We start from the raw sequence: 263,687 nt of genomic DNA on the forward strand, positions 1-263,687 counted from the left end.
CTTTCCAATCAATGTTGTTAGCCAGTTTATGGCTGACCCTCATGTTCCTCATTGAGAAGTTGTTTTGCAGATTATAAAGTATATGAAGAAAGACCTCGGGAAGTGTGTTTCCTATCAAAATACCCGACATTCTCGCATCGAAGCATTATGTGATGCGGATTGGGCTGGATCTCCCGCTGATAGGCGATCTACATCTGGTTTTACTATATTTATGGGTGGTAATCTTGTCTTGTGAAAGAGTAAGAAGCAACATGTGGTTGCTTGGTCTAGCTACGAAGCAAAGTATCACTCAATAGCAACTACAACTGCTAAGATTATGTGGCTGCAGCAGCTTTTGACAGAGATAGGTTATTCCATTGATTGTCTTTCTAAATTGTGGTGTGATAATCAATCAGCCCTACATATTAGAGATAATCCAATTTTTCATAAAAGGACTAAACACATTTAAGTTGATTGTCACTTTATCAGAAATGCTTTGCTCAGGAACGTCTTCAAGTTCGGATATATTTGAACCAGTGATCAACTTGCAAACATCCTTACAAAATCTACTATTGGAAAGAGGATAGAGTTCATTTGTAACAAGCTATGCATGATGAATATCTATACTGCAGAGAATAATGTATAAACTTCATTTGATATGGTATTTTATAAAACATTTTCCACTTCCTGAAGTGTCACATGATAAGGCAATATAGTTCTACACGAATGATTCCTGTCAACCATCTTAATGAGGACAAACAAAGCCACATTGGACAATTGTACACAACTGAGGACCACTTCATGATTTTCATCAGAAATTCATGATGTAGACACATTCTGCGACTTTTGTCGAGGGGGAATGCGCAGCCAATTCTTCATCGTATCATATGCTGTGAAACCAATTGCCACCGAAGGAACAATCTGCAGAACAATCAGGAAATGAAAAGAGCGGATTCAAGTGAGACAGATGAGCACGACAACATTATACCTTCAAGCAATCAATCTCAATTGCTTTTAGTTTGAAATATGCAAGAAACCAAATACCTTGATGTAATTTATACTGAGGCCTGCAAACAACTGTTTCCAACCTTGATTACGGACTATGAAAGAGAGGCCGTCCCATGTGTTCTTGTATCTATGTCCACTAACAGAAGGCTGCAGAGATTCAACCTGCACAATTTTCAACAAAGGAACTCAATATTTCAGATCCAAGTAATTTTAGCCAACGGATATCAGAATTCTAGAGTTGTTCCTACCAAGCAGAGAAACTAATAGCCAAAATGCAATCTTAGAATAAGCAAGAACATTTACGAAATCCAGAATCAAGCCCATAAAGAAATTGGGGGAGCGACCACATAATGTAGATGCTTTGCAGTATTGCCTCGTTCATCGAAACCACAAGTCAAAGAAAATTTAGTAAAGATAATGAACTTTAAACGATGCCTTTATAATAGTCTCCTCCCCACTCCACCGGAGACAGAGGACCTCAAAAATAGTTCGGCGTACTTATTATGGGGAATCTAACAACCAAAAGCCTTCATTAACCTACAATTACCTGTGATATGATGCATCATCAATTGCATTATGGTAAAAGTCTAGATACATTACCTAGTGTCAAGTGCAGATAACGCTTCATCTTGAAGCATATGAAGCATTAGAGCACCATGACAAAAAATAAAGCCAAGATTCACACGAGGTTTCAGATTTTCCCCTTCCTATTAATCATAAGCAACTTAAGACACATTTAATGTTGCATGGCACATCAAGTATGGGAAATATGGATCTAAATATCAAGTGCGCGCGCGCGCACATCAAGTATGGGAAATATGGATCTAAATATCAAGTGCGCGCGCGCTGCGCTTTGCACGCGTGCATGCGTGTGTATACATCATTCCAGTTCTAGCACTCGCAATCATACAGTAGTCTTCTCCCCAAAAAATTTCTGGGAGTCAATGGTGCATGAACTTGTGGTGGACAGGAATTATTTAGATTCATTCATGCGGCTCATACCAGTAGATACTTAAGTATCAGGTAAGTCAGATAAAGCACATCCATCTAGGCTTCTACTAAAGGAGATGTGTAATAGAGTCATACCTGCATCTGTCTTCTGACAACATCTAGTGGATATGTGAAAGTCTGTCCAAATAATCCAGCCAGAGCTCCACAAGATAATCGCATCACAATGGACTTCTGATGCTCTTCAGGAACATGTGTTTTAAGCTCCTCATATATGTAGAACTTTAAACCAGCGTATGGGAGTATTCCAATTAGAGTTGGACCTGATTAAAGAGAGCAAAATAGTTGCTTAGAGGAGGAAGATGATATTTCAAGAGGACCATAATCCATGGTATAGTAGCATGCAGTTAAAAAAGAATACAGCAATTTCTCAGAACAACGTGGCTTATGGAATAAAGATATGAAAAACATGATAAGATTGACTACCCAAAGGATGTTGAGCACACTCACCTACACCCCGGTACAATCCGCGCATCCCCCCTTCCTTATAGACACTTCTCAACACATCTTTAATACCATCATAAGCAGGCTGGAGAGCGACACTTGATACACCATTTCCCAAAGTTGTTCCTGTGTTTTTAACCTGCTTTTCCATCAACACATATCAACCAAGAAGATACAATTAACCAACAGATGTCATTTTAACAAACAAGGATTATCGCTCTGGATAAAGTAAAAAAGAAAAGGTAAAAGAGTTGCTCAACCACCAAAAATAGTCAGATGATCCAATAATATCACGCATTATCCAAGTTCAAATTGCAAATTGAGCATTTTGTAAGGCAAATAAGGTTTTAATGTCCTATCACAGACATTCGATGCATATACAGCCGCTACAAGAGATTATCCCTGAATGAATGATAGAAAGAAACGCATGTAATCAACAATCACATCCCCATGGGATGCTAGTAAGTACATATGAAAATAACTCCTTCTGAAGAACAATAAGAATCCTCAAAATATCAGGAACAGTTTTATAACCAAAAAAAAAAAAAAAAAAGGATAATCGTTTATGGAAATTATTTACCTGATAAGCAAGTTTAGTTCGAGCAAGATCCAATGGATATGTGCATAACACTGCTGTTCCTCCAGATGCTGAACCAGCCAGAAGATCTATAACGGGCCCAGAACCTAAAATTTGGTAGTTATTCAAGATCCAGCAACGGTATTGCTCGTAAGTCATAAAATGCAAGGCTGCATAAGGAACAATACGGAGGACACTGGCTCCATTTCCTCTGGAAAACAACACAAAGAAATGCATCAATTTACTGCCTTTCTTAGAAGAAAAAGGACGCAAGTTCACATATTTCAATTACAAACTCACTTATAAAATCCCCTAAAACCTTCAGTCTCCAGCAACTTCTGCAAGCTTCTCCATACCCCTAGAGATTGGAACCCCGTTCTTGTCTGCAAGATAGGCCAGAAAATGTGCACTCAATAAGGCAACCGAAAAAAAAAGAACATACAAGGTCAACTCTTCCCTGAATTGCAAAGCTGAAGCATATAAACAACCCAATCATTAAGTCACCCAACTGCTTCTCATAATAAAAACAGAAAGAATACAACTGGTGGAAGTCAACGAATGTTATATGGTGTGCTCAAGGAGCAAAACCACTGGAAATTCTTGGCCGATTAGACTGCAGCTTCTTAAGTCTAAGGCAATCACTACATACATGTGGACACCCGAGCAGGGTAAACTTTGACAGATTGATTTCTCAGGAAAAGCATGCCAGATGCACCTCAATCCATCCCAAACTGACAACCGCGAAAAAATATGCTAATGTCCTAATGGCAATTCAAACATTAATCAACAGCTAGACGATAGCAAGAATCATGAACACTCAAAAAAGTATGAAGCTTTCTTTTTTTCCTTTTTCCTTTTTTTGTTTTTTTTTTGTGAAACCAAATATACCAATAAGACTTTGAAAAAATGATACAGGTACTATTATTATAAAAGAATATGGCGCAAAAAAAATTATTATTCTAGGAATTTTATTTGGTTTATCACAGCTCAGAGGTACAAGCAGAGACCCCCACATGTCAATTTCCAATTTTCCATGCCTTAACAGCAAATAATCGATGTGCCTTGCACACCAAAAGGCTCAACCAAACTAATACTGATTTTCTCCCTAAAAAATAGTTACACTAGACAAACAGCTTAGAAGTTTACCAACTCAAAAAAGAAACCTTCTCCAAGTATTTACCTGCAAAAGTATTTTAGTCCGTTCAAGGGGAGCTACAGCAGTCTTAGCAAAGCCACCAGCAGCACCCCCAGCAATCAGCTCCTTCACATAAACAGGAAGACAATCGATGTACTTAACCATCCCCTGAGCCGACGATCCCTCGACAAACCCAGCCACATTAGTCGACAAAGTGGAACCTTGAGATGAGCCCATCACGAATTACCGCCGCTCAAAACCCAAAAATCCTACACCTTTTAAACCTCAGTAATATTGACACCTTCCCAGTTATCCGCCCGGCAGCTCAAAGGCGGCCTTATCCCATCTATCTCTCTGGGTGCAGAAGGAAACAGCTTTCTGCTCAAAAGGCAGCAGAGACAATGGCCTGAGAACACCCCGAGATATATTAGGTATGCTCGCAAGCCGATCCCCCTCTCTGAGAATCACAAGATACATCCACAGCACAGTGAAGCTCCTCACGAATCAAATAAACCCCAAAACCCTCTCAATTACAAAGAAACCCCCATAGATGAATCCAGAAATCACCAGCACTCATCCGCAAGCGATCTCTCCTCCGAATTCAGCATAAAAATCCACAGCCGCAGACAATAATGTCGCTCGAAATTCGTGGAACAGATTCAACCCAACAGGCAGAGATCGAACGGCGAAGCCTCCCCCAAAGTCCAAACAATCCGAAACGATGGAAGTACGAACGCGAATCGAGGCCGATCCAAGCCAAGAGCAAGCGATTCGACGGAAGGATCGTATAAAACCCGAAGCACAAGGCGATCGCCCGAAGAGAACGCGATCGATTTCAATCAAGTTACGGCTCCGAGCGGTCCTCGTCGAACGGGGCAGAGAAGTCAAGAACCCTAACCTCGTTCCGCGTTCGTTTCGTAGGGCGAAAGGAGGGAGGCTTCGCGGGGATTTCCTCTTCTCCGGCGGCTTTTTTTTTCTTTTTTTGTCCTTCCTTTCACTAATTTCTTTATTTGTTCTTATTTTGGGCGGGCAATGGATCCTCGGGTGATCCAGGCCGTTGATTTCATTTCACCCATCCCAAAACTAAGAGGGAGAAAAGGGTCACCGGCTGAAACCGGTTTTGAGTCAGGTGTAACCGTTTCTGTCTTTTTTTTTTTTTTTTTTCACTTTGATAATAAAATGAAGACAAAATCAATATGTGAACCTTTGCTGGTAACTTTTTTTTAACCAAAGCCGGCGTTTTCAAAGGCCCTCAGCCAATGCAGGTCTTACCCCGCTTTGACTGAGCATCTCTGCCAAAAGATTTTTTTTTTTTCTCTTCAAACTTTGCTCTCGCTAAATTATCCAAATTCGAATTCTGCCGTCACCATTGTCACTATGCAGCCTCGCGCAACATCCCCTACAAGCCCCAATATGACCGTCGACGAGCCTCGCTTGAGGTCGAGCTACTCGGTGTGGTGTCGTTGGGGTCTCGTGACCATTGGCAAGCCTCGCCTAAACGAGATTGAGTTCGTTTTGTCATTACTCGAGATAAAGTCTCGTATTAGTTCCGTAAGTAATAAGTACGTGACAAGTCATACAGCAATTCATTGCTTCGACCAAGAAAAAAAAATACAACAATTCATTGTGTCATCACACCTTTTACTTTTTAGCAATGGTTGCATACTAAGACTCTCTCTAGATATGCCTCGAGGTAAAATGTCATATTGGCTTTACCGATTATGCAGCTTTGGTTGATCAACCTTATGTAACGATTCGGTCCGATAAGAGCGAAGAGTAGTCGCTGGGGCTAGAAGGCCTAGATAAGGAGCGGCTCTTGATAGGCTTTTAAGATGGTGAAGGGGACATGGATGAACCGAATCCCATATTGCTCGGGTGTGATGAGGTGAATTGCTATATATGTATGGCATTTGTCCTTAACTTGCAACGAGACCTTTTTTTTGTGCGAAGCCCAGAAGAACAAAACCATGTGGACTCCGACCCAAAGCGAACAATTCATAGAGCTATAAACATGATACTACTCTTTACAATTATTAGAACAAATTAAAATTTTGAATTCTCGTCGTCTTTATTCTCCATAAGTTTCTGATTACATGAATTGTCCCTTAATTTTGACCCAATATGCAATACCATCTTTCAACATTTTATTTGTTTAGTGTAGTTCTTGAACTATAACCCAACGTATGATGTCGTGTTGAAACTTTTAATTTGATTAATATAGTCCATGAAATTTTGATAAACGTTCAATCTAGTCCCTACAATATATGCAAATATCCGATGTGATCCTTTTATTAATTCAATTACCGGATTTACTGTTGTGACTTCCAATTAGGTAGTTTGAATGGTAGATTAAAAATGACAAAAAAAAAAAAAAAACAAATACACTTAGGTCATCCACATAAGATATTCAGCTCATATCGAGGTATAGTTATCCACGTCACCAAATAATATGTATAGTCATTTTTAAAATTGAACAAATTAAATGAATCAAAAGAATGGTTATATTGCAATTTCGAGTTAAATATATTACATGATTCATCCACGTGTAACAATTTTTTTTGTCCACCACTCAAAAATTTAGTTCATGAAATAAATTGAATATCCGTCGAAAGTTCATGGATCATATTGAATAAATTAAAAGTTTAGAGACGATGTTACATATGTGTCAAAGTTTATAAATTATCGTGTTGATTTCCATGAAATAAAGAAAGAATGCAACAAGGTTAAGAAATTACAAAATAAAAGAAGACTGCAACCGGCCAAAAGAGAAATAAATCAATTAAAAAGGGCTACTGGCTGTAGCCGGTGACTATTTTGTGGAACTCATCGATTCACGGGGATCTCCAAGAGGTCAGGCGCTTTTTGAAGACCGAGTTTTGAACATCAGACAACGCGATACGACTGCGTTTTGCAGTGAAACCGTACTAGACCGAACCAATTGCGCTGTCCATGTGGCTCTCGCTGTTCCGATGGCCGTGCCCGTTGATTTAGATCCTATTTCAGAAGTGCTCCTTAAGTAGAAATTCATTTGATAATGTAATTTTTGAAGTAAAATTTCGTTTGGTTACGCAATATTAAATTTCTACTTCTGAAACAAATTTATACTTTTAAAGTTGTTTTTGAGCTTCGAAAAAAAAAGGAAGTTATTTTTTAGTCAATTTCGGAAGTTAAAAAAATCCACTTCTCTTTCAGAAGTAGAAATTTCTTAACATTAATAGCTGTCTCACTTCGACTTTATTTCATTTTCAGCGCTTCTCTCTTCCAACCACGCCTCCGTCGTTGCCGCCCACCTCCTCCGGCTCACCGCTCACCCCGACCATCTTCACCACTCATCGTCGCCCGCCGCCACCGCCCGTCGCGAAGGCCACCGCCGCCCATCGTTATCAAACGAATTTCTATTCCTAAAGCAGAAATTTTGTCCTGTTATCAAACATTTTTTCTCGACCGGAAATCAACTTTTAGAGCGAAAGTAAAAAAATCAACTTATGCTCAGAAGCATAAGTTAAAAAAAAAAATCAACTTCCGGCCAAAAGTTAATTTATGAAGCGGAAGTGTTGCCGTGCGTGCCCTTAGTCTTCCGAGAACAACGGAAATCTCCAGATCGATATACCCTACCATAAATTTACATCAAATTAAATTTTGAATTATCAAAAACCTCAAATCAGAGCATTTATCATAAATCCACCATGAATAAATTTTTGGATCATCGAAAATTCTAAAGCGATTCACGCGTGATATTTCAAAATTTTAAAATGGATGACTATGTTCCCATCAAATTAATTTCACATGATATCGTAATAGGAGGTACAAAGAGGCGCTCGGGTAATACCGACCCTCTCAAAGACAAAGCCACCTTCCGGTTCAACGACAATCGGCCGAGGTTGAGCCGAAATGGTCAGCACCCAGCTGGACGGCTGAGCCGTTTGGGCACGTTGAGCAGCACGTTATCATCTTCTTTGATGAATCGTTGTCTAAACACGTGGATAAACTTCTATTTTCACCTTTTGTCTCGTTTCAATTTTGCGACCCACGCACCTTGACTTTACTTTTCTAATCAGAACGCCTAAAATGTCCGCGATAGATAAATTTCGACACGTAGAATTGCATATAACTCTTTTATAATTTTTTTTTCCAAATTTGAAATATATTTTGGATTTCGATTCTTTTTTTTTTTTTTTTTTTTTGCGAAGGTGTATGCAGACACGCCTTGAAGTGAATAGGTAAAACCGCAACATCTCAAGAACAAGATGTTTGGCTTTTTTTTTACATGGTGTTATGATATCACTGTTAAGATGAACTGAAATTCATCAAGAAGAGATGTGGGTAGAATGTTCGATTTGAAATAAAGGAAGAGAAAAAAAAAAAAACCAAGAAACTGGTTTCGGAAAATTTCATTTGAAAACTTACACATTGTCCCCCCCTCTCCCCCCGCCTCATCCTTTGCTATGAAGGGATTGCATCTTGATCGATCATTGAGTTAGTCCTGGAAATGGTTAAGGATCTTGGGGTCCTCGTCGTGCGGTAGGTCGAGATCCTATTCCCTTTGTTGTCGTAAATTACCGCGTCCTCCTCGTCGTCGGGAACTCTGCACTTCTCTCCGAGTATTATGGACTTCGTCCAGATGGAGTCTTCCCGCTTCAATTTCTCTTTCTTGCCGTCCTGCCCGAGCTTCGATACCGATAAGCTTCTCGGGATCTTCACGCTCAAGTTCATCTTTAGGTTGGGCTTCGAAGACGCTGCCCTTGGGAGATGGTTGCGGGAATGGCTGTCGTTCATATGCTTCCTCGCCGGGGGAAGCGGGAGCTCTCCGCATGGAGGTACCTCTACATTCGCGTCATCTAACTCTGCTTCATCATTGGCTTGAGGTGTGGAAGCGATCTCCGCCGCCGTCATCGTCGTAGTTTCCATAACTTTTGGTTCCAATGTTGCGCTATCTTTCTCTTCCTCATCTTTCGTAGAAGATTGCGGTCTCCTCCGAAAACTGATGCCGCACAAAGACGAGATCATACCCATCGTCGATGCGATCCAAGCAACTACAAATAATTGCGGAAAGAGGAAATCTGTAAACGGGTATTCACTGCTCGTGGGACTTCTTCTTCTCATTACCAAAACACGAAAAAGCCAAGCTCGCAACTATTACTGGTCATCCATGAAGGCATCGACATTGAGAATAATTGAGATGAGAATCGAGTCCAATGGGAATCAAGATCTTCTAGCGGCGGGGCGAAGGACTTCAAATTCTCTTTAGAGCATTGCTCAGAAACAAACCGGACATGCAATCAAGGGATGAAGGAGAGGAGGGGACGAATGGTGAAGGAGGCAATTTTCTTAGAAATGACACTTTGACAGCCATTTGCTCTTAAATTTAGTAAGTTCATGTCTCAAAGGCAGTTAAGTTAGTTAACCCTTTTAGCCTAAAATTGTACAAATGCCTCTCTCTCTCTCTCTCATTGTGGGGCCCCACAAGCTCATGGTCATAGCCTCATAGGCTCATTGTCCAAACACATGGGTGCCACGCCAGCAGACAGACCATCAAGGACCTTGGTCTGCTGGTAAATTGCACATGGCCAGCAACATTGATTGGTCTAAACTCAATCCTTGTCTACTTAATTTATGCCTTTTTGGGTCTCCTTTGCTTCTTTTAAGGTCACCCTGTCCTTTTGGGCAGGGACAAAGAATCTTGTTTGCTGGCCCTTCCAATGAGCTTGGGGTGTGTTTGTTCATTCCTATCCACTGGGAAAAAAAAAAAAGAAAGCATTTTAGATGCTCTCGAGGTTATATTTGGCCACCCTTACCAGTAATCAAATTGTCGTGAAGCATCGATTGAGCATGCAATCACATGATGCTTCAATAATACCGTAATTTCTTTATTTATGATACTGTTTTTCGTGGGATTGGTGGCATGTCTAAAAAGCACATTTATCTCGCCTCAGTCTTTCATGGTAATTAATTCCTTTATTTTTTTGAACGCTGCCAGGCTGACAGTCTAACATTGCTGTCGGTTATTTCTGATCATACGATCTCCCAATCAATGGGTGCTTTATACAAAACACGTGGTGATGGTGTGTGAATCTACATTTGAGATTACATCATTTTTTATAATACTGTCAATGAAGCATTTTCCTTATTTTTCCTGGAGAACTACTTTACTAATTGAATTTCTCAATCCGGTTCCGTTGATATTGGCATTTTTCGAGTTTGATGATATTGTGAATTGGGAATCAAAGGTTCTCCAAACTTCACTTACTTTCCTTTGCTTTTTAGCTAGATATATTCAAAAAAGTATCCTTTGAAAGAGGAAGCTAGAACTAGAAGTTCTTACGTACACGCCTCCTTCTTAGATCAGCAAATTGTCTACTTCCACTCCCAAACAAATAAGAAAGGGATTTGGTGATGATTAAAGTGTTTTCAATGCAACTCTGGTCGGAACCCTAGAAAGACAAATGATACAGTCCAAGGAAAAAAAAAAGAGAAGAAAAAAGATGATTATCATATATATAGAAAATTAATTCATTTGGAGAAGAAAAGGTAATTGAACCGACAATTTTTCAATGAATGAAGATGATAATCTCTAATTGGACACAAGTCCCCATCGATCTCATCACACGAAGACCCTTCTTTTAAATTTTCAATATGTCCGTTATGAAATGCATTATAGTCGAAATAGGTACATTAAAAGGTTGATAATTCATATAGATAATTCGATGGGAATTGCTTAATTCTAAAATCTTCTCTTGATTGGTGTAAAACCGCATTGGAATTCTCAATAAATTCATTCTTTTAATTGGCTCTACATATAGGTTCATTTAAAAACTAAACCATAGGTCAAAATGCGAAGGAAATAAAATAAAATTGGATGTCTAAGATGATCAAATAATATCTTCAAATGTACTTTTTTTATGGTCAAATATCATGTGTATCACAACTTAGCATTAGGGGGAGGATTTGGTATTAGGCAGTGGATTAGATTCGCATACGAATGAATAATTTCGATGAGAATTTCCTTGATATGACCATTTTTTATAGTTCGAAAAAATCGAAGTCCTTTTCCGCGGGCTATTTTCTTCTGCTTATGCAAGTGTACATACTCTAATGGGAGTAGCTAAGATAATGTTGCAAGTTGGGGAGATGATGATATGTGTGGGAGATTAAAAAGACAAAAAGGAGAGTATTTTCAGATTTTTCGGTTCAAATATTATCTATTGCAATGGAAGGGCGCACATGGTAACATTTCTGCTCGAGAAATCAACTTCCGGCCAAAAATTAATTTTTCTATTTCTGGAGAGAATTAATTTTTTTTTTTACTTCTTCAAGTAGCTCTAAAGCTACTTTTCCAGAAATAAAAAAAATGAAGTTGTGTTATCATACATATTTCTGCTCCAGAAGCACTTATGGAGCAGAAATTTTGCTCTAGAAGTGTTGTCATGCTTAATTATGACAAAAAAAAAATAATAAAAAAGGCTGTGAAAATATCAAGTCAAGCTCATTTACTTATTATTAAGATTTTCTTTTTGTTTTCATGTCTAGACTCAGATTTCGATGTCGGTTGGGCCCTTATCATTGATTCCACAGAGTGCCGTGATTGGAATTTGGAAATTGTGATGAACACCCGACCGGAAATAAATAAAGTAGGATGTTTTCAACAAAGCATTTGGGATTACAAATTTCTTTTAGACCTTGTCCTTAAGATAAGCAGTTACTTTCTTGCTATATACGCAAACATATGTCTCGATCCAAAATTCTTTAAAACTTATTTGAAACTGCTAAAGCAGGCGGTAGACTCTCTCATTAGGGAAGGGAAGAAAGGGCCAAAACACAGCGGATGTCGTACACTTGAGTGGCAAATGAAAGCTATGTCGTGTCTATTTTTCTTTAGTGAAATGAGTACCATAATTTCGTTACTTTTTTTGTTTGGTCAAAAAATTTCATTACTTCAATTCCTCTTTCTCATGCACTTTTCTTTGTGGGTTCTTTTTTGTTATTTAGTCTTCTTCTTTTTTTCCTACTTTTGGTCAGACTTATCCTTTCTTTTTTTGGGTCATATGTTTTTGTTCTGTAGTAGATGAACTTTCTGTTCATATGTCTGTGGAAAAAAAAGGGAAATGAACATAAAGTACGTTTTATTCTTTTTCCGAGTCATTTGACCAAAGACTAGTTTTTTTTATTTTTTAATTAATTCGGATTCCGAATCTTAAAACCGACAGGGAAACATTTGATTACAAAGGCAATGAGGCATGTGGGCTAGCCGTGTCCTCTTTCGCCCGAAATATTATATTCATGGCCTATAAACACTGAAAGGAAGAGTCTTGCGATTTCTCAGGCTTTGAATGCTCAGTTTACCAACATCGAATCAACCCAAGATTGTCTCTTTTGTTGGAGTAACTAGCAAAATTTTTTTGACCCGTCTTTTCCATTTCTTTATTCATTGATGGGTTTATAATCCACAGAACGCTTCCTTGCTTGGCTTCTTCCGTCTGTTTTGGTCGTTTTTTTAATGGTTCTTTCTTGATTGAGTTTCGCGAGGGAGCTCGGACGCCTTTAAATGGAGGACGGTCAGATAATCCGAAGCAAGTTCCGGAGGGTCTGCGTGTTCTGCGGAAGCAACTCTGGGCACAGACAAGTATTCGGCGATGCAGCTCTTGAACTAGGGGATGAACTGGTTGGTTTTTTTTTTTTTTTTACTTGGGCTCCTTTTTTGTGCTCTTGCTAGGATCGTTGCATGTTGAACAGTCTTCTTTTCACACTTGAGTTTGAGAAGCAGGAGTAAAAATCGAAACTTTTTTCCTGGTTTGATGCTACAAGAAGAGGTTGTGTACTGACACACTGAGAGATCATTAATTTCATTGCATATGATTACAATGCCTAGGAGTTTCTGTTTTGACTTTCGGTCTCTTCATATTGTTGACTGTAGCGAAGGTGTTTGATACTTGGAGCCGGTTCATGAACATATTTTGATGCCGATAGATGGTCAACTGCTTTCGGTGTTTAATATGGTTGATTGTTTTTCCCCTTCTGCGTCAGTGTTGTTCCCCTTTGGGTATTAACTCTGCAGGTGAAGAGGAAGATGGATTTGGTTTATGGTGGAGGGAGTTTTGGGTTGATGGGTTTGATTTCCCAGAAAGCGTTTGATGGAGGGTGCCATGTTTTGGGGTAACTATGGACTTTCTGTTTGGTGTGCCTTTTTTGTTTTTCCCTTCCATTTATAGGAATGTTATTGATTTAACGTAATTCCCTGTTTTGAAATAATCTTTACTTCTTTTGCATGCAGGGTGATTCCTAAAGCTCTCATGCCTCTTGAGGTTAGAAACTTTTCTGGTCCTTTTTCGTATCTTTCGAGTCTCTTTGTGAGGCTGAGGTTAAGGTGGTTTCGTCTTTGTGGATTCTCTCCCTTCCTCTTTTTTCACCTGTTCTAGCAAAAGTTTGGATAAGATATGTTAGGTCAATCTGATGCCTAAAATTCACACCTTCTTGTCGTCTTAAGCACAAAGTTTAGTTGTTATATATCCTTCAGCAAGTCACTCTTACTGATGGTTGTTACATTTTAGTACAGGTTATCTCTCGGTCTTAATTTTAACATGGTCCTAGTTCATTCCCCGAATATGATCTGTTCACACCCTTTCTATGTTGACTTATTTCTGCTTCTTTCTCATTGATCTGAGATTATAACATCTTGTGTGTTGCTATGACATTGTCTTCTGGTTGATAATCTAAGTATTTATATGTGATAAACTCTATGTTTCCCATCTTGTCAGATATCCGGCCAGACTGTTGGGGAAGTACGGACCGTCCTTGACATGCATGAGCGCAAAGCTGTGATGGCTCGTGAAGCAGATGCCTTCATTGCTCTTCCTGGTATTCTTTTAGTATTGGCCTTCATAGCTGTCATGCTTTGATTATTTATCTTCATTAGTGTTGAAATTCTAAGTTCGCGCTATTGTTGTGCAGGAGGATATGGAACAATGGAAGAAACTATGGAAATGATAACCTGGTCCCAGCTTGGCATTCACAAGAAACCAGTAATTTCCAAATCTCCTTGTTTAAAATGTATTGTTTATGTATTTGTGCACGAGTTATGATTATGTGGATGACAATATAGGTGGGTCTCCTCAATGTTGAAGGGTACTATGATAGTCTGCTTGCTTTATTTGACAATGGTGTCAAAGAAGGTTTCATCAAGCCCGGTGCCCGGGATATAGTGCTCTCTGCTCCTACTGCCAAAGAGCTTATGATAAAGATGGAGGTACGATATTGCTGCAATTTGTGCTTCTTAATCTTGTCATCCTATTTGCGTTAGTGGGCAGAATAATTTTTCGGAAAGAGACATCATGGAAAGCAACTGTAATGCATTCTTGAGGCTCTATGTGTCTGCTTTATCTAAAAGTAGTAGATGCGACTTCTCATGATTTGGTAGCTGTATTGTCAAAGCTAGCTCCTTAAGTAATTTCAAATCGACTTATTTAGATGCTTTGGCATTAATAGATGAGGTTAGACATGCAAATGTTACATGATGGAGATATCACTTTTCCTTTCTTGTGTCTTCCTTTTAATCTGATACATAATCTGAACTTCTGATGCCTTTAGCATCGATAGTACTCTATTTGTTAACTTGTAACAGCATCCCGTTTTGCTTCTGCTTTGTTGTAGCTCGCATTAGAGTTTGTTTTTATCCAATACTTAATCGCCTTTTGCAGCAATACACCCCTTCCCATGAGCATGTTGCTCCGCATGAGAGTTGGCAGATGCACAAGCTTGGTGACTGTCCGCAGCAATAAATTACACAGGAGGTTTACATACAAGGGAGGCATTTTCATGCTTGGGTTCATGATGTCAATCATTATTCTTTTGAGTCGTTTGAAAGAGCTTATTCGCACGGGCCCAGACATTGTTTGTTCCTGCTAGGGACTGCATCCCCATCTAGCTTTTTCCCGGCACCAGTTAGTATGGTCAAGTGTAGAACTGTTCTGCCATCATATCAATTGGTCGATAGATAATACAGGAAATTCATTTTCAAATTCTAAGGGGATGATGATTTCTTTTGTTTCGAATCTTCAAGCTTGTTATGATATGTTTCTGCAAAGGAATGCTTCATGATAGTGGATGTTATAGCATGTTCTCGGGCGTTTGAGTGAAGAATGTCAAGTGAAACTCGGTTGAGCTAAAATATTACAAATTTCTTTGTTCCCCACCTTTGGAAGTGAAGTAAGTTTGGAATGATTCCTTCACCTATCATTAAATCCTGCATGCAGTTTGTTTGGTACATGTTCGTTGAGACGGAGGATTGAATATAGCATTACAATCTTTCAGTACAGGTGACAGATCTAGCTTCTTGATGCAAGTTCCTCTCTATGGCAATGACAGTATCATAGCTGGATTCCGAAACTATAGTTATTTCCTTAGTCCCCAAGTCTTGAATGCTTAACATGGTGTATGGTTCGGGGCTACTGGTGAAACAAGCCCCTGTGGAAAATTCTGCCGTTTGGACAAATAGAAAGTTAAGAGTTCGCCACCGAACTTTATGTAGTTGCTTTCGGTGATTCTCTTCTTCATCTGCATCAGTGTCATTTTCTTTCCGAAGACTCGAATTGCTACTCTTAGTGAAACCAGCGACCTTTCGGAAATATGTCGGTAGAATGCTTTTATGCATTAGCGCATTAAGAGTCACGGAGAATCCTATCTAAAACCCCAGGATTCCAACTGATCTGTCACGTTTGAAGGCTTCACTCAATGTTTGTTGCTTTCTCAGTTTTCTCTAGGCCTTATTTGGCGGTGCCAACTGCAACCCACATGCCCCCATCATCTTCTTTTGATTCAAAGCACCTCTGTTTTTTTCACTCCTCTTGGTGATTAATTTGAAAGACCATGAAGAGAACGAGAGCATACAAGATTCCAACACGTTGACTCCACAAAGGCATGTCGATTCTTTTAGTATAAACCAGTTGTCTCTTGAGTTTTTGGTTTTCCACAGGACCAGAGCACCGGAAGCGGATGAACTCAACACCATTATTAGTGAAAGGAAATTCAGTATCTGTCGTTTCATGCAGATGTTCTTGTTCCCGAGAGAGATTCCTGACATCCGGTTTTGTTTTCTTTCGCGCTCCCTGGTCTTTCCCACCCTTGATGGTGGATGTCAACGTCATGGTGGACCTTGTTGTTCAGTTTCATATGAGCAAAAAGATGGAAGCGATGGTTTTTGTCCATTTTCTTTTCTGTTGATCCCTGTAGCCAAAAGCCATTGAGCTGTTGAAGTAGACAAACCATGAATAGACTGAAGAGGTTACTTTTTGGCTCAAGAGAGATTGTTGGGGGGGCCAATTAAATTTTTAAGCGTTCTCTTATTTTACAGGCCACAGAGTCCTTGTCATCTCATTTTCATCGCCATTGTGCTTGGCTAAGTCAGGAAACATATTCACGTTATGGATATAGGTCAGCTTTTCTCATAAATTTAGTATGGTGTGATGGTAATGTTGAAATTACATCTCAGAGTGTGAACCCATTTGGCTAAGACCGGATTCGAGCCACGCAAGTCTCATGTTAGATGTATTTTCCGTTTCCTAAATGATCACGTTCGGTCGATTACATTTCACATCAGTCGAACTTACATTTTTATCTTCTGCAGTGTAAACTTTTTCATCATGTATTTTCCTGTTATTAACTCATGACAAAGTGATTGTATCAGTCAATTCTAAACAAAAACATCAGACTTTGCCGGTATTGTCAGGCTCGCAAGGCCTTTAACAGTATGGCTTACCGAGTTTCGTTTGTTCTCTCTTCTTTTTGGGGGTAAACAGCATCATACAGTGAGGTGAGGCAACAAAATCAGGTTTCGGTACTCGTACCCAGATGTCAAAATTACCTCTTTGGTTATAACATGATCCTCCCAAAAAGCCGAAAGCCTGGAAATTGAAAGGAAGGAGAGATGAAGAGCTGAGCAGATAGGTCACATTTTGTTAACGTTCAAATGAATCCCAGAGAATATATAGATGCATCGTTAAGGTACACAAGAGACTGGAGCTGATTAGCATGCCTTGATTATTACAAGGATACATCAACTACTGCAAGAAAATGAACTAGTTTACGTTACGATTGTGTGCGTAATACGGTAGACTGGAGTACTATGTTTCAGCATAAGAAAAGTAGCCTTGGTGAAAAGTTTAAGGCAGAAATACAATCATAGTCGCTCTGCCCGACTGCATAAGCCAATCATTATCGGATAAGTCGCTTGCGACTGACTTAAGCTAGAAAAGAATCTTGCCTGATGGACAGTGCGCCACTGAAAATCATCCTTGCAAGCAGAGGGCAAGAAGAAGAAGAAGAAGAAGAAACAGCAGCATAGAACTCAGTTCCGAGGTTATTTAAGGTGTGGTACTAGTACCATACTAGGTGTCCACAGACTCAAGATCAGGTTAGCTAATTTGTTGAACTTTCGAAATGTAAATTAAAATATGATATCAACCAAAAGCATGAAAAATAAAAGAAGAGAGGCGCAAGATAAGAAAGGAAACTCAATGGGCAACTGAATAAGCAATGGCAAAGTATCAAGGCAAATACTTAACAATGATCCATCACAGAAGAAATGGATTGAGTTGCGCGATCCATCATTGAAATTCTGTATCTATGGGATCTGAATTGGCAGGTCTTTACTAGTATACTGAAAAGCCACATCCCACAAGACTTCTGAACACAACACATCGGATCAAGTGAAAGCATCGAGTTTCATCGCAGAAAGTTCAGAGCATACCTAAGTTGTCGAAGCAGTAGACATCAATTCACCAGATAAGGCCTCTCTTTCCTGGCTTTCACTGGCAAAACAGAGAAGTTTAAGAAGGATTGACAGCCGCAGACAGCCAGAATCACCCACCAGCGAAGGCACTTAGATGAGCAATACAAGACTACTGATTACAGACTCACAATCAAAGTTCAGGTGCTATCTGCACCTTGGTCATAGGAAGCCCTCATGACCTCTTGAAAACTTCATGAAGACTAACGTGCAATGGTATCTCGCCGACGCTTAATTAAGAAATCACAAGTTCAAGAACATAACTCATCCTAGCTGCATCCCAAACTTCGCTGAGAGGATCTGAGAAAAGCGCCTAAGTCCTGTCATGGCCGCAAATTTCAGAACCTAATGAAGGAACTAGAGAGCTGTAGCCCTGGCTAATACATTCCTCGCGTTACGCTGATCTGACTCGAGAAGTGTCATTCTGAACGTAGATGCATAATAGACTTTGGTGCTATATTAAGACATGGCGGCATGATTTAGATCCCTATTGTAGGAGAAAGAGCAATACTAGCTAATAATGACTCAGATTATCATTCCCTTACCCCATGAACGGCAAGCTATGAAACAACCTTAAAAATGACAGAATGTTTAGGCCCATCATCACAAGTTGAAGTACTTGCCATGGAACTAAGAGAGCATCGGCCTCTCTCTCCACAAACATCAATCTCAATTTCAACACTTGAGCTGTAACATCTAGTGTAGCACGGGAAGAATATTAAAAATTGCCAGGAATCATCAAAGCCCCGAATCACCAAAATTTATATCTTCCCTCCTCCGTATCAGTCCAAATTCCCTAAAGATTGACCATATCAATGTCAAATTCAAGAACAAAAAAATTACCAACGCCATAACCTCACAAGAGCACCACCATTCACCGCCAACCATGGACGACCTGAGAGTACCTGTCCTTGAGCCACCGGAAGCTCTTCCTGAAGGACCCCTTGACCTTCCCTTCGACCCCGTACATCTTGTAGCTCGCGACCCTCCTCTTCCTCTGCAGCTCGGGATCGGCGATGCTCCAGGAGTTGGAGGCCGACGCAGATGTGCTCTTCCCTTTCTTCAGCTTAAAGTCCCTCCTTTTATTGTCGCCATGGAAGTTACCGTTCGTTTGGGCCTGCGCGTAGGAGGCACTGTAGCACCTGAGCTCGTGGGGTCCGCCATAGTAGGTCTGCAACTGCATGTTGTTGTTGCTGCTGCTGGCGTTGAAGTTGTGGCTGTTGCCTCCATAGCTGTAGGTTCCTGATCTGTCGTAGTCCTCCATGGTTATGGCGATCGGACGTGTATGAGTTGGGTTCTGATTGTGTCCTTATGAAAAGAAAAAAAAAATCTTTTTTGTCGGAGGTTTCTGAATTCTGATACTGACAGATGAGAGGAGGAGAAGGAGGAGGAGAAGGAGAAGGAAGAGAACAATGACGGGGAAAAGGGAGGAGCCTGCAATGCTATGTATTTCTCTAGTGTTAATAAAAGTCATTGGTGTATTAAAAATGAATACATTTCTTGCTTTTTTTGTGAAAAATAAAAATAAACAATTGAAAAAAAATATTTCATAAAGCTCATAGGTTATATTGCTTACAAAAATAAACGAACGAAAAAAATATTTTCTTTATTAATGAAATTGTTTATACTTAAACTATTATCAATAATGAAATCTCTTTTCGATAATTAATTATTTCAAATCACACAAACAATTACTTTTTGAATAATATTTCTCGACTTATTTATTTTTCTCAAAATAAATAGGGAACTCATAATAATCAAGCCCCCAAAGTTCGTATCGTATTGGGAAGGCACTATTGTTTTTATCAAATATTTCCATTTTTAGAATACCCCCAAACTGTTTTCTTAATTGTCTAGCCATAATAATTATTATTTTTCACTTTTGTTAGCATAACAGTTTTTTAATGACCGAGAGAATAACAACATATTGTGGGCTGCAAATTTTTAAAATAATGGAGGACTCCTCAGCAATTTTTAATAATTTGTTATTCATAATTTTTTTAGTTCACAATATGCTGTCAATCTCACAACAGAAAAAAAAAAAAAAAAAAAGCTGTCGCATAAGCATATTCCTTTGGAATTCGATTTTTTTAAGCAAAGTTCGAGATTTTATGTGAATCCTTTCATTTTACAAAATGTCCTGAAAAGTGTCTATTTTATTTTATTTTTTCAATAAATTTAAACTAGTGTGGCATTGTTACCGATAGGCACTTAATCACGTTGGAATTTCAATTTCTTCTATTTCATCCACTAATAGTACAGTCATTAAGTCCTAATGAGTCACAATATTTTTATACTAAGCAGGCCAAAAAACAAAGCAAGTTAGGACGGCGCTGTGCCTATAAATGGCGTGCTTACCGGGCAATCATATGGGGGTTGCGGCGATTTACTCTATTTTAGTGGGGGGAGGTTTTTTTATTTTTATTTTTTTGTGTTTTCTTGGGGGTTGTGGGGGTTTAATTAATTAATTAACATTTTCCAATTTTTGACTAGTCAAAGGAAAGACGGTTAGGATCTGACAGATTTTCGCGCATGGAAATTTGCTGCATTCTCGGCAGAAACGCGTTCTCCGAGGGGGGAGATTTTTCGGATAGTATATCTCTTTTTAAATAGGCCAAAACTTCAAATATTTTTTAAAAAAAAAAGCATAGAAGTGGATCTTGTTTTAAATAAAAGCCCGAAATGCCTCATTTCTTTTCAAAAAAAGGTCTAATCAAAGCTGCTTTTGTCATTTATTTTTTTAATTTTTTTTGTTTCTTTTTTCCTTTTTTTTTTGGGCCCTTCTTTCTCACTGGCCTCGCCCGGATCCGGCATGGATGGATGCGGTTTGAGAGAGCCATCCTCGCCTCGCCGGCCGCAAGGGCTGAAAAAGAAGGAAAAAAGGAAAAGAAAAAAAAAAATTAGAAAAGCATATGATGAATGTGCTCTTGATCATGTCCTTTTCTTGGAAAAAATGAAGGCATTTTATATTCTTACTTGAAAAAAAATTCACTTCGAACTATTATTTGAGAAAACGATGATACTTCCATCTTTTATTTGGAATTTCCCCTTTCAAAATCGAAAAAATGGCACGATTTTAGAATTACATGAAATTCTTTAGCGAATGCAATTGAAGTTGAAGCCACATGACCATCGAAAGAAATCAATAGAATTACATGAAATTCTTTTGGCGGGCTTTTATAATTTTGCTGAAGCGCAAACGATCACGCCCGCATCAATTTTTCTCACGACGTGAGCAACGAAGCACGTGAACTGGCATTTTCGAGAAAAAAAGTATGCGCATCAAATAGGAAGGAATGCATTTTCAAAATGCATTTGAATACCTGATAAGCATCTTTATATATGATATATTTTCTCGACGGACCTTTTTGCCATTTTCGTTTCGGGTATTCGGCAAATTGCAAATCGCCAACTTTGTATAACTTATAAAAACACCATCTTCGTGGAGATCGTGAACATCGGTTTTTAAAAGAATAGAAGTGGTAAATCAAGTTAGAGGGATTATTACAATCTACGATCGATATGGAGATTTAGATGTTAAATTACAAGGTCTTTACCATAGTCAACGCGAGCTCTAATTTTCAGTTCTGAAAGGAAAACTGGAAATTCCTCTCTACATTTTTTCAAGATATTCGAGGTCTATTAGTTACACGAAAAAGTAATGATTTAATTTTTTTAAATTTTAATATAATTATTCAATAAAAAATATCTTCATCGTTCACAATAATTTATATTTAAATATTTTAGAAAATGATAAAAATATTTTTTATTTTTATAACCGGTACTTGTTTTTATGATAATGTTTTCATTTTCACGAAACAAACGAACTCTGCATCAAGTCTCCAACTCTACTTCTCACACGCGCAAAAAGTTGCCGCACGTGTGAGCTCCGCGGGAGCGCGCGCGGAGTTCGTGCTCTGATTTGGCGGAGTCTAACGGTTGACGTTATGACAGGCACTGCGTGGGCCCCATGAAACAACCGAGCAAAAAATGGGGTTGACCGGATCTGTTCATATCAGTAGAGTCAACGCCAAAAATAATAAGATTGGGGAGCTAGGACCGGCCCCATCGCACGTTGTTGTCCATTGAATTGTTCGATTCACCACCGTCGACCATAGTTATATAATAAAGCCCCAACCAAAAAACAATAAATCGCCGCTGATGAATTATTTGCTCCAACATAGTTGACCACGATCATTTAATAAAGCACTAATAAGAAAACAATGAATCGCCGCTGTTAAATTGTTTGATCCACTATTACTGGCCATAATCGTATCATAAAGATCTATCAAGAAAACAATGAATCGCCACTCTTGATTTTCACATCATACTAGGTGAAAGATTAAACTCAAGAAGTGCTCATGGAAAGGGCAAGATGTAGATGCGCATTTTTTGTCGTGATATTTCATTTCATAGCTGTGCTTGAAAAGGATATAAACATAGTTTCTTATAGCAAGTTGGGTGGTGTTTGGATAAACTTTCGTGCAGCTTGTTGGTAAATAAGATATAATCACTAGTTATATCTAGGGGTGAGTAGTTCCAACATAGATGCGCATTTTTTGTTGTGATATTGCATTTCAACGCTATGCTTGAGAAGAATGTAAACATAGTTGCTTATAGCGAGCTAGGTGGTGTTTGGATCAACTTTCCCGTAACTTGTTGGTAAATAAGATATAATCACTAGTTATATATCAAGGTGTGAGTAGTTCTAGAGTCGGTCCAAGTTCCACTTGAAATATACTCATCGGAACAGGTTCTCCAATTTTTGAAATATGAAACTTACCTTGTCACGGATTCGGGATATACCCGGGTTACCTATGTATTTTTAATTGAAGGAAAAAATGTCGGAAAAGTACTAAATTTATTGCATTAGTGCTAATTCAGTCCTAAATCTTTTGACCTAGGGCTAATTTAGTTCTTCCATCTAATTTTATAGGATATTATCGACGTGTGCGCTGGTTGACCTATGTGACACGGCCAGCGCCGATGTGGAAAAAATTTAATGATAATATTTTAACAATTTTCATTTTTTTTATTTTTTTTTCTCCTCTTTTCCGGTAGCCGACATGACCATGGCTAGTAGGGGTAGGCCTCGCCGAGCCTTGCCCTAGTCCAAGTGACGCCGGCCTACGCCGCCAAGGCCATGGTGAGGCCAACCCTAGCTTGGGCGATGCTTGGAGTCGCCGGATCCGGCGAGGGAAGCTTCGCTAGCATTCGCCCTTGTCAACCACCGAGAAAGTGGAGAGAAAAAGATAAGAAAATAAAGACAGAAACAAAAAGAAAAGAATATAAGAAAAAAATAAAATTGAAAATTTTTAAAATGTTAATTAAAAATGTGGTGCCCCAGGCTTGCCATATTCACTAACGAGTAATATAAAATTGAGTAGTTAAAGATAAATACATAGATAACCAACCAAAACACAAGACGTTATTTATTAGAGAGTCGACGAACGTCAGGTTAGGTTTTAACTATATGCCGGGGAGAGTTACTTAGGGAGGTCGTCAAAAAGTTGCCCACCGCCTCTACCCAGTACACAAAAAAAAAAAAAAAAAAAAAACTGAAAGAAACATCTGTGTCCCCAAAACTCCCCCTCTAACGATCGGTTCCATCGTAAAACCATAGGTCGGCGTGTACTATGCTAACAACTGCTACCCTCTATATGGCTCTTACGGGGCCACGAAATCGAAGGGCAGTAGGCCCACGAAACCTAGCCCATCTTCCAAAACTCCATAAACTGTTACATAGATGTGGAGGTAATCCTTCACATCTAACCCGCCGTTCACTTGAACGGTAATCGTAACACGAACCAAATCAAACTCGGGAAGTCTTGGACATATGTAAGACTCCATGCTAATGGAAACCTCCATGGGCAAACCATAAAAAATTATCCGAGGATCAACCATTACCTAAAAATATCAACAATAAAGGAGTGAGAAAACTCAGTGAGTCGCATCTCTACTTCGCCGACTAAATTGATTAATGGAAAGAATAGGTAATGGCAAGCAATAGCACAAGTCCAACAACTCGGCAATGATGTGCAATACAAAATTTATAATATGCGAAAATATGGCGAGTGCTATGTAATGACGTATAATCATGTATTTACAATGTGGTCTTGTATCGCCTTAGAGACCGGCCCAGTGGGCCACACAGCCAGGCCACCCGGTCGCACAAGAGGGTATTCCCATATACTCCATGGGTATATTTGGTTCGCTACCACATATGCGGCGAACCACAATCACATTTCCATCAGTTCAGTCAAAACTATCTTCGTGCAAATACCTCATGCAATGCGTGATTCATGTCATGCAAGATCGTGATTTAAGATGTCAAAATTTCAATATAGTAAATAGGTTGACTACCGCATTTTCTTTCTCTCCTCCTCCTTCAAAATAGAAGTCGAAGTCGTCCCAGTTAATCTTTAGTACTCATGACCACAAGTTACATTGCACAAGCTTCACTAATGCAAAAAAAAAAGAAGTCAGCTTCATATGGCAAGGATTGACTATTGTTGGTAACTACGTGATGCAACTTAGTTTCCATACTCGAGGACATCGAGCTTTGATATATTATTCGCACTTCACGCTCTACGCCTCCAAGACTTCAATACGTTGCCCATTTTCAGCGATTTAACAATCCTCTTGTTTCGCTCGAACATCATAAACATTCCTCACTTAAAGCCGAAGACATTCATTAGAAGTTAACTACCCACAATTATCAAAACCAAACCTGCACTTGGTGGATATAAACCGAATGGACTTTCTCTATTCCACTATCATTTGGTCAACAAAAAAAAAATGTCCAGCCCATAAGCCTCATTACCATGCCTTGTTGACCACCTCACCCACTTCATTGAACCACATCCATCATCCTAAATCAAAGCTAATTCACAGTTCGGCACCACTCAATCCTACCGATCCCAACCTTAATAGAAAAATTAGTAAACAAGTCAGAAAAATTGACTCATTTGCCTCATACATCCACTACTCGACTCCCACACTTTCACGGCCACCGCATGCCAACTCACAAGTATATTAGCTTCTTCGTTCGTCCACTACAAAATTTCACAGCCCCTAATCCACCAAAACGAATCATGCCCCAAATTCCACCTCCGCCCAACAACAACAAAGTTTGAACCCACTACAGAAATGAGTCGATCGTGCACCCCTCAACTTGCGCCGGTCCTTCTCTATGGTCAAGACCTAGTCCGCGAAACCCATTCCTTTATCTTTCTGCAACATGCATCCACTTCCTCTCTTAACAAGATTTCAACTTCTGAAAACCGAACGTGAACCACAACTCATCCACTCCTACTCGTCGTTCCCGACCCCATTAACACAATCTAGTAGGAGAGGTAGAGGACACCTCACCTCGAGTTGGTCGCATCGGAGAAGTTGAACTTATCGATCCTTTGGTCGCACGCTGGGCGTTGCACTGTCGAGCCGATGTAACACGTAGAACGGAGGAAGCGTTGCAGAGGTGGAGACACGAATGAGGCATAGACAAGCTGTCAAATGGGTCTTTATTCTTTTATTTTCGATGTCTAAAAGTGGGCTAGAAATAATTTCCACAACATGCCCAAAGTTGTAAACAAATTGGAGGGTTCTCAAGCTTCTTTCACGTGATCCATGTTAAAAAAAAAAAACAGTGGGCCAGCGTGACTAGCTCCTCTTCCTTCAGCCTAGAAGCGCTAAGTAAGCGACCTAGCTTGCCCGGCCAGCGAGCTTAAAAGCTGGGCGATACAACCCGATTCGGCCTAGCTTGATTGGGCCGAACAGATTCGACCCGCCAGCACCCCCCCTTTTTTTTACTTGGGCTCTGCCCACTTCTCGAGCCTATTGATTTAATCCAATAATTACTCTGGGATTCCGCCAACTCTCGTCACATGAGCTAGCTTTCCAATCCGTTTCGTCCTGTTTCTATTTATTTAAAACTATTTACGGGGGTGTTACAAACTCTTTCCTCCTTAAATAATTTCGTCCTCGAAATTGTTCGTTTCCTTACATCATTCAAACAAAAATGGGTATCGTTGTCTCATAATGGCCTCGCTTTCCCAAGTTGCTTCTTCTTGTTCATGGTGCTGCCACAATACTTTTACCAATGGAATCACATTTGTTCGCAAGACTTGTTCTTTTTGATCTAGTATCTTGATTGGGCTTTCAATTTAGCGAACTCTCTCGTCAATTTCCATTGTATTGTGGTCCAATACGTGAGACAGATTTGCCCGATATTTCCTCAACATTGAGACATGGAAAACATTATGCACATTAGACATCTTTGGTGGAAGTGCTAGTCGATATGCTGCCTCGCCAATCCTTTCCAATATTTCAAAGGGCTCCACCTATCGCGGACTTAGTTTCCCTTTCTTTCCAAACCTGGATATTCCTTTCATCGGAGACACCTTTAGAAATACGTGGTCGCCTACCCGAAATTGCAAAGGACGATGTCGGTTGTCTGCATAGCTTTTCCGTGCGCTCTGCGCCGTTCGTAGACGCTCTCGGATTACAGCTACGGCATTTGAAGTAATCCGAACCAACTCGGATCTCGTCAGCTTCTTCTCGCCTACCTCGGACCAACATGTAGGTGTTCTACAAGTCCTTATGTATAACGCCTCGAATGGTGCCTTGCCAACACTCTGCTGATAACTATTATTATAGGTAAACTCTACCAAAGGCAATTTTTCGTCCCAATTTCCTTTAAAATCAATGGCGTAGGTTCAAAGCATATCCTCGAATATTTGAATTACCCTTTCAATCTATCCATCTATTTGAGGGTGAAAAGCAGTACTAACTGCAATTTGGTTCCTAAAGCCTCCCGTAACCTTCTCCAAAAATTAGATGTGAATTTTGAATCCCTATCTCAAGTAATGGTGATTGGAATACCATGTAGTCGTACAATATGTTTGACATACAACTTTGCATACCTTTCCATTGGGTAGTCCACTTTCACCGCAACGCAGTGAGCTAACTTCATCGGTCGGTCTACTACTACCCGGATTGAGTCATATCCACTTGACGTTCTGGAAAGTCCTAGAATAAAGTCCATAGTAATGTGTTCCCATTTTCATTCGGGAATTTCCAGCGGCTTCAACGATCTCGCAGGGTTTTGATGTTCGGTCTTGACCTGTTGACACGTCGGACATCTCGCCACATACTGGGCCACATCTCTCTTCATTCCATTCTACCAGTAGTTTTGTTGAAGATTTCGGTACATTTTTGTACGTCCAAGATGAATAATGTACTTGCTCCTATGAGCTTCATCCAGGATTTCCTCTCTCAATTGTTTCTCGTCCGGCATGCAAATACGTCCACGAAAATGAACAATTCCGTTCTCCGACAAACTAAAATTAGTTTGTTTTCCTTGTGATGCCTCATCTCGAATCTTTTTAATTTCTTCATCTGTTTGCTGCAAGGTTCTAACCTTTTGTACCGGTTCGGGTTCAATCCTAAGCGTTGCCAAAATACCAGTTACTTCATCAATTTCTAATTTAAATTCTAAATATGGAATTTCTTCGAGCAAATTCCACGCTTGTAACTATAAGCTCACTACCGACGCCGACTTTTGACTTAAGGCGTCCGCTACCCCGTTGGCCTTTCCAGGGTGATACAATATATCGCAATTATAATCCTTCAATAATTCCAATCATCTCCGTTGCCTCATATTCAATTCCTTTTGAGAGAACAAGTACTTGAGACTCTTGTGATCAGTGTAGATTTCAAACTTTTCCCCATATAGATAATGTCTCCAAATTTTTAGTGCGAACACTATCGCCGCTAATTCCAAGTCATGGGTGGGATAATTCAACTCATATGGCTTTAATTGTCTAGATGCATAAGCGACAACTTTTCCATGCTGCATCAAGACATACCCAAGACCTTTATGTGAAGCATCACTATAAATCACAAATCCTCCAGATTCAAATGGTATAGTCAACACAGGCGTCGTCGTCAATTTCCTTTTTAGTTCTTGAAAACTTTTTTCGCATTCCGCATTCCACTCAAATTTCACATTCTTCCTAGTCAACTGAGTTAAAGGACCAGCAATTCTCGAGAATCCTTCCACAAATCTCCGGTAATAGCCCGCCGGTCCCAAAAAGTTATGAATCTCATTCATCGTAGTCGGCCTTGGCCAATTAAGGATTCCTTCTATTTTAGCTGGGTCTACCGATACTCCTTCTCTAGTGACGACATGTCCCGGAAAAACCACTCGATCCACCCAAAATTCACACTTGCTAAATTTGACATACAACCGATGATCTCTCAAGGTTTGCAACACCGACCTCAAATGCTGCTCATGCTCCTCTTTTTCCTTGGAATAAACCAATATATCGTTAATAAACACAATCACAACCTTATTCAAGAATGGTTTAAATACCCGATTCATCAAGTCCATAAAAGCAGCTGGGGCATTTGTTAGTCCAAATGGCATTACCAAAAATTCATAGTGGCCATACCTCGTTTGAAATGCCATCTTTGGAATATCCTCCCTCTTAACTTGTAATTGGTGATATCTCGAACGAAGATCAATCTTCGAAAATACCGACACTCCATAAAGTTGATCAAACAGATCATCAATCCTTGGAAGTGGATACTTATTTTTAATTGTCACCTTATTCAACCGCCGGTAGTCAATACATAATCTTAGTGATCCATCTTTCTTCTTCACAAACAGTATCGGCGCACCCCAAAGTGATGCACTAGGTCTTATGAATCCTTAATCTAGCAATTCCCGTAATTGCACTTTTAATTCTTTCAATTTCGCTGGAGCCATCCTATAAGGTGTCTTAGATATAGGCTCCGTTCTCGGAGCTAGTTCTATTGCAAACTCTACTTCTCGCTTCGAGGGTAATCCCAAGTAATTCTTCAGGAAACACCTCGGGAAACTCTCCGATTACAAGTATCTCTTCCAGTTTCTTTTCCGGCTTTTCCTTATCATCAACGATCGCTAAATATCCATAACATCCTTCACCCAACAGTTGACAAGCTTCGACTACGTAAATAAATGCCCTTCTGGCACCGGTTCCATTTCCCTTAAATTCAAAATCCAATTCATTCGGTGGATTAAAAGATATCCACTTTGCATAACAATCCACTATAGCTCGATGTTTGTTTAGCGAGTCCATAACAATGATAACATCAAAGTCGTACATAACCAACACTACCGGATCAATCAACTGTCTCCTCCCTTCAATCTCAATCTCATAGTTTCTACGGATCAAGGTTGACAAAGACACTTTCGTTCGGGGTGTTAAGACAATTAACGGTACTTATAACTAATTACATTCCAATCCATGCAACTTCACAAACCGAGCGGATATAAAGGAATGTGTAGCATCTGTATCAAATAAGGCATATGCTCTATGACCAAGTATAGAGATGATACCCGTGATGACATTCTTGGAAGCCTCGACTTCCTCTTGCGTCATTGCGTACACCTTCTGTTGAGCAGGTGGTCTCTGAGGGTTCTGTTGTCCCCCACTCATCGGTGGTCCTTGAGGTTGTTGAGGAGGAGTCGGTCGTGCCTGCGGCCCATTTCGTGGGCAATCCCTCACCAAATATCCTGTTGGACCACAGCCAAAGCACTTTTTCAACGTTGGAAACGGAGCAGAATTGTGGAACTTGCCACATCGACGGCATACCTCTCTAGAGTTTGGCCTCCTTTCTACAATTTGTACCCTACCTTGCTTGCCAAAATTCCCTTCGAAACACCTCTTATTAGAGTTAAACTGGAATCGACCCGGCTGCATTAGCCTCTTGCCACGATTCTCATTACCCCGGGTTACTGGAGGTATTGTTTCCGTCTCATCTTCGGTCATCTCCTGTTCTACATATTGTGACTTGCTTTAAATTTCTTGATAGGTCATTGGCTCGAATGGTGCCAATTGCTTCCGTATCTTCAACTTTAGGCCTTTCAAAAACCTCTTCGCCTTATCTTCAGCATGCTTGACTAGGTGAGGAGCAAACCTTAACAATTCAGAAAACTTCGCTTCATACTCATCTACAGTTCTATCATCCCGCTTTAGTTCCACAAACTCTGTCAACTTTCTGTCTCGAGCGCAACTCGAAAATACTTCTCATAGAAAGCAATGACAAAAATTTCCCGGACAATCTCTGCTCCCGCAGGGAATATCGTGTCATTCATTGCTTGCCACCAATACATGGCATTCCCGTCCATTTGATACTCCGCCGGTGTCATCTTATCTACATCAGTACAATTCAACAGCCTGAATATCTTCTCCATTTCCTTGATCCATTGCTCCGCCTCTTCGAGCTTTCCAGTTCCCATGAACTTGGAAGGTTTCAACTTTAGAAATTGTTCCACCAGTCCTTGGGTATGATGTTCACCCCCACCGGCATTGATCGTAGCCTATTGTTGCGCCTGCCGAGCTATCGGTGCCTCCACTTGGGTCAACGCCTCCAAAATGCCATCCACTCTCGGGTCGGTCGGGGCAGCTCCTACTAGTGGTACCTCTGTTTCGATCATTCTTACGTTTCGCTAACAATTACTCTTCAATAAGTAACAAGTTCAACTTATTACTAATACCGGATAAGTATTACAATCGTTATCGAGACCTAACGTAATAGCTTTAACAATCACATGCACGGTCTCCTTAGACTCTAAAGTTTTAGCGCACCTTATCACTCCGGGTATACCTATGCTCTGATACCATAAAAGAGCCGTGACAGCCCAGGCTTGCCATATTCACTAACGAGTAATATAAAATTGAGTAGTTAAAGATAAATACATAGATAAGCAACCAAAACACAGTACTTTATTTATTAGAGAGGCGACGAACTTCAGGTTAGGTTTTAACTACATGCCGGGGAGAGCTACATAGGGAGGTCGTCAAAAAGTTACTCGCTACCTCTATCTAGTACAAAAAAAAAAAAAAAATTGAAAGAAACATCTGTTTCTCCAAAACTCCCCATCTAACTGTTAGTTCGATCGTAAACCCATAGGTCGGCGTGTACCGTGCTAACAACCGCTACCCTCTGTATGGCTCTTACGGGGCTACGAAGTCGAAGGGCGGTGGGCCCACGAAACCTAGCTCGTCTTCCAAAACTCCATAAACTAACACATAGACGTGGAGGTAATCCTCCATATCCAACCCACCGTTCACCTGAATGATAACTATAACACGAACCGGATCGAACCTAGGAAGTCTCGGACATATGTAAGGGTCCACGCTAATGGAAACCTCCATGGGCAAATCATAAAAAATCATCCGAGGATCAACCATTACCTAAAAATATCAACAATAAAGGAGTGAGAAAACTCGGTGAGTCGCATCTCTACTTTGCCGACTAAATTGATTAACGGAAAGAACAGGTAACGGCAAGCAATAGCACAAGTCCAACAACTCAGCCATGATGCGCAATACAAAATTTATAATATGCGAATATATGGCGAGTGCTATGTAATGATGTATAATCATGTATTTACAATGTGGTGTCGTATCGCCTTAGAGACCGGCTCCGTCACACAGCAGGCCACCCAATCACACAAAGAAGATATTCCTATACACTCCATGGGTATATTTGGTTCCCTACCACATATGCGGCGAACCACAATCACATTTCCATCAGTTCAGTTAAAACTATCCTCGTGCAAATAACTCATGCAATGCGTGATTCATGTCATGTAGTATCGCGATTTAAGATGTCAAAATTTCAATATAGTATATAGGTTGACTACCACACTTTCTTTCTCTCCTCCACCTTCAAAATAGAACTCGAAGTCGCCCCAGTTAATCTTTAGTACTCATGACCACAAGTTACATTGCACGAGCTTCACCGCCAAAAAAAAGAAGTCGGCTTCATATGGCAAGGGTTGACTATTGTTGGTAACTACGTGATGCAACTCGGTTTCCATACTCAAAGACATCAACCTTTGATATATTATTCGCACTTCGCGCTCTACACCTTCAAGACTTCAATCCATTGCCTGTTTTCGGCAATTTAACAATCCTCTTGTTTCCTTTGAACATCATGAACATTCCTCACTTAAAGTCGAAGACATTCATTAGAAGTTAACTACCCACAATTATCAAAACCAAACCTGCACTTGGTGGATATAAACCGAATGGACTCTCTCTATTCCACTATCATTTGGTCCACAAAAAAAAAAATGTCCAACCCATAAACCTCATTACCACACCTTGTTGACCACCTCACCCACTTCATTGAACCACATCCATCATCCTAAATCAAAGCTAATTCGCAGTTCCGCACCACTCAATCCTACTTATCCCAACCTTAATAGAAAAATTAGTAAACAAGTTAGAAAAATTGACTCATTTGCCTCATACATCCCTACTCGACTCCCACACTTTCACGACCACCGCATGCCAACTCACAAGTATATTAGCTTCTCCGTTCGTCCACTACAAAATTCCACAGCCCCTGATCCTTCGAAACGAATCATGCCCCAGATTCCACCTCCACCCAATGACAACAAAGTTTGAACCCACTGCAAAAACGAGTCAATTGTGCACCCCTTGACTTGCACCGGTCCTTCTCTATGGTCAAGACCCAGTCCGCGAAACCCATTCCTTTATTTTTCCACAACATGCATCCACTTCCTCTCTTAACAAGATTTCAACTTCCGAAAACCGAATGTGAACCACAACTCATCCACTCCTACTCGTCTTTCCCAATCCCACTAACGCAATCTAGTAGGAGAGGTAGGGAATAGCTCACCTCGAGTTGGTTGCACCGGGAGAAGTCGAACTTATCGATCCTTTGGTTGCATGTCGGGCGTTGCACTGTCGAGCTAATGTAACAAAGAGAATGGAGGAAGTGTTGCAGAGGTGGAGACACGAGCGAGGCAGAAACAAGCTGTCAAATGGCTCTTCATTCTTTTATTTCTGATGTCTAAAAGTGGGCTGGAAATAATTTTCAGAACATGCCCAAAGTTGAAAACAAACCGGAGGGTTCTCAGGCTGCTTTCACGTGACCCACGTTAAAAAAAATAGTTACCAACGCTAAAAAAATAGTGGGCCAGCGTGATCGGCTCCTCTTCCTTCGGTCCAGAAGCGCTAAGTAAGCGACCCAGCTTGCTTGACCAGCGTGTTCAAAAGTCGGGCGGTGCAGCCCGATTCAGCCCGACTTGATTGGGTCGAACATATTCGACCTGCTAGGCCCCCCACCCCCTTTTTTTTTACTTGGGCTCCACCCACTTCTCGAGCCTACTGATTTAATCCAATAATCACTTTGGGATTTCGCTAACTCTCATCGCATGAGCCAGCTTTGCAATCTGTTTCATCCAATTTCTATTTATTTAAAACTATTTAGGGGGGTATTACAAAAAATGCCCACGACGGCGCCGACCGTGCCACGTACGGTGGTGAGCGTCCATGTTAACAATACTCGATCAAAATTAACTGGAAGAACTGAATTGGCTCTAGATAAAAAAACTTTAGGACTAAATTTGCACCATTAAAATGTTTAGAATTAAATTGGTAATAGTGCAATAAGTTTAGAACTTTTTTGACACTTTTTTTCTTAATTGAACGATTGTAGTGAATCATCATTTCTAATGACCACCATTTGTTGCTATAATGCATTGGCCATAATTCATATTTAGACATGCCAGGAATATAAACCATTCACAAAAATAAAAGTCTTAGTTGGAAATGGAAGCTTGGAATAGTGATTCTAAATCACACACTTGTTATCGAAAGCCATAAAGTGCCGTGGGATTGCGAAAGATATGAAACAAGAAAAACAAAAGGCTTGTTCCGGGTTCGAGGAGATTTTGGGTTTTACATGAAACCTAAGACCTACCCATCGAAATCGATTCGTCCATCAATCCAGATCTAAGGTTCCCAGTTCTACTCTGGTCACATGCTCACCCCTAATTATATCTTTCCAAGTTCACCCAGCAAGGGATTCAGCTTGGAGACTTACTTGAAAGCAAGCTTGGAAAGGCTCATGCGGTTGAGACCCATGCTCATTCTGTTTATGCACGGCCTCCGTAGGGTCAACTCGGGATGAGTGGTCGGGCCTTGAGTTACCCTTGTCAAAATGCATCTATGAGAGAGTGAAGCTCATTAAGGAAGACAGCCCCGGTCTTACCCCCCAACCTTTTCGAATTTGGCTTGATGTCGGGACATGGGCCGCCGACTTCCAACCCCAGTCTCTTGACATGTGGCAAATTATTATCTGTCGGTTCGGCGTACGGGGATTGCCACGTGGCGGGATCCCATTCAATAGCCATCTCTTACTTAGAAACGACAGTTTCACAAAGGAAAAGTTAAGGCTACAATCTTTTTGGTAGCGGAACCATCCTTACATTTTGGGCTTGGGAGTGAAAATCGAGCCCAATCTTGTCTCGTGCCCAGCCAATTTTGATAAATCTACTATATCACGCATTCTTGTGTTCACAAAAGCATCCATTTTTACTTGCAAAATGTAGTCAAATCCATCCATACGCTATTCCTATGCTTCTTCCGATGCGCCGTCTCAAACCGATATTGGAAGCACACTCGATCTTATGCCAAGTTTTAAAAGGCTAGCAACTCAAAAAAAAAAAAAGCAAACCCCGTCAGAATGGTTCACCACCTCAAACAAAAGCAATTTTACCTGCTATCATTGCAAATTACATGAAACGAGGATGAAAGTCTTGCGGTGAAAAGCATTTTTCGTTGGGTAAATGACACAAATTGTCCTTGAAATTTGACCTAATATGCAATGTAGTCACTAAACCTTAGCCCAATATGTAATGTCGCCCCCGAACTTTTAATTTATTGGATGTGATCCGTAGACTTTTGGTACATGTTCAATTTAGTTCATAGACTGTATGAAAATATTCAATATTATTCCTGAACTTGAATTAATGAAAGGACAACATTAATAATTTTTTTATGACTTATGACTAAATTGAACATGTACCAAAATTCTAGGGACCAAATTGAACAAACTAAAAATTCAATGATGTTATTACACATTGGTTTCAAATTTAGGAACCAAATTGAACAAATGTAAAGTTCATGGACCATATTGCACATTAACCTAAAGTTCGGAGATCATTTATGCCATTATCATTTTTCGTAAGGTATAAGTATTAGAAGAATGCTGAATGTGTTCCTGCAAACATTTTTCAAGCAACATTATTTGGAAATGATCTTATAAGTTTTTTATAGTTCATCCGAACCTTTAAGTTTGATTTTGACACTATACATTGAAGTAACAATTAGACACTTGGACCTTCTCTTCGAAGAGGCAAGAGTTTTTCAAGTTCGATCTCTCGCTTCTCGTCAATTCTTAAGGTCACGTCAAGGTTTACGAACTCGTGCGATCCTATTATTATCCAAGTAGCCGGGATAGGATGATTGTTAAACTTGATACAAGTATTAGTCGGTTAGTAATAGAAGCTGGGCATTTTCAACATCATATCTAGAAAAGCCTTAAGTTTGACATGTTTCTAGAATTAATCTAAGATGTCTATTCTGTGAACGAATAAAGAGACATTTCGGTGTTGATTGGTTGCATAGTTCTTATTAGGGGTGATCGATCCCAAGATTGATTGTTCCTACCCTAAAATTGAGAACAACCCACTAGGGACCCGTTACGCAAAATGGAAATCTTGAATCACCCACTTGTTCCCTGGACCCACCGAGAACAGAACCACTGGCTCGGTCCGGTTTCCGAGTGAGTCCATGAAACCGGTCTTACCAAATACCATCATCAATTAAAATAGATTGTACATGAGTGAACCAATGAAGCCATCCCAATTTTCCATGGGATAAAGAGACAGGCATGAGCGTTGACGGTCCACTTGATGATTTCTTTGACAAATTCATAGAAAAAATCAGCAAGTGCACCACCAACAATGATCATAGAATGTCCTTTAATGAGTAATGAGTTTGCCACAAAGTTCCAAAGCTTCATCCATAGTCTTACATCACATATCACACATGAAAATAAGTTCACCCCAAAATAGCGGGAGTAAGCAAGCAAATGGAAACGCTTTGTGCAATTTGAGGGAGATAGCTTGAATTAAAAAAAATATGTACCTTTATTATATAAATAGGTCCGGTCCGGGTGGATGGTTCTCACTTGGAATCGGGAATCGGACCGGTACCAGTGAGAACTGCTCAAAATCAGCCTATTCGATATGGTTCGAACCGGTTCGGGTGGATCCGATTTTTTTGCTCATCCCTAGTTCTTACGATTAAGAGAGATAACCAAGAGAGTGACATAAAATTGGTGCATCTGTAAATTCCATCTATTTGTGTATATAATATACAAAAGCTAGTGCATCATATCATACGGGGTTGAAAACCTAAACTAGTCAAAGTTCATATGCATGATGTGCACAAATCTACCAATATCACAATCATGTATCAAACTCAAACATCAGAAGATGAACAAAGGAATTACATCGCCTCTCTTCACCTAAACATGATTCCTCTCTCCTCCTACGATCAGCAAAATCAAATCACAAGAGCCATATTGAACCATGCTACACTTGAGTTTATAAGTACAACACAAATAATGAAGCAAGTCCGAATTGGACCATGCATCATCCCTCTTCAGAAGCTCGAACTCGATCCAGTTCTTCTATTGTTCGGAGACTGTATTGTTTATCAATTCGGGATTTCAAACTTCTTGTTTTTTGGAGGAGCTCTGGAACAAATTAATTGAGAACCAAACAGAAAGTTAAAATAAGCACTTAATCACTGTAGGTTTCCAAAGGAAAACATACATGTAAGGTAATATTACTCAAAACGAAAGATCCTTTAGTCGATCAACTTATCCTTCATACAATAGAAAATCAATCCGCTGGCCATATGTATGACAAAGAACAGCATGAAAATTCTTGAAATTATCATGTACAGATCAAGAGATGCGCACATAATCTTAAAGGAGAGAGAGAGAGAGAGAGAGAGAGAGAGAGAGAGAGAGAGAGAGGTATGAATGATTAATTGCCAGAATCACAAGCATGTATTAGCTCATCTCTTTGAATGAACGGACTTGACTTCATAACTTTTCAATGCTACAAAGCAATGAAAATCATCTCCGAAACTTCGAAATCAGCTAGGATTCAACATCAGTTAATCTAGCTCATTGCACAATCTATACTTTAGAAAACTAAAGGTAATTCTTTCTATTTGGGCATTTGAAATGAATCAATGAATCAACTACGATCAACATGACTAAACAAGATATAAAAAACCTGAGATTTTCCTAAGATATTAGTGATAATATCAGGCAAGAAAATCCTTTTGCTTCACTGTTCCCCCCCGGGTCTTGCTCGATTAGGGAACAGCATAAACCTAGGAAACTGATGAACTGTAGACCAGCAGTCTCGGGTACCGGAATAATTTACAGCGTAACCGTTAAAACCCTCACATAGACAAAAAAAAAAAAAAAAAAAAAAGAGAAGTACAACGACCAAGATCTGGTAGTGTTCTAGACAAGAGATTAGTAAATAGTAAATGAAGATGGAACCCTAGACTGATAATGTTGGGTTCCAAGACACACAGAGCACACTTCGGTTATTCCAACACTAGCATCTAAGATGGAACATAACAGGAAAAACAACCTGGGAAAAGAAGAAGATGTTCACTGAAATGAAAACACCGATGCTTGCTACTCCACAAGATTCAAAAAGGGCAGAGAGAGAGAGAGAGAGAGAGAAAAGGAACCGGACATGTTACGAACAGCATAACAGAGGACAAGCTCGCATGAAACTAAAAATCACATGAAATCAGAGAGAGAGAGAGAGAGAGAGAGAGAGAGAGAGAGAGAGAGAGGAGGGAAGGGGGTGACAGACAGAGGGTGAGCACACAGAGCTTCGAACATGAATTGGGACATGCACGAAATAGTACCATGTGTGCTCACTCTCTTCTGTCACCTCCCTTAATCACCATTTCATCGAGCTGAACCACCTCCCTTAATCACCATTTCATCGATGTTGTGGATGAAGAAGTTGTGTTGGTGCCTAACTGTTTATATAGATGGAGAGAGAGAGAGAGAGAGAGAGAGAGAGCATCACGTACAGCATAAATGGGGCTTCTTCTTTCATTGGTCGCCCTAATCTTTTTTAAATTGCCACCGTTAGTGTAGAGATAGAGAGAGAAGCCAAATCTATTTGCCTTGAGATATATGGGAAGGTGTGTTTGTGTGTGAATCGAGATGTGGGCGTGCTAAAAGAAAGTGTTGACGAAAATTTATTGTGTTGATGTGATCCAATCTAAGACAACTGGAGAGCGATCGAGACCGCTTGATGGTTCCACACTCGAGCACAAAGTGCGCAGATGGGGTTTCTAGATGGATCAATGAAACTACACAAACTCGGGTGCAAGAAAATGTGAACTACAAAAAATTGAGATTAGGAAATACTATTTAGAGAAATAAAATGGTTAGAAACGAAATTACAAAGAAATGAATATACAAGAAATTGAAAAAGAGAATAGTGCGATTGTGTTCGTGTGTTCTTCTATATATGCTTCCAAAAAGCTTTCTAAAACATTAGGAATTTGCGAACGGTGGCCCAACTTCCACGTCAATATTCATATATACCGCTAAAATTTACCTTACCGCTGATCAGTTGATCCTCCTTATTTTTTGAATTTGGCTTTGCTTTGTACTATTCTAGGCTTTGCTCTGCTTTGTTGATACCTAAATTTTGATTTTCAGAAATTAATTTATTATTATTGCATAAAATGAGGATTAGTTATAGTTCTCACAAAAAATAATTTCTCATGCATAACATATTTATTTTCTATTAGTCATGCATTTTCATTCAGGCCATAGGCGAAGCAATTGAACTTAATCTGATATGCGATCGAACCAGACGCAATTCGAAATTTCCAATTAAGTACAGAAGGAGGTGTGCCGAATTTTACAAGAGGGCTTGGACCTATTTTTCAAACTTAATTCAACCCATTTTCCTTATTTGAATTATTCAAGGCTTTTAATTAATTAGTTATTTAATTAGTTAAAGCCTGATTTGAGCCCAAAAGAGCTTGACATAGCCCGAACTCACATAAAATTCGGCTTGCCCAATGAGATTCCAATTTGTGACTGAAATTTTGAAGAGTTTTAACGAGATCCGACTCTCGAAAATCAGAATTTTTAATTCGACAGTCGATGATGAGTCATAGAGCAACTAGGACTAGAAAATTCTTAGTCTATAAATAGAGAGCTAAGCCTAGGGTTTGAAGGGGGGCCACGCAAAAAATAATACACGATAGATTTTTTGAGAGAGGGCTTGAAGAGAAAGAATGGCAATTTTTGTTGGGGAACTCGTTCTCGGTCCTGCAACTTGAGTTCGTTGCTTCCAAAGCACTCAGACACGTCCAACACATTGAAGGGGAGACCATTATCAAGTGTGGATGAAAATAAATCATTAGGGAGTTTTCTTTTGATCCCCTATAAAAAGTTTGCTTCCTCGTCTTTCTTTGCCCTCATGCACAAGTGACATCCATCACACCTACACGAGCACCTGAAAGATAAAAGATAAGAGATAGAGCAGCCAATTGTCAGAGTAACATACGGCAAATTAGAAGGCTTAACGTAGCTTGTTTTCTTCCACTGAGTCCTCTACTGTTCGGTACTCAGAACAGCCCTCGTTTGGTGTTCAAATAGCTACTGTTCAAGGCTCTTTTTGCGGCTGTTTACGGCCTGTTCTTGCAGCAATTTTGTGCTGAAGTTTCGCGCTGTTCAAGAGCATTAATTCTTCAATGATTGATCCAAAACAGCATTATTTTTTGGACTTTTCTGCTAACAATCCAGTGCAGATTTTGTTCACTGCTCGAGGCTGTTTTCGCCACTATTTACGCGTTGAAAAATTCTAGGGAAAAGTATACTATAAGTGCCATACTTTATATACGGTGTTCACTTGAGTGTCATAACTTTCAAAACGTTCACTTAAGTGTCATAACTTTAAAAAATCGTTTACTTGAGTGTTACGTCAAAGCAAAATCGTTCACTTGAGTGCTACAGTAATTTTTTCGGCATGCCACGTCGGCTTTCCGGCGTGCCACGTCATCTTTCCGACGAGCCACGTCGGTTTTCCGACGTGCCACGTCAGTTTTTCGACTGTTACGTCAGCTTTTCCGACGTCTACGTCAACATGGCACTTAAGTAAACTATTTTTGAAAGTTATGGTACTTAAGTGAACGTTTTGAAACCCACCGGTGGGTAGCTGCGTTGGTTGAGAGTTCCTCCCTCATCGCTAAGGTTGAGAGTTCAAAACTCGCAATTGCTAGCGTATTAAGTGGGGGGCCATGGTGGTGGGGTCTTGTACTAGTCTCCTCCGAGGTATAGTCGCCGGCCGCAGGCGCTGTCCGAGCGCAGTAAGGGCCGTGGGTCCTCGAAGGAGGCCCGGCGGATCCTTGGTTACCAAAAAAAAAAAAGTGAACATTTTGAAAGTTATGGCACTCAAATGAACGTCGTACAAAAGTTATGACACTTCTAGTGTACTTTTCTCAAAAAATTTGCTATTTGGGGATTAAAACTCTGTTGTTTGGTGTGTAAAACAGTAGCTATTCAGCTTGTTTTTATTGACTATCAAGTGCAGGCTTTTATTCGTTGTTCGAGGGTCGATTACTACACTTTTCTGCACGAATTCCTTGTCGTCTCGTGCCAATTGAAGTTCGATTTTGCTGCTACAAATTCCTTTTGATCGAGTTTATTGAATCGTCGTGACACCATCCACTTCCACCATTCAACCACGTGATCCATCTCGGACCCGACACGGTTGTCCTCTCCCGGCATTGCTCGATCAGCCCGAGGAATCCAGCTGCTGTCCGACCGATTTTGAGCTACTGTTCAGCCTCGGTTTGAGGTCAATTGACCCTTGTTTTACAATTATTTAAAGCTCTAATTTTTCTATCACTTGTGTTAGATCATTTGGGCTATTTTGGTGACGAATCAGCTCAAAGCGAGACTGTTTTTGGGCAGTTTTCATCAAGTGCGCGCGCTGGAAATTTGGCATTGAAAAGGTAAAATTCCTTTACTTTTGATTGCGATTCGTGCTTGTTTTACTTGGAAGACTTGCATATACGTTCTAATGATTTGATGAACGTATTTGATGCGCAATTAAAAGTGAAAGGTTAAACTTTTTTTTTTTTTGGCCAATTCTTGTGCTAGAGTCGAAGATTGGATTATTGAGATGAAAAAAATTCTAATCAACCTTAATTTGTCCATGAAATTGGTCGAGTTTGTGATGCTCCCGACAAGTTGATGAAATTTAACTGGAATGATATCTTTTCCTCAAAAATTAAATTTTAAATTCGGAACCTTAACCGGGCCTTGAACCGGCCCGGAACCGGCGGTTCCGGTTCCATCATGGCTACGAACCGGAACCGCCGGTTCACGGCCTGTGGCCATGCCTATCTGATGACCATCTCATGTTATGAATATAGATTGCTAAACTGGATTTTATCTAATCTTTGTGATTGGCTAAGTTGGATAAGGTCCGATTTTATCTTAGATATTCTTTGATTTGAACTGCTATCTCATGATCACCGAATTGGTTGGATTACTTTATCTGGTTGAATGGACTTAACTTGTGGATTTCTCGATAATATTTGATTTACGGATAATATCCGATTCGAATTGGATGATTATCCAAAATTTTGAGAATTATCTGAAATACTTTGCAAATTCTCAAGGATAATTTTCTCAAAAAATTGAAATCAAATTTTGGATGAGGAAAGGTGGATCCCCAATCTCGGATTTTCAGCCACCCCTCTTGGATTTTCGAAATTTCAAAGTTCAATTGACTCATCTTTATTTTATTTTTGTTTTGCTTGTTTGTTTTGATTGTGACAAAGTTTGCACATTTATAAACAAACATGCCCATAATATATGCTCCCCTATGTACCGTGTCCCGTCGAAAAATTAAATCACATGCTTGTCCATGATCTTATGGAATGAGATGGTGATTTAGTATAGAAATTCGTGTTCTGCCCTTTAGCGAAAGGGACATTGTTTTTCTATACACATATCCACATACCGGCTCGAATTCTCGAGGATGTGGCGGATAAAATTTTGCTCTTCCCTAGATCTTTGGGAATGAGGATTTTCGAAAAAAATCGAAAACTAAAAGGTATATTATGGGCATTTTTGTTTATTTTTGTTCAAACTTTTGATTGCTTTTGTTTTGCCGAAAAACACAACAAAAAAATCAAATCATTTTATCATAGTGTTCCATATCACATTTTTTTCAAATTAATCATCAAAATCACATCGATCAATCGGAAAGGATTTTTCATGAAATTGGTGCCGAAAGGGCGCTAATTTGTCCAATTAGTGTAACCAAGTCCCCGGACTCATTTTCTCTGGTTTGCAAAAATAAAATAGTTCTCCCACTATTTTGTTAAGGTTTCTAATCAACCTTCTATAAATGATTAGTGGCGGTTCCAATTGAATATTTTTTTTCATGGATAAACCTAAGTTGCAATTCGGTAGGACTTGGGAGGGTCCGAATTAGATTAGTAAATTTAACTAACCCGATAATCCTTTAGCCTAAATTTTAGGTCGCGACATGCTTCGATTTAGTTTGCTATGAAGTCTATATACTTCTCATGTATCCTTCTGAGTAATGAATACAATTTTCTTTCAACAAAAAAAAAATTACAATGATTTAATGCGAGTACATTAATTATTCAAATTTTCTTTTTTGTTAAATTAAGGATACAAGTTAATTTAGTTTCTTTCTTGGTTCATTTTCCTTCTTTAATGCATAGCATTGTGGGAATACAAAATTATCCGGAGTATTTGTTGAAATATCCATTATTCCTTTCACAAGTTTTTTCATTGAATTTAACTTAGATATGTATGACATTTACTATCGAAGAATACTTATAAGGTTGAATAAATTCGACTCTACAAGTAGTACACTAGAAAAATTGACTTTATTATGTGCAACACAATTATTTGGAAGAATCAAGAATAGACTAAAACTCTATGGATTGTGAGTATTATTAAACATGGCTTTATTATGGAGAATATATGTTGTTGCATATGTATATCATAAACATAAATCTACTTTGTAATGTAACAATTGAAATGACTTCTTTTTAGGGGATACAACATGATTGCTTAAAGTATGTTGAGAAAGCAATCGAGTCAAATTATAAAGACGAATTAGTCGACGACGAATACCACTTAACATTTTTATATGTATTAAATAGGGCATATTAGATATTTGGCGAGTGTAAAGTGAATTTACACTGAAGACGATTTTGTTCAAAATATTTCCCAAAGCCCATGAGATGCATCTACATCTTTTGCCAAACTTGTGAAGCGAATCGAACAACAAAGTGAGCCATAGACAGCTTTCTAAGCAATGTGGGATAAGAGAATGTAAGAAAAATGAGCCTCTTCAAATATATTTTTACAAAAATTTGTGTGTGTAGTAGGCTAGTGGTGGCTTAGAATTGACATAGACATGGTAGAATTGACAATTTTTGAAAATATAGAAGTTAGTTTGTTTAACAGGAAATGGATGATTTGAAAAATATTTTTCTAAAAATAATCACTTTTATCGTTTACAAAAATGAGTAAATCAAAAATATTTTCATCATCATAAATATTTAGATATGAATTGTTGTCGATAATAATTTTTTCATTAATAAATCGTTTCAAGTGATACAAATTTTCTAGACCATTCACTTTTCGCGAAATATACCGAGTCTTGTTTTTAATTTTTTCTTTTCGGCTCTAAAAACCGTAGAGCTTCCGCCTATTGCACAAAATCATATAGCCATCACATCAAATATTTATACACACACAAACTCCATTTAATTTCTTGTCTTTATATAGCCTACAATGGATGGACACAGGTCCTTTGTTCTGCCATACATGACATTTCTGTCGGGGGTTTATTTGTAAAACAAACAAAATGGTGCCTTATTTCTTATCTCACATAAGAAAGATGGGACTGTGTTGACCAATATTAGTGAAATGCTTTTCAAGTCTTTCAATTGAAGACAATGGGAAAAGTGGGCCGAACCCTATTATATTTGCGTGCGGGTGCACAATTATTAGACGTATTTTATGCGATCTCTTCATGAAGTAGTTATAATTATTTTTTAAATTTTTAAATTTTATTTTTCCTAACAGTTATTAGGCGCTCCGGCAACATTTTAGAGGTTGCAATTTTTTGCACATGACAAGTTTTGAACATGAAGAGTTGTGTCATAAGTAGCAATTTTTTAGACATGAAGAGTTGCGTCTGAATTTACATTTTTTTTGTATTCTTTTCTGAATAACATGTTTGTTCACAAAGGTTTCGCTATTATTTATTCAACGATTCTATTCAATAATATAATTGCTATATGATATTCTCATTCTAAGACTTTGTTGTATCCTGGAGAACTTTACTGGTAAACATCGGCCAAGTTGTGTGGCAAAAAATTCTTTGAAGAAAGTGAATTCACATCTCAAAATCTGATTCTATTTCTTCTCATTCGACCGTTATATTTCTCAACGGTTTCTTCGACCATGTTGTAGCAATTTGATACGGTTGCTCGAGAGTCTAGACTCGTATCAAACATGAAGGATGGGGGATCATACTTTAGAAACGAAAAAGAAAACAAAATAAGGAGAAAGCTACGAGAATATATATCTGCATGCCCACTAATCTCAGTCAATTATGGATCACACAACTTGGACATAATGAAAAGATCTCTCTCTCCCTCTCTCGCTCTCTCTCTCTCTCTCTGCACCTCCAGGAGCACGCGTGATCTGCATTTATTGCAAAAGGTCAAAAGAGAGCAGAAGGGGATTCTGATACAAATCATTCAAATTCAATTGGGTTTTGCTTTGAATTGGCATATCAGGCCTCTATCATCTCATTCAATGCGTCACTAACGGGGCCATCGTGGCCCTCTTGGCCTCATTAAAACTATTCCATTCTCTCTCTCTCTCTCTCTCTCTCTCTCTTCTGTCATAAGTTGCTTACAAGTGGCCATGAGCTTATGCAGATGAATTTCCCCCTTTTCCCCATAAAATACAGGTGACCAGAGATATCTGTTTTCTCAGAGAGGGATACGAAGGAGGTGGGGAGGGACCATCCTCAATTATGGAGATTTTCAAAGGTTAATATAAACAAATTGAACGAGGGCACAGCTCAAGGAAAGAAGGATGGTCCCAAAACAAACCCCCATCATAAAAGCTCATAAGATTGTGGAGCTGTGCCCATTTAGTAGTTTTAGGAATCTTTACGAAAGCCCCATCTTTAGGAAAGAATCGTTTTTTTCCAAAGGAAAATGAAAGAATTACGAACCTTCTTCCTTTTTGGGTTACTGCTCCCCATACTGAATTCTCCAGAGAATTACGCATTCTATTGAGGTCGCTTGCTTCAGATAGTAAATTTCATTTTTTTTTTTCAAAGTATCTCTAATAAGGTTTAACGAGTGCCCATAAGAGAAGTCGCACCCACAACATTCCGTGAGTTTTCCTAATTCGGCCGATTTACCGGAAAATGTGGAATTTGAGAAAGCAGTCATCAGTCTGTTCTATGTAACCTAAGTGGATTAGAGATTCAAGAATCATTAAGCAGTGAAGTAGACAAACTTGAGTTCATGCGTGTAAGGTTTGTAGTTTTTTTTTTTTTTCTGCGCGAAAATCAAAGCCTCAAGGCACGATCATAGGAACAACAACCGATGCCGTTTAGGATGGTCCTCTCCGTGATCTCGGTTCTCATGAACAAGAGGGGAGTTATATCATCATGTGTCTGGACAGTATCGTTAGCAGTTGGTTTTCCCCTATGATCCTTTTCACCTTCTGCTCAACGAAGAAGGGAAAGAGTTCGGATACGGGGAGTCTGAGCTTCTCAGACATTACAGTTGGATCGAACATGCAGCTTATCAGGAAACAAACCGACGGTTAATGGTGGATCCGACCCGTTTATAACAACACAGACGACAAAACCAGACCAAAAAAAAAAAAAAAAACCCTAGCCAGATGCAAATTTGTTTCAGGGTCGGATTCAAAGGACTGTTGTCCTGTTGATTATGCGGCTATAGTGTTGATACAGGGCTCTATCAATGTTCTCGGAGACTGGGACATTCGACATCATAAGAGAAGCTAAAAGAATTGCAAAAAATGAAGAGAGAAAGAGCGAAAAAAGGATAGCAGAAGTGCTAGAACTTACGTACGATGCTCATTTTAGTGCAAATTTTTTTTCTAAATCACTTAAGTGTCAATTTTTTTTAAAAACGATAACTTAAATACCAACTCTGATCTGTTGGGCCCGACATGGCATTTTTTTTTTTTGTTAATATTGAAGCCGACGTAGCTCGTCGGAGGTCCAATCAACAACAAAGAAAATTAAAAGTTCAAAAAATATTAAAAATATAAAAAAAAACTTCAAAAGTAATATTTAAGTTAAATATGAAAATAAGTTAAATAAAAAAGGTGGAGAATAATTTAAATAAAATTTGTATTAAGTTTGTACATTTAAAAAATTTAGTTTTTAGCTTATTGTTAAATTTAGAAGTCCGCATGGACTGGAATTTTTTGAAATATGCCACGTTAGATTAAAAACTTCACTATAAATGACACATAATTAATTTGGCCGAAAATTCTCCAATTTGACACTTAAGTTGCCATTTTTTTATTTCGATTTGACATTTAACTGAGCTGACGAAAATCTTTTACATTAAAGTGAGGCGCTATACACAAGTTTTGTTACTTGTGTCCTTTTGCTGAAAACAGAAGAATTGAAAAAGACAGATCTTAAGAGGCACACGAGAATTAAGTTTCCCAACACCCTGCCAAATTATTGGAGGGACCATCTAGCTTATACTATCCATCCAATTTGGAAGCGCACAGATGGAACTGACGGTTGGGCGGAAGCCAACAAGCTTGTGAATCCCCCCAGACCGACACTTGGGACTGCCAGAAACATGTACACACACCGAGCATCATCATCTGCGTCACTTGCTTTTGCCGAAAGTGGCATCCAATCCTATCAAGATAGGATCACAACATGAGTCTACACAGTTTTCTCAGGAAAGAGAAAAAGGAGGGAGGAGGAGGGAAATAAAAGTTTTCAACTCTTGAATTTCTAGTCAGTGCTTTGATTTGATATACACGAAGATTGTTCTGAACATGTACAGCAAGATGTTTGTAATAGGATATGCGACTTCCTTGGAGAAAAAAATGTTCATCTGGATAATGTGTCACCTGTAAGTACATATATCTGTGTCATATACTTTGCCAAAGTTGCCGTCTTTACAATGCCCGACCCATTACCACGGTCACAATGCTTGAGCCATTGCCATTGAAGTGATATCTGAGTTGCTGCCTTGCCATCCAAAGCACGCGCAATCAAAACACACACCCTCTGTCTGTGTATGCCACCATGTGTGTGTCTGTGCAACACAAAGGTCGTGTGGCACCATATGACGGAGGTCGCAGCCTTCTGATGACCTAATTCTTGAGCCGCCCTAGTTGGGGAGGCATAGCGGATATAAGGTCGAGATTTCAAAAAGGGCGCCCGAGGTTTGCGATGGCAATTACCGTCGTACGATTTCAATTTTATATACTAAATTTACAAAGATACAAATCAATAATGATACATGTTAATTATCAAGATGCATATTAAATGAAAATTCCTTCTTTCTTTTTAGATGGGAGGATTGAAGATGCTCATCATAGTTGGGGCTCGATGCTCTCTAGTTGCTCCTTTAGCATTGGGTTGAGGGTTGAAAGGGGAAAAAAGGTTTTTGTGCTCATGGAACGGAACATTGTATGCCAATTGCCAAAGCATTCCATTCATCCCCCACTCCAAAAAGGGAAAGTCTTGATCATCATTCAACAGTACCCCACTTCCCAAAAGGGGTAAGATTTTTATAATTTTGTGCCGTACCCACCACATACCATCATTCTTAAAGTACACCCAAAGAACAAGAATCCCTTTGGACATATGAGGACGGAACAGTGAATTGCTGATGGAATGATGGGCAGTCGCATCATTTTCTGCAACTGTACACGTAGCCCTAGCCCTCACCGTCCAATCATTTTTGACCGACCTTTTGCTTAATGGCTAATGAACCAACCTTCCTAGATCTCCATTGGATGACTTCGGTTTGGCTTTTATCATGTCCATCCATAATCCTTCTAATTGGACCTGAATCTAGCTTAAATGATAGGTTTTCAGATCATTTGGCAAATCATTACATAGTTCATGTGGGAATCATTCCCGATCACAAGATGATATATGTTGTTGAAACAACTGATTTTCCTTTCCTTGAAACGGCACGAGTTGAAGAAAGGGAACTGATGTAAACGAGCAGGAGGCCATGCACGAGGAATCGAATCCATGGCCTCTTCTGACCTTAACTCTGTACCGAGGCTGCTCAAAAAAAAAAGAGGGGCTTTTTTTCTCTCTTTTGTAAATGGAAATTAGTATAGATAATATAAAATGTTTAATGAGGTCGCTTTACGCAAGAATCGAAATTTCCTCGCGAATGTGTAAAAGCAATGACGTCCCCGCGAACCACGCACTCGCGAGGATTGGTCAGGACAAATGTCGATGATTCTCAGCATGTCATTATTTGTGTTAAACTAATATAAAGTCAGTAAAAAAGCAAAGAAAAAGAAAAGAAAAGCATATATACTTTAAGTTGCTTTAGCGCCGTATTAGATCTTTGCGTGAGCATGTGTTGATGGGGGCCTGTTGGTCTCTCATTGGCTGAACCAATCCAATTCCTGAAGAGCACCTTCCCCCAAATCTCTTTTCTTTAAGAAGGCGGGGCCTGCCATTAGGGTTTCCTGAACTAGTTTATAGTCTGATTTTGCGGTTGATATGATAAATTAATTAAGGAAAGAGCATGTCTCTTTGCAAGAAGGAAACATTGCCTACCTTTTGTTTGTGTCGTGATGGCTATATTCCAAGACATGGAGACGCACAACAAAAAAACACACCCTGATTTTGATTGGCACAACTTATGAGGAATATGCTCAAGTTCATGGTTTCTTTCCTTGATTAGGGAGGTCCACATATCTTTTATCTCAAGTTTATGGCTTCTTTTCATTGGAGAACGGTCTTAGGAGCGTGCAGCAGAAGTTCGATACCTTCGCTCGGGGAGATTGCCAAGAGAGAAACCAATTTCAAACCCGGTAACATATCCAGTTGAATCTACCTTAGCTTTCTCGGGGAGATCGCCAAGAGGGAAGCCAACCCGTCAAGAGGAAAACCAAGTCCAAGCCCGTCAATATATTTAGTTGAATTCACATTCACTCAAAAGCTTAAGTTAATGAGTTATGGGTCAATTTTGATATATTAATCGCTCCACACCACATCAATTATCTGATGCGGGACTTCTCCGACACAACACAACTCACACGTGCATCCGATGTTAGACTTCTCTAACACAACACAACTCACATGTGTATCCGATGTTGGACTTCTCTAACACAACACAACTCACACGTGCATTCAGTGTTAGGTCTGCTCCTCCTTAATTTAAGTGTCCTTCCGTATCAATATATCTCAACTTGAATCTCCATCAATGTTCATTAGGCCCGCGTTGCTACACCACAACGCCTACCAACCCGGAAACCGCGTTGATCACCGCACCAAATCAACCATCGTCTCTGATATCATTTGTTAGGAACGCGCAGCAGAAGTTCGATACCTTCGCTCGAGGAGATCACCAAAAGGGAAACCAAGTTCAAACCCGTCAATATGTCCAGTTGAACACACTTTCACTCAAAAGCTTAAGCCAATGAGTTATAAGCTCCACACCACATTAATTATCCGATATAAAACTTCTCTAATACAACTTACACGTGCATCCTAACAAATGAAAATTGAACTTTGATGAGAGAGGGGAGAGGATTTGGAGATTTAGACACATTAACGGGGCGAGATTGATGTAGATCCGTATGGACACTTAATAAAACAGTATATGAAGACATCTTCGATAATCCAAACATTGTCAAGGAAGAGTAAGAGATTTTTCTTGTAGCATCTTCGAGATTTGCAATTTAGCATAGGTGGAATGTGGTCGAATTGGTTATGCCATACCAACTAACCCAAAACTCCATTCTTTGGATTGAATCTCCACAAGCCAAATTCATTAAAGAACAATGATGTAGACCTACATATTCATTATTGGCACTCCCCTACATGGTTATGCCATACCAACTAACCCAAAACTCCATTCTTTGGATCGAATCTCCGCAAGCCAAATTTATTAGAGAATGATGATAGACCTACATATTCGTTAGTGGCCCTCCCCTATGCGAATTTTTTTTTGGGTCATTTTCTAAAGGATGATTAAATGGCTAAACCTTTCATATTAAATGCAACACACAGAGAGTGAAAGAAATCGAAATTACTTTGACTGACTCTTAGGCAATGTGATATTTGGTGGACCACCGATAGCTGTTTTAAAAGTTTAAACTGTTAAATGAAATAATAGTTTAGTGTGACCTCTATCTATCACACTCGCTCATGCTTAGTCCTGTCTATTTGCCTAGTATTAGGTGTTGGACTTATTATTCTAATACCATGTGAGATTTAATGGGATCACCGCCAACTATTTGAAAAACTTAAGTTGTTAGATGAAAGTATTATTTAACATTTACTTATTCTATCTATCTAGCAACACATTCTATTTGTGTTGGCATGAGTACTCTTAAGCGACGGGATATTTAAAGTTGCAATCGTAGTGTTGTAAAGCCATTTGTTGTAGTGACAGTCTAGAGGTTAGCTTTTAAATTTGGTATCCTCCTTTTAAATGCTAAAGAACCCATATCTTCAATTTCTCGGTACACCAAAAAGTGAAGGGAAAATTCAAAATTAATGAAAGAAAATTAAGTAACCCAACTTTCATGTAGCAAAAATCCCATTTTTAAAGCTGTTATCCCTATTTTCTTACTAAAAATCACTAAATCCATTGTCCCTGTCCAACCCATCTATCTCTGACAGACACATGGACGAGTGAAAGCAATGGATGCAATCGAGAAAGACGAACGTGACGAAGGCAGAAAGACTGGCGTGGGGATCGGAGGGCCGATGTTCATCGAATCACCGGACGCGTTGGTAACCGGAAGTAAAATAAAACAAGCCTTCAATTCATTTCCCAGATTGATTGCTTGACGACAAGCTCTGCACTAGAGACGCTTGATGGGCAAATAGCCCTTGACTGAAAGATCCAGTCAAAAATGTGTTCATATATGGATATGGTGTAGCTCAGGTTGAGTTGGACTGACAGTGCTCTCTCTTCATTCCTTTTCTGGTTTTCCTCTTCCCAAAATCATGGTTGTCATCTTTCCGTTTGTGCTCTCTAAAGCTTGATCAGCTCCTCTTTACGTTTAGCTTCTGCTATCACTTTGGAACGTGTTCAGCGAAACTGTACCCGCGTGAACAGATCACAAGAGGATCATGTTTAAGTAGAGGATTCGACAATAGTGTCGGCAACGAATGCTTTGGAGAGATAGCGTCAAATGTTAGGATTGTTTGATCTTTGTGTGTGGAGAGGTGAATGCTAAATCACAGAAACGAAGAAAGGAAAAAGAGACTACGCAATGAAGAGATACCAAACAGTTAGGTTCATCTCATTATTAACCGAATGTTCCGGATAAAAGTTGTTGTGGTCACTGTCTTTAAAAACATGGTGTATTTAGCCAAAAAGGGTGTGCGAATGCTTCCGCCTAACAATAATGCGTTGGAAAACCGCAAAATTTTCTTAATTGCTTTGCTTAACAAGTGTCGAGGACACCTTTTTTAGCAAAACCCTAATGCTAACTTTTACAAAAATTATGTATTGGGCTTTTATCGAGTGTTAAATTTAAATTTGACTACTATGCAAATACAGTGATCGAACTCAATTCTTTCCAAGTGAACAAGAGAAGCAGACTATAGACCTAGGTATGTCTTTAAAAGGCTTAATGGAAAGCCGGAAGCTAAGCTTCTATAAGTCTTTCTAGTATTTCCCTCCTACAAGGAAAAGAAAAAATTAATTGGTAGGAATTTAGGGGCTTGAGGGTCCGCCTCGGCTCGATATAAAATAATTTTCGAGGTTTGCAGCCCGATCCATTAGAAGACGGGAGGAATTAGGCTCAAGTTGCATTGATCTATGGATATTTCGTAACCACAAAGATCAAAAAAAGTCGCTCCGATTAACTTTGAGTGAACAAGAGAATCAAGATTAACAAGGTTGAAATTATCGCTATAAACACTTACACGTTACTATTACCTATTTCTATGTTAGATATTTATATTGGATGGACGAGATGTTCGAAAACATCCTTTTCACCTACGTGGTCTCTATCTCTCCCTCTCTAGGCGAAGTGATTAGCAATAAATTATTAGGGCATCCAATAAAAGAAGAAGCCCCATTTATGCTGTGCGCGAGCCACCCCCCACCCCCACCCCTCTCTCTCCATCTATATAAACAGCACCACGCCAAGCTTCTCCACCACAGCATCGAATCATCACAACCCACCTTGTTCCTCTCTAATGGAACAGTAACACAGGGTGAGGGAGTGAGGAATCTGAGGAAGACGATACAAGCCATAGTTAGGGTTTCGATTCGGAGCGAACGGGCCCGATCGATCTGGGGTAAATAAGGGAGGTGACAGAAGAGAGTGAGCACACATGGTACTCTTTCTTGCATGTCCAATTCATGCTCGAAGCTCTGTGTGCTCACTCTCTGTCTGTCACCCCCTTCTCTCTCTCTCTCTCTCTCTCTCTCTCTCTCTCTCTCTCTCTCTCTCTCTCCCTCCCTCCCTCTCTCTCTCTCCGTCTTTCTATGATCTTCTCTTGTTTATGCATGTCTGAATTTGTAATGCATTTTCTCTGCCTGTTGTGTGTTCAATCTGCCCAGAAAAACTTGCATCTTTTCTTGTTTGCTATAGTTGTTTTAAGGTGTCAAAGTACAACCTCGGTGAACGAGCGTTTTCTTTTCTGGGTGTTACCAGATCTTCTATGGTTGTCCTTTTATACACAGCTGATGATTTGCGCCAGGGAAGTGGAAGAAGCTAGGGTTGAATTAAATTTAATAACAAGTTTTTTCCCTCCTCATTTTTTTTTTCCTGTGTAACTGACTGATAGATCCTGCTCTTGTACTTTTTTTGGGTACTTAACATGACAAAAGGTCTGTACTTTCTCCATCCAAAAATTACTGTGTCCAAGAATTCTTTGCTCCCCAAATAATTTATTAGCGAGTAGTGAGATCTTTTTTGTTTTTTGTTTTTTGTTTCTTGTTTCTTGTTTCTTGTTTTTTTTTTTTGGTTCTGTGTTGTTGAGCTTTGGCAGATCTAGCCTTCCTGTTTCTGATAAACCATCTCCAAGGTTGTAGATTTCCCAGAAGAATCAGATCCATCAGTTTCTTGTACTTCTCCTTTCAATCATATTTCATTTCACCTTCTTCTTTACTTTATTTTATGTGTTGGAGCTTTGCCTTTTCCTGTTCCTTTTTTGGGTTTTTGCAGGGTGATGCATTTTGAGATGGGTTCTTTGCAGGAGGGCAATTTCCATTGATCCTGAGGTAAAATTGCAACAGTTATATATTGTATTATAATTTATACTTTTGTCTTGTTAGCTACTTGTATGCATATTTCTTTTTCTGGTTCAAAAATGCTAATTATCCTAAGGCTGATTTACAAGAATTGATATCCCAAGTGATATGACAGATTATTTACCTGTTTAAATGCTTGTCATTAGTCTCTCACGTCATTTCCTATAACATGTTTCGTTGTATGTCGATTTTAAATACCTAGCATTAGTCCTTTACAATTTCTTGTTTCATTTTCATTTTGGCTTTTGGGATGTAATAGATCTCTCTCTCTCTCTCTCTCTCTCAGGTTGTGGGATTTATTCATCAAGTCTTATGAAATCTAAATATTTCTGAGGTCATTTCCTATTAAGTGGTTTTCATGTTGTGGGTTTCACTGATGAGATTTGGTTAATTATTTTATCAATTGATACCATTGGAGTCAATATTACGTTAGCCAATAGAAAGATCACTTTGTTTCCTGAGAATAGATTCATGGCTAAAATAACAATGAGAGGGTGTTTCGCTTTAATTAGACTGAATAGATCTCACTTTACAAATGACTGGTTACCCTATGGCTCTACAAAATTTACAAATCAATGGGGAAGAACATAGAATTAATTAGCTGAGCTAATTTGCCATTGCTTATGCTTAATCGCTTATCATAGGTTGATCGTTTGTCTTTGTGGTTCTGTGAATGACCCATCTGGTATATGTCTTGGTCTAAAAAAGGTTCCATCTTCTTATCCTAACGGAATTAGCGTGTCGAAAAGTTGATTGATTAATTAAACTTAGCCCTATTATTTACTATTATGAGTGCCTTTCCTTGTTCTGATGATAACCAACAAGCCCTTTCCCACTGGTTAGCTTGTTTCGCTATACAGCTTCTCACACAATTGCAATTTCGTTCCTTACCACATTTTCCTTAACATCCCCATACTCGAGATCTTTCTTCGTCCAACTATCAATATCGTCTATGTCTTTCCCAGCCTTCCCTTGCTCCTTTTCTGTATCTGTCAATCTTTACAGTTAGTTAAATACTTTCACAATGAACACTTCAGAAGAAAAAAAAGGATTCATTCATAGAATTTAATTTGCTGGATTGACCTTTCCATAGTTAAGGAGGATCTTGCGGATTTTGCAGGTATATACTTCCACAACCCAGATGGACCAATTGTGACCGAAGCACTCTCATAAGTTAGAACTCCCAGTCTTAAACAAGCGACGCCGTGCTAGAGTAAAAGCGGCAAAGTCGCGAGCGACAAGATCATATCCAAAATCTTGTGATGACATAAGAAGTGTAGATTCATGTACTTGCATTTTGAAATTGCTTCCTTGCTGATTGTATCGTGTAGTTTAGTGGTGCAGAGCCATCTCTCTCCCTGGATGTATGGAATCAGAATTGCATGCCAGATAGGGCATGAATGTTCATTGTTTGAACATAGCTCAGAACTCATGTTAGCTGCATTACTCTCGTATGATGCTATTGCTTAAGTTAGCAGTTTATCTTCATTGATGTGTTATTTCATCAGTGGATTCACGTTACGGCTAGACATTCGAGCACTTGTTTAAGCGCTACTACATGGACAGGAAATTTGTACCTCGAGACAAATGAAGTTTTGTGATCTTACTCCTTAATAGTAGCTTAATGAAAGCCTCAAGGACAACCCATGAAGATTTTCTCTTAATAATACATGATCATTTGTCTGATGGAAAGTGAACAATAGAAACCGATTACTTACATTTTGAAGAGAATAGTACAATTAATGTGTTGATATCTACAGCTTTGCCATAGAGAAGTACATAGGTTTATTGATGCCAATTCTAATGGTACGATAATTACTGACTAATTTGATTCAATTGCAAACATTGAATTAGCAAATCCTAAAACGTTGCGACAAAAGACGCAAAAATGTTGTTCTAATTGAAGAGATTGATTGAGGGTTTTTCTTCCACTATCGTCAAGATTGATTGGGTTTGTTCTTCCTTGCTTTTGATCTAATCCGAGCGATTCTCATCCTTGATTGATTATAACTTCAATGTTGTTTCTAATCAACACCAATTAGAGGAAAACATTTTGTTTGAATCATGTGACATTTCATCTTTAGATAGAAAGGGTTAGCTCCTCATTCTTCGAGATAATAAATTTGTAATTTTTCTAGCAAATATAGTTAGTTTTTTTTGTTTTTGGGGTCGAGAAATATAGTTAGTTCTAACGGGTAAGATAATCTAATGAAGAAAAACATGTGAAACCAATCACTAATATCAATCGGCCTAAAAAATTGACTTACTGGGGTCATGTTGAAGATTGCCTCAGAAAATTTTGCTATTTCTAAGTGCGCGCACTTAATATGAAATTGTTGGATTTGAGCATTGACCATGTGTAAATTTTCTCGTATAGTACGAGAAAACTTTGTAACATTTTCTTACTTAGTTGCTTAACATACACACTAAAATACTCTTTTCTCAGTTATTATTGTCAATTGTAGATTACAAACACAATCATTTACACCATTGCACGGCCCTCTTTGTTTTTTGTTTTTTTGTTTTTTAACATTTGGAGGCGTAGATCTATGCAATTTATCCTTACATAAGAAAATTTTCACGAGTTCATGGGGAAATTACAGTTGTTTTCCAACTTTTTATGCTTAATATATTCTTGGCGCTTTTTTCTCCGACACTTTCGAACATAACTGAGCATCGAATCATTTTTTTTCTTCTTTTTTCCACATGAAACCACAGAGAACTTGATTTTGCTGTGTGTCAATTTGATGGAAACAGAAATGGCCAGACATTTTATGTTTTGGGTGTAATGTGATCATCCATGATTATGTCCATCATCAATTTTAGTGAGCAAGTGCCAATGGCCAGAATAGTCTTTCAGGATAGAACGAAGAAGAGCTTGTAGGATAATGACACAAATGGCTCCTGAACTTTGGCCTAATGCTCAATGTAATATCCGAATTTTTAATTTGTTCAATGTGATCCCCAAACTTAAGCATAATATTCAATATGATCCTTGAACTTTTAATTTGCTCAATGCGATCCCTAGGCTTTGGGTATTTGTTCAATTTAGTCAATGAACTATATGAAAATGTTCAATGTAGTCCTTCCATTAAATTAAGAGCAATGACAACATCGAACATTTTGGACTAAATTTAATATGTACCAAAATTTTATGGACTACGTTGAACAAAGTAAAATTTTAATGCCCACATTACACATTGAGACAAAGTTGATTGATCACATTGAATAAATTAAAAGGTCAGAGATCACATTACATATTTGACCAAAAATTCAGAGACTATTTGTGTCATTTTCCCTAGAGTTTTAAGTAATTTAATCTAAGGGACACATGATAACATTCCGGAAGTGGATTTCTGCTCCAGAAGCACTTCCGAAGCCGAAATTCCGTTTGGTAATGTAATTTCTGAAACAGAATTCTGTTTGGTAAAAAAATTTACTTCTGAAAGAAATTTCTACTTCTGAAGTGAATTTTCACTTCTGAAGTTTTTTTTTTCCCAATTTGATAAGTTAAAAAAATAGCTTCTCCAACTCGATAAGTATTTCTCGCCTCACCTTCTTTTTATTACGCCCTCACCCTCTTTTCGATCATACCCACCTCCGTCAACCTCCGCCGTCGCGGACTGTCGCCAGCCGCTACCCATCGCCGACCTCCACCGGCCGCCGCCCACGACCACCGGCCAACTATTGACCATCACCCGCCCCGCCCACCACAAATCTCCGCCGGCCACCACCAACCAATTGCCCTTGGTAACCAACCATCGCCGACCTCTGCCGGCCGCCGCCCATTGCCGACCGCAACCGACCTCCGTTGACCACCACTAACCATTGCCCATCGCCAACCTTCGCTGGCCGCAATGGCTGCCAACCGCTTATCTTGGCCGGCTGCGACCGCCGCTAACCGTCGCCAACCAACAACCACAACGGCGCCTGGCCCGTCCAGTCGTCTTCTACGATCGCAGGAGGAAAAAATAAATAATAAATTTTTATTTTAAAGAAATTTAAAATGTTCAAAAATGAAGTAAAAATTTTTTGGCCGCTAATAATAATTTTTCATAGAATATTTTGTGTTAATAATGTTTCAGAAATAGAAATTTTCAACGATTACCAAACGAATTTCTCTGATTAGAAATAACTTCTGAAGTAGAAGTAGAAAAATCAACTTCTGCTTCCGAGAAGAAGTAAAAAAATCAACTTCCGAATAGAAATTGATTTCTGAAGCAGAATTGTTACCATATGCGCCCTAATCTTTTGGACTGGTCATTTCGCATGTTCTTTCTAGGGTCTCCTGAAGCAATAGTATTATAATAGTTTCTAGCGGGCCCAATAAGGCCCACAGAAAACTCACCAACGGGCCCCTACTCATTTTCTGTCTTCGCTTTGTTCTTTCCCCTGTTCACTACTATCGACAGGAAAATACAAAGGAAGTGAATGCATTCATATATCAGGCAACTCAGATAAAAATTTAGGGTTCAAAGAACTCATGATCACCTGATGTCTATTTCCGCGCGTCGTTTTAATTTGTTGGTACCAATCCGAAGGAATGTTCGGGGATGCATATGGTGGGACGTGTAGATTGTCCGCTATCTAGCTATCGGACCATTAATTACTTGAGTGTGTGTTTGTCTCGGTAACAAGTCGAACGTTCGTGGAGGACACTTAAATGATGCACGGAAGCTTGAAGGACACATATGACTAAAGATAACTCGTATTGTCGAACTCAAGGGTGTTCACTAGTCCATGCTTTTTAACCAATACAAATGAGATAAATGAGTATAGTCTCGATGGCATGGCTAATCCAGCTACTGGAGTTAGTGTCAGTATACTCGAGCTCAACTCGATTAGCTATTCAAGCTATTCGGACTCAAGTAGAACTTGGAAAGACATCGAATCGAGCACGGCAACGAAAAATTTGAGCAAGAGTCTCAAAAAGGGCCAATTTGGAGCTTGGAACAAGAACTACAGAGAAACTTTTATGAACAGCTAGCATCCAGAACTTACAAGCACCATACTTAGAGAACAAATTCTTGCGCTCTGGCTATGCCCTCTCAACCATATCCTAGGATCATACAACATGGAAACAACAACAGCAACATAAATAAGTGACAATGACCAGCTAAAGAAGCAGCCCCTGAGGCAGAGAAATAGTAGTAAGGATAGGAGTAATCATGCCCTCCCATTCCCATTCCTGGAGTCCCAAGACCGGAAGGTGCATTGTTGGAGTACTTAAAAGGAGGCGGCGGAGCGCCCCACGAAGGGTACAGCGACGGCACCTCGGGCGGCGGCAGCTGTGTTGGCAGAGCCGGGGCGGGAGGGGTCGGCGTCAGAGGCTCCAGCGATGGCGGCGGCGGCGGCGGCGAGGAGAAATGGTAAGTCTCGGGCGGCGGATGATGGTGGTGGGCATGAGCCGGCGGCGGCGGCGAGGACAGCGTCGGAAGCGGCGGCAATGGAGGCTGATAGGAAGGCATTGAGAGCGGAGGAGGGGATGAGCAAATGACAGGGCAAGTGGCACAGTCACTGATGCAAACCATGCCAGCAGTGGGCGTGGCTGGGGGCATTTGGCCCTGCGAAGTCACTCCACCTGTGAGAAAGAGCAGTGCAGTAAAGATTCCAACTTTGAGCGCCATTGGAGACCCGAATGAGCCCAACCTGAGACGAGCCCAACTCATCTTCTTGATGATGATGTTTCAGCTGGCATAAGCTTGAGAAGAAGCTGCAAGATACCCCTTTTGCTCTCCCACCTATTGGGTGTGCGTTTCTCTGTAAAGCTGGATTCTTCACTCTCTCTCTCTCTCTCTCTCTCTCTCTCTCTCTCTCTTTGGTGTAGAAAGAGGAGGCAAATGGAGTCTCTGGTGCATTACTTACTGCAAAATTTTATTTGTTTGGTTTTAGATCAACCACTAAGAGAAGATTCAAAAAAGTCGAATTCAGATGCTTCCTTTTTGTGGGGTGCTGTGGCTTTCTTTTCTTAGTTTAATTAAGACAATGTGGGGGCATTACTCCCAAGAACTTTCCCTCCAAATGTCTTGAAAACTGCACTCTTAGGAGCGAGACAGTATTGTGAAAAGTGCCTCGACCATTGCACCGGAGAGGGAGGACTTGCTGTGCCCTCTTTGAAATCTATGGCTGTGCTTGTACAGATTTTAGCCTTTATGCCTGTAGCTGTGAGTCGTGACATGGGGACAAATTTCAACTCAGTACCACGTGCATAGCTTTCACTGATTTGAGGATAGAAATGTTGGTCCAAAGTTATTTTGATGGAGTGGATCGAATCATCGTGGTTAGATCTTGTGGGACCGTAATCACGCATGATCTATGTCAATTGGTCCAGACAATGTGCGCTCTCTCTCTCTTTGAAGCTTCTCGCCAGTCAATTATTGATCCCTCTATGAAAGGGTTATCTCATCATTTTGATATGAAACGCTAAAAATTACAGGACAAGAATGATGTCTGTTGGATAACCAGAGAGAGAATCACCATTGTTGGACCATCAAGAAATGAATCATTGCTAGGACCCAGAAAAAAGGGGGGGCATTATTACATGAAAGGACAGAATTTAGAGACCCTAGAGATAAAAAGTGTCTATTCTTTCAATTCTCCTTTTATCCCCATGGAGTGGAATCCTAGGTGAAAGTTGCTTGACAGATGCTGTTGCTTTTTAGCTTTTGACTCACACATATCACAACCCATTCACCTCTCTTTGTGCATCAAGTCCTAGCCACACAGATCACACCTTTTGCTTTTATCCTTCTTTGTTCTCATGCTTCTCTTTGGAAGGTTGGCCTCCAACTTTCCACTTCCATTCCTGATTCCAGGGGAAATCTTGTTTGTCTTCAGTTCAATCAGAAGTTGGCATCATCACATTGCATAAAGTAATGTTTTTTATTCGAAAATCTCCATAAATATGGTCTAAAAACCATGTAAATTAGCCTGAGCAACCTGATTATTAGAATGATTACGACCAAAATTAAAAAAAGATCACGAGGAGACATGGCGAGGCCAAGAGATTCGGATGAAATGCTGTTTCGATTTGCTGTCACAAGGAAAAACTAGAAAGGCGAATTCATTCCAAGAGCAAACAGAAAAGTTGCCTTCAGTCAGTGCAGGCAGCACAAATTTTTTTTTATTCCAAGTGGTAGTAATTGTCTGCCCAAAAAAGCTTAACTATAAACTTTCCACACTGTTCTCTACTATCAACAAGCGCCCGAAGAGAATGATCTTCACAGTTTAAATCTGATGGGGGTAATAGCAGGGCCAGATCTTTGCGATACCGTGTAGCTTTTTGTGGGACAAGTCCTCCAATTATGAGTTCTTCCAAGGTCGGTCGATGTCATCCTTGAGCGTATATGCATCCGTTCAACCATCATTTCCATCATTCGGAGTCTCGTATGATGCGCCCTAGCACGATATCAACACACAAGACAAAGTCGAAACTTATTTGAAACGCTGTTTGTTCTAGTATAAATGCAACATCATGAGGAAGACGTCATGGTCAAGAACAGCTTCTCCCTTTTACTCTCCTTATTTAAAGTCTGAAGGAGTGTAATGGATGTAATTCTTCAGTTAAGTGGATGCCACTCTGTTAATGCATAGTTTCACAGCTATTTCTCAATGGCTGTATGCATGCACATTCATCATTCAACTCGCCTTAAATGCAAATCCATCTCAGTAGTTCTTGATTAGTTCTCAGTTCATGCTTCCGTCCATCCAAGCAATGAGAATCATATGTGATGTAGGATGCATCCATTTAACTTGTTGAAAGCTAAAACTCAACCAAGTTCAGTGTCTAGTCATACCTGTCGAGGACTTAAAGCAGGAGAACTTGGTCCATGGCTTACAGCGGGAGAACTAGGTCCGCTGCTTGCAACGGTAGAATTCGGTCCATGGCTGTGAATATTACCACTGCTGCTCTCTAAGTTGCTTCCAAAATCTCTTAGCCGGTTAAGCTCCGGCAATACAACTGTTCCGAGATCAGGTCTATCCTTCTTTCGCAGCTCCGCGCACATTAGAGCCAATTTAGCAAATGCTAAAGCCTCTTCCACTGGCCAATCCAGCACTGCTGGATCAAGCATCTCTTCTAACATTCCCTTCTCGATGGCAGTTCTAACATGGTGGGACAGCCCCATCGCGGGTCGAGCTGTGATTATTTGAAGCAACATTATCCCGAAGGAGTACACGTCTGATCTGGTGGTTAATTTGCCCGTCTGTTGATACTCCGGATCTATATAACAGAACGTTCCTGCAGCCGAAGTCATGTGATATTGCGTGACGCTATCTGCTACGGTAGGGGGGACCAACCTCGCTAGGCCGACATCACTAATCTTGCTCTTGTAGTTACGGTCTAAGAGGATGTTGGCCGGCTTGAGGTCCCTATGAACGAGGGGCTCAGGCTTGGATTGGTGGAGAAACAAAAGAGCCGTTGCGATCTCGGCTGCTATATTGAACCGCTTCTGCCACGAAATTGGAGGGGTTTTGCCTTTTCGAAATAGGCGGTCTTCTAGACTGCCGAAATCCATATATTCGTACACCAAGCATCCATACTCGGGGCAAGCTCCTAGAAGGAGGACCATGTTTGGATGTCTCATGCAGCTCAGAACCTCGACCTACATTTTTGGCATAAGCAATTAGCATTATGATGCCTGCAGAGATGCATTCATTCAAGCCTGAAGATCTTCAGTATGCGTTGAGATGAATCAAAGCCAGTAATTCTCATTCCTCAGGCCTACTGATGAACAAATCCTATGAAAACTATGCTTTTTACCTCTTGATGGAATTGCTTTTTCCCTTGAACAGCATCCGGTCGCAGTACCTTGATTGCTACAGGCGTATGGTCAAGCTTTCCCTTGTATACCGGCCCATATCCGCCTTCACCGATCTTATTTGTCTTTGCGAATTTGTCAGTTGCTTCCTCGATTTCTTCTATGGTGTATTTCCTGTATCGGGTATCATTCTGGTGCAAGGCACTCAGTGCTCGAACCTTTTCTTTTGACTCTAGCTTGGCTTTCATCTCAGCATGTCGCCTTCTCTGTCCCTCCATTTCAGCCAGCCTTTGCGCCTTCTCTGCTGCTTCAATGGCAGCTTTGCACTTAGCCTTTTCCATCTCGGCAACAGCGAGAGCGGCCTCTTCTGCAAGCCTGGCTTCCTCGAACCTACGAGCTTCTTCAATCTTCAACATATGAAGCTCTTCAGCCTACAAAAAAAAAACAATACAACTCCCCATGATCCTATCTGTGATATTCCATACCTTTTTCAATAGCTTCAAAAAGGCGCACCTCCGAAATGTTGAAGGTCGAAGACATAATGTTACCTGCTTTTTGGCGGAGATGGCCTCTTTGCAAGCATTGCTGTACATATCCATGGTTTGCTTAAGTTCAAGCTTGAGTCTGTTCATTTCGGCCTCTAGTTCTCGCTGCAAAGAGCCGCCGATTACGCTCAGATAGTGAAAATTGGATTGAACATTTCGAAAATATGATTGCGGCATAGATACCAATGCGGTAACTCAAATCCTCTAGAGGGTTGTACTTACAGAAGATTGACTGATTGAAGAAGATGACAGCGGATCCGACTCCACCATGCTGAAATCAAACCTCTGGCCCCCCAAATCCATCGATCCAAAAGATAGAGACCCCGAGATATCACTCTCGTCGGACAGAGAATTTCGCTGTGGCGGAGAACTGAACCCACGGAGGTCGAGATTGTCCACCGACAGGTTCACAGCAGAAACCCGGTTCTTATCCATTATATCCGATCCCATACTTCTTCTTCTTCCCCTGCCATTGCCTCTGATTTATCGAACAACATTAGGACAAACGAAACTCAGCACTTTTGACATGTAAGAAACGCCGTTTGTGACGCTCCTAACGAGTCTCCTATTTTCAATACCGTCAAGCATCGCTCGATTTGAAATCCATAAGTAGTCTTAGTCTCATGAAACAATCTCATGCATCTGCATAATCTCATGTTCCATCGACATGCGACAACTCATTGAGTGCGATTTGCATATCTAATAATGCATGAGGAGGTACATTTTTTAAAGAGCAGGAGCTGAATTCAGTATCCACTACCTGACTGAGTCCTGGAGCTTCGTCTGTTCTGGTGAACAAATAGGAGAGACGCAGCGAGAATTTGGCTGTCTAGGGGGAGTCGCGGTGTTCACCACAGGCCGCCGCGCTTGCCGGACCGACACTACCTTCCCTTTTGAAATCACGTAAACGCTACAAAAGTCGGGTGCAGACTTCGAAACGGAGGTCGCCACATCGGTGTACTTCAACTTCCTAAGGGCAAGGAAAAGAGAACTAACTTGATTTCTTCGTCGCCGTTTGATAGGGGAAGAGAGAGAGCGGGAGAGAGCGAGAGAGAGAGAGAGAGAGAGACCGACCTGGCGAGAGTGTTCCGACTCGCTGCACCCATGACGATGCTGGTGATGCAGTTGTTTGCGATATATTCCAGAAGGCCTTTGGCAACATCATTCTCCTCAACGACCATCTCCTTTATTTGAACCTAAAGCAAGTTTTTACCTTAGAGATCGAATCTGATTTGTTCGCATTCATTGACCGCCATCCATTTCCCGATAATGATCTTCCATTAACCCCGTTTTGCCATTTCTCGTCGATCGAATTTATGTAAGAGCGATAAAAATGTTCTAAACCAAAATGCCGCCTCATCTAAAAGCTTAAACTTAGAAATTAAGGCCTTATGATTCAGGAAACATCAGCTTCAACTGTCTGCAAAACCGAAATCCGAACCAGACAAGTGAAATGTTTGATATGTTTGTGAAGACGAGGAACTGGCATACCCCTTTGCGAGCGCAGTATCCACGGTAAACAACGAAAAGATCTCGCGAATCTCCATCCGCCGGGTCTCCCACAACATCAGTGCCGGAAGCGACTGCGAACGAAAAACCAAACGAGGAATCCAATTTTATTCGCAATCCTCATTTTCGCCTTGCGAATCGAAGGACTGAACTCGAGAAACCAAAGAGAGAGATCGAGGGTACCTACTGTGTTGCGGATTCTTGTTCTTGACATGGATCAGGGTCATAACTGAGCCGTTGGCCCCTAGATGGTCGATGGCCCACCGCACGGCATGCGGGCTGTTCTTGTCCTTGTCGATGGCCACGGCCACGGAAGCGGTGCCCGCGCCGGTGGCATTGTGGTCGGATGACAGCTGGGACGAGGCCATCTCGCCGACCGTCAAGCTTGGGACAGGGCTGGGGCTGCGGCTGCGGCTGCGACAGCTGCTGTCACTGTTCGTGTCTCCTCGGCGGGTGCTCCCGGGGTTGCCGCCGATGCCGCCGTGGCCCCCGAGTTGGTTTGGGAAAAGAGGCTGATAAATGAGGTGAAAGCTCATTGCTCCTGAGGTTCGAGGGTCTTTTGTGTTTCTTTCCTTAGCGGGACGCGGGCGATATTTTAACGAACTTTTACCTAATTTGCCCAAATTTGCGCGCCAAGCTTTAAACCTATTTTAGGCAATTTTGACCTGGTCGTCGCTTTCTGGTTAAATCATTGTGGTTAGGAAGATAATGGTATTGGGTAAATTGACACGTCACCTCTTGTCCGGACCAGTTGGATGGACAGGACAATGGCTAATCGCTAATTTTCTGTTTGCATGATTGTTTTTTCATAAAGTACCCCAGAAACGTATTAATTTTTATGAATGTTCGAGCTTATCACATAAGCCCCGCCTATTCCGCGAAAAAATAAATATTTCAAAAAATATTTTTGTAAAAATGATCGCATGTATCATCTCATGAAAATAAATAAACGAAGAGTATTTTTTTTCATTATTTATGTAGATATTAAGGCATAAATTATTATTGATATGTAAATATTTTTCATTTATTAATTATTTCGAATAATATAAGCGGTCATTTTTTTTTTTAAAAAAATTCAAATTATTCATTTTTCGGAAACAAAAAGAGTCGTACGGATGATTGCCCGCACCGCCTGTAAAATTGAATGAATGAAAAATAATTTTTTCACCTGTTAAAATATTTAGATATAAATTATTATCGATAATGCAAACATTTTAAGCGATATAATGAATTTTTTAAAGGAAAATCTTTGCCGAATCATTTATTTTTGACAAAATAAATAAAGCCATAAATTCACTCTGCCTAATATTGAACGTTGCCCACAATTTGGGTGGCGTTTAATCCAAATCAAATGATGCGATGATTAACTAATGTTGTTAATTTCACCTCATTAATTGGTCCGATCGGTGCTGACGTGGCCTCAAAAGATTATATGATTTAGGGGCTTAATTGACAAAAAAAGAAATTTTCAAGGGCAACATTTTGGGGACCGGCGGCTGACGGCGTCGTTTGTGTGCTCTTCTTCCGCAACCGAGCTCCAGAAAACCCTGGAAATCCCGGTCGCGGGGGATTCTCCGAATCGGAGATTCGTCTTCGTCGAGATCACTACGCAGAGTTCCTGTAGAATTGGATTAGAAGATGTCGACCGTGTACGTGGTGGAGCCGCCGACGAAGGGGAAGGTGGTGCTGAGCACGACGCACGGCCCACTCGACATCGAGCTCTGGCCGAAAGAGGCGCCCAAGGCCGTGAGGAACTTCGTTCAGCTCTGCCTCGAAGGCTACTACGACAACACCATCTTTCACCGCATCATCAAGGACTTCCTCGTTCAAGGTGGCGATCCTACTGGCTCCGGCACAGGTCTGTCCTCTCACTCCCTCTCTCTGTTGAAATAAAATTGCAGGGATTTTGAGCAAAACCAATTGGTTCAGTCTGTTAGCGTAGAGGGCTTTGTTGGCAGTTATTGTTGCTGGTGATGGCTGATGTGTTATTGCATTAGTTCATGTGACACTAGAGATTGGATGAAGTCTGAAGATTGAGGAACACCTCAGGCAACACCACATTGCTGATTGTTTAATTCGGTTGAGAGCTGTTTTCAGATGTGAAGTTCATTTGCTTGTTCCTGTAGTGGAAATCGCTGGAAAAGTATCTCTGTTCTAGGGATTAGCAGTGTCAAATCGGATTGCTTTGACGGCCAGTCTTTTATTTCCCTGAAGCAATTGGCTTTATGATAAATGTAGTGGATTTTGGACCTATATACCCTGCTTGTTTAGGGTTTGTGGCAATGAGTGAACTGGATCTTGTAGGTTGGAACTCATGCTGTATTTGTTGGATGAGAAGTTTGTTGTCATGGATTTTCCACTGACGCCAGTGAGTGTGGTGATTTCAGGTGGTGAAAGTATTTATGGGGATGCATTTTCTGATGAGTTTCATTCACGTTTGAGGTTCAAGCACAGAGGTTTAGTGGCTTGTGCCAATGCGGGATCACCACACTCCAATGGGAGTCAGTTTTTTATCACATTGGATCGATGTGACTGGCTTGACCGAAAGAATACCATTTTTGGAAAGGTAAACATGAGATGAGTCACGAGCGACATGCAGCTTGCGAGTTGTTTGATAAATTTCTTCTTTTCAGGTAACTGGCGATTCAATATACAATCTTAGTAGACTAACTGAGCTCGAAACTGACAAGAGTGATCGCCCGTTGGATCCACCCCCCAAAATAATCTCAGTGGAGGTAAGCTCTTGTCATGCTTCTAGGAGTCTTTGAAGAATCGTAACTAGAGGCATAGCATGATGTTGCTCCTAAGTGGTCTATTCCAGATCCAGATTTCTATGATGGTTTGCTCACTGCTTGTTTTATCACCTGCTTATGTTAGTTCTGCCCGCTTCTCAGTGACCTGAATCGCCTTTTTTTTTTTGGGTATAACAATTCACTACTCCAGGTACTCTGGAACCCTTTTGAAGATATTGTTCCTAGAGCACCAGTGAGGTCTTTGGTTCCAACTGTACCTGATGTTCAAGATAAAGAACCAAAGAAAAAGGCTGTAAAGTAAGATATTATTCACTTTTGTCATATGACTTAAGCAGGGATATCCATTACTTCCCCCACAGCTATTTGAGAATATAATTGTCTTAATGGTTCTTTGTAGAAAGCTGAACTTGCTTTCCTTTGGAGAGGAAGCTGAAGAGGAGGAGAAGGAACTGGTTGTTATTAAACAGAAGATTAAGAGCAGTCACGACGTGCTTGATGATCCTCGCTTGCTGAAAGAACATATACCAAGTAAACAATTGGTAATTAGATAGTCGTTTTATGGTATAATAGCTGGAGATATAGAGATTAGCTTTTCTTTTTCTTTAGACAACCTTGGTCCTTCATTCTGAGTGGGGAGTTGCATTCCAAGAAAATAAACGCATTGTTATATTTCCACATCAAAGTGAAAACAGTGTTTTGTCCTATGCTGGTGCAATATTTTCTATCTGTTATACTTGTTTTTCCTTAAATTATTTACACTTGGTGATGCCAATTGTGAATTGCAGGATTCATCTGACGGAAAAACCTCAAGGGATGCCCAATCCGTTAGAGAAGCTTTAAGTTCAAAGAAACAAGAGCTGCGGAAAGAGTCCGGAGCTGAATTTTCAAATTCATTCAGGGAAATTGCCGATGATGAAGAAGATGATGATGATGATGATGATGCAAGCTTTGATGCAAGAATGCGTAGGCAAATACTTCAGAAAAGAAAGGAGCTGGGTGATCTCCCTCCAAAGCCAAAGTTGCCTGATGGTATTGAATTAGCATCCGATAGTGTAGTTTCATTTATTAAGCTACTGTTGCACCGACATGAAGACTTTTTCTTTTTTCTGTTGCTCCTGTGAACGTCTACAAAAGAAAACATAGTGACTCAGATAGATTGCTCTTTCTATGTTTATGGCATCAGACTTTGAACTGAAAACCATGAGTAGAGAATGAATCAATGGCTATAACCAAACCAGTGTAGTAGTGTTATTGGTGTGAAGTACAAAATGTAGACAATGTTGCTGGTGTGAAGCAAAATCTAGACATTTTGGATAGATGAGTCTTACTTCAGCCGCATATTTCTTCCGGGAAATGATTCAAGGAAAAAGTGAGAGTCAATTTTCCTTTCTCATCATAACATTTAATATGAGAAAGATCAAAATCAGTAGTTGTATCAAGGATATCTTAGGAGAGGCATAAGGGGATAAAAACTAATGTTCAGAATCATGAGATTTCACAAATGAGTTTGTTTTCTGGATACTCTTGAAATGTCCGGAAACAATTGCATGGTGCAGCTCTGCTTAAAATACCTTTTCTCCCACTTCACACCTCGGAACGCACTGTTTTCATGGAGAGCGAGATCATACATATCTGATAATTGTTATACTGGTCCTTTGACACCGGTTTACTATTTTCTTACTTGTCACATTTTGCTTGGAGCTTTACACTCACTTTGAAATGACTCTTGAGAGAAGCTTAATCGTTGGCTGACATAAAAAATAAGAACCGCTTCTTATTACTGAAAGTTACCTGGTGACATTGATAGGACAAGATAATTGAAAATTCGCATAGGTGTTCCTTCGGTTCATCTTCATATCCAACTTAATTGCGCTATATTGTACGAAATGCAGGGAAGTCTGCCAGAAAGGAGCGGGAGTCATCTATTTCAAGGTAAAGAGAGAGGACCTAATTCCTAAATTAACGAGATCGTAGATGTTTATCCACTGTAATTCACATTGTCTATCCTACTTAACCACCTTGCTCTGCCAGTGAGCAGTGATTTTGTCATACTTCCCTCTTTGTACAAACTTTACTATATCTTAAGAGAGAAGCTGTTGTATGATCAAGTATTCACCATACTCTCCTTATAATAACAACATGTGATTGCAAAGTGCTACTTTAGATATAAGTACTAAGAACCTTAGCTGACTAGGGTTTTGTTGTTTCTGAAACACAGTGATGTAGATCCTGTTATTTACTATCTGTATTCCTCCTTGAGGAGAAGATGCTCATGATAGGAGATTTACCTCAACTTTAGTGCATTAGGTTTATTAGAAGACAGTTGTGGGTTAGTGTTTCGACTTTAGACTAAAAATGTCACTGTGCTTAAGATGCTTTGGGGCTAATGGCATTTGGGGCTTAATATAACTGATTCTCTCACCTGTTGCTAGTCAATACAAATTGCTTCTATTCCTGATTTTTGTGTTTGATTCTATTTACAGGCTGGTTTTGGGCCTAGACATCCTTATAATTTAGAATGCAGTGACCTTAATGCTATTTATCATTTTACATCTTCACTGTCTATTGACCGAAGGATGCATCTACTGCCTTAACAAGTTGTGGGGTTAAAGTCATTCGTGTTTAATCCTTCTCAGTGTTGATATGTGGAAGCTTCTAGCTTGTATTTTATTTTTCAGATAATCATAACTATATCTTCTTGACGCAAATCATGGATCAAAATTGAGTTATTAAAATCTGATCCTTAAAGCAAGTTTCTCGTCCGGGAACTCAGTTTTAACCATTCATAGAGGAATTTTTAGAACTATAAATCAGAATTGGTGTTGGCCTGCCTTGTAATTGAAGTCTAGCAAATTATATTCTGATTCATGATTTGTGAGAAATTGTTGCATCAAGCCGTAATTCAACACCTGATGGTGTATGTATTTTTATATAACCAGGGACAAAGATGACGATGATGATCAACCAAGGTTGGAAAAGCTCTCCTTGAAGAGAAAAGGAATAGGATCTGAAGCCAGAGCTGAGCGAATGGCTAATGCTGATGCAGATTTACAGCTGTTGAATGATGCTGAACGAGGTAGACATTTGCAAAAACAGAAAAAGCGCCGGCTTCAAGGACGTGAAGATGAGGTATTTAATAAGCTGTAATTTTCACAATGTTATCATTCCAGGAAATTTGCAGTTAGTAGCAGAGAATTGGTTTTCAACGAGCAAAAGATCTATAGCCAATGATCACGCCAGAAGTCACAATTTATTGACTCTTTTTGCATTTTTTGCTAAATGACTTAAGTTCTTATTTGTGGGCTTCTAACTTATTTTCACCTGCTGAGTTCATCCAACGCTTGTATTCGTGTTTTGACAGCGTATGACTTTGAACAAAGATTAGTTTGCATCAGATTTATTCTTTGTCTCATTACTTTATATTCCTGTTTCTGCAGTGGATGTTGTTGTTAATAGAGTTTTTTATTCACTGTTAAGGTACTAGCTAAGCTTGAAACGTTCAAGGCGTCAGTACTCGGAAGACCTTTGGTGTCAAGTGCCAAGGTTGGAGATGGTGATGATGATTTATCTGACTGGAAATCAGTTAAGTTGAAATTTGCTCCTGAGCCTGGCAAGGTGAGTTTCATTTTTTTCGATGTTTATGGCTGTATGTTGAGTTCTGTCAAAAATTTCAACAGCTTTTGAAGGTTCAAGAAAGAATTGTTCCAATGGATATCCGGTATATACTAGTGTATTTAACGGTAAATTTTAGTTGAAACTACACTGTCATTCGCAAAAGAAGTTAAGTGCAAAACTGGTTTGGTTAGTAATGACGGGTTGGGCCTTTGAATTGTACGTGGAATTGAGCAGGCTTCTGTTGTGCATAGATGGAATTTGTGCAACTGAGAGATATTATTGCAAATGGCAGTTTAAAACTTAAATGCTTCGTGGTGTTGAACATTCGAATGCCCGTTAAAATAGTTTCGCTAATGCATCTGCAGGACCGAATGTCTCGTAATGAAGATCCAAGTGATTATGTCGTGGTGGACCCTCTCTTGGAGAAGGGAAAAGAGAAGTTCAACAGGATGCAGGCCAAAGAAAAACGAAGAGAACGGGAATGGGCGGGCAAATCTCTCACTTGATCCCCATTTGTACCCCTTGGACAAACTAAACCAGCGATTGTTGAAGTGCATGTTAGAGGTGGTAACTCTCTTCATTGAAGAGATTGATCTATTGACATCCCAATCTGTATCATTAGGACACAAATCAACATGTACATAATTTCTCCTTCGAGAGAGGCGGATGATCTAGTCGAACTATTCTTGAAGTGGTACTATTCTCGCTGAGAGTTTTGGTTCTTATTATTATTATTATTTTGGGTCTCTCTCGAGATTATCATTTGTTGGTCTTATTTGAACTGAAGCACTTCTGGAAGAAGGGCACGGCCGGAAGACCAGGAGAACAAGGTGGTCCAAGTCTGTCCACTAACAAAGAGCATGAGGAAGGCGTCGGATTCAGACCAATCCCCACCATGATGCTTCGATTTCTTTCTATACTTTTGACGTTTGGGGCCGACAGCAGACCTGTTCAAGACTTTTCGAAGCCACCCATGAATTGAGCCTGTTTGGAATTTGGTGCATTCTTGAAGGAGCGTCACATGGTCTTTGTTGGCGGTGTCGGGTCCATTGGAGTTTGGATCGTTCCCGTATTAGCTCATGGGAATTGGAATTTTGACCCTCCTTGTTCCTGCATCACAACTGTTTTCTATGAATGAACAGAGAATTATTTCGACCATAAAAACAGAGAATTATTATATTCTGGTTTTTTATTTTAATTTTTGGGAGGTCTTGAGGGTTGGAAATTTTGGCTTTTTTTTTATTTTATTTTTTGGGCTTGTTAGAAAGGTGAACAAAGGAGTAAGCTTCGGTCCGAATTGGAGTGTTTGACCCAAGGCCTCTGGAAGCTGAGGCTTAGATTCCAAGAAAAAGAACTTTTTTTTTGGGTTCAACCGAGACCTATACTCCTCCTAATTGAATATTATCATCACATCTTTGTTCAATTCATGACAAATTCGCATCTAACTCTTCCCCGAACACCGAAATTTCGTATGTCACAGCAAAACGTTAACGGGCCGGGGGGCGACAACCTCTACCGGCCACCCCACCTCCAGTTCGTGTCCAAATAGCATACGTGCCTCGTTTCGTGTGATTTCGAAAGATTTGTTTTTTGGCCTTTCGTCTGCATAAGGCGCGACGATCTTGTCCACCCACGCCTTCCCGTGTGCCCGGTGGGATTTCATTAGGTAAATTACACACGGGTTGGGGCCCCGAGAGAGCAACGGGACAGCACATGTGTTACACATTAACGAAACAACGACCAGAGAGGCAAGGAATGATTTAAGCTTTTTGACTCACAAGTCCCCATTAGCCACAGACCAGATAAGAGCCCGGGCCGTAACAAGCCAGCTGAAATTTCCCAAAGACGCTTTTGCTCGAAACATCGTTCCACAAGCAAACCCAAGATTCTTTCTCCTACTCTTCTTTTCCTGTACGTCAGGCTTAGCTGCTCAAAACGTCAAAAAAGCAGCGTAAAACGTTGAATTTTTTGCCCAGTTCAGACTGCAATCTCGATAGCAGCAACAAGCAATCGAAATTTCTTTTTTTTATTTTTATTTTTGGGGGGGTTAAATCTTGACTTGGTTCTGAAGTAACATGCTTGCCTGATTGAAGGAAGAATAGATTATCCGCAGAAATTAAAGTACAGATCTTGTTTAGGCATCCATCTATAGCGCGTTGAAGACTAATCATGATCATGATTGAATGATATCTTATTTATTATATTATTCGTTTGGACGATCCATCTCTCTTGCTGTCCAATATGATGACGTTGACAGGATGTAATTGTCTTAGAAACGTACACGGATATTCTTGGAATAGTATGTATTATATATGGCGCTTCCGCCTTATACGGGCTGTATGTCCTGTCCTAAAAAGACGTGCTTTATTTTTGTCCGAAATTTTCAAAATTGTCGAATTTCAAAATAGTTTTAGAACGAAGGACCTGAAATGCTTTTGTTATTTTAAAAAAAGACCGGACCAAAAGCATTCTCGTCATTTTTTCCGTTTTGCCTTTTTTTTTCATTTCTCTTTTTTTTTTCCTTTATTGTGGTTAACGAGGGCTAGGCAACCCCAGAGCTGGACTCTCTTGTGGCCAGCATGGGCAGCCCTTGCCACATCGAGTGAGGCCACCCTCGACATTGGCCACCGGCAAAAAGAAAGAAGAAAAAAAGTAAATGATGAAAATGTTCTTGGTAAGGCCCTTCTTTAAAACAAGGGTCAATATTACAAAAAACCTCAAACTAGTATTGTTTTGATGAATTTACCTCAAACTATTTTTTTGACCACCACAAATCCTAAACTGGTACACATTTAACAAATTTACCACAAACTAGTACACATGTGAGACGTTTACCCTTCGTTACTTGCCATTAAATTTTATCGTCAAATTGTTGGGTTGGATGACACGTGGCAATTACCGGATATACAAGTTTAGGGTTTTTACCCTCTATTTTTCATAGGTTTATTAATTTGAGGTTTTTCGTGGTATGAATCCGATTTAACGGAAACTAACAAATGATAGATTTATAACATATGCATTAGTTTGGAGTTTTTGGTTGTCAAAATAATTAGTTTGGAGTAAATTTGACACTGATGTACCAGTTTGGAGTTTTTAGAAATAGTTTGGGTAAATTTATCAAATGTGTACCGATTTTAGTTTTTTTATGGTAAAAAACTAGTTCGGGATAAGTTTGTCATATGTGTACCAGTTTGAGATTTTTCGTGGTATTAACCCTTAAAATAACGAGGATATTTCAAATCCTTCTTTAAAATAAGATTCATTTCGAATTCTTATTTGAGAAAATAAAAACACTTCGTAATCTTATTTGTAATTCTCTTTTTTTTTTTTTTGTTCCTTATGTTTTGGAAAGGTTTCAGGTACTCAATAAAAAGTCCCAACTCTAGCCACTACCGGGAAAGGGAAAAGTTAAGAAAAAGTAAAAGATTGCCTCAAAACACATCAATGTGAAAGATAGGGGTGAGTAAAAAAAACCGCCTGGATCGGGACCGCCTGGACCGGACCGGGACCGATGGTCCGGTTCCCGTTTTTAGGGGGATCCGGTCCGGTTCCCGGTTCCTAAAATTAGAACCGGTGACCGGGCGGTTCGGTTCCCGATTCCAAGGCCCAGAACCGGACCGGACCGGACCGGTCCTTTTTAAAAAAAATAAACCTAACGTTTACTTTTTGTTTAGGTTTAGGTCATTTAGGGTTCGATCTAGAGCTACCAATTGAAGAGGTCTTGACTTCGCCGAATTTGTGGTACATCGACCCTTGTATTCTCGACCTCGAACTCGATCGCATCTTCTATCAAAGTGTGTATTCACTTTTCGGAACCGCGGACCGGAAACCCTTAGAACCGCCTGGGAAACAGACCGAACCGACCGTCCGGTTCGATTCCCGGTTCCTAGGGTGGCCGGTCCGGTCCGCGGTTCCGAAAAGTGGGAACCGAGATTACCGGTCCGGTTCCCGATTTTTGATGCGAACCGGATCGGACCGGGAACCGCTTACCCCTAGTGAAAGAGAGGTTCAAATTCCGAGCAGCTTTTTGCATTTTTTTTCTTTTTTATTGTTTGTAGGAATTGCAAGAAGCATTAGTTCTGTATTATCTATGCTAATCCTACTCCGAATAGGTTAATTAATCACAATAAAGGACAAGTACTTGTGTCATTAAGGAATTCATGAAAGTTAACAACTTCATCTCGTCGCTTAAGATTCAACATCCGGTTGTTATGTCGGCCTCAATGTGAATCCACGGATCATATTTGTTTATGCAATTCCAGATTAGCTAACTCAGTTCCCCTCAAAAGAAGCTCAAATAAAATAAAGTTGCTACTCCTTTTAGATGCAGTCCATTCATTTATATATCCACTTTAACTAGTCGAGATCATGTCTGCTTCATATTGGGAAAAGTGTCGAAAAACTCCTAAACCCATTGTCATGAACCAATTCGGTCATAATTCTTTCAATTGGACCAATTTAATCCTAAACATTTTCAAGTTTGCCAATTAAGTCCATCCGCCAAAATTTAGCACGAAATCTTTATAATTTTATTTTGCTTGAATCTTCTTCTTTTTTGGGCGGAGGATTGGCAAGGGTCACCGCCCACAAGCAAGGGCCAAATATGACAATGTTGTCATCGGAGTTTTAATTTATTCAATCCGATCCCTGAACTATCGATAAGTGTTCAGTATGATCCTTTCATTTGCATCGTTCTTTACATAGTCGAGGGACTGAAGAGAATATGTATCAACAATTCAAAGATCGTATTGAGCAAATTAAAACTTGCATGATGATACTACTTATTGAATTAAAATTCAGGGACCATCTGTGTTTTATCTTTTTGAAAGTGTTAGATAACGTTTGGGGAATAGAGGTGTGAACACAATGAGAAAGTCAGAGAGATTCTCACACTCTTGGCGCTCCTAATCAATGAAGGAAGGCATCATGCGTCAACACTTTTTTGCAGGGGGACAAGGACAACCCATGTACGAAATCAAAAGAAGGCGACTCCTTGTGTTTTTTCAAAATATTTGAAACGTTCAAATGTCAAAAGGGTTCGTCATCTCTTGTCGGCCTTTCGAGTCTGCATTCGGAGCCTTCCCCCACAAGGCTGCCAAGTTAGGAAAACCATCTCGAACTGAGGATCGAGCTTCGTTAAGGTTTCGAGATCTAATTCAACTCATGACCCGGTTTGTTTTTTTGTTTTTTCAAACACGGAGCATTTGAACCATTTCGAATGATTAAATCTCAGCATTTGCGAGCGCATATCGTCTCGTCCACGTGCATCGATCAAGACTTCACCCATAAATTACTGTTAGAAACCGTCTCTAATCGAGGATCGAGCTTTGTTAGGGTTTCCGGATCTAATTCCACTTCTAACTCGATTAATTTTTTAATCACGAAGTGTTCGAACTTTTCGATTGATTAAATTCCCGCATATGCAACGTAGATGGTCTCGTTCACGTGCATAAGTCAAGACTTCATCCATAAATTATAGTTGGAAACCGTCTCTAATTGAGGATTGAGTTTTGCTAGGGTTTCGTGATCTAGTTCGACTTGTAACCCGATTGATTTTCAAATACGAAGCATTGGAACTTTTCTGAATGATTAATCCCTGCATATGCACGCAGATCGTCTTTTCCACATGCATCGGACGAGACTTCAAATCATGGTTGGAAACCATCTCTAATTGATGATCGAGCTTTGCTAGGGTTTCGAAACCTAATTCCCCTTCTAACTCGATCGGTTGTTGAACACGGCGCGATCGAACTTTTCGATTGATTGAATCATCATATATACTCGCAAATCGTCTAGTCCACATGCATCGACCAAGACTTCACTCGTAAAGGCGGCATGTGCGCCCCCTTGAATTATGGACTTTTTTTATTTTTGCATTCCCACCAAAGTCTTTGAAAAAATATAAACCCGACATTAGTATTTAGGTTCACACCCTTTTTTTTTTTTTTTTTTTGTGGTAGTTGTGTGTAAATTAAAATTGCAGCCCTAACGAGAAGGTCAAATGCCCAAGCTTTAGTGCACAAGTTGTCCAGTGCAATTATAAACCATCCCCATTTCGAAAAGCCCTTCTTAGGAATATCTAAAGAGGAATCACTCCCCCCACACGATTCGATAAGTCACGTCGAGCTTATATCCAACGTGAAATCTAAAAATCTCATTAATCAATCACAAATACCAAAATTAGAAAAATGAAGGAAAATAAAACGAGGCTCGTGCACGAGGATCGGACTTGCCACATATGGCCTCCAGCATGGCATCGTCAAGTGCAAGCGGTTTTGAATTTAGACCTCCTATACATGTGTCAAATGAATGAGTCGGGTCGGGTCGAGTTTGGATATGATCCGATCTATATTGACTCATTTAACTAGATTTGACCCATTTTCATGCTATTCAAATGTAATGATCCATACCCGACCCGGACCTATGTTGTTAAAATATTTCAATATTAAAATGCAATTTATTTTCTTATATATTTTTAAAGATAAATACATTGAATTTTTTTTTTTACAATTTTCTTAGCCGATCCATTTATGACTTATTTAAAATCTATTTAGCACTCATTAAGTTTTTAACTAACTCATTTATGACCCACTTTTAAAATTTAAGAAATTCATTTATGATCTACCTCCATCGAACATTGGTCAAATATGAATTCCAGACCTATTTTGCCACCTCCACAGTCAGTGTTTCGACTTTGGCCGATTTGTGGAATTAATTAAATATATATGTGGGGGGAGGTGGATCACGATCCCCAAAGAAAAAAAAAATGTCATTAAAATTTTTTTAATTATAATTATAATTATAATTTTTAATTTTTGTTTTTTTTGCGGGATCCGAAAAACCGCGTGTTGAAAACGAAAGAGAGCGAGTCACCGTCCGGCGCCAACCACCGCCGCCCCCGCAGGAGAACCGCGTTCACACCTGCGCTGCAATCCCCAATCCAAAAATTATCCCCTGCTGCGCGCGCGCCCCCAACCACAAGTCCCTCCCACTTCCTCTCGCCAATGGCGCCTCGCCACGCCACGGACCCTGGCCTCCGGCAGCACCGTCCACGTCACCGGCTTCCCCCATCGTAGCAAGCGTGCGCCCAGCCGCACCAGAACGAAACCCATGTAAGAGAATCATAGGTTGAAGTCATTAGTCGTAGCTGTTAACTCACAACATCCTCCTCCATCTCCCTCCTCCCCGTTCACACCTCCTTTGTCAAAAGAGAGAAGCCAACCACATTTATTATAATTTCGAAATTCAACTCTGCTTCTCGGCCCCGAGAAGGAACAGAATCAACTTCAAAGTTTCGATCTTTCTGCTCTGTTCTCGCCTTCAGCTCCACCCTCCAACTCCCCAATCTCTCTCCCTTTCTTTATGAAACTCACTTCTCTCGGGAGCCGGCAAGACTACTCCTACATCTTCAGCTTGTTGCAGAGCTCACTCGGGTCCGACCCGATGAACGAGACCAGCACCACGACCTCCACGACCACGGCCAAGAGGCGCCGGAGGAAGGAGAATGGCGATAGGGAAAGCGACGCCTCCGCCGCCGCCGCGGGAGAAGGCGGCGACAAGAAGAAGGAGCTAAAGGGTATCCTCACCTCCCTGCTGCTGTTGGAAGAGCAGGAGAAGCAGGACAATCAAGAACGCGACAAGGCGTCGAGGGAAGAGAAGCAGCTGTTCGAGACCAATCACAGGAAGAAGACCAAGGCCATGTTGGGTTACTACTCCAATCTCGATGATTACTACACGGAGGTGGAGGAGCTGGACAGGGTGAAGAGGAAGAAGGGGAGGTCGTTGGCTGGGGCTGTCGCCGGCGCCCTCGCCTGTGAGGCTGATTCGGTGAAGAAGGGTGAGAAGGCGGTCAAGAAAGGGAGCGGCGAGAGTGGAGGTGGTCATCAGAGGAGGCTGTGGGTCAGGGACAGGTCTAATGCGTGGTGGGATGAGTGTATTAGGCCCGACTTCCCTGAAGAGGAGTTCAAGAAAGCCTTTAGGATGGGGAAATCGACCTTCGACATGGTATGCGAGGAGCTGAGTTCGGTCATCGCGAAGGAGGACACGACATTGCGGAGCGCGATCCCGGTCCGGCAACGGGTGGCGGTCTGCTTGTGGAGGTTGGCGACTGGTGAGCCGCTTCGGCTCGTCTCGAAAAGGTTTGGCTTAGGCATTTCGACTTGTCATAAGTTGGTTCTTGAGGTCTGTTCAGCTATTAGGACTGTGTTGATGCCTAAGTACTTGCAATGGCCTGATGAGGATAAGCTTAGGAAGATTAAGGCTAAGTATGAATCGATTTCAGGGATACCCAATGTCGTTGGGTCCATGTACACAACCCATATTCCCATTATCGCTCCTAAGATTAGCGTGGCCGCTTATTTTAATAAGCGACACACAGAGCGGAATCAGAAGACCTCGTATTCGATCACTTTGCAAGGCGTGGTCGATCCCAAAGGAGTGTTTACCGATGTTTGTATTGGTTGGCCTGGTGCGATGCCCGATGATCAGGTGTTGGAGAAGTCTGCACTTCATCAAAGGGCTAATGGGGGGCTACTGAAGGGTGTTTGGATCGTCGGTAATTCGGGTTACCCCTTATTGGATTGGGTTTTGGTGCCTTACACACAGCAAAATTTGACATGGACTCAACACGCGTTTAATGAGAAAATTGGCGAGGTCCAGAGGGTGGCGAAAGACGCATTTGCGAGGTTGAAAGCAAGGTGGAGTTGCTTGCAAAAACGAACGGAGGTGAAGCTTCAGGATTTGCCGGTGGTTCTCGGAGCATGCTGTGTTCTGCACAATATCTGTGAAATAAGAGGCGAGGAAATGGACCCGGCGCTAGGATTTGAACTCATTGATGATGAGATGGTCCCTGAGGTAGCTTTGAGATCAATGAGCTCGATGAAGGCTAGGGACGCCATTGCCCATAACCTCTTGCATCATGGCCTCGCTGGGACTTCTTTTCTATAGAGCGAACAGTTGCAGCTGGTTTTTATGCTTATTTTTACGTTTTTCACTTTTAAGATGGTAATTCTTTGGAATTCGCTTTCTTCCATACTTTGTTGTAGTCTTACACCATAATCATTCTTCGTGATTTGTTGAAGGAGCTGTGTAAAAGATACGCTCTTGCTCCTTCAACAAACGGATGATACAAGTCTTCACAAGCTTTATGTTATACAGGTTGAATAGAAGGAAAATGTTGCAAATCAAGATTATGCCCTTGAATTACCAAAAAAGAGTTGAATGAAATTTGACATCATTGGGTTCTTTAGTTGCACAGGCCTTTCTCTCATGAATTGTCGCGTTTTATAATCTCTGTTTGCAAGAATTCTGAATTGATGGAATGGGAAAACCAGCTACTTCTTGCGACTTACTCTCTGTATAAGCACTGACAGGTCATTTGAGTTTCTAGTGCAATGGCTTTGTATTTCATGGCTTTCTTTTGCAGACCCTATATAACCATTTCAAGTTCAATCTTTTCCGAGTAAAATTTTCGAGTTCTTGCTAAAAGCTCATTACTTGGGGAATTGACAGAAGCAATAGGCTGTGATGATGTTGAATCTCTAGTTTTTAGCAGTCATTTCCTCATAATGCAGGGAGTTCACTGTTGATATCTAATTTTTGCGAACTGCTATATCATCTTCGGCAGAGTTTATGAGGACTGCTATGTTTTTCGACCGTTGTCATCGTGATTGTGACCCAGCGTACCAAGTTTTAGTCGGGGATTAGATTACAAGGGTGAAAAATGTCGGCCGAGGAACTCTCGCTTCAGTGAACAACGAGGAAGATGATGCCTTCGAATCTTGTGTTCTCCGAATGAATCTCTTTCGGAAAAGTAAATACAACGGAGAAAAGAATTCCCAACCGTGTTGAACAAATGGGAGTATAGATTCCATTACCAGATTCGAGCAAGACAAGGATAATGTTATTTGCCAAAAAGTTTCATGTTTTCCTCGACAATTTGTAATATCAATCAGAATAGGCTCTGCTGAATCCGGAAATGGCCAATAGCATCTTAAAAAGGCTTACGTAATGTTGCAAGTTGTGCTTTCCTTTCATGTTTCACATGAGAAATGTAGTTAATAGAGCAATAACTAATTGGTGTCTCGGAGTCCATAGCTTGGACTTAGAGAACCCTTTTGACTTGTTCTCTTCCCGTCACTTTCTCTAGTGTGCCTGACTTGAATGACAACATCCAATGATGCAAAGAATGAATTAGCACGAATATGTTAGCGCTGTGGCATCCAGTCCATTCAATATTAACCAAGTCACTTTCAAGATCGGTCAGAATCATGCCATTTTCCATTTTTTTGCTTGTGTGCACCAGTCACTCATTGTGACCAGCAAAATCTCATGCGATAATTCCTCTAGAAGGATTGGCAAGTCCATTACAAAGAAGACTAATGGAACAACCTGATGTGAACGAGTCCATACTAGCCCCACCACCCAAATCCGAACAGTGCGTCTTTCTTCAAGAAAGCTTTACCACTTCTTCATGTTTGAGAGGAACATACTTAGTGGGGATCGAAAGAGAGCACGCTTAAGCTCGACAAGATCTTGAAGTCATCCTGAATATTCATTAGGACCACAGTGAAGTTTCTGTTTCCTTTACAAGAATATCAGACAGAAGATTCTCTTATGTAATGTTCACAAACAGTTTGATCAACTATAGGTCTCGTCATACTCAAAAGAAAAGCTCATTTCTGCTTCCATCCTTAGCTCCACCGGCACAGTGAGGCGAAGCAAGCAAAATCAGAGATATGCACACTACACGTCATCCGGCAACACACTACAGATTGATCACTATCACATTTATTTGCTCAGATTAGACCTGGCGTTCTAGCCGTTCTACATCATTTATCAGAGGGTAGATGGAGAGGAAAGTGAGCAAATTGAATCCTCAAGACTGGGGAGTCTGGTTTCTTGTCATCAAACTGGTAACCTGCCAAAAATCCCAACAAGCTCTTGTTAGGATATATTATCAGAGGACCTTAGATACAACATACAGAAATAAACATAGGAAGATAGGTTAACTGACTAAAAAATTTATATATCTATGTTTGGTGGCCAGGATAAAAGTCAGGATTTTATCCCATCAGGCGTTTGGCTGTTCAAGAGAGAATAAGGCTAGATAAAAGAGGGATATAACCCCAATTAACGAATCCTATGTTGGGTGTGACATAAAGGTGAATATGAGTTCAAATGGCCATGGTTTATGCGGGCTACCGTGCGAGGACCACCATCACAACAGCCAATCGTCATCACCTCCAACCACGGCATCGTTATTGTCACCTCAGACCACTGCCACATCGCCGGCCAACCGATTGCGTACCCCACCTGGAGCTTCCCGATCAACATCTCGTGTGTCCAAATCCTGTGAGGCCGGAGCTTGCATTTATCGTCCCTTTTCACTTACAACTCATGTGTCCTCCCCGTTAAATATACACTTCACCTGCTAGGCAAAGTTTCCCCCATTTCCATAGTTTCTCCTCATGGAAATCGAAGAAATCGAGCCACGAATTCCATATTCTGCTTCAACTCATCAATGGAAGTACGATGTGTTCGTGCGCTTCAGAGGCGAGGACAAAGGGAAGACCTTTGCAGCCTATCTCTTCCATGCAGTGGGGATCTACTATTTCAAGGACTAGAGATGAGACAGAAATGGCGGCCGATTGGGCGCCATCGGTTGATGACTGGGCGACAATTGGGACAAGATGACGACTGGTGATAGCATAAGAAGGTGAGGCGATGTCAACGGCGGCTTGACAGGTGGCAGCGGAAGGCAACGGCAATGTCGCGTTAATGACATTTGCAAAAAGATGGAGGAGGGAGAGAGAAGAATCTGCGTTATATCCTCGTTATATCTGAAAATTTACTTTGTATAATATAGTACTAATCTCAATACTATCCTATCTGAACTTTATCTTATCCAGATATCTCCTATCCCAAAAGTCCAGACGACCAAACGTAGCCATTAGGTTATTTTAACAAAAAACTCTAGATACAACACGCAGTAATAAACATAGGATGATAGATTAGTTGACTATCGAGAAAGTCGGTCATTTAAGGGACATATTTTAGGGATCAAAATGCAGTTTTCTTCTTTTTCCCAAGACTTCAATGATGTACTCATAAAATACCTATAAATATTCTGTGAGTAATTGCTAGACAAGTTTTACCTTGAAGAGCTTCCATAGCTGTCAAAGCACATTGGGAATCCACAAACTCAACAAAGCACAGTACCAAAGCCCTATCTCCACTCTGCAACAAATACCAAATAACTCGAGCACTTCTTACCGCTATAAAACTAAATAACAACATAAATAGTTGAGATCCGGATGTCAATTTGGCAGAAAATCAGGATAGGATTGATCAATACGAATGGCACTATCGCTTGTATATACAGTGAACCAGTGAAGGTATACATACATCCAGGAGAAATTCCACATGAGTTGGGCTAATCTAGTTTCCAACCAATCATAAATATCCACGATACAGTTGGTGGAATAGAAAGTTAACAGAAATTGGGGATGGGGGAACCGTAGAGGAGGAGGCAGGGAAGGAAGGAGTCTGAGGGAAAAAGAAAGAATAGCCCAAGGATTTATGCCAAAATTATAGGTAACTACATATGGGAAGAAGAAGAAACATTAGCATGCAGGCTCCATTTAAAGCTGTCAACGTTGTCCACGATTTGGAAATTTGAAACATGATATAAGACTAAATAATAATCAAAAGGCAAAGTTAGACTTACACGTCTGGCCTCCTTATGGATAACTCTGATTTCCTTGAAGCCATAAAATGGTCGAAATAGATCTACCGCTTTAAGTCAGGAAGTTACAATTGACTGAACAGGGAGATCTTGCAACCATTGGCAGGCAGGACTAGATCTTGTTTCTAATAAAAACGGATAGGGAATATATGCTCCCTCCAAAAATAAGCAAAAGCCATGTCAAAACTGAATGAGCAACAAAGTCATATCCTTGATAGGACATGTAACTAAACTATTGCAGCACCAATATGATTCCCAATGCCCCATCTGTAAACTCCAAACTTCTGTTGAGGCAATGGAATACAGGTAACCTATTTTGATAAATCATGCAATGAGCAAAAGGATACGGCCTACTTCTCTTCTGGTACAGTCAGTTGGAAGGCCATGGACAAACAAGATATGCGAATCTCTTGCAGGTGCTGCCAAGCTATCAACGTTCCTCAAGGAACTTGACCTTTCAGTTGCCGAAATTATAGGACTAATGCCAGCTGAAAAGTCTTGTCTTTGATGAAGTACTGGATCTTCTAAAGGAGATGAATAGCCCTTAAGGCTTGTACCAGCTGCTAATCGTCCAGTTCCAGGTTCAGGACGTATTCCATTTCCTAGAATATCATCTACACCATATGTCCCAGGTCTTACTGGATTTACCTGAATTTACAACCTATTAGTTCATTTCTCCAACAACCTTATTGTAAGAGCTATGAGACTATAGTGAAGTCATTACATCTTTCTGCAAAGCATCTGAAGGAAACGCGCGTAGATCTCCATAGCCGAATGCATGATGAGATGCTAATGATGGCGTCTCAGATGACAAATAGCCAGGAAAACTTGCCCTGGCAACAGTAGCTGGCATAACATAATTAGAGAAAAAGCAATGACGCAATAGTTAGGATAAATGTTTAATAGTGGACACTACAAAAAGAAAAGAGAAGCATGAGGTTCAACTTAGTAGGACAAAAATACTTGGATACTCCAATTAATACAGTAATGATTCAGATAAAAGCGGCATTTCTTTGATTTATTGTGGCTTATTAAATGTTTTCCTTACTCGGCCACAGTGCTCGGTGGTATTGCTGGGCCGTTACCGCATACAGGCAATCTTCAACCCAAGTCTTCCTATAAGGCTATAAGAATGTCTTCAAGACATCTGAAGCACGGTATTGATTGATCCTACACATGCATTTTGCGGGACAAAACTATAGTCTCTTTTCTTCTTTTTGCACCAACGATCTTGATCCAGTGATCACACTACTCATCTTCTTATAAAGACTAGAATGCGAATCTTTCCTTCCTTTTCTCCTCTAGGAAAAGCAAACCAGAGTGGGTAAGCAGTAGCTTAATATGCAGAGGAAGATATAGTCTAAATAATCATGCTGCTTTTTTCGAATGGAAAGACAATGGCATAACAGACAATCTTTGTGCTGGAAACAATTCGACCTCAACCAAATTGAACAGAGCATTGCAGTATAAAATCCTGCTTCCTAAACCCGATACATCGACTAGATTTTGAAACCAGTCAGCTCAAATTCATTATCCCGAGAACAAGAAGTGCGGTGGGGTACTACCATCAGAACCACAGAATGCCAGGTGCATGTTTCTCTAACAGAAGCATACAAGACCAAAGAGAGCCCCACAAAGCACAATCATTTTTAAGGGCCAAAAAAAAAAAGGCTATTTCCTCCCCTTGTAACACCAAGCAAGCAAGTTCATACAATCGACTGCTTAAAAATTCTCACTAAAACACACTCTTGCCGAGGTCAGATTAAAATTGTACACCACACGAATCGGATAGAAATATAACTTCGAATCCCAGCGATCATGCATCAATTCGAGCAGTGTTATGACGAGAAAACAAGGAAAGCTCCGACCCATCTCGAAGTAATGCCTCTATCGATTCCTGGAGGAAACAGTTGGAACCTTTTTTTTCTTCCTCTTTCTGGGGGGTGAGAAAGTCCAGAGCTTTTGTTTGGATTTTGATTGAACAAGATGAAGAAACGATGAAATCGCCAGCCTTCGACGATCGATTGAGTCCGAAGGAAGAGATGAAGTACCTCGGTCAGCGGTGGGAGCCGTATAAGCGTAGTAGGGATCAGCCATGGAAGCACCGACATGCAGAGCTTTCACCTGCGGGGCGCACTGGTCAGCTTCACCTGCTAAAACCATAAAATCTCGTCCTGTTTTCTCATCATCCCTGAATTTTTTATTTACTCAATATAATCCCTCAACATTTATTACATGTTCAATTTAGATCTAAACTCTATAAAAAAAATATTAAATGCCATCCTCAATCTAAATTAATAAAAAGACAATATTAATTTTTCTCATACGATCTTGAAACTAAATTAAATACGTACCAAAAATCCAGAGATCAAATTGAACAAATCTAAAGTTCGGGGACAACCGTGCACATTAAGCTAAAATTCACAAGTCGTATTAAATAAATTTAAAGTTGAGGAATTATATTGAGTGTTGAGCCAAAATTTAAGGATTATTGCTGTCATTTCTAGATAACCGTAACAATTGAACTGACGGAAATTACCTTGATAGAAAAAATTAATCAAACATCCTAAGTAAAAAATGTGAAGTTGTTATTTATTAAAAAGGCAAAAATTACGCATATATTATTCACAATAATAGTATTTTATTGCAATACTTTATGTTTTTGTTATTCATCTTTATACGGACTTTATTTTCTTTCTTCTAGTTATTAATGTGCTCAAACTGATTTTTTATAAAATATTTTTTGTAGTGGGTTTGAACCTTATTGATAATTGTTATTAGTTATATAATATATAATCATAAAGAGTTTACAACTTTAATCAAAGAATTTTCCTAAAAGATATTGAACTAAAGAATTTTTTTCTCTTTTGATTGGTTTAATATCATGAAAAACTCCAAACTGGTATACTTGTAACAAATTTACCATAAACTATTTTTTAATCATAAAAAATCTCAAATTGATACATCCGTGATAAATTTTAGTCCAAATTATTTTTTTGACTACCAAAAAGTCTAAACCGATATCTTTTGTGACAAATTTACCACAAACTAATTTTTTTAACGAGAGAAAAACACCATGCTAGTACACCTGGGATAAATTTACCCTCCGTTAAATTAGATTAATACCACGAAAAACTCTAAATTGATAAACTTGTGACAAACATAGGGTAAAAATCCTAAACCGATATACCCGTGAACCGCCATATGTCATCCAACTTAGTAATTTGACAATTAGATTTAACGAAAACTAACGGAGAGCAAATTTGTCACGTATGTAGTAGCTTGGGGTAAATTTGTCACAAATGTACATGTTTAGGATTTTTAGTGGTAAAAAAAAATAAAATTTGGGTAAATTTATCACGGGTATACCAATTTAGGGTTTTCCATGATATTAACTTTTTTTTTTTTGTTCAGTTTCCTCTTTCATTGTTGTTGCCATTAGTGAGATCTCGGCAAAGGCCATTTTGGACTAGTTAAAGTTTATGGTGTGTCCAGAACCATTTGAGGGATGGAAGTAATGTTAGCCTAATTCTTTGGACAATTATCCTAAAACTTGTGGCGATTCCATAACTTTTATTTGTGCATTTAAAGAGAACATTCCAAACAAGGGTATAAAGTTGGACCGTTTCCATAAAAAAAAAAAAAGCCAAAATGGACTTTATTTAAAGGGCCTGAAGTGGCCAAAATAGTTTCAAATAAGATTATGAACTTATTGATCAGCCAAAGTTTTCCCGCCAAACATTTTCTGGCGAGCAGAGCATGGACAGTTTTGTCCAACACTTGCCGTTGTGTAAAAAATGAGGAGAATCCCAATTGAATGGGGATTAGATTCTTCCATCAAATGTTCACGTTTCCCTCTTCCTCTCCTACTGCTCCTCAAGCAAATTTTCTTGCAGAATCCTCGGCCACTCTGCACCCAATCCTCGCCGCTCCTCGCCCGATCCTCGCGAGCTTTAGTTCGCCGTCCGCCGTCGTCTCTTCTTCCCCAGGTTCCATCGAGCCTGAGCTTCAAGTCCTTCTTCAGTGCCCCTTTCGCTCTTCATTTGTTGGACTATTACCGATTTGTCGAACTGGAATTGTTTGATTTGTGCTCCTTTCCACCCTCATGAGTACCAACTACAGTTACGAGGATGTGCATCGAAACAAAGATGGGACTCTACAGGGCTGATCCATTCACTGATGTAGTGCTCTGATATTAAGCAACAATATGGCAAATGGAGAGCTTGAACTGGATAATATAGAAAATATTTTTTTTTATATGATTGCTTATGTCACTTTATATAATTAGTCAACGAAAAAGATTTTCATTATCGATAATAATTTTACATGTAAATATTTTCGTGGATGATAAAAAAATTTTGTTTATTCATTTTTGTAAGCGATATAAGTGATCAATTTAATGTATAAACAGTAAACGCTACTTGTTTGACTATCGCCTTATATGGCTACGACTCTTATTGTCGCAGACAGATACTATCACAAGGCCGAAGTCAATCGAATCTACTTCTGATTGCTTCCTTCACTGAGGTTGGGATTCGCTAAGAACATGGAACTAAGAATCCATATGTGTGCAAAACTGAAAGACAGCCATACTCACCATGTTTGTCCTCTTAAAAGTAATCATCAAGCAGAATTGCAAGACCTGCTGCTATTTAAACGGTGCTTTGCTGCTGCAGAATTATGCGCCTCAGCTAAATCTGCACATATCCTTAAACATGTATCCTTCGAAACGAAGAGAGATAAACGGACTCACTTCTTTTTAAACAGGAAAAGTGCTACCATCCACTCTTCTCCATTGTTGTATCCGAATAGCTCCGCAACGGCGATGAAGAATGTCCTCCAGTAAACTGTCCACTTGACAGCTAGTTCCTTGCCATAAGTACCCTCCATGATGGGCTTGATTGAAGCCAAATTCTGATCCATTCTCTTGAGCCATTCTTCGCTGTTCGAAGTAATATTTTCTAATCAAAGTTCGAGGCACACGATGCAAGCATAAAAAAGGGACCAGTAGCGAGAAAAAAAGAAATTGCTTGGAGTGGACGATGGAGCTTGATGGAAATCCAAAAACATCTTCTACCACATCATCTATACATCAAACATGATAAGGCGAATGTCTTTCGTTACCTCGTCTGTGCATAATGCTTCCCATTGACCAGCCAATGGTTGACAACAGAAACGTCATCCTGCACATGATCCATCAGAAATAAGTAAACCCGAAAACCTGTCTTTTGTATTGGACACTACCATGTCTACAGTAGCTCGATGGGCTTGTGTTTAGAGACTGAACTCAGCAGAGATGATCGCCATTAACTTCAAAAGTTCAGGTACCATTGCCCCTAAGAAAATATCAATGTCCCACTAAGAATGAAGAGTTAATTTTCCTCGTTAACAACTGCAAACTAAGCCCCTGAACTTTATAGATCCTGTTATGCTATTCCTTTAGATTCTGTTTCAAGTCTCCTCAAAGGTCTAAGTGCTCTATATCTTTTCTCATCGTCTCCTTCCAAGTCTTTCTGAGAGATTATCATTAGGATGGGGAACGGCTAAGTTCAATAGATTTGATGTTGACTTGTTCTCGCAGGGAGTAACTCCGCCTATGTATGTTTACATAGCCTGTCCCAAGCCAGGGTAAAGGATGAGGGTTGCGTTAGGCGTAGCGAGCCGATTGTAAAAAAGAGCTATTTTTATGAGATGAACCCTTCTGATTTTTCGTTGGAGCATAACCTTCTTAGCGACACGTTGCATCGGTGCCCGTGTGTAGCGAAAAATGGGCAAGGGTCCTTGCACCAAGATAGGTGGGTGCGAGAGGTAAGGAAACTAGCCTTGGGCCATCATTCCCAGAGTGATGCGCCACATCGGTGCCCGGATGTGGTGGTAAGTGAGCTAGGGTCCTCACACTTTTATGGGCGAGTGTGGGGGGCAAAAGATGCCCGGGGAGTAAGGATTCGATTGGGGAGTTGGAACATAGGAACCTTAACGAGTAAGATGAGAGAGTTAGCAAATACTTTTGCTAGAAAGAGAGTGAATATTGATTGCTTGCAAGAGACTAAATGGGTAGGAGAAAAGGCTAAGAAAGTGGAAGGCACCAGATTCAAGCTGTGGTACACGGGCACAAAAAAGAGTATAAATGGAGTTGGGATTTTGATCGAAAAAAGTTTCAAAGATAGAATTGTTGATGTTAAGAGAACAAGAGATAGGATTATTTTGGTTAAGCTAGTAGTGGGAGACCTGATTTTGAATATCCTTAGTGTGTATGTCCCCCTAAATTGACCTGTAAGTATCCGATAATAGCAGATTTTAGGAAAATCTGAAGGAGATTTTAAGGGGAATACCACGCGAAGAGAAAGTATTCATAACAGAAGATCTAAATGAACATGTTGGTCTAAGTAATGGAGGTTTTGACAGAGTTCATGGAGGATTTGACAATGGGACTAAAAATGAGGCTGGCGAAGACATCCTGAGCGTTGCATTAGCTTATGATTTGATGTTGGCAAATATCTTCTTTAGGAAAAGAGAGTCACATCTAATCACTTTTCGCAGCGGTTAAAATTGTAGCCAGATTGATTTCTTTCTTGCTAGAAGAGAGGATAGAGCCTCGTATGTAGATTGCAAAGTCTCGCCTGGAGAATGTGTAGCTACGCAACATAAGTTGGTGGTCTTAGAGGTTCAGTATAACAAAGTACAGAAAATGCAGAGAAGTGCTCGGAACCCCGGAATAAGATGGTGGAAGTTAAAAGAGGAAAAACAAACAGATTTTAAGGAAAGAATGCTTCGGGAAGGACCGTGGCAACTAGAGGGTGAAATAAATATAATGTGGAGCGAGATGTCTAACTAAATCCAGAGAGTGGCAAGAGGGGTGCTGGGGGAAAGTAGAGGGAACGGACATCAAAAAAAGGAAACTTGGTGGTGGAATGAAGAGGTGTAGGAGGCAAGTAAACGGAAGAACGAGTGTTTCAAATGTTTGCATAAATGTCCTAATGAAGAGAATTTGTAAAAGTTTAGATTGGCGAGAAAAAATGCCAAGAAAGTTGTGCGAGAGGCTAGAGGCAAGGTTTTCTCCGATATGTACAACAAACTTGAGAGCAAAAAGGGAGAAAAAAGTATCTATAGGCTTGCAAAGATAAGGACAAGAAAAGTAAAGACTTGACATAGGTTAGATATATTAAGGATGAAAATCAAAAACTCTTAGTGAGAGATGCAGAAGTTAAGGAAAGGTGGATGAACTATTTTAACATGCTTTTTAATGGAGAGAGCAATAAAAGTGAGGTGGATTTGGAGGATGCTTCTGATGATTTAAACAAAAGGTTTGTGTGTAGAATTAGAGCGCATGAAGTTAAGGAGGCATTAAAGAAGATGAAGACTAGTAAAACCTTGGGACCCGATGGTGTCCCTATTGAAGTGTGGAGATACTTAGGGGATGTAGCAATAAGTTGGTTGACTAACCTTTTTAACAAGATTTTCCAAATTAATAAGATGCTTGATGAATAGAGGAAGAGTATGCTTGTGCCTTTCTACAAGAACAAGGGGGATATCCAGAATTGTTCCAACTATAGAGACATTAAGCTTATGAGCCATACAATAAAGTTGTGGGAGAGAATTATTGAGCATAGTTTAAGAATAGGGACAAAGGTCTGTATAAATCAATTTGGATTTAAGCCGGGAAGATCTACCATGGAGGCTATCTTCTTGATACGATAGTTGATGGAGAGATATTGAGAAAAGAAGAAGGACCTACATATGGTGTTTATTGATCTCGAGAAAGTGTATGATAGGGTTCCAAGAAAGGTTTCGTGGTGGGTTCTTGAGAAAAAAAAGATACCTTCAAAATATGTAGAGGCAATCAAGGAAACGTATGATGGTGTTACCACATGTGTGAAGGCTTGTAATGGCATCTCAAGTTATTTTTCAATCACAGTAGGCTTATACTAAAGTTCTACTTTGAGTCCTTATCTTTTTGTCCTAGTTATGGATGCGCTAACAAAAGATATCTAAGATGAGGTGCCGTGGTGTATGCTAGTTACGGATGATATTGTGCTTATTGATGAAACCAAAGCTGGGATTGGCGCTAAATTAGAATTATGGAGAAGCACGTTGGAGTCTAAAGGATTTGCGTTAAGTCGAAGTAAGACCGAATACATGAAGTGTGAGTTCGACACGGCAAGAGGAGAAGATCAAGAATCCGTGAATATGCTCGGACGGGAGGTACCCAAGAAAGATGCTTTTAGATATCTAGGATCAATATTGCAAAAATGGGGAGAGATTGATGAGGATGTAAGCCATAAAATCAGTGTAGGTTGGATGAAATGGCGCAATGCATCGAGATTTTTGTGTGATCTCAAAATCCCTCTTAGGCTAAAAGGAAAATTTTATAGAACAACAATAAAGCCTGCAATGCTATACGGAGCTAGATGTTGGCCAACACAAAGGCAACATGAGCATAAAATGGGAGTAGCGGAAATGAGGATGTTAAGGTGGATGTGTGGTCATACAATGATGGATAAGATAAGAAATGAAGGTATTCGATGAAAAGTTGGGGCAATAATGGTGGCGTAAAAGATAAGAGAACATAGATTGAGATGGTTTGGGCATATTTTTTCGAAGATCTCTAGATGCTCCGGTAAGAACAGAAGTTTGTTATCGAGAGCGTGACATGAAGAAAGGAAGAGGCCGGCCAAAACTTACTTGGGAGAAAGTAGTAAAACAAGATTTAATGAAGTGGGAAATAGATTGGCGTACGGTTTGTCTTAAGACAGAGTGGAGAAAAGCTATTATCATTGTGGAGGGGCAGAATTCCTATGTCCCGGACCGTCCTTTTTCCCTATAAATATTTTTATTTATTTATTTATTATTATTTCTTTTCCCTCGATCGGTCTTGCTTTTATTTTATTTATTTTTGGGTTCATCGACCACCGACCCCAACTAGTTTGGGATAAAGGTGATGTTGATATTGATGATGTTGATGTTGTTCTCGTAGAGAGTGAACACAAACACAAAGAATCTTTTGTCATGAACAATTGTAGTTTCCAAACAGCATCAGGTTCTCTAAAGGCCAATGTACACAAAAAATAAGAAAATTCAGCTCAGAAGCTCCTTTTTGCAAAATGGAAAACATCACCTGCAAATATTGGACTAAAGAACAGGAAAATCTGGCTCAACTTCTAATATAGGGACGAGCAAAAAATACCTGAAAATAAAGAAGCAGGTTAGCCGAGGGCATTGTACCACCGGTGAAGAAGTATCTAGTAATCCAGTCATCTTCATTTATGTCCTGCAAGAGAATTAAAGGGTGGAAGTTCATCTTCCTACGGAGATGAAAGATCCCAACTTTATTAAAAAATGAGGATGTTGATCTTTCGTCTCATCAAAGTAATAACGACATCTAAACTGCATTACAGTTGTACCTCGAAATGGTATGCAAATGCTTTATGGCAGAAATGATGAACAAAAAGAAGGCCATCCTCTTTCATCCACTTTGAAATTTTCTGGAGAAGATCCTTATAGTTCTTCATATGCTTCATCAAAAAATAAAAAATTCCACGATGTTACTGTTAACAGCTGATGCATCTAGCAACTAATGCCAGTGAGAAAGGACAAACCTCAAACATCTCGATAGAGAATATTCGATCATATGAAGCTTCCATTTCATATGTGCTGACATCAGCAACAATGATCTCCACATTCTGTAGCTGAAGGTTCCTATGAAAATTGGAGTAACAACTTATTCCATTCTCCTCAGTGCAGAGAGCCAGATCAAAATATTGTTCACATTGCAAAGCATTTTACATCTCTTAAATTATTCCTCAAAATTAATGTGCATTTAACAATGTATGCAGTCATAGACAACACCCATACCTACACTGCTCTTCGATGTGTGCTTTTTGTGTTGTCGAGTTACAAATTCCTGTGATCTTGCAATTACTGTAATTTTGTGCTACATACAGAATCAGTGAGCCCCATCCACATCCCACATCCAGAACAGTGTGGCCATCTTTCAACTGAGATTTCTCACAGTAGAGTTCCAGCATTGCCTTTTCAGCATCCTCCAAGGTCATCGACTTGTCGGAGAAATAACAGCAGCTGCACTAATTCATACATCAAGCAGATCAGCCTGTGAGGTCTTAGGACACATGGACACTTTCTTCGAAGTGGACTGTTCACCGACTAAAATTAACAATAAAAACTTAGTTTCAGGCTTGCAGCTGACTGATTGCAAGATACATATAACTCCTATGGGCAAACTTTCTATTATACTTGGTTCCTCCGTCACAGGATATCACTCTAAGTCAGGACCCATGTGCTCTATATGTATATATGACTTAGCAAAGATTCTCTCTTCTGATTTCAAAGAAAACAAATTAAGAAGTGCCTTCAAGAGATCTAGTTTTCCATTGCATTCTTACTTCTGGAAAAGATTGTTTACAATTGAGACGTACCCTAGGACAGAATTACCTGTATTTGAGATGCTTGCCGAGCACTAGTTTGAAGAACGAAGTGGGAAGCTCATAATGCTGTTCTTTGGGCTTCTCCGTCACGATAGCGATAGGCATTTCTTTCAGAGCTGCAAAGAATCGCAGAGTTCGGTCCCAGCATATAAACGGAGCAATTCATCAAACTTACCCTACAGAAAACTTTCAACAATATTTATGATGCAGCATATTCATAAACAATTTAGACCCTTTTCTTTATCTAAATGGGATTGCGTTGATCCCGAAAATTTCTACAATAAAGTTAGGTAGGTCAACACCTTCTAAGAACAAACATTTGAATATCAATCTTATGAAGAGAATGACTCTTTTTATCCAAGGATCACCCTGTCATCTCCACCACACCCTGTAGGAACTACGAGATCAGCCCAAGGACGATCTATCAACACATGAAGCAGCATATAGCAGTCCGAACAAATGACAAGCTCAAAGAGCATCTCTTTTACAGAACAGACAATGCACCAGATGAGATTATAAAAAAAAAAAAAAGCAAGAAAGGGAAAAATTACCCTTCATTCTTCTTGTGCTCATTATGACACGAATTTTAAATTTAGTCTTAGAAAACCCGTAGTTGAAACAACAGCAAGAGGCCAAACAGAAAAAAAAAAAAAAATTAAAACTTGACCATCAGTTAACAAGTTAATGCTAAATTTCGAAGAACGCGCAAACACAGCACAAGCCAAAGGTTTGTTAAAAATATAAACCCGTTCATCCAACCGTTTCATCCATCACTCGAGTTCAATCATCTTGTCGAACTCAACCATTCAGTACAAGAATTATGTATTAAGTCGAAAGGAGTGGGGGGCAGAGAGAGAGAGAGAGAGTACAATGCGCGAAGCGGAGGAGGTCGGAGAGCTGGAGGTCGGAGGAAGTGCGGTAACAGGAGCGAAGGCGGCCGGCCAAGAGCAAGCGCGTGAGCCTCCGGATGACGGCGTCGGGCAGCAGGTTGCGCTCCAGAGAGGCGAGCATCACCTTCACCGTCGCCTCGTAAGGCGCCTGCATCATCTTCTCCATTGCTGCCTCTCGCTCTCCCCCTCTCTCTCTCTCTCGCGCGCGCGGAGACCCGAAGTGAGATGTGGTTGACGACGGCGGCGGCGGCTGTGGCGGCGGCGTCGGTGGGACTCTCTGCGTTTTTATAATCTCAAATCCGCGCGCGATTAAAAAATGACGGGTCGCTGGGTCGGGTTCCGCGAGCCGACCGAGTTGCGTGGCTCCTCAAGTCTCGTTTGGTCCGGAGCCGTATCCACTCGTGTCGGCGTGACGTGGCCTTGCTTTCTCCTCTCGTTCCACTCGAACTCCTTAAATCACCTTACCCGTCCATTGGACCCGTGAAATCACAAGGTTAATTTTTTTTTTTGGTTGAATTTTTTTTTAATTTCAATTGAATGGTTTTGAAGCTATGGTGGTTATTGGACCAAAATACCCCGAGGGAAGGCGATAAACGTACGTGCACTTGATGAGCACATTTTCGTTGATCGGCCATTATTTTCAATTGACTAGTGAGCGAAGCTGACAAAGGCTGCGTTTGGGAACATTTTGGGGGAATGCAAAGCCATTTTCTCAAGGACCTTTGAGTGAAGGTGTATTGGGTGAAAGCTAGGGTAGTGTTTGGATATCTCATTTTGCAAAGCAACGTTGAAATTATAAAAAAAAAAGGAAATGAAAAACAGAGGCAGCCATGGCCGAGGTAGAGAAGACATGGAGGAGCCCTTGTCGGAGCGGGTGTTGCCAACTCGTCGACTATCCTTGTCGGAGCAGGTGTCGCTGGAGCTTCCCTTCCCGTCTCGTCCCGTCCTCCCCTCGGTCATCTCGCCCCACTCTGTGGTCATTTGAAGCTCGTCGCCCTCGGATCGGGTTACTCGCGACCACCCACGACCTCTCCTTGTTCTGTCCTTCAAGCGTCGCCCCAACCTCGGCCTCGGCGATGCCCAAACAACCTTCGACCCGCTATGAGCAAATATGGTTGTTCAAAGCTTGTCGCCATCGGATCTTGTGCCTCGCGACCAGCCATGACCTATCCTAGATCTAGTCCTCAAGCGTCGGCGCAACCTCGGTCGAGGCGACATCGATGTCGCGCAACCTTAGGCGAGCAGAAACCAAGGTCCCCGACCTTAGGTTGTGCCTCTCTAGACTCCGGTGCGGCTAGGGTTGCCTTCCACAGAGGGGGGCGAGACGACCGAAACCCGTCGTGCCTCTCGACGTCGCACGGTCGGGTGGTAGGCAACCCCGGCCGCACGACCCTAGGTGATCAACGTCGGTGTTGCGAGTCCCTCGTCGGCATCCGTGAAGTCACGCCCTCTCCTCCACCACTTCCCTAATCTGCTGCAAGGAGAAGATGAACAGTGCATGGGCTAAATTGAAAAATAAAATAAAAAGCGAGGGCAATTTGGGAAGGAAAAAAATTTCATTTTACTGTATGCCTAGCCTTTCGAAAATGCTCAATGCCCAAGGCAAGTCCCCACCTGCCTTGAGCTTTCAGCTTTGGCCCATATTTGCATTTTCTTAAAGTGGATTGCCAAACACCAAAATTTTGTCCCAAAGGACTTTAGAGGTTCAAAGTGCCTTGGGAAAGCTGTTCCCAAATGCACCCAAAGAAAGAAATCGTTTCCTTACGCCATCATGCTCAACGCGTTGCTCGAGACGGTGATAGCGTGTGGTTGGAACATATGAGATCTTCTCCAATGGGGAATCTTTTATTTTTATTTTTTGTTTTAAAAAAAATTCAAAACTCGAGTAATACAATTAAAAATTGTATGACTGAATTAATACAAATATAATAAGTTTAGAACTAGTTACCCTCGTTTCTCAAAGTTCCTTCAGGCGTGATTGTCTTCCAAAGTTGATCGCATTGGCGTTGGGCAAATTTTATAATGTTTTAATTTTTTTTTTGAATTTTGTAAATATTTTGTTCTTTTCTTTTCTTTCTTTGTTTTTTTTTTTTGGTTACAACTGCGGGTTGGCGAGGTCGCCGATTGACCATCGCTAGCCACGGGCGAAGGCCGACGACACTCGCCTACTGCGGGCAAGGGCCGCCATGCCTTTGCTCAAATCAAGCGATTTTTGGCCAAAATTGTAGAAATTAAAAAGATTTAAAAATTATGTGCGTTAGCACCGGCTATGTCACATAGGATGGCCGGCATCTATGTCAGTTATTTTTTGTTAAAATTGGTCAAACGGACTATATTGACAAATCGTTAAAAGATTTATGGCTCAATTGGTGTAATTGAAAAGTTTATGACTGAATTAATATAAATACAATAAGTTTAGAACTTTTTTTGATACTTTTCTCATCCCACTTCCAAGCGGAGCTTTTTAGAATCTTGACTTTACTATTTGATAATTGGTGTTAGAGAATTACAAGAGCAAAAGTAAGTATCTCGAAGGATTGCTTCCTCCAAATATATCTATAGAGATACAAATAAACCATAAGCTCATATACAAAGTGGAGTTTCTGTTCTAATATATGTAAGAATTCTATCTGAGTAATTGCAACACATATTATGGTTCTGTTTGTTTCGGAAAAAATGTGACGTTTCTAGAAAATATTTTTCAAAAAGCCATTTTTCAGAAAAATGATGATATTTTTTGGTGCTTTGATGAAACCTGAAAAAGAACTAGAAAATAGTTTTCGTCATCTAGTAAGGAAAATTTCGAAATTTTAAATGGTTTTATATCTTTAAATATTTCTTGATTCTTACTATTTTTAGATCTTGAAATATTTAATATTTTTCTCGTTTTTTTCATTTGTTTCTTCCTCCGCCGGTTGTCGACCACAAGCGAGGGACGCCGAGCGTTGCCTAGCCATATCTAGCGAGGCGAGGCTGAACCGGAGGTCGGTGACACCGGGCCTCGCCTTGCCGACCTTTTAAGGAGGTTGAGCATCGCCTCATCGGATTTGGCTAGGCGACCTCAAGCTCGCCTTGCCCGGCTAGATCCGGGTGAGGCCGAACTCTACGTTATCGAGGCTAGGCATCACCTTGCCCAAGTTTGGTGAGGCTCGGCCTCGCTCCTCGGCCATGGGCTAGTTGGAGCCTCACTTGTGGCCGGTCATTAGTTATAGTCATGATTGGCCACGGGCTGAAGAAAAAAACAAAGAAAAAATGAAAATTATTCAAAAAATTATTAAAAATTGGATTTTTTATATAATTTTTTTAAAGAATAGTTAAGAATAAAAAAATGTGGAGGAGTGGAGGGAGGAAAGAGAGAAAAAAAAATTTCCCCACTTTTTTGAAGGTGGCTTCTTTATGGGTAGAAATGTTTTTCTTGATTAGCTTATTTTTCACGAGCCAAACGCCAACAAATCTAGAAAACATTTTCTCGGAAGTTATTTTTGATGAAACAAACGGAGCCTAAGTATTGGAATGAACCAATTCAAAGATCTTAAAATACCGTATAGCATCTCCAAGATGGTTGAAAACTCCAAATGAAATCAATTGGGCAGAAAATGTTCACAGTGTGGTCTTCCATTGAGACAGAGCAGAAAAAAGGTGCCACAAACGAGATGATGTCCGATAGATCAACCATTTTCAACTACTTAGTTCTCATGAAAAATATCATTATGTGCCATTTGAGGGACACTTATTAGGAAAACACCGCGATGACCCGTGTTTTTGAGAAGACATATGAGGCGAGTAACTTTAAAAATAACATTACAAAAAGTTTGATATTCGGTGCAGGATTTGACATTAGCAACGTGCTTTTCACCGTGCCGATAGTTATAGACTACAATTGAAATTACAAAAGAAAATGTAAAAATGTATAAGGAATATGTTTCTCATAAGGACATGAAATGTGATCCGTCCATTCTGAAAGAGTGTGCAGTGTAGACTTGTATTAAATGAAGATATGAAGTGACTAACTTAATTTCAAATAAGGGCTCGAGCTCATTGAACTTGTATGTGGGATTCACATGTTTATTTTATTTTTTTCATAGGCAACTTTGACCCAATTGTCCTGATTTTACCCAATTTGGAGAATTCTCGCATTCCCTAATTATTCATATGGGGCAATTCTGCTCCCATTGTCAGTGCATTTGCCTAAAAGATCTAAACATTCTTGCTCCTATCTATAATTTAGTTATCCTTGATTGAGGTGAATTTCCTTTATTGATTGCAAAATTCACAATCATAGATTAGTAACTGACCTAAAGGCTTTTTTTGTTTTTATGGAAAACGAATGATTTGGAAAATATTTGTCTAAAAATTATCGCATATATTGCTTATAAAAATAAATGAATGGAAAATATTTCCACCGTCTACGAAAATATTGAAACTTGAATTATTGCTGATAATGAAAATATTTTTTTATAGACTAATTATTTCAAGGGAAACAACATATTACTTTTTATAAGTCGTTCATTTTCCTAACAATTAGAGCTTAGATGTCACTAATTTAACAATTTAATACGACACGTCTGGCGGACGAGATTTTCATAATTTATAATCAAAAGATTATATCTATAAATGGTATTGTTCCTAAGAGGGATTACTAGATCTTAGGCTCCATTTGTTTTTCAAAAAATAAATGATTTGTAAAATATTTTTTTAAGAACGGTCGTTTGTGCCGCTTACAAAAATGAACGAATTAAAAATATTTTTATCGTTCGTGAAAATAGTTAAATAAATTGTTGTAGCAATTAAAATATTATTTATTTATTAATTATTCCAAGCGATACAAATAATTATTTTTAAAAAAAAATATGGCTCGCACTTTTTCCACTCCCCTTATGACTTTGACACTCCTTTTTGTGTGTGTTTTGACCATTATATCCTTTATGTGTGGCCTACCAAATCTGATACAATTTTATATGATTTTTTAATTAATTCTTTTATTTCGTTTCTTTTTTTCTTGTGGGTGTCCCACCTTCCTCCTTTTCTTCTTCTTCTTCCTCCATCCCACACCTCTCACTCGTCTCTTTTTTTTTCTCCCGCACGACGTTCGCTTCGACACCTCCCTCTCCTTCCAAAAACCCCGACTTTATTATGTCGGTCCCGTCCTCCACAATTTCACCAGCAGCGGCATTGGGCTCACCAATGACCTCCCCAACGATCCCCTTTTCTCTGCACGAAGGTAATATTAGGCAAGTTGTGTTCTGACGGATAATAAGAAGCGAGATTTGAATTAGTGATTTAATCTTATTTTAGTTTTCAGTGTCGTGTGCAAGTGTTGAAACAAAATTTATGCTTTTATAGATTAACTTGTTGGAACACTATGAGGACAATGCTGCGTTTGTTTTTTTCCTGCGTGCTGCAATTGTTGCTTTTAGCCCTAGATTATAGTTGTACGTAGAGTTGAACTTGAGTTCTCAACAACCATTTTGTAATCGCACTTTTGTTGGAATAATTTGTACTTGTTTAATCCATTGTTTCAGTCACTCATGCTTTTGTTGGTAATTAGATGTTGTGTTATTATGAGTAGGCGTGGATAGTTTGCTGTTATAATACAAAGGAAAGAGTATCTATTTTAATTAGGCATCCACTTGATTTTAAACAGGTAATATTCAAGAGGATCGAAATTGCTCGAATGTATCTATTGATGATGAAAATCATAATGGAGAAGAGCAATTGATCATGCCAACAAGTTCATTTGAAACTTTGCCCAGTAATTTTCTAACTCGAGAAGATCTTTTGAGTAGTGTGCGGAGCCATCTTCTTGCTCAAGGTTATGTCATCTCTATTAAAAGGTCAAAGAGAGACAAATATGTTCTTCTGCGATGCGATAGAGGAGGTAGTTATCATGATCGACGTAATATTTATGTTGCACGTCAAAGAAGAAAGACTGGATCTCGTTTGATTAATTGTCCTTTTGACGTCCGTGGTTATAAAAAGAAGAATGGATCATGGTCACTCGGAATAGTGAATGCATCAGACAATCATGATTCCTCGAGTGATATGTCAAGACATCATACTTGTCGTCGCTTTTCTAAGGTTGAAGCTTTGCGTGTGAAAGAGATGTCTAAGGCCGATATACCTCCTCGCCAAATCCTTTCTTCCTTGAGACAAAGTAATGCCAATGTTCAAGCTATAGCTAAAACTGTCTACAACATGAAAGTGAAGTTCTGTCGTGAATATCCGAATGGTCGCAGTATGGTCCAAGCTTTATTGGATGAGCTTAGTATAGGTGGATTCATCTACAATTTTAAACATGATGCTGATGGTCACTTGACGCATTTATTTTTCTCCCATCTTATCTCCATGGCACTAACAAAGAGTTTCTCAAGTGTCTTCGTAATGGATTGTACTTACAAGACTAATAGATACAAAATGTCTTTGTTGGATATAATTGGAGTTTCCTGTTTTCATACTTCTTTCTACTCATGCTTTGTCTTTTTGAGAAAGGAGGAAGAGGAAGATTATATTTGGGCTTTGACAATGTTTAGTAACATTTTGGGTGTTGGTTGTCAAACTTCAGCTATTATAAGCGATAGGGAATTTGCATTGATGAATGCAATTCGATTCATCTTTCCTAGAAGTGCAAACTTATTGTGTGTTTGACATATCGAGAAAAATATTGTGGCAAAATGTAAATCTCAATTTGAAGAAGGAACACATTGGGATTTTTTTATGTGTGATTGGTCCAAAGTTTTGAACTCCAAGACTGAAGTGGAATATGAGGATAATGTTCAACAATTCGAATATCGATGTAAGGAAAATCCATCGGTTATTAACTACATAAAAAATACATGGCTTCCTTTCAAAGAGTTTTTTGTGACTGCTTGGATAGACTTGCACATGCATTTTGGAAACCGTGTTACTTCAAGAGCTGAAGGGGCACATTCGACTTTGAAAGTATATCTACAAGTTTCAACGGGGGATTTAGTTGAGGTGAAAAAGAAAAGATGCCTTGCGGTTGAAAATCGGTATCAAGAAATCAAAAGCAAATTGTCAAGCGAAAAGGTAAGGGTTTCTCATCATCTTCATATTCCTCTTTTCGAGAACTTGATTACTAGTGTGTTTGTATTTGCTTTAGATAAGCTTTACAAGCAAAATGAGATTGCTAAAAGTAGGGTTGAGCTGCCCGCTTATACTAGGCATTTTGTGCAATCTATGGGACTTCCATGTGCGCACGAGATAAGATTACGGTTTTCCGATAGTTTACCTCTTGATGCAATTAATCCACAATGGAGGTTGGATATAAGGTCCTTTTTGGACAATGATATTACTCAAAACAATGAAGGAGATTCATTTAAGCAACTACTTCACGAGTTGGAAAGGAAGCAACAATGGCCGCTTTCCAAAAAGGAAGTTGTTTGAAAGCAAATTGAGTATTTTGTTCGAGCCGGTGATACTATTTTATATGAGCCCCTAGTTACATCTCATAAAGGTCGTCCTTCTAGTTCGAAAACTAAAGGGGAAGCAACTTCTACAAGACGCGATCCTTCGGCATTTGAGATTATTGAAAAGGGGAAGAGATGTGGTACTTGTAGGTGTTATGGTCATAATAGTCGCACATGTAAATCGAAAGGCGAAGATCTTGGATCAAATACACGTTCGAGGACCATTGGAATTCATGGTGATGAAATATAGGCACAGTGGATTTTCTTGAGGGAAGCCAAGTAGCTGAACGGAATTTCTTTTTTGTTAAGTTGCATATGCAATTTATTACTATTGCAATTTGTGGTATGTAATGGCAATACCATTTTGATGTATTTAGATAGTTTAGTGCAAGATTTGGCTCCTCTTTTGGAGTTTTTTCAAGTGACTCATAGAAGGCTTTCAACTTATCGCGGCATTTGAATGTTTTGTGAGAAGAAAGTTATGACTTTGGGTTTTCATATCTATGTCGTTTACAATAAAATCTCATTGTCAACTATGACAACAAGACCAGCAAAAAAAAAAAAAAAACACACCGGTCTTCAGCTTTCGGCTACAAGCATCTTCAAATTTCGAAGATGGAAAAAGTTCCAAAATCATGATTATTATCTAGATAAAGGAGATGCAGGAAAATCATGATTATTCTCAAGAACATGCTCTATTTAGAGGACAACTTGAATCAATTTGTTGGAGCCTTCCCATATATACTAGATGGATCTATCGACAACCATGAATTCGGTTGTTAATAGCTATAAAAGGAGCACAATTTTTCTCTACTAGGAAATGGGGAAAACAACATTAGAGAAAACAACAAAAACCCAATAGAAACATGACTATCAATTCTAATATGGACTAGGCGATTAACCGCAAAAAATTTGATGGTAGCAAGCCGCAAAACTCCCTTAACGTAGCAAACTGTAATTTTTGCTTTAAGATCTCATCATAGATGCTTTTATGGAAGTGGTATTCATCTGCACACTTACTTTGTTTTCTTCCCTGCCTTCTTCTTGATAACCTCATCAACTTAAGTTAGAATCTTTGCCTTGCAAACTTCGGGAGGCTTGTAACTACGAACCGCAGTAGTGAATTGATGCCCCCTTTGTTTGTTGGTTACGTGCAAGCAAACCACATTGTTTTTAAAGCAAAAGACATGCAAATGCAGGAGGAACAATTAGCTTTACCTCATATTGATCACCCAAGAAAGAACCTTACTTAAAAAACGAGTGCAACAAACTTATGCTACTTTTGGAGAAACTCAACATGTAATTCGCATCCACTCTGCATATTGGAACTTGTCCGACTCTATGTTTTAGACATTAGATTGTCACCCTTACGACCATTAATCCCGCCCGCTATAGTCTTTGCCGATATCAAAATCATGTGAGGGATGTTTACTTGCTTTATAAATAGGTTGAACACTTGAGATTTGCATGCTCCTTTATTTATTTTCATGAACATAAGGTTGTGTCCTTACGGGAAGGCATGTGACATTGAACCATGTTGAACATGTTAGGATGTACTATTGAACACGGATGATGATGGATCATTGGATATTTCGTCCCAGTTTTTATCTCGGATTATTTGCTACGATCCGAAATTCTTAGGGTGCATCCACGCGAGATGGTTCTTGGGGTGCATCCATGCCGGATGGTTCTTAGGGTGTCATCTCATGACTTGGAAGCAAATTAGTGAAACACATGTTATTGTGTGCGTTTGTTCCTTCCGTTTTATCCTGCTTTATCCTGTTTTGGGAGAACATGGTAAAGTGGCGAAGCTATTCGGGGTTTTTGGAAGGAGAGGGAGGTGTCGAAGCGAAAGTCGTGCGGGAGAAAAAAAAAAAAAAAGAGACGAGTGGGAGGCGTGGGATGGAGGAAGAAGAAGAAGAAGAAAAGGAGGAAGGTGGGACCCGCAAGAAAAAATAAAAAAAATAAAGAATTAATAAAAAAATCATATAAAATTGTATCAGATTTGGTGGGCCACACACAAAGGATAGAATGGTCAAAACACATATAAAAAGGAGTGTCAAAGCCATAAGGGAGTAGGAAAAGCGTGAGCCAAAAATATTTATTATGCAGTTTTTGGAAAGAAATGGAGCATTAGAAATTTTCCCCGTTCGGGAGAGTCGGCCACGACGCTTTCCAACGCCCCCGCTCGTGAAAATGATTTTCTCGGAAAGTGCAGCGGGAGAAAGGGAGAGAAAATCGACACTTTCCTCGAGAAAATACGCGCTAAATTAACTGATTATTCTCCATTCTCGTTCCGTCCGTCTTCCGTTCCTCTCCTCCTCCTCCTTCTTCCGCTTCCTTCGTCGACGCCGAGTCCCGAGCCGGAGCACAGGGTCAGCAGACCGCGGGAGTCGCATCACTTGCGTCGGACGTCTCCGCTCTCCGCGAGCAAAGAATATCCTCGACCCAGGTACGCCGTCGCTTCGGTTTCCCTGAATGATTTCTCCCGCGCCGCGTAAGTCGACCATCCCGCTAGATTGAAGTGCATTTCGGTGCGAATCTCCGGGGATTTGACTTCGTCTCTCCTCTGCTCTTCTTTTTCCTTGCTCGGATGTTTCGGATTCTCGATTTACGTGTATTGCGGAGATTGTTGTGGATGTGATTCACTTGTTGTACTGTTCTTTGCTGTCAGTGAACGCCATGGAGAGTGGATGCGTTTTTGTTTTCCTAGATTTTCCAGATTGTGTCGTCGTAAGGTACAGAGATGATGGTGTCCAGACACGAGTAGACGATCTTCTTGTTTTTGAAGTAACTATGGGTGAAACTGCCCTGTTGTTTGATTTCTCCGTGTTTAAGTGAAGAGGGTTGTACTAATTTCTGTGCATTTTCCATTCGTATTGAGACTTTGTTGATTTTGATCTAAGCGAGTTACTGGAGCTTTATCAATTTTTGTGGACAAAGTGTCCTTAGAGAGTCGATACATGATGTGCTTCTTTCTCTAAAAAATTCCAGATTGTGTTATCGCACGGTGTAGAGATGTTGGTGTCCGGACAGGAGTCTGGAGATGGTGCGAGCCCTGTGTGTGCCAGCAATAGTCAGCTCTTGCATGACATTGAGGCAATAAGCAAAGCTTTGTATTTGCATGAAGCCACTCAAAAGTCTTTAATTTCCCCATCGACTCAATATTCTGGAAAAGTTGGGTCCGTCGAACATAGATTGGTTCCAATATCAGGAAATCAGGATGAAAAGGGACTGAGCAAGTTCAACAAATCATCGTCCGTGTGGAATTGGAAGAAACCCTTAAAAGCTCTGTCCCATCTTCGGGGCAGAAAGTTCGGATGCCTTTTCTTCCTTCACGTGCACTCTATTGAGGGTTTACCTGTAAATTTTGATGGTGTTGGTTTGTGCGTAGAATTTAAAAGGAAGGATGAGGTGTTAAGATCCCGACCATCAAGGGTTCTAAAAGGAACTGCTGATTTTGATGACACTTTGATGCATAGATGTATTGTGTATTGCCATAAAAGGGGGCCTCTTAATACGTGCAAGTATGAGCCTAAGCTGTTCTCAGTCCATATTTCTGTAATTGGTGCTCTGGGAGTTGATGTTGGTGAGCACTGGGTTGATCTGACCAGGCTGCTGCCTCTGACTTTGGAAGAGTTGGATGGAGACAAAAGTTCGGGGAAGTGGACAACAAGTTTCAAACTTGCTGGCAAGGCTAAAAGTGCAACTTTGAATGTCAGTTTTGGTTTTTCACTGGTAAGTGGATCTAATCTTGAGTCTAATGGTAATGTGACTGTTTCTGAGCTCATAAACTTGGCATATAGCAGGCCAAACACAAAGCAACATGATAGAGGATTTCCTCAGAATTGTTCAACTGAAAAGCTTCGGCGGAGTGGGAGCGTTCCGAACAATTTAAACCATCCTTCTCTCCAATTTGCACAGCCTCTTGATGTTAAGATGGGACATGAATCCTTTGTTGAACCTGCTGTAGAATTCTCCAAATCGATCCATTATCTCTATGAGAAACTTGATCAAGATATTTCTAGTGATAAATCAGGGTCGGATTTATCATCTGAGGATTTGAAGTCATCGAGAGCAAAATCCGATCTTTGTCCTTTGCCTGTTAGAGAACCTGTAGATGATGAAGGAGATGACATGGACTTTGTTGTGATAGACCAGGGAATTGAAGTACCTCAAATTAAACAGTTGAATCCGGTTCAAGTTAGCATTCATACTCAAGATTCTGCAACTGAAACAGCAAATGAGGATGACACCCTCGCAGGCAATGACTTGCTCCGTTGGGACGAGATGAAGTGTGATTCAGTGGACCACTTAACTGGTAGTACAACAGATGGGCTTGTAGTTGGTGACCATAAAATCGGAGAGCAAAGTGTACATGCACCGCAGTCAATTCTGGAAGTGGAGTCAACTTTTCTTAACGCGTTGATTCTTGACTCAGCTGACTTGGGTTCTTTGCCTGCTTCGTGTCAGAGTAAGCATAAGGAAAACTATATGGAGCTTAAATATAGTTATAAAGCAAACAAAAAAGGAACCAAATCACTAAGTTTTGATGATATTAGTGAATTTGTGACTTGTGATTTCCTGCACATGCTGGAAAGTGAGCAGAGTCTCTCTGGCTCAAATTTTGATGTTGAACCGGAGTCTCCCAGAGAACAACTCCTAAGAGAATTTGAAAGAGAAGCTTTCCTTTCTGGCAATTTTATACTAGTGAATGCAACAGAGGAGCGGGCGAGATTTGGTTGTGGGGCTTCAGTTGGATCTTCTTCTGAAGATAACTCTGAAGAGTCTATTCTCACTTCAGTTCTTCAAGATGCTGAAGAGGAATATGAGCAGTCAAGTCAGTCATTGAAGCACAGAAGAAAGGTCAAAATGCTTGAAGATCTAGAGACGGAAGTTTTAATGCGTGAGTGGGGGTTGGATGAGAAAGCCTTTCAGAATTCTCCTCGATGTCCCTCTGGTGGATTTGGCAGTCCAATTGAACTACCTCCACAGGAACCAGTTGAGTCACCTTTGCTTGGAGAAGGTTTTGGTCCATCCATTCAGACTGGAGGAGGAGGTTTCTTGAGGACTATGATTCCCTCGCTCTTCAGGAATGCTAAAAATGGCATGAACGTAATACTGCAAGTTTCTGGACCAGTTGTGCTACCTGCAAGAATGGGTTCTAGTAACATGAAGGTACTCCAGCACCTTGCATCGATTGAAATCGAAAAGCTTTTTATGCAGATCGATAAAGCCATGCCTTTAAAGGACATTACTGGCAGGACTTTGCAACAAGTAGCCTGTGAAGCTGCTCCCAAAACCATTTGGTATGATATGTCATGAACTTATCTTCAGTTTTTTTTTTCCCTGGTTACCAGCTCAATGTGCATCACTATTGGGTCATTGGCTCTATAAGTCCACGGTCCGATTATCATATGGTTTACTATCTTCAGTTAATAATCGGTATGAAAGTCCATGGTCTGATTATCATATAGTTTACTATCTTCAGTTAATAATAGATATAAAAATTCATCTCTTATTCTAAGTTTAAACTGGTTGCTGTAGCAGGCAGGTTCTTTTGCAGCACGAAACAGCATCGAGCCAAAATTTCAAGGAACAAGAGTGTAGTGTGAGCTGTAATAACTCTGTCTCAGACTTGGTGTCTCTAGAGGATGTTGTGCTCTTGGCCATGGATAAAATTGAAGCCCTAACAATTGAAGGTTTGAGAACTCAATGTGGGATGACAGATGAGGAGGCACCTGCCAGTATTTTTCCACACTTTGAAACACATGCTTCTCAAAGGAAGTATGCAAATTTTCATGAGCTTATGAGCTTGGAAGATGATGAATTTCACCTTAACGATGTTCATAATAGTGACAGTGATGCTTGTGGATTGATGGATTTCTCTGTAACTTTGGATGACTGGTTGAGGCTTGATGCTGGAGTTAGTAATGGAAACCAGGATGAAACTGGTGAGGGCACTAGGAAGATCCTAGTGGGCCATCATGCAAAGTGTGAGGACAGCTCCAGAGAGAAGCTGATTGAAGATATAAATCCCAGCGAAGCATCTGGTATGAGGAGCGGCCTTTTACAGAACAACCTTACTGTAGCCTTCAGGGTGCAGCTGAGGGACCCTCTTAGAAACTTTGAAGCTGTTGGTGATCCAATGCTTGCTCTGGTTCATGTAGAGAGAAGATATGTTCACCAAGTTGTTTCAGAGAGGAGAAACGAGGAAGAAGATGACGGTATGCCCACAAGAGATGGAATAGCCGTTTCTTCATTTAGAATCATTGAACTCCATCTGGCAGGCGTAGATGCGGAACCGGGCAAGAAGCATTCATGGGGAACTACAAGACAACGACAATTGGGCACCCGGTGGTTATTTGCAAGTGGTTTGGGTAAGGTTGCTAAACAACCACTCGCGAAATCAAAAGCTGTGGTGAAATCATCGCTAGGAGGGAAGGCGAAGGGGCCACGTGCAGATATCTTGTGGAGCATCTCTCCTTTTCCTTATGGCATTGAAAGCAATTCTAAGAAGTCTGGATGGCTAACTGCGCACGTACGAAATCCTGATGTCATCTTTCTAAATGAAAGCTCACGGTCAGCATCTTGTGTTTGAGCAAATTTTAATCTAATCGAGGTTTCCACTTAATTCATGCACTGGTGTGTCCATCCTCTGTGAAGAAGTGGATCATGTCATTTTGTATGTATCTCCAGAGAGACTTGGTCTCAGAAAACCCGAAAAGCTGGTTTAGCTTAGTTAACATGAGCACGCATGGTGAACATTGACAGATCTATTGGTCCTGGCAGTGGCACTATTTTCGCAGATCGTCTGTCATTTGGCTCATTGTCTCCCTTGAGCTTGAGAGCACCACTCGACCAGGTGTGTTAAATTATAAATATCTGTAAGGTACCTTACAATTGCTTCTGCAAGAATTCTTTGTCACACTGCAACGACTAGAGTTGCATAAAGTACCAAGACTATCAGTGACTCTTGAGCCTCTCCTATGGAAAACAGCTCTTTGATTCTACATCAGCACATACTTCAGCAAAACTTCACAAATGTGAGCACGGCCTCCGCAAATGTTTGCGACTAGAAGGGCCCTTGGTGATTGTGGATGCCCTCGTAGGTCGTTATTACATACCGAGGGTCGTCTCTGTCCCGTTCAACTCTCTTCTTTACTGGACAGCCTTCCACCGAGCACCTATAGTAGTTCCTGCGGATTGTTCAAGAACGAAATTATTTCCGGGGAAAAGCGAACCGAACCCGTCGCTTCGAAGACGGCTTTCTAGATCGAGTCTCTGTTTTGCAGCAGTAAAATGTTTCGGCTGATAGAATTTGAGCGATGGAAACAAACAAACAAACGCTAAAGCATGGGAATGAGTCCCTTTATTAAACTGTTCTTGTCATTTTCAGTAGTAAAACAATGGGCAAATACCGCAACCCAACTCAAAGCAAGAAGAACTACCTCGGATTCGGACTGTTCTTCACCATCTTCTTCCCGTACTTCCTCCACTTGAACCCATCATCGAGTATCTCGACCGCCGATTCCGTCTTGAAGGCGAATTTTTCTTTCACTTCCTTCTTCTCCTTTCCGCCTTCGGCGTCTGCTGGTAACGCACACAAACTCTCTCAGGCGTCAGTTAGCTAAAGCAATGAATGTAATGCTGGGCATACAAACTAATCGATTATCTCTACATGTGTAGGAACCCTGAAGAGTAGCATGAATCAATAACCGAAAGAGAGACGGAGACGCGAGGTCGGGATGGATATTTACGTCCGCTGGGGCCTTCGGGGTTGCTGCTAGATCCGATGGAGTCGTCAGCTTCATTGGACTGGTAAAAATAACTATTCGCCGGCGCCCCGTGGACCATGGACGCCGGGTCGTCGCCTATCCACTCGTCGATCTCTAGGAGCTCCGAGAACTCGAAGCCGGACTTGTTGTTGAAGTCCATGTCCGGCGAGTCCGGCGACTGGAAGTTAGTACTATCGGACATCCTAGCGAAGGCGGCGACGAGAAGAAGAGCACGCTCCTTTGCAATCTCGAGCGCCTGTGGAGCTGAAGTGTCATTCGGGGCAACGCTTTTATACCGAGCTCTCTCGAGTTCTTATCTAGTAGGGCTGCTTCTCACGAGCTTCCTTCGACGATGTAGGAAACTTCAACGTTAATTCTCAGTTGAAAGAGGCACAAAATGTGATACTGCTGGTCCCACCAAGACAAAGAAAGAAGACAAAATCGGAGAGGACGAAATTTGTGGGGCTTACCAAGCATGACTCGAAAATTTAAACTTAGCGCACAAGTTTTTGTGTGAATTTAGTTCGAGGGTCTCGTGGTAAGACCAACCCCTTCTCAACGGGGAAAAGAATTAGGAGTCAACTCTTGACTACGACGCTTGCATTCATTCACCGTCTGGAATGCCTATCTGGGTTTTTTTTTTTTTTTTTTGGCAACTGCTAGGGCATTCTATTCTAGCACTTAGTTCTCGGGAGAAACCGGTGCATGAACCGTCTCTGATCTTGAATACCATCCGACGGTGTCACGGAATAGTATGGCGTCTGATTTGCACTCTCGTGAATGTTATGTCAAATCGAATCTAATCGATCGTATCTCGAGAAGCGGATGCGACATCTATATGGAAAAAGAATCATGACCCGTCTCACACGCTTCTTTTGGTGATCGCTTTGACCGACGGATGCCGAGGTATTCATACAAAAACGATGAGTGCTCCAAGAAACTATCTTTTTCATGAAAGGTAGGACTTTGCTTTAGTCATGCATAATGGTTATGGTCAGCAAGCTCTTTTATCTTCTTGTTCATACATGACGAGCTATGGAACTTCCCAGGTCACCCATCTGAGAAAAGAAGAATAAAATAGCCCAAGTTTTCTCATATTGGATCAGGGGTTCGTTGATCAAGATAAGTATATGGATTACCTCATTGGTCGTTCATAAAGGGGTCGACCGTGTGGTCAAGTCAACTCAACTAAAAAGAAAAAGAAAAAAAAAAACATCTCTGTAGATTCAGTGCACACGAGAAACTGGAATTCAATGATCGCATTGCTTGAGTCGTCATTTTCTTTCGTCATCATTTGTACCAAGATGCTCTTGCCTTTATGCAACAGCTCATGGCCACTAGCTACATAGCAGATGCCTTTCTTACCCAATATGTGATAAAAAGTACTTTGTTTGATAAAAATAAGACCCCAATAATTTGCTTAACCCGGTAGTTCGATCGAGCAAAGATCACTAAGCGAGGAACAGAAGAGTCGCGTGCCGACGGTGAAACTGTTATATACACTCTTTTTCACTTGTAATCGAGTGATGAAACGAGAGGTGATAAATGCTAGTTATAGTAGAATTCTCTACTTGACGTAATTTTGGTTTAAGAGTGAATCGGGATAAAATATCGCGTCTCAATTTTTTTTTCTCGTTTTATGTTTTACTGCGTTGTAAGTATGCATCAAATCCTAACCTCCGATGTATTTGAATCCCCGCCGAGTCCGATTTAACTCCTGAATCCGTTACCAACCTCGTGGAGTGGGAAAAAAAGCTCCAAGGGACGAAAGCAAAAGCTGGCGTCTCCGTGACTTCATTTTTCTTAAGTCAGCAGCAAGAAGTTGTGAGGAAGCTTCCATTTGTCCAGCTAGTCCGCTGGATCGTCGTATTGGCTCTCCTTTTGACAACGAAAGAGATAAACAAGGGGGAAAAACCCGATTTCCAAATTTTTGTGGGATTCAACTATTCCATCAGGTCGTCGTCAATTTCAACCGGTTACTAATTACGAACATGGGGGCACTTAAGATCATCGTACCGTCACGATTTAGCTTGATCATGATGCTAACGGTGGATATTGAGGCATCTGTCAAAATCAACAGGGGATTCCCTGTCCAACAATGACCGATGATGATCTCCAGAGCTCGTTCACGGACGCCCGTGTCGTGCGCGTTCTTGCTGGATGAGGGTGACCCGATTTCGTCGTCGGTAGGATCGACTCCCGGTTTGGAAAGCGCGCAGGTCTCGAATGGCGTCCACCGAATTCGATCGTGGTGATCGCGTCCGTGTATATGGAAACCCAAGCCACGCTTGCGATTCTGTCATCTAGGGGAGGCGAGGAAGAAGAGAGTTCGCTCGATTAGTGAGCGCCTTTCGTCTTTCTCGCTTAAGATCCGGACATCAATCGATGTGGGACAACCTCAACATGATGGCATATCTTATAATGACAAACGGTTCTTTCATCTTTAATCTTTCTCTCTCTCTCTCTCTCTCTCTCTCTGCTCAATTATGTTGGTGTTGTCCGGCGATCGCAAATTGGATTAACAACATCAACATGACAATGATCTAGATGAGATTTGGAACAACGGACCCCCCCTCTCCCTATGCTCAATTATGTTGGTACCGGCCGACGGTCACAATTTGGATTAACAATGGCGACATGGCGGTGATATAGACGAGAGCATATTTTATAATGACAAACTGTTCTTTCATCTTTAATCTTTCTCTCGTTGTTTGTGCTCAATTATGTTGGTACCGGCCGGTGGTCGCAAATTGGGTTAACAACGGTGTCATGGAAGTGATCTAGACGAGATTTCGAACAACGGACCCCTCTCTCTCTATGCTCAATTATGTTGTTCTTGGCCGACGGTCGCAATTTGGGTTAACAACGGCGACATGGCGGTGATATAGACGAGATTTGGAATGACACACAAATCTCGAGCGGAATCTATCTAATTATGATTTCACCAATTTGAGCAGCATTATTAGGCAAAAAAGTACTAAGAAACGAGGAAAAAATTACGAAAAACCTTAAATTATGTCTATTGCGACACATTTATCTCAATTTTTTTTATGACACAAAAAACCCCCAAAATTGTATTCGTATGATACATTTACTCTAAAATTTTTCTTTGTGACATCAAAATTCACAAACTTATATGTATATGATATACTTACCCTAATTTTTGAGTCAAATGTGTCATATGGATATAGATTTATGGTTTTTAGTGTAAAAAAAAAAAAAATTGGGGTAAACTTGTCATGTCATACAAGTTTACGGTAAATGTGTCAGAAATGGGCCCAACCTTTCATTGCGGCCCGGCTCGGCCCACTAGCTAGCCCAACTAAGCCATAGGATGTCGTTCCAGGGCTGGACTGGACCCCAAAACGACGCTCCTCCTCTTCTTCTTCTGCGTTTCAGTTGGGACTTCCGTGGAACTCTTCTTCCCTCTACGAGCTGCTCTATCTGACAGCGAGCGATGCGCTCGTCTGCGCCGTCAGCGGCCGCCAGTAAAGCGGACATCCGGCGGCTGAGCAACGCCGAGCGTTCGGCCTACTTCGCGCGCAGGGAGGCGGCGAAGGTGTTGCGGTGCGTCCTGCAGGGCGACGCCCGGCGCCGGGCCGTCGGCTCCGTCAAGTCGCTCGTCTACAGCCCCTCCGTCAGGAACAAGAGAGCCACTTTCGCTTTGGTGTGCCAAACTCTCAAGCGTAAGATATTTAAAGCTATGCGGCGGTGCATTTGTGAGCTTTTGATACCGTTTGCTTTTCTGGCATGGAGGTTGCGTTTCGAAAGCCGTTCCTGCTAGAGTTGGCTTAGTTTTGTTCCAGTGGTAGGGTTTGTTTCGAGTGATTGAGATTATGCTTTATGATGGTTTTACGTTTCCTACTGGTGCTGAAATTTATGATTTGGTGTTAATTCCATGAGTTACTGGCAAGTGCCAGCTGCCTCTCTTTAATAGTTGGTGTGTATCATATAGTGTTATCTGCATTAGAAATTGACGAGAGTGACCAAGTCACATGGTTTGGCAATGCTTGTTTTAGAGCAAGACCAAAACCGAGAATTTTCAATGAATGATGAATTTTGTGCAATCACAATGCAGTTGCTACATGGTAACGTTGAATGAATAATTAGAGGGAGCTGTTCCAATTCAGGGTCCCAAATAGATTTAAGGTTTCAGTTCTAGAATGCGATTAAGAACAAGGAAGGCTCGCCTTTGCTTGTATTTTGATCGGGAAGAACTGTTGAGAAGCAAACTCCATTTTTACCTGTTCCTGTAACCGAGTACTTCCCAAGCAGTGGAGTCAATCTGTTTTTTCATGAACCGTTTTTCCCAGGAAGACATGTTTTGCTCTGTTATAGCATTTTGACTCTCTCCTGCCCTTGGGCCTCTTGGATGAAAATTAAGTTGTGGATGTTGGGCATCTGAAGCTTTAAAGTACTCATTTGAAATGGAAGCCATAGGGGATGTCTCTATTTGTGGGGTGTTGAATGATGGAGTGGGAGAGTGACGGTGATAGCTGAAGTAGATGAGAATCCTTGTCCTTGGATCAGCCTATTGCCACTTCATTTTTTGCTTGGCAGTTAGTCAAGTGGCAGTTATTACTGGCATGTCTCATGTGTGGTATTGTGAGACGATGAAAATGAATCCGCCATTATTCTAGATTGATCCAGTGCAGATGTAGTTTGACGTTAGAATGTCAAAACCCAGATAAGCACTTTCATTCGAGCCAAAAACATCCTTCACTGCTGAGCTTCTTTTGCTGAAGTAGCTATCTGTAAAAGAAGAGGCACCTTTCAAATAAACAAGCAAAATTGCACTTCAATAGCTGCAAAAGGGTCTAGAATGTCTATTGCTTTTTTCTGATTTTTTCTCCACTTTTCCTTTCATTCAGCTCCTTGTTTTTGGCCTCCTCTTGGTGGCTTCGTGTGGGTCATTTCATTTCCTCTGTGTGGTGAAAACTTTCGTGTATTTATTGCTTTTGAGTTGCAAAATTAATAATAATGTTGTATAGATCTATTGTGTCTCAATATGCTTTGTAACTTGATTTTTACGCGATGCATTCAACTAACCAAATTAGATTAGAGTCCTCAGTCAAACAACTGGTACCCTTGCTTTTTCAATTGAATGATCTTTTATCTGATGTTGTCTCAGATCTTCCTATTATAAAGCAGATCCTGGAGGATGCTGACATAGTCAATAGCAAGTGGAAGGTAAAATGATCTGTTCACCTTTGTGCCAACACATGTACCGAAATGAAATTCTTCTGATAATATGATCATGAGATAATTTATAGTTTTCTTTGACTCAGTCCATTGTTTTTGCTAACATACTTAGTTATTGTTGTTTTGAAATCCATTAGTTGTTTTGCGCTAACAATCTTAGTTATTATTGTTTTGAAACATTCAGTTTTGATTCAATAGGTTGCGAGTTCCACTTTTCACTGTACTATACTATCAGAAGATAATAACGCTAGAGATACTCAGACTGATATAATGAATGGGCTTACTAAATGGGTCCAGGAACCTAAATAACTACTTATGTTAGCCACAGCACTAAGTGAACTCGATTAGTAAGTGAGTCTAAATATTTAGCATTACTCATCAGAAAAATTTTTCTCTAGAAAATTTAGAATTTATTGGACGAGTATCTTTTGCAATGGTTCTTTGGATGTGGGAAGATTCTGGTTTTGATAGAACCTACCAAATTTCCAGCTTATCCAAGCTATCGCTTATTTATTGGCTTGCACTATGTTCTCTTTTGTTTTCTCTTGCAGAGAAAAGAGGACTTGCTTTTCATAGTGACGTACGATGTTCTCTTTGGTCAGGTAGGTCATTAACTTTCTAGACTCTAGAGTGCATTGTGCTCCGGTATTCTCACTGCATTGGGCTAGCTTATGCGTAAGGTATCCTGGACAATATTTCAGATTTTTTTCTCTTTTGCCCCTATGGTGAATGACATGATAGCGCTTTTCCAGTGTGAACAAGTAGCAGTAATGTAAGGAGCTGTGACCGTTAAAAGCAAGAAGCTCATCATTCTGAAAAATAGTCTCGTCCCATATTTAGATAAGACTATTTAGATGTTTTTAACCAAGTACTCAAGGTGTATTGGTTAGGGCTAGTGCATCAAACCTTTTGTACGGGCTCTTGTTGCATGCAGCTTGTGGTTGTGGGGAGGTGCTTCGTTGCTTTGGGGATTAGCATAAATATTTGGTCATTGATTTTGGTCCATTTCGTAATGATTTGCTATTGACTGCAGCTGATTTGCAAGAGTACTCTGTGCTGCAGGCAAAGCAGTCAATTGGTGATGCAGAGAAGTTTCTCATCCACCATAAAATTAAGTTACAGTCAGCTTTAGAACAATTGTTATCAAGAAAGAAAGCCAATGGCATAGATGAACTGACAGCCATTTATCAAACAGGAGGTCCAAAATTGTTCCTCTTTTAGCTTTATTGATTCCATTCTTTCATTTTGAGGCAGAACTATTCATTGTGTTGCGACATTCTCAGACTTTGTCGATTTAAACTATATTGTGCTGTCATTGTGAATCCCACATCCCCCAGGGCACAGAGGCAATAGTTTTCTTTAGTTCCATTTTGAGGACTAAATACCAGTTCAATGTAACATAGAGAAACGACATATTACTATGGAATGGACTTCATCATTATTTAAATAAGTGACTTGAGGACCTATGATTTCCACGTACTTTTTCGATTAATGAATTATTAGAGACTATCAGTTAGAGAACTATTAAAAGGAACTTGTACTTGAATGCAGATATCAAGTTTTGCTTTTAGTTGGATGGTCATATGGCGGCGGCGTTTCTGACATAGGGAAATGTGCTGCCTTCCTGCCTGTCTATGCCATCCTTTTACAAAACTAGTCACCAATTTCATTTTAGTTGATGCATGAGACATACAAATAACTTCTGCTAGACTGTGATGTTCATCTAATGCAGCTTCCGATTTCTCATGCAGATGCTCCTAAACCACGATACGTCCGAGTAAATACTCTAAAATTGGATATTGGATATGCAATGCTTGAATTGGACAAACTAACAAAGGTATTTTGCTAGTATGAAATCTTATTGGATCTCTTGCATGCCTGTGTACGTCATGTGTGCCTGAAATAACTATAAAGTGGACGAGAAGAAGATTATAACTGGGGAATCTGCAACGTAGAGGAGCAGAGATAAATGGGCATTGGTCTTCTTCATCTCTCCATTTTAAGTACTGTGTCGCCTTTCATTGACCATTCTGTTAGTTAACAACCTGTTTGCGGAATGATTTTTGAATGCTTTGTAACCTTGAAATAACAGTATGTCCACCCTCTGATGCTTTTTGATGCATTAGTACTTCCCAATTAAGTGATGGACAAGATCTCAATGACATTATGGTGTGTTCTGTGAATGCAGTTTGCATGCCGTTGCTTTGAATTTTTAGTTTTCATTGGCTATGTGCAAAACGTTAACATTTTTTATTATCGTGTTACATAGGTTCAAAAGGATGGCCTGCTTCCTGACCTGCTAATTCTGCCGGCCGGTACTGACTTGCATGATCATCCTCTTGTCTTGAACGGAAGTGTCTTTATGCAAGTAAGGTGTCGGGAACAATTACAGTTATGCTGTTGTCAAGATGTGGTTCTAGTGTGGTCTATTTAGTGTTTACTTTGATGAATGTTCCTCGTGTTCATATAATGTTTAGCTCGGTGGAGAGCGATTTTTTATTTTGAACATCTTATTTTGCAGGGCAAAGCAAGCTGTATGGTTGCAGCAGCGCTTCGTCCTGAGCCAGGTTGGGCGGTGAGTTGCTTTTTGCTACTCTTTCAAATACTCTCTCTGAGATCTACTTTAATCTCAGTAAAGATACCTTTCCATTTTTCCGGAACTGGTTCACGTGTCTTGATCATTATTTTTCTGAAGGTTCTTGATGCTTGTTCTGCACCGGGAAACAAAACCGTCCATTTAGCTGCTCTCATGAGGGACGAAGGAGAGATTATAGCTTGCGAACTCAATGAGCAGAGAGTTAACCGTCTAGAAGATACTATCAGGCTATCTGGCGCTTCCAGTATCCTTTTGCCTCATTTACCAGTATTTCGGCAGCTACTGACACCTAGATTGTATGCATCTATTCGTGTCATATTCACAACTGGGTGCATTGTCTTAAAATTTGGGAACATTGGTTTAACATGCTTAAGAACAGTCTTTTGCATTCTTGGGTTCTTCTCTGTCATATAATTAATGTCCGCAAATTGTGAGCCTTGATAGGTGCTAGACATCCATGTAGTCCATGGAGATTTTCTAAATTTGACCCCAAGTGTTCACCCATACAACAAGGTAAAGAATCATGATATGCTTTCCATAGTGTTCCTGTCGTGGTGCTTGGCAACAGTCATTTATGGCACCGCACCACCAGTAAATTATTATTGTCATTTTGTTCGGGGGGATGTGGGGTGGGTCGTCCATCTTTCTTTTGTTTCTACAGAGTCATGAGAAAGTTCGTGTTTTTAGGTCCAAGCAATTCTTTTAGATCCGTCCTGCTCAGGATCTGGGACATCTGCTGAGAGATTGGATCATCTGCTTCCTTCTTACACGGCCGGTAATTATCTATTATTTATGCCTTAACTAACCTTGTAAGAATTTCTTTAAATAGTATCCGAAGGCTTTCTGTTTTCAGGAGCGATGGACTACCATCAATGTCTTGTATCATATATATATCTCTGCATCTCTTGCATTTCATGATGTTCATAATGTCCAAACCCCCCTTGCAATCTCGGTTATCCAGGTCATGCAGCTGATGGTACAGAAATAGCGAGGCTCAATAAACTTGCAGCTTTTCAGAAAAAGGCCCTGACACACGCATTATCTTGTAAGACTGTTGATTGGTTCTAAGACCATTAGTAATGCATTGGAAGGATCTCATGTGTTTTTCTCTGTACAGTTCCATCTGTGGAAAGAGTCGTTTATAGTACATGCTCCGTCCACCAGATTGAAAATGAAGATGTAGTGCAGTCCATCCTCCCTCTTGCTGCATCTCTTGGCTTTCGGCTGGAAGCTCCCTTCCCCCAGTGGAGTCACCGAGGTCTCCCAGTTTTCGAAGGCGGTAAGTGCTGTGTCATTTGATTTTAACCTCCAGGAGGACACTCTCTTTGTATAATGCTCCTTAATAGCCAGTTTCGCCCGTTGGTCCGCTAAATCAATGTTCCTTGTCATGCAGCTGAAAAGTTACTGCGGACCGATCCCCTAGAGGACAGAGAGGGTTTTTTCATTGCACTGTTTGTCAAGGAACATGTTGACAGGCACGGAGGAATTGCACCTGCATTCTCTACTCGGAAAACCAATAGGAGAGTGTCCGGTTCAACAAAGAAGAGATTTGTAACAGGCACCAAATTATCCAGGTTGCTTTTTTACGCACCAGGATTGCAGACTAAAACTACTTGAGAATCATATTATGATATTTGCCTTTCTTGGTATGGTATTCACTTGGATCATCAAATCACGCTGATCAGCTGAAATCATTGCGAGTCATTTGATTGGTTCCACCACCGAGTCCTATGGTGATATTCTAAAACTGATTTGAGCGAATCGATCGACTTGTCAAAGAGAAGTCTTTGACAGATAAATTTGAACTGTCAGAATACCTCAATCGGCTCACTTTCCTGAGGTGAATTTTGGCGATTCGTCGGGCTGCTCTGTCGCTTAATTAAGGTTAGCGCGCAGCCGGGAGTTCATTTGCATCAATTCCAAATTCCAACACCGTAGATCTTCAAGCTAGACCTGCTCTAATTCAGACAACTTGTGTGTGTTCACTTTCCTTAAGTGTAGAACGTCACGAATGATGGAAAAAGAATTTAAGATGATGAGAAAGCTCAGAGACAGAGAAGAACCAAGTGTGTGTCCATCGCATCGGATTGAATGATTTAGAACGCCCCAGGAGAGAGTTTCATGCTTTCTTCATATTGGCCCTCCATAGACATTCCCGAACTTCCCGATCAGGGTTAGCCGCCGTCATCTTGTCCGTGACCACTTTCTCTTAGCACCGTGATGTTCTACAGGTACTTCTTGAAATAAATAATCAATTAAAAATATTTTTATTATTAAAAATAATAAATATCAAAACAATTGAAATATTTTTTATTTAGTCAATATTTTAAGCAAAATAAACTATTATTTTTAAAAATATATATTTCAAATCTCAGCCGAAACTCTCCCCTCTTTTTTTTTTTTTTGGTCAAATTTCTCTCTCCTTTTCTGATTCTTCTGGTTTAGCGCTCACTCTCCTCTGCTGTGTTTTATGGCACCGGCAGCAATAAAAGGTTAATTGGATTGGGCAATTGTGTTTGGAGGCTTTTGAGAAAGAAACTTGAGTTGGGACTTAATGATATGATTAAGACTTTTTTAACTTATTTTATTCTATTTTGTCTGCAAATTATGACATTACTGTACTCGTCTTTTCTTCATAGTCATCTGATCCTACACAACCTCCGTTGGGAATTCGTTACATCCTTCGTCGCCGTACACAACACACGATGCAACAGCCTCGTTCCGGAAAGCTCAACACAACATAGACTTTTATCACCAGTGCTCCCTTCCCACCCAACAAACATTTTTTTACAAAGAAGAAACCCTTCTCGTCTGTTCGACCGGTTTAGCCGATCTGGACCTCGACGGTCTTGGGCTTCTTGGGCTCCGGCGGCGGCCTCTTCTCCACCGCCACTGTCAGCACCCCGTCCTGGTACTTCGCCTTTATCTTCTCCGTGTCCGCGTTCTCCGGCAGCACGAACTTCTTCAGGAACTTCCCCAGCCTCCTCTCCATCATTATGTTACCTCAGCAGCCCCCCTCCCGGCCCGTCCTTCTGGTCCTTCTCCTTCTCCTTCTCCCTCTCCCTCCTCCTCTCCCAGCTCACCACCAGCATGTTCCCGTCCTCCACCTGGACCTTCATCTGCTCCGGCTTCAGCCCCGGCATGTCCAGCACGAACACGTACGAGCTCGGGTACTCCTTCACGTCCGCCGTGGTCGCCGCCATCGCCTTCTTGTCGCGCGGGAAGGCTGGGGACGGTGCGTGGCGGGACTTGGCGTCGCCCTCGTCGGAGAGGTCGAGGAGCTCGTGGAGGGTGTCCAGGACGGTGTTGTCGAAGCCCATGTCTCTCAGATCCATGCTTCTCGGCTGTAACCCAACGCGTCGGTGAAGCGTCTCTTCGCGTTTCTTGGTGAAGATGGCGAAGAGAAGTCGTGGGCGTCCGTCAGGCTACCTAGTCACTGACACATCACCGAGCTTGCGTGGCACCAATTCTTATTTTTTTTTTCCCAATTTTTTTTCCTTCCTTAATTTAAAACCCACATATAAAAAAAACAAGACATCCATTTTTTTTTCTTTTTCTGTTCATGTAACTAATGGATGGAAAAATAGAATGAAAAAAAAAGAGAGAGGAGCTCCATTGGTTTGGTTAGACTAAAAGCATTTTCACAGTACTTTCCGGTTTCCCTTCCAAAGGTGAAAATAAAATAAAAATGAAAATGAAAAGGATTGTATTAGTTTCAAGGGTTAATATACCACCGAAAATCTCAAATTGACGCACCTATTATAAATTTATCTAAAATTATTTTTTTACCACAGAAAATTTCAAACTGGTACACTTGTGTCAAATTTACTGTAAATTATTTTTTTATCACAAAAAACCCTAATCTAGTATTCCCGTGATAGATTTACATCAAACTAATTATGAGCTAGTATATCCGTGATAAATTTACTCTCCCTTAGTTTTTACAATCAACTTGCTGAGTTAGATGACACGTGCTAGTTGACAAGTGTACCATTGTTTGTCACAAGTGTACGAGTTTGATATTTTCGTGATATTAACACAATTTAATAGAAATGAACGGAGGAAAAATTTATCGCAAGTATATCGGTTTGAGATTTATGATGATTAAAAAATTAATTTGGGGTAAATTTCTCACATATATACCAATTTGGGGTTTTTTTTATATAAAATAAGTAATTTAGGTAAATTTGTCACAAGTGTATCAGTTTGATATTTTTTGTGTTAAAAAAATAGTTTAAGATAAATTTGTCACGAGTATATTAGTTTTGGATTTTTGGTGATACTTGTCGCGACCTAAAATTTAGGCTAACGGATTATCAGGTCAATTAAATCAACTAACCTAATTCGGACCCTCCAAAGTCCTACCGAATCTTAACTTATGTTTATTCATGAAAAAATATTCAATTGGAGCCGCCACTAATCATTTACGGAAGGTTGATTAGAAACCTTAATAAAATAGAGGGAGAGCTATTTTATTTCTGCGCACTAGAGAAAAAGGGGTTCGGGGACTTGGTTACATTAATTGAAAAAATTAATACCCTTTCGGTACCATTCATGAAAATCCCTTTTTGATTGATCAATGTGATTTGAATGATTTTGATTTTTTTGAAAAAATGTAATATGAGACCATATATTATGCGCCCGGAGGATGATTTTTTTGGTATTTTCGGTAATAAAAGAAAATTTTCAAAAGCAATCACAAATCTGAACAACAATAAACAAAAATGCCCATAATATACCTTTTAATTTTCGATTTTTCCGAAAATCCTCTCATTCCCAAAGATCTGGGCTAGAGCGAGATTTCATCCGCTACATCCTCGAGGATTCGAGCCGGTATGCGGATATGTGTATAGAAAACAGCATCCCTTTCGTCAAAGGGCGTAACACGAATTTCTATACTAAATCACCATCCCATTCCATAAGATCATGGCTAAGGCGTGTGGTTTATTTTTCGACGGGTCTAGGCACATACGGGTGCATATATTATGGGCATGTTTGTTTAAAATTGAGTCAATTTATTTTAGATTTTCGAAAATATGAGAAGGTTGGCCAAAAATATGAGATTGGAGATCCACCTTTCCTCATCCAAAAATTCAATCCAATTTTAATTTGAGAAATTATCTTTAAGGATAGAAAAATTTATTTTAGATAATTCTCAAAAGTAAACATTCAATTAAACACCAATTTTATCTCCAACAATCCAAATTATCATAAAAGTTCATAAGAGATAATATAGCAATCTTAAATTCAATCAAACAAATTGCATGCTAAAGATAAATATTCGGAGCAAAAAATTATCCACAATGGACTTGATATAATCCAATTCAAATATTCTCAAAAAGTTTAGATAAAGTTTAGGTCAATAAACCTCATCCATAGCATAGAGATAATATCAAATAATCAAGGATAATATCATTTAGCCAATAATAGATAAAGTTCGAAGCATGGATCATCCATAAGCAATTCGGCTAAGAGAAGTATATTCTGAAAATTCCAGATTTGATGTGCAAAAATTCTGATTTAATTTGATCTTAGAAAAACGTTATTACCAATTTTAATTTGAGAAGAGATTCAATCAATCCATGAGCAATTCAACTTAATTCATCAAATCTCAAGATTAAGTTAAGTTATTCGGCAAATAACCGGAACTTGATGGCACGAAGATCAACCTTTGGTTCTTGCAAAGTTTGATAGAAATGGCTAAATTTTCACTCCAATTACAAATCAAATTCGTTCATCAACACTATAGAACATATACACATGTTTTCCAAGTAAAACGATGCGTGAATTGCAATCGAAAGTGAAAAACAAAAGTACCTTTTCCAAGCAAATTCCAACAGCGCGTAACCTAGCAGTTTCGTCCGAGAACACCCATTTTCGATCGAATTTAAGCTCTAAACTTTCAAGGAATCTTAACACCACGTAGCAATGAAGTTAGTGACTTTATTCAAATAAAAAACAAGGTCGAATCAACCTCGAATGGGGCTGAATAGAAGCGAAACAATGGCTGGTTGGCAGAACAGAGCGGCAGATTTAGTAGTGACTTTGCAGGCTTGGACGGGAAGCTCCAGGAGTCGGATCGACGCATCGTCAGCGGCTGGTGATAGATCGTCGAATGCTGAACGTTGTGGTACCTGGAACGAGTCGATCGAAGGATGGACGGTGACGTAAGGTCAATTGACATGGAACTGCTCCAGCCTGTTGACGGGATGTCACGTCGGCTAATCATCTCTCAATCTCGCGAAATTTCTATGAATTTTTTTGATAAGACTCACAAACTGCCAACCCCTTGAGCTTGTGATGAAGACATGTTTATATAGAGCTCGTCCCTAAGAGCCCTAACAGGAGTAGGACTTTTTAGAAACCGTTGGATCACTAATCCTAGCCAGAGTAGGATTAGATAACAACCATTCGATTTAGAGGAGTCCTAATCCATTAAAGCTCTCTGTTATTTCCAACATAATGATAGAGTTTTAATCTCTTATATCACCTCTTAAGGTATGACTTTTTAACCGAATGAAAATTACGAATTCGATTTGAAAATTTGAGAATCCAATCTCACTAGGACTCTACCAATTTTCATCCAAATGGATGAGGAGGATGAAATGGCCATCTTCTCAATGTCTCGTGGGCTCCTTTTATGATTCCGGATCTAATTGGACCTTGACTAATCAAATGAGTAATTAACTAAGGCCCTTTTACAATTATAAGAGCTAAAATGGGGCTGATTTGATCTTGAATTAGGTCTAAACTAATATAGAACTTTGGCACTCTCATATCCATAACCCATCCAACTTTTGCAGTCCAAATCATGGGCTCGTCTCATATTCTCGAGCTTAATTAAGGTTTGAATAAACAAAATTGAGCTTGAAAATAAGTTCACTTAGCTCACAAAAGTTTGGCGCATGCTCCCAATGTCCTAGTCGAAAATTTCAGACTAATTCTGGTCCGGATGCTTGTCAAATTAAGCTCAACCGACTTACCTCTGGCTCTAAATATAATGAGTGACAAAAAATAAATATGCAATGCATAAGCAATCATTTTTGTGAGAAGTATGACTAATTCTCATTTTATGCTTAAATGAACAAATTCTTAAAAATCAAAATTTAGGTGTCAACAATATTAACTCCAATTTCAAAATAATCTAATAACAGATATTACCAATTTTTTTTTGGTGAGATTTAGAAATTTTTACTGTTAATCAAGTTAAAATCATAGGTGTAAAATAAAAATTTGGAGCTATGGATAAGAATAAATGTCATTTCAAATTAAAACTTTTCCTAGAATCTTTAAGAGACCGGGGACATAATCTCGTATTAATTTATTGAAATCAATGATATTTGTATCTAAAAAATACGTACATGAAAGGAAATAATTTAATAAAAAAATTAGCTATTTTAGAGAATAACGAAATAACAAATAATATTCATAATATATAATAATTTTTTTTTATCTACATCCATAAATATTCTTTAACAAAGAGCAGGGCTTTAATCCTTACTAGTTACTACAGAGATATTGTAGTAATTAAAGAAGTCATAATTTGTTGCTTTTGTGGTGCAATTTGGAAGAGGTGGGAGGTGGAGATAGCATTGCTCCAAAAGCAATCGGTGGGCCTCTTTCGTAAGTGGTGGGCCTCAAGGTGGCCCCGACCTCCACGTGGCTTTAGCGGAACGGGACCGTTTCAATGAATGATTATTGTGGCATGAACTCGAGAAATATGCCCATTCTATTATCTTTGGTCATATTTACGCGAGATCCATATGATTTAAAAATCGAGATGATACATGCGAATTCATTTCATCTGAATAGCTATTCTGAGCTTGGAGGCCTCCATTTGGAGGAATTTCCTCTCAAATCGTGTAAGATTTCTTTTTTTATATAAATTAGGATACTATATTCCCATCTAATTGACAATATTTTTTGACGTTAAATTCAATCGAGTTGTTAGGATATAGTATATGTTAATCTACGAGTCTCATAGGCCTCGGATAACCGATTGGACTTTTTCAAATAGAGGATTCCGGTGCATAGTGCGTACATATAGTATATGTTAATCTACAAGTCTTATGGGCCTCAAACAACTTATTGGACTTGCTCAAATAGAGGATTGGAGTGCATAGCGCGCACATAGATTGTTAGAAGTGCACAACAGAAGTATGATATCTTCATCCGAACAGTCGCCAAGGGGAAGTCCAAGTCCGGGTCTGTCAATATATCCAGTTGAATCGACATTCACTTAAAAGCATAAGTCCATGATTGATGGGCCAACTATAATATATTAATTGTCAATTTTTCGATGCGAGGCTTCTCTAACACAACTTATATATGTATCTTAACATATACCAAAGGTACATACTAGAAATTTGCCTAATAAAAGGTTTAATGGTAGGATAATGTGATCCTTATCCGAAGTAAATCCCACTTCATATCTCACCTAGACTTGTCAAAATAGGTCATAGACTCATTTCTTAGCTCATATTTAACGTGCTGAGTGATTATATATGTTATTTATAGGGTTAATACCACAAAAATCCTAAACTGGTACACTTGTGACAAATCTACTCCAAACTATTTTTTTACCACAAAACATCCTAAATTGGTACATCCGTGACAAACTTACCCCAAACTATTTTCTAGATCATCAAAAATTCGAAATTGATACATCTACGATAAATTTACCCTCATACTAATTTTTTTACCATTAAAAATCTCAAATTGGTACATGTGTGACAAATTTATCCTTCGTTGATTTTTATTAAATTGAGTTAATACCACGAAAAACTCCAAATTAATACACATGTGACAAATAGAGAGTTAAAACCCCCAAACGTGTATGTCCAATAATTGCTACGTATCATCCAACTCAGCAATTTCACAATAAAATTTATCGAAAACTAACAAAGGGTAAATTTATCATAATTATACCAGTTTGGGATAAATTTATCAAAGATATACCAATTTACAATTTTTTGGTAATCAAAAAAATAATTTAAAATAAATTTATCACAGCCGTATCACTTTGGGATTTTTCGTGAAATTAATCCTTATTTATATTCAGTAAATATGTTCAAAATGGTAAAACCCAAAATAGCATATATGTTAAATGAGTTCACAACTTACTCAAACTTAACTCATATCTTTAAATGTCTCTTCACTTTCTTTGTCGCCCTCACATCAGTTTGGACTAAATATACAAGTGCTTTAACAATATGTGTCGGACCGAGTCACTAAATTTATATTGCATGAAAATTAAATCAAAACAAGCAAAATAATTCAATTTGAGTTGGACCATTTTCGATCCAATCCACTTGTTTGATGGTCACTAAATTTTTATTGCATGAAAATTAAATCAAAACAAGCAAAATAATTCAATTTGAGTTGGACCATTTTCGATTCAACCTACTTATTTGACAGGTCTAATTCTCTTGTGATCTCGAATATTGAACCAAAAAACTTGCTCTAACAGCGCTGAAAATATACCTCAAGCTCACCCTTTACATACACATATATCAATGTGCATTGAAATCAGCAGATAGTCCACCAAACTCTTAGTGTTTTTAATATTGAAGACACTTATTAGATTCATTACCCAGGGACATATCTCATTACACACATCAGAAATCCATACAAAGTCTATGCAAACTAACAGAAGGAATTGGAGTGCCCCAAAACTTCCATAGACATAATTAAAAACTGGCCGTGATCAACCAGCCTCGACTTCAATGGTCTTCGTCCTCGGCTCCGGCGGCCGCACCTTCTTGACGGTGACCCTGAGTACCCCGTCCTGGCACGCCGCTGCCACCGTCTCCACGTTGGCGTTATCCGGCAGCGCGAACTTCCTCATGAACTTCCCGGTCCTCCACTCCATGCTCAGGTACTTGGCCCCTTCTTCTTTCTGTCTCTTCCTCTCCCCACTCACGACGAGAACGTTGTCGTTCTCCACCTGGACCTTGATCTCGCTGGCCTTTATCCCAGGCATGTCCACGACGAAGATGTAGGAGCTCGGGTACTCCACCACGTCGGCGGGGGTTGCGGCCATGGCCTTCGCATCGCAGACGTAGGCGCGCGAGGGGTTGCTCCTTGATTTCTCCGGCTCTTCGGGGAAGTCGAGCATGTCTTCGAGGATCCCGAAGAGGCGCGAGTCGAAACCGAGATTTCGCAGATCCATGTTGTGATTCGCTTTTCCTCGTCTACAAAAGAAGAGGGAGCGTGTGTGATTGTCGAGATGAGGAGGCTGGCGCAAGAGTTCACTGGGGTTTTATAGAGGAGTTTTAAGGGGGATCGCCATGAGAGAGATCTTGAGAGTTCTGGAGAAGATGAAAGTGGACCTTTCATGATGGGTCTGCAGAAGCTTCGGTAATCTTCTGCAGTTTACTAAAAAGATGACTAAATGGGGACTTTAACGCTTTTAATACCCCGTAGTCCATTTAGTTCATCTATATTCATCAATCTCATTTTCCTATCATAGAGCATAATCGAATGTCAAATATAATTCGAAATTTGCAATCATTTTAGTAAATCCTTCAATAGGTAAGGTTGCTTTCCTTGGATTAAATACTGTAAAGAAGTGCTTATAATTTAGGTTTGAAACGGGAAAATTGTCTAAAAAGTCCTACGCCTATTGCATGTTTGTCGGTTCAGCCATAAATAGTTTAATTGTGCTAATTAAATTCTAAACTTTTACACCCAATTTGGTACATCTGACTAATTTTGACTGAAAATCGCTGACGAGACACCGATTATCGTAATGGCACTGCTGATGTTGACGTGGAAAATATTTATTAGTATTCTACTATTTTTTCAAATTTTTTTGTTATTTTTTAAAAAAATTTCTTTTCTTTTCATTCTTTATTTTTTCTTTATTGTGCCTGGAGAGGGTCGATGCCTTGATGGTCCGGGCAAGGGCTGTGACCCTTGCCTGTAGCTAGTGAGGGCATCACGACCATCGCCATAAGCCGGCAAGGGCTTTGTGGCCTCACCCATGGAAGGGCTATGACCCTTGCCTGTATTGTAAATTTTTTTTCTTTACCTAGATGGTGGTCCTTCTTCGGATAGGTACGAGTTGTGATGTAATATAGCTAGAAAAACTTGAAGTTGAAAGTTAATTTATAATTTAACTTATGAACATCATGTTGCATTTATTACACAATAAAGTACGTTATGGCGATTAAACTTCTATGGAAATTTACTAAAGATAATTATAAGTGAGATCATCGAGGATTAGCACTCGCTTGATTTACTAATTAGAAGTGAAATTACTACTTTAGAGGTGCAATAGAGATTGTTACTACTCTGACTGTAAGTTAGTCGCATTGTGACATGAGAATGGTTACACTTAGCGATGTATTACGTGTTCATTGACCTAAAGCTATGGTGAATTGACTAAACTCCTCATTATCTGATTGTACAAATTGGATTAAGAAATAATCAAAGTGTCGTGTTCTCAATTGCGCCTACAGCTAGTACTTTCCCTTTTAATGTAGTTCATAGTCAGAAATTCTTATCACTCAGCTTGAGTGATTGTAATCTACCTTTGGATAAAGTAAATTACCTCGCCTTATTGGAAGCTCGAAGGTCTTAGTGATCATAATTTCTCTTGTGAAATAGTAAGCAATCTGAAATCATTGTAACTTTCACTTATCCTATTCTTAGAATATTTACCGCAATATTTCTATCAAGTTCTTAATCAATGTATCATATCCATAACTAATAATCCTTTGGACTGTGGTGATTGATAGAATAATCAAATATTAAATCATGCCTTTATCTAACAACTTAAGTTTTTAAAATAATTGGCAGTAGATGTGGCCGGTTCGTCCGAACCGCTGGTTTCGATTTAGGAACCGACGGTTTGAGTTCTTAGAAAAGGTGGAACCGTCGGTTCTCGGGTCCAACGGCTTTTTCTCCCGGGCCTCCCCCCCTTTTTTTTTTTTTAAAAAATGGGTCGGAACCATGGACCCGGTCAACGGGCCGGTTCCAGGCCTCCGGTTCCATTTGGCCATGTCTAATTGGCGGTGATTCCATAAAAATCTCATATGGTATCGGATCTTCATCAAACAATTTAAGCTTTTAGAATAGTTAATAGTGGTTCCACAAATATCTCACATGTTATCAAAGCTTTATCTAATAACATAAGCTTTTAGAACAGTTGGTAGTGGTTTGACAAAAATCTCACATGATATCGGAGCGGGAGGTCTTGAGTTGCGGTGGTTTCAAAAAATTTCACAGTGATTTCATTTAATTAATCGTACAACTTACAAATTCCACCGGAGAAAACTTCCTTAATTGTTTCAGGTCACACTTTAAATCCAATAAATCATATCCTAACCGCCACAAATCAAATCAAATGAAACAACCATCCATTATACATCTTAAACTCCGTCTTTTACATAGATTCAACACGCTTAAAACATTTATTGTTTTCACTGGCACATACACACATATGCTTGCATCTCCTCTTGCATGGCCTTAGGGCTCAGGGCGCTTCTTCTGGGACGAACTCATTTGCAACTCCGGCCTGCGTTCTGCCGAGGCTTTGTGGACGAATTACCGATTTAAGGATTAAGCGAACAACGTGGCACACGAAAAGAACAACCTTCAATCCCATCCATGCCAGCATCGCTCCTCCGATTGCATTGCTGAAAGTTTTCAGTTCGCTCGGCAGTGTGAAGACAACTATGGAGTTGGCATAAGTCGCCGTCGTGAAGGTTATCGCAACCCACATGGTCAGCATCCTGATCCACGTGGTGATTTGGTGCCACTTTAGAGGAAGACAGCTTATGAGAAGCATAACAATGCTAAGCGGTGCGACGAAGCTCATCGTGTTACATGATAAGAAGTACTTGTAATCGAGCAGGAGCTTATCTGCCATCACGGACTCCCCTGCAGTATGTGCTGCTGTACCATTATCATCGTTGGCGAAATCGTCCTACCAAAGGCTGCCAGGCGGGGTGATACTGGCTTGGAATGCCATGGTAGCTAGCAATGTTGCTACCACAATTAGCGTCTTATGCATACTGTTTTGTCACTTTCTCTTTCTTTCCCTTTCAATCTCTTCCCTTGTCGGTGGATGGAAGGTGGCGACCGTGTTATTCGTGTAGACTGGTCGTCCAGGTGGGTCGTGATTCTCTAAAGTTTGAGGAATAGAAACCTTAATTCCTGAAGCTCTTCCCGCGCTCTCGCCTTGTACTGATAGGCCTAGTGCTGTGAAACCTCTGGAGTTCGTAATGTTCGGGTCTACTCCTCTATTAATTAGGAAGACTCCAGTTTGCAGAGGAGTAACAACAATTGCATACATTTCAGTATTACTTCTTTTCCAAATATCTTAACCTTCGATGATTTATAAATGGGTATTTTTTAACTTCCGAACATTTTCCGGATACTCAAATATTCTAGAAGGGAATATAACATAAGATAGACCCTTAACTCGATTTCAATGTGCAATGCCATCTTTGACCTTTTAATTCGTTCAAAATGGTCATTAAACTATTCCTAAATATTCAATTTAGTCTCTATATTTTCAATTTTGTTCAATCTAGTCTATCAATTTTTCACAAAATAAGTCAAAAATTTTGATAATTACGCTATTGTTTGGAGTTTAGATTTTTTCTATTTCTATTTTTTTTATTACTCTTTCACCTTTTCGGCATTTAAAAATATTGTGATAGTTTTGTTTAAGCATATTTTAGATTATGATCTATGTAGTAGAAAAGTAGAACTTCATTTAAAGTTGCATAGGATCGATATTCCTACTATTTTAATGTCCTAATTTATGGATTTAGCTAAAATTATTGAGAAAACATGAAACACAAAAACTTGAACTTTTAATCTGTCTGAAAAATTTGGAATGAGATCTAGATTAATATAAGTATGACAAATATATAGATATATGAATATCTTTGTTAAAAATTCTTATGAAAATAATTATTTTAGAGTTGAAAGGATTATGTATCTGATATAACTCTCACTTTTTACTGTTATATTCTAAGTTAAAATACACTTGAAAGGGATTATATTAATATTTGTAAAAATTAAAAAGGTAAAAAGATAATGAAACATAAAATATCTTTTGTTGATTTAGGAAATTGATTGAAATGAAAAGATATTTAATATAAGGCAGTGTTGCAATTGCGAAAACCTATAAATAGTATGGAATGACTTGTTTGACTTTGTTATGGAAAGTTGAGAGACTAATCAATACAAATTGAAAGTTTAATGAATAGACCGAACATGTATAAATTGTTCAAGGATCTCATTGAAACCCCTCGTTTGCTGCTAAGGTCACCGAATTTGACTAGTAAAGAAGTTTCGTTGGACGAACATACCGTAGTTTGTTTATCTGCAGCAGTCAAATGCAATATAGTGTTGCCATATTCGTCCCTCGAGTTGATGAAGTGTACTTCGTCCAAGATATCCATAAAATTTCAAAGCTTCTAGTCTGTTATGCTTCACTCACAAATGCAGGATCATCTGGCCATGTTCTATGACACTACGGGCTGCATCAGGTCTTTTTTGAACCAAGAGTTCCAACACATCCACATGGCCCTTCATGGTTGCAACATTATTGCGCGGAACAAGCGATCGAACAATAAAATAGACAGAACAAGAAAATAAATCGAACACAAGATGTACGCGGTTAGGTTGTAGAGACTTACGTCCACGGGGAGAGTAGCAATGAATTCCACTATAGAACGAGCGATACACGGAGATTACGGACCAAACTCGAGTAACTCAAACACTTTCGGTGTTTCCCAGCCCCAATTACATCCAAGAACGCACACAGTATTTAGCTCTCAAATTCCTAACGAAATAATCTCTCAATCTCGCAAAGGAATTAACCTCAAGATTTAATCGGCTTCGACACTTGAATTCTTGATGTAATTCCACAGAATAAACCCCATGAACAAGCACTCGATAAACGGTGCTTCAAGAACTCTGCATCAACTTCGGCACACCAAGCACTCACATGAAATCGGTGTTTCAAGGCCACGTAGTAGCCTTCGTCGTCTGACTTATATTATGTATATATGTATCAATATAAATTCCACGACAGAGTCCTCCTCAAAGTTGACTTCTACGTGGAGGAATCAACTGACCAAGATTGGTCTTATCACCTTTTCTTTCTTTGACCAAGTCCAAGTTGGACTTTTCAAAATTGCCCAACTCTCCAACGTAGATTCTCTTTTGTTTACTCCAACAGATAAGTTCTGTTATTGATCAAGATTTGAGATATACCAAACATAGAATATATATTTCCACTGCAGATATTCACAATCTTGCACGCAGATTTCATATCCACAAATATTTGATTCGAAATATTTACAATTTCGCTTCGGGCTCAAAACTCGAGACATATTTTAACAAATATGAAGAGAGTTTCTTTCGTATTTGTAGCGGACGAAACATGTTTCTGGGCTGACTCTTAACAAGCCTGCCATGAATTTTAAGGTACCCTTTTGCTGCCGCGAGATGAAGAGGCGTCGATCTCTGAGAATCGTGCTCACTTGCCATCTCGACCATCCGAGCTAGGACCTCTTCCACGAATTCCGAGTAAAAGAGTCTCAGTGTGATTCCCGATTATGATTCTGTCGAGAAGCAGCTCATCTTTTCCGAACAACTCTGGCAAAGAAGACGTGTTTCCTTTCATGGCTGCATGGTAGAGCTCGGACTCCATGTTTGGAATGCCCACTACTCTATTTGGGGACTGGAATATGTATTGTCGCCAAGTCAACCTTCACGGTTCAAGACACAAAAAAAAAAAAATTCTAGTTAGTTTACTTGGCACTAAGAGTTGTCTAATCAAAAGGCATAAGCGTAGCAGTTAGCTCTACTCGAAAGATAGTTCCGTTCTCCTCAGATAAGAATTGGTAGTCGTTAGAATAGACAGTAACGGTGTACGGTAGGCTTGACGAATACCCAAAAATGATTGTTGGATAACTAGAAAATAGTTACAAATAAAAAAGTGCCATTAGCACATTAGAAATCAGTCTTCTCAACACGGTAAACCCTAGTGATTCGAGCTTGCACATGGTTTAAGCTCAACGTGAAGGCATTAGCCTTGCTATGCCTCCAACTATTCTGCCAAAGAGAGTTTATCTTCATCTTCTACCTTAGAATTTCAAAGATTAAAGCACCATAAATTTCTGATTGTATTTGATCAGTTATGAAAGACCTAAATGGTACAAGGCATGGAAATAAATTGCATGAAATAAGGAAAATATATGGTGATTTCATAGTACCAAGCCAACAGCTGAGCGACAAGCATTTATATACTCAAATTCAATGACAAATTGACAAATGGTCCGTTGATTTGGAACCAAACGAAAACAAAAAATGAAGGCAGCTTCCCTTTTTTTTCCTCTCTTCCTTCTTCTCCGGTCACGGCCATCTCAAAGCCCAACGACTGTGCCTTCCCCGCTATCGCCATTGGCGGAGTCGCTGCCATCACGCCCAGGCCGACCAATGCTCTGCGTCCAAGTCAACCCACCCTCCGTCGTCTTTGTGGTTATCCTTGTTTTTGCTTTTTGAGCTCGCAGTCGTTCCAGCTCATCCATGACCATTGGGATCTCAACTTGGCCATCAAGGCTGGCGGCCATGTTCGAACCACCACCGCCAGATGTGTGGATGAGCTGCCTTGTAAGCCATGGACGAGCAAGGCTCGCGGCCATGGATGGCGCCAGATCTAAAGGCATGAGTGCAGATCTGGACCAGCAGCGTCACCGGCCAAAATGGTTCTCGATGCCACGTCGAGTTTTGCCACTAGGGTCGCCGATGCTTTGTCCATCCTCGACCATCGTTACGCATCCAAGCAAGAAAATATGGTTAAATATACCTAACGAGAAAATATTTAATTTTTAAAGTATTAATTGTGTATATCACGAGATGGTATTAACAATTGCAATGTTTTCCACCACCTCCATTAAATGCATTTTCGATATTTACTTGCTTCTAATTTTTAATTGAAAACTCATAAGCACCAACAACTAGACCATTTCGAAAGTAGATTGGCTCGTATCCAAAAAGGCCTTGTTAATTAGTGTCTTGATAACGCTTGTTAATCATACGAAATAAGAACTAATTCATATTCCAACCACTGATTGATGAATGCTATTTTGTAGGGATTGGAAGTCCGTTCCAAGGATTCACTCAAGAACCAGACCGTACCGGTGGTTCCGATTCCTCGGTGGATCCATGGAACAAACGAGCAATTCCCGATTCCAAATTTGGAACTAGTCTTTAGTGGGTGGTTTTGGATTGCGCTGCGGCAACTGCCCACCCGGACCATACTCACCCTTAGTCAGCAATCTCTTTGACAATCTCAGCGTGTTATGCCACGTTGCTGATGTCATAATTCATCAATTTAAGTTAGACCAACTTCCACGTCGACCATATGTTAAAAATACGGGAGCCCCAAAAACATATGGAATTCATACGAAGGGTACTAGTAAAGTGTCAATTGCCCAGTGGAGAAGTTAATTTAAAGTGTCGATAACTCAAACGGAAATTCTTGTTGGAAGTCCCCAACTCCACAATAAGGTCTGAGACGCTTGTAAGCCGTAACCGGCGTATGTCCGTTGATTTATGATGTATACGTTGAAAAGGGTGAAGATTTCAACTCCCATGCTAAAATGACTTAAGCTTACGGATTAGTAACAAGGGAAATAATGATAAAAGTGTAAAATTCATGTTGCTCAAAATTGTAATTTTTTTTTTTGTCACATTAACGAGTGCTTCAATACACTCTTAGGAGATGCTTGATGTGGAATAGTCCAACAAACAAAGTATTGATTAGAAAAATCACACACAACACCGAGGTCCCTTTTCTCTTGTGCTTCAATAGCGACGATGTTGTTCCCTCAAACCACGACCAGACATTCCTGTCCTGTTTTTTTTTTTTTTTTTTGGTCATAACATTCCTGTCCTGTTCAAAAGCTCTTTTTATAGTCTTATTTGAGTCCGCACATTATCTTTTGCATTAGCTAAGATTATTCAACTAAGATTGAAGAAGATGCTTGTGTTAGGAAGATGATTGCAGTTTGTTAACTCCGTAGAGAGCAAGCAAGTTGAGAAATTCACAGCTGTACAAGATTGAAGAAGAGAATAAAAAATTGAGGCTGGAAGTCAAAGGTGGCTCAGCATCTTTAAGACTCTCTCGTGTGCAACGAGGAAGTTGAAGTAAAAAGAATCCCATTTGTAAGGGAGCACGAAACAGAAGTCCGATACTTTCATCCGGAGAGATCGTTAAGAGACAGCTCAAATCCAAGTCCGTCAATAAATTCAGTTGAATCCACCTTCACTTAAAGGCGGAAGCCAATGAGATATGGGTAAACTAGGTTATATTATTTACTCTACGCCACACTGGCTCTTCGATATAGGATTTTTCTAATATAACTCACTCACATGTGCATCATAACAATTTCAATATTAAATTTGCTTCCCCTTAATTCAGGTATCCTTCCACATTAATTTGTCTCAAGTTGAATCTCCATAAAAGCCTAACTTTATCCCTACGGCCTACGTTGCTATACCACAACGTCCACCTGTCCGAAAACCGCAACTATCGGCTTTGTTGCCAATTCGGCCATTGATTTTGCGGTGCTCAAGTAAAGGAGGAAAGAGAAAATAGTGATTGCTTTCACTTGAATATAGTAATGGGATAAGAAACTTTTCTTTTTATCAATTTTTTAAATATAATTGCTTACATCACTTATAGAAGTGTGAACAAATAATACTTTCATCGTCCCACGAAAGATTTAAATATAAATTGTTGTTGGTGATGAAAATATTTTTTTATTGGACGATTATTTCAAGTGATACAAGGGTTCATTTTTTAAAAAAACGTTTTTCAAATTACTTATTTTTTGTGAAATAGACGGAGCGTATTCATTGAACTTCCTTTGTTAAAGAGAATCACACCCTGGACCTCTTGGGATGATTCTCCCAATACATGATGCAGATGCCAGCAAATAAGTTGGCTGCCTTGTACAAATTGGGGGAAAAAAAAAACTGAAAATTACATGTTAGAAAAGTCATTCAATATAACAACCTACTGATGGTATTGCGTAACTACATCCATGCACTAAAGTTGTCTCCCTACCTAATTTTGTTCCTTAAAATTGCAACAATAATATAGTTGTTTGCGCTTTCACGTTAGTTAATTTAATTAAACAGCCAGTTCCTCTGTCATTATCCACAACCTATTTTTAAAAGGCAATTATTGATTCTTAATCTTCGGGAGAATGTCACTGTCCGAAGGTTCCATTGATGTTACCTTCCTGAAAAATGTAACAAAGACCAACACTTACACCATAATAGAAGACAGAGACAAATAATTAGTAACTCGTGAGGCAGATTTATTCATTTTTCTTTTTCCGGGAAAATCAGACTTATTAGTTGTCCTCGGCCTAGATCCATACTCGAAAGTCCGACACTATTTAATTATGATCAACCAGCCAAAAAAAAAAAAAAAACCTCATTTATGGACCATTAGAATTCATTAGCGAAATAGTCTAGTTGGCTCTAATTACTCCTCCTGTGACTATTTTAATAAGTCAAACTCGAAAGTTGTCGACCAATTAAAAATGCAAGTAGTTGATTATTCTCATTGTTTTCCCTTCTGTTACAATTTCATGGCTATTTTGAAACTCCTAGCCAATAGACATGCAGTTCTGTTAGTAAAGAGCTTGGGGAATGGGGATGCTAGTATTATAGATGTGGAATTTGACTCTCACACTATGCAAAGAGATAGAGTAAAAGTCAAAGAAAGAAGAGTTAGAAATAGGACAGATAAAAAAAAAAAAAACCCTCATTTGATTTTTGTTTTAATTATGAGCAGTAGCCATTAATCTTTCCATCCTTTTATGATGATGATGTCTAGTATCGAATGAAGACGCCTAGTTGCGATGAATTACCAATCCCTGAGGACGTGTTTTCAATCTTACTTATATGTAATAACCTTGTCGAAAAGAACAAATACAACTACATCAAATCTTTAAGTACTGAGCGGCAAACCGCGTTTCATTTTTTGACATATCTTTTATTAATTGCCTGAATTTCCCGAACGATTTCTTAAATAGATGTTTCCTGAAGATGAGTTGCTGTTTTTGTAAATTTTTTTTTATGGGCCATGCTATTTCTACCCCTATATGGCTCAATCCACCCAATTTTCACTAAGAAGACAAAAACTCTATCGATCATTCAATCGCAATTTAAAGTGGTAGTCCAAACTTATTTTCTTTCCTTTTTTTTAGTATTTCTATTTCTGTGTAGGATCTAGTTGCCATAATTGAGATTTCAAGTGTTTTTTTTTTCTCTTTTGGGAATCCTATGTATATCGAAGGTACTATGTTTTCAACTTGTTGTAAGTTCTTACTCTTGTAGAATTAGTTTGGTCGAAAGAGAAATTTTCAGGAAAGCTAATTCTTTTCAACATTGTCTAACAAATTTGTGGATTATCCGACAAGTAAAATCTAGAGAAATTTTAATATCAACACTTTTTTAATGCGATCATTTGTTTATAATTACCTCAAGTTATAGGAAGCTCGAAAGTTTTAATGATCGTAACTTTCATTGAGAAATCTAAGCAATCTAAACTTTACTTTCTATCTCCCTGTTCTTGGTAAATCCTCATGAATACTCCTTCAAATTCGTAATCAATGGATCGTATCCATAAGTAACAGTCCTTTTGATTGTTGTGATTTTCCTTAATTAATGGTAAAACTTACAATTCCACCGGAACGAACTTCCTTAATTATCAATAAATTACCGCTTTAACTTGTTTAGGCTACACTAATTAAAGTTGATCCCATGTCTAAGATTTTTGGACTTCAAATCCAATAAAATGAAACAACCATCCATTATACATCCAAACTCCCATCTTTTAAATGGATTCAACACACATAAAACATTTATTGTTTTACAAGCACATGCACACACGCATGAGTACTAAAATGCATCGCAGCCTAAGTTGTCTGATCGGCACACCGAACAACACATACTGTTATAGCATCTCCTCTTGCATGGCCTTAGGGCTCAGGGCCCTTCTTCTGGGCCAAACACGTTTGCAACTCTGGCCTGCGTTCTGTCGAGGTTTTGCGGACGAATTTCAGGACTTTCCGTACCAATTTCAGGATTAAGCGAGCAAGGTGGCACAGGAAAAGAAGAGCCATCGATCCAACCCAAGCCAGCACCGCAACTCCAACTATTCTATCAAAAGTTTTCAGTTCGCTCGCTGGTGTGAAGACATATATGGATATGGCATAAGTCGCTGGTGTGAAGACATATATGGATATGGCATAAGTCACCGCCGTGAAGGTTATCGCAACCCACATAGTCAGCATCGCAATCCATGTGGTGATCCGGCGCTGCTTTAGAGGAAGACCACTTATGAGAAGCATAATGATGCTAAGCGATGCGATGAAGCTTATCATGTTACATGTTACGAATCTTTTGTAAGGGAACAGGTACTTCTCTGCCATTATGGACTCGCCCGCAGTATGGTTTTTTGTGTCTTCCTGCCAAAAGGCCGCCAGGAGGGGTGATACCAGCTTGGAATGCCATGGTAGCTAGCAATGTTGCTACCACTATTAGCATCTTAAGCATACCGTTTTGCCACTTTCTCTTTTTTTTTTTTACCTTTTCGTCCTCTTCCCTTACAGGTGGATGGAAGGCGGCGACCATGTTATTTGCACAGACTGGTTGTCCAAATGGGTCATGATTCCCCAAAGTTTGAGGAACGGAAACCTTAATCTCTGAAGCTCTTCCCGCGCTCTCGCCTTGTGCTAAGAAGCCGAGTGCTGTGAGAACTCTGGAGTTCATAATGTTCGGATTTACTCCTTTGTTAATCGGGAAGACTATTGTCTGCAGAGAAGTAACAACAGTTGCATACATTTCAGGATTTACTTTGGAACGAGCCCTGCAGTGTTTATGACTATTATTTGACGCCTTCAGAAGGGAAACCCATCCGTTGTTGAATTTCTTCTGCTATCTCTAGTTTCATGTTCCTTCTAATCTAAGATAAAATTGGCATGTAAAGAGCGAGAAGTGTAACGTTGTAGTTAATTATCCGAACCAGTTACTTCTATTCCAATTATCATAACCTTCGATGATTTATACATGGATACCTTTTAGCTCCCAAAATTTTTTAGGACACTCTGCATAGTATAGAAGTTAAAATAATAGTCTCTTATCTTTGGCCTAAAATGCAGTGTCATTTTTGAACTTTTAATTCGTTCAAAGTGATCCTTGAACTATTTTTAAATATTCAATTTAGTCCGTAAACTTCCAATCACGAAAGAAAGTCAAAAGTTTTCATAATTATATTATTGCTTGGATTTTAGAAAAAAAATCATTTCAATCCATTTCCTAAATCAACAAATATATGAATATATTTTTATTACTTTTTCGCCTTTTTGACATGTATAAATAGAACAATACTTCTATTTAAACATATTTTAACTAATGATATCTATAATAGAAAAAGTAGAACCTCATTTAGAGTTGTTTCGTGTTGATATTCCTGCTGTTTTTATTTCATTATACAGTTTTTACTAAATTTATTGAGAAAATAGGAAGATCAAAAACTTGAATTTTTAATCTATCTAAAAAATTAGGAATGAGATTTATATCAATATAAGTACTAAAAATATATAGATATACAAGTTCTCTTATGAAAATGCTTATTTAAGAGTTGACAAGATTATGTATCGATATACATTTCTACTATTATAAATAGGGTGGCGCTTTTTTCACTCATCTTTTTACTTTAACACTCTTTATTTTAATGTTTTGATGATATTATCTCTTGTGTGGCCTGCTACTTCTATTATAATTCTACAAAAGTGATCCCCTTATTTATTTGATCAAATATTTTTTATTTTGTTTCTTCTTTTCTTCCTTGTGGGTCCCACTTTGCTTCTTCTTCTTTCCCAGCCTTTGACGTTCTCAGCTATTGCAAGATCATTGTCGTCTCTCTGTTTTCTCTTGCCGGCCCATATTTTCTTTCCACACCTTCCTACTCCTCAAGTCGCAGAGCATTAGGAAGGTGAATATCGATGGTGCCAACCTCATTGTCCTATTATACCCTATTCCCTTATCATTCAAGTGCGCAAATGCGAGGAGGGGAAGTGATTCATCGTCCATCATCCATGCTCCCATTGACCGGCTCCGAGCTCAATTACATGCTTAGAATATGTTTTCACTTGGCTGATCTTCCCGGTATACTTTCTCTTTCTCTCTATGTTAGATCATTTCTTGCTCATTTTTATGTTGTTGTTGTTGTAAGGGTGGTGCTTTTTTTACTCCTCTTTTGGCTTTGACACTCCTTATTTTAATGTTTTGATGATGTTATCCCTTGTGTGGCCCACTATTTCTATTATAATTTTACAAAAGTAATCCCCTTATTTATTTGATCAAATATTTTTTATTTTGTTTCTTCTTTTTTTCCTTGTGGGTCCCACTTTGCTTCTTCTTCTTCCCAGCCTTTGACGTTCTCAGCTATTGCAAGATCATTGTGTCTCTCTATTTTTTCTTGCCGGCCCTTATTTTCTTTCCATGCCTTCCTCCTCCTAAAGTTGCAAGGCATTGGGAAGGTGAATATCAATGATGCCAACCTCATCGTCCTACTATTCCCAATTCCCTTATTGTTCAAGTGCGCAAATGTGAGGAGGAGGGGAAGTGATTCGTTGTCCATCATCCATGCTAACATTGACCGGCTTCATTCGGCTGATCTTCCCAATATACTCGCTCTTTCTCTTTGTATTAGATCATTTCTTGCTCATTTTTATGTTGTTGTAATTGATAAGTTGCCGTGATCTTGAATGATCCTTAAACTTTGTACTTCCCTCATGTTTGCATGAGGTTGTTCAAATCTCAATGGTGTCTTTTATACAGGTTTCCATGTTTGCGATACCCCAAAACAATCTTGGGTCCCCATCTTGCGATTTCGCAAGATCAATTTTAGCCAAGATCCACAAATCGTCTTGGTGGAACAATCGATGTCGTGGCAGGAGCGAAGCAAGAGGAGGGAGACCACAGCAATCCTCTATATATTGAGTTGTGAAACACCCTTCCTTTGATAGGTTTAAATCGAAGCGAGCTTACCAACCTGTGATAGTAGTTTACATAGACATTAAGGAGGAGACAAAGGCGGCAAGGGAGTTTACCGCCACTACGTCGGGAGCTATCTGCCAGGCCCTTGCCATTGTTTAGCATGCATCTTCTGATCCATGTTAGGGCCTGTAAGGGAGTCTTGCTACAAGCATATTCTTTAGAAAGAGAGATATGAAAAGTCAAGAAGGAGAAAGCGTGGGGAAGGAAAATAAATGATGCCAACAATAAGAAGAAGAAAAGAGAGATCTGCAATGGCGAAAAGAAGAAACAAAATAAAAAATATTTGACCAAATAAAATAAGGGGATCACGTTTCTTGAATTATAATTGAAGTGGTGGGTCACATAAGGCATAATATCGTCAAAATATTAAAATAAGGAGTGTTAAAGCCAAAAAAGGAGTGGAAAAAGCGCCTCCCTATTTCGAAACTCTCCTTTTAGAGATCCAAGCGTGGAGTCCGAGCTTTACGAAGCTGCCGTGAAAGGAAATGTTTCTTCTTTGCTTGAGTTGCTCGCAAAAGATAAGATGCTTCTCGACAAAATTATGACCGGGAAATGCATCAATCTTGTGAGTTTTAATAATAATATAGGCTACTTGATCTCACGTAGTGAAATTTCAATTCCCTTCTCTCTCATTTGTTCTTGAATGAAGTGATATCAAACATAGATATTTTTGCGTCATTCATGAAAAATTGGATTTTTCGCCAAAGCAACAACATAAATCTTTTACGTGACTCATCTAATCACGTGAATGATCAAAGCAATAAAAAATTTATGGTCCTTCAATCTTTGAGAATTTAACGGAAGAAAACGAAGATCAACTCTCTTCATGGCAAGGCTGATGCCTCCGCATTGAGCTTAAATTGTGGTTCATTAGTAACCATCTCCTAACACAACCATATGGAGAACAATTTCTCCGAAAGTGTCTAGGTCAAAAATTATTTCGGTCGCGCATTCATGAATTTCATGTCCTGTCAAATTAATATTTATGTCTGTGAGAATGAAGTGCTTTGACAACATTTTGCATGAATACAGTATAGGGAAAAATACAAACAAAAAAGTTATAAACCTATTACATTGGTACTAATTTAGTTATAAGCATTTCAATTGGACTATTTTTTTGGGTCTAATAATTGGACTAATTTAGCTTTAAAGTTTTGTATTGCTGCTAATTCAATCAATCCAATCAATTTTGATAGGAAATTATCGACACGGATGCCGACCGTCTCATATGCCATAATCGGCGCCGACGTGGACAAATGTTACAATTCATTATATATTTCACAACTCTGGTCGGCGAGTTGACAAAAAAAAGAAGGAAAGAAAAGAAGAAAACGAAAATACAATCAATTAAAAAATTTAAAAAATTACAAAAAATTTACATGTCAGCTCGACCATGCTACGTAGGACGACCAACATCTATATTAGCAATTTCCGATCAAAATTGACCGGATAGATTTAATGAGCACAAATGCAAAAATTTTAGGATTAATTGATCTAATTAAAAGGTTTAGAACCGAATTGATACCAATGCAATAGGTTTAAAACTTTTTTTGGCACTTTTCCCATGGATTATAGCTGCATTACATGATCAAAGGATCGCAACGGTTCGATAAAGACAATAATTGCACCTGTTGAAGTTGCCAAGTAGCTTATGTAACCTGTACCATGTCTTATCTATTTATAGAGAAATACCTATGTGACTATCCTTAATATACAATGAGAATAATAGCCTGATTTGGGCCACAAAAAAAAAAATTAAAAATTATTGTAGGGTTATCTTTTTGAAGAATTTATGGCTCACAACATACTGTTACTCTCATAGTAACCTAAATATTGTTATACTAGCAAAATTCCTATTTATACTACGGAACTTTTATTTTTTTAGCCAACTATAAAACCCCAAGAATCATCACCTTACGCGACATCCTAGGAAGAAGGGATGAGTATTCCGAAACTTCCATTTTAGGGAGCCAAACATGGAGTCTGCGCTCTATGAAGTCGTCGCAAAAGGAAACATGCCTTTTTTGCTTGAGTTGCTCAAAAAAGATAAGCTGCTTCTCAAGAAAATCATGACCGAGAATCACACCAAGACTCCTCTGCACATCGCATCCATGCTTGGTCATCGAATTCGTGGAAGAGGTCCTAGCTCGGAAGGCCAAGCTAGCAAGAGAGCAGGATTCTTAGAGATCCATGCCTCTTCATCTCGCAGAAGCAAAATGGAATCTTAACATGGTGGCAAACTTGTTAGGAGTCAGCCCTCAAATATGTTTTGTCCGTGACAAATACAAAAGAAACCCTCTTCATCTCGCGGCCATGAAAGGGCATGTGGATGTGTTGGAACACTTGGTTCGTAGCGTTGTTGAACATGGCCAGATGATCTTACATTCATGCGTGAAGAACTTTGAAGCTTTTGGTAGACATCTTGGGCGATGATCAGTTCATCAACTCGAGGGGTGAAGATGGCAACACGATTTTGCATTTGGCTGCTGCAGATGGACAAACTGAGTTATGTTCATACAACCAAGCCTCTGCACTAGTCAAATTCAGTGAACTTATCAACAAAAAAGGCGGTTCTAGGACAGATGGATGTCCTAGAAATATTCGGAAGCTAAAAGATCCTCCATATTTATAAATCATCACATGTAATAATACTTGGAAAAGAGGTCATTGGTCCATAAAATTAACTACAACTTTACACTTCATTTTATTTTCACACTAATTCTATCTAGATTAGAAGGAACATAAAAATAGAGATAGCAGAAGAGATTCAACTTGAAGGCATCAAATAATAGTCACAAACACTAAATTACTGAAATACACTAGTACCAAAATTAATCTTGAAAAGTAGTCAGACCTGACCCCAGTTGGTACATTCTGTTGTTACTCCTCTGCAGACTATAGATTTCCTAATTAATAAAGGAGTAAACTTGAACATTACAAACTCCAGAAGTTTCACAACACTAGGCCTATTAGCACAAGGTGAGAGTGCGGAAAGAGTCACAAAGATTAAGGCTTCTGTTCCTCAAACTTTAAAGAATCACGACCCAGCCAGGCAAATAGTCTATGCGAACATGGTCATCACCTCCCATCCACTGATAGGAGAAGAGAACAAGATAGAGTGGCAAGACAGTATGCATAATATGCTAATGGTGGTGCGGACCTTGGTAGCTACCCCAGCATTCCAAGCCGGTATGATCCAGACTGACAAATTTGATAAGCACTTGGAAAAGTACCAATATTTCATAGCATGTGGAGTGTAGTATTTCTCTCGATTGCACATACATTGCAATCAAGAGTTTGCAATCTTGACCATAATTTACCCAATTCCGTGTAATGTTCGTGCAATATATGTGCAATTTATGTGCATTTCATAAGTCTCCCTTAGGGATATAGATGCTCTTCAAAACTATAATCCATAAAGGATTTGGGGATCGTGAGAATCTCCAAGCTTGCTTAGCAAGCATTGCTTTCTAGAGGGTGATGAGATCTCGAAAGCCAAATCCTCCACAATCTTTCAAGGTCTTTAGAATTTCCCATCTTTTTCAATGAATTCCCATTTTCTAGTAGCTGAAGTTACACAGACTAATAACTGATAAAGACTCATTTTTTGATTGATGAAGCATTGCTTAGCATCGTTATACTTCTCATATGTGGTCTTCCATTAAAGCAGTATTGAATCTCCGTGTGTAATGTAATGCTAACTATGTGGATCGTGATAACCTTCACAACGGTGACTTATGGCATCAACATAGGAGTCTTCTCCTCGGAGAAGGATATAGGGACTGCTATAGATGCAGGTAGATATATGGTGCCGGTATGGTTTTGATTGATTGATGACTCTTATTTTCATGTGCCACGTGGTTCGTTTAATCCCGAAAAAGGTACGCAATGTCCTAAAGTTGGTCTACAACGCCTTGACAATACAATTCGAGAATCCATGAATGTGTGTACGGGCCTGTGAAAAAACCGAACGTCTGAAGCGTGTTGAATCTATGTAAAAGATGGAGTCTACATGGATAATGGATGGATGTTTCATCTAAGTCATGCCGACGGGAGTCTACATGGATAATGGATGGATGTTTCATCTAATTCATGCCGACGGCTACCTCCACAATGATCAATGTGGTGGTCCATGGGATTGATTTTAAAAAATGTAGCCGGAACCTATTAACGTGGTAACTTGTTTGACATTTTATAGGAGTTTATATAGAGTTTCGGAAGCCCGACTATAATGAAACATTCTCTTATGATTCCTGTCTACTCCACACCTACACATGGAGCGAGTTTCTTCTGTTATAGGATGCAAAGTCAGTGCTCTTTGCTAGCTTTCTACAATTTTCTAATATAAATAAAAACTTTGACTATATATATAAAACCTTGGAAACTAAATTTATTTACATAAATCTAGAAGTTGCGAAGCTTCTCTTCACTTATCAACTTGATGGACTTTAGTAGAAAAATCTGGAGAAGGGAGAGAGAGGGAGAGAGTGGCGGTACTCTTTTCAACGGTTTATTGTAAGTTTTTGAATTAATTGAGGAAAATCACGGCAATCAAAAGGGTTCTTATGGATAGGCTCCATTTGCTGCAAGCATTTAAGTAAATTTACTAAGAATAGGGAAAAGAAATTCAAAATAATTTTAGGTTGTTTGCTGTTGGAAAATTTAGTGATCGAATGGAAAGAAAATGAATCAAACTTTGAGGCGTGAATTCACTTTCTTTTAAGAAAATATTTGCCTCACAACATTACTAATGGTTACCGATAAAAATTATCCAAGAGGACGCGGCTAGCATGACGAACTATTAACAGTCCAAATCAACCAACAATCAAGCGTTTACTCGGCTCTGTCCTATCGCTCGCTCGCAATCACACGCCGGCAATCATTGCCCAAACAATCAATCCGATCTAATCATCAAATAGCTGCAGACAACCCGACTAGCGGACCGACTTAATTAATCATGGCCATTTAACTTAAACACAATCTCTATTTAACCGACCACGATTAGGCTACCTAAACATCCTATTATTTTAATTACTCTAATTATAATAATTAATTATCGTTAATTACGCTAACTAAGTGCAATTAATGCCATAATCGGGGCGTAAGGGTTTAACTCACAAATTAACTGTTGTTCGACGATGACTCGAGCACAACGACGGCCACGGACGAGACTCGCGGAATGGCAACGGAACGGATCGAGTTCGGGTCGGGAGGCTCCCGGGTCGGGTCATTGTTTCGGGTCGGGTCGGGGTCGGTTTGGCACTACGGGTAGGGTTTCGGGTCACAAAGCTCTTAGGCCGGTTCGGGTTCGTTTCAAGTTCTTGGTTTCGAGTCGGTTCGGGTCACTCTCTGCGGGGTTGCGGGTAACATGGGTTCGGATCGGGTTTGGGTTCAAGACGACAACGAACGGCGCGACACGGGCCGGCGACTTCGCGGCGGGGCTGAGTGTTTCGAGTCGTAGGTGACCGGCGATGGCAGCTCAAGCGACGGCATAAAGGACGGCGACGGAGGCTCGGGCGACCACGACTCTCGGGCGTTGGGGCTACGCAGCAAGTCGGTGGGGCGTCGGAGTTCGGCTCGGGTCCTACGGGTTTTGGTGACAGGCGGGCGAGCTAGGTCCACGGTGGGGTTGACGTCGGAACGGAGGGCTCGGGCTTCGGGGCTAGGGATCTCGAGCATCGGTCCGGTGAGGGCGGAGTAGAAGCCGGCGATGGGGCCGAGTGGGTGGCGACACGGTGGTGAGGGTCTCGGGTCCGGCGGCGTCTGTGCTCCGGGCTCGCGGATCCGGGTAGCTGGTGGTGGCGGAGGCTCGGCCGGCCGTCTAGCGGCGCCATTGCGGGCGGGACGGAGGTGGTGACGGGGTCGAGGGTCAACGAAGGGGCGGCTAGCTTGTGGGTCTCTGCTCGAGTAGAAGGGTGGTTGGGTTCGAGTCAACGGGCGACGGCAGTGGTTGAGATGGTGCACGAGTCCGATGCCTGTGGATCTCGGATCTGGGCTCTCGGGTGCCCGGATCTCGCGGCTCAAGGCGGCCGCGGCGATACAACGGGCTGGTGGCGCGGCGGTGGGCGATTGCTAGGTGATAAGCGGCTGCGGGATGGCGCCGGTGGTGCAGGTGGGGGTTGGGTGAGGAGCTGCAGAAGAGAAAGAAGAAAGAAACAAGAAGAGAGGGAGGGGCGTCGCATCGATCCGCAAGAGAGAGAGAGAGAGAGAGAGAGAGAGAGAGAAACAAGGGGGAGGGGGAAAGCGGGTGGCTGAAGTTAGAGGGGGTCATTTGGGCCCGTGGGCCGGGAACGGGCCCGTTGACCGGGCCCACGGTTCCAACCCGGAACCGCGAAAAAAAAAAAAAAGGGGCCCGGGGCCAGAGAGCCGTTGGGCTCTTCGCCCCCGGGCCCGCCACTACCCCTCTTCTTTGGGCCGTTGCTTTATAATAAAAAAAAAGAATTAAAAATAATTCTTGCCTATAAATACATATGCTTCCCCTTTCATTTTTGTTACAAATTCTCTGAACAATTTCTCGAATTCTCTCCGAAATCCTCTCAAATCGCTCAAATTCTCCCAAATCTCTCAATCCCGACTCAATTCTCTCAATCGGATTTCCGATCAATTCTCTCAAAAATGGCAAGTGGAAGCAGAAATGCCGACAAGGGCAAGATGACTATGGGAGATTCCGAGTATCCCATTCTTGAATATGATCCTCGTGAGTATGCAAGTTGGGAAGACGACGACGATAATATCAACTATGTCCCGATTCCGAACGTCGAGCACATTCTAACACAAGAAAGTCTTCATCCTCCCACTGGTGTCGAAGAAACGTCAACGGCAAATGAGCCGGAACGGAAGGGCCGAGATAATACATCGGACTTGTGGCGACACTTCGATAAGGTACGTGATGAAGTCGAAGGTAAGTATAATGTAAAATGTAAATATTGTTCGCAAACATATAAATTTACGAAAGGAGACGGCTACGGAACATTCCGTCGGCATTTGACGAAAAAACATCCAACGTAAGCGGGGATCGACAATACGCAACAACAAATTTCCGGGTACGCCACTTCTAAGCCTCATCCTTTATTTCGTTTCATTGAAGCACTTTATAAACAAACATTAGGTGAATATGTTGCCCTTGATCATGCTCCGTTTAATACTGGTGAAAATTTTAATATGAAATATTTGATAAATACTGCGTTGGTTCCGCAAGCGCCAACTATTCCAAAAAATACTCTTAAACGCGAAGTTTTTCATCTTTATAAAAAAGGAAAAAAAATTTTTAGCAAAATTTTTTGCGGAATTCAATGGACGTGTGCATATAGGTAGCGATATTTGGAGTGATCCTTGGCAAATTCATTCTTATATGGGTGTCATGTGTCATTGGATAGATGACAATTGGATGATTCAAAAAAGACTTATTGCATTCCGAGTTTTTGATGAAAGCCATTCGGCTCATAATATTTATAGAATAATTAGACAAGTTTTAGAAGAATATAATTTAATAAATAAAGTATTTTCAATTGGTTTTGATAGTGCCGCCGCAAATACCGCTTCTATTCCTGAATTAGAAAATATTTGCAAACCCACTTTTGGCGGATAATTTTTTCACATTAGATGTGCTTGTCATGTTTTAAATTTATGTGTACAAGATGGTTTACGAACTCTTGACACTTCTCTCGCCCTAATAAAAAGTGTAATTAAATTTTTATGGAGTCGTCCCCAATGTATGAAATCATGGGGAAAATTTTGTAAACAAAATGGGAGAAGGCCAAGAAGATTTCCAAAAGATATTCCGACTCGTTGGAATTCTACGTACGAGTTGTTTTGGCAAACTTTTGAATATAAAGATTTATTATGTATGTTTATTTCACAAAATATTCCCGAAATTACTTTACTTCCTCAACATTGGGACGTTTGCAAGAAAATTTTAGATATTTTGAAAATTTTTAATGATGCTACTAAGACTTTATCTGGTATTTATTATCCTACAACGAATTTATTTTTAATAGAGTGTGTTAATATTGGTAGTGTTTTTAGTGAATATGAAAATGATACCGAATTAGGTCGAACTATTTTAGTAATGCGAGAAAAATGATTGCATTATTATTTGCAAATTCCTTTTGTCTATTTAGTTGGTATTGTTTTTGATCCACGTATTAAATTAGAAGGTTTACAAGATTATTTGAATGTGTATTATCATGATTGTTTACATTTGGAAGATTCAATAGATATTTCAAATATATTAGGACATGTTAAAGAATCTATAGTAGCATTATATGGAGAATTTTGTAGTAGATATGGTTTAAGTGATTACGGATCTTTACAATTTCTTGCCTCACGTAGCGAATGTGGTAGTTCACTTAGTAGAGGGTATAATATGCTTAAGAGTAGGCAAAAAAAAAAAAAAAACAAAAAGGGGCAACATGTAGTATTTCTGAATTAGAAAAATATTTAACCACTCAATTTGAGTTTCGTGATGCAGAACATAGTACAGATTTCGAAATCTTGAAGTGGTGGAAGAGTCACCAAATCGAGTATCCAGTTCTCGCCCTCATCGCTCGTCAAATATTAGCAACCCCTTCTTCAACGGTTGCAGTTGAACAAGCATTTAGTGCTGGAGGATTAATTTTGGACGCTCGCCGTTCAAGATTAAGCCCGGACTCTGTGGAAGCTCAAGCTTGTGTCGGCGATTGGACGAAGGCGAAATATCGACACCAAGAGTTAGATCGTGAACACGAATTTTTTAGCGATGATGTTGGAGATACCATCGCCACGGGTACCACAACGGGTAGCGACGATTGACGATGAGGTAAGTTGGGGTTCTCAAAGGTAAAAGAACTACATGGGCTTTGATTCTTCTATTCCCAAGAAGATATGTAGGCGCTTAATGATAATTCATTAAGTTCAAGCCTATTTTTTTTTTTTTTTTGCCCATATTTTATTACAATGTACAATTTAATTGTATTTTATAATTTATAATTTATTATATTTATTTTATTATTTATTATTTTAAAAATTATTATTAAAAAGGAATCGGAATGAACCGGCGGTTCCGAAGCGGAACCGGAACCGGCCCGGAACCGGAACCGGAATTATACACGGCCGGTTCCGGTTCCACCCTTTCGTGGAATCGGAACCGCCGGTTCCTGAACCGGAACCGGCGGTTCCACCGAACCGGCCGTGTCTAGTCGAAGTGAGAGGGGAGGGCCCAACGGGTCTCATCAACTTTCAAATTTTTGTCTTTTGGTACAAATATCGGAGGGCAGTATGATAATTGGGCTCGCGAAATAAAATTAATTTATCGGTATTAAAAACGGAAGGCAAATTGGAATTTTCATTTCTAGGACTCGGTCGAGGTTAGAGTCAAGCATGAAGGGTCTTGATATCACAATGTGACGGCCCGACTATCCTAGTTCGACTTTCTCCTATCGACGTTTTAAAAAAATCAAATATTGTCTCTTAGACCCTTAAAAATCCAAATTTAGTTACCAGGCTCGAATTCAAAACAAAAATTCATCGAACCCATTTTTTTTATGGACGTCACAACACTGTTTGCATTTGGTCCATGTAAGTCAAGTTCACGCTTCCATATATGTCCATATTCGTAAGAAAAGGATAGGACTGGCGTTGATATATCCCTGGTTGTTCGTCGAAATTTCCTTAAGAGAATTCTGGTCTTTGATCTTAGCCAATCATGTCTAAGATCGTCGCAATGATTCTTAACATGTTACATGGGGACCAATTGGAGGCGAGATTCGCCAGCAAATGGGCGCCATCACCTATGATCGCCGCAATGATTCTTAACACATGTTACATGGGGACCAATTGGAGGCGAGACTCGCCAGAAAATGGGCGCCATCACCTTACGTGACAAACTAGGACACGCGTGTGAACTGGGCCACATACTTGCAGATGACAAATAATATTTGGTCTTCGTCAAGCCTAACATGAAGGTTGACTTGGTTGTGAGTCTTGTGACAATGTATATTGAAGTCTCCAAGCGGAGTAGTGAGCACTCCGAAACTCCCATTTTAGATAAACAAACATGGAGTCCGAGCTCTACGAAGCCACCGTGAAAGGAAACGTGCCTTCTTTGCTCGAGTTGCTCGGAAAAGATAAGTTGCTTCTCGATCGAATCATGATCGGGAATCACACCGAGACTCCTCTGCACATCGCAGCCATGCTCGGACACTTGGAATTCGTGGAAGAGGTCCTAGCTTGGAAGGCCGAGCTGGCAAGAGTGCAAAGTTCTCAGGGATTGACTCCTCTTCAACTCGCAGCAGCAAAAGGGTACCTTAACATAGTGGCAAGCTTGTTAAGAGTCGGCCCTGAAATATGTTTCGTCCGTGACAAATACAAAAGAAACCCTCTTCATGTTGCAGCCATGAAAGGGCATGTGGATGTGTTGGAGTACTTGGTTCGAGCGAGACCTGATGCAGCCCGTAGTGTCATCGAACATGGCCAGACGATCCTGCATTTATGCGTGAAGCACAACAGACTGGAAGCTTTGAAGCTTTTGATAGATATCTTGGGCGATGATCAGTTCATCAACTCGAAGGACGAAGATGGCAACACGATTTTGCATTTGGCTGCTGCTGATAGACAAATTGAGGTATGTCCATACAACTAAGCCTCTGCATTAGTCAAATTCAGTGAGCTTATCAACCAAAAAGGCGGTTTTAGGAAACGTGAATGTCCTAGAAATATTCAGAAGCTAAAAGATATCAATTTGTAAATCATCACAAGTTATGATACTTGGGAAAGAGGTCGCTGGTCCAGATACTTTAAACAACTACTTCACGCTATTTTCTTGCTAATTTTATCTAGATTAGAAGCAACACAAAACCAGAGATAGCAGAAGAGATTCAACAAGGGATGGGTTTCCCTTTGGAAGGCATCAGATAATATAGTAAAAAATATAGGATAGGACTGAAAAACGCTAGGAGCAAAGTTAATCTCGAAATGTCTATGTCTTGGGCTTGCCTAGTTCAAACCTGACACCAATTGGTCCAATCTGTTGATACTCCTCTTCAGACTATTGACTTCCTGATTAATAAAGAAGCAAATCTGAGCATCACGAACTCGAGAGGTTTCACAGTACTAGGCCTATTAGCGCAAGGCCAAAGCGCGGAAAGAGTCTCAGAGATTATGGAGTCTGTTCCACGAACTTTAGAGAATCCGAATAACCCGGTCACCACCTCCCATCCACCTGTCGGAGAAGAGGACAAGAAGGAAAGGAAGAGAAAGTGGCAAAAGAGTATGCATCAGTCACTAATGGTGGTGGCGACACTGGTAGCTACCATAGCATTCCAAGCTGGTATGACCCAGACTGACAAATTCGATAACCACCTGGATGAGCACAGAGATTTTATAGTATATAACACGATAAGCTTCATCGCATCACTCAGCGTCATTTTGCTTCTCATAAGCGGTCTTCCTTTAAAGCGGCGGCGGATCTCCACGTGGATTGTAATGCTGACTATGTGGGTTGCAATAACCTCCACAGCCGCGACTTATGGGATCATCCTAGGAGTCTTCTCCCCAGAGGAGGACAAAAAACATGCTGATGATGCAGGTAAAACTGCGGTGCAGGTATGGGTTAGATTGATGGAAGCTATTTTCCTGTGCCACATAGTTCGCTTAATCCTGAAATTGGCACGCAAAGTCCTGAAGTTCGTCTCCAGCGCCTTGAAGAAACAGAAGCCGCGGGATCACATACCTTAGCGCCAGCATTTCGCTCCAAGTGTGCTTGTCCCAGAAGAAGGGCACTGAGCCGTGAGGCCATGCAAGATTAGATGCTATATACTATGTGATATTCAGTGTGCCGACCGGACAAATCATCTACGATACATTTGAGAATGCTTATGTGTGTGTATGTGCTTGTTAAAACAATTAATGTCTTAACTGGATGGATGTTTTACTTGATTTGATTCGTGGGGGTCCGGTTACCACTAAGGGGATATTCCATGGCAGTAGGATGTGATGAACTGGCCCGTACAGAATGTGACAGGATGTAAAGTCAAAAAATCCCAGCCATGGAATCGTCTTTGAGCAACGGAGCCTGTTAAAGCGGTAATTTATTGACATTAAGGAAGTTTTTTTTTTGGTAAAGGACCTTAAGGAAGTTTATTCCAGTGGAATTGTAAGTTCTATCATTAATTGAGGGAAATTTTGACAGGCAAGGGTTATTAAATATGGATAGGCTCTGTCGATTACGAACTTGAAAGAAACGTTGTGATCATTTAAGTTACTAAGAAAAAGTTGAGGTGGTTTACCGTCTCCAAAGGTAGATTACTATCGCTCGAGCTAAGCGATAGGAATTTCTTGTTACGAACCATATAGCTAAGTTACTAGGTGAAAAAGAAAAGTCCACACTATAGATGCAATTGGGATCACACCGATTTGAGGCAAATCACAATTGTTGGAAGTATAATTACTAACGTCAGGAACAAGAAGTTATGACCTGTCGAGGGTAATTACACTATTTAGTAATATCATCATCGGGTTATGACGTACAAAGGGAAGTTACTATTAGCAATTAACCATAGTGAAATAAACCAATTCTAACTTTAGCCGGCCCTAATCGAACTACCTAAACATCATATGATCTACATAAACTAATCTGAACGTAATTAACGATCTAACCAAGGATTAGAGGTCAACTCAGTCAATTGCTCGAAGTGAGTGCGACGGCAACCCTCGAAAATCCTCAGGCGCGACACGGACTTGACGGATCACGGTCCAAAATCTCGGACAATTGGCCCAATCCTCTCGACCCACTCGGCCCAAATTCTAGGCCATGAGCTCGGCACACTCGGCACACGGGCCCGGCCACACGGGCACACTTTCTCGGACACGAGCTGGCACACGGCCTCGGCTCTCGGCCAACCTTCCCGGACGCGGCCTAGGACAGATCAGGACACGACCCAAGCCAAAATGGGCCACGGCCCAGCTCGTAGGCTCACGGAACAGGCTCGAACAGGGCACGGCCAGAGCAGAGCAGGGTGGAAAACAGGGCACGTCGGGGCTCGGTGAGGGGCGGAGGTGGCTGTGGGGCTCGTCGGCGGACGAGCTGGTGGCTTGCGATGGCTAGAGTAGCCACGAGACTAAACTGATCCGAGTAGGACAGAGGTCGTCCAAAACAAAGCAGGCGCGGTAGGGGGCTGAGGCGACTGTTCTTGGCTCTTCAGGGCGGTGGACGGCTGCAACAGGTGTAGTGGTGACTCGAGGGATGTCGGGGGATGATGTGGGTGGTTGGAATGAGGCTGATGTGGTCGGGGCAGCCACGAAATAGAAGCAGAAACAGACACCGCAGCTGGCAGGGTAGGCGGAACAGGGGACTGAAACAAGGCAGGGCTATTCTCAGCTCCTTGGGCAGCAGACAGCTGAGGCCAGCGGCGCAAGGGGTCGGAGCAGGTCGGATGAGGGAGCCGGTGACGTGTGGAAGCCACTGGAGCAGCGGCTGGGAGGCATAACAGCAGCAGCAACTCGCAACAAGCAGAACCGGCGGTGGTAGAGGCAGGGGAGGTCGCGGGGCTGCCTGGCTGCTCGAGCTGGTTCGCAGGGCTGTCGACGGCAGTGTGGTGGTCTAAGGTGGTGGTGGGACGACGGAGTAGTGGCGGTGGTGATGGTGGCTGCGATGTGGTGGTTCGGTGGGGGGTTGTCGCAAGAAAAGAAAAGGAAGATGAAGGAGGAAACAGGGGAGTCGGTTGGAGGAGGCGTGAAGAAGAAGAAGAGAGAGAGAGAAGATAAAAAAAATTGACTTTGGGGCGTTGGAGATAAGGTGGGTCTTGCGGCCAATTAATTCTTCTGTCTTTACATTCATAAATCCTAGGGATATTTTCGTAATTTTCAAAAATTGACGGGGGTATTGTGATAATTTCGCACCTTAGGGCAATTCCCACATTGAATTTCCAGGGCATCACAAAAAATCACTTCTATCACCTTGGAAACTAGGAAGATGACCTTTGAAAGCAGAACAAATAAAAGGAAAAAATGAAACTCGATATTGTTCGAAAGAAAAAGAGTTGAGACAAAAAGAAATGAAGAGGTGAAGGGAATTCCTCCGGAATAGGAGCCAGCTCTTTGCACAGAGTTTGGCAAATAGGGTGATTCGGTATATGGACAGCAAGGGGCTGAATGACTTGGACTTCCGAAAACTAGGATGGAAAATGGAAAGCTGCCCAAGCTTGGAGGATCCAAGCTGCATGGGACAAGCTTTGGTATAAAAGGGCGAGGGTAAGTTTTTCACGAGCCAATTTGACACCCAAAGCTAAAGCAGATGCGATCCAGAAAATCCTTGGACACGTGAATAATAGGATGACAAAAAAGGAATCTACACAACCCCGGAAGGCGACATGGTCCTCATCAGTTACTTCACCTTCATTTCGAAAGTATTTATTCATGAAGGCATGGTAAGCTAGTTCAGAGTCAAAAAGTGCACGGAACCTAGGACAAGTCCCGATAGGAACCAAAGATGGGTCCGCACCGAGAGGGGTAAGACCTGTGATACAATAAATGTCGAGGAGAGTTACCGACATTGGAGAAAAAGGAAAAAAGAAACAGTTGGTGGAAAAAAACCAAAAACAGGATAGAGTGCAATGCAAGTCCCAATTCAGGTAATACTCGAAAGAACAAAGACGCAAAGCATCGTGGATCAGAAGGTCATCCCATAAAGCGCCTCTGGAAGGCAGGAGACGAAGATACCACTGGTGGAAGGAAGAATCAAAATCGAAGAAAGCCTTACACCGGGAGGTACTAACGTGCCAATTATAGGCCAGAATAGAAGAGTGATGAAGCGGAAGTACTTCAGCTTGGGACCGCAGGAAAGAGCTGGAAAGACTAGCAGGAATGGAGAAATGGTTATAGATCGCAGGACCAAGGATATAAGAACCATCCGAGGAGTTGAAAAGGTCCAGTTGATGGCGGTCTTTGTTGAAATCTTTGGAAGAAATGAACTCGGAGTAACGAGCTAAGGCCTCAGAAGCGAGAAAGGTGGAAACTTTGGGAGCCATAGGAACAGAGTGAGTATGAGAAGAGAAGATTGTTTCAGCAAAGGAACAAGAAGACGAAGGAGAAAATTTCTTAAAGGTGAGTTTTGAAACTTGCAGAGAAAGTTTGGATGATCTGATTTTGTGGGGACAACTGGTTGTGAAAAAGACTGATATAGGGAGGAATTTGAAAAAGACTGGTGTATGAAACGACGCAGTAGACGACGCCTAAGGCAAAAAGCGAACGTCCATTCGTTTCTAACATTTAAAAGAATTAAATATATTTGATTCTTTTAAAAGGGGCATATGTTAACAACAAAAAGTAACCGCCACAAGATACCGAACAGATAGCAGAGACTTGACGTCCCGAAGTTCGGTAAGACGGAAACAACGTACCAAACGAATAAGAGGACAATTGCTTTCCGAAATTCGGCAAGTTGAAAAGCGACATACTGAACAAACCGTGAAACTGCTCGACCCCGGGGCTTTGCAGTTGTGCCCCAAAATTTGGTCAGTTGGGAAGTTACATGGAAAAGACAAAAATAGTGGGCACGAGTAGATCATGAGGCAGTTTACAAAGGAAATCAAAATTGATTGCAAAGGTTACAATTTGAAAAGGAGATCGTTTGAATTCTGGCGGACAAATTGGAAGTATTGTGGATTAGAAAGAAGTTATTAGAAGCGTCAAAATTCGAGATTTGAAAGCTCCGGAATAACTGATTGAACAGTTATGAATGTGAGGAACGATAAATATGCAGAAGAAAGAAGGAGAGGCCCCCGCTCAACTGATCAACAAAAAACACTTATCTTTTTACGTGCATGTCATTGCTTTTTGCTGTACCCTGTTTCGTTAAGTTCCTGTTAATCTATTGCTTTCCTAGGAGTAATTGTAAGGTGTAGAAGCCGAGTATCTTGTTGATCAATCCATAATCCACATTCAATCCACTTTGTTACACACATCTCATTCACCCAAATGTTCATTGCCAAAACCTTCCTCGATAATTAAGCCACAGAACCCGACTTAATAAAAATCGAAGAACAAATTTCGATGAAAAATCTTCCTCGCCACAAAACGAGTGAATAGTTGTGCTTCACGCATAAATGTAGGATCGTTTGGCCATGTTCGAAGACGCTATAGGCTGCATCATGTCTCGCCCGAACCAAGTGTTCCAACACATCCACATGCCCTTTCATGACCACGAAGAAGGTTTCTTTTGTATTTGTCATGGACGAAACATATTTCGAGGTTGACTCTTAATAAGCTTGCGACTGTGTTAAGATACCCTTTTGCTGCTGCAAGATGAAGAAGCGTGGATCTCTAAGAATCCTACTCTCTTGCTCGTGGACCTTCTAAGCTAGGACCTTTTCCACGAATTCCAAGTATCCGAGCAGGGCTACGATGCGCAGAGGAGTCTCAATGTGATTCGTGATCATGATTATGTCGAGAAGCGGCTTATATTTTCCGTGCAACTCAAGCAAAGCAGGCACATTTCCTTTCATGGCGAGTTAATAGAGCTCGGACTCTATGTTTGGCTCTCTAAAATGGGAGTTTCAGAATACTCACTCCTTCGCTCACACCTTCCTAGGATGTCACGTAAGGTGATAATTATGGGAGTTTTATTACGGCTAAAAAATTCGGAGTTTCATAATATAAACAAGGGCTTTCCTAACATAACGGTCTTTGAACTCATATGAGAATAACAACATATTGTAAGCCACAAATTCTTATAAGAATGGACCCTACGGTAATTTCTAATTATTTTTTATTTTTTTTTTGACCCAAAACAATTTGTTATTCTCCATTAGATTGAGCACAGTCATATAAGTATTTCTCTATAAACAGATAGGACATGGCATAGGTTAAGTAAGCCACTTGGCAACTTCAACAGGCGTGATTACAGTCTCTATCAAACCTTTGACTTCCTTTGACCATGTCATGCAGCTATAATCCATGAAAAAAGTACCAAAAAAGTCTTAAACCTATAGCATTGATATCGGTTCGGACTTAACTTTTTTAATTAGATCAATTTTAGTCGTAAACCTTTTACATTTGTGCCAATTGTATCCATTCCATTAATTTTGTCTGAAAATTATTGACACGGACATTAGTCGTCCCACATGACATTGTTTGGATTGAATTGAAATTTTCTTTAATTTTTTTTTATTTTTCTTTAATTTTTGAATTTTTTTATTGTTTTTATTTGCCTTTTTTATTTTCTTTTTCTTCTTTTCTTTCCCTTTTTTTTCAACTTGACGGCCAAAGCTGTGAAATATATATTAAAAAATTATAACATTTTTTTACATCAATGCCAGTTATGCCACGTAGGACATTCCGCATTCATGGCAACGATTTCCGGTCAAAATTGACCGGATGCTCTAAAATGACACAAATGTAAAAGGTTTAAGGCAAAATTAGTCCAATTGAAATATTTATGACTGAATTGGAACTATATAAGTTTAAAAAAAATTTCATACTTTTCCCCAAACTCTATTCATGTAAAATATTGTCAAAGCACTCCATTCTCACAAACATGTATATTAATTGGATTGCACATGAAATTCACGAACGCATGACTGAAATAATCTTGACATCAACGCTTGTTCAATGCATAGTCAACACATCATAACTCATCGTTCCCGGCATTAGTAACGGACAATTATCAAAAACAATTCTCAACATATTATGTTTTTGCCAATTCATTCTTAAATCTTATTGTGTCAACTGAGTCCATCTAAAAAATTTTGACCGAAAATTGTTTACATGAATTCCGATCTCCTATTTGGCAAGGTCGGTGCTAATGTGAATAATTTTTTAATAATATTATTATAATTTTGTATTTTTTTTTTATATTTTTGATTTTTGATTTTTCTTTTCTTTTGAAATGAGGATTGGTGACCTTTGCCAACCACAAGCGAAGGCATCACAGCCCTTGCGCAAATTTGACGAGAGCTGCAACGCCGTCACCCAATACCGACAAGGTCATCTCTCTCACTCCAAAATCCAGAAAACAAAAGTAAAGAAAAAATAAAAGTTCCAAAAAATTATTAAAATATTATTTAAAATGTCTATATCAGCATTGGCCATGCCACGTATGACAGTTGGGGTCCATGTCAATAATTTTTAGTCAAAACTGCCAGATTGACTCAATTTGCAAAACTTGCAAACGTCTAGAACTCAATTAATACAATTAAAAAGCATAGGATTAAATTTTCTTTTATTATTAGAACCCCCTTAGTAATTACACCTCCAACAATTGTCATAAGACTGAAATCGCTGTGATCTCAATTGCACCTATAATTAATACTTTCCTTTGTCGTGTCGTAATTTACCAATATAGTTCGTAATAAGAAATTCCTATCACTTAGCCCGAGTGATATTAAACTACCTATGGAGACGGCAAATTACCTTAAACGATCCAACGTTCCTTTCAAGTTCTTAATCAACAAAGCCTATCAATAAGTAATAAACCTTGATTGTTGTAATCTTTCTTAATTAATCCCAAAACTCCCAATTCTACTGGAAAACTTCAGTAATGTCAACAAATTGCCACTTTAAGAAGCGCGGTTCACAAAATTGATCCCGTGATCGAGATGTTTTTAGTTTAAATCCAATAAGTCATATTCTACATTCAACGTACTGCCATGGATATTTATTTAGGAAAAATTCCATTTAAGGGCCTCAAGTTGATTCATTTTCTTAAAGGAATCTGGGAGCATGACTGTCCGACAGTACTATCAGTTATTTCTGAACATGCGATCTCCCAATTAATGAGTGCTTTATACAAAGGAAGCCACTACCCTATCAGTCCGACAGATCTGTAATTATTTTTGTCCCCACCATTTTTCATTTAATGGGTGCTTTTTACAAAATATGCAGTGATGGTGTGTGGATTTATAGTCGAAATAACTGCGCAGTGCTATTAAACTATCGGGAAAGCATTTTCCTTATGCAAAACGCGCGGTCACTCCTCTCAAATAAGGGTCTAAAGTGATCATTTAGTTTCAAATAAAGGCCTAAGCTGGGCGACCGGCTAAATTTACATCGGCTGAGGGGCACAAGATTTTTCCAAATGCATTGCGTAGGGGAATTTTGTTCTGGAGAAAATTTTTCTTTTCTTTTCTTCTCTATTCATGCTCTTCTTCAACTAAGCATCCTCTTTGCATTCAGAAACAGGGCCTGCACCTATTGTTAGAATATATTTTGATATTCAATGTGGACTTTATTAATTGTTAGTGTAAATATTAATTGGTCTAATAAAGAATGATAAAAGATTTCCTAATTCTAGTTGGATATGGGGCTGGATAGTATGGCCGAGATAAACCTTATCCGTAATGAGGGAATAGGTTTCAATCTCTATAAATAGAGCTCAAGTCCCTCCTCTAAACCCTAATGTCCACATACCTCACATAAAGGGTCGTCGGGAGCGATACATAAGGGGCCATATCATTGAAGCCGGTGATAAAGGGGGTTCATAGAGGAAAAGCCCTTGAACATCGAATTGTTGCAAATCCGCATAAAGAATGATGGATCCGAAACAATGTGCGTTAATTCCTCTATCTTATGAATGTGTGATTCGTATATCTAAACGTGATTATCTAGGGTCGCTGCATCAAGGGTATTAATCACAACTTATATGTGGTATCAGAGCCTACATGTTTTACATCACGAATCACGATTTTGATTAGTTTTCAAAACTTTTTTTATTCAGATTAAAGAAAGCGTTCAACGTTTTACTTTGTGGCATTTTCTTTTATTTTACTTCTTGCGGTTGAGGGGTTTTTTTTTTGTAAAGTACTGTGTGGCTTGTGAGGACGAAGACCGAGCGTTCAAGATTAAATTGATGAGGGTTTGGTTATTGTAAGAACAAGCACCCCCTTGAGCGGCCGAAAAAAAAGGGCACCAGATTAAAAGGCACCAGAATGTGCAGAGCCTGGACTCATGTTTTATTATTATTATTATTATTATTATTATTATTATTATTATTATTGTTGTTGTTGTTGTTGTTGTTGTTGTTGTTGTTGTTGTCGTCGTCGTCATCGTTGTCGTCATTTTCTGCATAAAGATTTGGGTGTGGTGCAGGCTATTTTCTTTCTTTCTTTGAACAAGTTTGCACAAGTCGGACCTTTACTTCTGCTATGAAGGAAAGATAAGGCTTACTCTCTTTCTCATGCGTGTTTACATATAATGCTTCCACTTTTGAACACTTAATGGTCTAAATCAAGTATAGCTACTGATCATGGGAGGTGAGGTGGATAATTCGATGATTCTTTATGCGTCTTGCGATGGGACTTTGTAAAAAAAAAAAAAAAAACTCATATGTTCGGATTGTATGGAGCATGCGCAAGTCATCCTACGCATGCTAGACTTGGGCCCGCATGTGCACGATACATGTAGGCCGACGTCACTTGACGTCACTTAAGCTCGAGTGACCCGATCCGACCCGACCTATGACTCTCTACCCGAACCGATTGACTATTGACTTGGGCTTTCCGATCGAATCGGTCGTTGACCGGTCAGATTGGTTAAGCATGACCTAGTTCGCCGGTTCGATCAAGGGGAGCGGTTGGATAGGATAAACCGGTCGGACCGGTTTTCGATACAGGCTGAAACTAAACACATGCGATGCACGTGTCGGTGCGTGGGGACCACGAGCAGAGAGAGAAAGGTGCATGTGTGATGCGTTCGAGGTACTTTAGGTATTGGTGTGCTCGTATACTTATGCTTTACCAGGTGGTATATTTATTTTACATGTTTGATGCTTTTATGGATGGAAAATACCTATGGAATTCCAAATACGTGTATTGTTTGGGGTATTTTTAGCGTATTTCTATGTATTTCTATACGGTTTTGTAAAATACAAGTGCAATCTCACATGTAAGTACCACATACAGATATGTGTAGCATAATTTATCAATTACATGTTTATGGTTTGACATGTATTGTTGATTGTATTGATGAAAATTAGCAAGGGGTGTAATTTTGCGGAGAATTGACCATTTCTAAAATTACATGCATACGGCAAATGTGAAATATAAAGTTTATATTCCGATTTCAGAAAAATTCATTTGGGTTGTGACCGCCTAAGTGGCACACTTGGTTGGGTTTAATAAATAACAGTTTATAAAGTATTGGGACGTCTCCTATTTTAATGCGTAGTAATACTCCAAAAAGAGGTAATTGCATATTGTTGCATGGAGGGTTGCATGTACAGCATATGCTTGAAAATTTGATTAGTCCAAGTATTTTCATACACCAAAAAGTGGTGATTAACAAAGATTAAAATGAATTCTCATGGCCGCTGTAATGTAGAGGGTATACAACTACATATCATGTTTTCTGCTTAAAGGTGTATATGTGATGATGTATGAACTCTCAAGATAAATTTTCATGTTATGCTAATTATAAACATTGATTATTTTTCAGTCACCTTTTTTGTGAATGGAAACTCCATAGCTATTGAGATTCTTACCAGTTTTAATTTTAAGAAGTAGAGAGAGGATTTTCTGTTTGGTATGGAACTAGCAGATGTTCATCTTGCTCTTAATGAGAATAAATCGACAGCTCTCACCGAGGCTAGTACAAATGCCCGGAAAGCACATTTTGCTACTTGAAAAAAGAGCAATAAGATTTGTTTATTATCAATGAAGCGATCTATACAAGAACATCTTAGAAGTAATTTTGCTATCGACATTATTGCTAGGCAAATGATGGAGGCCTAGGTGGAAAGGAATCGAGACTCTCCTAATGTTAAAGTTGGGACACATATGTCGGGGTTATTCAGTTTGAAATATGATAGTTATGCTGGAGTTAGGGGACATGTCCTAAGGATGGTAGATTTGCAATCAAAACTCAAGGCGCTTGATGTTAATGTCCTTGATGCTTGCATTGTGCATCTTGCACTCAGCTCTCTTCCACCTGAATTTGGTATTATCCAAACACAGTATAATACCACTAATCAGACATGGACAATCAATGACTTGATTGCAAGGGTGGTGTTAGAGAAGATGAAGCTGAAGAAATGCAGAACGTATATGGCGATGTATGCTGCTTCTAGTTCTGGTATGAAGAAAACTAAAGGGCACAAGAATCATAGTCATAAGGGAACTCATTCATCCGCTAGTTCATCTGCCAACTTGGGTGCAAAGAAACTGACCTTTAAAAATGACGACAGTTCTGGTATGGTTAGTGTCTATTTCTTCTATAAGAAGGGATGACACTTAACGAAAGACTGCGTCAAGTATAAATATTGGTTGTCTAAGCGTGAGCCTAAAAGTAATGATTCTTTGATATTAATTTGTGAATCTAATCTATCGGAAGCCCCATCTTGTTTATGGTGGTTAGATAGCGGTGCAACTAATTATGTTGCGTCTACCATATAGGGATTCATAAACGGGAAGAAGCCAAATGAGGAAGAATCAAAGCTCACCGTATGAAATAACAATAAAGCTAACGTCGAGTTCGTGGGAGATGTTATTTTAATTTTATATTCTGGTTTTAATTTGATGTTAAGGAATACATTTTATATACCTTCCTTTAGACGGAATTTAATTTTTGTATTAAGTTTGGACATGCGTGGTTACTCTTTTGAGGTTTCAAATAATGCAATTTCTATTTTTTTTAATTCAAATAAAGTTGGGTATTGCCCTATGTCCAATGAATTATACATCTTATGTTTGTCTCCCAACAAAATATACGTCACTTATACAGTTGAAAAAGTTGTTTCCAAAAGACCTCCACCTAAGGAACAATTTTAAGCATTATGACATAAACGTCTTGGTCACATCTCTAAGGAAAGAGTGGAAAGACTGAGAAAGGAAAACATTCTACCTACTCTCAAAAGTGACCTAGACGCATGCGTAAACTGCTGTAGAGGTAAGATGACTAAAATAAAGAAGAAAACTGCAGTATGTAGTTCTCATTTATTAGAGATCATCCATACAAATATAAGTGGACCCTACACAGCAACGTTGTGTAGAAATTTTTGTTTCATCACATTTATATATGATTATTCCCGATATGGTTATCTATACATGATTAAGGAAAAATCTGAATCTCTTGATAACTTTAAGATTTTTTAGACTAAAGTCGAGAAATAGCTGGGAAAATTCATAAAAATTGTCGGATCTGACCGCGGTGGTGAGTATTATGGAAGACATGGTGATGCTGGACAGCTTAAAGGGCCATTCACCAAGTACTTAGAGGATTCTGGGATTGTGGCTCGGTTTACTATGCCCAGTAGTCTTGAACGGAACGGTGTAGCCGAAAGGCGTTATCGTATATTTATGGATATGGTGAGAAGTATGATTAGCAGAACTAATTTACCTGGTTTTTTTTTGTAGGGTGAATCTTTGAAAACGGCGCTTTATATTCTAAATCGTGTTCCTACAAAAGCTGTACCACTTACTCCTTTCGAGTTATGGACTAGACGGAAACTTAGCTCGAATCACCTAAAGGTTTGGGGATACCCCGCATAAGTAAAATTGTATAATCCAACTTTGAGCAAGTTGGACTCCAAAACCACTCGATGTTATTTCGTGTCTTATCTATATCATTCAAAAAGATATTGATTTTATAATCCCAATGGAGGTACGAGAATTGTGGATTCACAAACAACGAAGTTGCTAGAGCTTAATGTAGCCGAAAAGGGTGATTGCTCGTAGACTATTCGGAATAACAATGCGGTGAGTACTTCTATGTCGTTTTCTATACCTATATAAACAATTGTGGAAGTTCCTACTGCATTGAACCTGTTGAGGCTCAAGAACCTATTACTCAAGCAGTTCCTGATGAAGTTCCTCAAGCCTCTTAGGAACAGAATGAAGTTGAAGATGCTCCTCTAAGGAGATCTATTAGACAGAGACAATCGGCTATACCACCGGACTACATAGTTTATTTAGGAGAGCATGATTATGATATTGGATATGTTGTTGATCCGGTGGCTTATATAGAAGCTATTTCTTGTCCTCAATTTGATTTATGGTTAGATGCGATGAAAGATGAGATGTTGTCTATGAAACATAATGATGTTTGGGAGCTTGTTGAATTACTTGAATGATATAAACTCATCGGTTGTAAATGTGTGTTTAAGACCAAGAAAGACTCCACAAGAAAGATTGAAAAATTTAAAGCTAAAATGGTAGCTAAGGGATTCACTCGGAGAAAAGGAATAGACTATGAGGCAACCTTTTTCTCCAATCTCTTCTAAAGACTCTTTTAGAGTGATCATGGCTTTAGTAGCTCATTTTAACATGGAGCTTCACCGGATAGATGTTAAAACTGTTTTTCTGAATGGAGACCTAGATGAACAGGTTTATATGACACAACTCGAAGGTTTTGCAACAGATGATACAGGTAATCTGATTTGTAGATTGAAAAAATCTATCTATGATTTGAAGCAAGCTTTTAGACAGTGGTACTTGAAGTTTCACAGTATTGTTACTTATTTTAGATTCATTGAGAGCAAGTTAGATCAGTATATATGCTGCAAGCTAGTGGGAGGAAATTTATTTTTATCATTCTTTATGTTAATGACATCTTGCTTGCTAGCAGTGATATTAAATTACTACATGAGATAAAAAGATATGAAGAATCTTGGTGAGGCGTCTTTTGTCCTTGGGATTGAGATCCATATGGATCGTTCTCGTCGCATATTAAGCTTATCTCATGGGGCATATATTCATCGTATTTTGAAGAGATTCAATATGCAATAAAGCAAACTAGGAATTGCTCCCGTCCGTAAATACGATAAATTAAGTCTTTCACAATGTATTCACTCGGATATTGAGAAAATACAGATGAAGAATGTACCTTATGCTGGTACACTTGGTAGTATCATGTATGTATAGATTTGTACTAGGCCATACATTACTTTTGCAACAGAACTTCTAGGCAGATATCAATCAAATCCAGGACATGATCACTGGATTGCTGCCAAGAAGGTTTTGAGGTACTTAAAAGGGCTAGAGACTATATGCTGATTTATAGATATGTTCAAAACCTGCAGCTAGTAGGGTATTCAGATTCATATTATGTTGGTTGTCAAGATGACGAGAGGTCGACAACGGGGTACATCTTTATGCTAGCAGGTGGCGCAATATCATGGAAAAGTGAGAAACAGAAAATGGTACCATCCTCTACCATGCAAGCAGAGTTTATAACATGTTTTTCAGCCACCGTTCGTGCTATTTGGCTCTGGAATCTCATTAGGAAGTTAACCGTGTTTGATTTTGTTGATAGACCCATACGGTTGTATTATGGCAATAACTCTGCAGTATTGTTCATTAATAACAACAGAGATCTCAAGGGTCTAAGGCCCCGTTTGGTTCAGCATTTGGCCAAGGGACTTTGAGAAAATGCAAATACCTTTGGGCTAAAGGCCTTTTTCAAAATGCAAGTAGTGTTTGGTAAAATGTATTTTAAAAACAAATTTAAAAAGCAACTTTGGCGAAAATGTTGTTTGGTGAAAAATGAACTTTGTAAAATATTTTTTTTTTTTGAAAAAAAAAAAGGGTGGCGACGGCGGCGGCGACCGCGACGGCGGGCGGGCGGCGGCGACCGGGCGGCGGCGGCGGTGGGCGCGGCGGCGGCGGCGGCGCGACCGGCGGCGGCGGCGACGGCGACCGGGCGGCGGCGGCGACCGGCGGCGGCGGCGGCGGCGGCGACCGGCGGCGACCGGGGCCCGGCGGCGGCGGCGACCGGCGGCGACCGGGACCGCGGCGGCCGCAACCGGGGACCGGCGAAAGGCGGCAGCGGCGGTGGCAAGCAAAGGTGAAAAAATTAAAATAATAAAAAAATTAGTTGCATTTCGCCAAAGTTCCTTAGCCCAAAGTACCTCCAGAGGTACTTTGGGCTAAGGGACTTTGGAGAGCATTTGAGATGCAATTGCATCTTCCCAAAGTGAGTCAAAAATGAACCAAACACCATTTGCATTTGGCCAAGGGACTTTAGGGCCCCAATGCTCATTTGCAATCTTGAACCAAACAGGCCCTAAGCATATGGCATATGGAGGTTAAGTTTTTTACCATAAAGGAATCGGTACAGAATGGTGATGTTGTAGTAGAGTATATTACTATAGATGCTATGATTGCCAATCCATCGGCTAAAGGTCTACGCCCTTGTATATTTGAACAACATGCTATTAGCATGGGCTTAGAAATATCGTGGGATGCCATTGTTTAGTGGGAGTTTCTAGGTTTTGCTCTAATAAAGTTTACATTTGTATTATGTTACTTTTAGTAACGATTTTGATATGTATTGACTCTTTTACATTCAATTAAGTGTTTATGTATATGTTATTGAATGCATATCTATTAAAAATCTAAAGGTATTGTGTAAACATTGAGTAATGACTGGGGTATTTATTTTTGCCCATGTACATATGTCTTGTTACACATAAAGTATAGTTAACTATAAATGTAAGATATATATGAGTTCGTTGGAACCATAAGGATGTTCTCTTGTGACATATCTCATGACACATAAAGTAAGAGAATTGTTACTAACAAAGAGGATAACATATAATGTGTTTCTATTTTTGAGATGTTATCCATTTGTCATACCACCATATCAAATACATATCAGTAAAGTTAAAAGCATTTGTAACCATGGATGGCTCTGTCTTTTGATGCAGTTAGTACTATGATTCGATGCTTAAGACTTTATGAGATCGGATTGGCTATTGGGAATTATCTCTAGAGCAATATAAAGATACACATATACGGTACAATTTCAATTAATCTAGCCCAAGTGAGAGAATGTTAAAATATATTTTGATATTCAATGTGGGCTTTATTAATTATTATTGTAAATATTAATTGATCTAATAAAGAAAGATAAAAGATTTCCTAATTCTAGTTGGATATGGGGTTGGATAGTATGGGCCAAGATAAATCTTATCTGTAATGAGAAGATAGGTTTCAATCTCTATAAATAGAGCTCTAATCCCTCCTCTAAACCCTAATGTCCACATAACATCACATAAAGGGTTGTCGGGAGTGATACGTGAGGGGCCGTCTCATTAAAGCCAGTGATAAAGGGGGTTCATAAAGGAGAAGCTCTTGAGCATCGGATTATCGCAATTCCGCATCAAGAACGATGGATCAGAAACAATATGCGTTAATTCATCTATCTTATGAATGTGTGATTGCGTTAATTCATCTATCTTATGAATGTGTGATTGCGTTAATTCATCTATCTTATGAATGTGTGATTCGTATATATAAATGTGATTATCTAGGGTCATTGCATCAAGGGTATTAATTGTAGCTTATACCTACAACCTTCACGCCCAGCGTGTATTGGCTACCCCAACTTTCGCATATTTTTCCTCCTCGACCGCATCCAGCAAGAGCTGCGGTGGGTCGACCATCTCTGCAACAGCCACCAACTAGCGCCTCCACCTGCAGCAAGGCCCCAAGCAGTCCGTGCAATGGGCAAATGACCGCACCGACTCGAACAATCCACAAGAGTCACTCGGGCTGGGATTGTCCAGTTAATGGTTGTTTTGTTGTAGATTTGGGACTGAATGACCTCTAAACTTTAAGCCTAAACGAAGAAGATGTACAGGGAAGAAGAGAAATAAAAATAAAGAAGAAAATTCTCTCTTCACGAAAAGTGCCCCTCCCATGCTTTCGGTAAAAGCATGTGCTGACCGGCTCACGAGCTTAGGTGCTTATTTAAGAGTAAGTGGCAACTTCAAGTCTTTGTTTGAAATAAAGTCTACTTTAAACTTCTTTTGAGGAAAGGTATTCACTTTGGACTTTATTTGAATTTCCCCTTTTTGCTTAATTAGAAGTGACTGCCACAAATCAAATCAAGCAAAACATGGATTCATGTTGCATTTGAACTCCATCTTCTTACAGAGATTCAACACGCATAAAAACACTTGTGGCTTTCACTAGCACGTACACACATTCACGCAAATGCATTACTTAAATATATAGTAGCTAACTTTGTCTAATCAGCAACCTGAACAGCACATAGCGCACAGCAGCTCGTCTTGCCCGGCCTTGGGGCTCAGGGCACTTCCTTGTGGGACAAACACATTAGCAGTTGCAACGATATACAGCCACTAAGCCATAAGATCATCTGGCTTCCGTTTTGGCGAGGATTTCCGGACTTTGTGTACCAACTTCGCGATTAAGCGAACAAGGTGGCACAAGATAACAAGACCGATCAATCCAAGCCATGCTATCACCGTATAGAAAAGTGGTTGATACAGAGACTCCAGTTTCCACAATGTGGTCAAAAATATGGAGCTGAAATAAGTCACCGCCGCGAAGCTAACGGCAACCCACATGGTCAGCATCGCAATCCACGTGGTGAAACGTGGCCACTTTGAAGAAAGACCGCTTATGAGAAGCAAAATGATGCTAAGCGCTGCGACGAAGCTCATCGTGTTCCATGTTATGAAGTTCTTGTATCCGGCCGAGAGGTCATCTGCCAATATGGACTCGCCCGCATTATGTGGTGTTGGACCATTGTCGTTGTCCTGCCAAAGTCCGCCAGGTGGAGTGATAGCGGCTTGGTATGACAAGGTAGCCAGCAATGTGGCTACCACCAATAGCGTCTGATGCATTCTGTCGTGCCACTTTCTCCTGCCCCTTTCGTCTTTCTCCTCCACCCCTGAAGGTGGATGGAAGGCGGTGACCGTGGGATTGGCGCAGCTCGGTCGTCCGGGTGGCTCGTGATTCTTCCAAGTTTGAGGAACAGAAACCTCAATCTCTGATGCTCTTTCCGCATTTTGACCTTGTGCTAGTAAGTCGAGTGCTGTGAAACCTCTTGAGTTCGTAATGTTCGGGTTTGCTCCTTTATTAATCAGGAAGCCTATAGTCTGCAGAGGAGTAACAACGGAATGTAGCAATTGGAGTCAGGTTTGAACTAGACAGGCTCCTGTAATATACATTTCAGGATAAACTTTGGTACCAGTGTTTTTCCAGTCCTGTAGTGTTTGTGACTATTATTTGACGCCTTCACAAGGAAACGCCATCCCTTGTTGGATCTTTTCTGCTATCTCTTCTAATCTATATAAATTAGCATGAAAATAGCTGGAGGTGCACAGTCGTAGTTTATCTCGACCACTAACTTATTTTTCCAATTATCATAACCAGTCATGATTTATAAATAGATGCCTTTTAGCTTCTGAAAATTTCGAGGACACTCAAACATCCCAAAAAGGAGAATAACGCAAATAGTTCCCTAACTTTGGCTCAACGCGGAATGTCGTCCTTGAACTTTTAAAACATTCAACATGGTCCTTGAAGTGCTCCTAAATGTTAAATTTAGTCTCATAACATTTTATTTGTTTGATTTAGTCTCCCAGTTTTCCATTAAAAAAATTCAAAATTTTCTTAATTACACTATTGCTTGGATTTTAGAGAAAAAAAAAAGAATCATTTCAATACATTTCATAAATCAACAAAAAAAAATATATGACTATCTATTTATTACTTTTTTTTAACCTTTTTGGCCTTTGTAAATATCATGATAATTTTACTTGAACCTATTTTAACTTATAATCTCTATAGTAGCAAAAGTAGAACATCATTTATAGCTGTATCGGGTCAATATTCCTGCGATGTTAACTTTCTAATTACAAATTTAACTAAATTTAAATAAGAAAACACGAAACACAAAAACTTGAATTTTAATCAATCTAAAAAAATAGTAATAAGATTTAGATTAATATAAATATGAGAAATCTCTTGATATAACTCTAACGTTTCTACTATTATAGAGATCACGAATTAAAATACAATTGAAGGGAACTATAGTGCTATTTGTAAAAATCAAAATGGTAAAAGACAGTAAAAAGATAAAGTATTTTTTATTTATGAAATTGGTTGAAATGAAAAGATATACTAGCAATTGTAATAACTTGTGAATAGTACCAAAGGACCTATTTGACTTTGTTCCAGAAAGTTGAAAGCTAGGGGTTTAATCACACATTGATGAATAGTTTAAGGGCCATATCTATTCAATAGAAAAACTAAAAAAATGGCATGGCTTATTAGCCGAAGTTTATGAATTATTTATTGTCATTTTCCAAACAGCATTTTTTTGTGGATGAGATCACTAAAGGGAGGCTTGGTTGTATGAACATACCTTAGTTTGTCTATCTGCAGCAGCCAAATGCAAAATCGTGTCGCCATATTCATCCATCGAGTTGATGAACCGATCATCGCCCAAGATATCTATCAAAAGCTTCAAAGTTTCCAGTCTGTTATGCTTCACGCATAAATGCAGGATCGTTTGGCCATTTTCGACCACATTACGGGCTGCATCAGGTCTCGTTCGAACCAAGAGCTCCAGCACATCAACATGGCCTTTCATGGCTGCCACATGAAGAGGGTTTCTCTCGTATTTGTCACGAACGAAACATATTTCGGGGCCCACTCTTAACAAGCTCGCCACTATTTTAAGGTAACCTTTTGCTGCTGCGAGATGAAGAGGCGTCAATCCCTGAGAATCTTGCTCTTTTGCCAGCTCGGCCTTCCGAGCTAGGACCTCTTCCACGAATTCCAAGTGTCCGAGCATGGCTGCGATGTGCAGAGGAGTCTCGGTGTGATTCCCAGTCATGATTCGATCAAGAAGTAGCTTATCTTTTCCTAGCTAATCAAGCAACGAAGGCGCGTTTCCTTTCACGGCGGCTTCGTAAAGCTCGGACTCCATGTTTGGATCTCTAAAAAGAGAGTTTCGGAGTCCTCACTCCTCCATTTGGGGGTATGTGTGTGTATATATTGTCACAACCGTTTCAACCTGAGCCTTGACGAAGACCGAAAATGTTGAAATTATGTCTCGAATTTGAATTCGAGTGAAATCCGATGATGTATTGTGTAGATGCTCTAGCACGTGAAAGAACAAAAAAAAAAAAAAATCGGCCCATGTGTTGGCTAGTGGATATCTGTTCACGTGAAAGAAAGAGAAAAGGGGAAAGTGCAATCTTTGACTTTGACCGAATCATATGGATATTTTGTTCACAATGGACTCCTTGAAGATAACGACAATGAAAGAAATAAAGAAGAAAAAAGAATATAAGATTTGCTTTCTTGGTTGTTGAAAAAGGTTGCGTGCAAGAGAGGAGAAAGTCCAAGATTTGGACATTGACTGTGTACATGGATTTAATAATCCTAATCCATGTTGAGTCGGCCAACGAACAGTCCTTTTTTTGGAGGTATATATATTATTCGTGAACTTGGCTATAATAAAGTCTCGAAGCGCCGTCTCGTCGTCGAGTGCTTGAGAGGGTTTATTTTTGTTGGTTTTGTCCGCAGAATTACATCCAGAAAAATCAGTGTTCGACGATTAAATCTTGTGAGTTTAAGGTTTGTCTTAATTCTTTTGTGAGATTGAGAGATTATTTCATTAGGAATTGAGAGCTAAACACTTGTGGGTTATTTGATGTAATTAGGGCTTGGGAAACACCGAGAGTATTTGAGTGATTCGAGTGTGGTCTGTAATTTTCATGTATTACTTGATCTATAGTGAAATTTGTTACTGCTCTCTCCGTAGACATAGGTCTCTACGACCGAACCACGTACATTCGGTGTCCGATTTATTTTCTTGTTCTGTCTATTTATTGTTTAATCACTTGGTTCCGTGCAATAGAAAATATATTGTCACAACCAATTCAACCTTCAGTGTAGGCTTGACCAGACTCACTCGCGAGAAAATGGCCGACAGGCGGTTCCCCACAAACCCACGGTAAAGCTCCAAGAATCATCCTAGGACAATTGCGAGACTTGAGCTATAAACTTGCAGTTAAGTGATATCTACCAATCCTTTTTCGGTCTTCGTCAAGCCTACATGTATCATAAATTAGGAGTCGGTCTTCGCGACACGGTAATCCCAACTGATTTCGAGCTTGCCAGTACTTTAAGCTCAATGTGGAGGCATCAGCCTTGCTATGCCCCCAAAATTCCTCCAAAGAGAGGTGATCTTCTCTTTCTTCAATCAGAATTTCAAAGATTGGAAGTATTGTTGACACCTAAATTTTAATTTTCTTTAAATCAGTCATATTTCATAAAATTGAGAATTAACGTTAGTTCTCGCCAAAAATAATTTTCATGCGTGACATGTTATATTTTTGTGCATTGCATTAGCATTTATTAGTGCAAGACTGAGCTTAGGTGGTTTGAATTCAAAGGGACAAGAAACTTGTTGACAATTCAAGGATATATGTGCCAAAATTCATAAGCACAAAAGTTGTGGATGAGTCCATGGTTGGATGTAGTGTTCGGCCAGTTCAATCCACATAAAAGGCGTGCTAAAAAAAATTAATTAGGTGAAGGGAGCTGCCCTTGGGCTTCAAATTTAACCCACTCACGTTTAAATTGGGGGAAAAACATGGACTAGTCATTAATCCATCCATTGAGCCCATATCATAAAAATTTGCAGCTGTCCACAACTTGCGCCAAAAGCAAAGGAATGCAAACCAAGTGAAGACTCCTCAAAGTGCAGATTTTTTTAATCCAAGGGTTTAAAAACTAGTCAAAGTCTAACTAGGACTCCCAATCTAATGGTCAACATTCAATCCTATCTCCACTAGGTTTAGAATACTTAAGCTCTCTATAAATAGAACCCTAAACCTAGGTGAACAGGGGGAGGCATCCAGAATTCATTCAGAAAAATCAGATTACACGTGAGAGGAGATAGAGCAAAAGCTTTGGCCAAAAAGCTTTCTTGAACAACCCATTGGTGCCCAGTAGAAAGAGGCTGACGTCTTTCTATCTTCAAGAGGTTCTTTTGCAGTGGATTGCAATTATCCTTCTCTTGTTCGGTGGCCGAAAGCGAGAAGACGTTCGGTCCAAAAAAATTAGTTTCAGTCCCAAGATCGGCAGATCCAAATTCGGAAAAGATAGTGTTGCGATATTAGGGCTGATCTAGCATTGTTTGCGAGCAACTCCCTCGTTGTTCGTGAGCATCCTAAGCCGGCCGCGACGAGGCGTTTCATAGTCCGAAGTCTCACACAAGTGTGAACCTCCAAGTTGTACGTGCGTCGATCCCGCGAACTCCCATCCGCGGACTGGTGGCGTCGAGTTTGAATTGGCAATACGAGCCCACGGTGTGCAGAATTTTAGCGCAACATATCAAGGTAACTCTCTCACATTTATCAACGTTGATTTGCTGCGGATTTGGGATAGAAAACACGCTGTTTGACATGCCTTAGATGCTGTATAAGTGCTGTGAAAGTGCTGTTTTTTTTTGGAATTGTCCTTTGTTTTGCATCATACGTGTCCCTAATCATGCAGAATCTCACCAAGCTTAAAGGTAAGTCTTTTGACTATTTTATTACTGATTTGGCATGAATTAATTGCTGCTTGTTTGCTGGTTTCTTTGACTAAGAAATCGAATCTTTTTGAAGAAACTCAAAGAACAATTTTCGCATATCAAAACCCTAATTTTTATCACAAATTTTGAAAATTGGATTTTAATTGGACTCATTGGACATGTTTTCAGAATAAAAAATCCTAAATCTAAATTAGGGAATTTTATTCCCTAATAGGTAACATCTATGTTAAGTTGGATAAACTTGTCCGTCGCCGTTCGGATACGACCCTCCAACTTAGTAAAGATGGGAATTTAGTTAATCTTATCTATCACCGTTTAGATCCGATTTGCTATCTTCAAAAAGCCGAATTTAGATTTAGGAATATCTTTTTTGAAAAAAATGCAAGAGGATGGGGTTTGATTCGTTTCGACTTATCCTGGATTGCTATCTTGAATTATCTCGATTGGATTGATATTCTGCAATTGATTGAGATCTTGTCGATTTAAATTTCCTAATAAACTTTAAAAAAATCCTAAAAAATTAGTGAGATATGGTTTCTTATAAACCATGTCTGATTAAATCTTTAGGAAGATAAAGTTTCTTAAAAACTTTATCTCATTAAGTTTATTTTGAAAATTCAAATCAAGAGAATCAAATCAGAATATTCTTAATCTGGTTCAAATCTCTCATTGCATATCTACATGTTTTTTTCACATATCTCACGTTCCATGCATATCTATTCTGCATTATTTCATTTATCTAGCCAAATTCACTTCATATATTTTCGAGTATCATATATTGCATTCCATATTTTTGAAATATCACTTGCATATCTTTAAGTTGTGTTTCCAAAAAATAAAAATCTGCTCGTTTGAGATATTGCTTTATCTTTTGATCGCATCATATTTTCGTATACCATTTAGTCCTTCATCCATATTTTTGGAAATTAGCATATATCATCCATGCATTCATACTTTTGTATATCCCATTGGTTGTCTTCCATGTTCTAAAAATAACATTTTGCACATCTACATATCATATCTATTCGCATGTCGCATGTTCACTTTCTATGTCATATTTGCTTGCCGTACATTTTTATATCATTTTTTTAATATGCCATAGTCATTCGCACGTCATATAGAAAACATGTTTGGATTCGTTCATCTTAGGCTAATTAATTTTATTGCATGGGTCATTTAATTTAAATTGCATGTCTTTTAAATTAAGCATGAACTTTCGCATACGGTTCTTGCATGTTGAATCTAATTGATTGCATATTCGTTCTTATGCCACCCACGTTATCCATGTCATGCATAGTTAGAGTAGATTGCCTTGCGTTTTACGACATATACGGATTAATGCCATGTCATCTTGCATGCTTTAATTGATTAGTTAATTTTTGTATATAGGTTAGTCTTGCATGTCATACATTGCATCCATTCTAAATAAATGAAAACATAAAAACACCTCGTTCGAGCCTAAATTCAATCAAGCTTGAGTCGTCGATTTAGGACATCTCATGGAATTAAGGTACCGAAAGGGCATTAGCTTTAATTAGTTAATGTAACCAAATCCCCGAACCCATTTTTCTCTGGTGCGCAGAAATAAAATAGTTCTCCCTCTATTTTATTAAGGTTTCTAATCAACCTTCCGTAAATGGTTAGTGGCGACTCCGAATTTGAAATCATTTGAGTTAACTAATGTTGCGATTTGGTAGGGCTTGGGAGAGTCCGTATTAGGTTAGTTAAATAATTAACCTGATAATCCATTTGCCTAAAAATTTATTTTTTAGGTCGCGACAAGTATCAGAGGTTTCTCGTTTTGATTTGATCAGTCACGAAAGGCACACTTAGATGAAGAAACCCGCAATTCTTCTTCAAATTTGTGTTTTGTCAAATCGAATTTTAATTTGTTTGCCGTGAAGGAAGCTACCATTCTCTTCTTGATCGTAGCTTCTCTCGGAATGCTTCATGGCGACAACGTTCTTCCCTTAAACCACGACCACAGCTTTTTCTGAGAAAAGCAACTATCTTTCTGAAGGTTTCTCTTTTAGAATAGTTTTTGGCTTGATGTGGGCGACCACGAAACATCATATTCTGAGCTACTCATTACAGCGACATGACATTACAAAGATATCAATCATCTGCATTCTGCATCACCACCCTTATTCTTATCTGCAAATATGTGGTCCTAGGGATGCCATATAAGGAAACGGTTCTTCGACTTCATGTGAGGATGCAATCTATACATAAACAGAGGCTGTTCCTTCCTTTGTTCAGTGGATTCAGTCACAAATATGGCTTTTGCCGCATGTGTGTCTCTCTGCGTGTTTGCAAACGGGTGTTAAAGCTTTAGATTTGCCGATTTGAGCGGCAAGAATTGTTGTAATATAACGCGGAAGCTAACCCAGATCTTGCAAATAAGTCAATGCGAAAAACCACGAGAAATAACGAGGAACGATAAATGACACCAGGAATTACGTGGTTCGGTCCGAATATCGGTACCTACATCCACGGGAGAGCCAGCAAGAACAATCCACTATAATCGGAGAATCGGATTTACAATCGCTCAATACGCTCGTGTTTCCCGCACCTAGATTATACCCAAACCCAAAGTGTTCACAAATAAACAACTTACTTGGATATAACAAAATATAACTCACGAAGCACAAATCTTCTCTCTTTAGACTTCTTCGCGCGATCGGAAGAGCATCTCGGCAAAAGAACAAGACTTTCTCTTTGTCCTCCCCCCTTTCTCTTTTTTTCTTCTTTCTCTTCCTCTTTGTTGAGATGAGAAGCCCCTTGAGGAACGTCTACTTTGGCTCTTCTGATGGGGATAGATAAAAGAAAGAAATCCTTCTTTCTTTTACTCCATGGGCTCCACAATAGAATATATTATTTAAGCCCCTCTCTTGATCTACCATTACTCTCTGACGATGGCTTTCTTTTCTATCAGACCAAAATCTTGAGTAATGATCAAACGTGGTCCCCATATTTTGTCTTGTGGTGCCAATAACAATTTTTAAACTCGAGACATATTTAACAAGAATGTTGAGCATATGAGTTTCCTATATCATATTTGAAGTTTTTTTAAGATTTATGTACAAATAATGTTTCCTTCACTTTCTTGAAATACAAGAAAAAAACATCCTAGTTCTATTGCAAACCAAGACAAATCCCAGATACCTACAAAATAAAACAACCTCCAAATAATAAGAGAAATCATCAGAACAAGATTATAGGTCGTCACACGCTCAAAAAGCAAAATTATGACTTCTTCACACCAAAATTGACGGTCTATCACCAAACGTGTCTTTAGTAATAAGTACACAACGAGATCTTCATTTGTTGCTATGGCTTTATCTTTTGGTTGTGTGCACGTAGGTTTGGCATCCCCAAGACCATCACCGAGCAGAATAAAAGGTTAAACAAGCACAAATCTGACACCTATGAGAGCAAAATCCTTACGAAGCTCCTCCGATCTCTTTCGAAATTGAACTTGCTCACCAACGAAACCCGAGGAAAGCTAAACACTATAAATATACACACGAAAAACTCCAAATCTAAACTAGATCGAGATAAAAATCTCCTCGACAATGAGAGAGAGAAGCTTCCAAATCTAAACTAAATCGGAAGAGAGAAGCTCTCAAGCGGGAGGAAAGTAAGAAAACGAAATAAAGAATAAAAAAAGCTCTACAAAAAAGAGAAGAGAGCGAAAGGTGTAGCTCAAACCCTCCCCTCCATTGAGGTTGGAGAAGAAAGTGTGTGAAAATAAGGAGAGAAAAGGAGAGAAGAGGAGAGAGAGAAACTAGGGCCGGCTCTATCTTCCTATGATGAAAAGTAGCATAGTGAAGAAAGATGAAATTTTTATGTCCTGATATTAGACTGTCAATAGATAGACTTAGTGTCATAGTCTCCGAGGCCTTCCCACAATGTTAGAATGATTGGCTAAACCAATTACCATAATTTTCTACGGTGCTTCGGCCAAGCAATTAGAGATACATCAACATCGTTCCTTTCCTTTTCTTTCGAATACGGACATGTAAGAACCTGTGGCCTTGACCTACATAGACCAACTGCAAACGTTGCCACCCCCAAATGGTCCACAAGATCAATTTACATTTGAAGGTATGATCAACAAAAAGAAATGATCATAAGTTGGAGAAGGGACAGCCAAGATTGTCCCAATCAATCTGACCTGTTAAGTTGCTTCCCAGGAAGAAAGAGCAAGAAAACCGAGTCATGTGACAAAACTAAGCATGTTACATACTCGGATCACTGGCTCCACTTCATTCAGAAGACATGGCAAAAGAATTCTTGAGATTGTTTCAATTCTTCCTCGCATGACATATGTAAAAAAAATTGTTGGCAAGTAATCTCTTTAGTTTGATTTTCACTTTTTTTAACATTGGTAGAGCTCGACTCCATGTTTAAATCTCTAGAAAGAGAGTTTCGGAGTAATAACTCCTCCATTTGGCGACTCGAACATAAATATTGTCACAACCAATTCAACCTTTTACTGAAGGCTTGACGAAGACTTAAAAAGGATTGGTAGATATCTCTTAGCTGCAAGTATGTAACTCAAGTCTCGCAAATGTCCTAGGATGATTCTTGGAGCTTTACCGTATGTGTGGGGGACCGCCTGTCGACCATTTTCTGGCGAGTGAGTCTCGTCTCCGTTTGGTCCTAAACAGGTCTAGGTCGCACATGTAACATGTCCTGCTTGAGCCATGACATCCTTTGATCATGTAAAGTAGCCACACTCTCTTCATGAAGATTGTTGTCGAATCACTTTATTCGCACAAACATGTATTCGTGCAAATTGGTGTCGAATCAATTCATTCGCTCGATATGTATTTGTGAAAATTATTTGTGGAGTCACTTTATTCGCACAAACATGTCTTCGTGCAAATCGTTGTCGAATCACTTCGTTCACACAAACCCGTACTCGTGCAAAGTATTGTGGAATCAATTTGTTCGCACGAACATTTATATCACGTTCAAAGAGCATGAATTCCATTGACATGGGAGAAATAACTTCTGCACTGACGCTAATCAATATGGAGGCATTTGCCTTGCTATGCCTGTTACGCCCTGACTCTCGAGCCCGCGACATCCCTACCAAATCACCACAAGGTCACGAAGGATAACGTCTCGGGCGCATTATCGACCTTTCAACTATATACGCATGCAGAAACGATTTACTCCCAGACAACATATAAACAAACAGGGATAGCCTAGCAGGAGATACATACCAAGACAATTAAACAAAAAGTGACATATACAGCTACAAGATAACAGATGAGTCTTAACCATACCGAGCTACAGAAATAAATACAACCCAATACTTCGGGGTAGCTCACTAAGACCTTAAAAGGTTATCGGGTCAATAAGATTAACTTCTCATATACTCCAAAAGACTACCCTCATAACTTCGCCTTGGTATCTGTAAAGCTCCATCACTTGGGATCTGAAAATGGTTCCCATAACAGGGTGAGATATAAATATCGGTGAATCAAGCCTAAGCTCGATTAGAACACTGATTTGCCTATAACATCCTAAACACGAGGATTATAAAAACCATGATATAAACATATATCCAGCAATCATATCACGTGGCAATAATCATCCACATGCATACTTACCGACTTTCAGCCACACATAATGCAATGCTTGACTCAACTCAACAGTCACATCGGACAACCAATTGAATAAAGCATCACACTCACAAGTATGCACTGGACACCACACAAGTCCATTTATTAACGATGATCACGCCCTTGGTGCCATAGTGATGAGGATCCACGCGATCGGCGTGATCGACTCTCACAATTAATGCGATCACGCACTCTTTTAGCGAGACCAGGCTATGTTCCTTTTCCCTCTCGGCAACGGCTACTACAAGCAGTGTATCCAGTGCACCCTACATGGCACGGCAATTAGGCATCCCTATACGAGGCTTCAGTCCATCACGAGCAGCGGCCGCCATCCGATAATCCCTTAAAGCCGTACGTACCATATGGGGCATGAATTATCGTGCTTCTGGCAAGTCGTGTGGTTCCATAAAAATGGTACGGTGTGTACTATGTGTACAGTACGGACTTGCCAGGAAAACCCATCATCGTTCCTTCATATGACCATACAGCACACCCGACACATCAATCAATTTATTCTTTTTGATTTAGGCCGGATGCTCACATAAACGTGCTCAAAGACTCGGCCCAAGGTCATTTTCATGCTAAAATATGTCTTTGATCTTGCACATGGTCATATGCATATGCAGACTACCAAATAGACGCTGCAAAGACACACGGGACAATAAACTCCCAAACGAATGTCAATTCACTCAACGAGCAATCAGGATACTCAAATCAACATTTCAACAAGGCGGTCCGCCCAAATAAGGTCATCAATTCAATACAAATAAACCAATTCAATTAGGCCACATAAAGGTTCAATTTCATGCCGAGTTATTGATTAGCCGAGTTTGATTTATAATCGCCAATCGATCGCTCGTCCTTAACTTATCGCTCGCTCGCAATCAAATCACAACATACAGTCAAATTCTTCTAACATCAAATAGCCACAGACAATTCTAATTTAATCGATTATGGCCATTTACCCTAAACCGGGTTTCTAACTAATCCGACCATAGTCAAATCTACCTAAATGCCCTACCGACTAGCTAACTAATCCTAGACGCAATTAGCACCCTAATCAAGGATTAGGGTCAACTCACCAAAAACGGTGGTCGAGGTCGGGTCGGCACCATTTTTTAGGCCAAGGCCGAAAATCACTATTCATGTCGAAAAATACTGTTCACGCCGAAAACACTATTCACCAGCGGTACTGTTCCGACGATACTATTCACGATCGAAACAGTGACGAGCTTGGCGGTGAGATCGTTGCAAACGGCAGCAGCTCAATGACTGGAGATCCGGCGAGCGGCGGAGGCTGGAAAATAGAACCAACAGAGTAAAAACAGGAAAATCGGAGCTGAGTTGAGGGAAATTCGATCTCATGGATCGAGGCAAGGCTGGGGAAGGCTGGGGGACTCACCTTGTCACGCCCCGACTCTCGAGCCCGCGACATCCCTACCAAATCGCCACGAGGTCACGAAGGATAACGTCCCAGGCGCGTTATCGACCTTTCAATTATATACGCATGCGGAAACGGTTTACTCCCGGACAATATATAAACAAACGGGGATAGCGTAGCGGGAGATACATACCGAGGTAGATAGTCAAAAGGTGACATGTACGGTTACAAGACAGCAGATGAGTCTTAACCCTACCGAGCTACAGAAACATATACAACCCCATACTTCGGGGCGGCTCACTAAGACCTCAAAAGGTTACCAGGTCAATAAGGTTAACTTCTCATCTACTCCAAAAGACTACTCTCATAACTTGGCCTTGGTATCCATAAAGCTCCATCACTTGGGACCCGAAAGTGGTTCCCACAACGGGCCGAGATATAAATCTCGGTGAATCAAGCCTAAGCTCGGTTAGGACACCGATTCACCAGAACCTCCTAAACACGAGGATTATAAAAATCACGATATAGACATATATCCAGCCATCATATCACACGGCAATAATCACCCACATGCATACTTACCAGCCTTCAGCTACACATAATGCAATGCTTGACTCAACCCAACAGCCACATCGGACAATCAAGCGAACACGCATCACACTCACAAGTATGCACTGGACACCACACAAGTCCATTTATTAACGATGATCGCGCTCTTGGCGCCACAATGATGAGGATCCACGCGACCGGCGTGATCGACTCTCACAATTAATGCGATCCCGCATTCTTCCGGCAGGACCGGGCTACGTTCCTTTTTCCCTCTCGGCAACGGCTACTACAAGCGGTGTATCCAGTGCACCCCGCACGGCACGGCAAGTAGGCATCCCTATACGGGGCTTCGGTCCATCACAAGCTGCGACCGGCATCCGATAATCCCTTAAAACCGTACGTACCATACGGGGTATGAATTATCGTGCTTCTGGCAAGTCGTGTGGTTCCATAAAAATGGTACGGTGTGTACTATGTGTACATACGAACTTGCCAGGAAAACCCATCATCGTTCCGTCATATGACCATACAACATACCCGACACATCAATCAATTTATTCTCTTTGATTTAGGCCGGATGCTCACATAAACGTGCTCAAAGACTCGGCCCCAAGGCCATTTTCATGCTAAAATATGTCTTTGATCTTGCACACGGTCATATGCACATGCGGACTACCGAATAGACACCGCAAAGATACACAGAACAATTAATTCCCAAGCGGACACCAATTCACTCAACGAGCATCCAAGATACTCAAATCAACATTTCAACGTGGCGATTCGCCCAAACAAAGTCATCGGTTCAACACGAATAAACCAATTCAATTAAGCCACATAAGGGCTCAATTTCGTGCCAAAGTCATTAATTAGCCAATTTGATTTAAAATCGTCAATCGATCGCTCGTCCTTAACCTATCGCTCGCTCGCGATCAAATCACAACATACAGTCAAATTCGTCTAACACCAATTAGCCACAAACAATTCTAATTTAATCGATTATGGTCATTTACCCTAAACCGGGTTTCTAACTAATCCGACCATAATCAAATCTACCTAAATTCCTTACCGACTAGATAACTAATCCTAGGCGCAATTAGAGCCATAACCAAGGATTAGGGTCAACTCACCAAAAACGGTGGTCGAGGTCGGGTCGGACACGATTTTTGAGGCCGGGGCCGAAATCACTATTCACGCCGGAAACACTGTTCACGCCTGAAACACTGTTCACCGCGGCACTGTTCCGGCGGCACTGTTCACGGCCGAAAACAGTGACGAGTTCGGCGGTGAAATCGCTGCAAACGGTAGCAGCTCAGCGATTGGAGGTCCGGCGAGCGACGGAAGCTGAAAAACAGAATTAACAGAGGTAAAACAGGGGAAACCGGGCTGAATTTGGGGGGAAAATCGATCTCACGGGCTGAGGCGAGGCTGGGGAAGGCTGGGGGACTCACCTACAGGTCGAGGACGACCTTCGGGACCAGCTGGGGGCGACGGATAGCGGACGGAAGCGGCCGAACAGCGGTGGTGCAGAAACCGGCACAGAAACAGAGGAAAACGAGCAGAACAGGGGAGGTCCGATCGGGGCTCAAATCAGGCTCTACGAGCGGCGGCCGGCCACCACAAGCTCCGAGGGACGAGATAGGACTCTAAGGAGGTCGTCGGTGGCGGTGGTGAGCGGCGGAAGGCGGCGGAGACGGCCGGAACAGCAGCTGCAACTCAGGCGACGGAAACAGGGCAGACGGGTTTCAAATCTGTTCCGAGGCTGTTCGCGGCGGTTCGAGGCGGTGCACCGCGGTGGGTCGAAGTCTGGAGGTCGAAGGGAAGGTGATGTGGTGGTGGATGGTGGTCGGAAGTGGTGCGGAGCGGCTGGAGCGGCCCGGGCAGCCCACGGACGCGAAACAGAGCAGTCCGGCGTCGGGGCTGTTCTGGGCTTCCCGGCGGTTCTGCGGCGGCCGGAGGTGGAGGCGGTGAGGTAGCGGAGGAGGCCGGTTGTCGGAGGAAGTGGCTGGAGGTGGTGGGTCGGCGAAACACAGCAGCAGAAGGCGTCGGGTGAAGGGAGTAGCGTTGCAAAACCAAAGAAGAAAAGAGGAAGAAGAAGAAGAGAAGAAGAGGGGGAGAGAGAGAAAGTCACGTGGGCATTGACTGGTGGGTGGCTGAGGATTGACTGAAGATGGGGTCCACAAGATATTTTAAATATCTTGTCTTATGTGTATTATTGAGGGAAATTCGGTAATTTGACAAATCGGGACTGATCGGATTTTTGGCTCAACCGCTTGGGAATAAAATTTGAATTTCTACGGGCTAGGTTCGGTCCGGGAAAAGTTTAGGCGCAACGAATGAAAAATCCTTAGTCGCGATGACCATGATTTCGAGACCCAATCGAAATCGAACGACATTTCGCGACTCGTCCAAAAATCGTCACTTATGTCCTTGCGATCCAAAAATTTGCGCCGACTAAAATTCAATTTCTTCCTTTTTATTGAATTCGGGCAATTTACAAAGTCGGAATTTCCCGGGCGTCACACACCTACAGGTCAAGGACGACCTTTAGGACTAGCTGGGGGCAGCAAAGGACGACCGGAGGCGGCGAAACAGCGGCGGACAGAACCGCAGCGCAGAAACAGGGGATTCGGGCAGAACAAGGGAGGTCCAATCGGGGCTCAATCCGAGCTCAACGGCGGTGATTGACTTCCGATGACCTTGGGGGATGATGCGGGGTCTAAGATGGTTGTTGGGGGTAATCGGCGACCGGCAGAAGGCGGCGGAGAGGCCAAAACAGCGACCGTAGCTCGGACGACGGAAAACAGGGAACGGCAGCTTCACTTCTATTCTGGAGCTGTTCGCGGCGGTCCGACGAGGTACGCTGCTGTCGGACGGAGGTTGAGGGTCGAGGGGAAGATGTCGGGTGGCTGATGGCGATCGAAAGAGGCGCGGGGCGGCCGGGCAGCTTGAGCAGCCCACTGAACCCGAAACAGAGCAGGTACGCCGGGGCTTCTGTGGGCTATTCGGCGGTGATGAACACCGGCCTGGATGGTGGTGGCGGCGGCGAGGAGCAGTGGACCGAGGAGTAAGGTGGTGGATGGAGGTGATGGTTCGACAAAAACCGCCAAGGAAGAAGATGGTTCGGTGATGGGGGAAGGGGTGTTCACGCGAGTGCAGAGGAGATGGGGAGCAGATGTGAGGGAGAGAGAGAGAGAGAGGAGAGGGAGGAGAGAGAAGGCTGAGTTGACTGGGGTTTGAATGGTGGTTGGGCTGAATTGACCAAAAGTGGGGCCCACCCATCTCTTCAAATTAATGGTTTTTGTCTCACACGCATAATATCCAAGGGCGAAACGGTCTTTTGATAAATCGGGACTGATCGGATTTTTGGCTCAACCGATTGGGAATAAAATTTGGATTTTCACGGGCTAGGCTCGGTCCGAAAAAGGTCTAGGCGCGAGGATTAGAAATCCTAAGTCGCAACGACCACGATTTCAAGACCCAATCGAAATCGAACGACATTTCGGGACTCGTCCAAAATTTGTCACTTTCGTCCTTTTGATCCAAAATTTGCACCAACTAAAATTCAATTTTCTCCCTTTTTATTGAATTCGGGCAAATTACATGATTTGAATTTCCCAGGCGTCACAATGCCTCCACTATTCCTCCAAAGAGAGTTGATCTTCTCTTTCTTCAATCAAATTTCAAAGATTGGAAGTATGGTAAGTTTCCGATTGATTTGATCAGTCGTGGAAGGCCTAAGTGGTACAAATGGTTCACAAATTTAGATGAAGAAACTCACAATTCTTCTTCAAATTTCTGTTTTCGTCCAATCGAATTTTAATTTGTTTGCCCTGAAGGAAGCCATCACTATCTTCTTGATCGTCGCTTCTCTCGCACCAGACAATTTTTTGAGAAAAGCAACTCTCTTTCTGAAAGTTTCTGGTATCACCCTTATTCTGAGTTGCTTATTACAGTGACATAACATTCAAAGAATCAATCATCTGCATTCTGCATCACCCTTATTCTTATCTGCAAATATGTGGCCTGGATCATCCAAAGGTCCCAGGGATGTCATGTAAGGGAACGGTTTTTCGAGTTCCTGTGAGGATGAATCTCCTATATCAGAATTGAAGATTCTTCTGAAGAATTATGTACTGATATTAGACTCTTAACTGATGCACCAAGTGCCATAGTCCAAGACCTTCACAATGTTAGACATGATTGGCCAAGATCAACGACCATAATTTCCTAAGGTGCTTTTGCCGAGCAATCGAAGATACATCGACATCTTTCCTTCCCTCTTATTTCAAATATGGACATGTATGAACGTGTGGTCTTGACCTACATAGACCAAATGCAAACAGTGTCACCAACGGTCCGCTGGTGTATCCCTGAATTCCCTAGACACAGCATGTCAACTTCAAACGCTTCTGTTATAATCTTATCTGAACCTGCACATCACCTAATGCTTGAGGAAGATGCTTGAAATGAGCAATAGTGTCATAAGTGCATTTACAATTCGTCTTCCTACCAAAATAGTCGCAAATGATTTCGATCTAGCAAATAATTTAAGCACAATGAGCAAGCAGCAGTCTTGCTTTACATTTGGTTGCCCTTTTTTGTTCGAAAACCAATGTGCCTTTATGATTGTCGTGTGTTTCTACGCAGAGATCAATTTTCGTTTGAAGTTACGACCGCCAAATAAGTTGGAGAAGGGAAAGCCAAATTTGTCCGAATTAATTTGACCTGTTAAGCTGCTTCCCAGAAACAAAGAGCAAGAAAACCAAGTCATGTGACAAAACTAGGCATGTTACATACTCGGATCAACTGCATTCACAAAACATGGCAAAGAATTCTTGAGAATGTTTCGATTCTTCCTCGCCTGACATGGGCGAAGAATTTGTTGGCCGAGTAATCCATTTATGTTGGCTTTCATTTTTTAACAATGGAGGAGTTGAGCAATGTACATTAGGAGGATGGAGAAACGCCGCGCCCATCGGTGTCGATGTATTAGGGCGCGATTAGTTGGGCCATCCCATGATGTGGATTTTGATCCTATCCATCGTGTCCATGGCCGCGGTGAGGACTTCCCCGATGTCGCCTTGCCTGCAGCAGTGTATTAGCCCTACAGAGCACACATTTGAAGGCAGTAGGGTTTTGCCTTCTAATCTCGAGACCGCAAGCAGGTGGCCCGCTGCATTGGCCTCCTCGTGGATGCGTCCAAGCCCGGCGCGGTCGGCTGCCGATCCTTTGGTCACGGAGAAGATGCAGATGAAGCCCCGCCCGGGGGAACAAGCCGGATCAATTTCTTCAAGACTATGAGCCATAGAATGTTGTCCTATGATTTTTTGACTGATTACCTCTTCGGTTCGTTTGATGTCCATTCTGAACCGTGTTTCTTCCGGTTCGGTGACTAATTCTACCGAAACCTCCATGATTCCCGGTAAAAACCATAATCTTATCCCATGAACCATTTGGACAGTTATTGTCTGGTTATGGCGCTTCCGCAAACTAATTTCTTTTCCTGTGGGGATATTCTTGCCCTTAGTGAAAGAAAGACAGGAATTAATATACTCGCCATGCCAGGAATTAGAAGCTACATTGACATGAAGCTGTTAAAATCATGAATAGATCTCAAGAGCTTCACGAAGAATTTTAATGGAAGAGAGAACTTACCAACGTGATGATCTGTTCGGTTTGGATGTTGACAAAGATGAGGGGAATTCCTGAGGAAACTGCTGCAGAGAACCAGGCCATGGACCGGGTTGTAGTGGCCTCGACGGTGTGTTCACCTGGCAGGGGCATAAACAGAATGGAGCTAACTACCGGAGACCGCTGGTCAGGCAAGTAGGTCCCGACTTTCGTCTTCCAGTCGTATCTCACTCCTTTCTTCTTGAATCCTCTGGCTTCCACGTTCACCACCCGCCTGCTCATTTCTGCATCGTCAGATGAAAAGTCCTCATCTTATCGCTTTGCACAATACACGACCCGCGCTTGTTCAAATGAATGTTCTATGAGGTATATATATCTAGTGGCCATGATTCCCTATCAGGACAATTGCCAAGACAGATTTAGGAAGAAAGGCAAATGTTACCTTGCAATTCAGTACATTGTTCCAGCGTTAAATCCCCTAGAACCACCACAGGTCAATCGTCTGTGGCGGCTTTTATTGTGAGCTTCCTCTGGAGCATCGAGCCCTTCAGAGGCGCGATGCATGCCCAGAGCTTAATCACGTGGTCGCCTCTCCTCACCTTCACCCAGAAAATCTCACCCTGCTGGCTGATCTTGCCGAGCAATTGAACTTTTTTCGCGGAATAAACAGACCGTATTAATTGAACTTTGTGAAAGAGCATCATACCCTGGACCTCTTGGGATGATTGTCCCAATCCATGATGCAGATGCCAGCAGAAAAGTTGGCTACCTTATCCAAATTGGGGAAAAGAAAACTGAAAATTACATGTTAGAGAAGTCATTCTATATAACTTCCAAGAAGATGGAGGTGAATAATTTTGATACTCTTCATTTTGTTTGTTTGCCTTTTCTATCACAATTGCATTAAGTTCCCGCCATCTTTCAAATATTGGCTGCATTTCGGGAGAAACATGTTAAACGTCAGAAAATATCAAACCGGCTCGAGGAGATGACACTTAATAATAATAAAGTTGTTTATTATTATTATTATTATTACCTAATGATGGTATTGCGTAAGTACATCCATACACTAAAGTTGTCTTCGTACCTAATTTTGTTCTTTAACATAGTTGTTGTGCTTTCACGTTAGTTAATTTAATTAAATAGCCAATTCCTCTGTCATTATCCGCAACCTATTTTTAAAAGGCAATTATTGATTCTTAACCTCCGAGAGAATGTCACCATCCGAAGGTTCCATCCGGGTTACCTTCCAGGAATATGTAATAACAACGACCAAGACTTTGCAGCATACTAATGACCAAGGCGAATAATTAGTAATCAGTGAGGCAGACATATTGATTTTTCTTTTGCCGGCCAAATCAGACTTATTAGTTGTCCTCGGCCTAGATCATTACAAAGTGAAAGTCCGACACTATTTAATTATGATCAGCCAGCCAAAAAAAAAAACTCACTTGTGGACCTTTAGAATTCATTAGCAAAATAGTTTAGTTGGCTCTAATAACTCCTCCCGCGACTATTTTAATAAAGCCAAACTCAAAACTTGTAGACCAATTCAAGGTGCAAGTATTTGATTATGCTCATCATTTGCCCCTCTTCTACAATTTCATGGCTATTTAGAAACTCTTAACTAATAGGCATGCGGCTTTACTAGTAAAGAGATTGGAGAATGGCAACGGTAGCATCATAGGTGTGGGATTCGACTCCTACACTATACAAAAAGACAGAGTAAAATTCAAAGAAAAGAGAGTTACAGATAAGACGGACAAAAAAAAAGAACTTTCGTTCAATTTTTGTTTTAATTCTGAGCAGTAGCCATTCATCTTTCTAACCTTATGTCTAGTATCGAACAAAGAAGCCTAGTTGCGACGAATTACCAATACTTGAGGACGTCTTTTTGGTCTTCTTTAAATGTAATAAACATGTTGAAAAGAACAAATACAACTACATCAAATCTTTAAATAATGAGGGGCAAACGGCGTTTTATTTTTTGACATATCTTTTAATAATGGATCGAATTTCTTGAACCATTTCTTAGATAGATATTTCATGAAGATGAATTGCCATTTTATTCGCTAAAAAGGAAAAATCGCCATTAATTATTTAATTGCAATTTAACGTGGTGGCCCAAACTTATTTACTTTTCTTTTTTTTTTTAGTTTTTCTATTTCTATGTAGAATCTAATTGCCATAATTATGATATCACATGTTTTTCTTTTTATTTTTTCTTTTGGGAATCTCAAGTATGTTAATGGTACTATGTTTTAAATTTATTGTTAGTTTTTACTCATAGAGAAATTAGTTTGGTTGAAAGAGAAATTTTCAAGTAAAATCTGTGGATTAAGCAACCTTGTCTAACAAATTTGTGGATTAATCGACAAGTAAAATCTAGAAAAAATTTTAACATCAACAATTTTTTAACATAATCACTTGTTTATAAATTATCTGAAGTTACCCTAAGCTCAAAAGTCTTAATGATCGTAACTTTCATTGAAAAATGTAAGCAACCTAAACTTTACTTTCTATTTCCCGATTCTTTGTAAATCCTCGTAAATAGTGGATCGTATCCATAAGTAACAGTCCTTTTGATTGTCTTGATTTTCCTTAATTAATATTAAAACTTACAATTCAACGGGAACAAACTTCCTTAAGTGTCAATAAATTGCCGCTTTAACATGTTTAGGCTACACAATTAAAATTGATCCCATGGCTGAGACTTTTGGACTTTAAATCCAATCAAATGAAAAAACCATCCATTATACATCTAAACTCCATCTTTTACATGGATTCAACACACATAAAACATTTATTGTTTTCGCTAGCACATACACACACGCATGAATACTCAAATGCATTGTAGCTAAGTTGGTAAGTTGTCTGATCGGAACCCTGAACAAACACTTACCGTTATAGCGTCTCCTCTTGCATGGCCTTAGGGCTCAGGGCGCTTCTTCTGGGACGAACCCACTTGCAACTCCGGCCTGCGTTCTGTCGAAGCTCTGCGGAGGAATTTCAGGACTTTGCGTACCAATTTCAGGATTAAGGGAACAAGATGGCATAGGAAAAGAAGAGCCATCAACCCAACCCATGCCAGCACCGCACCTCCAACTGTTCTATCAAAAGTATCTAGTTCGGTTGCTGGTGTGAAGACATATATGGAGATGGCATAAGTCGCCCCCGGGAATGTTATCGCAACCCACAGAGTCAGCATCGCAATCCACGTGGTGATCCGGCGCTGCTTTAGAGGAAGACCACTTATGAGAAGCATAATGATGCTAAGTGTTAGATAATGTATCGAGTTTAAACTGTTTGCGGATGTTTATCGGTTTGTTAAAGAAAAAAATAAGAAAATCTTTTGCAAATCAAGACATTGACTTGATATGTGCGGAGTTTGACCAAATAAAGGAAAACCCAACTGAGATTGACTTTCCTTGCCAAGGTACTGCACGTTGGACTCTTCTTATGAAAAGGTTAAATATAGAGAAGTTATAAGGGCACAGATATATTGAGGCAATTCGTGGGTCCCAGTTAATTAGTCAAAGTTGTTGTTTTCTTTGACTCCTTAAAAGGGCACGAACAGGGAACAAAAAGAAGAGGAGACTCCTCTAGCAGAAAGCTGCCGCACGAATAGTGGACGCGAGAGAACCGTGGGTTCTTGAATCGCACAAGAAGAACGACGACTTCGTTGGTTGTTTGATTGAGATCTTTTGGTCGCAACTTGAAGGGCGAACAGTGAAGGTCTCTCTAGGATGAAGGTGACGTTCTTGATTTAGCCGTACGTAGAGCAAACAAGATAATTATCGAATTTTTCTCTGTGAGCTTTCTGAGTGATTTCTCCGTGAGAGACTGTAAGATAATACTTGTGGGTTTGTTTTCGGCTTAATTTAGGTGCGGGAAACACTTGAGTGCATGAGCAATTGTAAATCTGACTCTTCGATTATAGTGAATTATATTGCTGGCTCTCCCCGTGGATGTAGGTACCGATCTTGGACCGAACCACGTAAATATCTGGTTTCTCGTAATTTCTCTGGTGATTTCACATTGACTTATTTGCAAGATCCGTTAGTGTTTCCGCGTTATTATATCAACAATTGGTATCAGAGCCAGGTTAGAGTTTCTACAGTTGATTTAGGGCTTTTGCTTGTCTGATCATTGTCAAGAAATTCTGTTATTGTAATTATGTCTGGAGCGAAATTTGAGATTGAGAAGTTTAACCGGAGGAATAACTTTGGGTTATGGAGTCTCAAGATGGAGGCATTATTAACGACTCAAGGTTTAGCTGAAGCATTAGAGGGCAATGATAAGTTACCCGAAAACATGAATGATGTCGACAAGGACATGTTAATGAAGAAGGCGAGAAGTATAATCATGTTGCACCTATCGGATGAGGTGTTGATAGAGATAGCTGATGAGAAGGATGCCGCAGCATTGTAGGCTAAACTTCAGGCACTCTATGTTATGAAGGGTTTGAACAATCGCTTGTATATGCTGAAGAGGATGTTTCAGTTTCGAATGGCTGAAGGCACATCTATCAGAGGCCACTTAGATGAGTTTAACAAACTCATGATGGACTTGAAGAACGTCAACGAGGCCTTGCACGATGAGAAACAAGGTATGATGTTGTTAGCATCTCTACCAGATTCTTTTGAGCATTTTATGGATTCATTATCTGCGGGGCGTACTACGATTACCTTGGAAGAGGTAAAGTCTGCTCTATTATCTAAGGAGTGGCAAAAGAAGTTACGAGAAGATAACTTGACGCAAGGTAGTGCGCAAGGTTTGTTCATTCGTGGTAGAGATGAACAGAGAGAGTTTAGAAGTAACAGATGGAAGAGCCGTTCTAAATCGAGGTCCAATGTTCGGAACCGTCGATGTTATCACCGTAATGAGATAGGGCATTATAGGAGAGCTTGTCCGAAGTACAAGAGTAAAGGAGTTAAGGTGGAGTCTCGCAGTGATGGTAATATTGTTACCATAGCTGATAGTAGTTCTAGTGATGCCGATGTTGTGTTAACGGTTGCCACGAGTTCATCGGGGGATGAATGGGTGCTTGATTCTGGATGTTCTTATCATGTGACTTCTCATAGACACCGGTTTACTACCTATCGGTGCACGGAGGGTGGTAAGGTGCTTATGGGAAACGGTGCTGTTTGTGAAGTAGTGGGGATCGGAACAGTTCAGATTAAAATGCACAATGGAGTGGTGCGAGCGTTGATAGATGTGAGGCATGTACTGGAACCGAGAAAGAACCTTATCTCGTTGAGTGCTCTTGATAGGTTCGGATACCGGATTTCTGCTGAAGGTGGAGTTATAAAGGTCTCTTGAGGTGTTCTTACTATGATGCAAGGAAAGATAGGCTGAGGGTTATATCTACTCCAGGGAAAGACAGTGATTGGCTCGTCTGCTAGATTCTCCGATACTTCGGGTGAGGATACAACACGGTTATGACATATGAGACTTGGACACGTGAGTGTGAAGGAGATGGTTATTATGAGTCGGAGGGGCCTACTAGGAGGTCATCAAATTGAGAAGCTGGATTTCTGTTATCACTATGACATCGGTAGTCGGCGGAGAGTGAAGTTCGGTGCGACAGTTCACCGGACCTCGGAGATTGTAGGTTGCATACACTCGGACTTATGGGGACCCTCTCCAGTTTCGTCTAAGGGAGGTGCCAGATATATATTGTCCTTAGTTGATGACGTTTTAAGAAAAGTCTGGATTTGTCTTCTTAAGCACAAGAGTGAGGTGCTTGGTCGGTTCAAGTCATGGAAGGCGATGATCGAAAAGCGGATAGGAAGAAAGATCATGTGCCCGAGAACCGATAAAGGGCTAGAATTCCGTTCGGATGAGCTTAGTTTGTTTTGCGTAGAGGAAGGCATAGTGAGACATCACACTATTGCCGATACACCACAGCTGTTTGGAGTTGCTGAACCGATGAACAGAAATTTATTGGAGAGAGCTCGCTCTTTACTCTCCAATGCTGGATTAGATGAAGATTTACGGGCTGAAGCAATTAATACCGCTCGTTGGTTAGTCAACGGATCACCATCACCGGAAGTTGATTGGAAAATTCCCGAGGAAACGTGGTCGGGTAAGCCTGCTAATTACACCGAACCGAGAGTGTTTGGTTGTCCTACTTATACTCGTGTGAGTGATGGCGCGCTGGAGTCGAGGGCAAGGAAGTGCATATTCCTAGGCTATGCACATGGGGTGAAGGGATACAGGCTGTGGTGCATTGTGAAAGATTCACCCGGTTTTATGTTCAACGGTGATATTACTTTTGATGAATCTGCTCTGCTTCCGAAGAGGAGTAAGGGATCAATTGAGGAGAAAGATGCGGACGGTGTTCAGAAACAGGTGGAGCTTCGGGTAGAGCCTAGAGATGTTCAGAGTACAACAGATGTGACAAAGTCTGCAGAGTCGCTAGCTTCCATAGTAGTTAACGGTTGTTCCGAGGTCATAGTTGATGAAGCTTCGAGGTGGTCAGCGGAAGTAGATGAGATAGAGCGACAGTTGTATGCAGATATTAAAATAGATAATTTGGGTGCAATAGAGACAGCTTCTGGTACGGTGATGCAGAGAGAGACTGCTAGAAGAAATTCTGTAAGTACCCCACTTGCTGCATATTATAAATTATCTAGTTTGTCACGGTGTACTTGGATGGAGGTGGAGCAATTGTCTCATGCTTCACATGCTAGTACCGTTGGTTATCCGAATTATACCATGGATAGTACTAGGCTTGATCTATCACATATAGTTGGGAAAATGTATACGATTAATCCGGATATACATTGTGATGATGTGAAGTGGATTCTCCTAATTTTATTGGGGATGACAGACGTTGGGGTATATTTTGGAGAATGTAGTTCAAGTAGTGTGGCTGTAACTAGGTTTGTGAACCTGGGTCACACAAGGAACCCGAAAGATGGTCGACTTCTGAGCAGCTATGCCTTTACTTTTGTCGGTTGTACTATGAGTTGGAAGGCGTCATTGGGAGATATTATGGTCTCGTTGACGACCGAGACCGGAAACATGGTAACAACAGAAAAAGTTGAAGAGGCGGTGTGGTCTAATGACTTGATCGGTGATGTTGACATAGGACATTCAGTTGATGTGGTGTTCGGTAAAAGTCGGAGATATCACTGGAGAATCGAGTTCATTGGTAACCGAAATTTCTGCATTAGATATAGCATGTCAAGAGAGGATGTAGCTGTGAATAAGTTTCAAGCAGTGGATAATCCTGTGGACATGTGGACCGACTTCATTTCTCTAAACAAGTTCAAGTTCTGCTTGAGCTTGATGCACGTCTGTGGAGAGTAAGAGCCCGCGGGGGCGTTGGGAGAGCAGGATGGATAATGAGCACTATAACTTGGCATTAAACATCGAGCCAAGGTGGATATTGTTAGATAATGTCTCGAGTTTAAACCGTTTGCGGATGTTTATTGGTTTGTTAAAGAAAAAGATAAGAAAATCTTTTGCAAATCAAGACGTGGACTTGATATGTGCAGAGTTTGACCAAATAAAGGAAAACCCAACCGAGATTGACTTTCCTTGCCAAGGTACTGCACGTTGGACTCTTCTTATCAAAAGGTTGAATATAGAGAAGTTATAAGGGCACAGATATATTGAGGCAATTCGTGGGTCCCAGTTAACTAGTCAAAGTTGTTGTTTTCTTTGACTCCTTAAAAGGGCACGAACAGGGAACAAAAAGAAGAGGAGTCTCCTCTAGCGAAAAGCTGCCGCACGAATAGTGGACGCGAGAGAACCGTGGGTTCTTGAATCGCACAAGAAGAACGACGACTTCGTTGGTTGTTTGATTGAGATCTTTTGGTCGCAACTTGAAGGGCGAACAGTGAAGGTCTCTCTAGGACGAAGGTGACGTTCTTGATTTAGCCGTACGTAGAGCAAACAAGATAATTATCGAATTTTTCTCTGTGAGCTTTCTGAGTGATTTCTCCGTGAGAGACTATAAGATAATACTTGTGGGTTTGTTTTGGGCTTAATTTAGGTGCGGGAAACACTTGAGTGCATGAGCGATTGTAAATCTGACTCTTTGATTATAGTGAATTATATTGTTGGCTCTCTCCATGGATGTAGGTACCAATCTCGAACCGAACCACGTAAATATCTGGTGTCATTTATTGTTTCTCGTAATTTCTCTAGTGATTTCGCATTGACTTATTTGCAAGATCCGTTAGTGTTTCCGCGTTATTATATCAACACTAAGCAATGTGACGAAGCTTATCGTGTTACATGTTACGAATCTTTTGTAAGGGAGCGCGTACTCGTCCGCCATTATGGACTCGCCCGCGGTATGGTTTTCTTTGCCTTCGAAATCTTCCTACCAAAGGCCGCCGGGCAGGGTGATACTAGCTTGGAATGCCATGGTAGCTAGCAATATTGCTACAACCATTAGCGTCTTATGCATACCATTTTGCCACTCTCTCTTTCTTTCCCTTTCGTCCTCTTCCCTTACAAGTGGTTGGAAGACGGTGATGACGCAGCGTTCAGCGAAAATAACAAGCAAATCCTTGCTTAAGAGAGAAATCTCGAAAAGTCTAATAATAATAATAATAATAATAATAATAATATCCTCTCAAAAACGTCACAAACACCTTTTATAGGGTGTTAACCCTAATCCTAACATGAAAATTACAAAAGTGCCACTAAAATAAAATTAAATCCGAAAAATACTAAAAAAATAGAAATCTCCATTTAGACGATCCTGAATCGCTAAAATCCATCATTAGTCATAGCCAAAAGCAGTGAGTATTGATCGGGACGCCGTTTCTCTTCAAACGGCCGAATTTGAGCTCGATCCAATGTCGTCAACCCGATCCATCGGTTCTAGTCGCAATACCATTTCGCCTTCCGATTGGATTTCTATCGGTCCAATCGATCCAGAAACATACTACTAATATCTTCAGCATTATTCTCCTCCACTTGAGGAAAGCTCGTCCTAGAGTTAGAATCAGAATCCGAATACATCGGTTCGGTGGACTCATGAAACTACGACAAATCAACAACATTGAAAGTATTGGATATACCCATGCTACGTGGAAGGTCTATAACATAAGCATTATCGTTGATTTTCCTGTTGACGATGTAAGGCCGGTACTTCTTCTGCTGCAATTTGTTGTAAGGTTCGGTTGGTAACCGCTCCTTACGAAGAAATACCATGACCTAATCACCTATTCCAAACACCCGCTTTCATCCGTGTTTATCCGTGGCTGCCTTATACTTCTTATTAGCCTCCTCCGGATCTGTTCCTCAAATCCAGCTTCGAAATCCACTTAGCTCCATGCAACCTATCCAGCATGTCATCAAATCTCGGAATTAGAAACTTGTGGCCGACGGTTATCTTGTTGATGGCTCTGCTATCTACACACATTCTCCAACTCCCATCTTTCTTAGGAGTTAACAAAGCGGGAACAACACATGGGCTCATGCTGTTCAGAATGTGCCCCATTCGCGATAACTCCTCAACCTTCTCTTTCAGCACCTCACTCTCCTTAGGATTCATCCTATAGTGTGGTAAATTAGGCAAACTAGCACTAGGAATTAAGTCTATATGGTGCTGAATATCGCGCATATGAGATAACCCATATGGAATCTCTTTAGGCATTAGTTCACTAAATTCTCTCAATAAAGGCCTAACTACTTCGGGCTACTCCCCCACTTGTAATTCACCCTCTATCTCGTTTGCTTATTTCACTACCAGCGCGTGAATTTGTCGAGTCTCTCTAATTTTAGCTTCAAATTTCCTTGTAACGGTAAGGAAATTACTTCATGCGATCTACTTTCCTTTGTTCTTCATGGGTAGCGATGTATATTTCACTCCATCCTTCACGAGATTATACCGATTGCTCCTCCCCGAATACCGAGCATCTACATCAAATTGCCACAGCTTCTCAAACAACACGTGACATACATCCATGTCTACCACATCACAATACAACTCACCGTGATATTTTCCAATGGACAATGGAATTTTACATCGCTCTTTCACTTGAATGTTTTCCGCTTTAGATTTAATCCATCCTAACATATATGGGTTAGGATGCTTCTCCACGGATATTTTCAGCTTCTTCACTGCCTCCTTCTCGATAATGTTCTCCATGCTTCCACTATCAATGACAACAACAAAGAACTTTCCCAAAATGGTGCATCTAGTTCGAAATAATTAATGGCATTGTGAATCAACCTCCTATTTTGGGGCTAACATCATCCTGCGCACCACACAATTTACTTCCTCCTCTTCCTCATCTTCAAAACTTTCTTTATCACCATCCGGTTCACAACAATATCCATCTTCCTCCTCTTCTCTTGCTGTCACATTGATTGTCTTTCTCTAAGGGCATTCATTAGATTTGTGCCTAGGCTGATTACCCCCGTAGCATCTTATCGTCGCTAGTTTAGCATAAGGGTTAGGGTTCCTAGTTTTCTGTATTGGTGTTCTCTTATCCCTCGGCTCGTTCATATGGCGCTTTTCTACCGCCTTATCTTCTTGACTTCTCCCCGGGTTATATCGGTTGTTGAAACTGCCCTTTTTTATCGAACTATTCGAACTGCTACCTCGATAATTTTCGTAGTCTCTTTTTCCCCTCTCTTGCTACATCAATTTTGCTTTCATCGCCATGTTTTTTTCTTTAGATAAATTTTGCAGGAATTACACTCCAATCTTATCTCATATGAAGGGTTTCAACCCATCGAGATAATCGGCCACCTATTGTCCCTCCGTCTCCGACGGATTATTCCTCTCCGCCAATCTCATAAATTTTGTCATATACTCATGTACAGTCCGGTTGCCCCGCCGGCAACGTTGGTATTGCTAGAACATTATATGCTCATAATCGGGAGGAAGGAACTCCTACTTCAGCAGTCTCCTCATCCTCTGCCAAGTTCGAACCCTTTCTTTTCCTTCTTGCTCTCTCCTATTCTACAATCTCTTCCACCATGTAGAAGCACCCCCATCAATTTACGGGCTACTAATCGCACCCTTTTCTCACTAGGGATCTCCATATAATCAAAGAATTTATCTATATTAGCAACCCAATCTAAAAATTCTTATATTCCCAGACCTCCATTAAAATAAGGGATATCGACTTTTAGTTTAAAGTCGTTACCTTCACGATCGTCATAACGTCGTCGGCCATCTCTTCTATCACGATCATCGTAACGTCCCCTTCGAATTCCTCCATAATGATTTCTATTTGCATAATCAGCACGTTCTTCATCCAAAAATTCGTTCTCCCCTTCCAAACTCTTTGAATATATAGGGTTATTCTGCCTGCGGATAGGAACAGGCCTATCGATAGGGTCGCCGCGAGTAAAATCTGCACCTGTCCTTTTACCATGCCGCCGATTCCGATTCACATCAACGTCGAGACCTTCGAATCGATATGCTATCTCGTCAAATCGCTCTTCAAAATGATGAAGGCTTTGATCAAATCGTTGATCCATGCGTTCTATTAAACGTTGTTCCAAACGTTGCGGTGCGTCGTCCCCAAGGATTAGGGCTCCGGTCTCACGAGCATCGTCACGAAGACTACCGCCAATCACCACAGGCTCTGATACCACCTAACGCAGCGTTCAAAGAAGATAACAAGCAAATCCTTACTTAAGAGAGAAATCTCCTTTAGGGTTCAAAACTCATGACCGCGCTCCGTGATTTAAGTGGGGGGACCCGGCGGTGGGTTGCTGGGCTAGTCCCCCTCTAGGTATAGTCACCGGTTGGCCCCCGGGCAAGACACCGGGCAAAACCCAGTGGGGCTGGTGGATCCTGGACTACCAAAAAACAATAACAATAATCTCCTCTTAAAAATGTCATAAACACCTTTTATAGGGTGTTAACCCTAATCCTAACACGAAAATTACAAAAGTGCCACTAAAATAAAATTAAATCCGAAAAATACTAAAACAATAGAAATCTCCATCTAGACGACCCCGAATTGCCAAAATCCATCATTAGTCACAGCTAAAGACAGTGAGTATTGATCGGGATGCCGTTTCGCTCCAGACGGCCGAATTTGAGCTCGATCCGACGTCGTCCACCCAGTCCGCTGGTTCTAGTCGCAATACTTTTTCGCATTCGGATTGAATTTCTATCGGTCCAATCGATTCAGAAACGCACTACTAATATCATCTGCATCAGGTGACCATGTTGTTCACATAGAGTGGTTGTCCGAATGGGTCGTGATTCCCTAAAGTTTGAGGACCATGAACCTTAATCTCTGAGGCCCTTCCCACGCTTTCGCCTTGTGCTAATAGGCTGAGTGCTGTGAAACCTCCGGAGTTCGTAATGTTCGAGCTTACTGCTTTATTAATCGGGAAGACCATAGTCTGCAGAGAATTAACAACAGTTACATACATTTCAAGATTTACCCTGGAACCAGTGTTCTTTCAATCATGTAGTTTTTGTAACTACTATTTGACACCTTCACAAGGGAAATCCATCCCTTGTTGAATCTCTTCTGCTATGTCTAGTTTTATGTTCCTTCTAATCTAGATAAAATTACCATGAAAATATCGAGAAGTGTAAAGTTGTAGTTAATTATATAGACCATCTACTTCTTTTCCAAATATCATAACCTGCGGGGATTTATAGATAGATACCTTTTAGCTTCCGCAATTTTTTAGGACACTCACATATCCTAGAAGGGGAAAATAATACATAGTCTCTTATCTTTGGCCTAATGTGCAATGTCATTCTTGAACTTTTGATTTGTTCAATGTGGTCTTTGAACTATTCCTAAATATTCAATTTAGTCCCTAAACTTTCAATCATGAAAGAAAGTCAAAAGTTTTCATAATTACACTATTGCTTGAATTTTAGGAAAAAAAATCATTTCAATCCATTTCCAAAATCAACAAATATATGACTATCTTTTTATTACTTTTTCGCCTTTTTGACATGTATAAATAGGACAATACGTCTTTTTAGACATATTTTAACTTATGATATCTATAATAGAAAAAGTAGAACCTCATTTAGAGTTGTATCGTGTTGATATTCCTATTATTTTTATTTCATTATACAATTTTCACTAAATCTATTGAGAAAACACAAAGCTGAAAAACTTGAAATTTTTAATCCATCTAAAAAATTAGGAATGAGATTTATATTGATATAAATACTAAAAATATATAGATATACAAGTTCTCTTATGAAAATGCTTATTTTAGAGTTGACGGGATTATGTATTGGATATAACTCTAGCATTTCTACTCTTATAGATATCACAGGCTAAAATACACTTAAATGGAACTATAGTGATATTTTTAAAGACCAAAAAAGTAAATAGATATTTTAATTTTCTTGATTTCTACTTGTAAATAGTGTTGAATGACTTATTTGACCTTGTTATGAAAAGTTGAGGGGCTGTATGGAATAAAATTGAAAGTTTAGGGATTAGATCGAACACTTATGAATTATTCAAGGATCGCATCAAAGAAATTAAAAGTTGAAATATGACATTGTATATTGGGTTAAAGTTTATGGACTACTTACGTCATATTCCCACCCTAAATCCGCCTTTTTTATTGATAAGCTCATTGAATTTGACTAGTATAGAAGCTTGGTTGAATGAGCATACCTTAGTTTGTCTATCTGCAGCAGCCAAATGCAAGATAGCGTCCCCATATTCACCCGTCGATTGATGAACTGATCATCACCCAAGATATCAATCAAAAGCTTCAAAGATTCAGGTCTGTTATGCTTCACGCACAAATGCAGGATCGTCTGGCCATGTTCGACGACGAGGTCATGCTCGAACCAAGAAATCCAACACATCCACATGGCCTTTCATGGCAACGACGTGAAGAGGGTTTCTTTCGTATTTGTCACGGACAGAACATATTTCAGGACTGGCTTTTAACAAGCTTAGCACTATGTTAAGGTACCCTTTTGCTGCCACGAGATGAAGAGGCGTAGATCTTTGAGAATCTTGCTTTCTTGCCAACTCGGCCTTCCGAGCTAGGACCTCTTCCACGAATTCCATGTGTCGGAGCATGGCTGCGATGTGCAGAGGAGTCTCGGTGTGATTCCCAGTCATGATTCGATTGAGAAGCAGCTCATCTTTTTTAAGCAACTCAAGCAAAGAAGGCACGTTTCCTTTCATGGCGGCTTGGTAGAGTTCAGACTCCGTGTTCGGTTCTCTAAAATGGGAGTTTCGGAATGCTGACTCCTCCATTCAGGGGCTTGAATATATATTGTCACCAAGTCAAAACCTTCACGTTAGGCTTGATGAAGTCCTAAAATCGATTGGTAGATATTTTTGTTATAATATTTTATAGATAATGCGATCTTACATCTGATTATTTCATTAACGTTTATTGATCGCGTTAATTTGAGTGATAATTGTGCTCACCCAAGAGTCACGACGCCCAAAAGTTACGATAACGTCTTGATGGACGACGTTATCCGAAGGGGTGCGAAGGGGAGAATTTAAAAGGGTCATCTAAGCCAAACCCTCTATCGTCAGGTTTTATTCTAACGTACATATAGAACATACGTTTCCATAAAATAAAAAAAAAGACACACCATCGCATAGAGAGGGCAATTGGCTAGAAGCATCCATCGACGATCGTTCATCGCTCCGCAAATTTCGATTTGTCAATCGTCTTCATCGATTTGTCAATCGTCTTCATCAATGGCCGGAGGTGAGTAAAGATTCGTTATGTTTCCGCATTCGATTATGATTATACGTGATTTTGTTTGACAACGTATAATCGGGACATTCAGTCTTTAGAATGTCTAACATTTGATATCAGAGCATGTAAAACCTCTGTCTTGATGATTAGCGTTTATTTATGATTGAATTATTGTGTTTTGGGTGCAATTTTCGTGGGTGGGTAAATCAAAATTTGGGGTTTTTCTGGCTAAGAGGGAAATCGCTGATTCCGGCCAAATTCTGGCCATTCATGGTCTATCTTCGGTACAGTAGACTCATCTCATGATGAGAAACAATAGCCCTAGCGTTTCTCGGCATTTGGTTGTTCGCCGGAGACGAATTTGCCGATGGTAGTTCGCGGTTAGGGTTTGCATTCGAGAGTTTCTTTTTCTAGATTTCGGGCCAATTCATGGGTCGTTTTCGTCGATTCTCAGACCTATATGGTCGCGCCGACAAATTCTATAAAACCCACCAATTAATTCGATTTTTGGTGGGCTGTCGGAGGAGAATTGGACGACGAAATAAGCGGCGAAGTCGGGCGGCAACCTTCTGTGCGCGAGAAGCAATGCATCGCGATGTTTGGGGAAGAAGATGTGCAGTTGCAGCCATGGGGCCCACGTGGGAGAATTAAAAAAAAAATTCTGTTCGCGAAAGGGAAACCTGCGGGAGGAAGAGCACGCGCCCGCGTCTGCGTGTAACTTGGGCAGTGGGCCCGCGTGCAATTAATTTATAAAAAAATGGACAGGGTTGCTGCTGTTGAGACTCGAACTCGAGACCCTCCCGCTTATTAATGGGCTACTCTAACCAACTGAGCTACAAGGACGTACTTGTTTGTTTATTGCAGAGTTTGATATTTTAACCATTGGTGACTGCACTTACAGTTCTGCCCCTACCCGTTTGGTTTTACCGTTTGGCCCTCTAGTCGTGCCGGAATTAACGGTTTTAACCCCCATTCAGTTTATTTACGATTTTACCCATTTAGTAAATTTACAATTCAGTCCCTACCCACGTAGATTTATAGATTTGCCCTTATATGCAGTATTAAGTATATTTTGCATGAAAAATTAAATGTCTAGTGATCCGTATATTTTTTAATTAATTAGAGTTTAGCCACAGCAACTCTAATAGATTGAAATTATATATTGAGAGCCTCTAAATCATATATAGTAAAGACATTTACTTGTAATTAATTATATTAATTTAATGAATTTTATCCCACATGAATTTTCATTTTATTAATATGATTAATTAGGTTGAAATATCATATTATTTTTCTTAATTTCTCCTCGGGGATTAGGAAAAAGGAATGTAATATGATAGTTTCATCACACGATTATTATGAATCTATTTAAATTAGAAACTTAGCCCATATGCAGTTTTTGATGTTATTTAATTCATATTATATGGCATGTTTTGCATTGGTAAAACATGAAGTAAGTGAATTTGCCTCAAATATTGCGACATAAGCATGTTTATTTTATTTATTATGCAGTTTTACCACCTGTGAATTTCTCTGAATTTAAGAATGATGTTCCCGTGCTGAATGGTGAAAATTACAAAATTTGGAAGGGGTTAATCCTTCTTCAATTGGGGTGTATGGGCATTGACTATGCTATAAGGAAAGACGAACCATCCGCTCCTATTGATACGGGCACTGCAGCTAAGATAGCCCTTTATGAACAATGGGAGCAATCCAACCGCCTTAGTGCGATGTTCATAAGGACAAAAATTTCTCTAAGTATCCGTGGTTCGGTCTCTCAGCATAACAATGCTAAGGCTTCGTTGGAGGCCATTGGTGCACAGTTTGAGACTTTAGAAAAGGTGCATGCCATGACCCTAATTATGAAGTTTTCATCGTTAAAGCTCACGAGTGCTAGAGGTGTGCGTGAGCACATCATGAAGATAAGAGACATAGTGGCTCGACTAAACAATCTTGAGGAGAATATATCTGAATCCTTCCTTGTGTACTACATCCCGAATACTCTTTCCCAACAGTATGCATCTTTTAAGATCTCTTATAACACACATAAGGACAAAGGGTCAATTAATGAACTCATGACCATGTGTGTTCAAGAGGAAGATAGGTCGCTTATGGAATCGGGAGATAGTGTTCATTTGACAACACAAGGAAAATTTAAGAGGCAAGGTAAGCAAAAGGGAAAGGGTAAAATACCTCTCAAAGCTAAAATTAAGAAGGAATCCAAATGCTTTTTCTGTAAAAGGATAGGGCATATGAAGAATGATTGTCAGAAATTTAAGACCTGGCTCGAGAAGAAAGGTAAACCAACCTCATATGTTTGTTATGAATCTAATACGGCCGATGTGAATCACAACACTTGGTGGATTGATTTTGGATCTACAATCCACATTTCGAATTCCTTGTAGGGCTTTCAAAGCCATAGGAAGCCAGTGGGAAGCGAACAGTGCATCTATTCGGGAAACAAGATGTGTTCGCATGTAGAAGCTATTAGGACATGCAGATTAGTTCTCAATAGTGGCTTTGTTTTAAATTTGGAAATGACCTTTTATTTAGCAAGTTTCTCTAGAACTTTGATTTATATTTTAAGACTATTACCATTTGGTTACTCCTTTAACTTTTCGGACTCGATATTCAGTTTGTCATATAAATCTAAAATTGTTGGGAATTGTATTCTGTCCGATGGTCTTTTTCGAATTAATTTACAAGACAATGCATTTTATAACCCGATGCATGTTCACAATAACAATGGTATAAAATGATGTGTTGTGAATGAAGATTCCTTTATGTTGTGGCACCGAAGATTGGGACATATCTCCGTAGATAGAATTAAGCGATTAGTAAATGATGGAGTACTTAGTACTTTGGATTTTTCTGATCATGATACTTGCGTTGATTACATAAAGGGAAAGCAAACCAACAAGGTAAAGAAAAGTGCCAAGAGGAGCTTGGAAATATTAGAAATCATGCATACGGACATCCGTTGTCCAAATATGGACTTACATGGTCAGAAATATTTTATCACATTCATAGATGATTACTCGCGTTTCATGTATCTCTACTTGCTTCATAATAAGCATAAAGCCTTAGATGCCTTTAAGGTATTTAAAGCCGAAGTAGAGAAACAATGTGGTAAGCAAATTAAGATCGTAAGATCATACAGAGGCGAAGAATATTATGGTAGGTACACTAAAGATGGACAAGCACCTGGTCCATTTGCAAAGTTTCTTCAAGAGCATGGGATAGTTGCCCAATATACCATGCCTAGGTCTCTGGACCAAAACGATGTAGCAGAAAGAAGAAATCAAACTTTATTGGATATGGTGCGGAGTATGCTTAGCAGCTCCAAACTTCCTAAGTCCTTGTGGACTAAAGCTCTTAAGACGACAGCGTACATATTGAACCGAGTTTCGACTAAGGCTGTCCCAAAGACGCCTTTTGAGTTATTCAAAGGTTGGAAACCGAGTTTGAGACATTTACGCATTTGGGGATGCTCGTTTGAAGTAAGAATTTACAATCCACAGGAAAAGAAGTTAGACGCAAGGACTATAAGTGGGTATTTTGTTGGATATGCCGAAAAGTCCAAGGGATATAGATTTTATTGTCCATCTCATACCACTAGATTCATGGAATTGAGAAATGCAAAGTTTCTTGAAAATGACTTGATTAGTGAGAGCAATCGATTGGAGGACTTTGTTCCTGAGAAAAATCATTCAGATGCTTAACCTTCCACATTAAGTGCTAGATTGTTTGTTGTTCATAACGCTCCTTTAGTCCAACCAGCTGTTGAGCAACCAATCATTGAGACTCCACAACCTGTTAATATTGATCCACTAGATCTAGTTGTTCAACAATTACTAGAAATTGTTGAACAACCGGTTGAACAACATGTTTCCGAGGAGAACACCGATGTAACATTAAGAAGATCTACTAGAATGAAGAAATCAACAATTCCTAGTGATTACGTTGTCTATTTGCAAGAATCTAACTATAATGTAGGAGATGAGAGTGATCCTGAAACGTTTTCACAAGCCATGAGTTGTGATAAATCCAATTTGCAGTACAATGCCATGAAGGAAGAAATGAATTCTATGGCATCTAATGCAATCTGGGATTTGGTTGAGTTGTCGGATGGTAAGAAAGCCATTGGTTGTAAATGGGTCTTTAAAACTAAGAAGGACTCATTGGGCAATATTGAGAGATATAAAACCAGGCTCGTTGCCGACGGATCACTCAAAATGAAGGAACCAATTACACGGAGACTTTTTCTCGGGTATCTAAGAAAGATTCTCTTCGTATCATTTTGACATTGGTTGCCCATTTTGACATGGAATTGCATCAAATGGATGTAAAAACGGCATTCCTCAACGAAAAGCTAGAGGAAGAGGTTTACATGAAACAACCAGAAGGATTCTCCTCTAATAATGGTGAGCATTTGGTGTGCAAACTTAAGAAATCTATATATGGCTTGAAACAAACATCCCGCTAATGGTACTTAAGGTTTCATGGTGTCATCTCTTCATTCGGTTTTGTAGAGAACGTCATGGGTCAATGTATATACCGGAAGGCTAGTGGGAGCAAAATTTGTTTCATTGTGCTGTATGTGGATGATATTTTACTTGCAACCAATGATAAGAGATTGCTACATGAGGTGAAACAATTTCTCTTTAAGAGTTTTGATATGAAGGATATGGGTGAGGCATCTTATATCATTGGCATTAAGATTCATAGGGATAAAACACGAGGTATTTTGGGACTGTCTCAAGAAACCTATATTAATAAAGTCTTGGAGAGATTTCGGATGAAAGATTGTTCACCGAGTATAACACCTATTGTGAAGGGTGATATGTTCAATTTGAATCGGTGCTCGAGGAATGATTTATGAAGGGAAAAAATGAAAGACATTCCATATGCTTCTGCTGTCGGAAGCTTGATGTATGCTCAGGTTTGCACTTGACCCGACATTGCGTTCGTTGTGGGAGTGTTAGGAAGATATCAGAGTAATTCGGGTATTGACCATTGGAGAGTTGCAAAGAAGGTGATGAGGTACCTTCAAGGTACAAAAGGTTACATGCTTATGTATAGGCGGATATACAATTTGAAGGCAGTTGGTTATTCGGATTCGGACTTTGCTGGTTACGTTAATTCTCGAAAATCAACATTTGGATACATCTTTATGTTTTCTGGCGGAGCCGTATCATGGAGGAGTGCGAAGTAGACCTTAGTTGCTACTTCCACTATGGAGGCTGAGTTCGTTTCTTGTTTTGAGACCACCGTGCATGGTGTGCGATTGAAGAGTTTCATTTCAAGGCTTAGAGTTGTGGATTCCATTGCTAGGCCATTAAGATTGTTTTGTGACAATTCAGCTGCAGTTTTCATAGTTAAAAATCACAAGAGTGGTAGTCGAAGCAAGCACATCGACATTAAGTATTTAGCCATAAAGAAATGTGTTAAAGAAAACAAAGTGGTCATAAAACACATTAGCACTGAATTGATGTTAGCTTATCCTTTAACTAAAGGCATGCCACCAATGAGATACAAGGATCATGTAGTTATGATGGGAATAAGTCCAATCATGTAATTTTTATTCGTATGGACGAATTTGTGAAACTCTTATTTATTTATTTATGATGTTTTTCTCAATTCTGGTGTACACATTCATTTATTCTGAGAAAAATTTGCCATCTTTGATTTGGGTTAAACATAAGGTTTATTCATTAAGTGGACCTAGAATAAACATAGGGATTATTCATTAAGTTATGTCATCACATATGGGCTGATTTAGATGAGATAAGGTGCATTGTGATACATGAAAAATACTACTCGTTTTAAGAGGACATATCGCCATGATTCATGTGCTTTGTCTTCAACATGAATTTTTTGTGAATTTAGTACAATATTTTGTTAGATGAAATGTTGGGATTAAGTGCGACAATATTATAATATTTTATAGATAATGTGATCCCACATTTGATTCCACATTTGATTATTTCATTAACATTTATTGATCACATTAACTTGAGTAATAACTGTTCTCGTCCACGAGTCACGACGGCCAAAGGTTACGATAACGTTTTGATGGATAACGTTATTCGAAGGGGTGTGAAGGGGTGAATTTAAAAGGGTCATCTAAGTCAAACCCTCTATTGTCGGTTTTTATTCTAACGTACATACAGAACGTACGTTTCTATAGAAAAGACATACCATTGCATAGAGAGGGCAATTGGCTAGAAGCACCCATCGCCGATCATTCATCGCTCTGCGAATTCCGATTTATCAATCGTCTTCATCAATGATCGGAGATAAGTAAAGATTCGTTACGTTTCCGCATTCGGTTCTAATTATACGTGATTTTGTTTGACAATGTATAATCGGGACATTTAGTCTTTAGAATATCTAACAATTTTCTTATCTGCAACTATTTGGCTCAAGTCTCCGCTGAGCCTTGACATCCTTTGATCATGTAAAGCAGTCACAATCTAGTCATGAAAAAATTATTGCCACATCATTCCATTTCCACGAACACGTAACTACTTTGAAAGGACATGGACTGACAGAAACGCCCTTCACACTGACGTTCGCTCGATTGGAATGAGTCGTAACTTGGGCAGCGTCAAAATGGTTTAAGCTGCCGTTCCCAAAATGTGTTTCTCTTTGTGGTCGACTCGGTCTAAAACGCGGACAATAGTTTCATCACATCAGCTGCTGCTGACGTATGACAATGAACGTGTGACGCACTCGCTGTCGGTGGATCTGAGCGGTTAAATGCTCGCTACATTAGCTGGCCACCACAGGAATGGTTTTCTCAGAGTTGGATTAAGATGCCTCGGATGTTTCGGAACCCAATTCGCCCGGCAGATGTTGCTGGCATCTCATTAGACCTAGTCATGCAATCTACTTATGACTGGCTCTCGGGGGAATCAAGAAAAACCCGCAGTCTCTTCTTTGAATATTAATTTTTTCGAAAGTCCTTGCCGGAGATTGCACTGGAGGAAGCTAACATTGTCTTGATCGTCGCTTCGCTCGCAATGCTTCATCGCGACGATGTTCTTCCCTCAATCCCACCACCAGACATTTCTTCATACAATTCCTTAGACGTGATTAGCTAAGACCAAAGACCATAAATTCTCTAAGGTACATTCGCAGAACAATTGGAGACATGTCGACACTATTCCTTTCCTTTTCGCCCGAACAATCAGAGCTCCTGTTATGGTCTTATTTGAGCCCGCGCATTACCTAAATTCTTCGGCAAGATTATTCAACTTCCTCGATTGTTCTTGGAATTTGTGATCCGATTTTTAGAATAGTCTAGCATGCAGAAATATCTCTAGAATATTAGACAACTCTAGATGTTATCCTACGAAAAATCTTAATCTTGGAAGGTACGTAAAGTCTGTGGTTCTAGCTTCCTTTGTGGGCGCAAGGGCCCTCTCCCAAGGGCCTAGGCGAAGGCAGTGATCGGCCAGGTCTCCTGGCCCTTGCCAGTCAACATGACTGGAAAAAGAGAGAGAAAAAGAAATAAGAATATGAAAATATAAAAATACAAAAAGCCAACAAGCCAAAAATAACTAAGAAATTATTCACGTCGGCGACGATTGTATCACGTAGAATGACCGATTTCTACGTAAGAGATTTCCTATCAAAATTGGCAGAATGGACTAGATTGACGAATAGTCAAAATGTTTTGGACTAAATTGATATAATTAAAAGGATTAGTACTAAATTGGTACGAGTGTTATAGATTTTAGACTTTTTGGGTACTTTTCCATACAACTATCTATTTGTCCCCTTTTCCTCCTCCGCCAAATATATCCCACACACGGACACCTGCACATTCAAATCATAAACTGTAGGTGGAATCAAAACAACGCTTCCGCAAATTAACAATTGTGTTAGGACAATGCCCAAAATGAGCAATAGTCTCATAAGTGCGTTCGCGAGTAGTCCTTCCACCAGAATAGTCGCAAATGATTTCGAGCTAGCATATAATTTAAACACGATGAGCAAGCAGCAGTCTTTCTTTACATTTGATTGCCCATTTTTGTTCAAACACCAGTATATTTTAATGCACCTCGTGGGTCTATGCAAAGATTCATTTACTTAGTGGTATCATCAGAAAAAATAATATGATCATAAATTGGAGAAGGGAAAGGCAGAATAGTCTGAATCAATTTGCCCTATTAAGTTCTTTCCTGGAAAGAAAGAGCAAGAAAACGAAGTCATGTGGCAAAATTAAGCATCTTACATGCCCGGATCAGTAGCTCCACTGCATTCAGAAATCATGGCAAAGAACGCTTGAGAAAGTTTCAATTCTTCCTCATATGACTGGTGTTAAAAAAAAATTGTTGGCACGAAATCTTTGTAATTTGACGATCAATCTTTTGGCGGCGGAGGTGGGGACAATGAGCATTAGGAGGAGGGAGAGCTGCCGCGCCCATTGTTGGGGACATATTAGGATGCGTTATCCGCATAGACCGATCATCTGGATGGGTCGTGATTCTCTAAAGTTTGAGGAACGGAATCCATAATTTCTGAGACTCTTTGCAAGCTAATGGGATGAATTACTACTTGGAATTACTCATTTTGTCACATGAGAATTCTTACACTTAGTAATTACCTTTTTACATAGTAAATTACCTCAAATCATCATAGGTGATATAATACTTGGTAATTAACCTAAAGGTATGGTAAATTTGGCTAACTCTAATAATCTGGTTGTGCTTATTATTTGTGGAGTTTTATTAAAATGAGAGATAAGCACACTGCAAGTCCCAAAACGAATCAAAAAAGTGCAATTGAGTTCTAAAACTTTTAAAAAGCGCAATCAAGTCCTAAAACTTGTTAAATTGGTTCAATAAAGTCCTTACCATTATACTGGAATAAACTTCCTTAACATCAGTGAATCACCAATTTAACAAGCTCGGTTACACAGAAGATCATTCCATGGCTGATATGTTTTGACTCTACATCCAATGTCATGTTCTGTACGGACCAATTCAGCACATCCTACTGCCATGGTATTTCCCTTAGTGGTAACCGGACCGCGACAAATCAAATCAAGTAAAACATCCATCCTTTATACATGTAGACCCAATCTTTTACATGGATTCAACACACTTAGGACATTTATCGGTACTACTGTTACATGAATCCGATTTTTATTTCATCCAGGTGCAGATGATTTGTCTGGTCGGCCCACTGCATAGCAAATACTATGTTTAGCATCCAATCTTGCATGACCTTAGGGCTCATTGGACTTCTTCTGGGACAAGCATACTTGTAGCTAAATGCAGGCGCTAAGGTATGGGAGCCTGCGGCTTCCGCTTTCTGAAGGGTTTGAGGACGCATCTCAGGACTTTGCGCAACAATTTCAGGATTAAGCGTAAAAGGTGGCATAGGAAAAGAAGGGCCATCAATACAACCCATGCCAGCACTGCAAACCCAACTATTTCGTATGCAGTATTCCTTCCGTTGTCGGGTGTGAATACTAATATGGAGATGGCATAAGTCGCCGCCGTGAAGGTAATCGCAACCCACATAATCAGCATCGCAATCCCCGTGAAGATCCGATGCCGCTTTAAAGGAAGACCACTTATGAGAAGCATAATGATGCTAAGTGATGCGATGAAGCTTATTGTGTTAAATGCTATGAAAACTTTGTACCGCCCCGGGTACCTTTGAGCCATCACGGAGTCACCCGCAAAATGCGCTGTATGATTTGCATTGCCCTCGAAATCATTGTCCCAAATGCCGCCGGGTGGAGTCATACCGGCTTGGAATGCCATGGTAGCTAGCAATATCGCCACCACCATTAGCGTCTTATGCATACTGTTTTGCCACTTTCTCTTTCTTTCCTTTTTTTTTTCTTCATTTCTCTTTCTTTCCTTTTTGTTTTCTTCAGCTACAGGTGGGCGGAAGGCAGTGACCATGTTACTCGCATGGACTGTTCGTCTGGATGGGTCGTGATTCTCTAAAATTTGAGGAGCAGAATCCGTGATCTCTGAGGCTCTTTCCATGCTGCAGCCTTGTGTTAAAAGGGCGAGTGCCGTGAAACCTTTGGAGTTCGTGATGTTCGGGTTAACTCCTTTATTAGTCAGGAAGAGTATAGTCTGCACAGGATGAACACCAGAATGTACCAATTGGGGTCAAGCCTGAACAATACTAAACCTCTTTTCAGGGTTAACTTTGCTACCAGTAGTTTTCAGTCCTGTAGTGTTTGTGGCTAATATTTGATGCCTTGGAAAGGGAACTCATCCCTTGTGAAATCTCTTTTGCCATCTTTGGCTTTATGTTCCTTCTAATCTAGACAAAATTAGTATGAAGAAAGTGCGGAGCGTAAAGTTGTAATTAATTATCTGGAGCAATGACTTCTTTTCCAAATATCATAACCTGTAATGATTTCTAAATGGATATCTTTAGCTTTTGAATATTTCTCTAACATTCACATTTGCTAGAACCGCCTTTTTGGTTGATAACCTCACCGAATGTGACTAGTTCAGAGGGTTGGTTGTATGGACATACCTTAGTTTGTCCGTCTGCAGCAGCCAAATGCAAAATTGTGTTGCCATCTTCGTCCCTAGAGTTGATAAACTGATCATCGGCCAAGATATCTATCAAAAGCTTCAAAGCCTCCAGTCTGTTGTGCTTCACGCATAAATGCAGGATTGTCTGGCCATGTTCGATGACACTACGGGCGGCATCAGGTCTCGTTCGAACTAATAGTTCCAACACATCCACTTGCCCTTTCATGGCCGCGACATGAAGAGGGTTTCTTTCATATTTGTCACGGACGAAACATATTTCAGGGCCGACTCTTAACAAGGTTGCCACTAAGTTAACATATCCTTTTGCTGCCGCGAGATGAAGAGGTGTTGAACTCCGAGAATCTTGCTCTCTTGCCAGCTCGGCCTTCCGAGCTAGGACTTCTTCCACGAATTCCAAGTGTCCGAGCATGGCTGCGATGTGCAGAGGAGTTTCTGTGTGATTCCCAGTCATGATTCGGTCAAGAAGCAGCTCATCTTTTCCGAGCAACTCAAGCAAAGAAGCAACGTTTCCTTTCAGGGCGGCTTCGTAGAGCTCGGACTCCATGTTTGGCTCTCTAAAATGGGAGTTTCGGAATACTCACTCCTCCATTTGCAGACTTGAATATTCGTTGTCTCAAGACTCACAACCAAGTCAACCTTCACGGTACGCTTGACGAAGATCGGATGTTGACTGGTAGATATTTCTTATCTGCAAGTATGTGGCTCAGTTCGCAGTGGTGTCCTACTATGGCTGCGTTTGGGAAGAGCATTCCAAGGGGCTTTGGGTGTCCAAAGCCCCTTGGGCCAAAGTTTTGGTGTTTGGGTAGTTTTTTGAAAACATCTTTAGGCCAACGATAGCATTCAAAAAGCCAAAAGCCCAAGGCAGCCTTGAAGCTGCCTTGGCTTTTAGCATTCTCGGCATGCTGCCGAGAACAGTAAATAATTTTTTTATTTTGCCGTTATTGCCCTCAAATATCTTTTATGATTCCAAGTTTGCCCCTTCCAATAGAAACCCTAAATCTGCCTCTTTGTTTTACCAAATCCGAAGCTGTCGTCGTCCTCATCTCTTCTTCGTGTTGCTTCTGTCCTCACTCCATCGCTCGCTCTCTGTCTCAAAATCCTTCTGATCCTCCGGATTTCGCTTGCATTTCTGGTGAGTTTCGTCGTGGACGCTTCGAACGATTCTTCATCATGCTTCGTTTTCTCTCTCATTTTTGGAGAATTGAGTAGATCTGGTAGTTAGGCTTCGTTTTCTACCCTCTGCTTCTTGTCGCTTGGAGCGAGACTGAGAAGACTAGCCGATGCTCGAACCCCACCTCCCCCCACGAGCTCTTCACACTAGCCCTACACACCTTTCGTTTGCCCTTCACATTGAATCACCGATCGTGTCCCACAATCTACAGGCGGCTTCGTCCTACCAGCTTCTCGTAAGCACCGTTTCGAACTTTCATTGGAAGTATCTATTAGTGGATTTGAATTGTTTGCACAGTAGGTTTAATTTCTTGTTCATTTCGTTCCTGTTAGTGTTGATTTTGATGTCTCTTTCAGTTTCGACAAATTGGGATTTCCCTTTTTTAACTAATCATGCATTGATGGTATTAGCATATTAGTTGCAGATGTTGAGTTGCTTTTTTTTAGGTGTTTGCTCTGCAATTTTGCGATTTTTTTTGCTTTGAGTTTCAAATTTCGATTTAGAGTTAGCAGTTCGTTTGCGATCAGTTCGAGTTGATAATGGGAAAGAAAGCGAAGAAGAAGCCTCTGTTCCTCACTGTCCTCCTAAAAAAAATAAATGGAAAAATAGAAGTCCCCTCATGCATAAACTGAATGCTTCACTACCGAGATATCTTGCAAGATTAGAACGATATCCTGCAAGATTTTGGGAATTGAACAATAATAATGAGTGTTGCTTCCTCGTTTTGGATGTTGTTGATCCTGCAAAGGGTCGGCATGTAGTTTCTATTTCTAGCATTAAGTAAACAAATGCCTATGTGTGACTAATGATCGACTCCCCACAGTTACTCTTCCTCTGTTCATATTGAGCATGTTCCCGAGAAGCCACAGGAGATGTGTGAACCGTTTAGAGATATCCGAGTTGGTTGTGATCATATAAAGCTACTTCTTTGAAGGTAGCAATTGTTAGGATCAATGTCTATGGCTCTTGGTTTGTAGTTTGGTGAATTGGTGGAAAATCCTTTGAAGTAGTTGCGAATTTGCTATCGGGGGTTGATTTTATCTCTGTTTCCAGCGTCATTAAGAGACTTTAGATTTGAAGTTCTTTACTTTGGGTACAAAAATGGAGAACACTGTGTCGTGAGGTTTAGGTTCATTGACCAATGCGGCAAATACTTGTTGGACCTGATTTGAGGTAAAATTTTCCTTTTATCAAGGTCCTCATGTAAGCAGCTTGCTGTAGCATTAGTTTTAGCCCTTGAGTTGGATTTTGCAGTATCCTGTTTCACAATTTAAGTGGAAGAACCAGATCCTCGATCTTCTTGTTGTGTGATATTTTAAAGAGAAGGTAATATCTCTTTATTTGCTGATGCCTTGCCCCTTGCATTGTAGGTGATTGATGTTCTGCACTATGGAACACCCAATTTTTCCAAGGTAACCACAGTTTGGAAGTTACAAACTTCAGTGTTGTTGTAGGTTCTTTTTGCATGTTTGATTGTTTTATTTCACAATTAATTTTACTGAAAGCTGTTGGTTTGCAACCTTGTGTTTTGTTTTTTATTTTTTAATCTCAGGCCAAGCCTAAGGAGAAGCTTGGAAGGATGTACGATGTGAAGGATCCCAACTCAATGATACACATTTTGCAAGAGCTAATTTGGATCTTGATTATGGATATTTAGTTAACCTTAATGATGTAAATGAGGGGACTAGTGCTTCAAATGGTAATTTATCTTCTGACATGGAATGATTACGTGATCGAATAGCCATGAGTTTAGTAAATATTTTAGGATGCTTGTAATTTTCAATAATAACGTAAATCTTGTATCGATGCATATGTGACTATATTTATTATAATGAAAATACTCTTTTTAATTGCGAAAAAAGTCCACTTTGATATGATTTTTTTATTTATAAATGTGTTCGTACGTCCGTATCACATTATTCTCAATGCAAACGTACAATAGTGGCAATCATTGTTTTCTTTTTTCAATTTTAAACAAATTAAAATAAAAAAATCTAAATAGGTTATATTAAATGGCTTTTCAAATGTATATTTACCAAACAGCATTTTCCCAAAAGCCTTTCTCAAGGCACTTTTCAATTATAGTTTACCAAACAGCTTTTGCATTTCACCAAATCCCTTCGGACCAAAGGCGTTTGCATTTTACCAAAGGCTTTTCCCAAAAGTCTTTCCAAACGCAGCCTATGTCGGGTTAGGTGATGGCGCCCATTTTTCGGCGAGTTTCGTCTCCATTTGGTCCGTGTCACGTTGGTCAAGAATCACTGCGACGATCTTAGACATGAATGGCTGAGATCAAAGACCAGCATTCTCTAAGGAAATTTCGACGAACAATCGGGGATATATCTATTAGAACATATAGTCTTGTAGTGTAGTCTTGTAGGGGAAAAGTACACTAGAAGTGCCATAACTTATGTACGGCGTTCACTTGAGTGCCATAACTTTCAAAACGTTCATTTAAGTGACATAACTTTAAAAAATCGTTCATTTGAGTGCTACATCAGAGCAAAATTGTTCACTTGAGTGCTACAGTAACTTTTTCGGTGTGCTGCATCGCCTTTTCGGCGTGCAACGTCGGCTTTTCCGGCGTCCACGTCAACATGGCACTCAAGTGAACGATTTTTGAAAATTATGGCTTTTAAGTGAACGTTTTGAAAGTTATAGCACTCAAGTGAACGTTGTACGAAAGTTATAGCACTTCTAATGTACTTTTCCCTCTTGTAAGCATTTCTTCTTTCTCTTTTGTCCCACATAGGAAGAGCACTAAGCTCCTAACCTCTTCTAAGCCTATATAAAGGCTTCTCCCGTACATTGTTACATACACCATTATTAGAAAACAAATATCATTCTCTCTTAATCTTTCTTTCTTATCATGGTATTAGAGCCAAGATCATTGTCTTGAAAAGTATACTCTGCGGTTGTCATAAATTGGATCTTCCGCATCAAAAATTAAGACAATGAGCTCATTGTTTTTTAAAGTATGCTTTGCGGTTGCCATAAATTGGATCTTTCGCATCAAATTAAGACAATGAGTTTAGGGTTATTGAGCCGTCATTCTTGCTTGCCCTAGTCAAGCTTCCATTTATTCGTGCCTATATACTTTGTTTCTCTTTCTCTAGAGGCTTTGTTCGCGCTTCTTATCCGTGCTTCCTACTTCCCGATCCTTTCGATCGACTTTCGCACCTTAACCCAAGCCTTTCTTCTCTTTTTCTGATCGTCATGAGCGATTCTGACCACATCGATGTCAAGCTCGATGGTTCCAGCTATTCCATTTTGAAACCATCGGTAATGGCTGCAGTTGTTTATCGCAATTTATTTGAGCATGAGGAGGGTCTCCGTCTTTGTCCCGATGCTCTCAAGGATACCGATTCATCAACCGAGGCGGTTGCAAAGCGTACCACTAAAATTCGAGCATGGGCAGATTCTGAACTAAAGGCATGGGCTATTCTTTTTGGCTCTATTGATCCTACTCTTCACCCGCAATTTTCTCATATTCTTGGAGCAAAGCGTTTATGGGATCGGCTCCCCGAGATGTTCACTTAGACTATGGACATTCGGGTCTATCGGTTAGAGCAAAAGATTTATTGTACTACACAAGGGTCTCGCTCTATTCGGGACTTCTATAATTACATGCATTCCCTCCGAAGTCAATTGGATATTCTTGCTCATGTTCTCTACCCGACATGCTTGAACCGTACTTAGTGTCCATGTGATGCCCTGGAAATTTGACTTCCGTTTGGTAGTAGAATTCAGTTATAGAAAGATTGTGAATTCCAGTTTGTTGCTCAGAATTGAATTTCTAATGATTAAGTGACGGAAATTGGAAAATTCTCGATTCGTCGATCGAATTAGTTTAGGGTTTGATCATTTAGTCGTCGTGCTGTAGAAATGGGAATTCTAGCGCCCGAGCCTCATTTTGACCAAATTGACCCAAGATTGGAGTAAATTACCCTCCGTCGAATTGTTGGATGACAAAATCACCTTTGGTTGCAAAATTACCAAAATGCCCCCGGTTAATTTAGGAAATGACGATTTTACCCCTAGGTCTTCATGAATGCCAAGACAAGAAAATAAATGAGATGGGGCCCACTCTATCCCGTCCCACTGGGTCAAAGGCGGCAACTTTTCTCTTCCTCTCTCTCTCTCTTCCACGTAAACCCCCCCGCACAACCGACTCTCTCCTTTTCCTCTTCCCTTTTTTTTTTTTTTTTTTTTTTTTGTTTCTTTAATACCACCCCACTACCGCACACCACCATCACCATCACCATTGCTACTACTCTGTCGTTTCACCACCACCCTAGGACCGCTGCATCGCCGTCGACAACCCCACGAGCCCACTCAAGCGCCTTCGACGGACCATGATCTCCCCTGCCCTGCTTTGCCATCGCGGGTTGCCACTTTTGCCTCTGCCTTGCCGCCACTGTTCCAACGGCTTTTGCGCATCATCGCCCACCACCACCACGTCTAATTTCCGTCACTTAATCCTTAGAAATTCAATTTCGAGCAACAAACTGGAATTCACAATCTTTCCATAATTGAATTCTACTACTAAATGGATGTCAAATTTTCGGGACGTCACAACTCTCTCTACCTTAGGAAATTTCGTCCCCGAAATTTAACTACGATTACATTTCCTCAAAAAGATCGGGATTGTCGCGACCTAAAATTAATTTTTAGGCTAATGAATTATCAGGTTAATTATTTAACTAACCTAATACGGACTCTCCCAAGCCCTACCAAATCGCAACATTGGTTAATTCAAATGATTTAAAATTCAGAGTCGCCACTAATCATTTTTGGTAGGTTGATTAGGAACCTAAGCAAAATAGCGGGAAAACTACTTTACTTCTACGAATCGGAGATTAAGTATTCGGGGACTTGGTTACATTAGTCAATTAAAACTAATGCCTTTTCGGTACCTTAAATTTCATGAAAATCATAAGTTTAGCAACTCAAATTGAATCAATTCAAAGTTCAAAGAGTGGAGTGATTTTTAGGTCTTCTCTTGTTTAAATGTATGCATGAATGACATGGAAACTATCTAAATGGCAAAGAGAATATAATATAGCAAACTTGACATATAAGATGCAAACATGCGACATGACACGATACAGTACAAAAACGTATAACATATTAATGACATGATGTGCAAACATGAGATTCGAGCATGGGATATGCGGACATTAGATATGCAAATGTGAGATGCAAACATAAGTTATGCAAATATGCAGACACCAAGAAATATGATACGAGAAAAAACAATGATATGCAAACATGAGATTTTCGAAAAATATGGTATGCGGATATGAAATATGTAAAACATGAGATATGCAAGAGAACATGTGTTGTATGGTACAAAATGTACAAGATATGCACGATATGACAAGATATGACTCGATATGCAAGAGATATGCAAGATATGTAATGCAAATATTGATGACCAAAAATGAGATAATGCACGACGCACAAGATATGCATGGATATGCATGGATATGCATGATATGATTTTTATGCTCTTTCCTTTTGAATTTTTTTGTCACATGATGGTAAATTGAAGATCTCATTATCTTGATTTATATTCTTAAAAGTTCAATGAGATAAGGTTTTCTAAGAAGCCTTATCTTCCTAAAAATTTCAGCTAGATAGGGTTTCTAAGAAACCTTATCCCTCTAGAATCTTTAGGGATTTTCAATATATGGCAAACCAAATCAAGATATTATCCATCTACAATATTCCAATCAAGATAAGGAAAAGCAATCAACAAGATCATGACTATCCATGCCTTTCAACTTTTTCAAAAAAATGAGGTATCCCAAATCTAAAATCAGCTCATGAAGATTACGAATCGGATCTAAATGGCAAAAGATCAAATTCGCTAACTTCCCGTCTTTACTAAGTTGGAGGGTCATACCCGAATGGCAACGGGTAAGGTTATCCAACTCAACGTAGACGTTGCCTATTAGAAAAAAGATTTTTTCTAATATAGATTTAGGATTTTTTTATTCTGAAAATTGTTCCTAAAACGTGAATCAATTCAATTCAAACAATGCTTTTTCCGAAAATTTCAATAAAAATCAGAACATTGGTGATTGAACTTGCAAAGATTGCTCTTTTGATTATCAAAAATTGAAGCTCAATGTTTGTTTAACAGAATGTTCCATATTGCAATCTTTTGATAGGGAAAAAATGTCAAATCAAGAGGAATCATAACATCTGCAAACTCATACTCAAATACGACATATTTCGCAACCAAAAGTGAGAAAAATTACCTCGTTTTGCTTTTAAAAAAAAAACTACAGGCGCACGAGCTGTGAACGCCACCCAAAAACTGCACCTTTTGGCTTTGATTTGCAGCTGAAACAAACCACAAACAGCAAATAAACCTCCATAAAAAACCTGCAGTAAAATGTAGCACTAAACAGTGAGCAAATTGAGCATAATCGCCACGGAATAGAAGCTGAACATCAGCTAATCAGCACGGCACAGCAGTGGCATCGGGATGGCAACAATAGAGGCGGATCTCGGGAGGGCAATAGCTCGTGTTGGCTGCGACGGAGTGTCTCGCATGTCCACGCTCAGGAAACCAGTATATGTGTCGACGAGGCTGGCATCAAGAGAGAGGCATTGTGAATAGACCAACGGCAATGACCAAGATGAAGCATCAACCAAGAAACTGCAAAATTTAGAGCTCAAACATATTAAAAAAATTAACTCAAGGGAAGAATAATCTTTTGTCCTTTTCCTTTTTCTCTTCCTCCATTGTCAAAGTGCTATTCTGGCAGAGAAAATTGACCGATTTGTGCCCACGTCTTCTTTGGAGGTGAGAATTGCAGTAGTGGAAGACTTCTCTATGGACCCGCTTTTCCTTGATCAATATGTCGAGTCTTGTGTGAGTGCCTTCTTCGAGTATTGCTCCGGCACCTTCCCCTAACCTTGCGAACTCCCTCTCTATTTTCTCAGTGCGTCGCTCTAAGAACCATCGACAAAATTATGCCATGTATTCTCAACCCCAAATGGCCGTGTCTTCTAATGAAAGGCCCCCCTGCAAAACCCTAAGCATAAGCTAGTATTTATAGAGAAAATTGTTGCAAGCTTGGGGTCTAAAGTTTCTCAATTTTTGCAAAATAAACCAGGGCTCAAAATACGACTTGAATAAAGTCCCAAGGGGCTAAATGGCACCAAATTAATTTATTTTTCCCTAAAAATTTTGGCTAAGCCCATTGTGCTTTAGGTTAACCGAAATTCATGTATTACATGGGCTCATTGTGCATTTGTTGGACTTAAATTACGCCTTTAATAACTAATCAAATATTAAAACTAAAGCCTTGCTCTAAATTATAAGCTTCAAAATTGGTTCAAATTTTCGACACAAATACTCAAGAATTTGCCTGTCAATCTACGCCCAAATCGCTCGTCAAACTAAGTCAATCTCACATCACCAAGGCGGATCGATGCTAATGCGGTGCATACATGACAAAAATAAAATATGCTATGCATGAAAATTATTTTTGGCGAGAACTAAAGTTAATTCTCATTTTTATGAAATATGACTGATTTAAAGAAAAAGCAAAATTTAGGTGTCAACAAGGATAAGTACGCTTCATAACTTCCTCATTTTCCCATGTAGCTTCTTCATTTCCGTGGTGCTGCCAAATCACTTTGACTAACGGAATTGTCTTGTTCCGGAGCACTTGCTCTTTCCAACCGACGACCTTGACTAGGTGTTCCACATACGACGCTCGCTCGTCTAACTCAATCTCTTCGTAACCAGCACATGAGCAAGGTCGGGTTCGTACTTCCTCAACATCGAGACGTGGAACATGTTATGAACCTGAGCAAGTCTCGGCGGCAACGCAAGACGATATGCCATATTCCCAATCTATTCCAAGATCTCGAATGGTCCAACATATCTTGGACTCAACTTGCCTTTCTTACCGAAACGAAACGTTCCTCTCATTGGCGACACTTTCAAGAATACATGGTCGCCTACCTGAAACTCCGGAGGCCTACGCCTTCTATCGGCGTTGCCTTTCTGCCGACTTTGAGCTGTCTTCGACTTATCTCCGATGAGCTTGACAACCTCTATTGATTGTTGCACTAGTTCGGGGCCTGTGATTTTTCTTTCGCCCACTTCATCCCAACACAATAGCATTCTACAAGCTCTCGCAGCTTGTGACGGACCGATGCTCCTTAAAGGGATGCCTACTTAGGGTATTGTATTATCGCTTGTAGTTACCGTCGCCAAGAGGAAATGGAACGATGCCTGGTTTACCGGATGACGACCACAACATTGTGTTGCGTGGATCGTATTAACGGTTTCCAGCATTGTGTTGCATGGGTTTAACCGTATCCATCACGCGAATCATCGTTAATAAATGGACTTCGTGTGGTTTCCAAGTTCTGATTGATGCTTTCTTGCCTCATGATTATTTGATTGCCTTAATGGTCGATTTGAATTGATGGGACTACATACCACGTTCACATTACTTTATGTGTGGCACCCCGATGGGTAAGTTGCCCGATTGATATGTATATGTTTTGTGATATGTGAGTGATTGATAAGATGTTTTGAACAAATCAACGCCTTAACCGGGCTTAGGCGTTGACTCACCGAGATTATATCTCATCCCTTTGTGGTTCTCACTTTTCGGGATCAAGGTAAAGATGTCAAATCAACCGCGTCCGGTTAGGTTTGGGATCCCATCTCACATAGAAATTCAGGTTAACCGCCACCCGATACCCGGCACAAATAAGCTTTAAGAAGAATGCATCATGACTATCTACATGGAGGAGGGAATGGAGGATTTAGTACATCATCCCTTCGGAGCGTGGGTTCTTCGTGACGGCGATCGCATTTTTGGCCCATGCTGAGATCGTTTTGGTTTCGTGGGTAACCTTGATGGCGAGATAATGGATCCCGATCCTAAACCCGACCCGGCTATCGATGACATAGTTGAAGTTTCTTCCGACCGTAACTCCTCAGGCTGATTGTTGAAGTTCGTAGTTTTCGGAGTTGTATCTTTTGGAGCAGATGAGAACTTAACCCCGCCCGACCTTTAGTCATTTCCTAATATTCTTAGAGAGCTACCCCGTAGTGCGGGGTTGTATATGATGATAGCTCTATAGGGTTAATCATCATCTGCTTATACATAATTTGTTTTTGAGTATCACGGTTGATCCTATCTTACTATCCTTGTTGTTTTATCTGATTGGGAATTTATATGTTTCTGCACGCGTGTTATAACACCGTGGGTCGATAGCGTACCTGGGACGTTATCCATTATGACCTGATGCGAATTGGTAGGGATGCCGCGTATTTAAGAATTGAGGCGTGACGATCCATCTATTCGGCTTCGGACTCAAGATAGGCACCGTCTGCATACTTTCCTTATGAAGCTTAGCTCTCCTTATGAAGGTGTTCGCAGCCAGCTTCTTCATCGCTCTCCTACCGTCCCTCTTCAATGCTATTAAGGAACTATAGTCCGAAGAAACTTGTCTGGGTCTGCTTTCCTCTTATGCATTTTTTTATTCCACTACTGTCTTAGTTGCTCCACCACGTGCTACGCCTACTCGTGGCTCTCATCGCCTTTCATGTACTTATTGTCATCGTCCTGGTCATGATGAGTCACATTGTTGGCAAAAGAAGAAAGATGCTTCATGCCTTTTTGTGTCATCGCGTCCTATTCAGCACTTTGCCACATCTCCGTTGTCTTGACCTGTTACTCTGGTTTCTTCTTCTACGGATGACCGTATTGTTGCACTTGAGGCCCAGCTTGCTCGGTTGAGTCCCTCTCTACTCGGGTCTTTTCCCGGTTCTAACACTCCAACAACTTCTTCATCTGCTGGAAGAACCGCTGCTGCTACTCCTTCTTCGGGTGACACTTCTGCTACCCGGATACTTGATTCAGGAGCTGCTAGACATATGTCTACTTCCATTGCTTGTCTCACTTAGCTCTATGGGCTCAAGCATCCAGCACATTTCTTTACCGTTAATGGCTTTCCTCTTCCGGCTACCCAACGGGTACTCTCACCATCTCTTGAGATTTCAGCATCCTTGATGTGTTACATGTTCCTTCCCTAGCTCTTAATTTATTATCTATTGGACAACTTACCGATGCTGGATGTACTATAAGCTTTATAGATAGCTCTTGCGTTGTGTAGGATAGTTCGAGTGGCCAAATGATTGGCAAGGGCAGTAGACGGGACGGACTCTATATTATGCAGCATCTTCATCTTCCATCCTCTTCAATTCCTATTCCTATTTTGGCTACCCTCGATCTTGCACAATGGCATCGGGGTCTCGGGCATATTCCTTCTTCTCGTCTCACTGTCCTTCATCAACAAGGCGTTTTGGGTCCCATTTCTTCTAGTAGTCTTCCTCTGTGTTCTATTCGTCCATTGGCCAAGCAATCTACTAAGCCTTTTCCTATCAGTAACTCTAGATCTAGTGCTATTTTCAATCTTGTTCACTATTATGTATGAGGCCCTACCCCGCTATCTTCCAAGAGTGGTTTCAAATATTATGTCTCTTTTCTTGATGATTATTCTCGTTATACATGGGTCTATCTTATGTGTCAACATAGTGATTTCTTTTCCATTTATCAATCTTTTCTCGCTATGGTTTCTACCCAGTTTAATACAAAAATCAATGTTTTTCGTTTAGACTCGGGAGGAGAATATCTCTAGAGTGTTTTTCATTCCCTTTTGGCCGGTGATGGTACACTTCCTCAGCTATCTTGTCCTAGGGTTCCAGCTCAAAATGGGATTGCTGAACACAAGCACCGTCATATTTTGGAGACCACTCACGCTCTCTTACTTGGCACATCTGTTCCTACCGAGTTTTTGGTTGAGGCCCTTCTCACAGCTGTTCATATAATTAACCATCTACCCTCGTCCGTTCTCCACCAAGACACCCCTTTTTAGCGCCTTCATTCTCGTCCTCCTAGCTATACTCATCTTCGAGTTTTTGGGTGCGCTTGTTTTGTCATTCTTCCACCCATAGAACATACCAAGCTCATTGCTCGCTCTATCACATGTGCATTCTTGGGTAACAGCACCGAGCATAAGGGTTATCATTGTTATGACCCAAATGCATGACATCTACGTATCTCTCACAATGTTACCTTCCATGAACATGTCCCTTTCTTCCTTACAAACATCGCACCTCCCGTATCGTCTCCTGTTCCATTTATGGATTTCTCCGTTAATCCTTTCCTTGACCCTCCTTGCTCCATTTCCACCTCAAATCCAGATATATCGCCACCTTTCCCATCTTCGCCTATCCCTTCTACTGCACCTCCGCTCCACCTACCCTCAACGATTTCGTACCTGTCGAGCCACGTCGCAATCCTCCTCGGGATCGACATCCGCCTACCCAGTATGTTGCTGCTACTTCTTACTCTACCGAGTTTGGTTCCTTTTTGGCTGACGTTCATGCTATACAGGAACCCACTAGCTATCGCGAGGTAGTTCAGCATGCTAAGTGGTGTCAAGCTATGTTAGAGGAACTCTCGACTTTGGAGAGTTCTGGTACTTGGGAGCTTGTGCCTCTTCCTCCAGATCGATCCTTGGTATCCTGCTGCTGGTATACAAGGTTAAGACCCGCTCTAATGGCAGTATTGAGTGCTACAAAATGCGTCCGGTTGCCCGAGGTTTCTCACGGGAGTATGGTATTGATTATGAGGAGACCTTTGCTCTCGTAGCAAAAATGACATATGTTCGTGCTTTGCTAGCTGTTGCTTCAACTCACAATTGGCCTCTCTTTCAGCTTGATGTGAAGAATGATTTTCTTCATGGGGATCTTCGGGAGGATATCTTTATGCAACCTCCGCCTGGTCTTGCTCATACCTGCGGACAGGTTTACCTCCTTCGACGGGCACTTTATGGTCTCAAACGGGCCCATCGTGCTTGGTTTGAGAAGTTTAGTGATGCTATTCGATCCGTTGGTTTTGCTCAAAGTGAGGCTGATCATGCTATGTTCGTTCATACCTCTTCTGCCGGTTGCACCGTTCTTCTTCTCTACATAGATGATATGGTCATCACTAGTCATGATGGTGACCATATTGAGCATACCAAAAGGCACCTTCAGCAACATTTTGCCATGAAGGATCTTGGACCACTTCGCTAATTTCTTGGGCTTGAAATTGCTCGCAATTCACGTGGTATCCTTGTTTCTCAGCAGAAGTATGCCGCTAACATTCTTTCCAGGGATGCTCTCTCATATTCACGCAGTGCTACTACTCCTATTGAACTAAATCGGAAGCTCTATCCGGATGATGGGGAACCTCTTTTTGATGTGACTCACTATCGGACTTTGGTTGGAAGCCTTGTATATCTTACTATCTCTTGACCCAACATAGCCTATGTTGTTCATGTTGTTAGTCAATTTGTCGCTGCTCCTCGCACAGTTCATTATGCGACCGCTCCGAGGATCATACGCTATCTTCGGGGCACTTTGTCGTGTTCCTTATTTCCGCCATCTTCTTTTGTTCTCAAGTTGCGAGCATATTCTGATGCTACTTGAGCTTCCAATGTGATTGACCGCAGATCTGTAATCGGCTATTGCATTTTTCTTGGTGATTCTCTCATTTCTTAGCGTGCCAAGAAACAACATATTGTCTCACACTCCTCTACAGAGTCCGAATGTCGTGCTATGGCCGACACTACTGTTGAGATTGTTTGGCTTCGCCACTTACTTGCCAACATGGGTGTTTCACTTCGGGATCCCACTCCTTTATACGGTGACAACAAGAGTGCCATTCATATTGGTGCCAATCCAGTCTTTCATGAGCGTACGAAACATATTGAGATCGATTGTCATCTAACTCGTCATCATCTCCAAGCCGGTACCATTTCTATTCCATTTATTGGAACTAAGAATCAGCTTGCAGATTGTTTTACGAAGGCTCTCACATCACAGCGCTTTCAATTTCTTCTTTCCAAACTCTCGTTGTTTGACCCACCTTGAGTTTGAAGGGGGATGTTAGAACATATAGTCCTGTAGCGTAGTCTTGTAAGCATTTCTTCTTTCTCTTTTGTCCCACATAGGAAGAGCACTAAGGTCCTAACCTCTTCTAAGCCTATATAAAGGCTCCTCTTGTACATTGTTACATACACCATTATTAGAGAACAAATACCATTCTCTCTTAATCTTTCTTTCTTATCAATATCAACACCAGTTCTTTCCTTTTCTTATGAATATGGACATATATGAACGCGTGAACTTGACTTGCATAGACCAAATGCATACAATGTCCCACCAAATGGTCCCCTGATGCATCCCCCAATTTCCTAGACACTACATGTGTACTTCAAGAGCTCTTGCTATGGTTTTATTCGAGCCCACGCGTTACCTTGTTCTTCAGCGAAGATCATTCAAATTTATGGATTGTGTTAGAAAGATGCTTGATATGAGCAATAGGGTCGTAACTTATAACTTCAAAAGCCATTTTCAAACGGCTCGATCTATATACAAGAAAGATGGGAATTCATCAATCTATAAACGGGTCTTTATCGGTTATTAGCTTGTGTAACTTCAGCTGCAAGAAGATAGGATTTCATTGCGAAAAGATGGGAAATTCTAAAGACCAGGAAAGGTTGTGGGGGACTTTGGCTTTGGAGATCTCATCACCCTCTACAAAGCGATGCTTGGTAAGCAAGCTTGGAGACTCACAATCCCCAAATGCTTTATGGATTACAGATTTGAAGAACATCTATAACCCTAAGGGAGACTTATGGAATGCACGTATATGGCACATATATTGCATAAATTGCAAGTAAATTATGGTCAGGATTGCATACTCGTGATTGCAATGTACGTGCAATTTAGAGAAATATTACATTCACATGCGATGAAATACCGGTACTTTTTCAAGTGATTATCAATTTTTTCAGTCGGGGTCATACCGCCTTGGAATGCTATGGTAACTATCAATGTCGCCACCACCATTAGCATATAATCCATACTGTCTTGCCACTCTATCTTGTTCTCTTTTCCTACTAGTGGATTGGAGGTGACGACCATGTTCGCGTAGACTATTCATCTAGATGGGTCATAATTTTCTAAAGTTTGAGGAACAGAAGCCTTAATCTTTGAGACTCTTTCCGCGCTCTCACCTTGTGCTAATAGCCCTAGTGTTGTGAAACTTCGGGAGTTCATAATGTTCAGGTTTACTCCTTTATTAATAAAAAAATCTAGTCTGCAGAGGGGTAACAACAAAATGTACCAATTGGGGTCAGGTCCGATCTAGACAAGCACATGTTGTATACTTTTCAAGATTAATTTTGGTGCTAGTGTTTTTGTGGCTATTATTTGATGCCTTCAAAAGGGAAACTCATCCCTTGTTGAATCGCATCTGCTCTCTCTCTTTTTATGTTCTTCTAATCTAGATAGAAGTTGACCAAAAAAAAAATTCTACATAGAAGTAGTCTGAAAATGAAATGAAGTGTAAAGTTGTAGTTAATTATATGGACCGATGACTTCTTCTCAAAAAATTATTACATGTGATGATTTATAAATATGGAGGATCTTTTAGCTTCCGAATATTTCTAGGACATCCATTTGTCCTAGAACCGCCTTTTTTTTTTTTTTTTTAGGTTGATAAGTTCACTGAATTTGACTAGTGCAGAGGCTTGGTTGTATGAACACAACTCAGTTTGTCTATCTGCAGCAGCAAAATGCAAAATCGTGTTGCCATCTTCGTCTCTCAAGTTGATGAACTAATCATCGCCCAAGATAACTACCAACAACTTCAAAGCTTCCAGTCTATTGTGCTTCATGCATGAATATAAGATCGTCCGGCCATGTTCAACGACACTACGATCCAAGTGTTCCAACACATCCACATGCCATTTCATGGCCGCGAGATGAAGAGGGTTTCTTTTGTATTTGTCATGGATGAAACATGTTTCAGGGCTAACTCTTAATAAGGTTGCCACTATGTTAAGATACCATTTTGTTGCTGCAAGATGAAGAGGCGTGGATCTCGGAGAATCTTGCTGTTTTACTAGCTCAGCCTTCCGAGCTAGGACCTCTTCGACGAATTCCAAGACCGAGCATGGCTGCAATGTGCATGTGCAGAGGAGACTCGGTGCGATTCTCGATCATGATTCTGTTGAGAAACAGCCTATCTTTTCCAAGCAACTCAAGCAAAGAAGGCACATTTTCTTTCATGACGATTTCATAGAGCTTGGACTCCATGTTTGGCTCTATAAAATGAAGTTTAGGATTACTAACTCCTCCACTCACACCTTCCTAGGATGTCAAGTAAGATGATGATTCTTGGAGTTTTATTGTGGCTAAAAAAATAAAAATTTTCGTAATATAAATGGGGGTTTTGCTAGCATAACAATATTTAGAATACTGTCGGAGTAACATCATATTGTGAGTCATAAATTCTTAAAAGAGTTGACCCCATACTAATTTTTAATTGCTTGTTACTTTTTTTTTTTTTTGTAACCCAAAACAGACTATTATTTTTACTATAGATCAAGGACAATCACATACGTATTTCTCAATAAACAGATAAGATAGGGCATAGGTTATGTAAGCCACTTGGCAACTTCAACAGGTGTGATTATAGTCTCTATCAAAACTTTGACATCCTTGATCATGTAATGCAGCTATAATCCATGAGAAAAGTACCACAAAAGTTTTAAACTTATTGCATTGGTATCGGTTTCATCCTAAACCTTTCAATTAGACTAATTTAGTCCTAAACCTTTTGCATTTGTGTCCATTCAGTCTATGCGATTAATTTTGGCCGGAAATTACTAACATAGATGTTGGTCATCCTATATGGCATGATCGAGCTGACATGGAGATTTTCTTTAATTTTTTAAATTTTCTGAAATTTTTATTGAATTTATTTTCGTTTAATTTATTTTTTTCTTCTTTTCTTTCCTTCTTTTTTTTTTCAACTCGCCGGCCAGAGTTGTGATATATATATATATATGTATATAATGAATTGTGACATTTGTCCAAGTCAGCGCCGAGTATGCTACATAAGGTAGTCGATGTTCATGTTAGTAATTTCCAGTCAAAATTGATCGGATGGACTGAATTGGCGGAAATACAAAAACTTTAAGACTAAATTAGTCCAATTGAAATGTTTATGACTAAATTAGTACCAACGTAATAATTTTAGAAATTTTATTTGTACTTTTCCCTATACTCTATTCATGCAAGATGTTGTCAAAGCACTTCATTCTCACAAGCATGTGTATTAATTTGACCGGACATGAAGTTCATGAATGCGGACCGAAATATTATTTGACCGAGGCACTTTCGGAGAAATTGTTCTCCATATGGTTGTGTTAGAAGATGGTTACAGATGAGCCATAATTTAAGGTCAATGCGGAGGCATCAGCCTTGCAATGAGGAGAGTTGATCTTCGTTTGCTTCCATTTAAATTCTCAAAGATTGAAGGGCCAAAATTTCTGATTGCTTTGATCATTCACGTGACTAGATGAATTACGCAAAAGATTTATGTTGTTGCTTTCGCGAAAAATTTAATTTCATGAACGAATCAAAAATATCCATGCTGGACATCACTTCATTCAAGAACAAATGATTGCAGTCTTGAATATAGATTGTCACAGCCAAGAACCTTCACTGTAGGCTTGACGAAGACCGAAAAATGATTGGTAGATTTTTCTCATCTGCAACTATTTGGCTCGGTTACTGCAAATGTCCTTCGATGTCAGATAAGGTGATGATGATTCTTGAAGCTTTTCATTATCGTGGGTATGTGGGGATTGGCCTGTCGGCCATTTTCTGCCAAGTCTCGTCTCCATTTGGTCCTATGCAGGTCAAGTTTCCACACCTAACATGTCCCCATGGAGTAATGACATCCTTGGATGACGCAAAGCATCCCCATTCCACTCATGCTTTTTGTTATGAGATCACCTCATGGGCACTTCTTTCAGAGAAAGTGCGCATTCGCATGTATTGCTTTGAAAGGACGTGTATTTTGTTTGAAATATGTCTCGAGTTTAAATTTGCGCAAATTTAAATTTCAAAATTAAATATATCTTGATCTTGAAATTAAAAGATAAATCTTAAATATGATGGATATTATTTTCATGTGGAGATAAGATCAAGATTGGACGAAATTTGTTTTGAAATCCACGGATAATATCTTTTCAGTTAAAAGTTAGCCAAGGAAAGAAAAGATATCCAATCTTGGACGGCTGACGGAATTGCGTGGAAATCTTCTGCATGTAGAAGTCAACTTTGAGGAGGACTTGGCAAGGGAATTTATGTTGACATATATTTATGCATTATATGAGTCAGGGATAATTAATGAGCACGTAGCCTTGAAGCACCAATTATTTTTGAGTGCTTGATGTGCCATTGTTGAGGTGAAGACGTCTGGAAGCGCCCTTTTTTGTCGAGTGCTTGGCAAGGGTTTTTCTTCGTGAATTTTGTTCGTGGAATTACATCAAGAATTCAAGTGTCAAAGCCGATTAAATCTTGAGGTTAGATTTGTGTAATTTCTTTTGCGAGATTGAGAGATTATTTCGCTAGAAATTGGGAGCTAAATACTGTGCGCGTTCTTAGATGTAATTGGGGCTTGAGAAATATTAAGAGTATTTGAGTGACTTGAGTGTGGTCTGTAATCTCCGTGTATCGCTCGTTCTATAGTGAAATTCGTTACTGCTCTCCCCGTGGACGTAAGTCTCTACGATCGAACCACGTACATCTCATGTCCGATTTATTTTCTTGCTCTATCTATTTATTGTTCGATTACTTGTTTCGTGCAACATATTTCATCGACATGTGAGGAATAATTTTTGCACTAGCATTCCCTCAATCCGAATAAGCCATAGCATTAGCACTTTCAGAGAAATTATTCTACCATATGGGTGTGTTGGGAAGATAGTTACAAGTGAACAACAGTATAATTTTTGCCTAGGATGTTTCTGTTGAAAACATGACTCGAGCTTGAGCCTGAAAAGTAAAGCTTCGGACTAAATTAACGGATTAGTATTGAATTGGTACAAATGCAATGACTTTTTCGGTACTTTGCCATACAACTATCTATTTGTCCCCTTGTCCTCCTCCGCCAAATATATCCTACAAACGGACAACTGCACATTCAAATCATAAACTATAACTGGTATCGAAACCACGGTTTGGCAAATTAACAATTGTGTGAGGACGATACGTAAAATGAGCAATAGTGTGATAAGTGCGTTTACGAGTAGTCTTTCCACCAAAATAGTCGCAAATGATTTCGAGCTAGCAATAATTTAAGCACAATGAGCAAGCAGCAGTTTCTCTGATTGCCCATTTTTGTTCAAATACTATATATTTTTATGCATCTCGTGGGTCTATGCAAAGATTCATTTCCCTAGTGGTATGATCAGAAAAAATAAAATGATTATAAATTGGAGAAGGGAAAGGCAAAATAGTCTGAATCAATTTGCCCCATTCAGTTCTTTCCCAGAAAGAAAGAGCAAGAAAACGAAGTGAGGTGGCAAAATTAAGCATCTTACATACCCGGATCACTTGCTCCACTGCATTACGAAATCACGGCAAAGAATGCTTGAGCAAGTTTCAATTCTTCCTCACATGACTGGTGTATAAAAAAAATTGTTGGCACGAAATCTTTGTAATTTGACATTCAATCTTTTGGCGGCAGAGGTGCAACGGACATCAGGAGGAGGGAGAGCAGCTGTGCCCATCGCTAGGGACATTTTAGGATGCGTTATTAACATGAACTGTCCGTATGGATGGGTCGTGATTCTCTAAAGTTTGAGGGATACTCTTTGCGCGCTTATGAGGTGAATTACTACTTAGAATTACTCATTTTGTCGCATGAGAATGCTTACACTTAGTAATTACCTTTTTACACAGTAAATTACCTCAAACTATCATAGGTGATATAATACTTGGTAATTGACCTAAAGGTGACCTAAAGGTATGGTAAATTTGGCTAACTCTAATAATCTGATTATATTTATTGTTCGTGGAGTTTTATGAAAAATGTGGGATAAGTACACTGGAAGTCACTAAAACTTGTTAATAAAGTACAATTGTGTCCTAAAATTTTCATAAATTTTAATCAAGTCTTAAAATTTGCCGAATTGATTTAATTAAGTCCTTCCGTTAACTCGTTCAACAAGACTCGACCAAAAATGATGAAGTGTCTTATTTTTATTACTTTCTGAAGATACGTGGCTAATATTTATAAAGCTCTGGTAGTTAAAGATCGAGATAGAAATAATGGCATAAGAGATAATATTGTTTCCATAAAGTAGAGATCCAATCCCTCTCATGATATAACACATTTTTATTTCAATTTTTTTGGTTGATAAAGGGATCAAATGGCGCCCACCAAGCGCCACATAAAAAAATTGAAAAATTAAAATGAATACAAGCTCAATTAGATTTAAAAAAGCTGAAAAGTAAAAAAAAAAAAAAAAAAACTCACCGATGGGTTGGCCAAACCCTTGCGGTAGCATCCGCCAAAGCCACTGGGAATGGTCTATGGCCTCGAATCGGGGGCCTGCTAGGCCATATCTAGGGCCGAGGCAACCCTCGCCTAGGGTCGGCGAAAGCCAGGCGACTGCTGCTGGCACTTCCTAGCGCTTGTGGCAGCTGCCATCGGTGAGGCTTGGCCACAACCTTGGTAATGAGTTTTTTTTTTTTTTTTTGCTTTTTCAATTTTTTTTATTTTTTAATAAAATAAATTTTCATTTTTCTTTCATTTTCTTTACTTTTTTTTATTGTTTGTTGAAGTGAGGTCGGTGACCTTTGCTGGCCACAAGCAAGGGCGTTGTGGCCCTCGATCGATGCCCGCAAGGGTTGCGACACTGTTGTCCAGTCCTGGCAAGGGCCACCAGCCCTCACTCCAAAAACAAAAACAAAAGTAAAGAAAAAAAATCAAAAAAATATGCAAAAATAATACAAAAATGTCCACATTAGCCCCGGAACCGCGGTGGGTGGACCATCTCTGCAACAGCCACCACCGGCGTCTCCACCCGCAACAAGGCACCGAGCAGTCCATCCTCCGGGCGAATGACCGCACCGACTTGGACAATCCACAAGTGTCATTCGGGCTGGAATTGTTGAGCTAATGGTTGTTCTCTTGTAGATTTGGGATTGAATGACCTATGTACTCGACACGTAGGGAATGGTTCGTTGACGATCAGTAACTGAAGCTAAAAAATGACGCCGTCTTACTCAAAACCTGAGCTCCTGCTCTGGCCGACCTCGACAACCCCAGCCTGAGGATTGTCCGAGTCGTTGGGTCACCGGTGTGGAGGATGGACTCCTCAGGGCGTTCTTGCGGGTAGAGATGCCTGTGTCCTTTACGGGTGGACGCGGTGGAGTTCCTGGAAGCCTGATCTAGGAAAAAGACGACCAAGGAAGAAGAGAAAGGAAAAGAAAGAAGAAAATCCTCTCTTCACGAAAACACCCCTCCGATGCTTTTGGAAAAAGCATGTGCTCACCGGCTAGGCAAGCTCAGGTCCTTATTCGAGACCAAGTGGCCACTTCAAGCTCTTATTCGAAAACAAAGTCCACTTTTAAACTTCTTTTGAATAAATGAATTCACTTTGTACCATGTTCGAAATTTCTCCTTTTTCTTGGGTAACCGCCAGAAATCATATCAAGTAAAACTTTGGTACATGATGCACGTAAACTCCATCTTTTGTGTAGATTCAACCCGAATAAAACACTTATGGTTTTCACTAGCACATATACACATGCATGCATTGTAAGCCGCTACAAATCTTATGTCGGCATTCCTAGGATCAACACAACTAGAATCTGGAAACACGGTAATGATTTAAAGGAATTTGTGCACCTAATTTGGGATCCGTAGTTGTTGACACGGTTGAAATCCATCGTTACTTTAGGCGGAATCACGATATTCCGATACTCAAGATCTTATCCTCTATGACTCTTTATATCCCTGGCTTAAGAGATAGCCCCTCAATGCGGCCAATCCGTATGCGATCTTTATGTGAGGTTATTATGAGTTCGTTAGGGTTAGAGGAGGAACCGGAGCGCTATTTATAGAGTTTCAGCCAAGCTACTCTCATCAAGGGCGGGGCTCAACTCGACCCACACAATGTCAAACCCATATTAAACCGATTAAGAATCCTTATATCTTATCTTATTAGACCAACCCCGTAAACGGTAAATTAATACGGTAAAACAGTAATTACAATCTCAATTAATAAAAGCCCACATTATGAAAATCTTACATGCATACTCAACTGCATCGTAGCTTAAATGATCTAATCGGCACCATGAACAACATATACTACACAGCATCTAATCTTGCATGGCCTTAGAGCTCAGGGAACTTCCTTCTGGGACAAACACATTTGCAGCGATATACAGCCCCTAAGCTATAAGACCCTCTAGCTTCCGTTTTGTCAAGGATTTGCGGATGAATTTCCGGACTTTGCGTGCCAACTTCACGATGAAGCGAACAAGGTAGTACAAGAAAACAAGAGCCATCAAACCAACCCACGCCAACATCGTGTGGCTAAATGCAGAAATTATGGAATACTGTTCCCCCGGTGTGAATTTATGTACAGATAGGGCATAAGTAGCCGCCGTAAAGGTCACCGCAATCACATAGTCAATATCACAATCCACGTGGTAATCCGATACCTCTTTCGAGGAAGACCGCTTATGAGAAGCATAATGACGCTAAGTGATGCGACGAAACTTATCGTGTTACATGATACGAAATTTCGGTAATGATGCAGGTACTTGTCTGCCATTATGGACTCGCCCGCAGCATGGTTTTCTTTACCTACGAAATCATCCTGCCTAAGGCCGCCTGGCCGGTTGATAGTGGCTTCGAATGCCAAGGAAGCTAGCAATGTAGCTACCACCAAGAGCGTCTCATGCATGCTGTTGTCCCACTACTAGTGGGTGGGGGATGTGATTGGTGGAAGAGAAAAATGGGGCCCACTTGGAGGGTTTGAATTATTTTGGACTCTAGTGAATTATTGAAGGGTAAAATGGTACTTTGATAAATCGGAACTGAACGTATTTTTGGCGCACTGAAGTGAGGGCATTTTGGTCTTTTCACAGGCTAGGCTCGACCAAGATTAGGCTCGGGCGCGAGGAAATAAATTCTAAGTCACAACGACCGAGATTTCGAGACCTAATCTAAACTAATCGATATCTCGGGAATCGTCCAAAATTCGTCATTTACGTCCATACGATCCGAAATTTTATACCGACCGGAATTCAATATTAATCTTCTTTATTGAATTCGGTCTCTGTACAGAGGGTCTAATTTCCAGGGCGGCACAGTACCTGTCCATGGAAATACTATTCACGCAGTTTATATCCTAGGAGAGGTTTTGCTGTCCATCCTAGAGAACTATGCGACCGATGTACGAACACTCTGAGGTCTGTGTTTCGGACTTCACGTCCGGAGCATATTCTCTCAACAGCTTGGAGGTCCTTCCCATGCCATATTGTAACAGAGTTGTGTACTAGATTAATTAGAGTAATGACAAGCGAGCCTGCCGGCTAAGTTAGGTTGCAAACTAAAATAATAAACTGACCAATTTGTGCTGCACCAACAGCCATATGGATAGACATGGCCAAATGGAACCGTGGGCCCAAACCGGCCATGTCTACATATGGAGACTCTACAGAATTTTGCACAAATAATGTTTTGTACTCTTTGCAGGCTTTACAAGCGAAGTATCTCCGGCTTCTAGACACCTATGCACCCCATGCCATGTTCACCATAGAGAGAGAACTCATTAGCTTAAACGTCATTTTAGGATATCAATTGCATAGCGGCTTGTGCATCTTCATCTGGTTCTACTCAACCAATAAGCATATTAGTGGTCTTTGATTATTTTGCCATCTTCAAACATCATAAGGATTTCCCTAACACATATGTTTCATACTTGTTAACAAATAAAGCATCCATGCATTATTCATGTAAACATTCTTTTACATAGATTCAACACGCTTAAAATGTCGATTGTTTTCACTATCACATACACACATACATGCATTCTCAAAAGTATCGTAGATAATTTGTCTAATTCGGCACACTGGATAACTCGTACTATAGCATCTACCCTTGCATGGCCTTATGGCTCAGTGCACTTCTTCTCGGACAAAGCTGTAAGATCCTTCGGCTTCCGTTTTGTCAAGGCTTTGCGGATGAATTTCAGGACTTTGCGTACCAATTTCAGGATTAAGCGCAAAAAATGGCACAGGACAAGAAGAACAGGCATCACTCCAACCCATAACAGCACCACAAATGCAGCTGTAGCATTTCCAGAATTCCGTTTGCTCTCCAATGTGAAGAGTTCTATGGAGATGGCATAAGTCGCCGCCGTGAAATTTATCGCAACCCACATAGTCACCATTGCAATCCAGGTGATGATCCGGCGCCGCTTTAAAGGAAGACCACTTATGAGAAGCAAAATGACGCTAAGCGATGCGAGGAAGCTTACTGTGTTACATGCTATGAAAGCATTGTAGCCATCCAAGTGCTCATCTGTCGTTTCGGGTTTGTCAGGCGGGCCCGTACCGGCTTGGAATGCCATGGTAGCTACCAATGCCGCCACCACCATTAGCGTCTTATGCATGCTGTTTTGCCACTTTCTCTTTCTTTCCCTCTTGTTCTCCTCTCTTACAGGTGGATGCAAGGTGGTGTTATCGGCATGGACTGTTCGTCCGGATGGGTCACAGTTCTCTAAAGTTTGAGGAACAGAACCGATAGTGGCTCCTTCCATGCTTTCGCATTGTGCTAATAGGCCTAGTGCTGTGAAACCTCTGGAGTTCGTAAGGTTCGGGTTTACTCCTTTATTAGTCAGGAACACTACAGTCTGCAGAGGAGTAACAACAAAATGTACCAATTAGGGTCAGGTTTGAACTAGACAACCCCGCAGTATATACTTTTCAGGATTAACTTTGTTATTAGTGTGTTTCAGTCCTGTGCTTGCGATTTTATTTTATTTTATGCCTTCAAAAGGACTACTCATCCCTAGTTGAATCTCTTCTGCTATCTCCAGTTTTACGTTCCTTCTGATCTAGATAAAATTAGTATGAAAATAGAGTGAGGTTTAAAGATGCAGTTAATTATCTGGACAAATGACTTCCTTCTTTTTCAAATATCATGACCTGAGATGATTTATAAATGAATATCTTTTAGCTTCCGCATATTTCTAGGACACTCACATATCCTAGAACTGCCATTTTTATTTAATAAGCTCGCTGAATTTGACTAGTTCAGAGGCTCGGTTGTATTAACATACCTTAGCTTGTCTATCTGCAGCAGCCAAATGCAAAATTGTGTTGCCATATTCGTCGCACGAGTTGATGAACTGATGATCATTGCCCAATTTATCTATCAAAAGCTTCAAAGCTTCTTGTCTGTTATGCTTCACGCATAAATGCAGGATTGTCTGGCCATGTTCAACGACACTATGGGCTGCATCAGGTCTTGCTCGAACCAAGCATTCCAACACATCCACATGGCCTTTCATGGCCGCGACATGAAGAGGGTTTCTTTCATATTTGTCACGGACAAAACATAATTCAGGGCTAACTCTTAGCAAGCTTGCCACTATGTTGAGGTACCCTTTTGCTGCTGCAAGATGAAGAGGCGTCAATCCCTGAGAATCTTGCACTCTTGCCAGCTCAGTCTTCCGAGCTAGGACCTCTTCCAAGAATTCCAAGTGCCCGAGCATGGCTGCGACGTGCAGAGGAGTGTCGGTGTGATTCCCAGCCATGATTCTGTCGAGAAGCAGCCTATCTTTTGTGAGCAACTCAAGCAGAGATGGCACATCTCCTTTCATGGCCGCTTCATAGAGCTCGGACTCCATGTTTGGATCTCTAAAAGGAGATTTTGGAATACTCACACCTCCATTTGGAGACTTGAATATATTTTATCACAGCCAAGTCAACCTTCACAGTAGGCTTGACGAAGACCGAAAAATGAATGGTAGATCTTTCTCATCCGCAAGTTTTGGCTCAATATCCGCAAATGTCCTAGAATGTCAGATAAAGTGATGATTCTTGGAGCTTTATTGTGGGTATGTGGGGATTCGCCTGTCGGCCATTTTCTGGGGTGCTACCATTCTCTTCTTCTTCATGGTCCCCCGAGGCCTTCACACAATGTTAGATATGATCAGCTAAGATCGATGACCATAATATTCTACGGCACGTCCACCGAGCAATCAGAAATGCATCCAGCTCATTATTTTCCTTTTCTTTCGAATATCGGCATGTATGAACGCGTGACATTGACGTACATAGACCAAATGCAAACAGTGTCACCGCCAAATGGTCCACAGGTGTATCCCATAATTCCTTAAAAACAGCAAGTCAACTTCAAGAACTTCTGTTGTAGTCTTAATTTGAGCCTGCACGTTACCTAATTCTACAGGGAGATTAAACAGAGGTTGTTCCTTCCTATATCCAGTGGATTCAGTCCCAAGGATGGCTTTTGCCCCCATGTATGTCTTTCTGCCTGTTTACGTACACGTGTAAAATCTTTAGATTGGCCAATTTGTGCGGCAAGAATGAGCATATGAATCTCCTACATCAAAATTGAAGATTTTTTTGAAGAATTATGTACTGATATTAGACTCTTAGCTGATGGACATAGTGCCATAGTCCCCGAGGCCTTCTCACAATGTTAGACATAATTGAATAAGATCAACGACCATAATTTTCTACGGTACGTTCGCCGAGCAATCAGAGATGCATCAACATCATTCCTTTCCTGTTCTTTCAAATATGGACATGTATGAACGCGTGGCCTTGACCTACATAGATCAAATGCAAACAGTGTCACCAACGGTCCGCAGGTGTATCCCCGAATTCCCTAAACGCAGCATGTCAACTTCAAACACTTCTGTTATAGTCTTATCAGAACGTGCACATCACCTCACACATCACCTAACTCTTGAGGAAGAAGCTTGAAATGAGCAATAGTGTCATAAGTGCATTTATGATTCGTCTTCCTACCAAAATAGCCGCAAATGATTTCGATCTAGCAAATAATTTAAGCACGATGAGCAAGAAGCAGTCTTGCTTTACATTTGATTGCCTGTTTTTGTTCGAAAACCAATGTGCCTTTATGATTGTCGTGTGTCTATGCAAAGATCAATTTTCGTTTGAAGGTATGATCAGCAAAAAAGAAATGACCATAAGTTGGAGAAGGGAAAGCAAAAATTTGTCCGAATCAATTTGACCTGTTGAGTTGCTTCCCCGAAGCAAAGAGCAAGAAAACCAAGTCATGTGACAAAATTAAGCATGTTACATACTCGGATCAACTGCATTCAGAAAACATGGCAAATAATTCTTGAGAATGTTTCGATTCTTCCTCGCATGACATGTGCAAAGAATTTGTTGGCCGAGTAATCTGTTTATGTTGGCTTTCATTTTTTTAACAACGGAGGAGTTGAACAATGTACATTAGGAGGACGGAGAAACGCCGCGCCCATCGGTGGGGATGCATTAGGGCGCGTTTGGTTGGGCCACCCCATGATGTGGATTTTGATCCTATCCATCGTGTCGATGGCTGCGGTGAGGACTTCCCTGATGTCGCCACGCTCGCAGCAGTGTATTAGCCCTTCAGAGCACACATTTGAAGGCAGTAGGCTTTTGCCTTCTAATCTCGAGACCGCAAGCAGGTGGCCTGCGGCATTGGCCTCCTCATGGATGCATCCAAGCCCAGCGCGGTCAGCTGCCGACCCTTTGGTCACGGAGAAGATGCAGATGAAGCCCTGCACGGGGAAACAAGTCAGATCAATTTCTGCAAGACTATCAGCCAATAAAATGTTGTTCTATGATTTTTTGATTGATTACCTCTTCGGTTCGTTTGATGTCCATTCCGAACCGTGTTTCTTCCGGTTCGGCGACTAGTTCTACTGAAACCTCCGCGATTCCCGGTAAAAACCATAATCTTATCCCATGAACCATTTGGACAGTCATTGTCTGGTTATGTTGCTTCCCCAAACTAATTTCTTTTCCTGTGGGGATATTCTTGCCCTTAGTGAAAGAAAGACAGGAATTAATTACTCGCCATGCCAGAAATTAGAAGTTATATTGACATGAAGCTGCTAAAATCGTGAACAGATCTCAAGAGCTTCGAGAAGAATTTTAAGGGAAGAGAGAACTTACCGACGTGACGATCTGTTCGGTTTGGATGTTGACAAAGATGAGGGGAATTCCTGAGGAAACTGCTGCAGAGAACCAGGCCATGGACCGAGTTGTAGTGGCCTCGATGGTGTGTTCACCTGGCAGGGGCATAAACAGAACGGAGCAAACTACCGGAGACCGCTGGTCAGGCAAGTAGGTCCCGACTTTCGTCTTCCAGTCATATCTCACTCCTTTCTTCTTGAATCCTCCGGCGTCCACGTTCACCACCCGCCTGCTCATTTCTGCATCGTCAGATGGAAAGTCCTCATCTTATCGCTTTGCACAATACACGACCCGCGCTTGTTACGAATGTTCTATGAGGTTGTGTATATATCTAGCAGCCATGATTCCCTGTCAGAACAATTGCCAAGATAGATTTAGGAAGAAAGGCAAATGTTACCTTGCAATTCAGTACATTGTTCCAGGCTTAAATCCCCTAGAACCACCACATGTCTATCGTCCGTGGCAGCTTTTATTGTGAGCTTCCTCTGGAGCATCGAGCCCTTCAGAGGCGCTATGCGTGCCCGGAGCTTAATCACGCGGTCTCCCCTCCTCACCCTCACCCAGAAAATCTCAGCCTGCTGACTGATCTTGCCAAGCTGCAAGACGAATTCCGACCGGGCCTTGGTCGGCACGAACTCATCCATGTCATCCTGCGCGAACCCTTCAATGATGTCCCCGGGCAGCGGCATGCTCTCATCCCAGTCCTCTGGCACCTCCTGCTTCACCCGTTTCACGCACAACACCGGCATCTGAGAGCTGCCCATGTTGTCTCTCCTTCCGAAAGAGCGCCAGTACCTCCCCATGGAAAATACTATTCACACAGTTTATATCCTAGGAGAGGTTTCGCTGTCTGTCCTAGAGCAGTATTCGACCGATGTACGAACACTCCGAGGTCTGTGTTTCGGACTTCACGTCCAGAGCGTATTCTCTCAACAGCTTGGAGGGCCTTCCTATGCCATATTGTAACAGAGTTATGTACTAGATTAATTAGAGTAATGACAAGCAAGCCGGCCGGCTAAGTTAGGTTGCAAACTAAAATAAAAAACTGACCAACTTGTGCTGCACCAACAGCCAAATAGGACCCTACAGAATTTCACACAAAAAATGTTCTATACTCTTTGCAGGCTTAACAAGAAATTCTGATCACAGATTGAGTAAAAAGCAAGAATGACTATCCGTCTCTCATCCTCGCTTCGCTCACAGCGCTGCCATACGCAAAGAAAAATGTGCTGAAAGACGAGAATAAAAGACTCGTCAAGGTCTCAAAGTCTCTGCAATGTATGAATATCACGCTTATTAAACATAGTACTATTCCGTTCTAGCAACTCCGTAGCGGATCTTGTCCAATTTCCGTTGCCATTCCTGGATTTCTGCTTGTGTGCGACTCCTTTTCGGTTCATCTTCTCCCTTTAGCCGCTCCCTTAAGTCCAAGATCTTTTTCTCCATACACTGAACCTGCAGAAAACCGAGATTTGGCTGAAATGGAAAATCTTGGAAGGGCAAATTTCAGTGAGAGAACCGAGAGAAACGAAAGGGAGCAACCTTTCTATAAGGCCACCGTCCCACTCCACCTTTCCGGCAAATTTTCTTGACAACAGTAGGACACAAACGCAATCTTTTAGAAGCCTTTTCAATCGGAAGATGAAAGTAACCGCCGACATCTGCCAGCGTCATCTTTCCCGCTCTTTCCCTCTGCACTAATCTCAGCAAATAAATACAGCCGTTTTAGTATAAGGGGAGAAAAATATGAGTTCAAGGCAAGCGACATCCAATGAACAAGATTGTTCATCGGAAAATTAGAACTCCGGATATCGGTCCCACTTATATGCAACAATCATAAGAGATGTTCATCGGAAAAATACGATTGTCTAACGTAGCATAAAAGACTGTAAAGGACACACGTGCACAGTACATAATTCCAGAAAGTATTAACCTGTGCTGCAAGCCCGGTTTTAGGAGACTTCGCCTGTCGTTTGTTAGGTTTTGGCTTGTCCGTTTGCCCAGGATTCTCTGCCTCAAGCAATGAAAAATGGAAAACAAAGCACATTCAACAACTTCCAGCCATTCAAAAGATTGATGGGGACTCGAAGAAGTTCGAACAGACATGCATCACCTGAAACAGTCGGAGTTGGAGCCGGAATCGGAGTCAGAGGTTGTTGAAAGAAATAATCAGCGTTTACGCTGCCATTGAAGTCTATTCCTACGCACACAGCTTCGTAGAACATGGCGAGCGGGTCCTGGTACATGATGTAGCCAGCCAGTCTCCTTCCCTCGCAGTATTGCTGCAGAAAATCCTTCACATTCTGTATACTTTTCTTGCAAAAACTGAAATGGAAGCAAGAAAGACAGGACAATATTGCTACGCGATACACATTCGGAACGCCAATTTCCAAAAAGAAAAAAAAAAAAGTTTCATCTAATTGTTTAAGGGAAAAGATTGATTGAAGTTCTTACTCGAACATTTGATACCGATGGTCGCCGTCGGATGGTGTCGCACCAGGATTGTGCTGAGTGTCCAGAATCGCGTGACTGACTATACCGACTCTTCCATGCAGTTCGAGTTTTGTTGTATGATTGGTTTCCACTAGAAATTTGCAAAGAACTTGTGTTAGAAAGTATCGATTCAACGGTAATTAGCAAATAACACTACATTCAAACAACACACACTGGGAGTATCGTTGCCAAAAGTATAGCAAATAGTAATCACCATCGGCCCGTGATCAATCACAGAACTTGTCGACAGTGTTCGACCATACCCAAACTCCTCGCACAGACTAATCAGCAAGAGAAGTTTCTACTGTATCGGAAGAATTATCGAACGCACCATGAGTATGAATGATCTCTCTAAGCACGTGACAACAACTGCAATTGTACGGAAGCGGCGACGCTGGCCAATCCGCAAGCGGCCTTGGCACGAAATAGTTCCAATCCTCCGGTTGTGGATAGTAGCAATCCTCTGCGCCGCCATTGCTCGTCCTTGAGGGACCCGCATGGACCGAACCGGCCCCATTGTTCCCGTTAGCATGCTGTCCACTAAGCATGTGCCAAACGGCGGGATCGTCAAATGGGTCCAGGTCCCCGATCCCATTGTCTGGCAGAGGGGCTTTCTCGTCGGACTTCACGGCGAGTTGCAGGTCGAGCGGCGGCAGGTCATCCTCGAGGCTGGGGTTGGGGTCCAGGAGGAGATAATCAAGATAGTCGTCGCCGTACAGGTCATTGTCGGAGTCGCTGCCCGGCGCTGCTGCGTTTGGATCCGCCATGCATGGAGTCTTTCCTCAAGCACCGTTTTGCGGGTGCTTGGGAGGATCGCTACGAAGAAAGACGTCCTGTTCTGTGTTTATACGGAGATAGAGCGATTGGGAGTTTTATCTCCAAGAGGTGCGAGGGGGAATGGAAAAAGGGCGGGAAAGAGGCGGTTAACGACCGTTGGGACAAAAGCAGTTATTTTTTTCATTTTGGTCCGAAAGTCTTGAGTTCCGATCAGGTGGTTTGAGTACCACGGCAGCGAGTCTTTGGATGATTGTGAGGATTTGCTCCTTCCTTTTTTCTTTTTCTCTTTTTTTGTATTTCACATCGTTAATTAATTATTATGAAGTGCCGTTGAAAATATAATTTTCTCAATTCTTCTCTGTCCAAAGCGATACACAATATTCGACTCGCAATTTGTATTCACATGTCATAATTGAGTTTCATAGTCGAATCGAATCGTATGATTCAAAAATAAGTTCTTTTTAAATCATACTGTAAAATCAATGTATAATATATTCATATTAATTTGTGTCATTTTCGAATTTGTCGGCCCACTATAAAACTTGTTCGTGCGAAAGAAAAGTTGGTGGGTAACTCTTGCGATTGCAATTGAATCATCTTAGTTTTTGTCCAGTCATGGCTATTGAAGTTCATTTTGTCTCGGGATACGTTTGTTTCATGGAAAACTCAAGATTTGCAAAATATTTTCGAAAAAATGATTGGTTGTATTGCTTAAAAAATGAAAAAATAAAAAAATCATTTTCGTCACCCTCGAAAATATTTAAGCATAAAATGTTGTCGATAATAAAAGCATTTTCAATTGGCTAATTTTTCTAATCGATATAATCAATCATTTTTTAAAAAATGTTTTTCAAGTCTTACATTTTTCATGAAACAAACGCTCCCTTAAGCTTGCAATAAATTATTTAAAATCAAAAAAATATACACAACCTCTATCGTTAAAATAGCTTGTTGACATAAATTTAGTCTTAATTCCTTCTCTTCTGATCTGATTATTTTGAATATAGCTTCATCTTATGGATTTGTCTTTTTCCCAACTTTTATGTCTTGTTTATTTTGTATTTGCAAAGAGGATGAAAGTTGAAATATCTTGAAAATCCATTTTCGAGTTATGTCGGTTGCTTTGAAAAAGAACTTGTGATATTTAAAAGTAAAAATGAAAGCATATCCCATAAGAGCTTATGATATTTCAAAAGTAAAAACGAAAGCATATCTCATCGGGAGAATAATGTAGACGTTATTTCGACTATTTATCATAGTAGAACATTAAAAAAAAAAAAAAACAAGTAACACGGGAGATGTATGTCATAGTTCCCTAATTAATACAAACAGATTGTTTCAAAATTACGTGGGGCGTGTCTCATCACATGAATAAATTTTTTTTTTCATAAAGAAATTCACTTAATTTGGATATTGAAAAACGACACAAATGGCATTTGAACCTTGGCCCGACATACAATTTGATCCATAAACTTTTAGTTTGTTCAATAGACCACATTGTTTGTCGGGCCAAAGTTCAGAGGCTATTTATATCGTTATTTATCTAGATATCATCATAGAATTGATCATAGTGAAATGGTAACATCCAACAAACATAAATATCTCGTTGCTATATATTCTTCATAATTTAAAGTAAAATCTCATTAAGTAAATTTCGAAATTAATGAATAAAGTCAGTTAATTTAAACAACAACAAAAAACAATAATACTTTATATCAAAACTATGACTTATCAATAACTAATGTAATCTGCTTAGGGAAGAAACAGACATCCCGTTTCATCTCCCAAACGACACCGTACCCAAAGTCGTCGTCTTCTTCTCCAATAATCAATGGACCAGAAAGCGAAGGTACAAAGGGAGACAAAAAGAGGAGCAGAGAAATGAAATCGTCAGCGTCACTCTCATCACTCCTCAGCAGCTCCAAAGCCTCGTTCTGTCGCTCCGCTTTCCTTCCAAAGCCTCTCTCCCGCCCTAGCTTTCTCATCGGCTCCAGGATCGGCAGCCCGAATCGCGCCGGAAATCGCCAACTCAGGCTCCGAACAGGGACCTCCGGTTTCTCCACCACCGCGATGGCCTCTTCCTTCAAGCCCGAGCAAGCTAGGGCTCCGCCTGCGCTCCCTCTTCCCACCCCTCCTCTCACCAAGGCATGAACTTGAACCCCCCGACTTTGATGATTGATGTGTGGCCTCGAAATTTAATGCCTTTTTGGTGGTGGTGGTTTCAGTTCAAGATTGGGCTGTGCCAACTTTCGGTGACGGCGGATAAGGAGAGGAACATTGCCCACGTTCGCAAGGCGATTCACGAGGCCGTGGACAAGGGCGCTCAGCTTGTTCTCTTGCCCGTGAGTCTCTCTGCGTTAGGTAGACTTGTTAGATGTTTAGGTAAATGTAGCATGTGATTGGATGAAAAGGTCATTGAGCATCTTCGTGTAGCTGCGGGAAGTTTGGATGTGCCTCTTGATTGCAAAAGTGGTAAATTTATGCCTTACAAAGGACTTTATATACCTTATCAGATGCCCTTTGTGAAGGCGTACGCTAGAAGAAAGAATGGATAAGAGCGACTTGAGCGTGCACGTGTTTGTTTCACCAGTTTTGGGTGACTTTCTGTGGCTAAGTTCTCATTGATGCCTATGTAATTGCTGTGTTTTATACTTCGAACTTTGGGTTCCGGTAAAATCAGCCATAATTTGCAGCCCACGAAGTTCTAAAAAAGGAGGGAAAAATCACGCAGCGTGCCTCTTGATTTTGTGCACTCTGTTCCAGGAAATATGGAACAGTCCTTATTCAAATGATAGCTTCCCTGTTTATGCTGAGGACATTGATGGAGGTTCATCTCCTTCAACTGCTATGTTATCTGAGGCTGCTAAGGCCCTGAAGGTTACCATAGTCGGTGGTTCGATCCCAGAAAGATGTGGTGATCGATTGTATAACACTTGTTGTGTTTTTGGGTCCGATGGAGTGCTGAAAGCCAAGCACCGCAAGGTAACTTTTCTTTCCTCAACTGACTATGTATGGAACATTTAGTTGCCCGAGTCTTCCGGTCTAGGAGGAAGTTGGATATATGATCCATCCAAAAGGTAGTCACCGGCTTAATTGGTCCTAAAGTATTCGATCGATTACATATTCATCAATATTCGATTGATTGGTCTGAGGTTATCGACAAAATAGATTTGTATGGCTGTGCTGTATAGAAATATAAAACATTCACTTGCTTGAATGCACAGTGTATTGGATCGGGACAGTGGACCTTGTTGGCACAAATAGATCATGCAAAACCGACACTATTTAGGTAGAATAATTGAAGGGTTATGCAAACAATCAAATTACGAAGTCATTGTTTGTCATTTTTGGAGTTGACCGGACTGTGATGCTTTGACGTCCTATGATCAAATTCTGCTGAATCTTGTATATGTTGCCGAAAACCATCTTGTTGCTGCTAGTTCCTTTTCCATTTTTCTTTTTCTTTTTTTTTCGCTTTACCACTAGTTTCACCACTAGTTCTTGAATCAAATTGTGGACATGCTTATGGATGCAGATACATCTTTTTGATATTAATATACCTGGGAAGATCTCGTTTATGGAGTCAAAGACTCTCACGGCAGGAGAAACTCCAACAATAGTGGACACAGGTAAAGCATGTCTTGAAATTTAATATGATAAAATTTTCCTTTGCCTATGAGTTCTGTCATGAAATTCTAGAGATCATATTTGTACTCATTATGGTAAATGTATACTCACTTATATCTCTGGAATTGTGAAGTTCTTCAAAGTTTGATCATGTAAATCAGTACATGAGAATAATTTTTAAACTTGAAGTTTTAGATGCAATGTCATTTCGTAAGTTATTCTCGATATAAATCCATGTATGCCTTGACCTTTCATGAGATTTATCTTGATAAACGCTAGCATAATGTTACTGTGCCTTCATCTATACCAATATGCAATGTAAATGCTGACTTTTGGAACTTGACTCTGAAGATCGCTAATGTTGCTGAGAGTGTACTAATAAATTGGATTATCTTCGCTGAATTTGCTTGCCTGAATGCAAACTCATTCTTGTTTTCCTTTCTTAAGTAGGCCCAAATGTTTACACAATGTTTTATGGGTTTTGATAGCTCCATCTGTTGTTTGAATTGTTTTCTTTTTTCTTCTTTTTCTTCTTCTTTTTTTGTTTTTTTTTTTGTGCTATATGCAGATGTTGGACGTATTGGTATAGGCATCTGTTATGATATTCGGTTTCAGGAATTGGCAACGCTTTATGCTGCAAGAGGTAGGTTTTGTTTCCTCTTCGTCTATCTTACATTTCCTACAATGTTGACTGCATACTGGTGCTGGGGCTGCCACTGGCCCGATCTATGCAGTTTGAAATTGAGCAAATTTCTGGCAGTAAACAGATGTCTTAAGTGGTGAACCTTTGGATTGTTTTCCTTTCTGACTTATTTTCATTCTTATCCCTTCCATTTCCTTTTAAGTTGAACAGCAGCAAACAAAGCCTTACACAAAAAGAGGGCATCGATGCTTTTATGACATTGCGATATATCCTCTAATTTTTATTTTTTTTTTGGTTCTTTTTTGGTCTGGAAGATATCTCTTTGCAATCTAGAGTCCTACTTAGCTAGTTTTTGTCCCTCCACTATTAAATTGTCTTAAGTTCCTTTCCGAGATTAATGAGGTTTGCTATTGATGTTGCTCTTTGGCCTTTTATCGACAATATTATTCTACTGAATATAGTTGCACTGATCCATTGATAATTGTTATATGATGCTGAACTCCTATGATGTTATATAATATCCTGATAGTGTGAGTATTCTAGTTTGTAGCAAATTCTGGAATTATCCTTCCTCTTAATATCATGTAGATGGGGTTCCGAAGTGATATGAACTTTCCATACACTTGAATTCCGCTTTTACTTGTTTGCATCAGGAGCTCATTTGCTTTGCTATCCTGGGGCCTTTAATATGACTACTGGACCATTGCATTGGGAGCTACTCCAGAGGGCTAGGTAGTTATACATTTCAATCTCGCATCTCTTTTTCACTGTATTTTGCTATTTGAAGTTGTTGTTATCGTGCCATTTTTATGGTTTTTTATTTTTCATGTTTTTGATGGTTTGTTACCCTGAATAGCAGGAAGATTTGTGTGGAAGATTGAAGAAATATTGCATGCTCAACAACTTTGGTTTTACATCTGTTTTGAGATTATCTAATTACTAGTCATTTCACATTTGACAATGTGTTCCATGTCATATGCAGCTTTATTATGACTACAATGATCATTTTACTGATTTTTTCTTCTTTTTCTCATCATGTGCAGGGCGGTGGATAATCAGGTATGGTAATGGGACTTGATCTTAGGTTTCTTGGCAATGAGCTTAATGGCATGGCTGCATATTTTACTAGTTATTGCTAATGAGAAGCAGTACAATAATGTCATATACTGTTTTTTATTTCAAATCAAGGTCATCGCATTCCCCTGGACCTTGGCAACGTTATTTATTGCCAAAGTGAGAGAGGTCTTTTGACTAGATTTCTTTTTGTTCTCTGAAAGACTTGCTTGTTTCATTCGAAAAGCATAAAATGTCCATACTTGTCCTGGATTCAATTGGCAGAGTTGATGGGTGTGATTTGTAAAATTCTCAGTATAGTGGTATGCATCTTTTTTGTTATGTCTTGCTTTCGTCATGTGTCATGTCTGTCCCTTCCTTTTACCAAGGAAATTTTGCTCATTTTTCCATCCGGAAAGAATTCTCTTTCCATGGTATCACAAGTTCTTCCCTTTCTATGTCTACATAAGATATCAACAAAATATTCAGAGCATCAATGTCAATCTGATGAGGAATATGTGATATGCAGTCTAATCATAATTTAGGTTCTTCTAAAGTAGAATATTTGATGTTCCTTCTCTCTTACTGAATTGTGACTCAATCGTACTTTTGTCTCAACTAAAAATGCCTAGTCCTTTATTCAGGAGATTTCATCAAGGTTGTGACTTCTCAAAGTGATGCTGTCTTTTTCGCATCTCTGGCAACTTGTAATCTGCTTCTTGTTTGACTAATACACTGATTTTCAATGAGTGGCGTGTTTCTCAGAACTCCTAATTTCTGAATGCCGTTATGTTGCTGTATTGAATTTAGGGATGTCCAAGGAATGTTTTTAACTTAACCAGTTATATCAATGAATGACAGTTGTATGTTGCAACTTGTTCACCTGCTCGGGATGCTGGAGCTGGTTATGTGGCTTGGGGGCACTCCACTTTGATTGGACCGGTAAGTGTATACTTCTTGGTGGGGTTTAAGAAAGGGGGTTTAGCTATTAACCATCAAAAGAAGCCACAAAATGCTGACTGGGAAGTTTTCTTGTGATAGTTTGGAGAAGTTTTAGCGACAACAGAGCATGAGGAGGCCATTATCACTGCGGATATCGATTACTCTGAGATGGAGATGAGAAGGTGATCCTCTTTCTGGCCTTATTGTGATATGCTAGTTCATGGCATATTCCACTTAGAAGGAAAAAGGAACTGTCAAATGATGTTGACGATTGAAATGCACAGGACTAATCTCCCGTTGGAGAAGCAACGGCGAGGGGATCTTTACCAGTTGGTCGATGTCCAGAGATTGAGCTCCTAACAAGTTTCTCCAATACAAATGATCGGAAAATGGTAGTCCGGTATTGTAATTGTAATTGAAACACTGTACCAAACAGCAATACCCGAGGGGAATTCTTGCTTTGGAGATGTCCGAATTCGGTCATTTTGCTAGCAGAAGGTACCCTGCAATGTCGAGCGCATTTGCTGTATTAAACCGATATTTTTCTTTTCTGATGCATTACAAATTCGATGGATGGAGTTAGCTAAGCCCCTGTGCCATCTTATATATATTTCATGGCTAAGTACAATGTCCTAATGTTCATCGGGTGTCTCCAAAGAGTCTAAGTACAATGTTATGTAAGAATCCAATTGAGAAAAAGAGCATCGAGGGAAGCAAAGGGAAAAAGGAGGAGCATGCTGTGCACGTGATGATGGTGACCCCAACTCCAAGAAAGCAGCCAACTTGAGCCTAAAATCCCAGTCCCATGAAGTGCACGTGGCCTCACAGAAACATGATTCTGCGCCACTTTGTCAGGAACTGCTTGCTTGCTTGGGTCCTTGGAAAAAGGGACAATAGTTCTGTGGAGCCTTAGGAAGATGATGGTGCTTTTATCATTCTCCGTTTCTTCTTCTGTCTACTCAATTGTCGCTGCTGCTGCCGGTGCTTTTCTCGGGAAGAGAGCTCCATGCTTTTCTCCCTTCAAGACATTGCCTCGCCTACCCTTTTGCTTTGGGATCCCAATGCCACTCCCTCCATGTCTCTTTCAAAATATTCCTATTCCATCTTCTTCTTCTTCTTTATATTCTTGACTTTGAGGCAAATTACCGCTCTCAGTCATCTTAGGTATACAAACATGTTTTCTTGCAATGACAACGGTAAATTGTCCTCGCGGGTTTATGTAATTTCTCGAGAAATCGTTTCATGAAAAAATTACTAGTCGTTGGATCACAAATGAATAAATCTCGACCGTTACATTCAAGTGTTTGTTGTGCTTGCTATGGCGGGTCGATGGAGTTTGATCCCTTGAGGGTCCTTATGGCACGAATAATGACCATTCTCTTTTCAGGCTTTATTTCTATTAGAAACATGATCTTTCGATTCTTATTTCATAGGCGAGTTTCTGATCGGAGACATGTAGTTACTAACGACGCAAAATTTCTATTTCTAGAACAAAAGTTATTTTGATAACAGCATAAAAATTTTACGGTTGAGCGACTGGAGGAGTTGGTCGGAGACCGGCGACTAGCGATGGGCGAACAAACAACCCGGGATCGAGACCAACAACCGGCGGTTGGTGAATGACATATGGCGGCCGGCGGTAGGGATGCAAGAGAGGCGATCGGCAATGGACAACGATCGGCGGATGGTGAACAGCGACCAGCTGAACGGACACGAGAGAGATGACCAATAGAGGGCGATCGACAGCCGGTGACCTGAGATCGACGGCGAGCAACTATTGGCCGATGGATGGGGATTGGCGGTAGGGATGTGAGAGAGAGGGAGACCGCATGCGAGCTAGAGGGAGTAAGCAATTAGAAGACTGATGGACCACATCACGCACGATCTTGTCATCGAATGGATCCAGCACTGATCGGGTCGGGTCGTGCCTCGTCGTATGCTTGTACACGTATGTGTTGGCATTGCGTTTGGGACAACCCCCACCCTCCTCCCCTTAACTGCACGTGCCAGAGGTTTCCGTCGTGGGGCTACAACAATAAATGGGTCACGTGCTGCTTTGTAGGGTGGTCCTCCCGGGAAGGGAACCGCCAAAGACTTACGTCGTGGCAAGACCACGGAGACTTGTTATCATCGACGGCCGGGAGTCGCCCCGCTTTATGGTGGATCTAGCTCCTCAAATCTCTTCTGATATTCGAGTATGTTCAAACCCAGGATAAGTTGTGATTAGAAATCCTCCAAATATCTTTTGAATTTTAAAAACTCCCATAACATGTTTGATGCAATCCAAGATAGAATAAAAAAATCGTTTGAAAACAATTTGAAAATCTCGCTTGCCCAGCACAATCTCCTGCAAGATATCACCCTTAGAGCTCCCTAATTGATCTGCAAAAAAAAAACAAAAATTCCTCCCGTTCGTCTCCTTCACCTCCAGTTTCCCTAGATCAACCGCTGTCTCCACCTCTAATCCGTAGTGCTTGCTCAGCTTCACTGTATCAATGGCGATTCGAACAACAACAAAGACGAGCCTCGGGTCGTTGAGGGCGTCGCCGAGCGACAGGTGAAGGTAGCGGCCGCAACGATCTGGTACATGAGGTAGTCGAAGCCGACGACTTAGGGTAACGAGGGATGGAGATCCACTGGTAGATAGCATTGGGGCAGCGAGTAACAAGGGCGAACACGCTTTTGTTGTGGATAGCGACACGGAGTGCGAGATTCGATAACTTCTCCTTCACCGCCTCAGCCATCGGAGCACAAATCAGCTGGACGGCAATGACAATCGACGGTCGTTGGAGGCGACGACGGAAACGAATGATCGCATGTGAGTAGCAACCCGATTTGAATTATTATAAAAATTGGTCATTTTGAATGCTTCACTAATCTACTATTCTCTTCATGAACTTTCCTTTTCCTTTTCATTCTTCTGGGGTCGCGGCTCCTCGTGAGCATCATTTAAGAGAGTTAGGGGGACGATGCATGCATGATAGAGATGATGATTCGCGAGCCAGCAGTTGTCCTAGCACGAATGGAACATGATGAAAAACATCATGTGATTCTCCGATAAGGACAACGTATGTGGGCAGGCAGAAACATGGCAGGACGTTCCATATCACCAAGTAGAAGTATCAAATATTAATGGCGGTTGGTGGGAAAAAAATAAAATAAATAATTTGGGCAAAATCATAAAAGTTCCACTCTCTGATAAAAGCCAAAAGCGGTACCAAAGATATCGCGTGGTGTCTTGCTCGAATTCAACATATGGTACTATGCACAATGAGTGAAACCAATAACGATGCAACAGATTTATCGGAATTTAATGTTATTTTGATTGAATTCAGCGGTCGTATTTCCTGGAAACCTTATCATTCTACCGTATACATTTTCATACAAAGCGAGGGAAAATTATCAAAAAAAAAATCATAAACTTATTACAATCGTCCAAATTCGGTCTTAAACCTTTTTTTTTTTTTTTTGTCAATTCAGTGTTAAGAATTTTGCATTTGTATCAATTCAATCTTTCCGGACAATGATGGCTTGCTGATCTTGACATGATCATTTTTAATAATATTTACTACTGCCGGATAATTGCTGAAAGCATTTAAGTAGTAAGCCCATCCAATATGAGTGCTCTCCTATTCTGACTTCCCCGGAGCCTCCTGTAGCACACCGAGACAGCAACGGATTCTTTGCCCCTACAAGTTCTAAGGAATCCAAAAAATTGAAAAATTGGATAGACAACAACGAATTCTTTGCCCCTACAAGTTCTAAGGAATCCAAAAAATTAAAAAATTGGATTAGCAACTTGGACAGTTCACATTCGAGAAGGAAAAAAATTTAAAGAAAATAAAAAATTTTATAAAAAAAATGAAAAATATTAAAATATTATTAAAAATTATCACATCGGCGCCGATGGCCATAAAGATTGAATTAGCACAAATGTAAAAGTTTTAGGACTGAATTGAAATAAACAAAAAAGTTTAGAACTGAATTGGCATAATTGCAATAAGTTTAGGATATTTTTGGTAATTTTTTCTATAATGTGAAGAGGACATTTTCCTTTCTATAAAGGATTTCACTCATTTCTTTTTTAACAAATATTGTGTCCATGCTTCATGGAACAATCAAATTTGGAGAAGAGTCACAACTAATGGAAATCGCGAGATCTGTGTTTCGGAATCCTAATTCATTTTGCTTCTAAGTAGAATGGCCTGCGTATGTTCGTAATGCTACTTATCTTTCATATGTTTTAGCATACAATTTGCATGCTACCCTATGAAGGTATAACAACCTTTCGAATCATAAATCTTGAAAATTTATCCCTCTTTCTAGCAATTTCTGTTGTGATAGTAACGCGGAAACGCTAATGGATCTTGCAAATAAACCAATACGAAATTATCGGAGAAATAAATCAGAAACAATAAAAGACACTAGAGATTTATATGGTTCGGCCCGAATATCGATACAAACATATTTAGGGGAGAGACAGCAATATAAACAGAGAACTAGAATTATAATCGGTCATATGCTCGAGTGTTTCCCACACCTAAATTAACTCTAAAGCAAACTCACAAATATTATCTCTCAACAAAAACACACTTAATAAAATTCACGGAGAGAATCTGATAATATTCTTGTTTGCTCTACGTACGGATGAAATCAACTGTTACAGCTTCCAGAACTATTATTCACATGTGATTCCCTTCTTATTTTGTTTCTTCAATCAACGATAGTCCCATAAAACTCAAATAAAGAAAGTGCGCCCCAAAGAGAAAAAGATAATCAAATAAGGCAAAAAAAAAAGTTTGCCAATTTGCCAATGTAGTTCATCCGGCCAATTTTAGTTGTAAATCACTATCGTAGATGTCAACTGTCCTATGCGGCATGGTCGAACTAATGAAGGCAATTTTTTCAATTTCTTAATATTTTTTCTGCATTTTCCATTTTTCTTTTCATTTCTTTCATTTTTGACGCTTGCGGCACCAGACAAGGAATTGCAAGCCCATGACACCCTCGCCAGATCTAGGCCACGCAAGGGCATCACGGCCCTCACCCAAATCCGGCGAGGGCGTTCTGCTCCTCGCTTGTGGCCGGCAACCTCCGTTGGCTACCTCCAAGGCCGCAGACCGGTGGAGAAAAAAAGAGAAAAAGGAAAAAATCAGAATATTATTTAAAAATTTATTCAAATTGTCCACGTCGAGCCGGGCGTTGCTATGTAGGATGGTCGGCGTCCATGTCAACAATTTTCAGCCAAAATTACCATAAAGAAATATATTGACAAATTGTCAAATGGTTTAGGACTGGCCAAAATGAAAAATTTAGGATTTAATTGTCACAAGTGCAATAGATTTAAAACTTTTTTGATAATTATCGCACATGCTTTATTCGGCTTTTACGACTTAAATTGTGTGAGAGTTGGATCATTCACTGCGTCTATCTTTAAACGTTAAATGCCGTAAAATTAGAGGCACCGCATACGTACGCATTTCATGATGAGAGTCTCGGATCCAAACAAAAGAGAACAATTTAATGTGTTTCAATGTGGAGATCAAAAGCCATGCCTGCATGTTATTCATCACTTGCTCCAACTCCTCCAAATTCATTTAGAGAGGCCACCAAAGAACGAGAGACAGAATTTATTCCAAGAAACATTTTCCCTAATTTGTTCCATGATTTACTTACTGAAAAGAAAATTTATTTCGATGAAACCAAGCGATCGTTTTTAAGAAAACGTTTTTTAAATCATCTATTCTTCACGAAACACATGGAGCGTAGAGATATGATTTATGTGTAAGTTTATCTCTGGACGATGTGAAATCCTTTGGTCATTTTCGAATTTCGGTATCGAAAACATTTGTGTACATTTGCTCAACTACTGCAGGGAGATTGGGAGACCTGTTGACATGAATCGCTTTAATAGACCCTTATAAATAGTGATGTAGTTGGATGGTCCTAACTCCTAATAAAAGTTAATGATGCAGATGCACTCATTTACTCAAAAATAATGCGTAATACCCAAAAATCCGAATATAATGACCACCCAAAAAAATTTCTCCAAGAAGCGAATCTGCTTTGGGTGACTGTTATTTCTAGTCCTTTAATTCTTTTTGAGAACATCGATAACCAAATTACCCGAGATTGCTCCCAATCATTCGAAATGTAAGGTGAAGACGGGGTTTAAAATCGAAACATCAGTGGAAATACACGATAAAGAGGGCTAACAAAGGACCTAGAAAAATTTGAATTCAAGACATCAAGTGCGATATCATGAAAAATCTTAAGAGATTATTGCAAATTGTTATAAAAGTTCTGATGGTTAAATGAATTCATGATTTAATATTTACATATTTTTTTAAAAAAAAAATTAAGTTTAGTTTTGATTCTAGGTGCGCCATCAATTTTGCCACTCGCACCTTTATTTTTGGTATGAGATGGTATGGACCTCCCATAAAATAAAAGCATTGTTCCAACCAACATTAGGAAATTTAATTATTCCAACTAAAAATCAGTCCATCTGGTCCCGTCCAAATACTTCGCCGCGTTCAAAGCTCCCACCTTTTTCGTTTTTGTTTTTTTAAAATTTTTGGTTTCTTTCCAAAAGAATGTGCACATATTTTGTTTTAATCTTAGGAAAATAAATAAATAAATGCGGAGGGACATTATCTTTGTGCAAAGTGCCACCCGAAAATATATACAAATTTGCTTATTTGCCATTGTGACAAGCACACAATTGACTACAAACCCTAAGTCGATAGAGTTGGGTGTCCGGGTCGAAAGAACCCGATTACTTCCATCGGATCTACGAAAAAAATCCCGATCATTATGTGTAGTTGGATGATGTTACTCACATAGATCAAGTTACTTAGACATGTTAGGTGATATCGGATTCACAATAAATATCTAGATGACCGCATATCAATCCACCTAACAAAATAGGGTTATACTTTTATCTGTTCATATGAAATGGAAATCCTTTTCAATTGGACCCATGATTAGTGAAATACAAATTTGGGCATTACCTACTTGTAAAATTAACTGAAAGATTACGTAGGTTATTTAATGGAAATCGAACGACTGGTCAGGAGAAGCTAGAGATGAAACGACGACGATGTAGTATTACACAAGGAAGGTAGAGATACAAAACCACTCAGGCTTCGTTTGTTTCACGAAGAATAAATAATTTGAATTTTTTTTTATTGAAAACAATCGCTTATATCGTTTAAAATAATTAGCCGAATAAAACTTCTTTATTATTGGCAACAATATATGCCGCAAAATCAAAAAAAAAATATTCATTTGTGTAAACAACACAAACGATTATTTTAAAAATATATATATTTTTGAAATAATTTATTTCCCGTGAAAGGCACAGAGCCTAAGACATGAATGACTCATATTTATGAATAAACAGCGTATGTTGTTCCTAAGCATGGTGCGGATTTGGGGCTAAACATATAAGGCAATGATGAGCCACGTCAGCACATGCCGAAACTGTCCCATTACACTTGCCAAAAATAAGGATTGGGCCATGCATCATGCACACTTTATAAAGCCTCTCTTCCCCCGTTCACTTCTCTTCATCAGTCTCCTCTCTCTCTCTCTCTCTCTCTCTCTCTCTCTAAAGATGTACAGATTCGAGAGGTCACTGAAAGAAGGGAGGCATCTCCGGGAGATGAAGATGACGAGCCACAGCCCGTCGTTCTCGTCGACACTCCTCGACGAGATCTACAGATCCATCGACGGATGCGACCCGAAGCGCGAACCGGAGCAGGGTCTCCGCCGAGAGATGCCGTCCAAGAAGCAGAGCACCCGCAGTGCTCAGATCACCCCACGGCCCACCTCCTCCGTCGAGAGGCGCGGAAGCGGCGAGGCCAATCCCACGGCGGACGCGAGAAGGGGCCATCTTTCGCAGGAGCTGCCCAGGAAGCCAAAGTACGAGCCCGACCTTGACAGCGATGTGCTGTACTTTAGCTCCACTTCCGTCTCTTCCGATTCGAGCTCGGGCGGGTTCTCGTTCTCGGACACCGAGTCCGTCAGGGGCGCGAAAACGACGGCCTCGTCTTCTTGCTTCGCGCCGTTCAGGCTCAATCCCGTGAGGACGAGAGTCGCCGCCAAGAGGGACGAGAGACAGCGCGCTCCTTTTGGCCAGCAGAGGGAGAGCCAAGAAGACCAGGGCGGCGTCCTCAGGTCCGCGGCGTCGCGGATCTACGCCAACCTGAAGAAGGTGAAGCAGCAGCCGGTCTCGCCCGGCGGGAGGCTGGTGAGCTTCATCAGCTCCATGTTCAGCACGACGCCCAAGAGCGCAAAGAGGTCCGATCGCACCGAGGCGTACCTCGAGAGGAAGTTAAAGTCGGGCGAAGCTTCCACTTCCACTTCTGCGTCTTCCAATGTTCCTTCGCTCTCGAGGCCGTGCCTGAGCAAGCGGACGCCCTCCACGCGAGAGCGGTTACGCAGCGAGACCAAGAGGACGGTCCGTTTCTACCCGGTTAGTGTCATCGTCGATGAGGATTGTAGACCCTGCGGCCACAAATGCCTACATCAGGAAGGAGGAGGAGGAGGAGAACAGAGCAGCTCTGTTTCCCTCTCGGTGCCAACAGCTTGGAGAATTGGCAAATCCCAGCCCAAAAGAATCGACCAAGATTGGACTTCAAATCTGAAAGATCTGTTGATGGAGAAGAGCAAGCGATTCGAAGGGAACGTGAGAGAGTTGCTGAGAGATTATGGCGAGAATCAGAAGCAGGGTTTTGAGTTGAAGGGCCAACGTGAGCAAGAAGTAGAAGAAGAAGAAGATGACGATGATGATGGTGGTGTGTCGAGCTGCTCGAGCTCAGATCTGTTCGAGCTCGATCTTCTTGCAGCCATTAACGACAAGTACAACGCAGAGCTTCCTGTGTACGAGAAGACTTATTTCGATAAGCGTCGGGTCAGTCGTAAGGAATACAGAGTGTAATTCGCTTCAGTTTGATCTCCCAGAATAGAGAATTTGAGGATTTTGTTTTCTCCTTAGCTTGATCTTTCTCTTTAATTCAACTATTGCTCTTACCATTTCTCCGCGCGCTCGCATTGCGATTTCACCGTTCACAAATCGCCACATTGAAAGGCTAAACGAAACCAGACTGTACGAGAAACCCTGTTGACAAGCAACTTCACCACGAGAGTATTTCCACATTCGTCTGCCTGAAGAAATTACTGAAACCTTTTGGTAAGAAACAGTAACGTGGGTGCACTAAAAAAAAAAAAATGACGAATGGAAGTGTCGGAGACGAGAGGCGACAGTGGAGTTTCGCAGACGATGATTATTTGATTACGCTGCTGCTAATGGCCAAGATTTTTGTGGTCCCCGAAACAGGGGATCCGACTAAAATCCAAATCAGACACAAGTTTCGGCGTTTCCCTTCCTCGGCTGCTCTTGATTACGCTTGTCCCCTCCTCCCCCACTGCATCAGTCCTCTAAACAAAAGATGAACGCGGGTTCCAAGATATCGAGCGCGAAGAAGGATGGAAGACTTAAAAAACCATGGTTAAACATTCTTGACATCATCAGTCTTGGGACTACTATCAAGATTTGGTAAAAAAAAGAGAAAAAGAAGACGAGGGTGGTTTTGTTTTTTTTTTTTTTTTTTTGGGGGTCGAAAGAGAAGGGTGTTGTGCGGATTGGTTTTTCAGAGAAAGAGCATCTGGGGATGCGTTGTAATTCTTTGATCAAGATCTGGGATGGTGACAGTTTGGATCGATCGAACGAGGGCAAGAAAAGCTGGAAAAGGAAAGAGAAAAATTCGAAAGAATTGGGAGATTCCAGATTGCGATCACAAGCAAAAAAAAAATTGGAGAGAGAGAAGGAGAGTTTGGTTGGGAATGGAGAAAGCGAGGGGCTTTTGCTTTTCTTTCTAGACCCGTTGCTTCGCCATTTTGAGTTCGCATCGCGTCCCATTTTCTCGGTGCCCAAGGAAAAGAAGCTGTTTTTTTTTTTTTTTAATGTTTTAGGGTTTCCTCGTCCCTCCGAAAATTCGAAAAAAAAAATTATATAAAAAAAAAGGGAAGGGGAAGAACAAAAATTGAAGGGATAAGTGCACTGAATATCCTAAGACTTTCGAAAAGTTTAATCAAGTCGTAAAACTTGACACAAAAGTGCGTTCGAATCCCAAAACTTCCAAAAAATGTAATGAAATCTTAAAATTTGTCACGAAAGTGCAATCGAATCCTGAAATTTTCAAAAAAAAATGCAACCATTGGAAGAACTCTATTGGACTAATATGACAAGTTTTAGGACTTGATTGCACTTTTTAAAAGTTTTACGACTCAAATGCATTTTCGTGATAAGTTTTAAAACTTCATTGCGCTTTTTGAAAGTTTTAAGACTCAATTACATTTTTGTGATCAGTTTTAAGACTTGATATGTACTTTTCCCAAAATTGAAAAAAAAAAAAAACAAAGTATTCATGCGCTTGTTTGGTGTGATGGGACTTACGATTGGATGGTAGAATCAATTTTATTTCATTTGTTAGGAAATTATGGGAAAAGTTGGGGTGATTTGAGAAATAAATATTTATGTGAATTTTAAGGGCTTACGATGAGAAAAATGCTTATCAAGAAATTTATAAAAGTATTGAAAGAAAAATATTATAAAAAAATAATATTCATGCAATTTGTTGGATGTGATAGGACTTGTACATCTAAATAGTATTGACACACAACATGATACGACCTGACACGCCGACAAATTATAAAATTATTTCAATCAAGTTAATATGATTCAAGTTCATAAATAAATAAATAATCAAAAAGAGCCTAGAATGAATTTACACTAAAAATATCAACCCACCATTTGTTAGCACCATTCCTTGTTTTGAATTGGCAAATTCAATCCATAAAATTTGGGGAGAAGAAAAAAACTATCAATCCACAATCCACCATTAGAGTTTGTGGAATTAGGGTGATTAGTTGGAGGCATTTAGGTTTTGATAGATTTCCAATTTTACTCCTAAAACTTTGAAAATTTTCAAAATTGACCACACGCCTATTAGAAGAGCGCATCGAGATTTCTGACTCGCGTGTCGTTGTCCGATAGAGTTGATCACGTGTTGGAAGCGTGTTGGACACCGGCATGCGTCCGACACCATTACGGAACCTTCCGGATAGGGTCCGTGCTTCCTAGTCATATATAGGATCAAATAGGATTGGATGGTAGAATCAATTTTCTTTTTTTGTAATACATTATGGGTAAAATTGAGGTGATTTCAGAAGTTGATTTTATATGAACTTAAAGGTCTTTTCATGATAAAAATATTTATGAAGATATGAACAAAGTATGGACAAGGACACGACAATATCCGGGTCTGTTTCCTCACCGATGGCACCCGAAAAAGAATACTTATTTAATTAATTAAACGAGGATTATAAAGGGGGCAGAACCGATTTAGCTTAGGCTTAGCGACTATAGGCTAATTATTAAAGTACGCATAATGATCATAAGATTAATCAATGCACAATGAGCATACATGCTGAAGTACATTCAAGATGGCCCACTAGAAATGACAAACTCACTTAGTCAAAATGTGGCATGATTAGAAACACTAGTTGCAAAGAGCCCAGCAAAAGAAAGCTCTTTCCTAGGTTGCCGGTTGGGAAATCTTAATTTGCAAGAAATATCTACGGAAAATTGTAAAGGAATCGGTCAGATTAAAGTGATGTCAAGTTTCGATGGAAAGTACTCTTGGAACACTTAATAAAAGTATTAAATATGCTCGAAAAAAAATTTATAATGTTCATGAAATGCTACATTGGAATAAGTTGTGATGTGCAGGGGATGATGTAGTTTTATTGTTTTGAGTATCTTGTTCTCAAGTGTTATAGGACACTTTTGTTAACATATGGGTCTGCTGATTTTCTTATTTGTAGTTTTAGTTTTTAGCCCTTGAAATACCTCGTGCTTTTAAGTGTAGTCGAAAAGTACGAAGTCAAGTAATAAACCTATTGCATTGGTACCAATTATGTTCTTAACCTTTTGATGGACCAATTTAATCCTAAACATTTTCACATTGGTACTAATTGAGTCTATCCGGCCAATTTATGGTGAAAATTGCTAACGCGGACATCGACCGTCCACGTGACACGACCGACATTGACGTAGACATTTTTATAATATGTTACTATTTTTCTATTTTTTTCATTTCGTTTTTTTTTTTTCCTATGGCCTAGGCCATGGGTAGTGAGGGCAAGTGCCAACAAGGCCGAACCTCACCCTCGCTAGGTGATGCTCGGCAAGGCCGCACAAGCCTGGGCGAGGGTTGGTTTGCCAAATTTGGCCAAGGCAGCCTCACCATCATTCGCATGTGGTGGCCGGGGCCACCCTCACTCAGGCGAGGCTAGGCCTCGTTGGCCATG

At 40.3% G+C, this 263,687-nt stretch overlaps 20 protein-coding genes, 1 long non-coding RNA gene and 6 pseudogenes across 40 annotated transcripts; 10 read left to right on the forward strand and 17 right to left on the reverse strand.

The window, feature by feature from the left end:
- Nucleotides 1-608: 608 nt before the first annotated feature.
- LOC115741139 (mitochondrial carrier protein CoAc1) lies at nucleotides 609-5,133 on the reverse strand. 2 transcript variants are annotated; one of them, XM_048277117.1, is made up of 7 exons: nucleotides 4,197-5,133; nucleotides 3,317-3,399; nucleotides 3,020-3,227; nucleotides 2,446-2,581; nucleotides 2,074-2,258; nucleotides 1,024-1,149; nucleotides 609-900 (listed from the first exon to the last, which is right to left on the reverse strand). In XM_048277117.1, exons 1-7 carry the CDS (start codon nucleotides 4,386-4,388, stop codon nucleotides 799-801), a joined length of 1,032 nt encoding a protein of 343 aa, XP_048133074.1. In that variant the 5' UTR covers nucleotides 4,389-5,133; the 3' UTR covers nucleotides 609-798. The 2 variants fall into 2 exon arrangements, with proteins under 2 accessions (XP_048133074.1, XP_030530742.1); XM_030674882.2 differs by having other exon boundaries at nucleotides 2,446-2,578; nucleotides 4,197-5,132.
- Nucleotides 5,134-12,380: 7,247 nt separating this feature from the next.
- Nucleotides 12,381-15,373, forward strand: LOC115741091 (cytokinin riboside 5'-monophosphate phosphoribohydrolase LOG8). The gene is made up of 7 exons (XM_030674810.2): nucleotides 12,381-12,810; nucleotides 13,204-13,301; nucleotides 13,420-13,450; nucleotides 13,904-14,003; nucleotides 14,097-14,167; nucleotides 14,248-14,391; nucleotides 14,843-15,373. The coding sequence occupies exons 1-7, from the start codon at nucleotides 12,694-12,696 to the stop codon at nucleotides 14,921-14,923; spliced, it is 642 nt and encodes a 213-aa protein (XP_030530670.1). The 5' UTR covers nucleotides 12,381-12,693; the 3' UTR covers nucleotides 14,924-15,373.
- Nucleotides 15,374-18,508: 3,135 nt separating this feature from the next.
- LOC115741122 lies at nucleotides 18,509-41,012 on the reverse strand. Its single transcript, XM_030674847.1, has 3 exons — nucleotides 40,997-41,012; nucleotides 21,745-21,756; nucleotides 18,509-19,258 (listed from the first exon to the last, which is right to left on the reverse strand). The coding sequence occupies exon 3, from the start codon at nucleotides 19,190-19,192 to the stop codon at nucleotides 18,803-18,805; it is 390 nt and encodes a 129-aa protein (XP_030530707.1). The 5' UTR covers nucleotides 19,193-19,258; nucleotides 21,745-21,756; nucleotides 40,997-41,012; the 3' UTR covers nucleotides 18,509-18,802.
- A 12,106-nt stretch (nucleotides 41,013-53,118) lies between these two features.
- On the forward strand, nucleotides 53,119-55,081 carry LOC115741048. Of its 2 annotated transcripts, none has more exons than XR_004015424.2 (2): nucleotides 53,119-53,396; nucleotides 54,436-55,081. It is a non-coding gene; the product is annotated as an uncharacterized LOC115741048 (long non-coding RNA). The 2 variants fall into 2 exon arrangements; XR_007198154.1 differs by having other exon boundaries at nucleotides 54,547-55,081.
- A 3,289-nt stretch (nucleotides 55,082-58,370) lies between these two features.
- Nucleotides 58,371-59,471, reverse strand: LOC115741032 (leucine-rich repeat extensin-like protein 5). The gene is made up of 2 exons (XM_030674728.2): nucleotides 59,188-59,471; nucleotides 58,371-59,157 (listed from the first exon to the last, which is right to left on the reverse strand). Exon 2 carries the CDS (start codon nucleotides 59,093-59,095, stop codon nucleotides 58,475-58,477), a length of 621 nt encoding a protein of 206 aa, XP_030530588.1. The 5' UTR covers nucleotides 59,096-59,157; nucleotides 59,188-59,471; the 3' UTR covers nucleotides 58,371-58,474.
- Nucleotides 59,472-59,966: 495 nt separating this feature from the next.
- Nucleotides 59,967-64,691, reverse strand: LOC115741145 (U-box domain-containing protein 35-like). Of its 3 annotated transcripts, none has more exons than XM_030674893.2 (9): nucleotides 64,427-64,691; nucleotides 64,222-64,313; nucleotides 63,805-63,926; nucleotides 63,491-63,700; nucleotides 62,953-63,208; nucleotides 62,734-62,835; nucleotides 62,188-62,616; nucleotides 61,223-62,029; nucleotides 59,967-60,824 (listed from the first exon to the last, which is right to left on the reverse strand). In XM_030674893.2, exons 1-9 carry the CDS (start codon nucleotides 64,605-64,607, stop codon nucleotides 60,783-60,785), a joined length of 2,241 nt encoding a protein of 746 aa, XP_030530753.1. In that variant the 5' UTR covers nucleotides 64,608-64,691; the 3' UTR covers nucleotides 59,967-60,782. The 3 variants fall into 3 exon arrangements, with proteins under 3 accessions (XP_030530753.1, XP_048134205.1, XP_048134206.1); XM_048278248.1 differs by having other exon boundaries at nucleotides 64,423-64,596; XM_048278249.1 differs by lacking the exon at nucleotides 63,491-63,700.
- A 1,015-nt stretch (nucleotides 64,692-65,706) lies between these two features.
- On the forward strand, nucleotides 65,707-71,339 carry LOC115740946 (peptidyl-prolyl cis-trans isomerase CYP57). Its single transcript, XM_030674597.2, has 10 exons — nucleotides 65,707-66,097; nucleotides 66,627-66,805; nucleotides 66,873-66,974; nucleotides 67,183-67,289; nucleotides 67,390-67,531; nucleotides 67,778-68,021; nucleotides 68,885-68,924; nucleotides 69,932-70,121; nucleotides 70,470-70,607; nucleotides 70,973-71,339. Exons 1-10 carry the CDS (start codon nucleotides 65,878-65,880, stop codon nucleotides 71,111-71,113), a joined length of 1,503 nt encoding a protein of 500 aa, XP_030530457.1. The 5' UTR covers nucleotides 65,707-65,877; the 3' UTR covers nucleotides 71,114-71,339.
- A 6,453-nt stretch (nucleotides 71,340-77,792) lies between these two features.
- On the forward strand, nucleotides 77,793-79,860 carry LOC115740945 (protein ALP1-like). Its single transcript, XM_030674594.2, has one exon. The coding sequence runs from the start codon at nucleotides 77,970-77,972 to the stop codon at nucleotides 79,551-79,553; it is 1,584 nt and encodes a 527-aa protein (XP_030530454.1). The 5' UTR covers nucleotides 77,793-77,969; the 3' UTR covers nucleotides 79,554-79,860.
- A 1,271-nt stretch (nucleotides 79,861-81,131) lies between these two features.
- On the reverse strand, nucleotides 81,132-85,544 carry LOC115740948 (nuclear speckle RNA-binding protein B-like). Of its 2 annotated transcripts, XM_048277969.1 has the most exons (7): nucleotides 85,404-85,544; nucleotides 85,175-85,314; nucleotides 84,077-84,185; nucleotides 83,700-84,000; nucleotides 83,335-83,396; nucleotides 82,763-82,844; nucleotides 81,132-81,525 (listed from the first exon to the last, which is right to left on the reverse strand). In XM_048277969.1, exons 2-7 carry the CDS (start codon nucleotides 85,222-85,224, stop codon nucleotides 81,437-81,439), a joined length of 693 nt encoding a protein of 230 aa, XP_048133926.1. In that variant the 5' UTR covers nucleotides 85,225-85,314; nucleotides 85,404-85,544; the 3' UTR covers nucleotides 81,132-81,436. The 2 variants fall into 2 exon arrangements, with proteins under 2 accessions (XP_048133926.1, XP_030530461.1); XM_030674601.2 differs by lacking the exon at nucleotides 85,175-85,314 and having other exon boundaries at nucleotides 84,077-84,198; nucleotides 85,404-85,538.
- A 2,342-nt stretch (nucleotides 85,545-87,886) lies between these two features.
- Nucleotides 87,887-95,098, reverse strand: LOC115740947 ((S)-coclaurine N-methyltransferase-like). Of its 3 annotated transcripts, XM_030674598.1 has the most exons (9): nucleotides 94,997-95,098; nucleotides 94,664-94,927; nucleotides 93,802-93,910; nucleotides 93,205-93,429; nucleotides 92,949-93,048; nucleotides 92,754-92,864; nucleotides 92,537-92,620; nucleotides 88,477-88,535; nucleotides 87,887-88,294 (listed from the first exon to the last, which is right to left on the reverse strand). In XM_030674598.1, the coding sequence occupies exons 2-9, from the start codon at nucleotides 94,848-94,850 to the stop codon at nucleotides 88,102-88,104; spliced, it is 1,068 nt and encodes a 355-aa protein (XP_030530458.1). In that variant the 5' UTR covers nucleotides 94,851-94,927; nucleotides 94,997-95,098; the 3' UTR covers nucleotides 87,887-88,101. The 3 variants fall into 3 exon arrangements, with proteins under 3 accessions (XP_030530458.1, XP_048133808.1, XP_030530459.1); XM_048277851.1 differs by lacking the exon at nucleotides 94,997-95,098 and having other exon boundaries at nucleotides 94,664-94,981; XM_030674599.2 differs by lacking the exon at nucleotides 94,997-95,098 and having other exon boundaries at nucleotides 93,802-93,970; nucleotides 94,664-94,800.
- A 9,323-nt stretch (nucleotides 95,099-104,421) lies between these two features.
- LOC115741017 (protein PLASTID MOVEMENT IMPAIRED 1-RELATED 2) lies at nucleotides 104,422-109,074 on the forward strand. Of its 2 annotated transcripts, none has more exons than XM_030674708.2 (3): nucleotides 104,422-104,563; nucleotides 105,106-107,420; nucleotides 107,659-109,074. In XM_030674708.2, exons 2-3 carry the CDS (start codon nucleotides 105,130-105,132, stop codon nucleotides 108,710-108,712), a joined length of 3,345 nt encoding a protein of 1,114 aa, XP_030530568.1. In that variant the 5' UTR covers nucleotides 104,422-104,563; nucleotides 105,106-105,129; the 3' UTR covers nucleotides 108,713-109,074. The 2 variants fall into 2 exon arrangements, with proteins under 2 accessions (XP_030530568.1, XP_030530570.1); XM_030674710.2 differs by having other exon boundaries at nucleotides 107,662-109,074.
- On the reverse strand, nucleotides 108,946-110,482 carry LOC115741018 (probable WRKY transcription factor 50). 3 transcript variants are annotated; one of them, XM_048277172.1, is made up of 3 exons: nucleotides 109,874-110,482; nucleotides 109,563-109,709; nucleotides 108,946-109,310 (listed from the first exon to the last, which is right to left on the reverse strand). In XM_048277172.1, exons 1-3 carry the CDS (start codon nucleotides 110,089-110,091, stop codon nucleotides 109,187-109,189), a joined length of 489 nt encoding a protein of 162 aa, XP_048133129.1. In that variant the 5' UTR covers nucleotides 110,092-110,482; the 3' UTR covers nucleotides 108,946-109,186. The 3 variants fall into 3 exon arrangements, with proteins under 3 accessions (XP_048133129.1, XP_030530572.1, XP_030530571.1); XM_030674712.2 differs by having other exon boundaries at nucleotides 109,563-109,701; nucleotides 109,872-110,477; XM_030674711.2 differs by having other exon boundaries at nucleotides 109,563-109,704; nucleotides 109,872-110,477.
- A 2,796-nt stretch (nucleotides 110,483-113,278) lies between these two features.
- LOC115740989 (25S rRNA (cytosine-C(5))-methyltransferase NSUN5) lies at nucleotides 113,279-119,485 on the forward strand. 5 transcript variants are annotated; one of them, XM_048277169.1, is made up of 14 exons: nucleotides 113,279-113,575; nucleotides 115,021-115,079; nucleotides 115,643-115,693; nucleotides 116,154-116,289; nucleotides 116,843-116,928; nucleotides 117,361-117,459; nucleotides 117,613-117,666; nucleotides 117,787-117,931; nucleotides 118,139-118,200; nucleotides 118,375-118,462; nucleotides 118,658-118,732; nucleotides 118,805-118,966; nucleotides 119,081-119,258; nucleotides 119,348-119,485. In XM_048277169.1, the coding sequence occupies exons 1-14, from the start codon at nucleotides 113,347-113,349 to the stop codon at nucleotides 119,394-119,396; spliced, it is 1,473 nt and encodes a 490-aa protein (XP_048133126.1). In that variant the 5' UTR covers nucleotides 113,279-113,346; the 3' UTR covers nucleotides 119,397-119,485. The 5 variants fall into 5 exon arrangements, with proteins under 5 accessions (XP_048133126.1, XP_048133125.1, XP_030530536.1 ...); XM_048277168.1 differs by having other exon boundaries at nucleotides 118,649-118,732; nucleotides 119,081-119,261; nucleotides 119,351-119,476; XM_030674676.2 differs by lacking the exon at nucleotides 119,348-119,485 and having other exon boundaries at nucleotides 118,649-118,732; nucleotides 119,081-119,336.
- A 1,026-nt stretch (nucleotides 119,486-120,511) lies between these two features.
- Nucleotides 120,512-121,095, reverse strand: LOC115740991 (annotated as a pseudogene).
- A 6,087-nt stretch (nucleotides 121,096-127,182) lies between these two features.
- LOC115740992 (17.7 kDa class II heat shock protein-like) lies at nucleotides 127,183-128,025 on the reverse strand. The gene has a single exon (XM_030674679.2). It carries the CDS (start codon nucleotides 127,856-127,858, stop codon nucleotides 127,394-127,396), a length of 465 nt encoding a protein of 154 aa, XP_030530539.1. The 5' UTR covers nucleotides 127,859-128,025; the 3' UTR covers nucleotides 127,183-127,393.
- Nucleotides 128,026-130,144: 2,119 nt separating this feature from the next.
- On the reverse strand, nucleotides 130,145-133,363 carry LOC125314771 (annotated as a pseudogene).
- Nucleotides 133,364-143,774: 10,411 nt separating this feature from the next.
- LOC125314846 lies at nucleotides 143,775-145,058 on the forward strand (annotated as a pseudogene).
- A 6,741-nt stretch (nucleotides 145,059-151,799) lies between these two features.
- Nucleotides 151,800-153,712, forward strand: LOC115740936 (ankyrin repeat-containing protein BDA1-like). Its single transcript, XM_030674587.2, has 2 exons — nucleotides 151,800-152,398; nucleotides 152,821-153,712. The coding sequence occupies exons 1-2, from the start codon at nucleotides 151,832-151,834 to the stop codon at nucleotides 153,508-153,510; spliced, it is 1,257 nt and encodes a 418-aa protein (XP_030530447.1). The 5' UTR covers nucleotides 151,800-151,831; the 3' UTR covers nucleotides 153,511-153,712.
- Nucleotides 153,713-169,636: 15,924 nt separating this feature from the next.
- Nucleotides 169,637-172,552, reverse strand: LOC115732458 (annotated as a pseudogene).
- A 15,079-nt stretch (nucleotides 172,553-187,631) lies between these two features.
- Nucleotides 187,632-188,544, reverse strand: LOC115740935. Its single transcript, XM_030674586.1, has 2 exons — nucleotides 188,287-188,544; nucleotides 187,632-188,222 (listed from the first exon to the last, which is right to left on the reverse strand). Exons 1-2 carry the CDS (start codon nucleotides 188,542-188,544, stop codon nucleotides 187,632-187,634), a joined length of 849 nt encoding a protein of 282 aa, XP_030530446.1.
- Nucleotides 188,545-190,936: 2,392 nt separating this feature from the next.
- Nucleotides 190,937-202,451, reverse strand: LOC125314847 (annotated as a pseudogene).
- A 9,342-nt stretch (nucleotides 202,452-211,793) lies between these two features.
- On the reverse strand, nucleotides 211,794-239,677 carry LOC115740990 (ankyrin repeat-containing protein ITN1-like). 6 transcript variants are annotated; one of them, XM_048277765.1, is made up of 3 exons: nucleotides 238,879-239,677; nucleotides 212,306-213,017; nucleotides 211,794-212,272 (listed from the first exon to the last, which is right to left on the reverse strand). In XM_048277765.1, the coding sequence occupies exons 1-3, from the start codon at nucleotides 239,446-239,448 to the stop codon at nucleotides 212,205-212,207; spliced, it is 1,350 nt and encodes a 449-aa protein (XP_048133722.1). In that variant the 5' UTR covers nucleotides 239,449-239,677; the 3' UTR covers nucleotides 211,794-212,204. The 6 variants fall into 6 exon arrangements, with proteins under 6 accessions (XP_048133722.1, XP_048133719.1, XP_048133718.1 ...); XM_048277762.1 differs by having other exon boundaries at nucleotides 211,794-212,783; nucleotides 212,814-213,017; nucleotides 238,879-239,676; XM_048277761.1 differs by having other exon boundaries at nucleotides 211,794-212,762; nucleotides 212,793-213,017; nucleotides 238,879-239,676.
- On the reverse strand, nucleotides 228,659-229,819 carry LOC125314756 (annotated as a pseudogene).
- Nucleotides 239,678-241,008: 1,331 nt separating the features above from the next.
- On the reverse strand, nucleotides 241,009-242,538 carry LOC115740933. Its single transcript, XM_048278082.1, has 4 exons — nucleotides 242,172-242,538; nucleotides 241,754-242,013; nucleotides 241,439-241,621; nucleotides 241,009-241,356 (listed from the first exon to the last, which is right to left on the reverse strand). The coding sequence occupies exons 1-4, from the start codon at nucleotides 242,536-242,538 to the stop codon at nucleotides 241,009-241,011; spliced, it is 1,158 nt and encodes a 385-aa protein (XP_048134039.1).
- A 544-nt stretch (nucleotides 242,539-243,082) lies between these two features.
- Nucleotides 243,083-245,034, reverse strand: LOC125314848. The gene is made up of 5 exons (XM_048278083.1): nucleotides 244,550-245,034; nucleotides 243,888-244,099; nucleotides 243,708-243,784; nucleotides 243,317-243,466; nucleotides 243,083-243,229 (listed from the first exon to the last, which is right to left on the reverse strand). Exons 1-5 carry the CDS (start codon nucleotides 245,032-245,034, stop codon nucleotides 243,083-243,085), a joined length of 1,071 nt encoding a protein of 356 aa, XP_048134040.1.
- A 1,849-nt stretch (nucleotides 245,035-246,883) lies between these two features.
- On the forward strand, nucleotides 246,884-251,950 carry LOC115741084 (omega-amidase, chloroplastic). The gene is made up of 10 exons (XM_030674800.2): nucleotides 246,884-247,189; nucleotides 247,270-247,386; nucleotides 247,808-248,026; nucleotides 248,580-248,673; nucleotides 249,240-249,314; nucleotides 249,968-250,046; nucleotides 250,358-250,373; nucleotides 251,229-251,309; nucleotides 251,409-251,491; nucleotides 251,594-251,950. The coding sequence occupies exons 1-10, from the start codon at nucleotides 246,926-246,928 to the stop codon at nucleotides 251,667-251,669; spliced, it is 1,104 nt and encodes a 367-aa protein (XP_030530660.1). The 5' UTR covers nucleotides 246,884-246,925; the 3' UTR covers nucleotides 251,670-251,950.
- A 6,929-nt stretch (nucleotides 251,951-258,879) lies between these two features.
- LOC115741042 (protein BIG GRAIN 1-like B) lies at nucleotides 258,880-260,352 on the forward strand. The gene has a single exon (XM_030674747.2). It carries the CDS (start codon nucleotides 258,928-258,930, stop codon nucleotides 260,251-260,253), a length of 1,326 nt encoding a protein of 441 aa, XP_030530607.1. The 5' UTR covers nucleotides 258,880-258,927; the 3' UTR covers nucleotides 260,254-260,352.
- Nucleotides 260,353-263,687: the final 3,335 nt, after the last annotated feature.

This window comes from Rhodamnia argentea, chromosome 4 (assembly GCF_020921035.1).
Source record: "Rhodamnia argentea isolate NSW1041297 chromosome 4, ASM2092103v1, whole genome shotgun sequence".
In the NCBI taxonomy this organism is placed as follows: Eukaryota; Viridiplantae; Streptophyta; class Magnoliopsida; order Myrtales; family Myrtaceae; genus Rhodamnia; species Rhodamnia argentea.

What these genes read in the sequence shown, in the direction of transcription:
- LOC115740935 (XM_030674586.1), bottom strand. Translation starts at nt 188,544, where the DNA reads ATGAGCAGGCGGGTGGTGAACGTGGAAGCCAGAGGATTCAAGAAGAAA. An exon ending in CCGAACAGATCATCACGTTG is followed by an intron (nt 188,223 to 188,286) that starts GTAAGTTCTCTC and finishes TGATTTTAACAG; the next exon opens with CTTCATGTCAATGTAGCTTC.
- LOC115740990 (XM_048277759.1), bottom strand. Translation starts at nt 239,448, where the DNA reads ATGGAGTCCGAGCTCTATGAAGCGGCCATGAAAGGAGATGTGCCATCT. An exon ending in CTGCAGATAGACAAGCTAAG is followed by an intron (nt 213,018 to 238,878) that starts GTATGTTAATAC and finishes CATCCTGTGCAG; the next exon opens with ACTATACTCTTCCTGACTAA.
- LOC115740948 (XM_030674601.2), bottom strand. Translation starts at nt 85,515, where the DNA reads ATGGTTTTAGCAGGTGAAGCTGACCAGTGCGCCCCGCAGGTGAAAGCT. An exon ending in TACCAGAAGAGAAGTAGGCC is followed by an intron (nt 83,397 to 83,699) that starts GTATCCTTTTGC and finishes TTAAAGCGGTAG; the next exon opens with ATCTATTTCGACCATTTTAT. An exon ending in AGCTATGGAAGCTCTTCAAG is followed by an intron (nt 81,526 to 82,762) that starts GTAAAACTTGTC and finishes GATTTTTGGCAG; the next exon opens with GTTACCAGTTTGATGACAAG.
- LOC115741018 (XM_048277172.1), bottom strand. Translation starts at nt 110,091, where the DNA reads ATGTCCGATAGTACTAACTTCCAGTCGCCGGACTCGCCGGACATGGAC. An exon ending in AACCCCGAAGGCCCCAGCGG is followed by an intron (nt 109,710 to 109,873) that starts ACGTAAATATCC and finishes TTTGTGTGCGTT; the next exon opens with ACCAGCAGACGCCGAAGGCG. An exon ending in AAGAACAGTCCGAATCCGAG is followed by an intron (nt 109,311 to 109,562) that starts GTAGTTCTTCTT and finishes AACAATCCGCAG; the next exon opens with GAACTACTATAGGTGCTCGG.
- LOC115740945 (XM_030674594.2), top strand. Translation starts at nt 77,970, where the DNA reads ATGAAACTCACTTCTCTCGGGAGCCGGCAAGACTACTCCTACATCTTC.
- LOC115741042 (XM_030674747.2), top strand. Translation starts at nt 258,928, where the DNA reads ATGTACAGATTCGAGAGGTCACTGAAAGAAGGGAGGCATCTCCGGGAG.
- LOC115740947 (XM_030674598.1), bottom strand. Translation starts at nt 94,850, where the DNA reads ATGGAGAAGATGATGCAGGCGCCTTACGAGGCGACGGTGAAGGTGATG. An exon ending in GGCAAGCATCTCAAATACAG is followed by an intron (nt 93,430 to 93,801) that starts GTAATTCTGTCC and finishes GAATTAGTGCAG; the next exon opens with CTGCTGTTATTTCTCCGACA. An exon ending in CACATCGAAGAGCAGTGTAG is followed by an intron (nt 93,049 to 93,204) that starts GTATGGGTGTTG and finishes CAATTTTCATAG; the next exon opens with GAACCTTCAGCTACAGAATG.
- LOC115741017 (XM_030674708.2), top strand. Translation starts at nt 105,130, where the DNA reads ATGTTGGTGTCCGGACAGGAGTCTGGAGATGGTGCGAGCCCTGTGTGT. An exon ending in GCTGCTCCCAAAACCATTTG is followed by an intron (nt 107,421 to 107,658) that starts GTATGATATGTC and finishes TGGTTGCTGTAG; the next exon opens with CAGGCAGGTTCTTTTGCAGC.
- LOC115741032 (XM_030674728.2), bottom strand. Translation starts at nt 59,095, where the DNA reads ATGAGTTGGGCTCGTCTCAGGTTGGGCTCATTCGGGTCTCCAATGGCG.
- LOC125314848 (XM_048278083.1), bottom strand. Translation starts at nt 245,034, where the DNA reads ATGGCGGATCCAAACGCAGCAGCGCCGGGCAGCGACTCCGACAATGAC. An exon ending in GAAACTTCTCTTGCTGATTA is followed by an intron (nt 244,100 to 244,549) that starts GTCTGTGCGAGG and finishes CTTCCATTTCAG; the next exon opens with TTTTTGCAAGAAAAGTATAC. An exon ending in AAACCGGGCTTGCAGCACAG is followed by an intron (nt 243,467 to 243,707) that starts GTTAATACTTTC and finishes AGATTAGTGCAG; the next exon opens with AGGGAAAGAGCGGGAAAGAT.
- LOC115740989 (XM_048277168.1), top strand. Translation starts at nt 113,347, where the DNA reads ATGCGCTCGTCTGCGCCGTCAGCGGCCGCCAGTAAAGCGGACATCCGG. An exon ending in TAGTCAATAGCAAGTGGAAG is followed by an intron (nt 115,080 to 115,642) that starts GTAAAATGATCT and finishes TTTCTCTTGCAG; the next exon opens with AGAAAAGAGGACTTGCTTTT. An exon ending in AGCCATTTATCAAACAGGAG is followed by an intron (nt 116,290 to 116,842) that starts GTCCAAAATTGT and finishes TTTCTCATGCAG; the next exon opens with ATGCTCCTAAACCACGATAC.
- LOC115741122 (XM_030674847.1), bottom strand. Translation starts at nt 19,192, where the DNA reads ATGGAGGACTACGACAGATCAGGAACCTACAGCTATGGAGGCAACAGC.
- LOC115740992 (XM_030674679.2), bottom strand. Translation starts at nt 127,858, where the DNA reads ATGGATCTGCGAAATCTCGGTTTCGACTCGCGCCTCTTCGGGATCCTC.
- LOC115740946 (XM_030674597.2), top strand. Translation starts at nt 65,878, where the DNA reads ATGTCGACCGTGTACGTGGTGGAGCCGCCGACGAAGGGGAAGGTGGTG. An exon ending in AGAATACCATTTTTGGAAAG is followed by an intron (nt 66,806 to 66,872) that starts GTAAACATGAGA and finishes TCTTCTTTTCAG; the next exon opens with GTAACTGGCGATTCAATATA. An exon ending in AAAGCCAAAGTTGCCTGATG is followed by an intron (nt 68,022 to 68,884) that starts GTATTGAATTAG and finishes TACGAAATGCAG; the next exon opens with GGAAGTCTGCCAGAAAGGAG.
- LOC115740936 (XM_030674587.2), top strand. Translation starts at nt 151,832, where the DNA reads ATGGAGTCCGAGCTCTACGAAGCCACCGTGAAAGGAAACGTGCCTTCT. An exon ending in CTGCTGATAGACAAATTGAG is followed by an intron (nt 152,399 to 152,820) that starts GTATGTCCATAC and finishes ACTCCTCTTCAG; the next exon opens with ACTATTGACTTCCTGATTAA.
- LOC115740933 (XM_048278082.1), bottom strand. Translation starts at nt 242,538, where the DNA reads ATGGGCAGCTCTCAGATGCCGGTGTTGTGCGTGAAACGGGTGAAGCAG. An exon ending in ACAATGTACTGAATTGCAAG is followed by an intron (nt 242,014 to 242,171) that starts GTAACATTTGCC and finishes CTGACGATGCAG; the next exon opens with AAATGAGCAGGCGGGTGGTG. An exon ending in ACATCAAACGAACCGAAGAG is followed by an intron (nt 241,357 to 241,438) that starts GTAATCAATCAA and finishes TTCCCCGTGCAG; the next exon opens with GGCTTCATCTGCATCTTCTC.
- LOC115741139 (XM_048277117.1), bottom strand. Translation starts at nt 4,388, where the DNA reads ATGGGCTCATCTCAAGGTTCCACTTTGTCGACTAATGTGGCTGGGTTT. An exon ending in GGTTTTAGGGGATTTTATAA is followed by an intron (nt 3,228 to 3,316) that starts GTGAGTTTGTAA and finishes GTTGTTTTCCAG; the next exon opens with AGGAAATGGAGCCAGTGTCC. An exon ending in TTGTCAGAAGACAGATGCAG is followed by an intron (nt 1,150 to 2,073) that starts GTATGACTCTAT and finishes AAAATTGTGCAG; the next exon opens with GTTGAATCTCTGCAGCCTTC.
- LOC115741091 (XM_030674810.2), top strand. Translation starts at nt 12,694, where the DNA reads ATGGAGGACGGTCAGATAATCCGAAGCAAGTTCCGGAGGGTCTGCGTG. An exon ending in AAGCTCTCATGCCTCTTGAG is followed by an intron (nt 13,451 to 13,903) that starts GTTAGAAACTTT and finishes CCATCTTGTCAG; the next exon opens with ATATCCGGCCAGACTGTTGG. An exon ending in TTGGCATTCACAAGAAACCA is followed by an intron (nt 14,168 to 14,247) that starts GTAATTTCCAAA and finishes ATGACAATATAG; the next exon opens with GTGGGTCTCCTCAATGTTGA.
- LOC115741145 (XM_030674893.2), bottom strand. Translation starts at nt 64,607, where the DNA reads ATGGCCTCGTCCCAGCTGTCATCCGACCACAATGCCACCGGCGCGGGC. An exon ending in AAGCTCCAGGACTCAGTCAG is followed by an intron (nt 63,209 to 63,490) that starts GTAGTGGATACT and finishes TCGATAAATCAG; the next exon opens with AGGCAATGGCAGGGGAAGAA. An exon ending in CTGCTTTAAGTCCTCGACAG is followed by an intron (nt 60,825 to 61,222) that starts GTATGACTAGAC and finishes ATATCGTGCTAG; the next exon opens with GGCGCATCATACGAGACTCC.
- LOC115741084 (XM_030674800.2), top strand. Translation starts at nt 246,926, where the DNA reads ATGAAATCGTCAGCGTCACTCTCATCACTCCTCAGCAGCTCCAAAGCC. An exon ending in CTCAGCTTGTTCTCTTGCCC is followed by an intron (nt 247,387 to 247,807) that starts GTGAGTCTCTCT and finishes ACTCTGTTCCAG; the next exon opens with GAAATATGGAACAGTCCTTA. An exon ending in TGAAAGCCAAGCACCGCAAG is followed by an intron (nt 248,027 to 248,579) that starts GTAACTTTTCTT and finishes TTATGGATGCAG; the next exon opens with ATACATCTTTTTGATATTAA.